Consider the following 209,948-nt stretch of genomic DNA (forward strand, 5'->3'; position numbering starts at 1 on the left):
AGGCCTTTCTAAAGAGCTTTTGTATTCTAAAGGGGTTTTGTCAATGAGGGAGGAGCTGTGGGTCCCCCAAAGGCAGATAAGGAGCACTGCTCCAGATAAGGTGTGCTTGGGGACCTCCCAAGGGAGCCCTTTAGACATCAAAAGAAGGAGGGTGGAGGGCGCTCCCGGGGAAGGCCAGTTGGCCCTTGCTTTCTCTCCCGGTGTCTGCCCAGCCTGGGGGAAGAGGGGAAGCTGGAAGTGTCAAATTCATCATGCACCTGTGTGCCAGGCCCTTTTCTGCCTGTCACTTTCGATCCTGATGGCAGTTCTTATTTTGAGAAATGAGGAAGACGAAAGAATGCAAAGATGAAACGACCTAAGATCCTAGAGGAGTAAATTGCTGGCTGGGACTTGTATTCATTTCCCATTGCTGCTGTAGCAAGTTACCACAAATGTAGTGGCTTAAAACAGCACAGATTTATATTATCTGACAGTTTTGGAGGCTCTATGGGCCGAAGCTGTTTCCTGTTTTTTTCCAGCCTCGAGAGGTCATCTGCCTCCCTTGGTTTGTGGCCTTCTTTCTCCATCTTCAAAGCCAGCAGTGTTGGGCCAGGGCTTTCTCACTCCACTGTCTCTGGTCCTCTGCTTCTGCCACTGCTTCCTCATTTAGGGCCCTGGTGATTATGTTTGGCCCACCTGGATAATCGGGGCTTCTCTCTACCTGTGTTAAGTTCAGCTGGTTAGCAACCTTCATTCCATCTGCTCCTTAATTCCCCCTTGGCAAGTCGTGTAACAGATGCACAGGCCCCATGGATTAGATCACGGACTTCTTGGCAGGTGGGGATCATGCTGCCTACCACAGCTCCCCCTCCAGGCTCCAAAGATTCACATCCAGCACACACACAAAATACATTCACCGGATCCCAACATCCCACAACGTTTCAACACAGTACAGCATCAACTCCAACCTCAAATCTTATCTAAATTCTAATTTCAGAGACTCCAATCTCATCATCTAAACTAAATCACCTAAGCCAGGTAAGAATGAGATTCTGGGTTTAATCCATCCTGAGGCATAATTGCTCTCCATCCGTAAGCCTGTGAAACAAGTCAGCTGCTCCCAAAATTCAGTGTGGGACAGGCATAGAATAACACAGACATTCTTGTTCAAAAGAGAAAATGAAAGGACAAAAGGAGCCATGGATAACACACGATTTCAAAGTCCAACTAGGCAAACTTCATTTGGTTTCAGGGCCTGGGAATAAGCTGGTGTGCGTCATAGCTCCTGCCACCCAGACCCCGGTCAGTCTGCTCTTCACTTTTAGGCAAGCCCACTCAGTACTTTGCCAGCATATTCCTGTAACCAGAAATGTGCCTTTGGGTCCCAGGATGCAGCAAGGGAGATCCTCGAGGTCAGAGTCCAGATTTTCCTTTCAAATCGAGGGGAACAGAGGTCCAGATGGACAAAATAACTTGCTGGGGGTGAAGGAGAACACATAGCAGGTTTAGGGGAGGGACCCAAGAACAAACCCCAAGTGTCCCCATACTGTTAATTCCTCAGTCTTCCCATCATGACTTTCCAGTAGCACTTGATAGACTCAACTGGTCTCAAGAAGAAATAACCCCATTTCCTAGAGACTTAAGGAAGTTGGAGCTAGGCCACAGTATGGGGCAACTCGGATTCAGATCCAAACCATTTCAATTCTTTTTCGACCAGAGTTGATTACCTTACTGAGCACAAGTAAACACATAAGGTAGGGTAGTGGACACAAGGAACAGGGTCTCAGTTTTAAGGGGCTTATAGGGTAGGGGAGAAAGTATAAAATCAAATAATCACACACATTTGTAATTAAAAACTAAGATAAGTGTTTCTGGTTTTGTTTTTTAGAGACAGTGGGGTGGGGAACAGAGAGAGGAGAAGAGAGAGACTCTTAGGCAGGCTCCACACCCAGCATGAAGCCTGACATGGGGCTCGCTCTCCCGCCCCTAAGGCCATGACCTGAGCTGAAATCAAGAGTTGGACGCTCAACTGACTAAGCCCCTATGCACCCCAAGATGAGTGTTATGAAGAAAGTTAGAGGAAGCTATGAGAGGCATCAGCAGGAGAACCTGTCCTATCAGAGAGTGGTCTCCCTAAGGAGCTACCTTGGGCCGAAGCCTATTTGCATCACTCCCCTACTCCAAAAAAATCAACGAAGAGCCCTGCCAAATGCAGGTCTAGAAGAAGAGACAAATGAGTGGCAAATAATGGTGGTGTGATGGGGGAGGAAGGACTTGTATAAAGTGTTCTGGGAACATGAATGAATCAGAAAGATTTTGAGGCCCTCCATATGTACCTTCTCCCCACCTCATATAAATATCCCTTCTAGAATATCCAGTCCTGAAAAAAAAATGCCAACTTCTGAGAATCTTTCCAGTGATGGTAATCATGCCTTTAACAGCACTTTGCAAGTGTTCAAAAGCACTTGAGTGCACACAATCACATTTGGATTCCCCACATCTTTCTAATTGAAGATGTGGAAGGAATAGCCCCAAAGATGACAGATGAATGTTAGTAACAGGGGGGCCTTGGTAGTTTTGACACCATTACGATTTGTAGATAATAATAAGAAAAAGAGGGGTGCCTGGGTGGTTCAGTCAGTTGGGTGCCTGATGCTTGGTTTCGGTTCAGATCATGATCTCAGGGTCCTGGGATCAAGCTCTCTGTCATGCTCCACGCTCAGTGAGGAGACTGCTTAAGATTCTCTCCCTCTCACTCTGTTCCTATCCCCCTTCCCTGTGCTTGCATTCATGCACATGTGTACAAAAGCATACACACTCTCTCTTTCAAAATAATTTTAAAAAAATGAATCTTTAAAAAGAGAAAAAGAAGGGTTACCTGGGTAGCTCAGTCAGTTAAGTGTCTGCCTTCAGCTCAGGTCATGATCCCAGAGTCCTGGGATAGAGCCCTGCACCAGGTTCCCTGCTCAGTGGGGAGCCTGCTTCTCCCTCTCCCTCTGCCTGCTGCTCCCTATCTCATTATTTCTCTCAAATAAATAAAATCCTTTTTTTTTAATTAATAAAATCTTAAAAAAAAGGACAACATATTTTTTACAACTTCATAACAGAAGATATGCAAATGAGAGATAAACATAAAAGCATACTGAACTCCATTAGTCATGGGGAAATGCACATTAAAATCACAATTAGATATCACTACATACTTGTGACATCCTTTTTTAACTTATATTAAAAAAAAAAAGCAATCTAATAACCTAATAGTACAAAGTGGTGAAGACATGAGAAAACTGGAATTCTCACGCACAGCAAGTGGGGAGGTAAATTGGTACAACCATTTTGGAAAATGTTGGCAGCATCTATGAAAGCCAGTGATACACATATCCTGTCCCCCAGAAATTCCTCTCCTAAATATACACCCAGCAGAAGGATGTATGTAGGCTCACCAAAAGACATGTACAAGAATGCTCACAAATGCACTGTCTAGAACTGTAGACAACTCAAATTCTCTTCAACACTCGGGGATAATTAAATTATCACATGAGGAATCCTATTTAACAATGGAAACAAACCCCTATTATGCACAGCATTATGAGTAAATTTCACAGAAAGACTAAAGAGTCAATGAAACCAGGCCCAGCAGAAAACACGCTGTGAGTTCATTTTTACGAAGTTCAAAACAGCAAAAGAAATTATCAATAAAATGAAAAAGCAACCAATGGAATAGGAAAACATATTTACAAATCCTCTATTTGTTAAGGGATAAATATTCAAAATAGATAAAGAAGTCACACAACTCAATAGTAAAAAAACAAATAACCCAATTAAAAAATGGCCAAAGGACCTGACTGGACATTTACTCAAAGAAGATATATGAATGGCCAACAGGTCCATGAAAAGATGCTCAGCATCACTCATCATCAGGGAAATGCAAACAGTGGTATACTACCTCACACCTATTAGAATGGCTTCCAAAAAACAAGAGATAAGAAACACTTGTTTCTTATGTCGAGGATGTGGAGTAAAGGAACCCCTTTGCACTGTTGGTGGGAGTGCAACATAATGCAGCCACTGTGGAAGACAGCATGGAGGTTCTTCACAAAAATAAAAATAAATACCATATGATCCAGCAATTCTACTTCTGGGAAGATATCTGAAGGAAGCAAAAACACTATGTCAAGGAGATATCTGCACCCTCAGGTCACTGCAGCAATATTTACAATAACCAAGACATGGAAACAACCTAAGTGTCTGTCAGTGGATGAAGAAGTTGTGGAATATATATGGAATATTATATATATGGAATATATATATTATGGAATATTATCCAGCCATGGAAAAGGAGGAAATTCTGTTATTTGTAACAACGTGGATGTACCTTGAGGGCTTTAGGCTAGTGAAATATCATTGATTTGGCCTAGTTGGGAACCAAGGAAATTATTTGACTGTCATAGTGGCACCCAACCTAAGAAGGTTATTCTTAACCTATCTTCCATCATAGAGTCTAAAAAAGAGGGTCACTGGCTTTCCGAGCCAACTTGCAGCTGCTCATGTTCTACGTATTTGAGAAAACAGGAAGGCATTTAAGGAGACATTCATTAGCCTGGTTATTGCTGCTTCCTTCCAGCATTGTCTAGTGAGGGTACAATGGTTGGGGTTATGGCAGCCACTTTGCCAGCCCTAAGGAAAAAGCCAGAACCTTACAGAGCCATTGACCCAATGCCCTGGATGGATCAGTTCTGAAACCACCTGGATCTAGACTCTTATGATGTGTGGTAACTAAATGTCTCTGTTGTTTTAATAAATTTAACTCAGTGTTTAAAAAACAAAACAAACAAATGAAACTCATCTGATGACAGAAGTCAGATTTGTGATTACCTTTGCAAATACATTGCTTGGAAAGGACTTGACCTGGGTGGTGGTCACTTTGTGAAAATTTATTAAGCAGTATACTTATGATTTATGCATTTCTCTCTTTCTATGTCATACTTCTGAAAAGGGAAAAAGGAAAGTTTGTAAAAAAAAAAAAAAAAAAAAGACCAAAGGAAAAAGAGAAAGTCTGGCGGTATATTGGCAATTTTATTCCCTAAATAGCTTTCAAATTCATCCCTTCCTTTCACTCCCATGAACGTAGGCCGTAGGCCAGGCTTCATTAACTCTTTCTTTCTTTCTTTCTTTTTTTTATTATTGGAGTTCAATTTGCCAACGTATAGCATAACACCCAGTGCTCATCCCATCAAGTGCCCCCATTAACTCTTTCTTAGTCTCCTGCAATAGCCCTTCCTCCACCGACATTCTCATAAAAATTCCTCCGCACAGAGCCAGGGGGAGCTTCCCAAAGCACAAAATACAGAAATCATGGGCCTACTCCTCAGATATAACAAATTTGCATTTTTCCCTATTCCAGATTAAATACTATTATAATTTAAAAATAAAAAATTAAGATACAATTTAAGTTCAGTCTCTCTATTCCACAGTCTGTCCCAAAGGTTAACCTGAATGCTAGTCCTTTCAAGTCAGACCTTAGTTGGCCCATTATATGGATGCATTCCTGAGTAGTGTATAGAACTGTTTTATGAGTTTTAAATATGTATATATGTTAAAATTATCAAATAGTATGTATTTTTATAATCTCTAAATACTCAACATTGTGATTTTGCAGTATCTACGTGAAGGGACGTGTGTTGTTTATAATTTTTTATCCAGAGATTATCTATATAGCGGGGCTTATATTTTCTGTAGGAATCCCATGTGTCTTGGTCTTTTAAAAGTAGTTTTGTCGGGACGCCTGGGTGGCTTAGTGGTTTGGAGCCCGCCTTCGGCCCAGGGCGGGATCCTGGAGACCCAGAATCGAGTCCCACGTCAGATTCCCTGCATGGAGCCTGCTTCTCTCTCTCTGCCTGTGTCTCTGCCTCTCTCTCTCTGTATCTCTCATGAACAAATAAATAAAATCTTTAAAAATAAAAGTAGTTTTGTCTTTGCTCCTGCCAGGAGGGAGTCCCAGGGATTTCATAGGCCTTGGGCTATGCAAATCTAATTATATTCTCTTTTCAAAATTTCTAAGGAAGGGTTTCAGGAAAGAGTTGAGACTTCTTAGATACACAAGACTGCATGATTTGAACTCTACCTACCTCTCCAACATCAACCTCAGCCTCAAGGTATTACCTTGGTTTTATAATTTTCTTTCATTTCAGATTTAGGAAATTTCTATTGATCTGGTCCATGGATTAATGGGGGCATGGAACTATTATACTTTATTCAATGGAGAGAGAAAGAGAATATTTTCAGAGTAGAAACTCCCTAAATATTTTTTTAATCCAATAGATGACTAGAGAGTCCCTCTTGCAGCTTATTTATAAGGAACTTGTGTGTGTGTGTGATTATATGTGCAAGTACTTATATGTATTTGCAAATGCATGATTGTGTTTCTCTGGATATGCATACAAGTATGTGTGAGCACATCCAAATATACATACGTTCATGTTCACTCTGTTCCTGCTGAGTGGGAGATACAAACTGTTAGGTGGCGTTTGTGGAGATGCTGTGATGTTTGCGGTGACAGTGGAGAGGGGAAATAAAGGATAATTGCCACTCTGGTGACCAAACTGTGGAAAATGTGGTCCAAACAGCTCTCAGTCAGAAACTCTCCCTATGGAAGGTGCCTGTTTGGGGGCACGGGGTGTTGTGGAATCCATTCTACCTAAGGAAACATTGTATTGCTTTTGCATCTAGGGTGTTGGGAGGAGGAGTGGAATGAATTTTGACATCAATGGGACAGCATCAATGGACAATGGTTGGTCCCTGTGGACTTGATCTCTTTCCTGCCAGTTGAAGCTGATGTGCCAAATTTTCACTTTTCATTTTCTTTGTAATCCTCTGAGGCCAGTTCCTGCCACATGCAGGGGCCCCTTTCCATCCCATTAAGCCTCTGCCTTCTATTTCAGTGCTTCTTTTCCTCTCATTACTCTGGCATGTGTGGGCAAACAGTAACTTTCTACCAGTGCTGCCACTCGACATCTTTCTCCTTTGGCTTGATTCATGGGATGCTGTCTGGGGGTCCACCGTTATTGGCACAGGAGTTCCATGACCATGATGTCACCTCTGCTCGGTTGGGGGACCCCAGCATGAATCAAGACATCAGAGGAAATGAGTGGTGATCCCCCAAGGAGACAAGCTCATAAAGTCATCATCAGTGACAGCAAAGGAAATTAAGGAAAACCAAGGTCAGAGTTATAAGAGTACAACCAGTGTTTGTTGATTCATTCCTCATTCATTCAAGGACTATTCATTGAGCTCCTACCCTGTGACTTAGACATAGTTCCTGCCCTCAAGGAATTCACAGTCTAGTGAGAGAGAGATATATATGGACAAACAGAAAGAGACATAAGCCCAGGATACTATGGAAACCCAGAGGAGAGGGATCTAAAAGGCAAAAAGTTCAGAGAGGAAGCAAATCACACACAGTGATAAAGAACATAGACTTAGAAGCAGGGAGACTTGGGATTGAGTCTCCATTCTTCCACTCAACAGTAGAAGCCACCCACTAATGGACCCTCCATTTCTTCAGTTGGATGCTGCTGACAATATAGCTATGTGGAATGGGCTGATTAAATGACATGAGTTTTTAGCATAAGGTCTGATTTGGTGCAAGCATTTAAGTGAAGATTCTATTTTATTTTTTTTAGCAATCTCTACACCCAATGTGGGGCTGGAACTCATGACCCTGAGATCGGGAGCCACACACTCTTCCAGTAGAGCCCCAAGTGGCACCCCAAGTGGAAGATATTTTGTTATATCTTATAGAGGTGGTGCTTAATGCTAATATTTGAAACAACATGTAGGAGGTAGCTAGAAGAAAAGCGTTTTAGTGGTGTTCTAGGCAGAGAACACAGACAACCTTGTCCAGAGGTCTGACACATGTAATGAGCTGTTACACCATTTGATATGGTTGAAATGAAGGATTCATTCATGAAAGTAGTGGAAGCTGAAGTAAGAGAGGTAAGTAGAGGCCAAATCATGCAGTACTGTATACCTACCTAAGAAGTCTGAACCATTTTCTGAACTCCATCTTTAGAGATTTAAGAAAAAGAGTAACATGGGGCACCTGGCTGGTTCAGTTGATAAAGCATACAAATCTTGATCTCAGGGTTGTAGGTTGGAGCCCCACATTGGGTATAGAGATTACTTAAAAATAAAATCTTAAGGGGCACCTGAGTAGCTCAGTTGGTTAAGCGTCAGACTCTTGGTCTTGGCTCAAGTCATGATCCTAAGGTTGTGAGATCAAGCCCTGCGTCAGGCTCTACACTCAGCAGGGAATCTGCTGGAGATTCTCTCTCCCTCTCCCCTTGCCCCAAATAAATAAATCGTTTTTTAAAACCTTAAGAAATGGGGGATCCCTGGGTGGCTCAGCGATTTAGAGCCTGCCTTCGGCCCAGGGTGTGATCCTGGAGACCCAGGATCGAGTCCCGTGTCGGGCTTCCTGCATGGTGCCTGCTTCTCCCTCTGCCTGTGTCTCTGCCTCTCTCAAATAAATAAAATCTTTTAAAAAAATAAAATAAAACCTTAAGAAATAAAGAGAATAATACGATTAGATTTGTATTTTTTTAAAGTTACTCTGAGGCAAGTTGATAAAAGTGTCAAGAACCTTAAGTACATTCATATAATTTGATCGAATTATTTTACTTCTAGGAATTTATCATTAAGGAAGTAATCTGAGATAAAGGCAAAAATTTATATGTGAGATGCATATTGAAGACTGTTTATAATAACAAAATTAGAAACAACCTAAATGTTAAATAATTGAAAAATGATTAAATACATTATGATAGGGCACCTGGGTGGCTCAGAGGTTGAATATCTGCCTTTGGCTGAGGTCATGATCTTGGGGTCCTGGAATTGAGTTCTACATCAGGGTCCCTGCAGGGAGTCTGCTTCTATCTCTGCCTATGTCTCTGCCTTTCTCTGTGTCTCTCATGAATAAATAAATAAAATCTTTAAAAAATACAACATGATACATCCAACTGATATAATATTTTAAAGCATTCAAATGTATTTGACAACAGTGAAAGGTATAGGAAACGTTCATAATAAAATGGCAACACAAAAAGAATTCAGAGCTTAAATTCAATAGTTCTGGTTTTGGTTTAAAAGAAAGAGAGAGGAAAAGAAAGAAAGAAAGGAGGAAGGAAGAAACTATACCTAAATAAATAAATAAATAAATAAATAAATAATAGATTTATCTCTGTGTAGTGGAGTTACTGGTAATTTCCGTTCTGTTTTTTGTTTTTCCATACCTTCCATATCTTTAGAGTGACTATGTAGCTTTTACATTTTAAAAATATTTTTTTATATTTAAAAATATTTTTTATAATTTAAAAATATTTTTAAAATTATCACTCTTATAGACATTGTACAGAATAGAGATTTATGTAGGAGAGAAAGAAAAAAAATGAGACAATTGGTTGGTTCTTATATTAATCCAAGAGAGAAGGATAAGATTTTGTTTGCCAAGACATACCCAGAAGGGATATGTACAAGCAGGGAAAGCTTCTAGAAATATCAAGAGCTAGAACTGAGAGGATCTCACTGCCTATTAGATATGGGTGAAATCACAGAGAAGAAATCAGGTTTCTGACTTGGGCAATCAGGTGGAATGTGTACTGATCTCCAAGAGAGACAAGACAGGGAGAGGGCAGTTTGGAGGACAGAGTAGCAGAGATCAGAATGTCTGCTTTGGATATGTTGAACTTCAGGTGTTTATGGGACGGTGAGTGATCACATGCAATGAATAACAGAAAAATAGGTTCTGCAGTGTGGCTGTTCATTCATTCATTCCTTCAACAAACATTCAGTGAGTATCTACAATAGTGCCAGACAATGTTTTGGTTTTTGGCATGTAGCAATGTACAAAACAAAATAGAGCTTGCATTCCTGTTGGGGGCTAGAGTCTCTATCTCAGAGCAGACATCTGGGCTGGATATAGACTTTTTGAAGTCAACAACTGGTGCAGATGATGGACAACCATCTGGGCATAGTGGAGGTGGAGAAAGCCACAAGCAGTGAATGGGATACATGGCCCCGTGGGGGAGTGTGGAATGAGAAGTAGGCTTATGGGGGATCAAGGTCAGTCAGGCTACTTCTTTTTCATAGTTTAGGGATTGAACTGCTTTGACAAATGTCTGCAAACCCCTTAAATATGATTTTTCTGTCTGTACTCAACTTCCAACCTAGCCGCCACTTCTGTGAGAGAGGGACAAATTACTGTCTCTCTCATAGATTTGGTTGTCTTGTCTCTAAAATAGTAGTGATATGACTTTAACCTGCATCAATATAACTTGCCTGCTTCAGGACCTCTGCACTCTCTGTTCCTTCTGCCGGAATGGCCTTCCTTATGTTCTTCCCCTGCTTGGCTCTTTCTTGTCATTCAGGTCTCTGCCTAACTAACATTTCTGCAGAGACAACTTTCCTGACCCCCACAGTATAGGTCAGTATAAAGCCAGGCCATTGCTATTCTAGCACTCTTTTCTAATCAGGGCCTGGTATTGTACTGATTGTTGGTTCTCCCACACCCCAACAGAATGTGCCATGAAAGTACGGATCGAGGGGCACCTGGGTGGCTCAGTGGTTGAGCGTCTGCCTTTGGCTCAGGTCATGGTCCTGGGATTGAGTCCTGCATCAGGCTCCCTGTGTAGAGCCTGCTTCTCTCTCTGCCTATGTCTCTGCCTCTCTCTGTGTCTCTCATGAAAAAATAAATAAAACATTAAAAAAAAAAGTGTGGATCAAGATTGTCTTGTTCTTGATGACAGTCCATCTAGAACAGAGCCTGGCTCAAAAAGGCAAGCAGTAGTTTTTGAATTATCTTGAATTAGTTGAATAATTTAGAACAAATAAGTAAGGGATTTTCCAACTATGGGAGTAAACAAAAAACAATTATTAAATATTTCTATGTGCCACGTACCTTGTTAAAGTGCCGGAGATGCAAACTAAAATCGTATTTACTTCTTCTTGTTCTTCTTCTTTTTTTTTCTTTTAAAGATTTTATTTATTTATTCATGAGAGACACAGAGAGAGAGGCAGAGTCACAGGCAGAAGGAGAAGCAGGCTCCATGCAGGGAGCTTGATGTGGGACCCGATCCCGGGACTCCAGGCAAACCCTGGGCCGAAGGCTGTGCTAAACCGCTGAGCCACCCAGGGATCCCCTCTTATTTACTCCTTATTTGCAAACATGTTTACAATCTCATGGGAGATACAGACACTTATGCAGCTAATATAAGATAGTGAATAAAGGTTGGCAGAGGTTTGAGTTAATGTGAGGAAGAATCTGGAGATGTATCGTATGCTGAGGATGGAACTAGGTAGTCTCAGGGCCCCAAATTAGAATACTAAGATTGTGGTATCAACTTGATATTCTGGCTCATAGGCTTCACTGATGGAAGATAAGATAGGAGAATAGGTCAACTTTCAAGTCTATAGTAGACTGTGAACTTTATATCTGTCTAGTATATCATATACAGATGTGTATACAGAAACATAGTAGGTGATCAGTAAGTATTCTTTGAATTGAAAAAATCCTATCTCTGGGGCGCCTGGGTGGCTCAGTCAGTTAAGCATCTGACTCTTTTTTTTTATTTTTTTTTAAATTTTATTTATGATAGGCACACAGTGAGAGAGAGAGAGGCAGAGGGAGAAGCAGGCTCCATGCACCGGGAGCCCGACGTGGGATTCGATCCCGGGTCTCCAGGATCGCGCCCTGGGCCAAAGGCAGGCGCTAAACTGCTGCGCCACCCAGGGATCCCAAGCATCTGACTCTTGATTTCAGCTTGAGTCACGATCTCAGGGTCATGAGATTGAGCCCTGTGTGGGCTCCGTGCTCATTGGAGAGTCTGCTGGACATTTTCTCTCTCTCTCCCTCTGCCCCTCCTCCTGCTCTCTCTCTCTCTCAAATAAATTAATAAATCTTTAAAAAAATGAAAAGAAAAAAATCCTCTCTGTCAGAGTTGGAGAGTTGGTCAGAGTACATACCTATTATTCAGCCTTAACAAGGAAGTAAATTCTGACACATGCTACAAATGAATGGACCTTGAGGACATCATGCTACATGAAATAAAACAATCAGAAAAGGACAAATAAAGTATGATTTCACTTATATAAGTTATATAAAATAGTCAAAGTAACAGAAAGAAGTAGAATGGTGGTTGTCAGGGTCTGAGAGAGGAAAGAATGGAAAATTGTTTAATGGGTATAGAATTTCAGTTTTGCAAGATGAAAAAGTTCGGGCAACTGGGTGTACAGTACTGTGAATATACTCAACACTACTGAATTGTACACTTAAAAATGGTTAAGAGGAGGGGCATCAGGGTGGCTCAGTTGGTTAAGCATCTACCTTTGGCTCAGGTCATGATCCCAGGGTCCCGGGATTGAATCCGTCATGGGGCTCCCAGCTCAGAGGGGAGCCTGCTCCTCCTGCATATGCTCTCTCTCTCAAATAAATAGATAAAATCTTAAAAAAAAATTTTTAATGGTTAAGATGATATACTTTATATTATGTATATCTTACTACATTTAAAAGTTAAAAAAATATTAATAATAAAATTCAGAGTGTGTGGCTGGTGATTCAGCCGTACCTGGATCTGTGTTATTTTGTTCTCCCGAGAAGTTAAAGATCTCAGAAAAGTCTATTCCCAGTGAGAGTTCCTCCTGCTTCCAGATTTTGTGGACTCCCACGAAGGGAAAAGGGAAGCTGAGGCTCAGAGAGGCTGTATAACTTGTGCAAACTCACACTGCCTGCAGAGACAAGGTTCTGTGACTAGAATCCAAGTCTTTTAACTCCAGTTCAGTGCTCTTCCCATTCCACTGGCAGTCAAGATCAGGGCCAGGGTCAGGGTCAGGGTCAGGGTCAGAGTCAGGGTGAGCCTCTGCAGCCACCTCTCACATCCTGAGGCTGTCGAGAGTTCCCCTGTTTTCACCACAGCAGACAGAAAGTGCATTCCCTTGACATCTCTGGCTAAGTGTCTAATAGGAGCCTCACATTGCCCTAAACTGAGCCTGTGATTTGTTATCCAATGATATACTTTTGAAAGTAATTTTTGATGATAGTTCACTATGTGGTTTTTGGAATATGCCTTAGAAGGAATTCAAAGAATTGAGTCACATTCCTATAACAAACTCTTTCCCCACGTACTTATTTTTGAGAGTAAGCTTTCCCAGTGCTAACATCTGCAAACATGAAAAATAGGGACAGAATTGATGCTTAGCCTTGTTCCATTCTAGCAATAAATATACGTCAATGGGTACATGAACTGAGTAAAGAAAATCCTCATATATCTCATTTTGAGATTCATTTCCAATAAAATTTTACTTTATACGTTTAAGATTTTTAAAAATCCATTATGTATTTGTTGTCTGGTCAATTGTGCACTATTCATAATTATTATAATTCAGATGAAATTTTTAAATATTTAGAATTACATGGATACAGGAAAAAGAACATTTTACATTTCTATTAATATCCACATTTTTGTTAGATACATGGTATAATGATAAATAAAAGACTTTCAATCAAATAATCTGCACTAGGCTAAGATTCTGGAGTGGAGGTAAATGGAATAAAAATGCGAGTTCAAGGAATGAAAGGAAGTATATAAAATTTCTGATTCTTCTGCTCTTTCATCTATTTTTCAAATAAATGTAGCATCAGAATGCCATATTTAAATTCAGCTGGATACACCTAAAAATACTTTTATAATTTCAATATTTACAAATCGCCATGAATTACCATGTCTGCAACTATTTAAACTTAAAATGAATATTTTCTCCAGATTTGTGAATTTATTTATGAGAAAGTTCATATGACTGCAAAAACATCAGATTCTATCGTGCATTTACAGAATTCTCTTAATTAAAATAATTAAAAGCGAATGACATTGAGAGAGTGCTGGGAAATTCCTGGTGGTCATTCATGTAAACTAAACGCTATGCATGGCATATATATATATATATATATATATATATATATATATATATATATATATATATATACCTGCATACATCTACCTGACTGGGATTCAGGGGTGGATGAGATCATAAACATACAATGAACAATTTTTTTAAAGATTTTATTTATTCATGAGACACACACACACACACACACACACACACACACACACACACACACACACACAAGCAGAGATAGAAGCAGGCTCCATGCAGGGAGCCCGACATGGGACTCATCCCAGGTCTCCAGGCTCCTGCCCTGGGCTGAAGGCGGGGCTAAACCGCTGAGCCATCCGGGCTATCCTACAATGAACAATTTTAGATTCTAACTTAAAAATGTGCTTTAGGGATCCCTGGGTGGCGCAGCGGTTTAGCGCCTGCCTTTGGCCCAGGGCGCGATCCTGGAGACCTGGGATCGAATCCCACGTCGGGCTCCCGGTGCATGGAGCCTGCTTCTGCCTATGTGTCTGCCTCTCTCTCTCTCTCTGTGTGACTATCATAAATTAAAAAAAAATTTAAAATGTGCTTTAGATTCCATAATTTTTTTCATATTCTTTCGGGGGTAGGTGAAGCAAACAAACTTGAATACTACTGGCAGAGACTGTGCTTGATGAGTTACTCTGTAAAGGGTGCAGATGGAGCACCTGGGGGGCTCAGATGGTTAAGCACCTGCCTTGGGCTGGGGTCATTTTCTCTAGTTTCTTGGATTAAGCTCCCAGCTCAGCAAGGACTCTGCTTCTACCCCTCTCTGTCTCTCTCTCTCTCTCTCTCTCAAATGAATAAATAAAATCTTTTTTAAATAAAGGGGAAGGGTGTGGAGAAATGGGTAGGAAGCTGGAAGAAGATAGGGAACCAGAAAAGCTTTTGATTTCTGGTTTGGCTTTAGTTTGCTTTTGTTTCTAAAGACGAGAAAACGTGTGTGCCCACGGGAAGGATTCGGACAGTGAGGGCCAGCTGCGGGTGCGGGTGACAGTACCAGAGGCCAGGGAGCCCCAGAGCAGGCGAGGCCTAGGAAAGGGCCAGGCCCCTGCAGCCCCCCGGCACCGCCTGCGTCTACCTCCGCGGTCAAGCCCGGGCTGGAAGAGCCGCTGTGAGCGTGCGGGAGGCCGTGCGGGGCTGGTGAGAGGGAGAGGGAAGCAGCCACTCGGGAGAGGTGGTAGGACCTGGCGGCTCGGACAGGAACTTAGGGGTCAGCAAGGCGGCGTGCTCCGAGCCGGCGCGGGTCAGGGCGGGAGGGAGGTGGGCTTCAACCAGCCTGGGGGGTGGCAGTGGCCGTGGGCTTGGGGCGGGCGGGGACGGGGCCCGGGGGCGGGGGGGGGCGGCCCCTGAAGGTGATGGAGCCTGGCCTCGGAGCTGCGGAAGGAGCCAAGGCGGCTCACGGCTGAGCGAGGACCACTGGATCTCAGGGTGGAGTACGGGGTTTTATATAATATACATATAAATACATTTTTTTCCCTCCCAAGAGCACTTTGTGATGATCCAATTCTCCTTTTCCTTTGTGTAATAGGCCCTGCCGTCGTTTTCCCGTGTGGAGGATCTCTGACTTCGGGGGGACGTGAGTGGCACTATAGGTTATATAGTATATATAGATTATACAATCTATATATTATCTCTATATATTATCTCTCTCTCTATATATATATATATAATAGTGGCACTATAGGGGCGACCTCCTCTGCCCCTCTTTCCCGGGCGCCCCCGGGGACCGTGCGCTCAGCGGGTGGGAGGTCGAAGGAGGCGGTGACTGGGAGCCCGGGGGTGGGGGCGGGGACCCGCGGGCAGCTCCTAGCGCGCCCCCTCCCGGGCTCCGGGAGGTTCCTGGGCTCCGGAGCGCTCCCTGCCGCTCCTGGGGTCCGGACCCGGCCGGGGCCTGCTGGGTCCCAATTCCCCTTTTTATCCCCGCACACGGTTTAGACCCGAGTGCGGAGCGCCGCGTGCGGGTTCGGGGACCCGAGTGCGGGACGCTGTTTGCGGATTCGGGGACCCGAGCGCAGGACGCCGCCTGCGGATTCGGGGACCGAGTGCGGGACGCCGCGTGCGGATTCGGATTCGGGGACCCGAGCGCGGGACGCCGCGTGCGGATTCGGATTCGGGGACCCGAGTGCGGGACGCCGCGTGCGGATTCGGATTCGATGACCCGAGTGCGGGACGCCGCGTGCGGATTCGGATTCGGGGACCCGAGCGCGGGACGCTGCTTGCGGATTCGGGGACCCGAGTGCGGGACGCCGCGTGCGGATTCCTGGACCCCAGTGCGGACCGCTGCGTGCAGCCGCGGGGACCCGGTCTCCGCAGAACCTGCAGGGGGCAGAGGAGGGCGGGGCAGGCACGGGCCCCACGGGAGCAGCCCGGGGCTTCCAGCCAGGCCTCGGTTTTGAGAGCAACGGGCTCGGGAGGGCGGTTGAACATGAAGTCTTTGCGGCGGTGGATTATCCGTGGGGGAGGCTGGCGGCGGGAGGCTTTGGATTTCCAGGCTGCACCCGGGGCACTTTTCTGGAGGGAAAGGCAACTTTCCAGCCCTTTGAAGTGACTCTGTGGTGCCCCGGCTCGGAGCAGTTCCTGCAGGGAATCCTCACAACCCTATGATTAGATATTAGTCTGCTTTTTCTAAGATAAGGGTTGAAGTGATGCACCATCATCTAGGTGGTAGGGACAGATTTCGGGTTGATGCAGGTCTGCCGTCATGGCCTGGGCACCTGCGCTGTGCCCTCCAGGGGGTACCAACTCTACTGGGTGGGGAGGGAAGAGAAACTGATGATTAGCAAAGTAGTAAGTACCCTATCTGGTGCATGCTAAAGGCGAGGGAAGATGCCAGTGGTCATTTTTGTGTACTTGATTGTTTCTTCCTGACTCAGCGAAGTATCCTCAGACAGAGTGAAGTGGAACCTGGTCATTGAGGATGAGTAGAGAATTACACAGCAGAGAGGATGCTTCATGCCCAGGGAGTAGCAGGTTCCAAGGGCCCGATATCGGGCCCCACAGAATGGAATGACTAGAAGGTCCTTAGGGAGCCTCCACCCTTTCATTTCACTGAGGAAATACATGGAGGCCCAGAGAGGGTAAGGAATTATTTAAGTTCACAGAACAAAAGCGACAAAAGGAGGCCTAGAATGCAGGTTCTCTGCCCTTTACACTGTGCTCTAGGTTTCTTAATAACTTAATGGTCAGACTTACCCTATAAAAGTAGCTCACACACTAGATAAGTACTTTATATATCTGAGTTTCTTTTATTTCTGGGAACAACTCCACGAGGTATTTGGGCAAAATGCAATATTTTTACAACTGCTTTGCAATGGAGAAAATTGAGACAGAAGTGACTTACCCAAAATCACTGCAAATCTCAGCCCAGAGCCCAGGTTCTTTACTACTCTTGTCTGTAGAGATAAGTGAAGTAGATAAGGAAAGACGGGCATGACAAAACAAGCAAAAACCTTTCAAGGTAGAAATATGTATCACCCCCTTATTCAGAGGAGGGCCTGAGGCTCAGAGATGTTCGGTGACTTGCCCAAGGTCAGAGTGAGAAGGTCATGGAGCCTGCACAGGAGACCAGGCCTGAGGTCTCTCTGCTCCAACTAGTACAGCCCCACCTGAGCTAGAGAGGCAATCACAGCCCTCCTCCCCTTGACTCACATCTTTCTGACTCTCTGCCTTGGGGATATGGGCCTCTGGAGGCAAAATAGCTCTATTCCTGGCCCAGTTATGTGGTCAAATATCGCTTTTCCCATGAGGAATTTCCTGCCCAAACAGGACAGGGACCTGGGTGTCCTGGCTGCCAATGTGGTAATTTTCTGCATTCCTCCTTACTTTCTCCATGCTGCAAGTGCTCAGGGGATCTGGATCACATTATCCCCGAAAACCTAAGTGTGAGATGCTTTTAGCTCTGGGGCCCTTTAGAGAAGCAAGTTGGTAAAGCAACTTCGGTTTAGGTTTACAGGTTAAGAATCAAAGGGGCAAAGCCCGGTCAGGACAGTCTGCACTGGAGGCATGGGGCCTGCTGGAACTCAGTTAGCACCTCTTAAATCTGGGTGAAGAGTGACGAATAGAGTTATGAATTGGGGGTGGAAAAATGAGCCCCCCTCCCCCGCCAAGTATTTCTCTTCACGAGTAACCCTCACTGACCTAGTGAATAAGATGCATGAGACCTTTCAAAATTAATTTAGCTCCTCTGGCTTGTCTTCACTGCTAACTAAGGTGTCTCTGAAGGCTTGGCTTCTAGAAGGGATATTTAGAAGGAGGGCTTCTACCGTGGAAGGCAGCTCTCGACTAGATTCCAGGAGGTCTGGGGGCCTTGAGCCAGCTCTGCCAATTCCTGGCTGTGTGACCTTGCAAAAGGCTTCCTTCTCTAGAGCTCAGTCATTATTCATTCAGTCATTCAATAAACATTTCTTGAACCCCGATGGTGGGCCTGGCACGGTCCTAATGGATGAGACAACTAACAAGACAGCCCTACAGTGGAAGAACTCACAGCCTCAAGGGGAAAACAGACAAGACCAGACATTGTGAGTGGGCCCTAAACTACTCTGGGGTATGGGCAAAGGCCCCCTGGAGGAACTCGTGTCAACAGGGCCACGACAACCTTCCTGAACATTTGAAAAAAGGTGCCTCTTACCTTTTTTTTCTGGGCAAATGGCAGCCCCATGCCAGAGTGCACAGCCTGGTAAACAGCCCAAGCAGATATTTGTGCTTCTAGCCGCCCCCTGGGCTGGTCACTCCTGCCTTGTCAACAGCTTGCAGATCTGACCACCGCAGCCCTGAATGTCGAGACTGACGTGTAAAGGTCCAGTAGAAGGTAAAGGTGGAAGAGTCCATTTCAGGCTGAGGAATGAGCATGTATAAAAGCTGCAGGCTTGGGAAAAGGCTTCCTTCACTTTGCGGACCTGCATGTGTTCTGTGTGACTGGAAGGGAGAGTGAGTGGAGCCCCAGGGAAATTGAAGAGACTAGGTTGGAAGGATTGGCAGAGCCACTTATTCACTCATGAAGCAAACAATCCGTGAGTAGTCACTCTAAATTTAATGTTTAAACATGAGGGAAGTAATAGCGAACAAGGTCTACCCAGTCCCCTGCCCTGGAGGAATTTACATTCTAGTGAGATCCTGATGGGCCTCTGGTTATCTATGACAATATCATATGGGACCTTCCCTCTAGCATCGCATATGATGAGATAGTGTGTGTAAGAGCCATTTAAGAACTGGGAACTCATGGATCGTTCAATGAATAAACACTTTTAATCTTAATCTGTGTGGTCAATACCAGGCCCAGGCATTTGGAGGCATGTTCCTGACACCAGCCAGGCACCTACCTAATCCTACCTTCGGGACAGAAGTGACCTTTGGTCATGATACCAATGATGCAGGAACTGTGACACCTTCCTCCATCTGCTGTCACCACCCATCCTGACCAGGAAAGAAATCTCTCTCTGGGTCAACTGAGCAGGCTGGGTGACCTGTGACTTGCTGGGGTCTGTATGGGAATTCACCAACTCATCCTCAGACTGTGACCACCTGCTGCGATCAAAGACTCCCTCTCTTCTGGCTGAAATACCAGTAGAGATGAGACAGTCACTTGAAAATTATGAACAAATGGGAAGCTCTATCTCTGGGGTAAGAGTGGGCTGAGGAACTTGAGGAGGTCTTGTCAGGTTGTCCCCAGGTTAGAAGCTGTGTGGTCTGCTCAGTGGGTCTGATTCAGGTGAGAGAGATTGATTGTGAGGCTTGGGAACTTGGCTTCTTCCTCACTGTGTGGTTGTGGGCAAGTCACTTCCTCTTTCTGGATACTAGTTCCTTTCTCTATCAACCAGAAGGTTTCACTTATTGAAATGTGAGCAACAGAGCCCTTTGAACTCTTCTGTGGAACCCCAATATATATAAACCAGATAAAAGCAGTGGTGCTATGGTTGAGGCAGGTTTGGGGGCCTGAGGTTCTGCTGGTTCAACCATTCCTTGTCCTTTCTCATTCTCTCAGGATTTCTGGCACTACCAGATATTGCCCCAGAGTCATAGCAGAATTCCATTTGAAACAGTTTGATTGAACATTTTCCCTCTAAATTGGCTCCTCTGGTCCCTGGGCTTAAGGTAGGGATGAGGGCAATTAAAAAGTCTTGTGTCATTTTTATAATTGCACATATACATGAAATGAAGAGCCAACCCTCTCTCCATTCAATATAAACATAATCTGGATTATCTAGATAACCCTCCCTCACCCCTTTTTGTCCATTCACATGAGATTTCAGTGGCCCCCTGGGTGTTTATATGTATGATATGGCATATATGGCATATATGGCACTCTAAAAACATCTAAAATATTCCCTGTTTCTCTTTCTATGCAATGTGTCTCCCAAATTGGGTAATCTATGATTTTTTTTTCTTTAAAAAGGGATGTATTTGTTAGAAGACAGTAGCATGTACAAGTAGAGATTTATATCTCTTATCTATAAAGTTCAGATAGAAGCCCCAGGGCTAGAATGATGGCTTTTAAGCATCAGAACCTCTGCTTTTTCCATATGTTGCTCTGTATTCCTTGACACATGCCTTCCATTTTTTGATCCAAGATGGAAGCCCTAATTCCTGCCATCAAATATATATTCCAAACAGCAGGAAGGAGGAAAGGAGGAAAGGCAAGAGCCTACCATTTCCTTTTAAGGGCAGAAGTTGCACACATCACTTCTCTTCACATCCCCTGCCCATAATTCGGTCATGTGTCCATCCCTACCTTCAGGGGAGGCCAAGAAATCTCTTTAGCTGCGCATCCCTTGTGGCCACCTAAAATTTTTTTTCACTATGCAAAAACAAAACGAAACAAAACAAAAAACAGATAAAGCGGCCAAATGGAGATTGCTGCCACAGATCTAGCCATTTCTCAAGCTTGAGAAAAACTAATTTCTACAGTCCTTTCTAGGTATGAAATTCTGTGAGTAGACTCTAAGGACTCCAAGCTGTAAGGGAACTCAAGAGTTTAGCTAATCCAATCTCCTTCATTGGATGACTTTACAGGCAACCACAGGGCCAGAGAGGTTAGACAGTTTGCCCAGGATTAACTCTGTAGCGAGGGGAGAAGTCAGTCATAGGAGTGGTGGGATTCCTTAGGCACATAGAAGGGCTCTTGTCTCTGTTCCTTATATTCCTATACCCATGATGTCCTGGCTTTTTAGACTGTCCCTTTCCATTTATGCCCTCAGTGGGGGGATATGATAGACTCTGCCCCAGGCATCAGCACACCTGACAGGAACAGGAGCGTTGGAGTCAGGCCTCGTTGGCTTTCAGTCCTGCTTCCGCTGCTTATTGCTGTGTGATATTAAGCAAGGCATTTTATCTCCCGGCTTTGCTACCCTCATGTTTACAAAGAAGACATTATCTACCTTACAGATTTCTTCCTTCCGTCTGCCCTTCCCTCTTCCTCCTCCATCCCCCTCTCTACTTGCATTCATGGTGTGAATAAGTAAAGGGACCTGGTCTGGGACTGAGTACATAGAAGTGAAACCAAAGGTAACTTTGCTTCTTTTCTTCCTTCTCTTTCCTTCTCCTCTTTCTTTCTTTTTTCTTTTTTTCGATCTCCTTTGATTTTATTCTCCTTCCCACCAGCCCTAATAATCCCAGGATCCAGAGCACTAAATACACATTGGGGTTGGTATGTACCAGGTTCTCTTCAGAATATGTGGTGCCTAGAAATAGTTTGCCCTGACTGGTGAACTTCTACTTCCTTTTACCATTTTTTTTTTTTTTTTTTTTTTTTTTTTTTGTATTTTTTGGTCTGACCAGGAGAACTGCAGTTCTTGGGTTTCCCCCCCACTGGACCATCTCATTGTGGGACCCTGAGGTGGCTGTTTCCCTTGCCTCTGCATGACTTCTGAACTCTTTACAGTGTTTTCATGCTTACTGTCAGTTTTTTCTCTTCCTTGTCTTCAGCTAGAGTCTTCTGTGAGCTCCTAGAGGACAGGGAAGGGACATCCGGATGTCCCTGCAGTGTGGCCCACGGCCTGGCTACACAGACAGTCATGTGCTGGCTGAGAAGTAGGTGAGGGAGCAGAGGTCTGGGGAGGCCCTGTGTTCCCACCTTCACGTTTTCTAGACATGGAAACTCCTTTGAGCAAGGACCCAGCACCCAACTCTATGTCCAGCATGGTTCCTGCTGGGAACAAAGTGGGAAAGGAGTAGAAGGAAGGGGGAGGAAGATAGGAGGTGAGAAATCACCACTGATTCAGCACTAAAAGTACCTACTTTTAAGTACATGCCATCCTGCTTCATCTGAACAACTGGAGTGTGCGATAAATACCGTTGTCCGTCCTGCAGAGGGTGAAATGGAAATGGAGCCCGAGAAAGGTGAAGCCACTTGTTCAGATTCACACGGTGCCTGGGAAGTGGAGTGAGAAATGAAACAAGGTCTGTGAGGCCAAGGCCACATTCTTGTTCTTGAACTGTGAGTCAGAGTTACTGACACGGTCAAGTGTGAGAATTAAATGGTCTGTGTAGGAAGCCAGATTGCTTTAGATTTCTCCCTACAATGCTAGTGAGGCTCTGTGACCCTGACAGGCTGTGTGCTCTATGAGTGCTAAGTCCCTCTCAGCTCTTGAGTGCTGGGATTCAGTCTACCTCTCTCTGAATTCCTCAACCGGAAGTGTGAGCCATTTAAAAACAACAGATTCTTCAGGGGCAGCGATGTCTCTTTAGCTTGAATCCTGAAGGTCAGGCCAAGCAGACTTCCTTGGGGTTTTTGATGGGATTTCTCCTAATTGATTGGGGTGAAGAGTTCAGAGCTAAGCTGGAGGATTGGCTTTTCAGCTCCAAGCTGCAAGAAACTGGAGCTTGGCACAATTCGAGGTTGTCTGATGAGGCTGCTCCTGCCTCCACTTCATCAACCCACCGGAGAGCACCCATCAGCACTTTCTACTCCCTGGAGGGTGCAGAGGTAGCTGCTGCACAAGGAATAAATATGCCCTTAGTCTCCAGAGAAACCATGTCAAATTTCTGGGGCTTTCCTATTTTGATTCTGCCCACTGCCTAGAGGGCTTTCTGTGTTGTTTTGCCTGTCATCTCTCTCCTTTCTCCCCCACCCTCACTTTCTCTCTCCCTTCCTGTTTCCCCCTCCCTTCCCTTTCTTCCTTCCAGATATTTTATTATTCTAGCTTTAAAAACATATAGGGCAGTAAAAAATTTTGAATCATAATGCTCCCCAGAGTCTAGCATAGAGTGATTTTTGTCTTCTGAGCACTGGTATGTTCTGTGTCTTCCTTATTCATTTAACTAAGATTCACAAATAATAGCAATAGTCTCAATGGGGAAAACTTACCGGTGGGTACCAGGCACCAGTCTTTTAGGGACTACCAAGTACCACATTCTTGCTGTCAACAATGTTGTCATGCATCTAGCCGTTTCAGGGCACCATCATGGAATGCTGGGATTCAGCAGTGACCAGGGCAAGTCCCCTTCTTCACAGAGCACATATTGCAGTTGGGAACACAGGCAATAAGCACATAAATATTTAAGATCCTTTCAGATTATCTAATTACATTTTCAAAAGACCTCACACAGTGGGTATTACAGACCCATTTTAGATGTGTAGAAATACTGAGGTGCAGATAATGAACCTATCTTCCCCAAAAGAAAGGAGAAGTTGGAACACAGCCCAACCTGTGGTCTTTCTAGCACCCAGTGAGGCTTTGTATCGTAAGCCCAGAGGCAGATACACTGTGAAGCCATAAAGCTTAATTCTGGGGTCCCTCACTTGCACGGGCTCTTTCTAAATTCGCTTTGTACCTAATTTTTCCTCCTTTTCTTAGTGAGGGCCCATCACATCTTATAAGCCTCAGGTCTCACAAAACCTGGATCAGAACTCTCTGACATAAGGATTCAAAGACCGTTCTGAGTTTCCATGAGAACTCAGAAGCCAGTGGAGGAGAGAGATGTGAAAATAAATCATGCTAATTCATAGAGATAAGAGCTATAATCAGGTGCTATGGACTGAATTTTATCCTCCTCCCCTAAGCTCATATATTGAATTCCTAACCCTAAATGCAACTGTGTTTGGAGGTCTGACCTTTAGGGAGGTAATTAGGTTAAATGAGGTTCATAAGGGTAGGACCCTACTCCAATAGGAATGGTGTTCTTGTAAGAAGAGGCAGAGATCCTGCGGAGCTCTCTTCCCAGGCACACACAGAGGAAAGGCCACGTGAGGTCACAAGGTGGCTGTCCCTAAGCAAGAAGAGAGCTCTCATCAGAAACTGAATTTGCCTACATCTTGATCGTGGATTTTAGTCTTCAAAGCGGTGAGGAGATAAAAGTTTGTTTTTTTGTACCACTCAGTCTGTGTTATTTTGCACCTGGAGCAGACTAGTATAGGAGGGATATACCAGGCAGTTGGATTTGAGGAGGGGGAAGCTTTCTGGACATAGGAAACAGTCTGAGGAAAAGTACAAAGACCGGACAAAGCATGGCATAGCTGCAGACCCCTAAGTAATATTCATGCACCTTGTGGAGTATGAAGACAGGAGGGGGTGGGAAATCACAAAAGGTGTGGTATGCCACGCTACAGAGTTTGGATTATATCTGGCAGGTATGGGAGTGTCCCTGGCTTTCCCAGCGCAGAGAAGAGTCACCTCTGTCACGGTGGCTGCATGGAGGAAGTTGCATGGGAGGGTGGGAGACTAATTAGCCAGCTAATGTAGTAGCTCAGGGAAGAGAGGGTGTGGCTCTGGAACAGGTCAGTGATGGGACATGTTTTGGATCTGGCAAGAGACTATAGGAGAGAGAGGGAGGAGCTAGGATCACACCTGAGTTCTTGCTTGAGTGTTGGGATGGATGGTGTTTGAAATATTTTGGCCATGTCTAAAGTAACTCGGATATATACATAGATTTGAATTTACTTTTGAGGAAAAGGATTTGGAAGTCTCATATTTCAAAGAAATGTCAGGTGGTGGTGTGCTATGGCCCTAGATCTATAGGTTTGATCAGCTGGGTGCTCTTCCATTACAGAGGGAGTCAGGGTCAAGCTTGGTGCAGAGAATACTCTGTCTGGACCTGAGTCTTGGTCCTGATCCAATGTGCTGTTTACCTCTGGGTGAATCATTTGCTATCTCTGGTCCTTTGTCTCACCTTTTCAAAAAGGGACCACTTGAGTTAAGTGATCCTTACTTTCCCATTTAGTGTGAATAGTCTACGCAATAGTGTTTTTAATCAACCTATATACAAATCAAGACTTGGGGGAAGATTAAAGTCTCATTTCCAAGGACAATACCTCATTCAGTCCCAAAGGACAAGCTTTAACCCCCAAGTCATTTCAGCTCTGCTTGGACTCATAGATTCATAGAGGACTCTAGAGGGAGGAGGATACTTGGAAGCTATCCAGTCCAGCTTCTTTATTCTGAACTCGAAGAGACTGAGAAGCAGGAAGAACACTGTCTCAGAGCATCGTATAGCTAGTTAGAAGCAGAGCCAGGAATTGAACTCAGGTTTCCTGCCTTGGGGTGTGGGGAGCTGATCATATACCACATGACTGTAGGAGCTGATATGAATGGTAGCACCTGGAATTATGCACGTGGAGGTCCTGCACATGACCCCTATTTTGACACCTATTTTCACTCTAATATCTGTTTCAAATGCCTCCCCACCCTCCTGGATACCTGGTACCCCTTCTTCCTCCCTTTTACCTGCCTGGTGGAACACTGTTCATCCTTTACAAATATCCCCTCTCTGGTCACCATTGTTCCCTCTGAATATACCTCTATGGCTATATATAGTGAATACATTACAGGAAAATTGGTATCTTACTTATCTCCTATAGTTGATCCAATAAGGGCAGGAACCATGTCTTATTTATCTCTATACTTCTAACATCGAGCCCAGGTACTTAGTTCATGTCCATGGAAAGAATGAATACAACAGATAAATAATGGTGTCATGAATGAAAGAAAGTAAACTAAGGTCCACTGGAGAGTATACAATCAGAAAAAGCTTAGGAAGCTATGCCCCATGAGGGGTAAGTGAGACTAGGGTTTTCCTCTCATCTAGCTATTTCTTGGACCCACAGGTCATCACCCTCATTAAGGATAGCTCCCCTAAGCTGTAAGCAGGAAATGCCTCGATATCAGGCCCAATGGCCCATATTGAAGACATAATCCTTTGGCCCATGACTCACCAATGGATTCCAGAAGGCTCAGTGTGGGTGGCCTTCCTCAATCAATCAATGGTTGGGCGTCCCAGCTTGTGATTGGATCCCCTTTCTGCCACCCAAGCTTATAGGTCTCTCAGATGCAGCCTGTATGGAGACCTCTGGCCATCAGGCCTGCTCGATTTCTAACCACCCACCAGGAGACTCAGGGAATCATCCATAAAAGTTAGATTTTATGACCGCTGACACCCCTTGAGCATGGTCATTATGATTACTTAACATTTATGAGACACCCTCGGTGCACTGGGGCAAGGGAAACGCAGTTTGGCAGCCTCAACACAAACGGATGTTTCTCTATAACCCCACAAAGGTGCTCCCTCCCACCCAGATTGGTTCATTTGCAACAATGTTCAGGAGTTTATATAGGGCCAGGGCAAAACTCACTTAGTGCATCCTGTGCACTATTTAACTAAGGTATTTCTTAAGAAAAACCTCAGTTAACCAGATCCCAACCAAGGAGAACCTTTAATTAAGCATACTTTGATTTTTGCACTTCTCTTGATTTATTCCCTGAGTGATGTTGACTTGCAAAGTCCTTCATTCTTTCTCATTCACTAAAATGTATGGGCTTCTCACTTTATGCCAGACTACATGACCTGGTCTTGGCATTAGCAAAATCAATAAGAGAGCCCATGCCCCTAGACAACTCAAGCATGGGAATAAAAATATAGCATTAAAGGTAATATATAAAAGCCAGGTTCACAGAAGAGTGGAGGCCTACAGAAGGGAGTGTGACCTCATTCTGCTGGCGTGGTACAGGGAAGGAGGAAAAGCACAAGATAGCACTTGATTGATGACCATTCCAGTGAGTAGATGTGGACCTCATAGGTAGAGGGGATGATTGAGCAAAGATAACGGGGGAGTGGTGGTGAGGGAGGGTGAAATAGCAAGACATAGTCAGGGATTGACTGGTGGATTTATTGATTGATTTAAAGTTTTGATTTATTTGAGAGAGAGAAGGAGAGAGCACGAGTGGGGCGAGGGGCAGAGGGAGAAGCAGACTTGTTGCTGAGCAGGAAGCCTGATGCAGGATTCCATCCCATGGCCTGGGCCAAAGGCCGATGCCTAACTGACTGGGCTACCCAGGCACCCCTGGTCAGGGAATTCTAGAACATGCAGGCAAACTGGGATCTACAGTGTGAGGGGATGAGGTGGGAAATGTAGGCAGAGGCTAGATTATAAAGGGCCTTGCCCATCCCTGAAGAAATGTGATCATGACTGCTGAATTGGGAAACCATGTCACTCTTCTGGAAATGCAGTCTTCCCTTGATTTGGTTGATATCACTCTCTGAAGAAGCAGCTCCTACCTCTCTGGCAACTCCGCCTCTGTCACTTGCATGGGGTTGTCTTTCTCTGCCCACCTTTTAATGCCAGTGTTGCTCAAGGTTTCCTCCACTACTTATCTCACCCTAGACCACACTCTGGGGAACTTTCCCATTGCAGTGATTTGCCAAATGATATTTCTTATCCAGACAAGTGCTTTCCTGAACTCCAGAAGGGTACATAGACGCAACTGCCTAGTGAAGTCTCTACCTGATGTGGAGCGGACAGGAAGGGACACTGGGGAGACCTGCTCCAGTAGAGTCAGCTGCCTTTGTTCATCAGTTGAACATGATAATGATGCAGAGATGAATTGAAGATGCTGAGTTGTTTTCCTAGGTTAGTGATAGGTAAATATTGATATTTACTGAGCACACAGGAGTGGAAGTAAGTTTGCAGGTGATAGCAGTCAATTTTAGACCAGTTTTGAGATATTATACCTCCAAATGCTTTTTAAGATTACAAGATTTTTTTTTTTTTTTACATGGGGACTGGAGGTGACTGAAGCTCTGGGACCTCACCTTGACCTCTCCAGGTGGAAACCATACCCTTGATGTGGGCCCAGAGGCCCAGGATAGAACAGAGGGCTGTTTAGCCACATGGACAGCAAGGATTGAAGTCATGGTGATCTTCAGACTGAGGAGACACCTTAGTGACCTTCGCTGATTCACTCTCTGCCATCTCCTGCAGGGAACACTGGGCCATTTGAGACATGAGGCAACCCCCCTATCCATGTCAGAGAGCCAGGAGTTTCTCGAACTCTGGCCATTCCCGCAGTTACCTCTGTCCACCTCTACATGTTTGTCATGAGGGGGGTGGTGGAAGGGGCTGCTGTAGTTGGTGGGTCCATCCTCAATCTGCTCTCCTCCAATGCCATCCTTCAGGAGAGCTAAGGTCTTCCAGGGAAAGGGGCCTTGACGAATAAAGTGCAGTTCTCAGGGAAAAATGGATTTTAGGGTTATGCCTAGATAATGATTTTCCTTTTTCTTTCTTTGTTTTGCTTTTTGTATATTTTGTTTTAAAGGGCGGGTGTTTCCTGCTGTCTTGGAACAGAGGAGTGTTCCCCTGGTATTTATTGGGAATAAAGGGAATGAGGTTGGCCCTGAGGGTGAGGATGGTGAGCCTGGAGCCCCATCTTCCCCATCCACAAAGAAGCTGGACTGGATGCAGGTCCTCTTGTGTCTGAGCACATAAGGTACGGTTCCCGTGGTCAGTCAGTTGTGGAAACTGCACCAGGAATGGAAAGAGCAGGGGGTCAGGAGTCCTTACTCACTGGCTGTGAGACCCTGGGTAACCCTGTACATCTCCCATCCTGCCTGTCAGATAAAGACCATCGGTTTGCATACTTTTCAGGCAGTTGTGAGGATTAAGTGCAACTATCAAAGTGTAAACTATACAAGGCTGTGCACTTTTAAGGAGCATGGGCCTTACTGGTGGCTTTGCCCAGGCTGCTGTTTCACCAATTCAGGTCAGTTGAATGGCAGCCTGCTATGCCGTTGGTATGAATAGGCAGGGTCCCTCCTCAGGGACACCCAGATTTGCTCATCTGCTCCAGGAGTATAGTAGTAACTATCTTGTAAGGCCCTAGTGACATAAGGACAGGATTCCACACACCTGTTCTTCCATCCATTCATCCATCCAGCAAACTTGTATTGCACACCTGTTCTTCACCGTTTCTTTTTATTTTTTATTTTTTTTTTAATTTTTAAAAATAAATTTATTTTTTATTGGTGTTCAATTTACCAACATATAAAGTAACACCCAGTGCTCATCCCATCAAGTGCCCCCCTCAGTGCCCATCACCCCCAGTCACTCCCATCCCCCGCCCACCTCCCCTTCCACAACCCCTAGTTCATTTCCCAGAGTTAGGAGTCTCTCACGTTCTGTCTCCCTCCCTGATATTTCCCATTCATTTTTTCTCCTTTCCCCTTTATTCCCTTTCACTATTTTTTATATTCCCCAAATGAATGAGACCATATAATGTTTGTCTTTCTCCGATTGACTTATTTCACTTGACATAATACCCTTCGGTTCCATCCATGTCGAAGCAAATGTCTTCACCGTTTCTGTGCTGAGTGTAGAGAGGCAGCAATGAATAATGCATGGATGGCTCTGTTCTCCCTGAAAGCTCAATGCAGGCACAGGGACGACACCAACTCTCTAGGGACACACAAACTATACCCCCTAATTATAAAACCATGTGGGAATTCAGGGAAAGCCCTGTACTTGAGGTACCTGGGAGCTCCAATGGGAGCACATCCTGTTTAGCCTGCAGGTCAGCCGAGTCACTTTGGAGGAGATGGCACCAGAATGGAGTCTTGTAGGATAAGTCAGTTGGCTGTGAATGTTAGGGGTGCACAGGAGAGGTGGACCACCCTACAGAGGGGCTGCATGGAATGTTCTTTCCTCATAACTTCTCATGGCTTGCTCCCACACTTCTTCCAGGCTTATGCTCAAAATGTTGCCTCCTCACAGGCATTTAATGCTGAGCACCTTGGTCACTCTCTATCCCTTTACCCTACGTTAGTTTCCTTAACATCACTTGTCATGACCTGAAATGTATTTTTGTGGATCTACAGTCTAACCTCTGCGTTGGAATGTAAGCCCGATGTGGGCAGGGACCTCCTCTGTCTTGTTCAGCCTGGTTTCCCATTACCTTGAGCTTGATGCTAGACTAGTCTGCTTGGGCTGCTGTAACAAGATACTACAGACTTGATGGCCCAAATGGCAGAAACTTATTTTCTCATGTTTCTGAAGGCTAGTGGTTTTAGATTCAGATATAGGCAGCGCTGGTTCTTTCGAGGCCTGTGAGGAGGAATTAGTTGCATGTCTTTTCCGTAGTTTCTGGTGGTTTGTGGACAGTCTTTGGTGTTTCTTGTCTTGTAAATATATCACCCTGCCCCCTGCCTTCATCTTCGTTCGACATTACCCCATGTGCATCTATGTCCAAGTTTTCCCTTTTTTTTTTTTTTAAGTTTTCCCTTTTTATAAGGGTACAGTTCATATAGGATTAGGAGTCCATGCTATTTCAAGGTGACCTCGTCTTAACGAGCTATAGTTGCAATGACCCTATTTCCAAATAAGATCATATTCTGAGATACTGGAGATTAGGACTTCAAGATATCAATTTTAGGTGAGTACAATTCAACCCACAAAAGACACGTAGTAGAGAGTCAAAATGTATTTGTCAAACGAAGGAATGGTTGGATAAAGGCACAGAGGCAAGAATTAGCTTGTTGGGGATCTGGAGGGCAGGGGGAGGCAGTGGGTAGGGAGCTCTGACTTGCTTGAGCTTCTTGGAGCTTCAAGAGCGAGGCAGGGCCTGGTGAGAGCTAACACCCAGGAGGTATGCGTACCTCCTCTTTGGCATGTGGGAAACACTCAGTCAGAAGTAGCTTCTGTCGTCTTAATTTCTACAGGTTGTTAGGTCGATGCATTGTGCCCCTGGAAGACCCCCTTCATAGAGCAGGGGAGCTGCATGTCAGCAGTTTGGTCTGGCACCATCCTGTTTACAGAGGGTACAGAGGGCCACATGGGCAGCTGCTTACTCAGCAGGTCTCGGAGGCCAAGTCTTGGATGAGACGCTCTAACTGGGTCATCTTTCCTTTACATCTCAACAATAGGCTGCCTTCTGCCCTCTGATAAACAGCCTGTCCTTCATGAACTCAGATCAGTGACGGGTTGGCGGGTGTTCTGGAACATTTCCTTCAGGGTCATAACCACTGAGACACAATTTCTGATTAATCAACTCTTCTGATACAGCATGGCAAGGTAACAGAACATAAATAGCGTAGGAAACCAAGATTAATGTGGAAAAACCCTGAGATATCAGGAGAGGAAACTGCAAAGGAGCCACGGGGGCTCCTTGGAGAATGAGCTGGAAGTCAGAGGGAGATAAAGTCATAGTGCAGTGAAAAGGGCCCTGACACGAATGCAGCCTCTGCCACCTACCAGTCGTGGGATCCAGGGGAAGTCATCCTCCTCCTGTGAGTCTCGTTTCCCCAGCCCAAAGCTGGGGATGATATGATGTATGGTGTTGTCGAAGTGAGAGCAAATACGTGGGGCTTGAACACAGAGGCTGGCATTTAGCAAGAGCTCAGTGCAGGACAACTATAATAATAGCTTATGGAAACTGAGTGCTTACACATGGGTGAGGCATTATTCTAAGCGATTTAACCTCCCAACGTAGGTTTGGTCATAAAACTCATTTTGCAGTTGAGGTTCAAATGGTTTAAGTAAATGTCCACACTCACCTCGCTACCTGGTGATGAAGCTGAGATTCAGATTCAGGCAGTCTGTCCTGGAGCGTGTGCTTTTGACTGTTATGCTATATAATTATTGACATAATTATAATTGGTGTTGATATTCTTTAGCTATAAAGTGACAATTTGGGGGCATTTTCAATCAAGAAAACTGGAAGGAAGAGAAACAACAAAAGTTATCAAGCAGTTTCCAGGGGCCAGGTGATAAAATACTTAGCTCAAATAGGCCTCACACGCAGCCTGAAAATGATATATTGCCTAGTTGCCTTTTAGACATAAATAAACCAGGACTGAAATATCGAACAGAGTAGATTCAAACCCAGGTGTCTCTGGACCCAAAGCCCAAGCTCTGTCTACCATACCCGCTGCCTCCAGGAAATTCACTCACATTGACATGGAATGGGCTACATGACATGAACAGCCCCATTCCCTAGGGGGTGACTAATATAGGGAGACTCTTTCTGACTTGTGTCAGGGCTGACAGTTAGGTAAGGGAGACCACTGACGCGTTCACAAGACATTGGGTCCAAAATGAGTAACAAGCCAGAGTGCCAGAGGAAGTTAAAAGGGCAGTTGGAAAAATACTGCTGGCCTGATGGTCCATGAAGTTTGGAGGAAACATTGGTGAGTAAGGAAGATGGATAGGAGAGCCTATATTTAAAACTGGCTGGCGGTAGGGAAGGAAGTGATCAGCCTAATTTTAGAAGCCTCCCACTCTGAGGCTCCTAAGGTAGGACACAAGGAGCTCAGTGAGGATTACTTGTCCTTGGTCATCCATGGGTCTCTAGGGGGAGCAAATGGGGCTGATTTAGCTCCGAGGAACTCCCCAGTGAGCAGAAAAAAGACCAGCTTCGAGGTCAGCTAGACCTAGTGTTGAGCCACGTAAGATCAAGTCTTCTCTCTCAGGCTTGATTTTCTCATCTATAAAATGGAATAAGAGTTTCTACCCAGCAGTTTTTGTGAAGGATGAAGTAAGAAAAGTTGAAAGAGCCCGCTAAATTGCCTGATCCCCGGTAGGCACTCAACTAATGTTCATTGAATCAATCTCCTGGGGAGATGAAATGTTGATAAAAGGAAATCGTCATTCAGTCATGATGAGAATATCACCAGTAGAGTCTAATTTCTTCAGCTCAGAAAAGAGATTTTCTAAGATGTCTACACTGTTTGGTCTTTCTCTTAAGCAGGTAAACTATGAGCTAAGGGCTCTATCTAAGAATGGTTAATAAGTGCATGACTATAAATGCATATACTCAAATCCTGGCATAAAATATTGTTGCTAATTACATAGTGCACTCTCAAGTTCACATTATAGGACTTTAACACCATTTCTTCTTTTTTCCCCGGTATTGAGGTATCTTCGTTGTTTTTTTTTTTTTTTTTTTTTTTTTTCTGATTCTAAACTTAAGATGGTTGAAAATAATTTATTAATTCAGGGTGATATGAAGTAGCAAGGGAAAGAATACTCTCTAATTTGACTTCCCAGACATAGTCATGTTTTGTTATATGTATATGTTTCCAGACTTTATTCTCTATTCATATAAACATGTATGTTGCATTCTACATACACATGTAGACACACACACACACCCCTACTACAGAACCTTGAATTTTAATATTTGTTAAAGATTTATTTATTTATTTATTTATTTATTTATTTATTTATGAGTTTTAGCTGAGCAAATTGTCACCTGGAATAACTACATTTTCCAGTCTCCGTTCCAGCCAGGGTGTGTGCATGTGCCCAATTCCGTCCAATAGCAGAGAAGCAGGCAGATTGTGTAACACCAAGAAGGTTGCTTAAAAGAGGCTAATTCAGGTGGGAGGCATGGCTCTTTGCTCTTTTCCTGCTTCCTTCTGGCCTACAGAACAGATGTGAAGGTAGAGTTCCAGCAGTCATCTGAGACCTCAAGGGGACTCTGCTGCTGGGAGCCACACATTGGAGAGCACAAAAAAGTGTCTGAGTTATTGACAACTTAAAGGAAAAGCCATACCACTTTGGACTGTCCTTCAGGCTTTCTTTCATATAGGAGCATAATTCCCTGTGATTTTAAGCTACTATGATGAGGTCTTCTGCAATTTCTCAATGACACACCGTTCTCTCCTACCCCTTCCACTTAACTTTATAGTATAGATATTTTTCTCTGTCAGTACATTGAAAATCTACTCTACTCTTTTTTCATGACTACATAAATATTCTGTCGTAAGGATTTACCATAATTTACTTAGTTTCTTATTGATAATCTCAGAAGTTCTTTTCAATTTCTTGTCTATTCAAATGATAAACATAAATCTTTGTGCACATTTTAATATTTTCTTAGGATAAGAAGAGGGATTTTAGGGCTAAAATGTGCATCTTGAGTTGGTAATGTAATTAATGAAACTGATAAATAAATTGGTGCATCATAATTGGTATGTGTTGCCACATTCTCTCCAGAAAAGTTGTTCTGAATGATATACTTCTTTAGATAGAGTTAAAAAAAAAATTTTTTTTTTGGTGAGATTTTTCATACATGGAAGGCACAAAGAATAGCACCAAAAACACCTACCTCCTCACTATCCGATTTAAGAAGTCCAGCTTTTCCACAGTTCCCTGAAGTGCCCTGTGTATCTCATTCCAGTGGCATCATCCAACCCTTCTCTTTCAGCAGGCTGAAGCCTCTCTTGATCTTTCACCAACCCTGGGGGCCAGTGGGTGAATCTGTAGGGTTCTCTGAATGGATCTGGTGAATCTGTAGACCTTCTCTCCCACCCAAAATAATACATGGGTTCATACAGTTTCAATGCCCTGGGGGAGAACTTGCTGTATAGGGACGACTCAGAGGATGTCATCAGGACCCCACCTGTATTCCCTTCCCGGGCCTTCTTTTCTCCCTGCTGGCTTCATTCTCAGTTTCCATATAGTGCCAACATGGCAGCTGGCACCTCCACATCTGCATTCTCTGCATTCACATCCGACAGAAAAAAAATCGTACATCTTCCCAGTAGCCCCCTCACAAGACCTGGCTTCACTCAGATTAATCAGAGTGATGTGCCAGGCCTGAGCATATCCAGCTCCCACTAAGACTGGAATCCATCAGACTCATCTGACGCTCATCTTAAACCCTAGGGTTATCAAACCCCGGGGTTAACTACCTTTTTGGTAATGTGGTCCTTGGCCACAGAGGATGTGAGGGTATTCATCATTAACATCTCGTGAGTGCTGTTGTGTTTTGGGTGCTTTATTTCATTCAGTCCCCCCACACATTTGTAAGGTGGGTATAATGTGCGTTTAATAAATGAGGAAAATAGAGGCTTAGAGAAGCTGAATAAGTGAGCTGAGCTCCCACAGCTTGTGTGTGTTGGGTCTGGGCTCCAGCTCTTGGCTTATCTCACTCCAGTGTCCCGTGGAGACACTACAGGCCCTACTGTCCCTTGCAAGAGGCTTGTGTTTACCTCACAAGGTTGTTGGAAAATGTAATGTGAAACATTGTGTAAGCTGAAGACGCACAAACAAAAGTTCATTGAACTCACTGGTAGATCCTACATGACCTCCTGCAAGCCCTCAGGAGAGGGAAAGGGACAGGTTGGTGACTGGCCCAGTCATCCTGAGTAAACAAATTAGGTGAGGGAGGAGGGAGACAAGTTATTCCCTGAATGACTTTTTTCCTTTATTTCTACAAATCTTTAAAAAAGATTTTATTTATTTATTCATGAGAGACCCAGAGAGAGGCAGAGACACAGGTAGAGGGAGAAGCAGGCTCCATGCAGGGAGCCCGATGCAGGACTTGATCCCAGGACCCCAGGATCATGACCTGAGCCAAAGGCAGACGCTCAACCACTGAGCCACCCAGGTGCCCCTACAAATACATTTTTTTGAAAAGATATCTACAACTGTTTAGGATTTTAAGGATAATATAAGATGCCTTTAGCGAGTGTTTACTCCTGGGCGCAGGGTTGGGAGGACCCTACACAGCGTGATGTGAAGTAGGATTCAGAGCGAACTGGTTGGTTTTCCAGTCTGCCTCTGGTTGTTGTTGGGTGGGAGCTGGCCCAGTGTCCTTGCTGGCCTGTTTCCCCATGGGTTCAGTGTGGGGTTCGGATAAAAACATCTCCTCTCCAAAAGCTCGTAATGGTTTTCACCTACAGAGTAAGTACAGGGTGAGAGCGACTAGGTCATGGAGCCTGGGCTAACCAGGTGTCATCCATGAGAATGTCAGAAGGAAAAGAAAGTATCTTCCATTGGTTTCGGAGCAACCTCCTTGTGGGCTATGGAGGAGCTGAGGAATGGGGCCCTAGGGGTTTTCCTGTCTCTGGAAATATTTGACTTTGGTTATTCCCCAGCCAAAAGCTTCACGACTCCTACAAGGGATTGCCTGGAGCACCTGGCCAAGCTCCAGTTTGAATGTGAGGAACATAGGTCATTAGCAAGAGACTTTAATGTCCCGTAAACTGGCTTCCTGGAGTGGAGTGCTCACCCTAGCATAATCGAGCTGTTAGCAAGAAACCCAGCCTCTTCCCAGCCAGGGAGGGAGTTCTGTGGAAGAGTAGAGGGGGTGTAGTGACAGAGGTGCGAGAGGCACTGGGCTGGGAGTCAGAGTTCGAGGGGGACAGCTACTCCCACTCCCTGGGCCTCGGTGTCTTCGTTTTCAAAATGAGGGGTAGTAGGGGATGTAGTTTGGGGCTTTCCAGCTCAGGCAGAAATGAAATGAGGAGATTAAGTGAGTGGTTTCAGGTGCCACCTGCCACCTGAGCTCTGACCCAGCCTTGCTGCTCACTGTCCTAGTATTCTCAGGTAGTTTTTTTAAACCATCTGTGCCTCTGTTTTCTCATCTGTTAAATGGGAATATTCACAGAGGACACCACATGGGGTTTTGTGATGATATATGGAAAGTCTTTCAAACAGTGCCTGGCCAAAGCAAAGTAAATGCCCTACAAGTATAAACAGCTACTGTGATTCTCACCCATCCCACAGCAGGCAGTGCCCTCCGTTTCAGAGGATGGGTGGAGCAGACGTGTCACTGCTGGGATCGCAGGTCTGCGGGGCCCCCGACAGTGCACTAGGCTTCCTGTGCCGGTGGGAAGATGACTTTATGCCCAGAACTGTCTCTTCAGGACTCCCTGGGAGAGGAGGCTTCTCACCAAGGAAACCCCTGGGGGTCAAAGTGTAAGAATCAGATGCGACAGGGCGCCTGTGTGGCTCAGTGGGTTAAAGCGTCTGCCTTCTGCTCAGGTCATGATCCCGGGGTCCTGGGATCGAGCCCTGTGTCGAGCTCCCTGCTCAGCCGAGAGCCTGCTTCTCCCCATCTCTCTGCTGCTCCCTCCACTAGTGCTCTCTCTCTGTCACAAAATCTTAGAAAAAAAAAATCAGAGGTGTCATGGCAGGGAAAAGGAGAGGGCAAGAGAAAGAAGGAGGGGAAGAGGAGGTGGGTCTTCTCTGTATTGTCAGGGCAAGAGGGTCACTGGTCCGATGGGGCTTTCAGTCCTGGCTATGATGCTTTCTTGCTTTGGGAGCCTTGACCAAGCCTCTGGATTCTTCTGACCTTCATGTTGCTCATCTGTAAAATGAAAGCAGAGTGCCTAGACCACAGATCTGTGGAGGGTATGAATGAAACCACACGGCATGGTGTCAGCTGTCCTGGGGATGCCTGACAAGTGTGAGCTGAATCTGAGTCAGAGGAACAGAGGATACAGCTGGTGACAGCACCAGGGCATGTGGATTGGTGCTGGCGGGGGTGTGTTTGTAAGGGGTGCATGTAAGGGTGAAGGAAGAGGAAAGGGAGGCAATTTCCTGAGGTTTGGGAAGACTTTGCTTAATGAGCTATGGGAATCCCGTTACCTTAAACACCATTGCTGGGGTTCAGGACTATGCCCCTCCTGCGGGGACATCTGCCATGGCCTCTTACCTGGCCTTCCTGCCTCTAGTCCCACATGCTGCCCTCCTTCTCCTTCACACTGATCCGTTCTTCTAGAATGACACTCCACTTAGTGTAGTGATGTGTCACTACAGTGGCTCCCCATGACCCTCAGGATGGTAACACAGCCCTGGACAAGGATGTTTCTGGCTCTGCCCCTGTGGGTCCACCATCCTCCCTTCTTCTGCCTGCTTTGTGCCTCAAGACCCTGACCCATACTGAGGGTACCAACAGGCCCACTTGGATGAGTGTTTCCAGCAGGGTTCAATTAATGGAGCTCCAAGAGGTGGGAGGTGAGGAGGAGAGTGGTCAGAGCACTACCTCCCACATCCCTCCTGCCAGGTTCCTCTACCAAAGGCCACAGCTCCTGTCACCTTCCTATACCCCTCCTTCCTCTTGTCCCTTTGGGCTGCAGGTGGTGATGGTTGCTAGCCTGTGAGCACCACAGCACCCATGATCACACTTCGTGTAAAGTTCCTTTCTTCATGATTGAAGAAAGATGAGAGTGCCACCTCTCTTCCGCTGGGACCCTGCCTGACACATGGGCCTCCAATTCCCTGTGTGATCTGCCCCAGGCGATCTCTCCCCTGGCTCCCTCCAATGTTCACATGCATCGGTCTCCTTCTCATCCCAGGGCTTTCCTACTTTGTTAATCTCCATGTCGACTTCCTCCAAGAAGCTTTCCTTGATAACCCCAGGCTTGGTCAGAACCCCTCCTCTGGCTCCCACCGCCTCCCCTCGTATGTCCCCTATCACAGCTGAATCATACTGTCATTCACTGTCTGCCTCCTTGTCTCTTTTTCCTACCAGACTGTGAACCCCCTGAAGGCAGAAGCCCTATCTTGCCCCCAGAGAGGGAGGGAGAGGCAGATAGGATAAAGGTTAAGGGCACAGATTCTGGAACTGGCCTGCCTGGGTTTGTAACCCAGCGCTTCACTCCTCAGCTGTGTCTCCGGAGCCTTAGGCAGGTCATACAATCTCTCTGTGAACAGCTCCCCTCTCTGTAACAGGGCGGGGATACAGGAACTATCTACCTATGGGCTTCTTATGAGAAATAAATTAATCAATGTATGTAAAATAAAGCTTTTTAAAAACAAATACTAACAAATTTAAGATATGAAATTTAGTGTCAAATTATTAACTCATTTGATATATGGAATTAATACCCAATAAATCTTAAGTATTAGGGTCAGCTTGTGACACAGAGTGTATGCTCAGCAACTGGAGGATAAATGGGTTCTTTCTTATAGGTGAATCATTGCATAATACTGTACTTTCCCCTTGAGATTTTACAGCAGCCTTAGGAGGAAGAGAGGGTAGCAATTCTGTATTTACTTCACAGAAGAGGGCACTGACCTGGGAGCGACTTGCCCACAACTGATAGAGCTGAGGGCCCAGTGGAACCTGGGTGCGGAACCCCCTGCTCCATACCTTCTCCCACAGCTGCCACAGGGCCTGAGAAGGTCTCTGGGCTTTAGCTCCGGCTGGGTCAGCCCTGGGAGGTGGAGGGGGGCAGCCGCAGGGTTCATAGAGTCCAGGGGCTCTAGTGGCCTCAGAGTGGTGACTTTCTCTGAAAGTCTCTGAGTCATGTTTGGGATTTTCCAAATTATCAGCTTCTGGAGGGTTAAAAAAAAAAAAAAAAAAAAGAGTCCATTGTGTTGCAAGTTCTGAAACCAGCTGCATGTACAAGTTCTGTTGGCCCAAGTGTCCATGTGACAAATGCGGGGCCTGAAGAGAGAGCCTGGGAAGGGAGACTCAGAAGGGAAATGAGCCTTTCATGTTCCAATGAACAGCAATCATAATAATTTATGTCAGGTTCCTAAGAACCCTGAACACTAATCCTGTGCTGCTGGGTGTGCAGTCAGTTCCCTAACAACACTTAGCATGCTGCCTTGGGTTCATCGCATCGGGGTCCTTCGTCCTTGTCGGCAGAGACTCTCGTTCAGCCCCTGAGCCCTAGAGCCCTGCTCAGTGCCCAGGATACCAGGGGAGCCCGCAGGTGGCATGGAGTTGGCCGGTTACATACGTGAAGGGACTGAATGTTCTCGATCTCTGCACAGCTCCATTTTATAGATAAGGAACCTGATGTTTGCAGAGGTTCAGTGCCTTGACCAAGGTGGCACAGCTAACAAGGGAAAGTAACTTGTTAATAACTTTATGAAACTCTTCCAAGAGGCTTCATGGTTCAGGGGAGTGCAGCAAGAGCATTTAGGTCACAGACAGAGAGAGGTTCAGAGTCCCAATCTGCCTGCTACCTGCTGTTTCATTTCGTATAAATTATTCAACCTCTCTGAGCCTCGGGGGGCCGAAATGGTGAACCAGGCATAGTCGTAGTACGTGTTTTATCAGGTTGTGTAAGGCTTAACAAACGTAATACACGCAAAGGGACTGGCACATAGGCCTAGAGAATGAGCTCTGGAAATGTGGGTCACTGTTACCACTGTGATCTTTTGTCCTTAGTTTCCTTTTTATTTTATTATTTCTTAGGTAAAAAAAAAAAATGCAATGTTTGCTACTTTTATTATTGACTATAGGCCAGGCATTATTTGGTTTGCAACAAATTTTTTTTTTTTCCTTTCTCAGGGTTTGTGTATGGTTGACTCTATAACTGGGGGCCCAGGACGGGCTGTTTGCAAGCCCTGAATCCTGCAGATGTCAGGGGCATGGGAATTGGGGGTGAAGAAATTGGGGGTGATGACTTGGTAGCACATTTACTGCAGGTAGGTGTGCAGAAAGCATCACCCTGTTTCTCAGTAACCCTTGAATCTCATCGCACCAGCCCCAGATCACCTACACTTCTCCTGCTGTGGCTGAGTGAGGTGGTGGCTTCGTGACCTGTTTCAGGGACTTTCCAAGGATTTCTTGAAGCTTCTTGCTTGTCCCAAATACTCCTGCATATTAGTGCCCCTTCCAACCTCTCCCTAGTGACCGACATAAATGCTTTTGGTATCTTGTGAGACATTTTCTCTATACAAAGATAGCTCAAGGGCCAGCTACTTAAACAATATTTATTTATAACCCAACCGAGAGCCAGATTGTCCCTCTGACATGTAGGGACTGTTCTGATAGATCTCCATTGTTTCATATTTATAAAGCTGGGAGATGCTTGCTGCCTTTTCATGATTCAGAAGGGGAAACTGAGGTTGAGAGAGGTGAGCGATTTGCCCCAAATCACATGTCGGTTAGCTGGGTAGGGTTAGGAGGAGATCCAGACTTTGGACTCATTGTCAGGGAGGTAGTGTGAGGGAGATGAGGACCAGCCTTGACTAGCCCAGTTCTAACTTTTTGCTGCATGTGTGACCTTGGGTGAACACTCCAGCACTCTGAAATTCTCATTCTTCTTACCTGGTGAAATGGGAATAATTATATCTTCCTCACAAGAATGGTAGGAGGAATAAAGAAGACAATGGATAGGAAGTCATCCAGCACAGCACGCGGCAGGAAACTAATCCCCTTTTCCCCCATCTGCCCCTTCCTTCCTGAAGTGAACAGGGGCTTTGGAATAAGTCCTCGGTTCAAATCCTCTGTGAACTTGGAAAAGTATTACTTTTCCTGGGTTTTAGTTTTTCTTATTTATGATATGGCCACAGGAACCACCATATTGAGGGTTCTTTGAAGAATTCAGACAGATGATAGATGTAACATAGGAGGCCCGACTAGACAAAGCTTCTCTTTATCCTTCCACCCGCCTCCAGGATTCCTTCCAGCGCATCACAGGACAGGGTCTCCTGACCCCAAGCTGAGATGGTGGGAGACTGTGTGTCTGTGTGCCTCTGCCTCCTTCTTCGGGCGTAGAGCTCTGCAGCCAACTCTCGGCAGGCACAGGGTTCAGCCAGTAGAGCTGATGGCTCTGGGGACAGCAGTCCTCCCTCTCAGCCCTCAGGCCACTTGAGGACATGGATCCCTCGGGGGTATCAAACCCAAAGAGGGTCACTGTAGCAGCTTCCAGAGAGGGTGCTGGAGACCTGGACACGTAAATAACCCTGAGGAGACAGCCCCTTGGCCCCCCTCCTGGTCGTCAGAAGTACACATTACGTTATTCAGAGAGACACTGAGGTTTCAGACCACTTCATATTTAATCGGCAATCATGCTCCCTTCCAAAAGCCATTCCAGGAAAAACATCAGTTTAGTTCTTGACAAGAAACAAAGCTTTCTGAAAACTTGCGCACATAGGCCAGGCCTTGAGGGACACACTCCCAGCCTGTTTTGAGCCAGAGGTGGCGCCAGCCTCGGACACTGTGGCCAGAGCAGCGCACATCAGTCTCATGTTTCGGGAGTCCTGGGGAGTGGTGGCGCCAAGCTCAGGGACATGGGGTTGTATGTGGTGAACACGGATAAACCTGTGTTCAAATCCTCCTTCACCTCCCAGTGATGGCATGTCCCTCAGCAAGACATGGGGCCCCGCAGAGCCTCCATTCTTTGCTGTGAAATAGGAATAAGATGCCTACCTGGAGGGTTGTGCTGAGGTCCAAGTCACACATGCCAGTGATTTGGGTTGACTCGTGTGAAATGGCCACTTTTGAAGGCCGAAAATGTTTGAATGTTGGTGTTTTCATACAGTTCAAGCTCAGTGTGTGTGTGTGTGTGTGTGTGTGTGTGTATAGTGGCACATTTGAAGGGTCCCAGAAATGGGCTAAGCATTTATATAGTGGATCTCAGAAGTTAGTAGTAAGCATAAGCAGTGGGGAGGGGGCCAATGAATAGCTGCCTGGGGCCTAGAAGTAATGCACTTGAACAGATGTGAGCCTCGCTGCAGACGATTTTGGTGAGGTGATGCTTTATGCTCAATTGAAATACTAGTCTTTGAACAAAAATAATGTAGAGTAGAGGGAATAGATAGGATGCTATATGCCAGTTCCTTCCCCTACCCCTTATCTTCTTTTTTTTGGTCCACGTGGGTAATAGGATTAACTTGGTGTGTGTGTGTGTGTGTGTGTGTGTGTGTGTGTGTAAAAGAGTAGGAGAGCATGGGAGAGGGAGAACCTGAGAATTTCTTCTGGCCATATTAAAAACCCTAACCCTAATGTTTGAGGCCTCTCTTTCCTCTTGAGTTATCTATATCCTCAATCTTTGCACCCTTCTGAGGTTGGGGGTTGGTCAACATGTGTTGTACCCTCAGTGGTGCCTCTCCTATTCTAATATTAAGTGCACGATTTCAGCCCTCTTTGAAATGTCCTTAGACATTGGAGATAAAGGAATTAGCCAGTGGGAAATGTGAATATTAGGCTTGGAAGCAAGTTGTGAACTCTCCTGGCTCCACCTCCTCTCATCTCAGGAAGGAGATGGCACCTCCCATCATGCAGTGGAGGTGGAGCAGCAGTGGGACTTGAACTTAGGTCCTCGAGGGCTAAACTTTTGCTCTCCTAGGAGTTTGTAAGCACATTTCACCTTCGTCTCCTTGTTACTGTTATGACCTAACATACGCTGGCCAGCAGTTGCATTAATGTGAACCCATGTGACTTGTCTCAACTGTTCTTTCCTGTTGCAATTCATGCTGGACACACAGCACTGCTGGGTAGGACAGTCCTATTGATCATCTGTTCCTTCAACACCGAGGATATGATGATAAGCACATTAGACATAATTCTTACCCTCGTGAACTGCACGGCCTCCGTGTCCCCACTGTGTGTAATTCTACAAGCTATAGGTGAATGTAGTGGGACTTTGAGAATGTGTAACAGGGAGGCCTGCATTAGTTGAGGCCTGGTGGGAGTTGTCTGCTTCTTTCTTTGTGAGCCACAGATCAAGAAAAAAGAATGATGAGGCCAAAAAGGGTACCAACACTCAAGCCGAAGTGATGCTGGCAAAAGCCCTAACCCTCACGATGTTTGGGAAAAGTCCTCATATTTCCCGTGGAGAGGCCTCCTAGGGCCTCTATGTTTTACACCAGGAAGTGTGCACAGAGACTCTATCAGCATTGCCTGGTCTCGAGTTCTGTCTCATATTTGCAAAACAGAGACAATAATAATCTGTCTCCCAGCCACCGTTGTGAGGATACCTGAAATCAAAAGCAGAAGTGCCTAGCACCGGCTCCTTTCTTGTAGTATCTGAGTTTCTCTAGTTTCTTCCAGGAAACTTGTCCACACGACTGAGGCGCTCTGTGGCATGGACCAGCCTTGCTACATGTGTGCGATTCCTCATCCAGAGCCCATGAGCTCACCTCAGGATATGTGGTGGAAAATTCTAGCACACCTTAACTTTATGCTTGGAATTCGAACTTCATTTAGGAGATATTAGGAATTCACTGAAGCTCTTTAAACTGCAAGTCTTCTGACAAAAGTCTCTTTTAGATGAGGAATGACCAGGGTAAACATGGGGGTTGAGGAGGGAATGAAAACTAGGGAGCAAGAGTCTGTTTTATTTTGACTGTTCCATGTGTTCAAGACTAGAGGAATATTCACTCCTGAACTGGGGCAGGGTGAGACTGGGAAGGTCGGATGGGAGAGTAGTCATCTCCCCCACCAAAGCACTTAGTGGCTGCCTGTGTCATTTGAGCCTGGTTCTGATTTAATTGACGTGGCCCATCAGCTGTGCCCACAGCGTCCACCTCTAGGTCCGTGCTACGATATGGGCTGACCATTATTCTCTCCTGCCCTTCGAAGAAGCCCATGACTTCAGATGCCAAGTTTAAGTCGCTGCCATTCAAAATTAAAGTAGTAATCATTCTCCCAAGGCACCGTGACATCAGAAATAATGTCATAGTCGTTCCTCCCACTAGGAACTTTCCAGATATTCTCTCTCAGTCTCCCAGCAACCTTATAGAAAAGGAACCTGATGGTCTGAGGTGCCTTTAAACCACATGCAAGGAAACAGTTTGTTAAATGAAAGAAGGAGAAAATGAACCTTGCCTGCTCTGAGCATGAAACCTATTGCTTTCTCCCCAACCACCTTTTACAGAGGATCCATTTTTCCAAATGAGGAAACTGAAGCTCAGAGAAGCTACGAAATTGCCCAAGATCATGCAGCTAATACAATAGCTAAGCAACAGGTAATTTTTACAGTGTCCTCTATGGCCCAGGCAGCGGGTTTAAGGTCTCACGTATTATTCTCTCCTTTACCTACCAGCTTGCCTAACATCACATATAAATGTCAGAACTGGTATTTATGATCAGGTCTACCTGTGTTCAGAGCTTTCAACTGCCCAATTCTGCTTTAAGGAGACTGATGGGGGATTGATATAAATTCCAAATTTTCAATAAAGGAGTGCTAATGTTGGCTAAAGAGACGCTTAATCAGAATTTATGGGGTGAAGTTGTGATGAGCCACCTCTTCCTCTGAATGCAGTTCCTGTCTGTTTCTAAGTGATGGATGGAAGTCAGAGAGCAAGGATCAGGAATGTCTGACCTTATGTAATGGACATTTGAGTGAAGGGTACCAGTTAGTTGCTGTGATCAGTGAACAGATAAAACCCCAGAGACATTGGGATGGCCGAGGTCAGATGGATGAATGCAGGCTGCCTCTCTGGGATCTTTCCTTCCCAAGGAAATTGATGGAAGATGTGTCAGGCCTAGCTCACCGCATTCCAGCCCAAGGGGTCAGCTGTCCAAAACGTGTGAGTGTCCCACAGCCTGAGGTGAGGGGTCTGGGGAAGGGTCTTCACGGTCTCTGCCACAGCCCTGGAGACGAGGCACTATCTATCTGTTCTGTAAATAGCACACACATTCCTGGGAGATGAAAGGCGGTTCTACAGGCAGCACTGTGAGCCCTTCCAAACTCCAGGCATGCACTGCTCATCCTTCCTGGCTCTCTCTTCAAACAACCATGTAAGATATAGTGACTGTGTGAGGGGCAGCAGAGGCCGGAAGACAGCAGTCATATCTTCCCCGTGAAGCCCCGGGAGAGTCATCGCATCATTGAGTTGGAATGATAATCATGAAATTAATAGACTTTGGTGGAAATTTTTGGAGCTATAATGGATGCTTGCATATCAACAGTTTCCTCTCTCTCCCCTAGTAGCCCATTGTGATTATACCCATTTTTAAAAATGAGGCAACTGAGGCCCCAAAGGGTAAATCATTTGTTCTTAGGCTTGGCTGCTAAATAATGGAGCAAGGTCTTGCATCCAGGGCTCCTATCTCTGGCTCACATTTTTCCTACAATATGACTTAGATATGACCTGGCTCAGCCTCTGGCTGCTTCTACCATATATGATATCCCAACTCTGCTTGAACATCCAGTGTGGCCCATTCTAGAGTTGGACAGCTATAACAGAGTGTTAGGAATAATAGCAACTATATTTTGAGCCCGTGCTATAAGCCAAAATGTGTGCTAAATGCACAGTAGCCCTCAGGAGAGCTATATGTGGTTAAAATTTGTGGGGATTAAGTTTCATAAAACACAAGTGACTTGCTCAAGGTCACACAATCAGTAAGTGTTGGAACAGGAATTCAAACTCAGGTCCGTCTTCTGTCAAACCCATGGCACCACATTTTCTCCTTATGTTGAATGGAAATTATCTCTAATTTCCATAAAGATGTCCTTGCTTGCTTTTGTATCAATCTGTTGTCCTGGCAGGTGCTCAAAGAACTTTTTGCTTTCAACTTCTTCTCCCTAACAGATGCAGAATTCTTGGTCCCTCCCATTCTTCCTGGTGAGATGTGGCCGTCAGATGGCTCATACTCCCCACATTCACCTTGTAACACAAAACATAGAGTTGTAGAACGAACGTAGGGCTCCAGGTCTAGAAAAGTGGGTTCTGCTTCAGTTTACAGGCTGCGTTTTGTCAGCTTCTGGGACCCTCATCAACTCCATGGGAGTCCTACCTAATTCTCAAAGTTGTTTTGAGAATACGGTGTAGAAATTAAGGAAGTGACAGCCCCTTACAAGAAGATGGATCAAGAAGATGGATCAATATCAATACGTAGATATTCAAGATAGCATTTTTTTAAAGATTTTATTTATTTATTCATGAGAGACACACAGAGAGAGAGAGAGAGAGAGGCAGAGACAAGGCAGAGGGAGAAGCAGGCTCCATGCAGGGAGCCCAACGTGGGACTCTATCTTGGTCTCCAGGATCATGCCCTGGGCCGAAGGCAGCGCTAAACTGCTGAGCCACCCGCGCTGCCCCAAGATCGCATTATTTATAACAGACCAGCCAATATGACAAAAGCCATCCACTATAAAGCAGAAAACAGAACTACCAAAACATTCGTAGCAGGAGAGTGGCTAAACAACAATGGAATACCATCACTTCAGTGGGGTGGGATGCAGACATTAATTTTTTTTTCAAAAAAAGCTTATGATAAAATGCTAATTAAAGCCAGCAATATATGTCAGTTATACCTCACTTAAGCTAAAAAAACCCCACACAGACAAGATCTAAAGCATTATCTGTAGTATGATTTCAACTTAACATAAAGTAAGACTGATATAAAATGCATCCCAGCATTACTATTTCAATAATTATCTGGAGATGATAGGCTTATGAGTTGTGTGTGTGTGTACGTGCATGTGTATATAAATGAGTGTGTACATTCTTTACATTTCTTTTTTCTATTTTCAAAATTTTCTGCAATGAGCTTGGTCATTTTGAAAGTCAACACAAAATGTGGGGTTCAGAATGGAGCACAGTGAACTCCCAAATAGGGCCTCACTGGCCCAGAGACCAATTAGCACCTTTTCAAAACCCATTTTGTTTTTCCTGCTGTGCCAAAGTGCCATTTCAGCGTCTCTCCTGTGCTCACTCATCTCTTTTGACATCACTATTTTGATTTGACTGGATTCAAAGAGGAAGCAAATACAATAGACTAAGGCCAATCTTTAGGAACTGCCTAGTCTCACATTGCAAAAATGCTATGCTGATACAGTCTTTAGAAAAACCCACAAACCCCAACAATCTCTTTAGCATCTCGCCAAACAAGCGGCAATATGAGACGTTACCTCAAAGCTGGTACTCTGGCCTTGTCACCCACTCCTGGAGGGTCAGCTGTTCTGAGCATGCCAAGGCAGGGCAGGGCAGGGCAGGTTGCCAGATGGATTAGTCTTGCCTGGGGACAGTTGAGTCTTATTAGGACAGCTTCTTAAGTTATGTCTTCTTTGCTTGATAATATTATAACTGATTTGCCTCTAAGAAAAATGCTGCTCCCATTGCTGGGTAGGGCAGTAGGGTAAAGGTAAGCAAGAGAATGTTTTCTGGAGTTGCTTCAACTACATGTTCAGAGCAACATCTGGACGCTGAGCCCTTGGTGAGTCTTCGTGTGACTGGTTCTGAAAATGGTAGAACCTTAGCTTCCTTCCTGTCTTACTGTTGGAGTGGCCAGAGCTGGGAACTTGATCTTTTACTATTTACACAATGGAACTACGTGAGAAGAAAAGGAACTACGTGAAAAGAAAAGATATTATGGGGTGCAGGGTGCATCCTATTTGTTGTTACCAAAGAGAAGGCCACAAGGTATGGCCAAGGTCATTTAGGTCGCAAGACAACTCAGCACCTTGTTTGGTATCTCCCAGTCTCCATTTGTCCACTAGAGTGTATAAGGGAGAACTGGTGCTCATCGTCCCTACTGTGGCTCCCTGGGATACCAGTGCCAATGATACTTACTGTCTAGCCAGTGCCTGCTGTGTGCCAGGCATCATGCAGGAATTTACAAACATTATTACAACGGTTACAGGCTGAATTGTATTCTCTTGAAATGTATATGTCAAAATCCTAACTCCCAGAACATCAGGATGTGATTGTATTTGGTGATAGGGCCTTCAGAGAAGTAATTAAATTAAAATAAGGTCATTAGGGTGAACCCTAATCCAGTATGACTGGTGTCCTTATAAGAGGAAGAAAGTAGGACACAAAAGGAAGACCATGTGAAGACATAGAGAGAAGGCAATCATCTATGAGTCAAGGAAAGAGGCCTCAGAAGAACAACTCTGCTGACCCCTTGATATCTGACTTTCAGCCCCCAGAGCCGTGGAGCTCTCTGTTGCTTAAGCCCCCCAGCTTGTGGTACTTTTGTTATTACTAGTCAGTCCTAGCTGACTAGTAATACCCTATCCTAACCACAGCCCTGCTAGGGAGAGGGATTGGTCCCAAGAGACACATGAGGAAATTCAGACTCAGAGTGGTGAAATAACTCACCCAAGGTGAATAAGAAAACCTGAGTAGAACCCAGTCCCGCTGAAACCTAGGGTGTGGCCACTGCCCTCAGAAGAGATGGGACCTCCTATGTGAACGTGCACTACAAACTACATGTAGTTGTCGAGTGAACACAGCATCTTAAGGCGTCACTTCTTACTTTTGCTATGGTAAATGGCTGTCCCTTGATTGGGAATTCTAGGTTGAGCCTCGTCCTCCAAAGGGGCCCCTCTTGGGGATGCTTTGCACTTTAGCTCCTGGACCCTATCTTTGGGTCAGAAAAGGGTTTCTCCAGTCCTTCTGACCATTCATTGCAGGCCATTGTGAGGCAGCAGACTTTTCTCCATTTCCATTAGCATGGGGACAATGTTGGGCAAAAACAAAGTCTCTCTGGGCACTAGAGCCTGACCTTCACACATTCTGACTGACCTGCCAACTTCTGCCACCAGGTTTTTTATGGGCCTTTTGGTGTGTAGGCATTTATATTTTTCTACAGGCAACCTAATCCCAATGCCAGTCATAGCAAACTATTAGTCTTTCTACCTGCCTTTTGCCTTCTTAATGCTGGCTTATCCCTTAGATCTTGACTCAGCTGTCACTTCCTCAGGGAAGCCCTTCCAGCCTGGACCAGTATCCTCTGTTCTAAGCTAAGTTAGCTCCATAACACACATAGTTCCCTGATCTATCCCTCTCAGAGCCTAGACCTCTGAATGGCATAACAGTGGACTCTCAACAGGTATTGATGCAGAAATTCATAGGCTTTTTTACTGTCTTGCTCTGTGCTTTCCTTCATAGCACATGACATAATTTTTAGTGATGTGATTGATTAAGTTCTTTTTTTTTAAAGATTTATTTATTAATTCATGAGAGACACAGATTGAGAGGAGAGGCAGAGACACAGGCAGAGGGAGAAGCAGGCTCCTCTCAGGGAGCCCGACGCGGGACTCGATCCCAGATCCGGGGATCACGACCTGAGCCAAAGGCAGGCGCCCAACCGCTGAGCCACCCAGGCATCCCGATTAAGTTCTATATCCCTGTCCCCAGCCACTGGTCTGTAACTCCATGAGGGTAGGAACTTTGTTTTGCTGACCGATTCATTCTCAGCACCCAGCTTTGCCCTGAGCAGAGCAGGCAGTTTAAGAATGCTAGTTGTGCAACACTGAATGAGGGACACTGAGAAATTGGAGAGGTTTGGATTCACCCGAAGTGCATTTCCATGCCTTGGGAGAGCTCACTATACACCATTCATTGCTTTATTCATTCAGCAAACTCTTTATCCACTGGTCTCCCCGTATGCTAGGCAGTGCATTTAAGAAATCATGAAGAAATGGTCCCAGGCTCATGTGGTCACAGCCTGGTCGGGGAGGTGGGCATGGACACTTGTAGTAATAATTCAGCACGCTCAGCACTGTAACTAGAAGCAGACACCTGGGTGGGGGTAATGTACAGCAGGGTGCAAGTGGTCCAGGTGTCATGGGGTCACAGAGGGCAGAGAGGGGGCAGCTCTTGAGCTGAAACCTGAGTAAGTCACTTCAGAGGAAAGGAGGGGAAGAGTACTTTAGGCAGAGGAAAAACTTGAGCGAAGGCCCAGAAGGGACTAGAACCAGGCTGGCAGGGATAAGAACAACTCGGCTGCTTCCTGGCTCTGCCATGTGGGGAGGGGAAGTGGGAAGGTGGGGTGGGCCCCTGTCTGCTCTCTGGAGACCTTTGCAAAAGGAGGAGGAGAGCAGGTTGTCATTCTTTCTCTGCTAGGACTCAGCTTTTGTCCCTTGTCTGGGCCTGGCTCCCTTTGATCCCAGCAAGGCTATTGTTTCCCCAGCGCTTGGTTCTCAGCTTCCCAGGGGAAAATGTGGTCTTTGTTCCCCAGAGACTTTTCCTCCCCGTCCTGCCCTGGTGGGGACCAGCTGGGGAGGGGCTCAGCGTGAGGAGCCAGTCCCTGGCAGCTGGGGACAAGGGCCTCCCCTGTCCCCATTCTCCGCCTTATGAGGGTTGCACAGAGCTCTCAGAAGCCTCTCTCTCACTTGGTACAAATCATGCTGTGTTGGGGGTGGAGAGGGAGTTCTGGGCAAACAGTTTCAGCTTCTTTATTTTTAAAAATTGCCTTTGTTAACATTTTAAGCCTGATCTTAATATGAATCAAATACAGCGAGGCCTGGTGAAAGCCTGGGTTTGAATCTCAGCTCCACCGTTTACTGGCTTTTCCGCTTGGGTAAGACATTTCAGTTCTTGGAGTCCTGGTTGCCTCTCCGAAAAGTCAGGAAAATGGTATTTATCCTACAGCGTTGCCACGCGGTTTTCTTCTTTCATTTGGTAGAATGTGAAGCACCTACTATGTGGCAGCCACTGTGGCAGGTGCTAGAGGAATCACTGGAGAAGGAGGTAGACTTGATGCTGCCCCTCACGAAGCTAACCAGGGAAGAAAGACTCAACCTTGTAAGTACTGCCACAAGAAGTGCAGCTTGCGGAGGGAGCGTGTAGCAGGACTTCACCGAGTCCGGGGGAGGGCCAGGAGAGGGGCCCCCAGAAAGGTGATGCTCATGCTGGGATTTGCTGAGCACACAAGGAGATGATCCACAAATGTTCACTCCCATCCCCCTGCCTTGGATCAGATCCCTCACCCACACCTGCCAAGTTTCTGGGGGTTTATGAAACCTCCTCCCCTCCAGGGAACTTACTCAGCTGAAAAGAAGTAGAGGCTGGGGGCCGCTTCCTGGGGCCTGGAAATTGGTGAATCCGCCTGCAAGGGAATGACCATGGGGCCAGCTGTGACACTTTCTGTGTGCCTGAATGAGAGGCGCTGGCTCTGTGCTACTCAGAGCCGAGCTCTTGGCCCAGCTCACCAGGCTGGAGAAGGGGTGGGGGGAGCAGCTTCCAGACCACAGTGCTCCGGGAGGGAAGCAAATGGACCTGTAATTTGATCGAGGTGGCCGGGGTGGCTCCCAGAGCTGTGAGGATGAAGAATAGCTTTCAGAAGCGTGTCAGGGGAAGCAGGCAGCTTCTCTCCTCCAGCGAGGGGTTGTGCACACAGAGCTGACACTCGGAGTGGCCTCAGACCCGGGGACACGGGCGGTGCCGCTTTGGGCATCTTTGGGCATCTTTGGGGTGCAGTGCTCACCTGTACAGAGGCATCTCCTTAGGCCGGGCACGTTTACAGAGAGTACATGTTAGTCCTTGCAGCAGCCTGTCTGCATCCACCCCTCAACCCCCATCTTGCAGATGAGAAAGCCGAGGCTCAGAGAAGTGAAATAAGTTGCTTGAGGTCACACAGCCAGGAAGTGGTGAAGTTGGGATTTATATCTAGTTTTAAATGTCTTCAAATCCATGGTTCTTCCACTGTATTATGCTGCCGGATAATTTTTTGGACAATATCTCCTTTTGAATTATGTATGCATAACAATGATAAGACGAATCCTTTTTATGTGATATGTATTACAAAGCATTATACATGCCATTTCACAGAGTCTTCAGAGCGCCTTCTCTGGGAGAGGCAGTGTTATTATCATATTCAAGATGAGGAAATAGGAAATAGAAGCCCAGCCAAGCGGGTGGATCCCCCACTGCCACACAGCAAGGAAGTCAGGGAGCTGGGGTAGATGCCAGATCCCATGCACCCTCTCCCGTTGTTTTGAGACCCAGGTGGGCTCCTCAGGTATCCCCTGATATCCAGACCATCTCTAGATCCTTAAATTAAAAACCCATACACAAACCATGTGTTTTTCTAATAAACTCAAAGCCTTCACTTTGTTTCTAAGTCTTGATAAAGCCAGCAGCCCAAATCCCCTTTCCTGGGGCCCCTCCTGCCTAGAAAGGGATGGTTGGCCATGTGTATTTTTCACTGGGGCTCCCACAAAGAATGTTGCATATAATATGAAACATGTGTCACTGGTGTTTGCTGGAGTGCCCCACCCCATGCCCTTCCCCGCACAGCAGGGAGCCCCTTTCTCTCGAGCCCCTGCAGGAGGACCACGCAATGCACACCTAGAGATTCCCCCCAGGACAGCCCCTCCTGAAGGCAGAGCTGGGTACTGAGCTCACCCAGCATTCTTGTCTCACCTCCCCACTGGAGGCCTTGTTCCACTCAAGGCTCAGATGTGTCTGAGTTCAAGCTGGACCCATGAAGAGCGTGCACTCAATAATTTCTGTGGGTTAAAGCACAGAATGAGTAAGGGCACGGACCATTCTGCCTTCTGTCTCCACTCGATAGGCGTGCTGTGATGTTCATTGGGGGAAAGAGTAAGTTCACTGCAATGGAGACCCTCATGTTGGTGTGCTTCTGGAGAGCTCTGCGGCTTCAGGGAGGATATTGGTATTTTATCCTTTCCCTTCTTAGGAGACTGGGGTGTCTGGAACACTGGTTCTTGAACTTGAGTGTACACCAGAATCACCTGAAGGCCTTATTAAAGCACAGATGGCGGGCCCCACCCCCAGTGTTTCAGATTCTGTGGGTCAGGCATGGCCCAAGAATTTGCATTCTTAACCACTTCCCAGTTGATGTGATGCTGCTGGTTCAGAGCCACACCTTGGCAATTACCGGTCTGCAGGAAGAAGGATGGAGGACATGAATGAGAGTTTGTGAAAAGAGAGGGTAGGATATGAGATTATTCTGTGCTTAGAGACATCTTTTGAGATATCAAACTTGGACACGTGACTAACATGCTCAGAGGCCTCCATGGCTCCCCACTGCCTACAGGATCAGGGCTCAGTTGCATCACCTAGCAGGGCAAGGTCCTTCCCACGTGGGCCCTGAGGCCTTCCTTCCCAGCCTCATTGCCTCCACTTCCCTCTTGGACTTTACACCCCCATGACCCTGGGCTTCTCAGCCTGCCCCTAATGTAGGGACTTTTTTGTCTCTTTCCCTGTCTTTACATACGTTGCTACTTCCACCTTGGCCAGCCCAGTCCTCTTTCCTAAACCTAGCCAATTCCCCCTTATCTGAAAGGACCCATCAACTACCACCTCCTCTGAGAAACCTTCCCTGATTCTCCCAGATGAAGTTTGGCTTCCCTCCCTGTACTGCTATAGCAGTGGGGTTGCATCTCTTGCATCTTTGACTTCACCACCCTCCACTGCAATTGTCTCCTGTCCCCCTCAGCCTGGGATCTTGTGAGAGCAGGGATTGCCCTATTTATCAATCTCTCCTGGGACCTAGTTCAGTGTCTGACACCTGGTGGACACTAGATAAATGTTGGGGACTGGCTGGAGCCAGGGTGACATTCATTGTGCATCTCTTGTGGGTTCGGTGTAATCAGTGGAAGGTTGCTTAGTTCACAGTAGGTCATTTGTGCACCTGCCCCAGGTAGGCACCAGGCTAGGTCCTGGGGATAATTCTGAAAAGTGGGAGAGACAATCCCTTACTCTCATATGACGTATTGTCGGAGGGGGAAAGAGGCATAAGCTGGTGAGTTTCAGCATTAATAAGAGGAGTCATGGGGGAATCAGGGTGCAAAAGGGGCTCCTGGTAGGAATACTTAGTCTGGGTAGTGTTAGAGGCAAAGGCCAAAGGAAGGATTGCAAAGGACGTGTTGTGTAAATGGAAGCCCAAAAGATAAAGACAGGGAAGCGGAGCCAGGGCGTGGCATCTTGAGGGATTGATGTTGTCTTATCAGGGGAGAGACGATGTGGCCTTGACTTACAGTGGGCAGTGGTGGGGCAGGGGGAGTCCCCCTGAAAGTGATGGTTCAGGGAGACCAGAGGGCTTTGGACCAGGTGAGGTGAGGATGGAGCGGAACAGAAAAAAATGGAAGAAAGGGCATGAGCATCTCATGGTGCGGTCCAGCCTGATGACATCTTGAGGTCAGTGCAGATGGGCATTGTCAGAAGGGGCTTCCTGGAGATGGGGGTCAGGAAGGGCAGGGTGTGGAAGGTGAAAAGAAGGGAGAGCCGGATGGCGCTGAGCCTGAAGATGGTCCCAGAGGCAGAGCTAGCAAACAGCCCAGGGGTGAGTAGCCCAGCTGGCAGAGGCACAGGGATGGAGGAGCCTTCCTCATTGGGCGGCCCGCACCCTGCACCCTACAGGGCGGCCATCTCCCTCCCACCTTTCTCCAGAGGAGGAAGCCAGCACAGGGAGTCATGGGAATTGCAGGAGGGAGTCACAGGGCCACCAGGCAGGGCCACCTTCCTCCCCTCTCCTCCTCACCCCCCACCCCCTGCTGTGGGAGCTCTCTCAGCTGCCTTAGCAGAGGGCCAGCAATGCACTTGGCTCTGTAGCATGCATCGTGGCTTCTCTCTGGTCTGAGTTTTTCCTGTTCCATGATCTAGACAGAAACCGCTCTTGTTCTCCTTAAGCCATTTGTCAGTGGCTCTCTCCTCTTCTCGGTTCCCTGGAACCTGCTGGGTTCACCCCACAGCTGTGGGGAAAGGGAAGGAGGGGAGAAACAGGGATTGAAAGCCCACTGTGTGTCCGGATCAGGCCAGGCACGTGCATGCATGACCTCAGTCCCTCCCACCAGTGGCTGATGGCCTTTATGGACCAGGACACTGCAGCTCATGATGATGGGAAAGCTCAAGTTCAGGCTGAAGACCCTTGTCTGAACTCATATTGTTAGGTAGAGCTGAGATCCAATCTCTGATCTGTTTGAATTCAAACAAATAGAATAAACAATGCCAGCTCAGAAAGCACAGCTTTACCTGAGGGTCAGTGTGGTGGGAAGATGTTCCTGGAACGTGACACACTCTTCCACACATTCATACCTGTTCACATGTTGGCCTCCTTCCTGTACTCTCCAACCTCCTCTCCCCACAAGCTCTTGTTCATCTTTTAAGCATCCTGTGTTAGCATCCTCCTCTCCTAGCTTCCTGTTTCTTTGTTCCTGTCCTTAACATAGAATTTTGTGTCATAATGGATGTTTTCCTGGGATTTTTCAATTGACTATAAACTCCCAGAAGCGGGGCTGATGATGAGTCTCTGAATCCTCAATGCCTGGCACCGCTGTTGGCATGCAGAAGATTCTCGTTGAATGGAATGGAAGAATGAACAAATGAAGGAATGAGCTTTCCTCAGATTCACTTTCCCACAGTTGACCTAGAAGTCCCACCCTCCATGTGAGGAGGTCTGGGGAGATGTGGAGACATGTTTTATGTGCCATAGGGAGCCAGGCACCAAGAGAGACAACCACCACCACCGCCGCCACCACTGCCCAGTGTCCCCTGTCCTCCAACACTTTGCAGTGATCAACCACCCAGATCTCCTTATCCAGAACTCACGTTACCTCTGACGATCAGCCCTGGAACTGTAGCAGAGATTGCGAGCTGCCTGCCCCATATCCATTCTCTTTGTGTTGCTTACTAATTTAAGTGAATTGGGAATTGCAATATGCCCAGTTTAATAAGGGCATTTCCCAGCCTCCTTAGCAGTGAGGTCTGACCTTGTGCTGAAGTTCTGGCCAATGAGATATAAGGAGTTTGGGGATGGGATGTGTTGGAAGTCTCCTTAAAAACAGGAGAGGGTAAAGGGTGCCTGGCTGGCTCCATTGGTCCAGCATGAGACTCTTGATCACGGGGTCATGGATTCGAGCCCCACGTTGGACATAGAGCCTACTTAAAAATAAAAAAAAAAGGAGAGAGTAGGAAGATAAAGGTCTTTGTTGGTGCTAGTGGTTCTGCTTTTCCCTTTTCCTTCAAGAATGTTGACGTAATGATAAAGAAGTGATTTTGGACCACGGAATAACCTTGAGGATGGAGGTGTGCTGAGGTTGGAGGGGCAGAGAGATGGAAGGACCTTGGGTTCTTAGAGACGGTGGAGCCCTGGGCTGCTTGCTTCTAGACTCCTAACATGGGGGGAGGGGGACGGAAGAGATTTCTATTTTGTTTAAGTCACTTGTATAAGTTTCTGTTTATTTATTAGAAGATGCAGGAAGGAAAGGAAGGGGTCATGGGCTCTAGGCCTGGAGGCTAGACTGTTTTTAGAAATGGAATTTAGAAAGCTGCCAGAGGTGCACCTTGCCTGAATGGACGTCCTGCAGGCCGGAGGAGAATTCACAGCTGTGGAGTCCGGGTTCATTCACCAACACCACCTGCCACCCAGTTCCATCCACTAGGAACAGGGTAGGGCTTGGAGACTGAGCAGAGGTGGTGGTGGTGGGGGGGTGTCTCAGTTCCTCCCATGGGGTTCTGTGACCTTGGGCTGATCTCATCCTTGCACTTCGGGGTTTGAGGGGACTTCAGAGATCCAGAGCCTATGTCAGACGCTGAAGGTTGCCTGCCCAGCAGCCATTTCTACTTTGGTTCTTGTTATTAGAACACTGACTTTGTTGCTCATCATGGTAATTTCTTTTTCTTTTTCCCGATTGTTTAGTTAAGAGGCATGTGATCACCCTCCTGCCCCCGCCCCCCACCATGAAATACAAGGGGCACATCTGGGAAAGTTTTCCTTATTCTTTTCTTAAGAAGAGGCCCAAGACAAACACTCACCTCCTCTTGCCTTGGGACATTATGAGCAAGGGTGTGAAGTTTGGAGCTGCAGGAGCCATCTTGACGCCTAGGATTAAAGAATTACCTAGAAACTGGCTTGTGGCCCTGACCCCTTTGAGGCCGTGTAATAGCCAGCCTGGGACCCTTCTAGCTGGGTTTTTTGCTGTGAGATAACAAATCGAGTTATTGATTATCACCTTTTTTTTTTCTTGTAGTCGTAAGCCTCTTAAAAAGAATCTGATCTCTTTATTTGACAAATGTGGAGAATAAGGCTCAGTGAGGGAAAACAACTCGCCCAAGGTCACACTGTAGATACAATAGTGACAACCTTGAATCCTATTCTATCTTCCTCCCCAATAACGGAAAACACCTTTTTTTCCTGCATAACACATGGGGTCACCTCAAGAATCAAGTGAGATTCCGCACACGTTTGGGCTGCCTGGAGACCATCTTAATGGTTCTTTTCTTTCTCTCTGGGTAGGGATGTGGGACCAAGTCAAGTTCTACCACAGGGAGCATACGACAACATAAAGAACAATCACGCTTCAGATTTACCAAACACTTTATCGTGTATACAGTATGTCAGCATTTGCCAAAGCTTTTCATATCCATCATTTCATTAGATTTTCACAGCACTGTGGGCTGGGCCAGACAGGGATTATTATTCTCATTTTACAGATGAAGATCCTGAGGGTCAGTGAAGCTTACTGATTCACCTGAGGGGAAGCTAGGCTTTGAGATTGAGGTATGAGTGGATTAAGGACAGGCCTACAGCAGGGAGTTCCATAGTCAGTGCTGTGTGCTGTTTACCAGGCCCTGTGTCCTTTCTGTGGTCTAGGTTGAGACCACAAGGACTCTGGGAGGTAGGCCAAGTGAGTCTTTATCCCTACATTACAGAGGAAGAAGTAAAGGCTTGGAGGGGTAGACGGAGGTCACTGAACCAGGTCATTGTGGCAATAAGCTGTCATCCTTCCCTGACTCCGCAGCATTTTCTAGAATCATTCCCAATATGACTATCTGACCTTGCCGTGAGTAGGGCAGATATAACTGTCCTGTGTGAGTAACATGTCATGGGGCAGAGAAAAGCTACGTGACTTGGCTGAGATGAATGCTGATAGTAAAAGAATGAATGTGGGCTTCCTGGCTCCCGGTCTATCCCTCTTCCTTCTCCTCCTCCTCCTCCTCCTCTTTCTCCACAATGACAGGTGATACGGGCTTATGTCACCTTTCTAAGGAATCATATTTCCTTTTGTCTGTCCTGTAAACATGCTTGTCCCATCCATTGCTGTAACCTATTGCTTGGAATGGTGTCTGGCTCAGTAAATATTTATTAAATTAGTAAGTGAATCTCTGCATTCCAAACAAATATTTATTGGTGGTCAGATGCCCGGTGGGCCTTGGGAGGAGGTGAGAGGGGGCAGGTCAGTAGTAACAAGGATGCATGAGAGTCTGCCTTTTAGTTCTTATTGTCCCCACCGCTCTGTCCTCAGGGCCCAACGTGATATCCTAGGCTGGGTTCAGACCTGAGCCACTCTGAGCAACCCCAGCTCTAGCCCTCGTGGGACTTAGAATAGGCATTGTTGTCAATGTAGCCTGAGGGCCTATTAAGACACTTTATTTACTCATGCCTTCATTCATTCCATCCATTCATTCGCTCACACAATGAATTGGCCTGCTCTTGGGTGCTGGGGGTACCAACATAGAGTTTCTGCCCATGAGTTGCTTACCATCTAGTTAGGCCACAAATAATGAGCAGATGTTAAAACACTCAGATGAATGGCAACCACAGGAATAAGCATGGGGTGCATTCAGAGTCCAGGGGAGGGGCACCCGATCCGGTCTGGGATCCAGGAATGTTTCCTATGCATCGACAGCAGCTGCTCACTGAGAGGTTTCCACATGTTGAGCTCTATGCCAAACTCTTTACATTTACTACTCCTCATAGCAGCTCCATGAAGAAGGTGCTATCATTCCCATCTTACAGATGAGCAAACTGAGGCTCAGATTAGGGAGATGACTTTTTGAAAGTCACACAGCTCATTTGTGCCAAGGCTAACCTTCGACTCCAGTGTCTGGGCTCCTGCCAGCTGTCCTGCATGTCTGCTGTGCAGACCACCACTGTGACAGCCAGGTGACACCTGAGTTGTATTCTGAAGGAGAAATAAGAGTCAAGTAGGCAAATTGGCTGTGACAAGGTGGTGGCTGTAGGGATCTCCGTGTGAGGATGTGGTTTGGGGAATGGCTAAAGGCACTGCAGACAGAAGGGAACAGCAGTTACTACTGACCTGCCCCCTCTCACCTCCTCCCAAGGCCCACCAGGCATCTGACCACCAATAAATATTTGTTTGGAATGCAGAAGGGAACAGAGATGCAGACGTTGGAAGCAGCAGCTTGTGTCTAAGTGAGGTCAATGAGTGGAAGGTGGGTCCTCCCCACTGTGTCTATCCAGCGTGGTACCATGGTGGATGCATGGATGAATCCGACCTGGTTGCTGTCCTTGGAACACCTACAGTCTAGGAGGGGAGATGGGACATACCTATCAATAGATATGCCAGTTCATGATGGCGGAGGAGGTACCAGCTACCAAGTGCTTGTAGTTTGATATACATTTCTAGGCACCCATGGGTGGCTAGGTGATGGAGAGCAAAGATAAATGCAGTGGGACCCCTATTTCTGAGAAGCCACCATCAAAAGGAGAGAAACTTGAAAGACTGTGTAAAGCTGGAAGTAATGAGAATGGCGCCATGAGGAAAGCCACAGATGTGAGATGCCATTTGAGCCAGGCCTCCATCCCAGCCCAGGCAAGTCCTATTCATATTTCATGCACAGGCTTTTTGAGGAAATGAGTTTTTCATGTTATTTCAGAATCCTTCAAGAGTCTGTGAAATCCATAAATTGAATCCCGTTTTTCTGCTGGGGGAACTGAGGCCCAGAGAAGTCAAGTAACCCACTCAGGGTCACACAGCTGGCAAGTGGCAGAGCTGGGAGCAAACCCAGGTCTTTTGGCTCATGTTCTTTTTAAGACACCCTGCTGCCTCGACAAATAACACAAGGGAGAGAGTGACAAGTGCCATGTGCCCAGGCGTCGTCTACTTTTAGCCCCTTCTTTGGACCAAGGCCCAGAAAGTGTCCCATTGTGTCACATCTGTTCAAGGCTGCGGGTGATCTGTGGGCTCAGGCTTAATCCAGTAGGAGGATTTAGTAACACAGGTTGCCCGGCCTCTCAGTGGGAGAGCTGGTTAATCCTCCAAAACCCCCTGTTCCAGCTCCCTCCTTTGGTCACGCTGATCAGGATGGGTGGGGCTCGGAGCCCCGTTTTGGAGTCTTTGAAACGTGAATGATGGTGGTCACCCCAAAGCTCTCCCTGAAGGTGCACTGGGGTTCAGGGCGTCAGCGGGGTGTGGGGCCGAGCTGCCCAGTCCTGGGCAGTGAGGCATGCAAAAGTGGGTGGGGGTGCTTTGAAGCTGTTGCAAGAAAAGGGAAGGAAAGTTTTAACACTGACTGGCTCAGCACGCCCTGCTAAATGTTTTACATGCATCAGAGAGGAACCATTTGCTACTGAAAGGACTTGAAGTTTCTGCTGCAAGCTGTGAAGGCTGGGCTCACCCATGTAGCCACCTCCTTGCCAGTTTTTCTGCTGGAATAGCAATCTCTGTCAAAGCAAGGAGGGGTCGACCCCACCTTAGGGGATACCTGTTTTGCAGAGGAAAGGAAAGTGGTCTAGGGAGGTCAGGCAGGAGGACAGAGTTAGTCATTGGTGCAGTAGAGACAAAGTTAGGCCTTGGCCTCCAGTTGGCATGTGAAAAAGGGGCGACACCTTCAGGGAAGTTCTGGGACCACTGTCTTCTGGGGGCGAGGGTGGATTTGGGGGGCCCACGCCCCCACACAGGAAGGTTTGCTGAATGCAGGAGATCCACATGAGGCGGGCAGGGAGCACAGAGGCTCCTCTGCCCAGTGCTGGTCTCTGAAAGCCGGCTGTCAACTGGGAGATGCTGGCGGCCCCCACTCCTTCCAGAGAAGCCAGTCAGATCCCAGCTCTGGAGGGCAAAGGCCATTCCTCTGAGAGAATGACCTCTTTTTCTCCTGTAGCTGCTGCTTTCAGAACCTCAGCTACCCTGGGCTGGTGGCTGAATGCAACTGCACCAAGAAATAAATGGTTCTCACGGCCAGAGAGACACTTCTACACAGTTTAATTTGGCATAATTATAAGTTTCCTCAATACGTTTTATTATGTGCATTGTTGTTTCAGCAAAAAATCGTTTTGACATAGAAAGTTTTCTACTATCGGTAATTTTTTTTAGGTTATCATCCCTTAAGGCTGCCCCCCCCACCCCACATTCACATGCTTCAGTGAGAGGCACATTCTAGGGTTGCTCTTTCCCTTTCTGTAGTTATGCTTAAAAGGGGAGGCAAGCCTAAATTACATGGTAGGATTCTAGAGGCTGCGAAGCCTGGGGAAGGCCAGGTCAGTGGCGGGGGGAGGGGGGGGGGCGGGCAGGGGGAGAGAGGGGTGCTTCCTTGAGATGGAGGTAACATCAGCCTCCCTGAGCCAGACTGTCTCTGGCCAAGGATCTGGCACACACACATACTGCAGCCCACAGGCTCCAGGAGCACTGCTTTGGGAGTCTGCTCATTCAGGAATCAAATCCTGGATCTGTCATTTAGCTAGCTGCATGACACTGGACAAGTTACTGAATGTTGCCCCTCCTTCAGTCCAGTTTGCTTTCCAAACAGAGGTACAAATATTCTTGGAAAGAGCATGTCACTGTTCTGGGGGATGCAAAGTCACCCACTCAATAAACATGAAATTTCCTGATGAAGCACAGGTTTTATCACAATGTTGGTGGTAGTGGTGTGTGTGTGTCTGTGTGCGTGCACATATGCATGCTCCAGCAACAATAATATAATATTTATATTAAAACAAAATCAGCTAGGTAGTGGAGAAGATAGTCACATGCTGAAAATTTAAAGCTGAATAGGGAGCTTTGAAGATATTTAATACTTGTCTTGGCCTGCTTTTATAAACTACCCATTCTCTCTTAGTTCTTACCTGTTTTCTCTTTTGCCTGTTTAAAGATACTTTAGAGAAAAGTGTGGCAGGCAGCCATTCCCTTTGCAAAATGGATGTAACACACATTTTGCCTCAGAGCAATGGGATCATGATTACATAAGAGAACATATTTAAAATCATTCGAGGCTTGGCCATGAGTTTGTAGATACAACACCAAAGACATGGTCTGTGAAAGGACAAGCTGGTACCTTGGACTTCATTAAAATTAAAAGCGTCTAAAATTTTTTTAAAAATTAAAAACTTCTCTGTGAAAGACACTATTAAAAGAGTCCAAAGATGAGCCCCAGGATGGGAGGAAATATTGGCAAAACACGTGTCTGAGAAAGGACTTCTATTTAAAATACACACGAATACTTAAAACACAATAAGAAAATGAGCAAAAGACCTAAAACAGACACCTCACCAAAGAAGGTTTAGAGAAGGTAACTAATCACATGCAAAGACGATTGACATCATTTTCATCAGGAAATTTCAAGTTAAGACAGTAACTAGTAACTAAGTGTAGTATCACTACACACCTCTAAGAGTGGCCCAAATTTGAAACGCCAACAATAACCAAATACTGATGAGTATGTACAGCAGCAGAAACTCTATTGCTGGTAGGAGCACAAAATGGCATGACTCTTTAGAAGACAGTCTTTCAGATTCTTATGGAACTAAAATAGAGTCTCACCACATGATCCTGCAACTGCACTTCTAGGTATTTCTCTGATGTGGAAACTCTGTGCACCAAAAACTGAATCCTCCCTCCACTCCCCCCACACACACCCGATATACTCCCCAGTCGATGGGTAAACTGTGGTACATATATGCAATGAGATATTCCATCATAAGAAGAAAAAGGCTATTAAGCCTTGAAAAGATACAGATGACTCTTACATGCGTATTGCTAGATGAAAGAAGGCAGTCAGCCAAGGCTGCGTACTCTGTGATTCCAGTTATATGCTCTCCTAGAAAAGGTGAAATTAAAGTAGAGCTAAAAACATCTGTAGTTGCCAGAAGCATGAGGGAGGGTTAAATAGGTGAAATTTAGGGTTTGTTTTAGGATTTGATACTGTAACTGTGGGCGCATGACATTATGTGCTATGAAAACATGCCGAACTATATGGCCAGAATGAACCTTCATGTATACACATTAAAGGAAAACCATTGAGATATCAAGGGATCCAGGATGGCGTGAGAATGTGACAGAGCAGTCTAACTGTATTACACGTGTATGACATAACTTTAGTGAAGGGGGTGGAGGAAGAAGTCACTGGACTGAGTAACTTTGGAAATGAGGGGAGTTTGTAAAACTAAAGGCAGAAGGAACTGTATATAAACACTGCACTTTATTTATTTATTTTTTAAAGATTTTATTTATTAGAGAGAAAGAGCATGAGCAAGGGGAGGGGAGAGAGAGAGGGACAAGCAAATAGACTCCCTGCTCAGCAGGAAGGCCAATGCGGGGCTCAATCCCAGGACTTCAAGATCATGACCTGAGCTGAAGTCAGACGCTCAACCAACTGAGCCACCCAGGCATCCCATAAGCACTGCACTTTAGTTAAAAGGATAGTTCCCATGGAATATATGTCAACGATTCTGATACTGCTTTAGAGGTATAGTTGACCCTTAAACAACATGGGTTTGAACTGTGCGGGTACACTTACACGCAGATCTTTTTACAATATAGTACTGTAAATGTATTTTCTCTTTATGATTTTCTAATAACATTTTCTTTTCTCTAGCTTACTTCCTTGCAAGAATAGAATCTATAATATCTATAACATATAAAGTATGTGTTATAGGCTGTTTATATTATCAGTAAAGCTTCTAGTTAACAGCAGGCTGGTGGTACTTAAGTTTTGGGGGAGTCAAAAGTTGGGGATTTTTGAATGCATGGAGGTCGGTGTCCCTACCCCCCCCCATTGTTCAAGGGTCGTTTATATGTTGGAATCGAACAATTAAATAAATGGATACTGGAAGTCAGCTTTCTTCTTGCTGGAGTAAAAGTACATAGTTGAGTAAGGGAGGGAAGCTAGAATGACCCATGTGGTAATGGATTAGAGTTGAAGACCTCAGTTTCAGTGGTGTTCAGCTTAATATAAACACAGATGGTTAAATATAGAAATATGTATAGGTATGTATAAATACATGGGTTACGGGTTATCACACACACGTGTATTAACTAGTTGTGCCAGCTGAGCGAACCTAGAAGCAAGGACACTCCAGTCACAGTGAGCACACCTAGTGCCCAGATTTAGGTTATTAACATCATTGTACAGTAAAAGTATCCAGTTCTCTGAGACATGGGTGAATCTAGGACTGGGGCAGGAAATTTATAAGAGGAGCTTAGGGCATCTCATAGTACCAGAGAGTGAGAAAGTGTCCAAAAGTAGGACAAAACAAAGCAAAACAGTGATGGACTATGCCAAAGAGCTGCAGGAACCAAGTGAAAGAGCTCACAATGACCAAAAGCTGGCGTAATTTGGACAAGATAAGTAAGTTAAGATTTTGATTATAACACAAAATATAAAACAAATACCCCGGTGTCCATACTGGTATAAGCAAATGATTAAATAAATAAACAAAGGAGAATATACATATTGCCCATATAGGAGACTTCTAAATAATTTATGTAGATATTCTGTCATCAAGGAGGTGGTGCACATCTCCCTACTCAAGTGTGGACTGCAAATAGTGGTTTCTTTCTAAAGAGTGTGGGATGGAAAGGGAGAAAAAAATGGTAGCTTTGCAATGGAGAAATCTGGCAAACACTACCTCAGCCAGGTGTTCAAGGTCAACATCAACAATGAGAGGTCATATTGGTGTATGGTGAAATGATATGATCAAAATGGCACTTTGCCTTTGCAGTCTTCCTTCCCCAAACCCAGTCTATTGAGTTATAAGAAAAACATCAGACAAAGGCCAATTGAGGGACAGTCTGTAAAATACCTGACCAGTTCTCAAAACTGTCAAGGTCATCAAAAACAAGGAAGGTCTGTGAACCCCGGAGACAAGACAACTAAACATAATATGTTATCCTGGATAGGACCCTGAACCTGGAAAAGCACATTAGGTAAAATATAAAGATACCTGAGTAAATACAGATCCAGATTTATCATTTAATAATGATATACTGGCCTTGGCTCATTAATTGTAACAAAAGTACCACATTCATGTACAATGTTAATAAATGGGGGATCTGAGTGTGAAGTCTATGGGAAATCTGGAACTATCTTTGTAATTTTCCCGTAAATATAAAACTATCCTAAAATATGAAATTTATTTTTAAAAATGGAATAATATCTTAAAACATCATTTGAGTGGTTGCTATTAAATGGTAATAAATGATAATGAGATCGAGAAATTTGCATTCACTCGAATGGTCTACAGGGAGAGCACTCAGAGGAATACCCTGACAAGGCCCGTTCCGATGGAAGAGTATGGATATTGGCTGATGCCAAGGTTTCAGAGAAGGGGTACAATTATTCATGAGACAAGGAACGGGATTTTTTTTTTCCCCTTCTGAAAGGGAGGAGGAAGCAGAATAAAACAGTAATGAACATTTATTGAGTACTGAGCTGTGCCAAGTGCTTTATCTGTTCTAAGTGCTTTATCTCACTGAATCTTGTTGAAGTAGGTACCATTATTCCCCTAGAAAGAGAGAAAGGGAGAAAAAAACTGAGGCCCAGAGAACTTGCCTTAGCTAATAACATATAGTTAATAAGGGATAGGGAGTATGAAGTAGGATTTGAACCCAGGAAGCTTGGCTCCAGAGCCTTCTCCATGAATCTACTTGCCAAGAAGTATGTCGGTGCCCTGTGACCACTCAAATTCCACGGCAGTGTTTCTAAATTCCTGGAATGTGTGGTGTGAGCTTATTTTCTGTACAAACAAGAAAAGGACTGTATTTTCAAACTTTGATGACTTTGGACTATCAAAGGCCAGTGAGAGTTTAGGTCAAGTTTATTTAGATCTCCGAGTGTCAGGACAAGAGGGTGGAGTGGGGGCTTAGTACTTCGCTGACACTGGATGACACTATTATTATTACTACTGGTCATTGCCTTCCTGCCCCACTACCTCCCCACCCTTCACGCGGTACCCTAGAGGCTCCTTCAAGTTGGGCTACTTCCTCAGGGGAAACAGGATGTCTTCTACAGCCCTGGACCAGGTCTCCCGGAGCCTGGGGTGGGAAGAGGGTGTCTGATTGGTTAACACAAAGCTAGGCACCAGAGAGGAAGTAATGTTTCCGGGAGTTGAGGAAGCTGCCATTTCCTCCTCCAGCAGGAAGCGGCCTTGGCTATTCTCAGCACCCCGTGGCCGTGAGGAGCAATGGGAATCACAGCCTGGCAGCGTCTCAGATTTGCCTCCTGCAGTTTAACAATCTCCCAGTCAAAATAAACTGGCTCCTTCGGTCTCCAGGGCATGGTTAAGGTAATAATTGAGAGAGGCAGAGACCTGGCTGTAGCACAAAGGCGTGGAAAGACTTTTATATCAGACTGGTATTGGCTGCTTGTGCCTCATTAAAGTGGTTTAATTGAAGCATTGTGAAGACAAACAAACCAAGAGATTCAGTTCTGGTTTCTCAAATAGCTAGTCTCCACCTCAGGAGACTCCGTACTGACGGGGATAAGGGAGATTGTTGCTCCTTGAAGCGTGTGTGGAGGTAAGTTTTCAATAAGCGAGCTGCATGATTCAGGAGAAAGAGCTGGAAAATGGATCAAATTGGAACTTAAGCAGCCATGCTGTTTTGAGACAGCCCCAACATGGCTGACCTGTGCTTTCTTCATGTAGCAAAACCTGCCCTATTTACCTCACAGAGTCACTCTGAAATCAAATCCGATTCCTTCTTTGCTGTATCTCCTCATGTCCACCAGTTCCAAACCCTTGGAGACTCCCTCCCTCCCACCCTCCTTCTATCGTTCCTTCCGTAAATGTTCACTGGCAGCGATCTTGCCTTTGGGGATGCAAAGGGAATGATAGAGAATTTGAGAAAGCAGATAACAGAGAAGTAAATATAAACGCATGAGATCATTTCACAGCGTGATCAGAGCTATGAAGGAAAGACACATGTGTCTTGATGGAAAGTGGTTCTGGGAGGAGAGACCATGGTACGTGAGGGGGGTGGCGGCCTATTTGAGTGACGCTTAACTGATGAGATGAAGGTGGGTTCCTGGGAGGGGGCCGGCCGACTGTTCATTGATAATGTGTGCTTATTAGGAGATTCTTGATACCAGAGATGTGGTGGGGAGGCAGACAGTCAAGGCCTCTGCTTTCATGGAGTTTATATTAGGGAAGAAGGGACAGAGGAAAACAAACACACAAGTAAACAAAATCAGTTATTGATAAACACTCTGCAGAGACATAAGACAAAGGTGGGTCGGGGAGTAGAGTAGCTGGGTCATCAGGCGGAGGAAGCCACTGCAGAGAGAGCCTGAGGCAGGAAGGGCCTGCTAGTTAGATAAACAAAGGAATAAAATGTTCTGACCCATGCCTGGACCTTCCCTCTGCCCCACTGGCGACGTTCATTGCTACCCAGATCCTAGTGGCTCTAAGTCCCGTCCCCATTTACTTGTGAGAATTCCAGCCTGTTCAGAGGTTTGGCTTAGGCAAGGCGGGGTGGGTGGGAGGAAGGTGCGCTCTCGAAGTCTGCAGCTTGGCTGTTGCCGGGAGCTGCCCCCTGCTGGAGCATCTGGCAATCAGAGGCACTGCTTGACATCCTCACACTCGGAATGGCCAAGCCCTCCCTGATGGAAGTCTCCCCAAGGACACTGATGGAAGGCCTGAATGTCTAAGAACGCTGATATCTTGCAGAGAGGTGGATCCAGCATATAATGTAACGGGACCCCAGCTGGACTCCCTATCTTTGGGAAGCAGATAATGTGCTAGAGACCTGGGTTCATGGGCTTAAAAAAATATATATATATATTAATTATAATATATTATATCATATATATATAAATATATATGAGCGCTGAGGGCACGAGCTAGACTCTCATTCACCCTGGTAGTGCCAGCCCCTCACAACCATCTAGCACATAGAAGGCACTTTGCTTTAAAAAAAATATATATATATATATAAATAATATTATAATTATAATTATATAAATAATTATATAAATTATATAAATAAAACATATGCATATATAATAATATTATAATATACATTTTATATATAATTTACATATAAAATATATAATATTATAATATAATATTATATTATATATATATATATTTTTTTAAAACAAAGTGCCTTCTATGTGCTAGATGGTTGTGAGGGGCTGGCACTACCAGGGTGAATGAGAGTCTAGCTCGTGCCCTCAGCCCTCATTGATCTTGGAGATGAGTGGGCCTTTAATATCAAGGTAGGGATGCAATTCCAAGTGCACTGGGAGGCATTTGAACTACTCAGGAGACTTTCTGGGGCAGGTTACAGGGAACTTAACCCACGCTGGCTTGAATAATAAAGAGGGTTTATTGGTGCGCCATTAAGTGAAAGGTTGAAAGGTAGAGAGTCCTCAGATGTGGCCCAGCCAGGCTCCAGCCTGTGTCTGTGATTCCCTGGGCTCCGTTCTCCTCCCATGGAAGCCAGTGTCTCCTTCCCAAGGTGGCTTCCAGCAGGCACAGAGGCTGTGCTTGTTCATTCATGTTCTGGAGAGAGAGAGAGAGAGAGAGAGAGAGAGAGAGAGAGAGACAAAGACAGAGACAGAGACACAGAGAGACAGCCCTAGAATGAGAACAAAACATCAGTTCTGAGCCTCTGACTAATGGCTGCTCCTTACACCTTGCCCAATCTCTGCAGCCAAGAGAATGCACTGCTCGGATTACCAATTCCTGTAGCAGGGCGAATGGGACTCCCCAGATTAGCTAACGAGGCTCACCAGACCACAATGTTACAGGCAAGATGGATGCTGGGAAGTAGCAGCAATGCCTGTTAATTACCATGGGAAGATTTCAAGCAGATTTCAAGAAGGCGAATATAGCTTATTTGCATTTTTAAAGAACACTCTGCATTGGAGGAGGGAAAAAGAGCAAGCAGGGAGAACCATTTGGAGCTGATGATGGTGGCTGGGGCCCCGAGAGAGTGGTGGCAGGTGAGACGGAGCATAAAGGACAGATGTGAATCTTGTCTCTGTCACTTAGCAGTTGAGTGACAATGACACAGGTCTTAACCTCCCTACGACATTTTCCAGATTCATAATATGGTTGTATAAATTCTCAGCTTTCAGGATTATAGAGATACGTTAAATATATCTACCACAATGAGGGTCCTCAATACATAGCATCATTAGTATTATATGACGTAGCTCCTTACATGACATAGGAGTCCCTTCATATTCTGGACTCAAATAATTATGGGTGGGAGAGTGAAGGGGAGAGTCTCCCATGGTTACTCAGTACACACTCTCTTCCCATTCTGTGGTGGAGCCTCCCCAACTGGGAAAAAGTTATCCTGTAGCCAGTCCTGAAACTTGTTTTGTTCCCAGGGGATTTTTGTCCCCAGTCCTATCAATATGTGTCCATATCTTGACCAGCACAGAGAGCAGTTTGTCATGTTTTCTGTCTGCAAATATTGACAAAAGAATGAGAGTTGGCTCGGTGCACTTTAATGAGTAAGAAACTAACCAGCTTGCTCAAATTTCCAGGAATTTTCTCCTGAACTGAGCTGCAATGTGGTTTTTGCCACTCCTCAAAACCAATGTCCTAAGCCCAGGAAAGCCCCCTGTTATCACTGTCACTCCAACATGTTTGCACCAAAATCAGTGGGTTGAGTGTTGTTCTTGAGAATGGTAATTTTGCACAATGCCAGCAGAACCTTCCTTGGTAAGAGGGATATGCATTCCTGGCAGAAGGTGAGTGCACACCTAGGAGGAGATCCATGGGGCCCAGGGCATGGCACTACCTGTCTTTAGTTGGGTCTTAGTGGGGATTGGGGAAGCCATGAGTGTAGGAGTTTGACCGACCTGGGTTTTAATCTCATTTCTGTCATTCATTAGCTGTGAGATTGTTCATTCATTTAAAACAGGCCAGAGTATGTGGACAGGAAGTACAACACTGGCTCCTAAGAGAGGACTATCTAAGGGTTGGATACAGAGAAGTGGATTACAATAGAGCATGGCAATGGGGAAACCATGGAAGTTCCATGATGGGAGCCCAGAGAAGGGGCACCACCCGATCCAGTCTTGCTGTGGGGGGAGAGTCATGATGAGCTTCCTGACAGAAGCACAGAGGCATAGAGTGTTGGGAAGGAGAGCATTAGCCTGGAGAAGGAGAGGGTAGGGGATCAGAGACCATATTCCAGGTGAAAGGAAGCACAATCAAAGTTCTGGAGGCTGAACTGAGTTGGAGTGTGAGGGGCCAGGCGGGAACAGGTCAGGCTGGGAGGTCAGCAGGGTCGGATGATGAAAGCCCTGAGAGCCACTGCTGTTTCAGCTCTGAGGACAAGGGGAGCTATGGAGGGCTTGAGACAGAGGAAAGGAACGGGCACATGCACACCTGAAAGCGTTTTCAGTGACTGTGTGAAGAAGGGGCCGAAGAGGAACAAGCAGGAAACAGGGACAGCAGGGCTGAGGCTCCCAAAGTCCTGGGGAGAGAGGATGGCAGCCTGGATCGGGTTGTGACACTGGGGAGAGAGAGTAACATGTGGAATTGAGGGATATTTGGGAAGTGGTTCCTTGATCTCAGAGAAAGAATGTGCCAGACACTCTAGGTATTTCATTCTATTTCTTACATCATCTCTGTGAGGTAGATATGATTCCAGGAAGTTAAGCAACTTTCCACAACTAGTAAGTGCAGATACAGAATTCAAACCCAGGTCTGTCTGCCTCCAAACTCCTTGTTTTTCACCACTAGATTATGTGGCTTTCCTCAACCAAATACGACCATGTATCGCTTCTCATGTCTAAATTAAGGACCATAGAAGTTAGACCAATTCTGAAGAATTTAGGAGGAGTGACATGATGCACACCAAAGAAAGCTGATGATCGGTATCTTTGGGAGTGTCGTGCTGACCATTGGTGTCCACCTCCATCTATTACCGCCCGCCCTGCCCCCACTGCTGTCCTTGTCAAGAGTTTAACTAGGCCACTTCCCGACGAAGCATCCTGGGTGGACCTCCTCCCCCCTCAGAATTCATAGCACTGTTACCTTCCTATCCTTGTCTACACAAGTTTTGCTCACTGGCCTGGAAGCTCCTCAAGGACACAGACAATGTGTCATCAGTGAGATATTCCCAGGGCCTAGCCAAGGAGGGTAGACTCGAGAAACAGTGGATGTGACTGCGGGATGATCGTGGTCACGCCATGATGGTACAACCTGTTTGTCAGGGTAGACTGTGTCAGCGACGGCTCCGTTGGTGTCCATGATGCCCACTGCTTTGACCGTCTTGATGCCGACTCCTGTTCCTTCTCTTGTCCTGGGAAATCGTACTTTCTGCTTGTGGCCCCGCTTCCCCCTTGGAGCCCAGGCTGCAGTGTCCCCTTGCTACGTGCTCCCTGCAGTTCTTCCTTAGCTGTTATTCCCTTGGTTCCTTGGTACAAATTACATGTTTCTTCCAGCCTGACTTTAATCATCACAACCTTGAATCTTCATCAGACTCTCTGCCCTATCTCAAACCAGTGCTTAAAGGACACTCTTAACCCTCAGAAGAAATGGTATAATTTTCCTAAACATGGGTCATTTCCCCCTTGCATCAATGTCAGATATGAAACCACCACTTAGCAAGATGTACCAGAAATGCAGAATGTCTGAACAAAGGCTGTGGACAATAGTATTTTTTTTTCCCTTTCTCCAGTTCTGATCAATTGCCCTCCCAAAATAATCCGAATGCTTTATTTACTTCAGCTTTGGGTTTATTTTGAGATGAACTTTCCTGAAGCTGAGACTTAGGATGTGATTCTTATCCTGGTCACATCCTGGGGAGTTGTTTTGGGCCTCGTATGAATGGGCTCGGGCTTTTCCAGGGAGTCGCTGGCACCGAGGAAGAGGCCAGAGGATGTCAACTCCCGTGTGCGGTACAGAGGCACACATGACGCACCATCGGCTGGGGTGGAAGTGCTCCCTGGAGGGAGGCCCCGTCCCGGGCCTCACACATTACAGACTCGGGCAGAGGCGAGCCCAGCTCCGACGTTACCGATGATCTATTCCGGAGGCTGATGTGTCTCACGGTTTCCAGCATCTGAGTGATTTGTGAACGTTAGGAATTCAGACGCTGGATGATTAAAACTGCGAGTGCTGGGAATTTTCTCATTTCAGGAAATTTTGGTTGTGAAGCATGCTGGAACCTCACCAGCAGGCGGACCCGAAGGGCAGGAAGTCCAGGCCGGGGGCGGGAATGGGGCTGTGAGAACCGACCAGAAGGCAGCGAAGGGCCCTCTGCGATCGTGCCAGACAGATCTGAGTGTGAATCCTGCTTCCCTGAGCCTCGGTGTCTTCACTGGCAAAACTGGGATGATAGTGTCTACCTTGCAGGAGTGTTAGGACATGCCTGGCACATAGTCAGGGCTCGGGACAGGTGAACCCCCTTGGCTTCTGTAGGAGTGAGGGGAGCTGCAGTGCAGGCAGGTGGGTCTGTTTGATGACAGGTGGTGGTCCGTGGTCCATCTGAGTTGGAACCTGGAAGTTAAGGGACTGGGTCTGACTCTTAGCAGTGTGGGAAAGGGACTGGCCCAGACCAAGCAGGTTGTTGCAGTCATGAGGCTCAGGACAGGGCTTTAATCCAAACTCTGATCCGTGGGAAGAAGCTTCTGTAGCCCCACATTTATCCCAGCTAGTATTGTATAAAGCAGTGGTTCTCAAAGTATAGTCCAAGGAGGAATCTGACGCACTTTCCAGGAACCATGAGATCAAAATTATTTTCATCCTACTACTATGATTTTATTTTCTCTTTTCCTTGAGTTGGCGTTTGAACTGATGGTGCCAAAGCAACAGCGGGTAAAACTACTGGTGTCTTAGTTCACATGAAGGCAGTTGTACCAAACGACAGTAGTAATCATTGTATGACTCACCACCACACGTGCACAGTAAAAAAAAAAAAGAAGAAGAAGAAGAAAAAAAAGTCAGTTTCACTTCAGGGTGTGCTTGGTGAAGCAGTAAAAGTGACCAAATTTATTAAATTTCGACCCTCGAGTACTTATCTTTTTAATGTTTTGTGTGATGAAATGGGAAGTACCCATAAAGTATTTGTGCTGCCTCACAGGGTACAGTGGTGGTCTCGAGGAAGTACGCTGGCACGGTTGTTTGAGTTGGGAACTGAGCTAGTTACTTTTTTCTCAGAGCATCATTTTCCCTCGAAAGAATGACCGACACACACTGTGGTTATCAGACCTGGGTAGTTGGCCGATTTGGGGGGGCTGTCATTTCACAGAAAACAAGTGACAGTGTTTGCTGCCAGTGATCAAATGTGAGAGAGTTCAAATGAAAACTGAGAATTTTGGAAGACTCATATCCTCCACTGTGGGCTGTCACATTGCACACTGCTGCTACCCCTTAAGAAACCACCTCTCATCAAGTGCTGGTGGAGTATCAAAGAAGAATATCCAGTTACCTGAAGAGCCTATTAAAATAGTCCTCCCTTTGCCGACCCTACATCTGTGTGATGCCACATTTCTTCATTTAGTTCAGCTGTTAAACTAATTAAACAAGAAGGCTAAGACACTTCTAATGCAGCCTAGGCAAGCAAACCAGAATTTAAGCCTGTAAATGCCTCAAGTTTATGAAATCGAAATGTAAAGAAAACCCGATCACAGCCAAAAAGGCATTCCCAAATAAGGCAACCACTACTGAAGCTACAGCCAATCCAGTAATTTCTTTGCTTCCTTGTCTTGTCTGTGACAGTCTTGCCCCCAGCTCCTGCTAGGGAAGCACTCCTAACCACTACTGGTTTGATGCTGCCTGATTCAAATGGATTTTTGCCCAAATAAGCTCTTAACATTTTCACTGTGCCTCAGTTTACCTTTTAACACAAATACTGTATCACCATAGACTGAATGCCAAAGAGGTTGCAGAAATCCACCCGTATGCTAATAAGTCAGGTATTAAAGAGATTTGCCAATGTGTGAAGCAATGCCATTCTTCCTACTAATTTTATGTAGTTTTTTTTTTTTCATTTAAAATGCTATTTACTTTAGCATGTAGTGGGTTTGTTATTCTTATTTTATATAAATTAATGTTCTTAAAAGCATAGAACAAGTACTGTGTTATGTTAATAGTCACTATCCCATAGCATTATAATGTCCCCGCCAGGGGATCCCTGGGTGGCTCAGAGGTTTAGTGCCTGCCTTTGGCCCAGGGTGTGATCCTGGAGACCCGGGATCGAGTCCCACATCGGGCTTCCTGCATGGGGCCTGCTTCTCCCTCTGCCTGTGTCTCTGCCTCTCTCTCTGTCTCTCTCTCTCTCTGTGTCTCTCATGAATAAATAAATAAAATCTTAAAAAAAAAAAATGTCCCTGCCAGTTTCCCCCACCGGACTGGGAGGTCCCCAGAGCAAGACCTCCCTCTGATCCATCTCTATATGCCAGCACAGAGCTTGGTATCCATGAAGTAGGCATCAAGTTTGGAGAATCAATGAATGAGAAGCTGGAGGAAGGCAGGGCAGATCCCAACTGGATTCCTGATGGATAGGCAGATGCATGAGCCAGGAGGCTCAAGTCCAAAGTGGTCTGAGTGGGACATGAACAGGACCTGGATCAGGGTGGGAGCAGGTAAGAGAGGGCAAGAGAGGAGGGTCCCAATGTTTTGCAGTCAGTCTGACAGGATAGCCTTCCTTGAGCCGTGTACAGGGCTGGCCAGTGGGTGTAGCAGGCTGTGTGTAGACACGGGATAGAGATGGGCCCCACCTGCTGATGGGGCTGGGTCACACAGCCCGCCTGATTCCACCTGGATGGCAAGACAGACTTGCCAGTCTAGGGGTCTCTGTGTGTATGCCGCTGCGTGGGTTTGGGAGATCAGAGCTGAAAGAGTTAAGCCTGGAGCATTAAATATATGAGTCTTTCCGAAGTGTTCGAGCTACATTTTACATAATTAGGGTGTGTGTTTGACCATCTTGTCTTTGCGATTTGTTATTCGGAGGTATTTTTGGGCATCCAGGAAGGAAGGGGAAAATGTCATCAGTGTCTACTCAGTGCCAGGTGGTTTATTTATGTTTCCTCATGTAATCCTCACAAATGCCTCATGAGGAAAGAGCTAGTATTGCCATTTTGGACAGGAGAAAGATGAGACTCAGGGAGTATATGTTTCCATGGTCACAGTACTCATCAGTGGCCTGGTTGAGATTCCAAGTTTGTGTGAGTCCCAAGTCCATACTTGCGAAAATAAATTATTTATTTATTTATTTATTTATTTATTTATTTATTTATTTATACCACTGAAGTAAATGCATATTCACTGTCTAAAAACTAGAAGATACCGAAACAAGTGAAAAATAAAAATTACCCATTAATTCTTCCATTGAAAAATAAGAAGTATTGTCACAATGGTATTTTGACACTTTCCCCATGTGTATATTTTCTGCTTAACAGTATATATTGTAAACATCTTTCTGCACCTATAAATATGTTTCCATGTGATTTAAAAGGGCTGCATAGTAGTTCATTATGTGAATGTGCCATTCATTTAACCAATGCTCTGTTGTTAAATAATTTAGTTGGCATCTGGTTTATCACTAGTATCAAGAAATACTGTGATAAACATCTTTGAAGTTTAACCTTTGTGTGTATCTTTACTTCCTTAGGGTAAAATCCTAAAAATGCAATTGATGATTTAAAGTACATTTGAGTTTTAAAGACATTTCAATATATAGTATTGTCAAATTATGCCCAGGAAAGCTATAAAAATTTAAATTTCCATTAGCAGTGGGTGAACATTCCTGTGTTCCTGCTCCCTCAACGAATGATATCAAAAGATCTCTGCCAGTTGGATAACCAAACACAAAACGTCTGTTTTAGTAAATCTGCATTCTTCCAGTGCCACCTTCTTGTTTCTTGATCCAGACTGAGTATCTGTACTAGGATATGAAAATTTCGACTATGTTAGTTACCCAAGGAGATGATCTTCTATGTCCTGTATGAGCTGGGTGGGGTGGCAGTGGCCAGGGAGTGAAGCTGGAGTGACTTCGGTTAAGCAATGGGACAGGTTGGATGGAGAGCGATTGGGTACCAGTAATTATTCTCACCAACAGGGTGTTGGCTGGTGGTTAGAGTCTGGCCCAAATGCACAGCAAGGGTGAGTTCTGTCAAGATGTACTTGCTCCTCAGGGACTGTGGGCAGTCCAGAGGCAGAACAGGTGCCAGGAAGTCCACCAGGATGAGTGAGATCTACGCGGAGAGGGGTGGACCGCCGTCTCAAAAGGGGGCAGACACTCTTGTGGATGGCAGCTTCAGGAGGGTCAGAAAGAGGTAGCATTTCCACGGTAGGAAAGAGTGCTTTTTCTGGCAGCTGCATGTCCTACCTAATGGCTTGGCCACCAAAGGGTCTCACAGTTTGTCATTCACTCCTTCGGTGAATTCTCCACAGCTGTGCCGGTTTTCAAACGTAGACGTCTACTTTGTGAAGTCTCTGGAAAACAGGTTGGCAGTGGATCTTTGCCTCAGGGGTGGACTTTGTTAAGCAGATTGGAGGAGGACTCGGGAGCCAAACTGTGCATGTACCTTGCTAATTCAAGGTGACAAGAATGGAATGTCCCTATTGGCATAATAAGCTCGTGCTTGCCCTGAAAGCAGACCTACCGGTAAAACTAACCCCTATATGCAAAGCTGTGTGATAAACATGATATAGGAACAAGAAGTAAATACATATAACCTCTTTATAAGACTTGTCAATTATTTACCACACAGTTGGGGCAGTCCCAGGCATAGGGCTGTAAATGCCACGGATTGTTGGGCTGAATCTGCCCCATAGGCAGTGTCCCTTGGTTTGACTTTGTGACCTTCTCTATTTTTCAGTTGAAATGGTTGGCCAGCTCCCTTGCAGTGTGACTCGCCTTCTTATGGAAGTCATGGGGGTTTTCTGCCTCTCCTGGCTGGGAGCCCTTTGAGGCCTTTCAGGTGACTTGACATTTTTCTGTTCTGCCCTACTGATTTTAACGGTCAAGTCTGAGTGCCGTCAGATTGTTCCACATTGTGCTCGTGTCTAAAGGCCTCAGGCTCAGGGTTTGCTCTGGGATAGGGTCTGACAAGAGCAGAAGCCCAATTCCAGAGGAACTCAGGGTAGGTGCAGGGAGAGTTGGGGACTCGGGCTCTGACAGTGGCCCGCAGAAGCACCTCAGACACCTTTGCAGAGATTGGGACCACCCTGTGAGCGAGCTCAGTGGGCTGCCCTGCTTGCTCCCCCAAAGCCTGAGTGCCCACACCGGGGCTCCTCAGGGTCCTGAATTAGTGAAGCTAGAGGCAGAGAAGGAGAGGGCGAGTGGTCCCAACTGCAGGAACAGGGGTGCTTTCAAGGTGGGGGCCTCAAAGAAAGTGAGTATTGAAACCAGTCACTGGCCAAGCAGTGTCTAAACGTGGCCTGTCTATGCTCAGGTGGGTGTAGAGTAGGGAACTGCTGTATCCTCTGCCTCGTTGCAAAATATATGAAGGTGGCTTACTGACAGAGATGCACTCAAAAGTGCAAGATAAAATAGACTTTGAGTGGAACAGCGAAGGGAAAGGTAGGGAAGAAGTAGGAAGCTGTGGGCAGGTGGGTTAAGTGCAGACGGCACAGGTGTTCACAGGTCTTTCCTGCTTGCCAGTGGGGGGCCACCAGCCCCGTTCAGGTTTGCTGTTAGTCAAGGAAAATGGGGCATATCCAATCTATTCTTCAAAGCCCAGCCCATATGTCTCACCTCGCCTGAGAAGTCTCTACCGAATATATGTGGGCACAAGACATATTTTTATGTGTAAACATGACTTCTCTCAAAGGCTTGAGTTTCCTCAAAGTGGGGTCTTATGTTTACTTTGGAAGGATGAGCCTTGGGAGATATGATTTGGGAATTAGACAGGACTGAGCTCCATCCAGGTTCTGGAACATTAACTGTGTGACCTCGGAAAGCTCTTGAACTTCCCTGAGCTTCAGGACGTTGCTGAGAATATTTCAGCGGGAGGGGGACTATTTTGGGTCTGGTTTTCATGGATGAAGAACCTGGCACTCAGTCAATATACAGGTTCTCTGGTTCTCTCCTTGCTCTACACATGGCATATGGTATCTCTCTGACCTCACAGAACCTTGGCAAAGGGGGCTCCAAGAGCTTCAGTGGCTTGTCAGAGATCCCACAGCCGGATGCGAGGACTCAAACCTGGACCTTCTGGGTTCACAGCCCTTGCTTTTTCTACTATCCACACTGCTTCTCTCCAACACCCTCAGCTCAGCTGCCTGCTAGAGAAGTTTCCTTTCACAAAGGGTCCCAAGTTAGCAGAAATGTCATCGGGTCGACAAGACAAGTGCCTGCTTGTCCTTGGGGTGCTTCTGACCTTTGCTTCATGCCTGTACTCTGGGCTATTTTGGGCCTGGGGGATGTAAAGAGGGTCTGTGGTGGGAAGACAGCTAGTACAGCTGCTTCGTGCTGCCAAGAGTCATGGAGAGCTTGAACTGAAGCCTGCAGAGTGCGCTTGAGGCTGCTGGCTTTGTTGAACAACACAGGATCCCTCATTCTTGGAGAAAACTTAGAAGTAGAACCTTTCCACGAGGCATTTGGAATGAAGGCACAGGGGAACAGAAGCTAGCCTGGGTGCCAAGAGACCAATCATTGTTGTGGAACGTGGTGGAGGAAGTGGGCGTCAGACCTCCGGGTGCTGGGGAGTGAGACAGGGGTGGGCTTGGTGTTGGGGTGGCCTCCGTGGGGAGTCGAGTTCCTGTGTAACCGGACATTCACTTGCCCTCAGGATCTCTCGGGACTGTCTGGGTGTGTGGGTTCAGACTAGAAAAACATCTCCTTGGCTGCAGGCTCAGTGGCTACTCACTAGTTTCCACTTCTCGAACCAGGGCAGCATAGTGCTCAGGGACTCAGCCGCACAGACGCTCACTGCCGAGCGAGTCCCAGCCCAGCCACAGAATCCCGCAGCCCTATGGACTGCTTTTGCAAGGTCCAGGGCCACCACGGCTCCGTGGCTGAAACTCAGTGATGTCACTTAGCTTTTTCCTTTATAGAAAAATGAGAAATGAAATAGGATTAGGTCCCAATCAGATACACTAGGTCTATGATATTAGTTAATCATTACAGTCACTGTTTACAGTGTTCGCTCCGTGTCCCTGTGACTCTGGGTGATAGGGACACAAAAATAAAGACGATATGGGCCCTGCCTTACAAAGAGTCTTGTGATGGGGACAGGTGTCTAGACAGGTCAGTAGGCAAGCCCTGGTCCTGCAGGGCCTTGTGTTCAGACCAAGGACCCATTGAGCTTCAGCAGTGGCAATAGAACACCTGATAGGTTCTTAGCAGACAAGTGGCAAGATCTCTGGATACTTGAGGGTGAATTTGAGTGAAACAAGCCTGGAAGCTGATATACACCGGAGGCCCCAGATTTCAGAAACATTCAGTAATTTAGAAAAGGTATGTAGATACAGGCAACCTAATCCCGGAAGTATTAACTGACAATCAGCTTTAAGAACCTAATGATTTTTCACTTGACATTTTCCGAAATGTATTTACAGCTCTTTTGAGCCTCTTAAAAGCCTCCCTCGGGCCTCACTGAGGTTTTCCTGGTAGTCTGCTAATATGGGGCTCAGACTCTATTCCCAAGTGATTCGTGATGCCTGTCTTCTTCACAAGTGGGATGGGTGGGTTTTCCCCTCATGAAGGAAGGGCACCTTTCTGTTCCTTCCAAATTTCACTGAGTTTTCCCTTAGCTCCCCTTACCCTTTTTGGGTTCCTGAGGTTGAGTGGCCTCTTGGGTATATAACTCATGAGGGGTGGGGTTGATGAATGTGTGAAGCCTCAAAGCACAGCCAAACCAGTAGAATGATTTACCCCCAAAGCGTTCAGGCTAGGAGGAGAGAATCACAGTGTAGTTAGCTGGGAGGGGATCTCAGGATCTGTAGCTGGCTGGAGCGGGAGCGGGTGGAGGGTCAAGTTCATTAGGCAAGGGGATAATGTCAATGGAAAATGGGCAATGACGTCAGAATCTAGGAGCTTCAAGAGCAGGGTGGAGTGAGGCTGGAGGAAGAGACAAGGACCGATAGTTGAGCACTAGGGACACAAAAACCAAGACTGTGCTTTGCATACCCCTTTTCTCATAATCCCACATACTAGAGTTGCAGGCACTGTGGCTCAGCAAGAAGGATGCAGGGTGCTGAGGCAAAATATAACCTTGAATGGGAATATAGGTTTAACAGCATTTTAGACAAAGACAGAAGCAAAAAAAAAAAAAAAAAAGTAATCAAAGAAAAAGAAGATTCTAGCAAAAAGCAGAAAGAAAGGACAAATAGAGTTAACATCCTCTTAAATTTATGAACTCTAGTGGTTGAGAATATGTGGCTCATAGATGATTTTAAACACCAAACCTCTGCTCGTGTTATATAGACATGGTAATGGAAGGACCTGGAAGTCCAGGCCTGATACATTTCCTTTCTCCTAGGAAAGGAGATGCCGGAGGGAGTTTTGTGAAAATACCAGCCAGTTTGAAGCTTCTAAAAATCTTTGTTTTTTCTTGATGGTGCAGACATATCCACTTAAGTGTGTCAGTGAGAGCATACCTATGACTCTCCTCTGCCATTCTCCTTGGGTGCAAGGATGGGTTTCTAGATGGGGGTTGCTCATTCTGGCTGTTTTTAACTTGGATTGGGAGGAGTGCTTGTGGCTGCCCTTACTGCTGTCCTTACCTTTTGCTGTCAGCCAAGCTGATGGAGCCCCCTCTGTGGCCCTCTGGAGGTGGCACGCGTGGCCCAAGGGCGGCTGTGAAGGTGGTGGAGGTATATTTCCCCGCACAGGGTGCCTAGCTGAGGGGAAGAAATGCAGCCTGTGCTCAGCTTGCTAACCATGTGCGCTGGCACAGGGGAAGCGGTGCCTTTTTCTGTTTTACGTAAAAACGTCATGCATGCCACGGGTGGCCTTGTCCTCCCTCATGTGAGATCCTCTCAGCCGTTCACATTTGCTATTCATAGCAACCTAGTGACGCAGAGGATCACTGATGATTATGTTGCCCAATTGCAGTTGACGAGATGGGAGGGCAGGGAGTTTGACTTACTTGGGCTAGTCTCTCGGTTTGCCGAAGTCAGAAGTTAAACCCACTGAGGATCATAAATCCAACGCTCTTTCCCCTGTGCCTTCCACTGGCATCTGTCCCTCCCCATACTCCTATCACAGAAAGTCCCAACAAGCAAGCCTGTGACTCCGAGGGGCTGCCAGGACAGGGGTCCTAGCTCCGCAGCACACGGCCTGGTGGAAGTGCGCCCTTCACAGAATCATGGCACCAGGCGGTGCAGGTGCCTGCATGGGAAGGCCTCACTAAACCTCTGCCCCAGTTGGCCTCAAATTCATCCCTTTTTAGCAAACTTAGGCTCTTCCCTTGCAGGGTGGGGTTGAGAGAGGCAAGGAGGGTGGCGGGGGGTGGGGCCTGGGTGGGTTTGCAAAACATTAATGAATGTGATCTGTGCCTTTTCCCTGACCCAGCTTGGCCAGCTGCACTGTTCTGAAATTCCACATTCCATTGTTCTCCTTCTAAGAAAACAGAACTGGCTCTATTCAGCCCTAGGAATTGTCTGTGTAGACTTGTTTAAGAGAATTTGCAAACCAGATGGATTTACTGTTTACTGTCTCTTCCAGTCCCAGGGAAAAACATTATTTCTGAAGATCATCAGCAACCTGTTCTAAAAGTTTTCCCAACCATCCTTCGTGTTCTGGTCACTACTCTGGCTTCATACAGCTTTCTCACTTCTTACCTGTCTGTCTGCACATTTATCACATCCCAGCCATGGTGGTCAGCTCTCGAATTTATGACCCAATTCCCTTCTCTGCACACTAGCCTTTGTCAGTCTGTGTGGTTCCAGTGGTGAGCCCTGGTAGCCATGCACATGATAGTCCTGCTCACAGATGATTAGGCTGGGAGCGTGCACCCTACTCGAGCAAGGTTTGGGAACTTTGGGACTGGGATAGCAAAGAAGATTCAGTCTCTTTCTGAGTTGCTCGCTCTGCATGGCATAACTGGGAAGATGCTGCCAACCATGTGGTCTATCACTAGATCGTGGGGGTAGGGGAGCAGATTCAGAAGCTAGTGTAATTGAAGGAGAAGAATGAAGCACATTTAGAAGAGAAACTGAGGATAAAAGCTGGAGGCAGAGGCTCCAGACCTATCTGAGACCCAATCCTGTCCTATTGGGGGGTCAGTGCATGCCTGATAGCCATGTGATAAGATGCTCCTTTTTTGCTCAAATTATCCTCCGTTGGCTTTTATAAATTACAATTAAGAGTCCTTTCTGATATTTTAGCCAAGTGTTTCAAAGTGTCATCTCTGAGCCAGCATCAGCATCTTCAGCGGGGAGCATGGTAAAATGGTAAAATCTCAGGCCCCATCCCAGACCTAGTGAATCATCAAGTCTGGAGGGGAGGCCCAGCAGTCTGGGTTCTAACAGGCTCTGCAGGTATCTCAAGGTTGAGAACCACCCACCTAGCTTGCGATGTCTAGTAGTGGATGGAAGGGCATGGACCTTGAGGCAGACTGACTTGGATTTGGATCGTGGATCTGTGTGAGCTAGTGATACAATTGTGGGCAAATCACCTCATCTCTTGCAGACTCAGATTTCTCAGGGTGATAATGATGTTTATATTATATTGCAGTTTTAAGAGAAGCACACACTTCTGGATATTTGAAAAGCAATCATTTTCAATCTTGCCTCTATGGAACCTATTCTGACATGAGAAGACAAGTGGCATTGACCCAGGTCATGTACCATGGAGACACAACCTGAGAGTTTTTAAAAAATCACCTTAACAGGGATCCCTGGGTGGCGCAGCGGTTTGGCGCCTGCCTTTGGCCCAGAGTGCGATCCTGGAGACCCGGGATCGAATCCCACGTCGGGCTCCTGGTGCATGGAGCCTGCTTCTCCCTCTGCCCCTCTCTCTCTCTCTCTCTCTCTGTGACTATCATAAAAAAATTAAAAAAAAAATCACCTTAACAGAATAGGTGACTATTCAGGGTTTATACCACATCTGTGCACCTAGATCTTCACACTGATGCTAGACTCCCCTAGGCTATCATTGGATGTTTGAAAATTAAATCCAGTTAGTCTGAAACTCATTCTGATTCCTCAGGTTTCACTGACCTGTTTTTCTGCTGTACTATGAAAACCATACAGTCTGGACAGTCCTAGGAAAAAACGAAGAAAGCCACTGGTTTATATTTGAAGAAGGAAAGCAGAGGCCTCAGTTCATTAATTTATTTCTTCACTTATTCACTCACTGACTCATTCATTCATTCATCCACCTGACACTCACTGAGCTACTTCTCTGTCTAGACACCATGTTAGATACTAGAGACTGACAGATAAGGCCTTTTTGACATGCCCGTCCCCACTGATTGTTGCCAGATTACAGTATGAGCAAAGATTCGGAGGAGGCAGGAAATGGTCATGGCATGAGGAGATCACAGTCAGGAGATATGTCTTAGGAAGGGTGAGTGTTAGGAAGTATTGAAGGATGTGCATCAAAGCCAATGATAGAATGGGAGTCAACATCTGCTTTGGTTTCCACAGCACGCTGTCCTGTAATTATCAGTGGTGGATGTTTTGCAAGGACCTCCCAGTTCTTTGGGCTGCATCTGAGCCGATCACCGGTGGATGACCCTACAGTAGGTAGATTCCTCTGCCAAATACTGCTCATGCTGTTCATACTCTACGAGGGGTGGGCTGGTTAGCGCTCATTAAAAAGGAATCCTGTGTTTGCTACTGCTTGACAGCTAAATCAGTCCAACCCCAAGTGAACTCCTTCTGGTATCCAGAAAGTCTGGCTATTTTCTAGATGAATCTCCACCCAGTTCTTGGCTTTCATATCACTGGAACCTCCAGTTACATGCAAAATGGGGCGAAAACATCAAACCTCTCCCCAGACAGCTCTTCTGGAAATATGTCCAGTTGGATGCTTCCTCAGACATATCTTTAGGGAAGTCTGGGACCAAGAGTTCAGATGCAAAAGAGATGTGGCTGGTCTGAGAGAGAAGATGGCTACCCCGTGGTTCCCTGTTAAACGCTGCTTCCTATTTGACAGGTGGTTTTTCTGTTTGTGTCAACTATAGAACGCCCTAACGGAGTAAACTTATATATCTTGCCTATTCCCAGACTTTATAGAAAAGAATAGAAATAATGACTAGCCTGTCATATGGGGTTGATAACATCTTTGACCTCATTTGACCCTGGCCACTACCTCAGGAGAAGAGTTACTAGCATTTTATTCCCATTTAACAGATGATGAGATGCGGCTCATTTCATGCAAGTGTCTGAGCCTGTTTTTAATCCCAGTTTCTTGACTGTAGATTTTATGCTCATTCTGTTGCACTAGGCTGTTCTCAAGGAACACCACTGTTGCCAGTACATAAGATTACAAGGAACTTCCTGGGGGTCCTCAGAAATATGGAAACAAGATTATCCTTTGAGAGTTAAAGTTGAAGACAGGCACAAGAGGATTAGTGAGGAGACAGGATGGCTCCTAGGACTGTGAGAGTCAACTGATCTTAATCCAGCCATAGATCTTAAATATATCTGAAGAAGGAAGGAAAGCAGAGTCATAGAGGGAAATTTTGGCACTCTGTCCATGCTGTGTGCTAGGAATCACATAAGACTATCTTAATTAGGTGCTATTAGATAGTTTATTCATGTAATTCCTCTTGCACTGATACGAAGGTCACCCTGCAATCTTCAGCATATATGATGTGACATCCCAAGCAGTGTGGCCCAGAGGGAGAGAATGGGTTATTTGTGCCAGTGTGTGGATTCTGCTTCCATACTACGGTACCTTTTTGCTCTCACTGTCCAATAACACGTGAGCAATCCGGTTTCCAGATCAGCTCTCGGTATGGATGAGTGAAGGATCAGCTCTTGGGAGCTGACAAAAGCAGGTTTCTTAGCTTTCGGAACTACAGGATAAATCCCAAACTTGGGCAAGTTCAGTGAGGATGTAAATAAAACATTCCCCTGGAAGGCGTTGTGGAAGACTTCCCCTGTAAGGTACAGCCTTACTTGGTGGTGTGTCTTTTTTGCTTCACAGACACAGCTGGAGTTAGGGCCCACAGCTGTGCCCATAGCCTTGGCCTTGTTCTTCCTAGAGGCCAGTAGTGCCAACACATCTAGGCCTTGTATCAGTTTCTGCCCAGACCATTGGCTGATCACCTGATCAGTTCAAGAGGACATCCTAGGAGCTCAGAGGAAGGCACGATTAGTGAGACATGGTCTCTCCAATTCAAGTGCCTCATCTTGCAGAAGAGACAGATTTGTGCATAGGTAACTGTAATCATTTCAGTGGATTGCTGTATTCTGTGAATGCATCAGCCTTTTACCAAACCTTATTTTATGAGGTTTCACTTGTTTTTCACAAGTTACCCATGAACAGATGCAAACATACAGTCTCAAGAAGCGAAGTGGTTACAGAGCTAGTATGCGACCGAATGTATTTTTGACCCCCCAAGACAGAAGCTGTGGGAGAGGTTGTCAGTTGTCACTGGTGTGTGTTCTAGATGGATGGGAATATAGAGCATGGGGCTGAAATTGCCCTCCTGGTAAATTTCCACACTGCTCTGGTTCTTTCTTGGGACCTCATTAAAAGGAGGGTCCCTAGGCAATTTGAATACCTTCATTGGTATGTGAGAGACCTGGCAAACAAATAGATCCAAATCTGGAGTTCTAGTTTAAATGGGATTAATTAAAGGGGCCTAGTAACCATTTTCAGTAGCAAAAATTATAATGGAAGTTAGGCCTTTATCTTAGATAATTTTGCACATACTGAAGAAACTGATTTGGCTGGAATTCTATGGATCCAATCTAAGTACAAAGAGTATCTCATCCTCTTCATAAGTTCCTTTTAACTGGGTAAGTATCGGTTCATTGACCTTTAATAAACACATCTTGAGTATGTACCTACCTCGCATAGGACACCGAACTGTGTTCTAGGGATATAGAAACAGAAAATATTTTTTCCTACTTCAAGAAACTTGCATTTTAGGGAAGGAAGCATATCTGTGAAACTTTTTTTTTCTTTTAAAAAATAATCTCTTCACCCAGTGTGGGGCTTGAACTCATGACCCAGAGACCAAGAGTTGCATGCTCTACTGACTGAGCCAGTCAGGTGCCCCCTTGCATATCTAAGTAAGCATTTTCAAACATTTTCTTTCAAATTAAAACAAGAATACATTCTCATTGCAAATAACTCAAACAGCAGAGAGTATTTATTTTTTAGATGCTGGAGAGCCATTGAAGGATTTTATCTTGCGGCCTAATGTAAGAGGCTTGGCGTTTGGAAAGATCCTCCTGGCTGCAGTGTGGGGATTGGCCCCTAGCTGGTGCTGGCTGGAGGCAGGAAGCCTGGGAGACCAGCGAGGAGGCCACAGTACGATTTTAGCCAGAGATGGCAGTGGGCCTGAGCCAGGGCAGAGGCTGCAGACGTGGATTTCAGAGATCATTGGGTGGAAAAGTATGTGTTGGGTGACTGAAGAATAGGGGAAATAAAGCAACTTTGACTCAAGAAAGGAGCCTTGCTAGACAAGCCTTTTCACAAGCTGGTCTCCTGGAAAGGGCCTTGAAGGCACAGCTAACCAAACAACCGTCCCTCCTGGGCAAGGGCTCCCCACTAGGTGAATGGTTTGCCGTATTTCCGATTCCAGGAACTGGCTGGAATAACACTTATGCAATGGGAACACACGAGGCCCACCTCCAGGAGCCTGGCTGGCGCAGAACTTGGCAAGGCTGGAGTCCTCCATGCAGTGGAAAGTCCTGCTGATCTGCTACAAGTGAGCAGCCCTTGGATGGCTGACTTCAGGGGACGTCAGAGCTAGCTGCGTGGATGCTGTGTGGGCCTGGAGCTGCTGGCAAGGGAGAGCTGGGGCCGTGCATCTCTAGTGGAACCAGTAGAGGACAATGCACAGGCAGGAAGCTGCTGTCTCTTTCATGCAGTGGCTAGAGTGTGTGCTTGGGAGCCAGAATAGCACTGTGTCACCCAGAATAAGTCACTTAATCTCTTTGATCCTCAGTGTCCTTGTGTGTGAAATGGGTTACTCATAGCAGTTATCTCCTGGGGTTGTTGCAGGAATAAGGAAAATAAGGGAAGACTGCTAGAACTGTGCCCAGCACTTTGCAGAGAGTTGGTAAGTGGTTGGTAAGCAGTTACTGGCTGAAAGATCATGACTTTCTAACAAATGCAGCTCCCAGGAGACTGAGGGGCGGGGGGCCAGGGCAGAAGGACATCTGTCAAGTCAAAGAACAAGTAAGAATAAACTTGTAATAATAAAGACAGATTCATTTTATGTGTGTGGGGTGGGTAGGCTCCTGAATATTTGTCTGCAATCCAAACGTATGCAAATCAAATCATTCTCAAAGTCTCAAGGAAGTTTCTTAAGCACTGATATCCCAGGGGGAGTCTTTCTGTAAAGCTGCTGCTGCTGATTATTATAATATGGTGCTACTGTCTCACCTGGAGCTCTTGGAAGAAAGACACAATTCGTGTAGTTTTAGCATTTCTTTGCTGCACTTTTTTTTTTTAAATTTTTTATTTATTTATGATAGTCACACAGAAAGAGAGAGAGAGAGAGGCAGAGACATAGGCAGAGGGAGAAGCAGGCTCCATGCACTGGGAGCCTGACGTGGGATTCGATCCTGGGTCTCCAGGATCGCGCCAAAGGCAGGCGCTAAACCGCTGCGCCACCCAGGGATCCTTGCTGCACTTATTAAACCGAATTGTTTGTTGAAGCCCATATTTGTGTAGTGTCCCTGGAGCAATCCAGAATTGTAGGTGAAGGCTTAAGTCAGGTCCCTATTTTACAGGTGAGGAAGCTGAAGCACAGTGGGATCTTAGGGTGAGGGGGTTGCCTAGATTCAATCAGAGGAGAAGGGGTGGACTTAGAATCCAAAGCCATGTCTTCCCTCAGTCCAGTGTTTATCTCTCTCCGCTGTTGGCTCTTTCTAAGGGGGTGATGAGTCCTCTTTCTGCACACGTGTACAAGGCATGACACAGACAACCTTGGTTGGGGGTGGGGGATTGGCAGGGGAGGCAGGAGATGGGATTTCACCACTGAGCATGGGTGTTTTATGTCTGAGTGCAAGCATGTAGGGTAAATACTTAGATGAGGAGAGTCCCGTCCCTTGCTCTCCACCCTGGCTGGGTATGTGGGAGGGAATTCTGGGTCACCACCACCCCCACTGCCAACACCGTCAGAATGTTAATAACATGTTTTTTAGGGAACAGCCTTAAAGTCCTCCTACCCAACTCAACACCAAGTTCTTGGTCTTGGCATCATTACCTAGAAAATTCTTCACAGATCTCTTCTGAAGCCTCTCCCAGCCTGATCGCCTCTCCATTAGTGGCCTCCAATGCTGGACCGGAGCTCCCAGGGAACCTGAATCTTACTGTCTCTGCTCTGTTAGACGCAGGGCACACTTTCACCCATCAAAGTGGTGCCCAATATTGGTGGTCCTCATGGATGAGCTGTGACAAGTAACTAGGGAGCTCCCTCATATTCATTCCTGCGTGTGCTTCTCACCTGGTACCTGCATACTAGTCATAAGATGGCACCAAGGAGGGCGTTCTTGCCGAACCACATGCCTTTGGTCTTGCTATTTGCTCACTTGCCTATCGGGGGATGGGAAAATCAGGAAAAGAATGCTGTCCACAGCCAGCCCTGTATTTGAGTATTCCTCTGGTCCTCAGAGAAATAGTTCCACGAGAATATGACCTGGATGTGGAATAGTGTGTCTCGTTGGCAGACTTCTTTAACCTGTCCAGTATCTTAGTGGGAGGGGAATAGCTCCACTTACAAATGAGAAAATTAATGTCCTGCAGTGTCTGCCTTTGTCTGCTCTCAGGAGTCCCTAGGTACTTCTCCATGCCCTGCTTGGTAGCTCATGCTAGGTCCCCCCTACACTGACCTTCTTTTCATTGTTCCAACATTCCGAAATCATCCCTGCCTCCAGACCTTGGCACCCACTGTGCCCTCCTCCTAAAATCATGCTTCCCCATCTATTAAGCCTCTTGCCCTCATGGAGGTCCCAGCTCTGATGTCACCTTCTCCAAGAGCCGTCCTTGGGCCACCCTCAACCACACAGCTCCATTTTCCTGAGACAAGAGCACCAGAATCCAGAGCTAACCATTCTTCTTCTTATTTTTAAACAGATTTTATTTATTTATTCATGAGAGACACACAGAGAGAGGCAGAGACACAGGCAGAGGGAGAAGCAGGCCTCCTGTGGGGAGCCTGATGTGAGACTCGATCCCAGGACCCGAGGATCATGACCTGAGCCGGAGGCAGACGCTCAGGCATTGATTGAGCCACCCAGGCGCCCCTAACCATCCTTCTTCAGAGGACCGTGGGAAGACTTTTTCTCAGCCCTTCTTACTGTGGTGATCAGTGTCATCTCTAGCATCTCTGCCTTAGCCCTGACAGAGCCGGGAGGAAGGGGCGGGGAGCCCTCAGCCCAAGAGGGAGCCTTGTCCAAGCATCCCGCTCCCCACCCTGTCTTCAGATGGGTAGTCTCCACTTCTTCGGCATTCTCTGCCACAATGTGTCCTCTGACTCATGCAATTCTCTCAGCTCTAATTTTTGAAAAACCCGTAAGATTCCTTTTCCAATAGATCCACGGGCAGTGGAGGGGAAGATCGAACCCTTTTTTGTAAGGCTTTGTAAGGCTGACGAGGGACTAAATCACCTAGGATGGAAAATGCCACTGGCTTGCTTTGTCCTTATCCCCAGAGCTTAGAGTCAGACTGTCATTTTGGGCTCTGGCTCGTAGGCTGGTGTACATAGCTCATTTAATAATGAAAGGCCCATTTCAGAAACATGCTCAGTGTTTCTCCTGTGGTCTCTCTAAGCCCAGTCATGTCCCAGGCCCTGTTTGAAGGGGAAGCCACGGCTTGCTTCTTTTTGTGGACAGCACGTAGTACCTTCTCCAAAGTACTTTTGCTTCACGCTGCTTTTAAGTCCATTGCTTTGCTTTTAGTTTCTGGGCTTGTCTTGCCTTTTGACCCTTATTCCCCTACCTCTAAGGCTCCCTCTCAACCCTGAATGCTAGTCCCTGGTGGTTTAACTTATGCCTGGGACCCCATCAATCTTGGCCTTCTTCCCCCGTGGGCAATCCCACGGGGTCTCTAGGGGCCCCAGGAGCTAGAACTAACATGAGGAACTACCCAGCTGGCACTGGGTCTGCCCCATGACTCATTCAATTCATATCCAGGGTGTTGTATATTCTTCTAGCTCGAAGGGAATATATTCACCCGACATCCACACCCAACATCCACTTTCAGCACTTATAGGGTGCCCTATAAAGAAAGAGACCGGCCTGTCAAAGCGAGTGGAAATTGAGTTTGGAGTTCAAGAAATTTGAGTTTGAAATAAAGCTGCATCAACTAGCCACGTGACCTTGGGTAAATAACTTGGCTCCTTGAGTCTCAGTTGTCTCATCTGTGCACCACAGATAATTACCTCCTTATCCATGGTGATGAGTGATCTGGAATGTTCAGTGGGACAAGGTATTTAAAATACTTGTTCAGAAGATGCCGAATGAGTGGTAGCTACGTGCAAACAGACATACCAACAGACACATAGTTATGTGAAAAAAAAGAAAAGAAAAAAAATGAAGCATTAGCCTCGAGTCTGGAGATATTACCTAATGCTTCTCCTATTTATTTCTCTTGTGCCATCTTCTCCCTCCTGTCTACTAGCACGTAACTTGTGCTTATCAAGCGAGGCAGCCAATAAAGGGACTCTTAATTTATTTGTGAACAGCTTCCTAGAATAGTGTCCCTGTGTGCTGCTTATAAGCGCGGCTACAAAAGAGCACTGCATGTACCATGGGTGCATGTGCTTGTGTGTGTGTGTGTGTGTGTGTGAGAGAGAGAGAGAGAGAGAGAGCGAGAGAGACTGAATCAAGCACAATACGTGCCACGCTATGCAGGGCCCTTTCATTTATATTCTCTTATTTGCACTTATTTTTAAAAGGGGTAAAAACCCCACAAAACTTAAATCTACCATCTGACCCATTTCTGAGAGCACAGTTCCATAGTGTTGAGCATATCCTCAGTGTGGTGGGAAACCATCTCCAGAACTTTTTCACCTTGCCAAACTGAAACTCTCCACACCCATTAACAACCCCCGATTTCCCTCTTCCTCCCAGCCCCCAGCAACTTCTGTTCTACTTTCTGTTCCTACAAATTTGACTAGCTACCTCATGTGAGTGAAGGCACGCCGTATGTTTCCTTTCCCACTAGCGTACGTATCCTCCTATTTAGTCCCCACAACCACCCTGGGGAATATGCCTTATTATTCTTTGTGCCCTATCAGACCTCAAGGACAAGAAGAGATCTGTGCGATTCACATGGATAGTATGTGACACAGGCAGGATTTGAACTCAGGTCTCATGGTTCCATGTTGGACCCGCACACATACACTCGTACATACTGAAAAACTGTGCTAAAAACAAGACAAGTGTATGTTTGTGGACACATTTAGAGCTCTCCCTACGTATCGTCACTTACTCATAAATAGATGATCATATGTGGCATTATCTGCAGGAGGAAAGAAGTCTCTGACTCTGAACCTGTCCCAGTTGGCTGTTGGGAGACAGAAGTGGGAACGTGATGTTGCCCCTGGTGACCCCACAGTCTGGGCACATATTTGGGAAAACCTGCACAGTGACTGGAAGAGTTCAGTTTCCAGAGTAAGGAGGAGGAGCTTCAAGCTTTACCAGCTGGGGGCTCGGTCCTCCTGCACATGAGAAGACTCCGTGTGCTCAGGGTGCTCAGAGGGTCTGGGGAGAGTGCATGTGCCAGGGCCCCAGCTCCATGCCACCATCGTCTCAGCAAGCTCCTTCCTGCCTCATCTCCAGGTCCTGGGTCTACCAGAGGCTCAGTTTTCCCTCTCTCCTCTCTCTTGGGCCCTCCCCACTCCTCCCTCCTTCCCTCCTGCTCTTTCCTCCCTCTCTCCCTAACTGTTCCAAACTCTCAAGGCTTGAGCCCATGGAGGAATTCACTAAGAAACCAAATTCCGAGTTCAGGCTGACTGCAGAACTCCCAGTCCTCGCTGTCGGGGAGATTTCTGGGCCTTTAATAAGGGGAGAATTTGATCCTCAGGCTCCTTGTTAAGATAAAGACCTGGCTGGTTTATGAACTCTGTCCAGCTGGGCTACAGCCTCACAGAGAAATAATTAAACACTCCCTGCCTAGGAATGGTCAGGGTCTCCGAGAAAACCTGGTCTGGATCTTGAGAGAAAGGGGAGAAGGGTGATCCATCACCCCTGGGGCAGGAGTCATTTCTTGAGAGCCTACAGCTTGAGAAGAGGGTCTTTTCCTCTCTGGAAGAACCCGCTTCCTCTCCGTCTTAGAGAGTCAGAGTTCATTTATGGGATACCTGCATGGGCCAGACACTATGCTGAGTTTGGGGTGAGGATGGGGTTGCTCAGAGGACAGCCAGCTCATTAATACCATTTTAGATGGAAAGAGACTGAGCCCGGAGAGAAATAAGTTGTCTAGTGTGACAGGTTCAGGACTTGGCTGCAACCTCACTTGACATGACATGCCCCCACATGCCAAGCAGCTCTGACCCCCCACCCCCCGCCGCCCCGTCTGCCTCTTCAGCCAGCCCTCCCTCATCTCTCCTAGGAGCCTGACACTCTTTGGGGTTGGCATTTCAGAGTTTTAGCTGCTAGACCGTCAAGACTGCATGCAGGTGGATCTGTGCCCACCGCCTCTCAGCTGGCCCTTCAGCTCGAATCTCAGTAATCCGTTTACTGCAGGTGAACCACCTCTTAATGTCGATGTACTTCAGTGAATAAGGCAGGGCAAAGGAAGACTACGTAAGAGGAAGGATTTAGGGACACCTGGGTGGCTCAGCGGTTGAGCGTCTGCCTTTGGCTCAGGGTGTGATCTCGGGATCCGGGATCGAGTCCCACATTGGGCTCCCTGCATGGAGCCTGCTTCTCCCTCTGCCTGTGTCTCTGCCTCTCTGTCTGTGTCTCTCATGAATAAATAAATAAAATCTTTAAAAAAAAAAAAAAGAGGAAGGATTTAAATGGGTTTAGAGGGAGGAATGGTGTCCAAGAGAGAGATTAGGAAGGGGTATACTTGTGTGGTACACAGGTGTACATACTCATGTGGGCAAGGCCGCATGTTTAGCATGTATGGGCCATTCCAGAAGCCATAACCTAAGGGGTCCCGGATGAAACATGGCATGTTTGCAGAATGGTGATGCGGAAGATCTGAACTGGAAGGTATACTCATGATGCAGGCACGCAGGAAGGAAAGCAGAAGGACAAAGGCCCTGGGGGTTGGTGGTGAGGGTCAGTGTTGGGGGTGGGAGAGCATGGACTTCAGATCTCCACTCCGTGATTTACTAGCTGTGTACTTTAGGGCAAGTCACTTATCTCATCTTGTTTCCTCCTCCGTAAAATGATGACAGTGCTCACCGGTGTGCAAGCATGAAGGACATGATGCACGTCAACAGCACGTGGCCCCTTCCAGGTTTCTTTGTGGCGTGCAGGAGAAATTCGCATCTGCCTTTCAACAGCAGCAGGGGCTGTTTTGTGTGTGATGATGCAAGTCTGTAAGGAAAACTAGGGCTGATCACGAAGCATAAATGATAGACTGAAGTGTTTGGATAGCATCTCAAAGCTGGAAGATGTTTGAGGTTTGTGAGAAGTTATGTGAACAGATAATCTTTTTGTTTGCTTTTAGAAGGTTGTGGGTAGGATAGGTAACAAATCTGAAGTCTGAAGGCGGGTCGGGTAGGAAGTGCATAAAGGACCTAAGTGAGAAGAGAAATTTCTGAGAATAATGTGGTAGAAGGGGAGTGGAGAGGAAAGGTAAGGACAAATTATAGAAGAACCATAGTAATTGGGATCCCTGGGTGGCTCAGGAATTGAGCGCCTCCCTTCAGCCCAGGACGTGATCCTGGAGACCTGGGATCAAGTCCCACGTTGGGCTCCCTGCATGGAGCCTGCTTCTCCCTCTGCCTGTGTCTCTGCCTCTCTCTCTCTCTCTCTCTCTCTCTCTCTCTCTTTCTCTGTGTCTCTCATGAATAAATACAATCTTTTAAAAAAGAAAGAATCACAGTTATAATAGTTAATATTCATCTTGTATTTGCCATGTACCTGGTAGTGTCTGAGCACTTCAGAGACTTTGCTCATTTAACGGATCACATGTATTAACTAGTCCTACACTCTTAACACACCTGCAGTGAGCATTGTTTGGAGGGAAGGAGACTGAGGCATGGAGAAGCTGAGGTGCAGAGAAGGCTGTTTCCACCCCAATTTAATTTAGAAGGGATTTTAAGAAGTTCTTTAAAAAGCATACCCACACTCTAGAAAATTCAAATAAACGCTCATTTTCTATGTCTCTTTCATATCCAATGTAAGTAGGTCGATATATTTTCTTGTAAAAGGTTTTAGACTCTTATCCATGACTTACATGTAATAATGGTGTGCGTTTGTAAATATCATGAGCATATTGCCCCTTGTCTTCGGACGATAGTTTTATTTATTTATTTTTGTAAAGGTTTTATTTATTCATCTGAGAGAGAGAAAGAGAGAGAGACACACACACACACACACAGATAAAGAGAGTGGGTGAGCGTGAGCTGGGAGGCGGGGTGGGCAGAGGGAGAGGGAGAAGCAGACTCCTCACTGAGCAGGGGACCTGATTCAGGGCTTGATCCCAGGACTCTGAGATCATGGCCTGAACTGAAGGTAGATGCTTAACTGACTGAGCCACCCAGGGGCCCCCATGACGATAGTTTCAAATGGTGATTTAATATTTTATTGTGTGGATAGACCAGAGCTATTTTTTTCCTGTTAATATGAACATCTCGGAACATAAATCTTTGACAGCGCCTTTTATTATATTTTAAATTTCCTGGTGTTGAATTACTGAATGAAATACATTGACCAATCTCATGGATTTTTAAAAAAATTAGTTTCAGAGGTTGAATTTAGTGATTCATCAGTTGCACAGAACACCCAGTACTCACTGCATTAAGTGCCCTCCTTAATGCCTATCACCCAGTTATCCTGTCCCTCCACCTACCACCCCTCCAACGACTCGTTTCCTAAATTTCAGCATTTATGGTTTGCCTCTCTCTCTGTTATTTATTTATTTATTTATCTATTTATTTATTTATTTATTTATTTGACTTTATCTATTCATGAGAGACAGAGAGAGAGGCAGAGACATAGGCAGAGGGAGGAGCAGGCTCCATGCAAGGAGCTGGATGTGGGACTAGATCCTGGGATCATGCCCTGAGCTGAGCCACCCAGGCGTCCCTTCCTCTTATTTTATTTTTCCTTCCCTTCTTCTGTGTTCATTTGTTTTGTTTCTTAAATTCCACATATCAGTGAAATCAGAGGATATTTGTCTTTCTCTGACTACCTTATTTCACTTAGCTGCTATAAACATTGGGGTGCAGGTGCCTCTTTAAATCACTATGTTTGTGTCCTTTGGGTAAATACCCAGTAGGGTAATTGCTGGGTAAGGTAGCTCTATTTTTAACTTTTTGAGAAATCTGCATACTGTTTTCCAGAGTAGCTCCACCAGTTTGCATCCCCACCAACAGTGCAGGAGGTTTCCCCTTTTCTCCACATCCTTCTGAGCATCTGATGTTTCCTGAATTGTTAATTTTAGCCACTCTGATTGATGTGAGGTGGTATCACATTGTGCTTTTGATTTGCATTTCCCTGATGCTGAGTGGAGTATTTTTCATGTGTCTGTTGGCCATTTATATGTCTTCCTTGGAGAAATGTCTCTTCATGACTTCTGCCCATTTTTTCACTGGATTATTTTGTTTTTTGGGTGTTGAGTTTGATAAGTTCTTTATAGATCTTGGTTACTAGCCCTTTATCTGCTAAGACATTTGCAAATATCTCCTTCCATTCTGTAGGTTGCCATTTAGTTTTGTTGACTGTTTCCTTTGCTATGCAGAAGTTTTTTTTATCTTGATGAAGTCCCAACAGTTCATTTTTGCTTTTGTTTCTCTTGCATTTGGAGACATTTCATGAACCTTAATTCATATTGCCAGGATTGCTTTTCTCCCAGAGTCGAACTTACAATGTCCTCAACAATGTGGGAGGCTATCCATTCACTGCACTCTTGCCAGCATTGGGTATTATGATTGCTGTTGTGGTTGTTGTTATTAGGAGAAATATGGCTCAATCTCTGTAACTCCACATAGCATCTCTTTACTTATTGTTGGGGCACATTGTTTTCCCTCACACACGATTGATACTTGCTGTTTCTCTTCAATCCTTTTTTGGTGAAGGCCGTTGTTTTTCCAAGCAGAAACGTGCATGTTAGGATGAGTAAAGTACACAATGGGAGGAGGAAGGGGGTAAAGTTGAGGAACACAGGGAAACGCTTGGACCAGGTATCACTGCTGTCTGGGAAACAGTGAGGTTCGCTGTCTTCTGGCTAGTATCTTCCTTTTCCTTCTTACCACACAAATATGTTTGTTGCAAGAAAACAAATAAAGATAAGGACAAGAGATAAAAATCCTCCATGTTCCCAGCATTCAGAGATAAGTTCTTTAGCATTTCATTATATGTGCTTATAGAATTTGTCTCTTTATACACAAAGCATTATATAACAGGTATGACACACACACACTCACATATCTCTGTATAATAGTAGCTATTTTGAGGGGTGCCTGGGTGGCCCAGTTGGTTAAACATCTGCCTTCCACTCAGGTCGTGACCTCAGGGTCCTGGGATGGAGCCCCATTGGGCTCCCTGCTCTGCAGAGAGTCTGCTTCTCCCTCTCTCTCTGCCCCTCCCCTCCACCGCTTGTGTTCTCTCTCTCTCTTGCTCACTCTCTGTCAAATAGATAAATAAAATCTTTAAAAAAATTGTATTTATTTTGGGCTTTCTTTCTCCCAAGAGCTTCAGGCTCTTCCTACCTTCCCTTCCTCTTTCATTCTCTCTCATCATTTCAATGCCTGTGATTTGCAGGTGTTGGCACTTTCTTGCTCAGCAGCTTAGAGGCCTGAGAGGTGGGGTCATGTGGCAAGGTCCTAGAGGAATCCTACATCTGTGGGTTTGAACCGAGTGACAGTTGGCTGAAGTTATTTTTTTTTTTTAAACCTGATCCTATTTGCTGCCATGTTCTTTCAACTGATGGAGGACCACTTAGAGGGATTTGGAAGTAGAAACAGGGGAGGGATAAGTCTTAGGTGTGTGCTCGTGTGCATATCTGCTTTGGTTCACCTCTAAGTGGATTTTCTCTAAACAAGTGTTGAAAAGGGCCATGTCACGCTGACCTCATTACTTCTGTGATTAAAGAATTAAAGTCTCAAGGACAGATTTCTTCAATAGGCCCAATTTATGATGTTCTCACCCTATCATTTACCAAGACCTGTAGTCATATGGAAGCCTCACTGGAAGGAGGACCTACAGACCCTATATAACATCCCATTCAAGCACTCCAATATCCTAGTAGGTCAACAGTTACTGTCCATTTTATTTTTTATTTATTTTTTTAACTGTCCATTTTAAAAATGAATTCATTGATTCATTATAAAGCATCCACTCTATGCCAAGCACTATTCTAGATGCTGGGGACACAGTGATGAGCAGAACAAAATTCCTGCTCCTCAAGAGTTTACATGGAAGTTAAGGGGACAGACAACACACACCCAAATGAGTACTTCAGGTGGCAGAAAGGCTAAGAGGGGGCACTAGAGCAGGACTGCAGGATAATGGTGCAGTAAAGAGGAGGTTGCTATCATGCAGAAGGTTAAAGGAAAGCCTTTCTGATGGTATGACATTCGAGCAGAGGCATGGAGAAAGTAAGAGAGTGAGCCCCATGGATAACCAGGGGCAGTGGGATCCAGGTAGAGGGAAGAGCTCCTGCCAGGGCTCTGAGGTGGATGTGTGCTCGCGGGAGGTTGGAGGCACAGTAGAGGGTGGTGTGGGATGGGTTGGGATGGCTTGAAGGAGAAGGAGCATGGTGGGAGGCAAGGGAAAAGAAGAAGTTTTGGCTGTGAGAAAGGAAGTATTTTGTAGAGCCCTCTAGGGCATTGTAAGTCCTTTAGCTTCTTCTGAGTGAAATGGGAAATCACTGAGCAATTTGAGTAGAGAAGTGAGCCGTGATCTAATGTTACAAACTATCACTGTGGTACTATACACCATGGGCAAGGCTGGAAGCTGGGAAATCAATGAGAGGACTGTTGCAACAATCCCAGTGAGGGATTAACGGCGTCTTGGACATCAGTGGTGATGGTATGGGTGTCATGAAGAGGTGGGCTTGCAGAAGGTGCAGCGGGCAGGCTTTGCTGATGGACAGGCAGGGGATGTGAAAGGACACCACCTGAAGATCTTATACCCAAATAACCAGTAGAGTGGAGTGTTATTTACCGAGATGGGGGAAGGCAGGGCAAAGTAGGAGTTGAGGTTAATTTGGGGCTTACTGACTTTGAGATGTCCATTACATGGTCCAGTTGAGACGTTAAGCTAAATATTGAGTCGATGGTTTTGATGAGAGGTCTGCGATACACATTGAAGAGCCTTTGGCATACACATAGTACTTAAAGCCATAGGTAAGATCAGGGAGGAAATGAGTGTAGACAGAAAAGGGAAGTGGCCCCAGAACTGAGCATTTCAAAGTGGCACAGGTGAGGAAATCAAAGCTTGGGGACTCAAGTGATCTGCTTCCTAGTGAGTGGCAGAGATGGGACTCCACGCTCCGTGGGTCTGACTCTGAAGTCTGTGTTATTAACCCCTTAGCAGTGCTCCGAATGCTGGAGTGAAGAGGTCTTTTCCTGGAGACATAAAATATGGGGGGCTAGCCAGGGCCTCTGACTGTGCTGGAATAGCAAGTTTGGCCCTCAGGTTTGAGCAAACAAGACACTTCATTTGTTGGTAGAACCAGATGACACATCCATCAGCTCCACCTGGTGTAGTACTCAGGGATCTCAAGGGAGCAAGAAAGGTCTGGTAATTAAGAAAGATTCCTTTCCTGAGCTGCAGTGGGTCACAGTGACTGTCAGGGTTGAAAGATTGATGACTTAATAAAGACCACCTGAAAAGGCAATTGACCAGCAAGGGAAAAAAAATCATTGCCACCCACCCACTACCACAGTATCTCCATCCAGAGAGCCACCGTGAAAGCAGAGCTGCTTGAGACTATCTGTACCAGATGTCACTTGGCCTCATTTTAGAGTTGTGAACAGTCTGTAAACAACCAGGATGCCTTCTCATTCATTGATAAACAGTGCTCTTTGCCCAGTTCCTTGACTAGATACATAGAGACAAATAAGACTCTGTTCCCTCACTCTCAGGAGTTCTGAATATCCCAGAGGCCATGAGGACAGTCAGTGGAGATTGGTGTGTGCATGTATTCACATTTTAATGTTTCAAAAGTTTATTTCTATAATGGGATGGAGAATTAGAGCCCCATGTGTAGTAAATGCTCAGTAAGTTATTCACTAAAGTGTGAATAGAGTCGTAGAGAAAGGGCAGAGTTGAGAATGAGGACCAACCTTGCAGCTATAGCTTTGCAAAAAGTAGCTACATGATTTCAGAAAAGTTGCTTAAAAAAAAAAAAAGAAAAGAAAAGTTGCTTATAGGGATCACAGTTCCCCTGTCAGAAAAGGGGTGGGATTAAATTATCCTTGGAGATCTTTGAGATCTAACACTAGGATTTGTTGAAAGGTCTGAAGAGCCCCTGTAAAAACTCCCCTTCCTAAAATGCTGCTCAATGCTGTGATGTGTGTTTCATAGGACAGGCACCATAGAGGGTTTAAGAAAAGGAATCAGATGCGTGCCTACTGAGTACGACCTGCCATTCCCTTTGTGGAGCACCTCCTTTCCCACTGTTCCTCACATCCCAAATTCTCAGGAGTTCAGATTGATGGGAGACTTGGCTGGGCATCTTGCCACGGCAAGGTGGACAATTGTGAATTATGGGCCTTTTTCAGTGCCTGCCAGCATCTGTACATATGTTGGCTGGGGATATGGTTGCTGTAGAGCTTCCTTATGCCTCGAGTCAGATGGCAGGGTCCCCACCCAGAATTCATGCAGATGGAAGGCATGTTGCTGAAGGGAAAGTGCTCTTTCCAATGGATACCTCCTGAAAGAGAACTTGCTGTATATTTGCTTTAAATACGGGAAGTTGCTGTTTGGAGCTTCTAGTGTAGAATTTTCCTAAGGGAGACCTCTCAAGGCTGTTCTCTCTATCCTTTTGGCCATCACGTTAGTTCCAGGCCTGGCTTTTCTTTTCTCAACAGGACAATTGCATAGCTTCTAGCAAAGATCTGTCTTCACCAGTCCCCTTCCAGCCCATTCTCTACAAAGTAACTAGAGTTCTCTTTCTGGAAAAAAAAAAAAAAAAAAAAAAGTAAAAATAAAAGGGCAAACAAAATGCTCCAAACAAACTAGCTCATATCATCCTCCTGCTCCTGAGCCCTCCCCTCGGCTCTGCAGCGCTTAGAATCGGTGCGAAACACCCACTATGGCCTACGAGACCCAGGCAGCGTGGCCTGTCTCCCTTTCCCATCCCTTCTTGCCAAATTGGTCACTGTTAGGACACCTGGGTGGCTCAGTGGTTGACTGTCTGCCTTTGGCTCAGGTTGTGATCCCGGGGTCCTGGGGATCAAGTCCCACATAGGGCCCCCTGCATGGAGCCTTTTTCTTTCTCTACCTATGTCTCTCTCTGTGTCACTCATGAATAAATTAATAAAATTTTTCAAAAAACAAATTGGTCACTGTTTTTTCACTCATTAATTCCATCCACTTTGGATTTTTGAATCTGCTGACATCAGGGTCTTGTCTAATCTCTTCTCTCTGCCTGGGGTTCTCTTCTGTCTCTACTTCCTTTCTTCCTCCTATGATTCAGTTCACCTCCTCGGAGAGCCTATCCTTGACCATTTTATCTGAACTTTAAAGCTCTCCCTCTGTAGTGAGAGTTCTGGCTCAGCTAAGCGTACACTACATTGTGCAAATCTTTTATTCATTTGTTCCTTTGTGTTTTTTCCCCCCACAGCTCCTACCAAACTGTAAACTATAAACTCCAGGATAGCAGAAACCATGTTATTTATGGTTGTCGGCCTCTGCACCGCCTGCCTCTGTGCCAAGCCGGTGCTTGATGAATGTTCACTAAAAATGATGGACCTGGTTCTGCTCCACTTGCAGTCATGAGCCTCCACCCCAAGCCACATACCCCTCCTGGGTCGGAGTGCCGGTGGCTCCCCTAACAGGCGGTCTTCTTCCCTCCCTCTGCTCCTGTGTCCACACCGTGCCTTCTGCCCGCAGTGCCCTTCTTTCTTCCTGGCATCCTGAGACCTTCACTCAGCCTTCGAGACTCAGCCCACATAGCAGCACCTCTTGCACACCTGTCCTCATCCCTCCTGGCAAAATGGAAGGCACCTGCCTCTTGGTGTACCCGCACCAGAATCACGGTCTTTGTCACTCTGTGTGGTCCTGACCCTTCTCTGTCTGTTGCCCCCACTAGATGACCATCTTGGCAGCAGGGAAGACATCTGCTTTGTCTTATATCCCCAATTCTTGCTAATGCTTATCACATAGTAGGGGTTCAATAAATGCATGCAGGGGAAGTGGGCACACTCATAAGGGAACTTCCTTCGTGACATTTCAGCACGTGGAGCTTTCCTCTCTGAGGGATCCCCGTGTACATACCTCCTGTTTGGATATTCTCTCTTGGAAATTTTCTCTGGGGTTCCTGGGTCAGAGGGGCCATATTTCTGTGGGGTTTTTGTTTGTTTGTTTGTTTGTTTGTTTCTGTCTTATAGGATTAGAAAGATTGGTTTGGTTTAGAAAGCAGTTTGCGATTGCATGCTTTAGAAGGAACCTGGTGGTTAGTTTAGGTCCGTGATGGGTAGAGGAGTGAACAGCCAACCCTCCCAGATACTTTCCTCCTCTATCCACCAGTGTGACTGGTTGTTAAGGATTCATTCATCCAGTCAGTGGTTCGCTTGCTATCCACTTGTCTCCTGCTGTGTGCCAGGCACTGCGTCGGTGCTGTGAGAGGCGAGAGGTCCTGTTCCTAACATGTTCCTCATGGATAAGGAAGCACAGACAGACAGTGTAGTGTGGCCTGTGCTCTGCTGGGAGGAGTGTGTGCGGAGTCACGTGGGAGCAGAGGAAAAAGAGGGCTTTCATCCACCTGGAGGGCTTAGGGAGGTCTTCTGACTGCAGGGGCTCTCTCTGTGAACTTTTTTTTTTTTTATGATTTTACTTCTTTATTCATGAGAGACACACAGAGAGAGGCAGAGACATAGGCAGAGGGAGGAGCAGGATCCCTATGGGGAACCTGATGCGGGACTCGATCCCAGGACCCCAGGATCACGCCCTGAGCCAAAGGTAGACAGACTCTCAACCACGGAGCCACCCAGGCGTCCCTCTGTGTGAGCTTTTGATAGGTGAGTAGAATTGTTTATGGATGGCGAGGTGAGAAAGGGAGGAAGAGAAAGGTAGGGAAGGTACAGGGACAGGACTCACAAGGCATAGAGCAAGGGGCAGAAGGTAGGCTTGGGAAGTTACAGAGTTCGCTGAATTCCGGAGCTTTGCTGCTCAGTTTGGTGTGTGACCCACCAGCATTGGCCTGGCATGGGGGACCCTCTAGCACAGAGGAACTTTGAGCTCTGCCTCAGACAGACTAACTCAGAATCTATAGGTGGCTCCTGCCCACATTAAAGTTTAGGAGAAAGTGGGTAAAGCGGTGTTTTCCAAAACCATCATCAAAATCATGCAGTCAGGAATGCCTGGCTGGCTCAGTTGGTAGGTAAAGTTTGTGACTCTTGATCTCAGGGTTGTGAGTTTGAGGCCCATGCTGGGGCGTAGAGGTTATGGGAAAATAAAAACGTTTTAAAAATTACGCAATGAGAATCATCCAGAGGGGCCTCACCTCAAGTTCCTGAATCAGTAGCTCTGGGCGGGGCCTGAGAACTTGCATTTTCCAAGCGTTCCTGGGTGACGTTGATGGTGCTGGCCCCAGGACCACACACTGAGAACTGCGGGGGTGAGTAAGGTGGGAAAAACAATTTCCAGGAAATGTGCTTGGGCAGGTAAGCAGGATTCACTCCCGATGGGCCTTGGCTGGGGAAGAGTTTGGATGTTATCCTGGAGTGTGGTGGACCATCTCGGGGTTTTGATCCTGGGAGGGACAGGGTCTGACCCTGGAAAGGGTCAAGCTGGAAAGGCTGCCTTGGTGGCATGAATGAGATGAGACAAGACGGCAGACTGTCTCTCTGTTCCGGGTGCGACTGGTGAATCCTAAATCAAGGCAGTGAAGATAGCTCAGGACAACTTTGGGAGTTAAAAATGGGAGTCAGCAACTGATGGAGTGCGGGGTGGGGATCAGAAACCCCCTTCCAACCCGGAACCAGATGCAGAGCTCAGCCTGTGCCTCTCTCCCTGCTGCGGGCGCTTGCTTTTCTTGCCCAGAAAGCTGCCCCGTCTTATTTGCCTTCTCTTCACAAGGCCTCTGGCCTCATCTGACAGGTTTCAGCCTGCAGTGTTTGAAGAAAGGGGTGCAGTAAACCATTCAGAAGTAGGATTTATTAATGGGAGGCATGTAATTACTGCCAGACCCAGCAATCTGAAGAGTTTATAGCCTAAGTGTTTGGTGTCATTCATTAAAACAAAGTGGGCTCTTGGCCTGGACGCCATTACCCTGTGACCAGATCGTCTGTTTCTGTGACAGCCCCTCCCCACAAGTCTGCAAGTTGAGCCGGGCCAAGGAGGCAAAAGCAGACATGTCAGCAGGGCAGGAGTCTGGCTCTGTGGACAATGGCCCTTGCTTTGGCCCCTTGGAGGTGCAGGTCCTGGTTCCAGAGTGGGGCTCCTGGGGTGAGGGTGGAGGGATTGTGACCCATCTGCTTTTTGTCTCCTGGGCTTCTGATTCCATAGTCATAGGTCAGCAGAAGCTTCATGGAGGGCAGCCCCCACATGGGTGACTTCTCCAACACCTTCCTATCCATTTCACCCGTGTGCAGACTCTGACGGAGCCCTCCGATGCCGACCCAGAGGTTAGCATTGTCTCTTGACAAATGGGAGACTGAGGCCCAGAGAAGTTTGAGTGTCTCCCAAAGTCACAGGGCCGAGGGAACAAGCCTGTGCTGAGTTTCCACAAAACCATTTGTTTTCTGATCCTCAACAAGGCAGGCTGGGCTGTCCCAGCTCTGTGATGAGAACGCTGGCTGGTCTGGAGGACAGACCTGGCTGTTGGAGGTACTGGCTGCTACAGGACCAGGCTTCAAACCCAGGATTCATCTTGACTAGCTCTGTGTACTTGGGAAAGATGCTCTAAGCCTCAGTTTTCTCAAATGTAAACAAGGAGGGAAAAAATAGTTCCTCGCCGGGGTGTTGTGAGGACTAAGTGGCATCATAGGGCTTGGTGCTGGCCGTCCCTCTTTCCTTTGACTTGTGACGATCTCTGGGCCTCGCAAAAAAACCCCGCTGTACTACTCAGGACAGGGATGTTGATGCTCAGATGAGATAATGGAGGGAACATGCTTTGGAAAATCCATGCACACCATTCAAATGTGAGGTAATAATAGGAACAACGGATTTGCCACCACCCTGCCAAGAAACTAGCAGCTTTGGAGACAAAGAGCAGACCTGAATTCTAGAATCCTCATCATCATGATTGGTTTTGGACAGCAAAACTTTTCTGCTCTTTCAAACATGTATCTCAAAAGGTTGTTTTATTTCGAGGACCGGAGAGAATGTGTATGCAGCAGAGCTTGAGAGCCGTAGTGGGCAGTGGGTGTCGGCAGGTGTTAGTGTGCCAGGTGGGCCACTGCGCCATTGGCTGGAAGCTCTTGCAGAGAAGACGGACGTGTTATTTATGCTCGTGTTCTCTGGTGCCCTGCACGGATCTGCATATGGTAGGTGCTCAGCGATTATTTATTAAGCTGAACCAAATTGGATTTTGTCATCTTCCGTGGGTTCTTTGAAGGCAGAGCCTGTGTTTTACTCATTTCTCTCTCTTTCCAGAGCCAAGCCTAGTATCTGGCACAGAGTAGGCGCTTAGGAAATTCAGGCTGGATAGAAATGGAGCACGTGAAGAATAAAGCAGACTATCTAGTGTCTGCACCGCACCACGGGGGGAGCTCAAGGCTCCAGGTAGGAAACGAGTCTGGGATTTGTAGCCTGAGTAGGTACCGGTCAGATGACAGGCTCACTTCAAAGGCACGGGGCTCGGAGTGGAGGGGATGCGGTTTCTCAAATGCCTTTCTGGCTGTGTGGGAACCTCAGCTGGCAGCAGCAGCAGCCGGGTAGGGGGAGGTTGCCAGCGTAGTGGAGGCCTCAGCCAGGGCTACAGAGACGGAACAAATGAGCCAGAGGAGAGGAAGAAACTCAGATGGAGACAAAACACGCTTAAAATCTCCCTTCCACTCTGCATCCGCAGCAACCAACGTGGCAGTGTGTGTGTGTATGTGTGTGTGTGTGTGTGTGTGTGTACTGGAAGGAAAACAGGCTTTGCAGCCAAATAAATCTGCTTGCAGATCCTCTCAGTGCAAGCCAGGGCTGTGGTATCTTGAGCATGCTTTATTTTTCTGACTCTCTATTTCCTCATCTGAAACAATGGGATGGGTCATTCAACAAGGCTGTTGTGCAGATCTTAACAGTGTTTTGTAAGCAAAGAGCCATTTCTTAAGCACCTGCTGTCTACCAGGCACCGAGCCTTGTAGCTATCTAGATTTATTTATTTATTTATTTATTTATTTATTTATTTATTTATTTTAAAGATTTTATTTATTTATTCATGAGAGACAGAGAGAGAGAGAGAGAGGCAGAGACACAGGCAGAGGGAGAAGCAGGCTCCATGCAGAGAGCCCGACGTAGGACTTGATCCTGGGTCTCCAGATTCATACCCTGGGCCGAAGGCAGGTACTAAACCGCTGAGCCACCAGGGATCCCTGCTATCTAGATTTAATACGTGAGTGCCTTCACCATCCTGCAAGGCTGTGTTACAATCTCCAGCCTCTATTTTGGAGTGGAGGACACCAAAGTTCAGAAGCACCGAGCAGTTTGCTCTAGCAACAGTGTTGATGCTCAACTGAATTCTTTTTGCAAAGCTCACCCTGTGGCTGTGGATGTGGTGATTGTATTTTGTGAATCTTAGTCAAACCTCAAACTATCCCCCTAGCAGCAGCTTTCCCTCATTGTCAGCATTTTTCTGACGACCCCCCCCCTTTTTTAAAGTGAAACCTTGTTTTAACTGGGCAGCCGATGGAAGAAGGGGGAGTTCCACCAATGGATTTAAGCATGACCTGGTTCTTAGTCCAGGTGCTCTTTGGCTTCCATGGGATGTAGACCAGGAAATTATTTCTAGGTGTTTATGTGAGGGAAGAGGAAAAGCCACTGAGAGGGAAACTTTTGGGTGATCCAACAGCGTCTGAAATATCAAAACCATCCTTTTAAAAGAAAACTAGCAACTCTTTTGACATTTCTGGGGAGTCTTTCTTTGAAGCTTTAGCCAAATATGAGATAAATGTGGAAGATCAGGGAAGCAAATGAACTTATTGAAAGCTACCACATGCCTATGTCTTCTCAATGTATTTCTTCTCACCTTCTTAGAGTCACGCTGATGGTAGGCATGGTGAGTGCCACTGACCACGTAAGGATGCTCAGAAATGTAAACACTGAGCTCACACAATGATCAGCCATCAGAGCCAGGGTTCAAACCTTAGTCTCTTTGGTCCTGAAGCAAAGGCTCTTTTTTCTACTATTCTCTGCTTCCCTGTTGCTACGTCTAAACTCCTCTCTGTGAGGAGCCTCATCCTTTGTCCTTGGTCATGGACAGCCCCAGGGAGACCCTGGGAAAAACTGGATATCTGCAATTTCAGAAGAAAAAGGACTTTAGCCTTGAGACTGCATGAGACCACACAGGTCCACAGCAGCAGACAGGGGAGCATAGATTTTGGAAGGTGAGCTTTGTGAAATGGACACCTGCTGGATGCTTCCATCTTTGGATGTGGGCTCAGGATTTAGGAACAGGCTGTGTCTTTTTCTTTTCCTTTCCTTTCTTTTCTTCTCTTCTCTCCCCTTTCATTTCCTTCCCCTCCCCTCTTCCCTCCTTCCTTCCTTCCTTTCTTTTTTTGGCAGGATACGTCGGCTTAATGGAGGAGTGCAAAGGAAGCAGGGAAGGGGAGAGCCTTTTGGTTCATCTAATTCAAAGTGACTATCATGGATTGAAGTAACCCACGGGTAGATCCCATTATTTAGTGGCTTTACTAAGATCCAGGCTGCTAGGAGTGGAAGATGCCCTACCTGTCTTGATTTGTTTTGTTTTGTTTTGTTTTTTTAACAAATTTCTAACAGGATTTATTATTTATTTGTTCATTTATTTATTTATTTATGTTTACAATTTCTTGAAGTATAGCTTGAGAAAAATAAAAATGAGCTACCAAATACTTGGTTTGCGTGCCATCCCTAAGGTTCTTCTAGGGGATGGAAAGCACAGATTTTGGAGTTCCTGAGATGTGGGTTTGACTTTCAGCCATATTGCCTGCCTATGTGGCTTTGGGAAGCCATCTAGCATCTCTGGCCTCAGTTTACACATCTGTAAAATTGTAACTGAGGTGCCAGAGTCCCTGGCTCCGGGCACCCCAAACAGATCAGGTTTGGCCACTTGCCGCTGACAAAATCCAAAGGCAGAGATGAGTGGGGGTGAAACAAGAAAGTTTATTTTGGTGAGGCCACCACCGGGAAGAGAGCAGACCGGCGGCTCAAAGTCTGTCTCCAAAGTGCTAAAAAGACTCCTAGGTGTCTATCAGGAAAATGTGGGACAAAGGTGGGTAGATAGTACAGGTGGGCAGTACAGGTCAGGTCGATCATTATCTCAGGGACAATCCCTTGGGGTCTTGCTGGCTCAGGGCAGTCCCTATTGTTTGAGGGGGTAGCTTGGGTTTCCATGGGGGGGGGATGCTTTGCCCACAGGGTCTTTTGCTTGAGTTAAAAGATAAGCTGCAAAGAAGCACTTAATTGGTGAGAAAGTACAAACTCAAGCCAGAATGAATGCTGTTTAAGGTGCAACTGGGTGCTCCTTCATAATGAGTATAATCATGTCTGCTGCTTCAGGTTACCATGCTTGTAAAGTGCTTGACGCCTCGCAGACAGTCATTAGATGTTAGTTGCTTTTTTTCTCTCTGTACACCAAGTGTGGATTCATTATCTATACTCTCTTACAAAGGGAGGTGTGCATGAGCGATGACCTGTATTTTTTAGGACATCTTGGATCCACCCAGATTGTTGGCAGGGACCATCAGCCGTGGTTTAAGACTTAAGCCAGTGCCCATTATGTCATTACGGAGCCTGCAGAAGCGATTACTAATGTTACTTTTCCAGTTCACTGCAGAGCAGAGGGGAGAGTTTTTCACACTGCTGGCGTTTTGTTGGAGCACGACGATACAAATCACAGATGACTTCCTCGGCAGATGTGGCTCCGTAGAACTGCAGTGTGGGTTTACAAGGGGTTTAATGAAAACCTGGCAGCCTTCCAGGCTTGAAGCAATCCTCTGGGGTTCTCAGCTCATGCACATACAGGCCAATCTGCAAATGTCCACCCTGTTGATGGTAGGGTAAAGAGTTTTTACCTGGGAAACAAAGCCAAACCTATCTGGCTGAGTTCACAGCCTTGGGGCCCAGGAGATGGAACAGTGACATGGAAGGGAAGTTGGTAGGAGGAGGGCGGCCCGCATCTGGAAGGTGTCCAGATGGCTGCTGCCCAGCTGGGGGTGATCGGGGCCCAGGATGGAACGATGGCTTTCCCAGATGCTTGGGGCTCATACTCTTCTCTTCCTTGCCATGGGCTAAGCTAAAAGGAGTGAGCAGGAACCACAAGTGGGGAATATGGAATAAGAAAATTGTTTCAGTTAAGTCAATAATATACATTAGAACTTGTTGCCTCTGCCTGAAATGCTCTTACCCTTTGATTGGTCAGCTTGCCCTGTCCTCTATTTTATTTTGGCTTCAGCATCATCTCCTTGCAGAAGCCTTCTTAGATCACCTCCCTGAAAGAGAACCTCCAAGTCCTTTGCCATATTATCTTAACTAGGCGTTTGTCACATATCACAAGTTATTTGCCTGTTTATTTTCTGTTTTGGTCCTTTCCTAGAACCCCTTGTGGGAAAGAGCTCTGTTCATTTTGTTGACCGATGGCACCCAGTGCCTAGTGGGGTGCCTGGCACATGGTAGACATTCCATAAATACTGAAGCATGAGTCAATCAGTTGTGGGACAAGAATAAGGTAGACCAGTGATTGCAACTTAATGCTACCATTTATAAGCTGCATAACTATCCAAATTATTTAATCTTTCTTAGTCTGGTATTCATCATCTATAAAAGAGATAAACATATGATAGAAGATAGCTGTTCATGCAGTGCTTAGCACATAAAAAATGCTCAATAGATTGAAGCTATTATTAGTCAGTCCTTGAAGAATTAACTACCAACAGATATTTACCCATATTTCTATTCAGCTAATATATGTTGAGATCTAGTATATGTCATGCCTCATACTAGGCACTATTGCATGCATTATTTTATGCAATTCTTCACAATAACCTCGTGAGAGAGTCTTTCCTGTTAAGAACAAAAGAACACAGGCTTAGAGTTAGTGTCTTGAACAAGCTTACTTAGCTGCTCAGTGGCAGAGGCAGTACTAGCTCCATTTCTATTTTTAAAGCCATAATTTCCCCCCATAATTCCAGGCTGCTTCCTATTAACACTCACTCTGGATAAATAAACATAAGGAAGCCACATTCTCTGTCCTCTGGGGACTCTGGTTTAGGTGATAAGACATATGTAAGAGTAAAATGAACACTAATAAAAACCAAAGGTTTTTACACTGCTTTGAAGTTTACAAAGATTGTCCCAATATTTACAACACACTCAAGTTTTAAAAGATTATTATCCAGGACATGTAAATAATTCACACAAGTCAATAAGAAAAACAAACAACTCAGTGGAAAAATTAACAGATTATGAACAGGCAGTTCAAATGGCCAATAATCATATGAAAAGATGTTTGGCATCACCAGTCATGGGGAAATTCAAACAAGAACGAGATACCATTTCCCATCCATCAGATTGGCAAAAATAACAGCATGCACAGGGTTAACGAGAATGAAGAAAAGTGGGAGCTATTATACCATGCTAATGGTACTATAAAATGGTAAAAGCAGTTTGGGAAGCAAGTGGTAATACCCAATAGAAGGACTATGAACATGCCCCCTTGGAACCTCGAGGCAGTCAGTACCTTAGAGCAACTCTTGCACATGTGCAGAAGGAGATGTACAAAAATGTTCAGTTCCAGAATTTTATAGAATAGTTAAATATTGCAAATAATATGAAAGGCAATGGATAAATAAACGGGTCTTTTGTAGATGAAATATGAACCAGCAGCCGAAGGCATAAAGTAGAGCTCTGCTTAGCGACAGGGATAAATCACAGACACATATCATTAAATAAAAAAGAGCAAGTTGCAGAAAGATACAGACAAGATCATTTATGTACATTTAAAAAACATGGGAAAGCAATTCTGCATGTTTAAAATGACCTGTCTTTCTGTAGCTTAAAGATCTGGTCAGGAAGGGTACATGCCCCTGCATGATGATAATTACTTCTGGGAGTGGGGGGGTTGAGGTCTGGGAAGCTTACAGAGAGGGCCTTCTACTGAACCTTCAACTAAATGTTTTAAGTTAAAAAAATAAAAAAAACATCTGAAGCAAATATGGCAAAATGTTAACATTGTCAGATCCAGGTGGTGGGTTCAGTGTGTTTGTTCTGCTAGGCTTTGAAGTTGCCTGTGTGTAAGGGGTAATTTATAAAGCAAACAAACAACACAGAGCTTCCTCCCTCACCCTTGTGCACTGTGCTCATCATTAAGGCCCCAGAGCCAGCCACAGAGGAGCGATGTGCCATTCTCGGTGTCCTGCCCCTCCTCTCCTCGCCCCTGCCCCGTTGTGCTGACTGGGCCAGTGTAAGCCGTTGGGCAGGTGGAGAAGAGAGGAACTAATGGTTGGGGTTTGGGGGGGGGGGGTCAGGGAAAAGAGGGGGAGAACCAGGAGAGCCAGGGATGCTGAGGTTTTGAGAAAAGGCTGAAGAATCCAAGGTTCAGAGAAGAGGAGCAGTTTATTCAAGGTCACACAGAGGCAGAGCTGGAATCTGCCCCTGGTAACTTAACCTCACGTTCAGGCCCAAACAAGTGTGAACCAGGAGCAGGAGGCGGGGACATTGGAGGCCACAGGTGTAGGTCAAATCCCAGCTCTGCTCCTTAGTGGCAATCTGGCCTTAGGCACCCCACCTAACTGAGCTTTCTCAGAGTAACATCCGGAGGAACATGGGACATGATGTGCATAAAGCGACTGGGGGGGGGAGGGGCTGGTACAGTGTCCAACTCTTGGTGTCGACTCCTTGCAAACAGGTGCTGTCACTACCGGTGTCAGCATTCCAGTTGTCCCAACCTTTCTTCAGTAACTCGTTTTATTATCTTCCATCCCACCTTCCCTCTTCCTTAACCCAACAGGACAGTTTCCTGTGGGCAAGCATTCAGTTTATCTGTGTCCAAGAACTGGTCTCAGCATTCCAAACCCAGAGGCAAATAGAAATTTCACCTCTGTTTCTCTGGGGCCTTTGATCCTCTGAATGCAGTCTGAGGTCTCATAAATTTTGGGAGCAGCCACATCACATATCCCTACAAACTATCAATGAAAACCCTTCAATCTTTTTATTTTGTTTTTCCAGGGTTATTGGGATATAACCAACATGGAAATTTGTGTGAGCTTACGGTGTATGACGTGATGATTTGATATGTGTATGTTTTGTGAAATGCCTGAGCCTATTTATATCACTTACAATCAAAACATAACTTTTGCTCCCCCTTTATAGTTGGATTTTCAGACTGAAATGTGGAATCTCAAATAGAAAAAAGAGGAAAGACCAGGACAAGAAAAAAGATCCTACGGGTGTGGAGGAAATGAAATTCTTCTTACTCGTGAGCATTAGAGAGACTGCCCTAATTTTGTTCTTGAATTTCAAAGAGTTCTATGACATAAAAATGTGGAGAGCATGGAGATGAACACATATTCCTTCTTTCCTTCCTTCTAGTAGAACCATTCTGGAGAACAGCTCCCTTTCCATCCCCATGCAGATGTTTAATTTATAAGTATTATCATGGTCTTATGGATTCTTCTTTTGTTTTTGTTGAGGATGCTATAAATCATTGCCGTCATTATTTATCTTGATTTCCCAAATGATTTGACCAGTGGGATCCCGTTCCTTCAAACCAGTGCCTATGTTTTTTTGATATGTATCCAATGATCTGTGAGTACTTCCTTATTCTCTGGCATAAGATGTTCCAGATTTACCTTGTCCTCTCTTTGCCCCAGAGCCAGAATCAGCTATTTCTCCAAGGAGCACTGGCTGTTTTCGGTGGAGAATGGCATTTAGAAACCAGGATTCGGACATCATGTGTACTCTGTATTACTGGGGTACCATTGCTTTTGCGGCCTTTCAGTACAGAGCTGAAATAAATAAATGTATGTGTGTGTATGTATCTGTATCTTAGAGATATTGGAGTCTGTGATGGTTAATTTCATATGTCATCCTGATTAGGCCATGGCACTCAGATATGTGGTCAGATATTATCCTGGATGTTTCTGTGAGGGTGTTTTTGGATAAAATTAACATTTAAGTCAATGGACTTTGAATAAAAAAGATTGCCTTCCATAGTGTGGGTGGGCCTCATCAAATCACTTGAAGGCCTAAATAGAGAAGAGACACATTTCTCCTGAGCAAGGGGAGATTCTACAGCAGACAGCCTTTTGATTTAAGCCACAATACTGGCTATTCTCTGGGTCTCCACCTGCTAGCTCATCCTGCAGATTTTCCCAGCCTCCATAACTCTGTGAGCTAATTCCTTAAACAAATCCCCCTTCAATATATGTATACATCCTATTGGTTCTTTTTCTCTGGACAACTTGACCAATACAGAATTTGGTATCTCTAGTCCAAATTCAGTGCTGTGAGATCCTTGCTCACTTTACTCATTCATATTTGTAATACCCATTCTTTTACAGTGAGAGTCTGGTTTCTAAAAAATGTCAATATATTTATTCATTTGTTCTAAACCAATTACACATGACAAATCAATTATCCTGGACACTTCAAAAATGCCAATGTCCTGAAAGAAAGGATGGAAGGAAAGAAGGAAGGAAAGAAGCAAGGGAGGAAGGAAGGAAAAAGAAGGCAGGCAGAAGGAATGTTGTATAGAGATAGAACTAAAGACACAGGACAACCAAATAAGTGTGTGATACTTGTTTGAATTCTGGATTGGAAAAAAGAAAAAAAGCTATAAAGGACATAATTTGGAACCTTTAAATATGGAATAGATATTAGATAATTTATAAATACTAAAGTATTGGGCCATAATGGTATCATCTTAAAGAATATAATGGTAAGAGATAGGAGATGCATGTCAAATTATTTAGAGAGGCAGTGTTTTTTGTTTTTGTTTTTACTTATTTAGTTTTAGTTTTTAAAATATTTATATTTATTTGAGAGAGAGCACAACAGGGCGGGGGGGGGGGTAGTAGGGGAGAGGGAGACGCAGGCTCCCCACTGAGCAGTGAGCCCAATGTGGGGCTTGAGTCCATGACTTGAGCCGAAGACAGATGCTTAACTGACTGAGTCACCTAGGTGCCTCAGAGAGGCATAGACGGGTCACAAAATATAAACATGCTAATATAGATATAGATTGATAGAAGGAGTGTGCCTGTGTATGTGAGAGGGAGGGGAAGAAAGAAAAACCAGTAGTGGCAAAATATTAGTAGTTGGTAAACCTATGTAGAAAAAATGGTATTAATTGGACTGTTAACTTTTTCTTTTTTAAAGATTATTTATTTGAGAGAGAGAGCACACAAGTGAGAGGAGAGGCAGAGGCAGAGAGAGAGAGAGAGAGAGAGAGAGAGAAGCTCAAGCAGACTCTCTGCTGAGTGTAGATCCTAACTCAGGCTCAATCCCAGGACCCTGAGCTGAGCTGAAACCAAGAGTCGGACGCTTAACCTACTGAGCCACACACGTGCCCCTGGACTGTTAACTTTTCTGTTGAAATTTTTCAAAATAAAAAAAAAAATGGGTGAATGGTAGCAGGCATTATGTATCAAATATTATAGATCTAGTAGCAAGAGTATTATATATCAAGTATTATGTGTTGGGAGCAAGTATTCCATACCAAGCACTGGCTAGGCTTGTGTGAAGCACTGTATGTACATCGTTACTTGTGTAATCCTCATGGTGGTCCTCGGAGGTAGCTAACATTACTTAACAGTTGGGGCATCTGAGGCTCAGGGATCATCCAGCTAGCAGGAGGGAAACTGAGGGTCAGTGACGTGACCAGGCCATCAGGCAGAGAGTGGCTGGGGCAGGCCAAGGGCCGAGTGTATGGTTCTTACTTGGGAGCTCAGTCTGTTTCATTAGAAAGGTTCTTCCTCCTTGTTTCTTGCCCGTTGGGGTTCCATTTAGAGAAAGATGTCTACAAACTCTGCCAGGCTCACTGCAAAGAGAAAAGATTCTATTTCCCAATTCCAATTTGAAGAGATAAGGCATCCAGTTTCCTGTTCCGTGGCTTTTATTCAGACCGTTTATACTCATTCTTGGCAATGTATGTTCTCCTTGGTTATTGGGTCACAACTTTATCAGATCCCAGAGATGTGAAAACCCAAGCAGGCAGCAGAGCCCTCAGACTAAAGGCAAGCATTCCTATTCATTAACAGAGGGACAGTGATTCTTTGTCTGCTTCTAGCTATTCACACGCTATTCACTTGAAACACAAGCATAGAGTTAGCCTGGTACAGTGTTCTGCAAACTGCGGGTCATGACCCATTAGTGGGTCTTGAAAGCAATTTAGATGGTGGCTGTCAGCATTTGAAAAGTGAATTTAGAATCAAATTGGATGGAATAGCAAAAATCAGCAGCGTATGCTCATTATAAAGGTATTGTTTTGTGAACGCACACACATACATGGAGACACACATACATATTTTGTGTTTGTGTTTTGGGTGGTATAGAATTTATTTTTTGCTATGAGTCATGGTTAAGACAATTCAACAGCTACTGGTCTAGGACAGAGGTTGGCAAATGTCTGCTTTGTGAACACAATTCTTGGAACAGAGCCATATCCACTTGCATATGTATTGTCTTTGGCGGCTTTCACGTTGCAATGGCAGAGCTGAGTAGTTGTGACACACTGTATGGCCTACAAATCCTAAAATATTTACCATTTGACTCTTTGGAGAAAAAATTTGCTGGCCTCAATAGTCTAAGGTATTGAGGCAAAGCTTCCAATTTAAAGTCAAATGAAGCTCCCATTGTATATAATCTCCAGAATTTCTATCATAGTATTTCTCCCCCAGTAACTATCTGGGTTATAGTGGTCACATACAGACTCATGTAAATATATATGTAACTACAGAAAAGTAGGCACAACAAAAGCAATTACTGCCTAACTATATATTTCCAACCTAATACCAGGAGTATTCAGATGCGGTGTCCTGCCAGCACATAGCAAACAGGATGACCTTTCCATTCTAGGAAAATATTTCGATGTTTAACCTCATTGCACTCAACCAGACGTTTCCTTGCACAGATTTTCAAGTGAAATATTTCAATCCTGCATTCATCTTGGGGGCCACATGTCTTATCCAAGTTAAATATTTCCAGAAAATAAATGTCTAGACACCGTCTCATATAAATTAAGCACCCGGTTTTTAAAAGATTTCTAGCAGACCTCCTTTTTGGTGTGTGAGTGAGTATAATTTTACTCCTGTGAAAAATTCTGGGTAAGATCTGCTGTGCCTACGTCTGTGCGCTTGTAGGTGGCTAATGAGTGCTGCTTGGTTATTAGGGGATTGTACTGGGTCAGGGCAAGGAGGGTGGACTGGGGAAGACAAGGCTCCGGAGTATATTTCCTAGAAGAGCCAAAGACTTCCTTTCCTTTGAGGTCAGCCTTTATCAAACTCTTGGACGAAAAAGTGAAAATATGTTGAAATCTACCTCAGAGAGACTTAATCATGTTGAATTCCCTCATTGAAGAATAAAGAGTATGTGAGTAACAGTACATGAAGATAAAATTCTGCGGGATCTCTTTGGCTTTCCATTTTACTCATTTATTTGAGGTTTTTCAAACCAGGGGCTTTGTTTAATTCAAGTAAGCTATTTTTAGTGCTGTCGATATTTATGCGTTTTTTTTTATATACAAATGTGTGTGTTACTGTGATGTAATTTCTTTTTTTCACTCAACATAAAATCTTTAAGAAAGACCAAAAACTTAGAGCTCGAAAATTATTTTTAAGCTACTCTTATTAGATTTTGTAATATATATTTATGTTTTACATAACTAATGTTATAAACATACATTTTATACTATATAAGTATTATAATCATAAGCATTATAAAATGTGTTATAAAATTGAATATAATAAATATAAATTTTAAATATTTATTTTTCATATAAATAATCCAAATACATACAATATATTAATAAACAAATAGACTTTATATATATAAATGAATTACATATTATTTATATTCTTATATATTTTTTGCTACACTTAATATTATAAAGAATTCCATGAGGGAATTTTTATAGTGGAATATATTTAACTGCCAGAAATTCTATGGAGACGCAATTCAAGAGGTTGTCATTATGTCTTCCTTTTCTAACTTTTTGCAAAATCAGGCACGGCACTCTTCTGTGCATCACATGGTTTTAAAAAAAAAGGGGAAAACTTTGGGAGAGGATTTAGGAAATGGAGAGGAGAAAGAAAGGAAGTTTACTTTTACTGAGATATATGTAAAAGCCCTTTCTTTATTCTCCTTACCGCAAATCCAACAAATGAGAAATAAAAAGATTTCTGGGTATGGCATCATTTTCCACATATTCATTCAAGGACTGTTTAGTGGGTGTCTCCTGTGTTCCAGGCACTGGGCTGGGTGCCAGAGACCAGTAAGAGCAAGGTTTGTGTTCTGGGAGTTACCACACAGAGGGAGTGAGGTGGGGGAAGCCACAGAAAATATATAAATAAACGAGATAATTTCAGGTAGTGGGAGTATTAGGGATAGAACAATACCAGATAATGTACTGGAAAGAGTGAACACTTTAGCATGGATAACCTGGGAAGGCTCCTCCAAAGAAGTGATGTTTGAATCAAGCGCCACATGGGGAGAAACCCAGCCTTGTGGAGATCGGAGGACGATGGTTGAAAACAGAGAGAAGAGCTGAGGAGGGACTTGGGAAAGAACTCCTTCTGAGGTCACATCTTGTATGAATGGTCTCTGGATCACTGTTTCAAAAGGAAGCATCTTAAGAATCTTGTAAGATAGGGCTTGGAGGTCAAATGATGATGGCAATTGGGTGAGGCTAATGATGCTTTTTTGCTGCGTGGGCATTTCTTAGCAAACACCATAATAAGGTAGCTGGGCGGGGGGTGGATCTCTGAATTCTGAATATGAGGTTTTGCAGAAGATTTATTTTTCAAAGATGGCATGACGATCTCACCCATCCCACATGCTCTTCCTACAATATAGCCTTGACATTCATGATTTTAATGGAGGGAGTCTAGTTGCCTCCCCTTGAATCTGGATGGAGTTGTGACTACACTAGAAGTGACCCTCTGTGATTCACTTCCCTCTGGTTCTGCTGGGATGGTAACTCTTAGAGCCCAGTGGCCACACTGTGAGGAAACTGAGGCAGCCACCTGGAGTGGCTTCCTGGAGGCGTTCTGATGGCCAGCCTCCGCGGAGACTCTCACCACCACTAGCAGTCTCAGACCTGTGAGAGTAAAGGAGCCTCCAGGTGATCCCTGCTGCCCCCTGTCAAGTCATGCCAGCCTAAGATCCTCCAGATGAGGTCCCAGACTGCTGGGACCTACTGCTCTGCCCTTTCCCAATTCTGACACACAGAATCTGTGAGCACAATAAAATGATGACTTTTATTTATTTTAAAAAAAATTTTTATTGGAGATCAATTTGCCAACATATAGCATAACACCCAGTGCTCATCCCATCAAGTGCCCCCCTCAGTGCCCGTCACCCAGTCACCCCCACCCCCTCCCCACCTCCCCTTCCACCATCCCTTGTTCGTTTCCCAGGGTTAGGAGTCTCTCATGTTCTGTCTCCCTCTCTGATATTTCCCACTCATTTTTTTCTCCTTTCCCCTTTATTCCCTTTCACTATTTTTTATATTCCCCAAATGAATGAGGCCATATAATGTTTGTCCTTCCCTGATTGATTTATTTCACTCAGCATAATACCCTCCAGTTCCATCCATGTCGAAGCAAATGGTTGGTATTTGTCGTTTCTAATGGCTGAGGAATATTCCATTGTATACATAGACCACAGCTTCTTTATCCATATGATGACTGTTTTATACTCTCAGGTCTGGGATGGTTTCTTTCACAGCAGTAGACAACTGGACAGGTCCTGAGTGCCTTTATTGTCAGGTATGGACAAGGGTGGTCTCTTCAGGGGAGAGAGGATGCCTCTCACATTCTAGTGCCATTGGACTAAAAAAGTCAACTTAGTGGAATCTCAGAGCTCAAGTCTTTCACTACCAACATGGCAGGCAGATGGACTCTTCAAACAGGCCAAACTGGGCAGGAAAGAGGAGATGCTTCACTTTTGCACATGCATGCAGCTCATCAGCCAGTCATCATCATCTGTGTGCCTGCACCCTCTACCCACCAGCTTTAGTGCTGATCCCTCTTCCACATGACCTCTTAACTTTCTTTGCAAACTGAATTATTTGCCATCCTTAGAGAGTGGTGTGCAGTGTCCCACCCCAAAAAGGTTTGTTCAAGCTGTTCCTCCCTGCCTCCAGTCCCTGTGTAGAGGCAGCCTCCCCAGCTAGGCAGGGTTCTATCATTCACCCCCTTTGCAGTTTATAGCCTTGAGATTAAGAACAGCCTCTGGAGACATCCTGCCTGGTTCACGCCCTTGCTCAACAACATATTAGATCACGAGCACACTCCATAAATGCCTAAGGTTCGGTTTTCTCATCTGTAAAATGCGGATGTTTGGTGACAGTGCGTGTTTCAAGGAGAGAGGGTGAGAACTAAATGAGTTGATTTGTGAAAACACTTTGCAGAGCATCTGGCTCCCAGCACTAGAGTAAGTATATCCATATGAAACATATTTATAATCTAATATGTAGGAAATTTATAGGACATACCTAGGATAGGTATACATACTTTGATATACCTACATAGTTATCCATAACATATGTGTCTCTCATATATATATATATATATATAGTTCTTGCTACCCTCACTATTATGTTAATTGTGTCAGAGCCATGTGATTACATGTATTCCTTATCTACCTGCCCTGCAAACTCACTGGTGTGACTGAGCAGGTCTTAGGCATGTTGTTTCACCTAGAACCAGCATAATGCTCTGTCTCCTCCATGGCAGGGTATCAGCCTTATTCACCTCTGTGACCTCAGAATCCAGCACAGGCTTATATGTAAGAATCCTATAAATGTTGCTTAAATGAATGAATGGCTAAGTGATCCATCTGGGATGTTTCAATAGTTTGTGCAGCCTAACACTATGATGTTGAAAAATCAGGGGCCCCTGGGAGTGGCTCAGTGAGTTAAGCATCTGACTTCAGCTCAGGTCATGATCCCGGGGTCCTATGATCGAGCCCTGCATCAGGCTTCCTGCTCAGCGGGGTCTGCTTCCCCCTCTCCTTCTGTTGCTCTCCCTGCTTCTGCTCTCTCTCTCTCTCTTTCTCTCTCTCTCTCTCTGCCAAATAAATGAATAAAAAAAATCTTAAAAAAAATCAGTGTCTTGTTCCACATGTTCTCTGACTGTCCATCATCTGAATGGCAGAGGTCTGAGACATCCCAGTGATTTGATATGTCGGTCTTGGAGAGGGAGCCAAGATCAGAGAAAACTGAGTCAGTCATTAACCATGAAGGGAGGGCTAAAGCGGCAAGAGCTTTTACTGTGCTGTGACATCATCCCCTATCCGTTTATATGGGTGAAAAGGGTTTGCCAGTGGTCCAGGGGATTAAAAAAGAAAAAGTACCTCAACCTTCTTCATTCGTTAAAGAATGTAAACTGCCCCAGGAAATGGCTTGAGTATTGAGGTAATTTCCTAGATGTGTTGCAAAATTCATTTGTCATCAATTTCAAGGCAAATATGAAGAAACTGGAAACCTGGCTGTGGATGGGGCTGGAAAGTGAAGGGGACACAGACACCACACTTAATCACCCATGGTGTGAGTAGGAACTTTTGAAACATGACATCGTGAGCTGAGGGTCAGGTCAGACTGCAATGACAAGGCACCTGAATATGGGATATGAAAGGAGGAAATCTCCCCTGGGGGGAGTGGAGACCAGTTGCAGTGGCATGTGGTCATGTGGACTTACAGTCATTTAAAATTATTTTAGTACACACTCTAGGCCACAGTGTGCTGAGGACACAAAGACCAATACCACCTCTGTCACTCAGGACACTCACAATCCATTGTGAGTTACCAGCACATGAGCAGATATGTGTACTAACTGTGGTTGGGGGCCAAGAGGAGGAGCAGGGCCTAACCTTCTAACACAAGTCATTACTGCCAGTGGTGGGAGGGAACATCCCACATGCCCACCGTGGTGTGCATCTGAAATTGCAAATGTGATCATATCATTGCCTTCTTAGAACACCTTTTTAGAATAATTTCTATGGACTGAATGTTTGGGTCTCCCTAAATTCATATGTTGAAGCCCTAATCCCCAGTGTGATGGTATTGGAGGTGGGGCTGTTGGGAGGTAATTTGGGTTAGTTGAGGTCATAGGATAGGGCCCCAGGATGAGATTAGTGCCCTTATAAAAAGAGACTAGAGAGTTGTCTCTGGTTCTCTGGCTGGCAGGCTTCTCTGTCATGTGAGGATATGACAAGAAGGCCCAATCTGTAAGCCAAGGAGAGAGTTCTCAGCAGAACCTGACCATGCTGGCGCCCTGATCTCAGACTTCCAGCCCCCCAAAACCAAATAAATTTCTGTTGTTTTAGCCACCCAGTCTGTTGTATTTAATGTAGCAGCCAAAGCAAAGACAATACTTAAAAATAACAGCTAACATTTGTTGAGGAGTCAGTATATGTCAAGCTCTATTCTAAGCATTTTTTAAGAAACTTGTACTGACATAATATCCATAGCTCTGTTTGGCTAATAAGAGATACTTCAGGTGTCTTTGCAAACCACTCAAGGCTCTTAATGATCTGCTTCTGACCTTTGTTCTCCAGTTTCATTTTCTGTTACTCCCTTAGAGCGAACCTCGAAACCCAGGTATGCTCAGATGCTTGAAATTTCTTCCAGAGAAGCCTCCATGCTTCGGCATCTGCTGTTGTCTGCTCTGCCGTTCTGCACCTTGTCAGCAGGGTCTGTCCTAGTCCGTCTTCAAGGCTCTGTGGACTGGCCGCTTCCTCTGGGAAGCTTTCCCTCATTCTCTAGGCCGAATTCATAGCCCTGCCCCGTGCATCTTTGCTTATGCTGCTCTAGTGGCCTGGAACACTCCCTTTTAGTGGTTATCACCCTGTGCTTCAAAACACATCTTCATAATGACGCCAGGTATGAAGTCTTTGCTAACTCACCTGAGAGAACCGGCCATGCTCTCCCCCCCACCCCCACCTGACAACCTCCTGTTGTTTCACCTGTGACACTGGGCTGTGAGCTCCTTGAAAACAGGGGCTGTGATCCTATCTACAAATCTTCAGCCCTTACTGTTTGTCAAATGCATGAATGGATGCGTTCACCAAAGCACAGCATAAATAATCCACCTGCGTGTCATTGCATACTGCTATGTATCACGAGCCCCTTGAGAGCAGGAATTTATTCTTATTCTATCTTGCACCTCTCCATTTTTCCCCTCTGTGGCACTGCTACTCACACTGAGTAAGAGGCAGTGCTTGTTAGGTGAGTGAGTCAAGACTCAGAAAATTCATCTGCCTGCTTTTGGGTTATTTTTTAATCTCTAAATCAAGAGAAGTGACACAATTAAGAGAGTCAAGGGTGGAGTGGAAAGAACACTTTACAAGAAACCTGAAGCTCTGGGCTTCAGAGCCAGAGCCTTCTTCATGACCTTAACTAGTCATTTACTCCATTTGAATCTATTTTTTGGGAATGACTTGTCAGCTAGACTGTTAATAATATCTAACACACAGGGTGGTTTTGAACAAGACAGTATACAGAAAATGCCTGACACTTGAAGGTGCTCAACCAGCATTAATTTCCTTTTACTCAGTATCATAATGTGGCTTCAGTGTGGTCAGTGCCTTAAAAGCGATGGTCTGTAGGTCTTTGAGCATAACAGACAGTCTAGGTTATGTCCCTCAGTCAGCTGGATGTCAAATGGTGTCCTTGAAACCTGACACTGGACTTTGCCAGAAAGATATTAGCCTACTCCTAACTTATACTATTTTAGGATTTGATGGCTTTGGAAAGAAGATAAGAGCTGACTTACGCAGATAGAGGGTGTCTGTGCCCTGGAAGAAAGTGCCAGAACCTCAACCTCAATGCCACTTGGAAAGAACTAAGAACACTCCAAAGTTAGGCATTCAAAGGCTATTATTTTTATGCCAACATAAGAGTTTATTCAGGAAGTCGCAAGAAAAAAAAAAAAAAAACAAATCTCAGAGCAGTGAACTCCAAGGGAACTGGAAAATTCTCTTACCCAGCTGTTGATGCGTGTTCAACAGTCAGAAGATGGAAAGAATGGTGTGTTTGTCAGGATAGTCTTGGTGATGCTGTAGTTATAAGTACCTTCAACATTTCAGTGACTTAAAAGAGCAAAGATTTATTTTTTGTGAACACTACATGTTGATTATGTGTAAGCAGGGTTTTGTTATTCTCACTCAGGAATTGAGGTTGATGGAGCCTCTCCCAGACGTGATGTTGCCAGTCATTGTGGCACGGGGTTTGGGTCATGGTAAATTATGCACTGAGCTTTACAGCTTCTGCCTGGTAGTGACATCTGTCACTCTTGCACACATTTCTTTGTCAAGCACGTCATACGGCCTTACCAATTTCACAGAATGAGGAAGTACAATCTTACCATGAGCCCAGAAATAACAGTGAACCACAATAGGAGAGAGGGAATAGATTCAAGAGGTATTTGAGTGGTCGAATTAACAGGATTTGGACGTAGGATAAAAGGGGAATGTTTAGGATGATACCTTGGTTTCTGGTTTGGATGACTGAGTAAAGATGGTGTGATATACATGTGCCATGTGAAAGGGATATTCTCAGTTTGGGACATGTAGCATTTGCTCTGGCTGAAACCCAGGAGGAGAGTCATTAGGTGAGGAGTTGAATATATGATCTGGAGTTTAGGAGAAAGACATAAGCTGGAGATAAACGTTTGGTGGCCGTCAGCTCAGCAGTGGTGCTTGAAGCCAAGGGAGAGCAGATAGAGGAAAAACGAACTCAGAAAAGTGTGACAGCACCAAGTGTTGCTAATTGGGACATTCATGCCATGATGAAAGTGCCGATCGATAAAAAGCATCTCAAAAAGCAGTTTTTGAGGCACAAAAGCCTCTTTCCCAGCAATGCTGGCCCTATTATATATCCCAGCCAATTTCAGAGCAGATATATACAAGAAGTTCATAGCAGCATTGTTATACTCACCAAATATTGGAAACCACCCAAATATCCATCAACAGTAGAAAGGCTAAATAAATTGTGGAGTATTCATACAAGGGAACAATGCAGCAATACCAAATAGTGGAACAGTCTCAGGAACAACATAGATGAACCTTAAGTACATAATGTTAAGTAGAAAAAGAAAGTTGCAGAAAAGAACATCCAGTGTGATTTCTTTTATGTAAAGTTCAAATGTTTGCAAAACTACACACATGTGGTAAAACTTAAAAAATAAGCCAAGGAACGATAAACATGGAAACCATGATCGTGGTAGTCTCTGTAGGGAAAGGGTAGGGGATCCACCTGGTGAACTTGGATCAGCACTTTTGCCTCCCACGGCCTCACTTTCTGCATCTAAATGACAGGGATGATCACATTTGCCACGTGGGTTTATTTTGAGAATTAAATGGTATGTTATCGAGTTCAAGAACTGTTTGTTGCATCTGAAATTATCAAGTAGGCCTTTTGCAAAAAGTGATAGCCATAGTTACCCAGAGGTGCTCGGTGTGGGTAACCCGGGGACTGTTTTGGAAAGGTTCAGGGTAGAGAACAGTTTCGAGGTCTATGGCTTATATAATACTCTTGAAAAAAACAGAATGGGTTGTGGCACAGCAGGGAGAGACCGTATCTTTCCCCCTGCTCTTTCTTCCCTCGGAGACTTTTGTCCACATCTGGCTTAGGTCATCAGGCAAAATTAATTTGTTGGTTTCACCCTGCTGACATCTGTCTCTGTCAGTGCAGCCCCAGGCAGCTTGGGTGCAAATCAGCACAAGTATCAGCCTTCTTCCCACGGAGGCCAGGAGAGTATGCCCGGATCAGGGAGGGGTTTTGGGGGTGAGGGAAAAGCAATTTTATGGTGTCGTCTGAATATTTTGGATTCACTAAGTGGCAAAACTTGGTCAAGGGCCACCTTTGGATTTTATGATAGATGTTGAACATCTCGCTTGCAAATAGTAAGAAAACAAAACAATGCAACTGCTTTGTTTCCTTTCTTGTTTAATGTAGAAAAGTTGAATAAGAGAGTATCAATGATAATAAGCATTGCATTATATATGTTTAAAAAAAAACTATTGTATTTTAAATGCACATAATCTTTTCTCTGTAAAAGTAACTATTCATGGTCTCCTTTGATACAACAACTTCTTGGGGTAGATAGGACAGGTATCACTGCCTATTTTATAGCCAAGGAAAGAAATAATCGAGTCCACAAAGGTTAAATGATCTGTCCATCTGTCACCAGCTGAGGAGTAGAAGGTGTGGGACTTGAGTTCTAGAGCTCTGATTCCAAATCCTCATTGACTGTACTTGGCTTTTCTTTCTCCCATGTCTTTTGCTTGTGCTGTGCCCTCCACCCGAAATAATGTAAAGGGAAGGAGTAACTTCCTTATGTCACTATCCTCTCTGACAGCCATGTGGTCCAGTGAAGGAATGAGATACAGAGCTCCTTGTCCTGGAGAAGGGTAAGCGGCACTGTGATAGATGAAATCCAAGTATGGAATGGTAGATTGGACTTAGCCCTTCCAAATCTGTGATTCAGTATCATTACCCTGAAAGCCCCAGGGCTAACAATAATAATCCTTGGACACAGAAGCCAGGCTGGGAAGGCAGAAGCGTGGAATACAGACTCTGAGCCAGAGGACACCCATTAACTCACAGAATCCCAGAGCATCATAACCAAAGGAGACACTGGCCTAGCTCTCTGCACCAACCATGAAAGTCTTCCTCTCCCCTCTACAGCCTACTAATGAGGACAGCCTCAGAAATTTGGAAAAGGATAAACACCATGCCTGTTCTTGCTCTGAGAACCTTTGAAAAGTTATATCTTGGTGGGTTCTGGAGTGTGGCCCAGGCCTGGAGTAGGTCCTAGGAAGCACTCTTCCAGATTCCTGCTGGACTGGACGTTGTAGGAATGAAGACAACTGACAAAATGAAGGCGGGGAACTTAACAGGACTCTGGCTAAAATGCATAGAGAGAAATAATTTACTTCAAAAATTAACCACTGAAAAGCATGTAAATATTATCAACAAGTGAGCAACAGGCGAAGTGGACCCCCGTTACTGATTTCTGGAGCAGAGGTAAAGTGGGTGGGGTGGGGAAGGACTGCACTTTGGAGCTGAGTAGCTTTTTTTGTTTTTTAAAGCATTTTATTTATTTATTTATTCATGAGAGACAGAGAGAAAGAGAGAGAGAGAGGCACAGGCAGAGGGAGAAGCAGCAGGCTCCATGCAGGGAACCCGATGCAGGACTCGATCCCGGGACTCCAGGACCATGGCCTGGGCTGAAGGCAGGCACCAAACCACTGAGCCACCGAGGGATCCCCAGCTTTTTTCTTTTCTTTTTTTTTTTAAGATTTTAAAAATTTATTCATGAAAGACACAGAGACATAGGCAGAGAGAGAGGCAGGTTCCCTCTGAGAGCCCAATGCGGGACTCAATCCTGGGACCCCAGGATCATGCTCTGAGCCAAAGGCAGACACTCAACCACTGAGCCACCCAGGTGTCCTGTGGAGCTGAGTAGCTTTGAGTGGAAATTCTGGGTCATCACTGTCTCTAGGTGACTTGACAGGGTAGTCACCTGTCGTCTTTCTTGCTTCCTTATCTATAACTGGTAAATATTCGTGTCTCCCTTTCAGAGCAATGAGGTGACAAATGTACATGTACATACATGGTATATAGTAGTAGGTGTTCAGTAAATTCCAAAATCTTTCCCTTCTCCTCAAGGGTAACAGAATGTCTAATTCCTAAAAAAGCAAAATGTTGTATGACATCAAGAACAACTAAAAACATTAAGCAAAAAATTTAGGAAATTGTTTACAGCTTTCCATAGATCAAGTATTGGAGTGAGGACCAAGAGCTACTGTTTATCATCCACCATGTAGCACAATTTGAAACAAAAATGGGAATCTGCGGGTCATTAATCTGGCTCAAGGGGTCACCATGCCCAAGGCCAAACCAGTTGCTCTTCACAGTGTTGCCCTCCCCTGGGTTTTCCCCTGCACTCTGGGAGCTCCCTCTCCTCCCCCGCGCCCTGTCAACAAGACTGATGAATTCAATACCCCCCTCTCCCCAGCTGACAGCCCCCGAGAGCTGACTCCAATCAGCAGGCCCCCCTAGTCGCCTGACTCAGGCCTCCCCAATCAGAGGCGGGGTCTGCCGAGGAGGACAGACAGACAGGTCTGGAGAGGCTGGTAAGTGAGAACTCCCCAAGTGCCTCCGCCAAGAACAGATTTGACGAGGCTGCCATTCACCCTGTCAGGCCGTGTGTGGGATTCATCAGAACCCAATCGGTCCCTCCTCCACCCGTCAATGTGCTCTAAGGGGTTTTTCTTTCAACTTGATTGCTCTGAGGGCATTGGTAAATCCACCGAGTTGTGATCCATCAATGCCTGTCAGTGCATTGTTCCAGAAGCGTTTATGCCCTGAACCAGGAGAGTGGGAAGGGCTTCTTGGTACCATCGTAGGACAGATTTTCACTGGTTTATTGATTCATCCCACAAATATTTACTCAGCCTGCTGTTTAACTATGGAGATGAACCGGGGAGGAGGATGTTTGCTGGTGGGCCTCCCTATAAAGAAATCCCACTCAGTGAAATAGCATCTAGCCATTGAGACTGAAGGGCTATGAATATTGAACTGTTACTGAATATACGAGTCAGGCATTTTACCTATATCATCTAGTTGTCTCTGTGATGTCACTGGATGTACTATCTTCATTTTATAGATGGGGAAACTGAGGCTCATGGGGGCTCAATGACTCATTTAAGCTCCATAGATAGAAAGTGTCAGAAATAGGATCCGATGTGGACTGGCTCCAAATCCCAGGGTCCTCATTATATTTGCTACATTGCGTGTTCCCACACCTCTTTTTAGTTGTTGGTAGGATAAAAAGGAAGATAAAGCTGTTTGTGGAGACACCTTGAAGAATACACAGCTCTCTCTGCTGAGAGAGCTTCATACTGCCCTGGGTATAACTTGCAGTGGGTAATGGAGCATTTGATTGACTGCTATCTCCCTGCAAGTTCCAGAAGCCTCTCTGGTTTCAGTCTTGGCTGCCTCTGAGCAATGGGACTCTGAGCTCTGCCCTCATGTGAGTCTCCTGGGCTGAGGTTCCCAAGTGTGGCCAGAACCTGGTGGTACCGTGCTGCCCACAGAGAGATGAGGTCAACCTAGACATTGCCCAGGGGGTTCAATCCCAGTAACCACTGATATAGGCTACATTCAACCTGATAAAACTGTTTATTTTTAATACCTGTTTGAAATAAGCTTCCTTTCCAACCTCACGCTAAAATAGGAAGAGAGCTTTTCTATGTTCAGAGAGACTTCTCTTGAATCTCTCAGCTATTCACTATAGAGATTGTATTATTCAGATCTGGAAGAAATGGAAATAGAGGAAGAAGAGACCATGTGGAGTAGCAAAAAACACACTGAGCTGAGGATCAGGGTCCCATAAGCTCAGTGATTCACTCACTATATAACTTTGGGCAAGGTGCTTAGCTTCTGTTTCCATTTCTCATCTATAACTTGGGGATGATAATGCTTTTTTATCTTACATAGTTATTGCACAGGTCAAATGTGGTAATAATTTCATTGATTCATTTTCTCCTTCATTCAGTAACCGCTAGACAGTTGAGATAGAGAGATGAGTAAGAGCCATGGCCTGTGTCTACGGAGCTTACGGAGTGGCAGAGATAGACATAAGTTAACCGGGATAGAAATAATTGTTGGCAGGAAAGGTGTGGGAGGGGGATGAGGAGTTTAGGGTACTGTAAGGGCTGTGGCTGACCGTGTCCTATTAGGTGAGTCTGGAAGGGTGAGGAGTTGGTCAACTGATGAAGGAAGTTAAGTGAAGCAGCATGCATGAGGTTGCAAAGGAGTTTGGCACAAACCAAAATTGGAGAGGTCAGTGTGTAGGGACTGAAGTCCTTGTTTGCTGGGAACAGTCCCCGTTGTGGCCCAGAATCATTATTACTAGGGCCTTTTGCACTCTAAAGCATCTCTGGAGGAGAAATTACAAAGTGCTCTCACTCTCATGCTGTGAGCACAGTGGATTGTTAGGCTAGGGGCACACAGGGACAGACTCAGGCTTTGCAGGCTGTATGAAAGGGTTCGGTCTCTGCCCCCAGGGGGAGTAAGTACCAACTGGAGGGTAAAAGATGGATAATAATATTTAGGATTTCTGTGTGTCTGCATTATGCTCTATGCTTTAGAAGATGTAGTAGGTGCTCTTGCCATCCCCCATGCTATATATGAGGAAACGAAGCTTTTCAGAGATCAAGCAACTTGTTTAGGGCCAGGCTTTGCCTGGTTAGTAGCAGAGCGCTGATCTAAAGCCAGGCCTCATTCCAAAGACAGGGGTCTTTAACCACTCTGACACTACCTCCTCATGAGAAGGTCTTGTGCTAAAAATGTATTCTGTTTAGGGCTCCTGCTGCTCTGAACACTTTGCTCACTTTAGTACATGCTTATTGGAATGAACTGAAGCCTCCACGGCAAAGTTTCCCTGCTCTTCTCCAGAAACGATGGACGTGGGTGTCAGGACAGATGCAGAACACTAGCAGGAATAGCCACTGTAGCATAAGGGCTCAGGACTAAGGCCCCATTTCTGCCAGCTGTGACCTGAGCAAGGCCATTTCACTTCTCAGGCCTCATCCCTTGGGTCTTCTTCAAGGACACACCAGTTGTGAAAGGGCTGTGTAAGCTGGAAGACACAACCATGGTAACAATAACCAAGCACATGGCAAACATTTGTTGAGAACTTTCTTCTTACCAGACTTATGTTAAATGATTAATGTATTTTTTTTCGCTTATAATCCCTCAAAACAACCCCATGAAGTAGGTACTATTATCACTATTTATTTATTTATTTTTAAAGATTGTATTTACTTACCTGAGAGAGAGAGTGCACCCATGTACACAAGTTGGGGGAGGGGCAGAGGGAGAGGGCGAAGCAGGTTCCTTTCTGAGCACAGAGCCTAACTCAAGTTTCCCTGATCCCAGGACCCCAGGATCATGACCTGAGCAAAAGGCAGATGCTCAACCAGCTAAGCCACCCAGGCACCCACTATTATCACCATTTAATATGTGTGTAAATTGAGGCACAGAGAATCAGATAACTTATCCAAAGTCACAAGCTGGTATTTGGAGTCGGCTAGGGCTCTTAGCCATTAATTAAATAATTAAACAGTTTTATCCATTCCAAAGAGGACCAAGTGGCTCTGAACCATTTCTCCTGAGTCTGAGAGTGGCAAGATGGGCCGAGGATATTCAACAGGGGGTGAGGTGGAAGGTGGAGAGGCAGTGACTTGTGGGGGTTCTGTCCAGGAAGAGACAAGCAACCTCAGGTCAAGGATCCCCCACAGGGTTTGAGGGGTTTGAGATGGCCAGACAGGGCTGGAGAGGGATCAGTGATGAAACTCAAACCTCTGAGGACACAAATAGGTCCCTTTCTTCACCCCAGAGGCTTGGTGAATGGGGCAGGACTGCCATCTGGGGCAGTTTCCAGGTGGACTATATCTGGGGCACTTCAGGGCCGTCACACGCTTTCTTTCACCGGTCGGTCAGCAAACACTGCGCAAGCCCGGACTCCACTCCCACTAACTGTCATATTTGAGACTTGATGATGTATCAGCCACTATTTCATATTCTGCATGCACATTACTCAAATTAGCTTCAAATCCCCCTGAAAGGATTTATATTCCTGTTTTGCAGATGGGGAAATTTGAGAGATAAGATCTTAAGCCCAAGGTCCCATAGCTGGCAAGTGGGTTTGAACTTGGACTGCTCTGCCTTCCTCAGTTGCTGGGCAGGGTTGTCTTCACTGATGGAATACTGTGTGGAGCCATCTCAACTCACTTTTACGGGCCACCGGCTCTGTGGTGGGCCCTACTGGATGCTTTGGTGGAAGGTCATTCATTCCATGTCGGCTCTGCTAGGGAGCCCCGGGTGTGGTGCTTAACCCTCCTGGGCTTCTGTGTTCTCACCTGGCAGGTGGGAGGAATAGCAGCACTTTCCCCGGTTGAGTATCCGATGAAGTACCATGCAAAGCACTGGAGGCGGAGCGTGGTAACCAGCGGGCACTCCAGAGTGTCCATCAAAGGAATCTTCTCCTCGAGGGGACCTTGTGGTGTGACTCCTTTATCATTCCTATTCCAGCCTGGGGCTGGTACCCTTGAGAAGACAGAAAACATCCCTTGCCTCTGGGCAAAAGTAGACCTTGAGCTACTTTTAGCATCATAGGTGCTGTTTCTTCTCACCCTCTCCTCTTCCTCCCTTTCCACATACAAGCTTCCAGGTGGACAGTTGGATAATGGCCGCATAGATACCTGTGAAGCCATCAACCTAATCAGAATAGTAAAGGTAGTCATCGCCTCCTGGAATTTCCTCAGGCCCCCTATCTGCGCTTTCCCCATTCCCAGTTCCAGGCAATCACGGATCCTCTTTTTGTTACCATAAATTAGTTTACATTGCTAGCATCTCCTATAAATAAAACCATATAGTAAGTATTCCTTAAAAAATTCACTCCTGGGGCACCTGGGTGGCTCAGTCGGTTGAGCGGCCAACTCAGTTTTGGCTCATGGTCATGAGCTCATGATCTGGCTCATGATCTCAGGGTCATGAAATCAAGTTTCTTGTTGGACTCCGTGCTGAATGTGGAGCCTGCTTAAGGTTCTCTGCCTCTCCCTCTGCCCTACCCTTCTCCTCGTGTGCTCTCTCTTAAAAAACAAAAACTCACTTCTTTTATTCAGTATAATTATTTGGAAATTTGCCATTTTATTTCAATCATTCCTCTGTATTGCTGACTACAAGTCCATTGTAAATATTGACCATAATTTGTCCATTCACCTGCTGATGAGCATTTGGTGTGTTTTCAGTTGTTGGCTATTAGGAATAAAGCTGCCAAGAACATTAGCCTTAAGTTCTTTTTTTTTTAAAAGATTTTATTTATTTATTCATGAGAGACACTGAAAGAGAGAGAGGCAGAGACACAGGCAGAGGGAGAAGCAGGCTCCATGCAGGGAGCCCGATGTGGGACTCGATCCTGGGACTCCATGCCCAAGTCGAAGGCAGGCCCTAAACTGCTGAGCCACCCAGGGATCCCAGCCTTCTTAAAAGTTCCTTAAGATAAAATGGTTGGATCAATGGATGGATGGGTGTTTGACTTTCTTAAAAGCTGCCAAACTGTTTTCCAGGTGGTCGCAAGCTTTTACATCTCCACCAGCAACCTGTAAGCGCTCCATTTGCTCCACAGCCTCCCCAAAGCTTGGTATGTCAGTCTTTTATAATTTTGCCCTCCTAATAGACAAGTATTGTGTCTTACCATGGTTTTAATTTGCATTTCTCTAATGGCTAATGATGTTGAACATCTGGTCACGTGCTTATTTACTATGCATCTGTCTTTCTTGGTAAAGCGTGTGTTAAAATCTTATTCTGTTTTTAAAATTGGGTTTTTAGATTATTATTGAATTTTGAGAATTCTTTATATATTCTAGACACAAGTCCTTTTTCAAATACAAGATTCAAAAATATAGTGGCCCAGTGTGTGGTTTGTTCTGTCATTCCCTAGTGTTCTCCTGAAGCTTACTGATGGTTCAGTGTTTTCCTCTGTGTTTGATTGTGGCTGGTCTTTTCTGTTCATTGTCTTTTTCAGTGTTGACCCTGCCTTTAATCTCACCCAATTCACTTCATCTCAGACATCATAATTTGGTTTAGGTCTTTTCTACAACTTCCATGTCTCTACATGTTCAGTCTTTCCCTCGAGCTTCTTGATCACATGGAATACATTGATAATCACTGTTTTATGTCCTTGGCTAATTTTACCTTGTAGGTTAGTGTCGATTGGTTGATTCTTCTCCTCATACCAGGTCGGTTCCTCCCCCTGCCTTGGGTAGTCCTCAACCAGGCACACTCCACTGCATAGGTGAGGGGACCATGCGTAGATCTCAGGAGTCCTCTCTCTCTCTCTGTGAGTCTCCTTCCAGCACTCTGCCCTGCTAACTCTGCCTCCCTTGGTCTTTCCAGACTCCCAGCTTTCTCTCTGCAAATCAAGGGGTCCATATGCCTTCATCTGGGTCCTCAGCCAGTGCTGTGGCCCAGAAACTCACTCAGGCTATAAATGGGGTCAATTATAAGATTTCCCCAATTTGTGTCCCATCTTTCAGAAATCATGGTCCTTCCTTGCCTAAAAGTCCAATGTCTGGAGAACCATTGATTTTTTGTTTGTTTTTTTTTTTTTAGTTGTCTTAGGTAGGAAGGTAAATCTGGTCTCTGGTACTTCATCTTGGCCAGAAGTAGAAGTCTCCAGAGTTTCTTTAGTCATAGAGAACCCTTACAGTCTCTTGTCAAAACTCTCCTTATTAGACATTAGGAAGCTGAGGAACTACCCAGCTTATTATGTACAGTACATAGTTTGGAGTTTAAAGGATGTAATGCGCCATATTTGGTGTTGGGATTGGAAACATGAATGCCATTGAGGCAGAAGCTAGGTTGTGAAGGTAACTGAATGCGGGGAGCAGGGCCTATCCCGTGGTTGGTGGGGGAGGGACTGAAGAATCATTTTAAGTTTAGAAATGGCATAGTCGGGCTGGAAAGCCTAATTAATATTTACGCATCGCTTTTTTTTTTTTTTGTAGTTGGATTATATTCACCTCTACTTCTAGTAGGGAGCTGGCGCAAGATCATGTGTTGTACTTGCTGAGCTCTGGACCATAGTCTGCTCCCATCTGTGCAGCTCTGGACACATCAGTTCACCTCTCGTGGGCCTCAGTTTCCACAGCTGTAAAATGAGAATCCTAATACCTGTATCCACATGAAGTGACTGCAGTGAGGCTTCGATGAGAATGACAGAGGTCTGACCATGGACTTCAAGTGCCCAGTACGGTGCCTGGCAAATAGCCCTCAGGGACGATGAGCAATTACTAATCAAGAAAGCTGAGTCTCAGTGAGGCTGTTTTGATGTGGTAACAGAGCAAGCAAGCCTCCACTTCAGCTCTCTGACAGCTTGCCATGTCTGTGATCCTCTAAAGCAAAATTTAATCCAAAAGATGTAATAATGATTGGTTGAGGCGAATCCCGACAGGGCCACAAAGACATACGTAGTGGTGGCTAAGGAGTATCCCCTGCCCTCGGCCGTTCCCTGACCCAACGGCCCTAGCCCGGCCTGACATGACTTTTCTGAGCAATGCATGTTGGAAGCTGTTGGATTTCTGCCACACAGAGGGCTACATTTAACCAACTAGAATGAAGAGTCAGAGCTAGACTGTGGTGTGCCATGGTTTGTGGTCATATGTTTTAATATGATGTTTGGGGCAAAATTCAACTGTAAGAGGCTCCATCACGAAATGAAAGCTTTTATTTGTGTATGTTCTCCCATGGTCCAGACCTTTGTACTAGCCATTCTCTCCGCCTCAGGTGCAATGTCCTCTTGATTCGATGCTTCCTGCGTGTCTGATTGCCGAGCGGGCACTCTTTCTTCAGTTCACAAAGACTATTAAACCTTTCGTGACTCCCCCAGACAGATGATATATTCTTTCTCTTGAGATGCCTCTGCATTTTGCAAATACTGCCATTTTCATAATGGTCTTCTTTCCTTTTCTCTCTCTCTCTCTCTGTCTCCCCTTAGACCGCAAACCCTTTGTGTCAGTAGAGCGACACTACCTTTGTTTACCGTGGAACCCGTGCAACCTAGGGTAGTGTCTGTGCTCAACACCTATTTTTGGATAAATGAATGAATGCACAGACAATGGGAATATAAGGTGAACTGATGTAACACTTGCACATAGTAGGAGCTTTCTTTTTTCATTTCCGTGCCTTATATTAGCTTGAGCTTTTAGATGCTCATAAGTGATCTTGCTTATCTCTCTATATTTATCGTTATTTACTGTCACAGGGCATTCTGGGGGCTCAGCAGATGCTGGCTGAATGAATGAGCAAGCAAGCCTTATGCCTTAATTGCTTTATCTCTTGCATGAAATGGTTGCATTAGATAATGTATCACTCGGCGAGTATTTCCTGAACCTCTGCCATGTGCCAGGCAGAGGCTGCATCAGTCATGGACTGTATCCTTGAGAAGCCTACAGACTAGTAGAATTCAGACAGGCACTGCAACCCAAGATGGAAGGTGAGGGGTCACAGCTTGGGATGTGGCCGAGACTGATGGGAAGCCACCGAGACTAACGCCAGGCCTGTCCTGTGGGATGTGGGTGGGACTCAGAGCTCGATGCAGCCATAGCTGTGAAGAGAAGATCCAGATCGCATCTCCTCCACACTTCCCAGCCAGAAGTCACCTTTTGCTCATTTGTTCTCATCCTGGCACTTGATCAAACCCCTTTTAGAACACTGGCTCCTTTTCTGGAGAGTTAATGGTGATGGTTAATCTTATGTGTCAGCTTGATCAGGCCATAGGCCACCCTGACATTTGGCCAGACATTATCCTGGTTGTGTCTGTGAGGGTGCTTTTTGGTGACATTGGCATTTTCGGATTGGTAAACTGAATAGAGCAGAGCGCCCTCCCTAATGTGGGTTGGCCTCATCCAGTCACTTGAAAAAAAAGGAGGGAACTCCTCCTGCCTAAGGGCTGAGTCGGGACATCAGTCTTCGCCTGCCTTTAGATACAAACTGGAATATCAGCTCTTCTTGCTTCTCAAGCCTCTAGCTTCTTCTGGACTGAACTTTGCCATCAGCTCTCCTAGTGTTCAAGCTTTCAGCCTCTGACTGGAGCTGCACCATGGCTTTTCTGGGTCTCAGGTGTGCTGACTACAGGTCTTAGGATTTCTCAGCCTCCATAACTGCATGAATAAACTCCTTATTATTGATCTATTGATCTATCTGTCGATGGATCTATCTACCTACCTATCATCTATCATCCATAATATATATATATATATATATATATATATATATATATATATATATTGAGAGAAAGAGAAAGAAAGGGAGAGATCTGTTTATTTCCCTTTCTCTCTCTTATCTCTTACTATTTCTGTTTTGCTGGGGAACCCTGACAAACACAGAAGGTGAGAAAGAACCTGCACTTTCCTTTCTATTATTATATCCATTAGCTTATTCATTTTATGTAATACCCCTCTGAGGATGGATGTAATTTCCAGTGTATGGATGGGAACAGTGAGGTTCAGATTGGTGAAGCAACATTCCCAAGGTCACACAACCAGCAAATGAAAAAATCAGTTTAAAATCTCATTCCCGGGGCCCCTGGTGGCACAGTGATTGAGCATCTGCCTTTGGCTCAGGTTGTGATCCTGGGGTCCTGGGATTGAGTCCTGCATTGGGCTCCCCGTAGGAGAGCTTCTCCCTCTGCCTATGTCTCTGCCTCTCTTTTTGTGTCTCTTATGAGTAAATAAATAAAATCTTTTAAAAAAAATCTCATTCCCAGGGCACTTGTGTGGTGCAGCTGGTAAAACATCTGACTCTTGGTTTTGGCTCGGTTGTGATCTTGCTATCTTGAGACCAAGCCCCACATCCAGCTCCATGCTCAGTGTGGAGTCTGCTTGAGATTCTCTCTCTCCCTCTCCCTCTACTCCTCTTCACCATGCTCTTTCTCTCTCTAAAATAAAGCACTAAATCTTTTTTAAAAATAAAAATAAATAAAATCTCATTCCCTTTAGCATCATAGCCTATGCTATTTCTCCTTCACTTGACTACTTCCTTCCCTGCATGTTTTATCTCTCTGGTAGATACTAAGGTTTTGGTGGATGGAAACCAGTTCTAATTATTTTTCCTCTGCTTGTCCACCTATAATTTTTGTGCTTAGCACCATCTCTGGCACAGGAGGGGAGGGTGGAGGTGACCTCAGGGATTGGTGAGTGATCTGTCTGGATCAAGGGACTTCTCTGCAGGACAAGACTTTAGACACCTCATAGCCCTATGCATCCCTACTTTTACCTTTGCTTCCAGTGTAGCTCTCTTTCTTCTCCATCTCCATGCTGCTGTGAGTTATTATATGGCCATATATTCCCCACGGTGATTCCAGTGTGTTCTTAAGTTTGCAGTGAAAAGTCAAGGATCACACTCCCTAGGAAACGCTTCCTCAAGCCCCTTCTGGCACTTTGACTTGCCTGTGCCACCTGGGCCGGGAGCCAGCTGTGCAGCGGGGTTGGGGGGAGAGAGTGTGGGCTGAGGAGGACAGGGAGACCCTGACAGCTTGCTGGGCCCGTGCTGGGGAAACTCTGGCTATAAATAGAAGGAATACTAAGCTGAATGTTTTTAATATGCACATTGAATTCATTTACTTAATGAAGAATTTTCCTGGAAAAGAGAGCTGAGCTGTCAGAGCTGAGCTGTTTTGGAGTACGATGTAAAAGAAAAACTCAAGAGAATTATTTGCTGTTTGGATTTATGCTTTTAAAATAGGTCACAATAAAAAGCAACACTGTAGGGGCAGAAATCAGGTCAGTGTTCATCAGGGCTGGAGGTGGGGGCGAGGGACTGACTGGGAAGGGGCAGGGAGGAACTTTCTGGGGTGAGGGTAGCGTCTTGTATCTTACTGGGGCAGTCAGTTACAGCTGTTCACAGAATTGTTCATCCAAAATAAATGAGTTTTACTGTATGCAAATTATGCTTCAACAGCTCTGATCTATCATGTCACAGTGTTCTGGCCAAGGGAGAAAGAGGAGGAGTGGAGAATGAAAGTTTTCAAGCATCTACTTGGGGTGGAGTTCTCTCTAGCTTCTTTAGATAATTTATCTTGTTATATATAAAACCAAGGTGAGTTAGAGATTATCATCTCCCTTTTGCAGATGAAACAGCCAAGATTGGGCGATCACTCCGGGTCCCACATAAACTCCTACTGGACCTCATGAGGAGGTTTTGGAATTCCATAGTGACCTCCCTCCACCTCCCCGGATGTTGGGAGAGATAGAGCCAACAAGTCTGGGAATACACAGAACTGAGTTTGTGCTCCTTATATTAAATGCTTCAGACAGCTCTATGCTCTTTCTCCAAAATGTTCCTCCATTCTGTATTCTTTGGCTGTTTCTGGCTGCATCTGGGAAAAGGTCTTAATAAGGTGCTAATGGTCTTTAACAGCTTTATTTAGTACCTTTCGACCTCCCTTTTTATCAAGTGTGCTTGACTTTGGACAGATGTTGAAATCTGAAAGGGGGTAGGGTGCGCACTGTAGGGCCTGCCATCGTTCCTAGACCCCATTCCCGAGGCTGACACCATTAATCAATCATGTTACTCTATGAACTCTGACTTGCTCTTGCCATCCTTCATGCCATGGACTTCCGAGCAGTGATTACTAACCCATTTGATTTGGTCCTCAAACTCAAGAGGCTATATTTGCCATCATACCTGTGTTTGGGAGGCCTAATGTAGGTGCATTTATAAATTGAGGGTGAAATCTTATCCTTTTCTCTGCTCAAACCTGGAACCTGGAGAAAAGTTGGCATGTGGATCTAGTGGCAAAAGTAGAAAAAGCACGGATTAGACAGAGTTGGACTTGGACATCAGCTCTGTACAATGTCTGCCCATCTCTCCCACAACACTCATCGTCTTCATCTTTGAGACGGGTATGATAATAGTTCTCCAAAGGTGTCATGGTGAAGTGTAAATCCTATGAGATTACTCATAGGTAACAAAACTCACCATGCCCTCAGCTCTGTGCTAAGGACTCTTAGATGCATTAGCTTGTTCAACCCTTATAACAAAGTAATGCGTAAAAAACTTTTTAATCTGCCTTAAATAGGTGATACTCCATTTGTTCAGGTCACGCATGAAAGAGTGAGGTGGTGAAGCGAACTCAGGTCTGACTCTGAAACTCATACTGTCAGTCACAAGCTACACTGTCTTGTTCCTGGCATGGGGCAGGCAATCTTTGGGGTGCCACATCCCTTATTGCAGGACCGAGTTGACTGACAAGGACTCAGACAAGACTGGCTCATACATCAGACTGGTACAGGCCCCGAAGAGAGGACTGATACAGGCCCGAAGAGAGGAAGAAGGCCTCTGCAGCAGGGAATTCTGGGAGCGGTAGAAGGTACCAGTACCATTTTGGGGATCCTGCTAGTCTGTATGGGGCCTGTGTACAAATTAGAAAAAAAAGTGGCTCATCTGGGCTAAAGAATTACAAAAGTCACTCCCTCTGGGAAGGCACAGTTCAATAGGAGGCAAGGCTTAGAGCATTTAGATGAAAAAAAAAAAATGGGTACTTTCTTCTGGGTGGAGGAATTAGTACAGGGTGGCATTTCAGCAGGCATTCAGTAGTTTGACTGGTGTCTTTGTGCAGTATACAACCTGTACAACAATATAAAGTGACTATTATCTTGACAGTTGGGAAAGGCAGTCTTAGGGACTTAGAAGCAGGTGAAAGGTGAATGTCCCAATAGGTAATTTTGTTAGGCAGATAACATCATTGGCCTGAAACGGAACTGGATTCAGCTCGGAATGATTCCAAGGCCAGACTGACTGATAGTAAGAATTACTGAGGTCGGAGTGTTTTTTAGTAAAAAACACAGATTTATCAGCCCCTTCCCCTGAACAATCTGACTTAGTAAATCTGGGATGGCGAATTTTTAGGATCCAAAAAAGGTTTAGGAAATACTATTCTATCCCCTGCCCTTCACACAGTATTGCTACTGTCTCTGTTAGTAGCCTTGATAACCATCTGGCCTGTTGGACTCTCTCTTGAGAGCAGGCCACGTCTGCGTCCATAGCACAGTGAGCAGGGTCTGGCACATACAATGAATAAAATAGTCAATCAACAGAGAAACCGTGCATCCACTGAGTGGCTTCACAGTCCAGAGAATTCTGGCTTACGCATCATGCTGTTTATTACTCTCTGCCAAGGTAACCTCACTTCCATGTCTGTATTCCTTCCCTGCTTCCTCCCCTCTTCCTACTCCCTTAGCCACCATCTATTTTTTCAACCTACCCTTGCAGGACAGGACCCATCATTCTGGGAGACCCTTTCAGACTTATCGAGAGCATGGCATGTTTCCTGATAGCCACACCTGCTTCTGGGCCTGGGTGCTGCTTCTAACCCGCTGCGTGTGGTTGCACATCTTTAGCTCTTCTTTCCTCCTGGATAAAAAGGAATGGTTTTGCAGTATGATTTCTGAAGTCTCTTCTGACATGCCGGAATCCTCTGCATTGAATACAAGATTTCTGGTAAGTTCTGTAAGATGAGAAGGCTTTATCCGAGGCCTTCGCATTGGCATCATAGAGCCTGCTGGTTGCAGCCTGGGCGATGAGCAGCTGTAGTCTGGGATTTTCCTGAGGTCTGCTTTGCTGGTGGATGGCTTTCGGTCATGGGCCTGCTCCAGCAGGTTCTGGCCCCCACCACGGGCAACTCAATAAATACTGGCTGCCTGACGGATGTGTGGGATGGGAAGCCAACTGGATACTTGAGGGGCCCTGGAAAACATGGCCGTTCAAAGGCGGGCAGCTGTGCTGAGTCGTTTTCCAAGTGCACTTATCCTTCGGGGCTTTGACTAGCAAGCTCCATCGGAAAATCACAAGTGTCTGCTTCCAAGGGAATGGCTTCTAGTAATAATAATAATAATAAAAAGGAGCTTTGAAGGCTTCTTGGAAATCAGCTTCTATAAAATAGTGTTTTGAGAAATTGAGCTGCAAGTCAAGCAGAAACATGGATTGAAAGTCTCCCTTTGCATACTCATTCTTCTAGAATATTTTATTTTTAAATATGAAAATGATGGGTGCATATGGCTAAAAAAGCCAAATGGCATGGAAAAGTACACAATACAAAGCAAAAATCTCCCTCTGTCATCTCCCATCTCATGAGGTAACTATTTCTTCTTTGTGTATGTTATTATTCTGTGAGTTTACAAAAGTCAAAAAAAAAAATTATTGTGGTAAAATGTCCATAATGTAAAATTTAGCATTTTAGCCATTTTTACGTGTACAGGTCAGTGGCATTAAGTACACTCATGTGGTGGTGCAGCCATCCCCCCCCCCCCCCGTGTCTCTACAGCAATTTTCATCTTCCCCCAATGAAACTTTGTACCCATTAAACAGTACCTCCCCAATCCCACCTACCTCCATCTCTGGCAAACCGCCCTTTACTTCCTGTCTGTCTCTCTTTCCATTTGTCTACTCTACGTGGGGGGAGCCATGCAACATTTGTGTGACTGGCTCATTTCCCTTAACATCAACACATTCTTTTTGATTTTTTTTTTTTTAATTTCAGGTAGGTCACCACTGTCACTCTAATTCTTATGCTTGTGTGGTATTATTTAATCTCTCAAACTTAAGTAGTATTTATTGATTCCTGCCATGGGAGATTTAGGTCATTACTCTACTTCCAGAATCCCTTCTCACTCTCCAACTCTCATGCTATTAATTGCAGTTCTTCAAGTTATTTTTAGTATTTTGAGTAAGTGGTCCTCTCTAATGAGCCTCAGACTCATACCTCCAACTACCTGCTTGATGTCTCTGCCTGGATGCCTAACAGACATCTCAGACTTGCAATGTCCCCAGTGAAATCCATGGTCTTGGGCCCCACCCCTCCCTGCCTCTCCAACCCGCTCCCCACCAGACTTCCCTATTCAGTAAATGCCAGTGCCATCTTCACAGTGGCTCAATCTCCAAATCTTATAACCACCCTCTTTCCCTCACTCCTTTTTGATCTCCCTCATGTCTTATGTCCCAACTGATGGAAAGTCCTACTGACTTTATCCCAAAATGTGTCTAGACCCCATCCACTCCTCATTACGTCCCCTTGTCCAAATCATGGTCATTTCTCACTTGAATTATTGAGATATTCTGACTTATCTCCCTGCTTCCTCCCTGGCCTCCTGGAGTTTAAGTACAAAATGGTAGTCAGAGAGGTTTTTTTTTTTAACATAAGTATCAGATTGAGTTACTCCTCTGCTCAGCCAGTGGTTGATTCTCATTCAGAGTAAGAGCCCAGTCCTGATGATGGCTGAGGAGGCTCCATAGAGTGCTTTTCAAACTGTAGTGTGCATAGGGTTCACCCAAGGTCTTGTTAAAGTGCAGATTCTGATCATGGGTGATGGGGTCTTGCTGGCTGAAGGATGACACTTTTACTGCGAAGACCACAGGATCTTCTCCATAACCCACATGGTCATCTTCCCTCACCTCTTCGGTCTGTCTCTTATACTCCTCTTTCTTCTTCTTGCTCTGGCCTCAGGGTCTCTACGTGGCACACTCCCTGCTCAGTCTTTGCACTTGCAGTTCCCTCTGCCTAGAACTCTTCTCCCAGATTTGTAAGGCTCACTCACTGCTCTCCTTCAGGTCATTTCCCAAGTATCATTTCTCCTGAGACCTGTTCTCCTCTCTTTATTTAAAATGTCATTCCCCCCCCCCAAAAAAATGTCACCCTATTCATCTATGGATTTCTCTAGCCCCTGTCCCTGATTAATTTTTCTGTATAGCAAAGGTATGAACTATGGCCTTAGGCAATGGATCAAATCTGGCCCACTCCTTACTTTTATAAATAAAGTTTTACTGGAACAAAGCCATATGCATTTGTTTATGTATTGCTTACAGCTGCTTTCCTGCTATACAAAGTATTTGTAGCAGAGACCTAATGGCCTGCAAAACCTAAGATATTTACTATCTATCTCTTTACAGAAAAAGTTTGCTGACTCCCGCTTTACATCACTGATCACCATCTGACTCACTAAGTAAGTCATGCACTTATTTATAGTCTGTCTCTACTCACTAGAATATAATCTCTCTGATAAAAAAGGGTTTTTGTCTATTTTGCTCACTGTTATATTCCCGATACATAGGAAGGTGCCTAGTAGAGAGAGTCGCTCAATGAGTGTTTGTTAAATGAATGATTATAAATTAAATATATATAGATATATTCATACAATTTTACACACAAACTGATGGTTGCCAGAGGGGAGGAGATGTAAGGGTGAATGGGTAAAATAGGTGAAGGGGTTTAAGAGGTACAGATATCCAGTTATAAAATAGATAAGGCAGGAGGATGAAAAGTACAGCATAAGGAATATAGTCAATAATACAGTAAAAACACTTATCTTGGTGAGCATCTTGTAATGTATATAATTGTCGAATCACTATGTTATATACCTGAAACTAATTTAATATTGGATGTCAACTATACTTCAGTTAAAAAGTCTCTCTTTCTGTCTTTCCTTAAACTGTTCTTGTGTCAACCGTTTAGACAATACTACTGATTTCCCATCATGTAACTATACTTTCTGTCCTTTCACCTCCCCTCTCTCTTAACTCCTGATAGCCAACATTATGTTCATACTGTTAGTGTTGATACCAGTAATGTTTGGTACTATAATTATAACTAAATCTCACCTGTTTTGTCTATTGGTTAATTCTAACCCCTCAAAAAAGGCATCTCAAATATTATAATTGGGTAAACAGTATTTAATACAGAATATAGAAGTATTACTGAACCTATGGAGAAGAAATGGTTAATTCTAAGCTTAAGAGAAATATTCCTGTTATCAAAGGTAAATAGATTTCTTTCCTTACTCTCTGTCACTTAAATTCATATATATTTGGTTCATGAAGTTTGTACAACTTTTCATTTTTCCCAAAGTTCCTAGTGGATATTTTAAAAATTTGTAGAATATGCAAATGTATTCACCATATATTAGAGGTCATGGGGCTTCTTAGCCTCTGATTTTGCAGTGGAATTTGCTTCCTCCTTTAAGATTTTTTTCCCACGGAAACTTCTGGCTCTTTCTTTCTTTCTTTCTTTCTTTCTTTCTTTCTTTCTTTCTTTCTTTCTTCTTTCTTTCTTTCTTTCTTTCTTTCTTTCTTTCTTTCTTTCTTTCTTTCTTTTCTTTCTTTCTTCTTTCTATTTCTTTATGAGAGATACAGAGAGAGAGGCAGAGAAAAAGAGAGAGAAGCAGGCTCCATGCAGGGAGCCTGACGTGGGACTCGATCCCAGGTCTCCAGGATCACGCCCTGGGCTGAAGGCAGGCGCCAAACCACTGAGCCACCCAGGCATCCCAATTTCTGGCTTTCTGTTCCAATTTTGATGAAATGCTTGCTGGATTTACTGCATGGCTGTAAAGCCAGTTTTTACATTTTACTTCTGGATTAGTTCCACTGTTTCTTGCATCATATTTATTTCTCTTTCTTAGCTTCCTTTTTCATTTTGCCAGAGTGTATTCCCAAGTAATTGTTTTCAGAAGAGGAGTGTGGGAGGTAACTGTACAGTTACCTGTTGCTGCTGTAACATATCACTACAAGCTTCATGGCTTAAAACAACACGCGTTTATTATCTTAACACTTCTATAGGTTAGAGGTCTGACATAAGGCTCACTAGGCTAAAATCAAAATATAAGCAGAGCTCAATTCCTTTCTGGAGACACTCAGGGAAAATCTGTTTCCTTGCCTTTTCTGGCTTTTAGAGGCCTCTGCATCCTTTGGCTCATGGCCGCATTCCTCTGCCTTCAAAGTCAGCAACGTGATATCCCTCTGACCATTCTTCTGCAGTCACATCTCCCTCTGACTGCAAAGGAAAAAGTTTCCCACTCTTAATGACCCACATCAGGGTCCTTAATTTGTTCATATCTACAAGCCCACATAAGGTAACATAATCATAAGTTTCTGGAATTAGGATGTGACACCTTGGGTGGGGAGTAGTCATTCTTTGCCTATTACAAAATCTTCTGGAGTCCCCCCAAATCCTGGAAATTCTTAAATTAGCTTCACACTGCTTATCAAGTTCTAAACCCAAAAGCATGTTCCCTCATAACTTCAGAGACACTCTTCCATGTCTTTTGGGGTCAGTGATTGTTGATACAAAATCTGAATGCAGTCTGATCCTTTGTCCTTTTCAGGCACATCTATTGCCAAATTCCCTGGCATCTTTTAGGATTGTCTTGCCACAATTTCACCAGGTCATGACTGAGAGTGGGCTTTCATTTTGTTTGTTTGTTTGTTTATATCTGTCATGTTTCACACTGAAATGATCCTTTCAACCTCGGAAGACTCGAATCTCTAAGGATGAGGAATATGTTTTTTTCCCAATTTTTTTCTTTGATATCTATGCCACCCCAAGGCTTTCACTAGTAGCTCCATATCTGAAACTCCTATTATAGGAATTCTGAGCCATCTGGACTTGTTCTCCATTTAGTCTGACTTACAATTTTCACATATTTCCCTCCTCTTGTCTTCTGGTACCTATGCCATGGGATTTCTTTGACTTCATCTCCCAGAGGACTCATTTGGTCTCTAGCCATGACCAACCTATCATTTGGCTCCATTGCTGAAACTTTTTGCCTATTGGTGAACACAATTCATATTTCTAAGGACCCTTGACTACCTCTTTCTCATGGGGACAGTAACTTGGCTTGTGGTGAAATATATCTTGAAAATTCTCTTCTGTTTTTTCCTTATTTCTGTTGCATCCAGGCGCCACTGCTTGCTTTTTTTTTTTTAGTTTTGGGATTTCTATTTCTCATCAGTTTTCCTCAAATGTTGACCCAGTTGGCTTACTTTTATTTGTGACTCTCACTTGACAGCACAGGCAACTGGCTGCCATGGTTTCCTTTAGTGATTCAGGTCCACTTATCCAAAAGGCCTTTTCTCCAGGTGGGAGGGCTGATGGAGAGCTCTGTGTAGATGAGCAGGTCCTCTTGGATGGCAGGCTGGTCCTTATTGTGCATGGTAAAGAGTAGAGCAGTTTGCTTGAGCTCCTACAATTTCCACGGTGAAAAGGAATGTGCTGTGGGGTTGGAGCCCTGCAGCATACTTTCTTCCTGGTTGGAGGATCTTTCTCCTTTTTTTTCAGCTCAAGATGGTCTTGTGGCTTTGCCCTGAACTCTTCTCTGCCTCCATCCCCAGCTGTCATGCTGACTCTGGGCCCTCCTCAGGCTAGCCTTGATCCCTTCATGATGACCATCCCATAACCCTTTCTGGCTCCCCAGGTCTGCTCACTCCTGTTCCCAGGCCATTCTAGGGCTCCACCATGTTACATTGGATCACACACTCACTGCAGTCTTCTGTGTCTCTCCCTGCCTCTTGTGTTCTAGCTTATGCCTCAGGCCTCAGTAATTGCATTTGCTTTCCACCCTTCAGAGATTTGTGTGTGGATTGCACCCAATTTTTTGGTCTGTTAATCAGTACTGTCAGGGATTTATGTATTCTATTTTATACATCTTTGTTAGCTGTTCAATGGGTCTTATCTGGGAGCCATGTCCGGTCTGCCATCTTGAACTATAAACCTGAAATTCTAAAAGTCCAAATGCAATTCAAATTGAAAAGAAAGAGCTTATATCATATCCTCTTGGAAATATTCTTCTTCCCTCTCTCCCAACCCAGCTTGTCCCAAGGCCTCTCCTTGGGATTCTACTGAGAGTACCTTTTGTTCTGTCTACCATGTCACATTGTGTTATTCTTTGCCTCTATATGTTTGCTGTGCCTCCAGGCTGTAGGGTCTTTGAGTACAGAGTCCATGTTCATCTCTAAATTCCCAGTGCTACACACATGGTAGACAGTCAGTGAATATTTACAGACTGTGAGTGCATTCACACCTACTATGAACATGGGAATCCAAGATACTACAATATGGCTTTAGCTTTCAAGGAATTCAGAGCATAGTGGGGACAACAGACATGTGTACTGATAATTCTAAGACAGCGTAAACAGAGTGATGACATGTGTGTGGGGCTACAGGCAGGAAAGCAGATAACTGTGCTTGAGGATAGAGAGAAGTCAGGAAAGCCTTCAAAAGGAGATTATATTTACGTTAGTTTTGAAGAGTGCATTGGGGATCTCTGGTCATTCCAGGTATATTAAAGCATTCCAGAAATAAGACAGCAGTTCAAAGTTAATTATGGCTGGGGTACAAAGTATAAGGGGGTACAGTGGCAGAGAAAGAATCTTAAGAGATAGACATGGGGCAGAACATGCCCAGTGTCAGCAGTGAAAGTGGACACTTTGTACTTGATCCTGAGAGGTGCTGCTGGGGGCTTTTAAACAAGGAGTAGTATTGTCATATTGGCATATTGTAAAGATGTTGACTGTAGGAGAGAGGATGGATGGGCTGAGTCCTGAAGATTTGAGATATAACTGCAATAGTCTAAGTGAGAAGTGATGAGATTTTGACCAACGGAGCAAAAGCTGGGATAAAGTTGAAGAACTGGGTTTAGGGAATGGCAGGAGGACAGAACTGTGGGCTTTGGTAACTATTTCGTGTGAAGGACTGATGAGAAGGGAAGAGTCAAGCTCCTGGAGGCCCTTCCAGTGCTGGGGCTCTAGGATCCAGTGATCTCAGGAAAGGACACGCGTGCCTTTTTTTTTTTTTTTTTTTTTTTTTTTTGGTAAATCTCAAGTGAAAGGCAAAGAGGCTAGAGCAGCAGTGATTTATGAGATTTAACCAGGCTGTTTCAGTCCTTTCTGAAACTGCACATTTCAGCTGGAATGAGGGAAAGGCGTGTCTTCATTTCTGGCTTTGACAGCCAGGCTCCCCATTTCCTTCATAGGAAACTGATTGGGAGTGGGATGTCCTGGTGAGGTACATGAGATCAGCTTCTTGTCAAGTTTGGATTAATTTTTAAAGTGGGATTAGCATCCAACTGAAATGGATGTCAACTGCTTGGAATGCATCTTTGGATCTGAGTGATTTTGATATGAACCAAATGTAATCCCCTAGTAAAGTTTTTGTTTATGTGGAACCATCTTGATATCTCGATCCTGCCCCAAGTTTAACTCTTAGGAACCCTCCAAAAAACCCAAACAAACAAAAGGAATATATGTCTCTTGTATTGCCCTTGTGCATCTCTACCTCTTTTTTTCTTTAAATATACCCCTTAGTTCTTCTTAATCATGACAACACAACTCAAAAGCATCCAGGAAAAGTGAAGGAATAGATCTTACCATATACAAGCACTTTGTATGTGATAGGCACTCCCACTAATGGCACTGCATGGACCTGCACAATCACATTAAACATAAGAATCATGATCCTCATTTGACAGCTGTAGAAATTAGGCCTTAAAGGGGTCTTCAAGTTAGTAAATGGTAGAGGGAAGTCAAATGTAGTGCCATCTGATGTATGAAGTACCTATCATTGCCTGACATTATATCTGCATTACTCCATTTAATCCTCACAGCTATGGAAAAATGTAGAGACTTAGAGAAGCCTCATAAAAAGAGGCTTAGCAAGATTAAATAACCTCTCCAAGGTCACTCACCAGGGAGACCTGAGATTTTTGTTTCCCTTCTTTATTATAGGCCAAAGGTACACAATATATGTCTAAGAGGTGTTAAGAGGCATATGGGCAATATTATATGTCATTGCAGGAAAATTCTCCATGATGCTATTCAGATAAAGAGAGAACCTCTTTTGAAAGCTCTGTTTTCTTGGCGGCCATTCCTGAAGCCTTGAGTGTTGGAGAAGGTGGAAGGGCAGTAACTTATTCCAGGCCTTGGATTGGACCATTCCATATTCCACACACAGTGCCAGGACTTCAAACAGCCCTTTGAGGTGGGTGTAATTATTCCTGTTTCCTAGATGAAGGAACTGAAGTCCAGAAAGGTTGGCTAAAGGTTAAGTAACTCATAAGTTTTCTACCCAGGTCCAGCTGACCCAAAGCCCCAGGTTTTCAGGATAGTCCTAACCCACTTGGAGGGCAGTTATTTAGAGAACCTGTGAAAAGGAAGAAAGTGATCAGGATGTGAGCCCTGGGTTGGTATTTCACTTGGCCCATTAAGGTCCCTTAAGTAGGTGGTGAATAAATACCCTTTGATGAAATCTGCAGATGATGCTAAGTCAGGCCCTCTGTAAACATGAGTAACATAAAAGAAATACGAATGACCCCAGATGAAGGAGATTAGAAGTGCAGGCAGGAAATAACAAGACAAGAGAGATTACCACAAGGGAAATTCTGAATTAAAACATGTAGGCTGGCCAGTGGGACTAACTTAAGCACCTATCAGTAGTTCAGAGCTCTGCAATTGGAAGGTCCACAGTGGTCACCGTATCCAGCTCCTTCATCTACAGATGAGGAAACTCAGACAGGAGGTGGAAATTAGCCAAGGCCATGGTCAAATGAATGGCAGAGCTGAGATGAGCCCCAGGTCTCCTGTCTCATAATTGACTTGTCTTTTCATTACGGCCCATGGGTTTCAGAGTCAGAGCTCCTTAAACTTAACTCTGCCCTGTAGATGCTGTGTGTCTTCAGGCATGTTACTTAACCTGCTGGAAACTCACTTTTCCTATCTGGAAAAGTGGTAAAGTGATACATATTCCTTAGGGTTATTTTGGGAAATGAGTGAAATGATTGGTACCTGACATATAGAGGTTCAAGAAAGATTAATTCGCTCTTTCATTAGCAGCAGAGAAATGCTGTAGGGGCAACAGCTACGGTACAGGGTATGTTGTCTCCATTACCACATACATGGATGGATACTGGAGGCTCTTGCAGAAAGATGGGCAGTGGATGCAATGGGAACAGGTAATGCCATACAGCTGTAGTCAACAGCGTCTTCAAATGAATCTGTCAAAAATTTATCACAGAGGGCCTATTACATGCAGGATAGACTGTGTGCCACCTCAGGGGCTGCGGGATAGTGGGGAAGAATGATGTCCCCAGACCAAAGGTAGCAAAGTTTGGGAGGAGGAGGTGGGGTGTGAAAGGATGCAGACATTGTCTATAACCCTCCCCTGGACTGCAGTAGACCAGAAACGGAGGAGGAGGAGAAAGCATTCATCTTCCGCAAAGTTGGAAGCTTTGCTTATTACATTGACTTTGCTGAATTAAGATTTTACTTCAGGATTTTTTAAAACTATTTTATTTATTATTCTTTTTTAGTAATCTCTACATCCAACATAGGCTCATACTCACGACCCCAAGATCAAGAGTCATATACTCCTCCGACTGAGCCAGCCAGGAGCCCTTTATTAAGGATTTTAAATGACTACAAAACTTCTGATCATCTAAGAGTAAACAAGGCAGTCAGGGGCCTACCTCATCTTCATCAGGAATATAGGAAAGACTACCCCACTGAGCAGGTGAGAGACATATAAAGTTCCTTTATTGATTGCAACTCTTGAGTGGCTCGTGTGCGCTGGTCACATTAGCATTAGGATTCATTAGATTGTGCTCTTTACATTGGCTTGTTTGATTTCTTATGGGATGGTGAGTTCTTTGATGAAATCAGACTGATGGTTGGAAAAGTGCCAAGTACACAGTAGGTCCTCAGTGTGTATTGTGGACTGAGCTGCATAGAGGAAAAGTTACATGGGTGTGTAGTAGAGTAGACTTCTCCCAGATGCTGACCTTTCTCTTGGGTTGTCCAGCTTTCATCCATTCAGCAAGCACTTGTTGAGTACCTCATGTCATTCACCACATAGTCTTTTCTCTTGTGTCACAAGCGAGTGTGACACCATGCTAACCATCTCACCTTTGGGATTCATTGGGAACATACTTTTATTTTCTCATCTTTTGTCATTATCTTTGTATGGTTCTCCCTGCAGGCTAGGACAGTGTTGTTCACATCTCTGATCCCTAGCACAGGAGCCAGGATCTAGAAGCTGCTTGATAAGAATAGAATGAAAGGCTAGACGGAGCAAATCTGAAATGCTTATAACACTCTAGATGTCAACTCTACCAAACTAGGAAGACAGCTCCAATACTGTCTCAATATTTTTGGAATGTAAATTCTGTGGTGTTAGATTAGAAGCTGCTCTGACTCAGATCCAGAACCCCCCCCCAGCTACCTGAGAAGTATATGATTTTTTGTTAAGATGTGGTTTTGAGAATAATGAGGGCAGCAATATTCATCATAAGTGAGATATATGAAGGTATCTAGTAAAAGGATCTCTAGGTTGGTGCCTCGTAAACAACAGGCTTTGTTTCTCTCTCCATTTATGTATGATTTCATATATATATATACATATATATTTAAATTTATATTTATAAATTCATAATAATAAAATTGTTTTTAGTAATAATATAATAATACAAACATAATATATATTGATAAAGAATCTTTTATAATTTATAATTATTTATCTGTAATTATATATTTTATACATATATATTTAACTTATATAATTTATCTATGTAAACTATATAAAAATCATATATTTATAATTTTATATAATATATAGTTATATATTATATATAAATTATATATAAAATTTTATTTAATTTAATTACATATAATTTTGTATATAAAATTATATATAATTTTATATATAAAATTTTATTTAATTATATATATATATAATTATATATATATAATTTTCTAGACCCTCTTTCTCTTTGTTCTCTGTCCTTAAAACCCAAGGAGCATCTCAGCACAGGAGTCATAAAACTGGTTGGTAGTAACAGTCATGATCAAGGATTTGATCATGTTGGAGGAGAGCTGAAATCAAACAATATGATCTGATACTGTGGTGTGCAGAACATGGAAATGTTCTCCAACTCAAATGGTTTGGGTTAGAGCCCTGTCCCAGTCACATAACAACTCACAATCTTGGCAAATAAATTACTTTTCTGAGTTTCTTTTCATTTACCTTTAAAAGAAGTCAATAAGATGCCTGGACCTTTCTTGAGGGCAAAATCTGTGTCTTACTCATTTCCATGTTCTTGGCAGCTATCAAAGCAGCTGGTCTACAATCATAATAGCAATATACATAATAAGAAATAACTCTTTTTCTAAATATTTGAATGAATTCACTTAATCCTTACAGCAACACAAGGAGGTAGGTACTCTTAAGTTTTCATAAATACTTGGAGAATGGAATTTCACTCATGCATCAGTAAACAAAATTAGAGCCAACAATGTAGCAACACTAATGTGTGACTTCAAGTGCCTTGAAAATATAAGGTAGCATTTGTTATTCTATTTCTCTACTTTGATGTAGAGGACATGCTGCTCAGGCTTATCATAAAAAAGGGAGGGGATGATTTAAAGATATTTTACAAACATTGCCCTTTGTGCAATTTCATTTAACCTTTGAGTACAACTCCTTGAGGAAGATACAATTATCACATTTCATAGATTTGGAACCTGAAGCTCAGAATAATTAGGTACTTAGTGACTTGCTCAGGGGCTGTGCAACCATGCCATGGAAAAGTTATGATCCAGATCTAAGTGGGCTGTCTGCAAAGGCCAGGCACTTGGAGAGATGGCTAGGTAAGGGGAGAGGGGGAAACGCAGAGGGAAAAAGGAGGTGTCTGATAAGTTTGCAGTGGGTTAAAACAGAGGTTAAAAGCATCAAAAGAACTGAAACCTTGCACCCCACCCCTCCAACACCATTCAGATGTTTTTCTCATTCTGACAGTCAGAAGTAGATGTCTCTGAAGTACCTCTGTTCCCAGGGAAAGGCCAACGATAAGTCTGCTGGGAACTGTGCAGGATAAGGAGAGTGTTATTTCCAGAGAAATCTGAGAGGCTAAGCGGAGGTCAGGCATTGAGGGGTGTGTCTATGGGCTCTTTCACACAAGAACACCATGATCGCACTGGCTGGGTTATTCTTTTTACTCTTTTCCCGAATGCTGTTGAGGCAGTGTGGCACTGGAGGACTGGGTTAGAACTGAGGTAAGGAGCTGCTGGAATGGGAGCTTGCTCTAACTTGCCTCAGTGTTGTGCCCAGGTCCTCCCCTGGGGATCTCAGACAACAGCAGGGGGTCAGGGCAGCTGACATGGGAAAGCCCTTCCTGTTCTAGAGTCTGCAGTCTGAATTTATTATTTTTTTTCACGTGACTTCCCACATCCTAGGGAGGGTACTTCAGTCCTAACCTTGGGAGAGGATAGGCACAACAATCTTTCTAAAGTTTACATTTCATCATGTCACCTCTATGCTTAGCCCTCTGGCAGGGCACTTCTGCAGGTTTCCCAATCAAGGAGTCCATTTGCTCTAAAAACCTCAGACACTCATGCTAATTAATTAGGTCGAGTGTGTGTGTGTGTATGTGTGTGTGTGTTGGTGAGGGGGTTACTTAACAAGTAGAGTCCCAGGGTTCAAGTCCACCCAGAACTAACTGTGAAATCTTGAACAAGTTATTAACCTCTCTGGGCTTTGGTTTCCTGCTGTAAAGAGAGTCGTACTAGTGCCTGCCTGATTGGGTTGTTCTGCGGGGTGAGCCCTTTTCCGTAAAGCACCTAGAGGAGTGCCGGGCCTACAGTGAGCACTCCCTGAGAGAAGTTCTTTTCATGAATTCTCACCAGCTCTCTCATTTTACACGTGAGAAAATGGACCCTGCATAAGTTTAAGCAACTTGCTCGAGGAAGAATGGTGAAAATTTGAGGATATTTAAAAAAATATATTTTTTAAAGATTTTATTTATTTATTCACAAGAGACACATAGAGAAAGGCAGAGATATAGGCAGAGGGAGAAGCAGGACCCGGGATCATAACCTGAGCCAAAGGCAGATGCTCAGCCTCTGAACCACCTAGGTGTCCCTGAGGATATTTTATGATTGTGTCTCAACCCAGGACCCAGAAATGCCTGGGTTGTGCCCTGCTGTTCACTGTCTCTTCCTAACTGTGCTCAGTTTCTGCCCCACAACTGAGGCACGTGGTTGAAGCAGGAAACAAAGCACACATGTGCTGGCCTAAAAGGGGTCACAGCCCAAGAACAGCACACTCCATGTAGCCTCGGACCAGACTGATGATTCCTCCCAGAAGCCAGGAGACTGGAGGGCCAGATGCTTGGAAAGGGTGACCTAGCCCCAACAGCAGTTGTAATTGAACTGCATCTTGACCATGTTCAAAGCCATTCACACACTGTCCCCATCGAAACTCCTCAACCTCATCTTTATGCTGTTTGTATTCAGGCCTCATCTGGATATTCTGTGTCCTGGGTCCTCTATACACCTGTTTGTTCAAGCAGGAAACAGAGTGGCTTGACACCTCCCCCCCCCCCCCCCCCCCCCCGCTGTTTTCTAATCCTTCCTGTTGTGACCAACAAAATCCTGAGTAAAACTTTCCATCTTATTGTTAATTTAGACTAAGCTTGACCAAAGGATCACAATGTGTTGGTATCATTTGAAACTGCAAAGTCTTTCCCAGGGCACACTGAATGTAGGTAAGGAGTCACCACAAAAGAAAACTGGCAGTGATTCAATCTGCATATGCACATCTTTGTTATTGAACCAAACAAGAAAAAAAAATGTATGGATTAATCAAAGTTTCTTGTGGAAATTAGATCTGCATTATATGATATGAGAAATTGGGTTTGGTAGCTATTATAGCCACAAAATAAAATTCACAATGATGGAAGCTATAATTAATAAACTGGGATGGAGACAATAAACTGATTCAGGGAATCAAATCTATACAGGATTGAAATGAAAATTTTATTTTGAAGAACATAAAATAAAAGTGAAATTAGAGAAATTAAGCATAATCTACCTATAGTACGATAATGATTTAAATTTCTACATCCATAAGTAAGGTCCATCCGTGGGGTAGGTGGGGTCAGAACATCTGAGGAATTCAAGAACAAAACCAACATCTGAAGGATCAAAATGAATTCTACTTAGCCCAGCACAGTGGCTTGTGTGACATGTTTGGTGACACATTTCTCTAGGAGCTAAGACAGTCCTGGCTAAATGTACTGTTTTACATCCTAATAAGATGGTCGTGCAATTCTTGATGACTTTACCTTCTGCTACCTGGGATGCCCTGTGTTTTCCAAAATGATCAAGGTCTTTTTCAGTGGTGTTTAGCAACAGATGGATGGAATGCAAACAGAAAATGAACATAGGGGGATCCCTGGGTGGCTCAGCGGTTTAGCGCCTGCCTTTGGCCCAGGGCATGATCCTGGAGTCCCGGGATCGAGTCCCGCGTTGGGCTCCTGGCATGGAGCCTGCTTCTCCCTCCTCCTGTGTCTCTGCCTCTCTCTCTCTCTATGTCTATCATAAATAATAAATAAGTAAATATTAAAAAAAAGAAAAAAGAAAATGAACATAGGTTTCACTATGTGCTGCAGCTCCTGTAGAGCATCTGAAGCCATTTTTCCTGAGCATGGTATACTTTAGGGGCCAAAGTAAGTAGCTTCAACAGCTGACATTAAAAATGGGTGCCTGGGTGGCTCAGTCAGTTAAGCATCTGACTTCTGATTGCAGCTTGGGTCATGATCTCAGAGTTGCGGGACTGAGCCTCATGTCAGGCTCTGTACTCCGTGTGGGCTCTGCTTGAGATTCTGTTTCTCCCTCTGCTCCTCCCTTGTGTGTGTGTGTATCTCTCGCTCTCTCTAAAATAAATAAATAGATCTTTTTAAAAAAAAACACAAAAAATACTACCTAAATATCACTTAAAAAAGAAAAAAGTACCTAAATCTTACACACACACACACACACACACACACACACATAATTGGCCCATTAAACTTTTTCTAGAAACATTTCCTTTGAATGTCCCTTCATGACTTTAGTCATTTCCCAGTTATTGATTAAATGGGACACTGGATGGTTAGATATGGTTCATGCCTCCAAAGAAGGCAAGACACAGTCACTCACACATAGATAGCACAATGTGCTGAGTTTAAGAATACTACTTAATATGCAGAGGATATGGTAATCGGTTTTGCTAAATAAGTCAGAGGAGGTGATACTTAAGTAAAATCATCAAAGTCCAAAGAATGAATGTTTCCAGTTGGGCGCACAACACGGATAATATAGTGGGGAAAGTATTTCAGGTAGTTGGGGGTTGACAGATGAGACCAGGGTCTGGAGATGAGGGCTCATGGGAACTGTAGTGGTGACCGCTGCTGCCTCTTCCCAGATCAGAGTGAACTCCTGTGTCCTGTCTAGCCCTGCCGTCCAGGCACGGGTGCTCTTCCCAGTTGGATATCCACTGGTTCCCATAGAGCTAATGGGAGTTTTGAGATGTTGTGGAGCTGTCCGAATAGCATCTCAGGGTTGCTGAGGGATTTTGGTTTGAACTTAAGGCACAGGTGGGTGTAGATCACATTCACTCCCTGACTATCTAGTAGCTCGAAAGCTGCTGGTAAGGAAGGGGTTTGGGGTCAGGAGGACGTGGCTTTAACTCAGACCTCCGCTTCATCATCTTGAGTCTGAGGCACATGCCCCTGTGGAGGTACCTAAAGACTTTTATTTATTTTTTTAAAGATTTTTATTTTTATTTTTATTTATTCATGAGAGAGAGAGAGAGAGAGAGAGAGAGAGAGGCAGAGACACAGGCAGAGGGAGAAACAGGCAGAGGGAGAAGCAGGCTCCATGCAGGGAGCCTGATGTGGGACTGGATCCCGGGTCTCCAGGATTCACGCCCTAGGCTGAAGGCGGAGCTAAACCGCTGAGCCACGTGGGCTGCCCCCTAAAGACTCTTCAAGAAATGTGCAGGCATAGATAGTTTTAGGGGAATCAACTTCTAGCCCCTCAACTTCCATATATGTTTTTTCCTACCATTGATCTCACCAACAGTTTTCCTTCTGGCAAATCCTCCTTTCTTTCCCACAGCACCTTTCATCATCTCCCTCCCCACCCCTCTTTTAAACACCTATTGCTTTATGGTTTCAGGAAAGTAAATCAATTTTAAAATTTATGCATACATTTCACAGAAGTGCTGAGTGATCAATAAATGACTAAGCTTCTAGCATAAAAAATCTAATACATTAGGATACAATCCTGTGGGAGAAGTGACCTAGAAACAGGAGTTCAAGGAGTTTTTCGAGAAGAAAAAAGAATAATGTACCATCTCCAGCTGCTACAGAAGAGTTTGTTTGTACATTTTTCAAATGGATTGTGGTGGGTTTTAAGTAACTGGTATTTAGACCAAATAGGGTACATGCAAAAGAGCAATGTAGCAATTTTATTTTAAAATGTCAATATTTACAACATGTTGTTTAAAGTTTCGCTGAAAAACTTCAGATGTCAACTTAAAATGTGTGAGGGGGTACAGAGCTGTTTTAAGGGTACATGAGGAAAAAGTGTGCAGACCTCTGTTCTGTTGAGCCTGCCTTGCATGGCATTGCTGGCCTGGGGACTGGATTTTCTTCTTTGTACCAGCATGCATCCCACCCACTATCCATCACCCTCAAGAGTGGGATCCAGAAGCCAGGAGGACCCCACAGGTCCCATTCAGGTTCCCTTCCCCAGTATCCTTCCTGGGGATTTGTTACCACTTTCTCAGGAGACTTCACACACAAAAGCCTTCATCCTGCATACTTTCTCCCATTATTACGTTCAGAGGCCCATTAGAAAAAGATTAATCCCTTTGAATAGAATCCAAACCCTTAGCAACACAACCTTTAGGTAAGAAAAGCCACTCCTTTAGAAATAAAACTAGAGTAGCCTTGATTATCTCTGAGGAGTGAGGTGTGTTAGAGTTCCTCTTCCTCCTCCTCCTCCTCCTCCTCCTCCTCCTCCTCCTCCTCCTCCTTCTCTTCTGGGTCGGGTAGCAGAGCTGTCACTAAAGTGCAGATGGCTGGGCTGGCACGAATGACCCTGCAGTGGCCAGTGGCCGTAGAGAAAGAGAGTACTCTCTTATCCTGCTGCCACCCACCGCTTCTGAGCTCTGAGACCTTGGGCAAATTCCTCACCCTCTCTGAGTCACAGACTCACACCTGGAAAGTGAGATCTTAATGTGATCCTCTTGCAGTTTTTGTAAAGATTATATGAGATAGTTATGAAAGTGTCTAGCCTGGGGTGAACAATGTAGGCGGCAGTCCAGGCGTGATTATTCTGAGCACGGACGAATAAGCACCCTTCCTTTCACTGTGTGTAGGGAAATAACAAGGTGAAGAGGATGACAGTCACCTTTGTGAAGTTGTCAGGCTCCTAAGAGAGGCAGAGAAGGGAAGCAGGCAGGAAGAGTGCTTCGAAGACAGTGGGGAATGCGGGCTATGTGACAGGATATGCAGACATCCTGAGGACCACAGGACCACAGTCTGGTGTTGGGGTTGGACAGTAACATCTAAGGGAACAACTGCAGGCCCAGAAGGATTGGGTAGGCACAGAAGAGGAAATATCACCATGAGCCTGGAGGCAGAGATCTTGGGCTAGGTTGGGACAGGGGTACCGTGGTCAGGCCGGAGAGGTAGGAGGGGGTTGTGTGCCATGCTAAGGGGCTGAGACTTACTCCCTTTCCTTAAAGAGGAGCCACTGCGGGGGTTTGATCCCGGAATGCCCTGGCCTGATATGGGGTTTAGAAATCTCCTGCTCTAGTGAGGCCCAGAGAGCGGGTGCCTGGTGGAGATCAGGGAGCCTGTTCAGTGCCCAGAGAATGTCTGCTGTATCTCTGTAAATTCAGGGCCCAGGACAGGGCCCATGAGGGAGTAAAAGTCTAATGCAATGTTGTTGAATGAACCGATCAGTGACTCAGCAAACTAATTTCTCCTACTTTTATATCAACGAGGGCAAAAATGACTGCTGAATATACTTTCTCATCAATACCCACTTAGGCTGTCCCTTCAGTGCTCTCAGTAGACTCACACCTACGCACCAGGCAGTCTAAGCGATCAAGCTGCCTGCTAGTTAGCGGAGGAATGGCCCTAAGCATCCCTCCCCGCGTCCCCATGAACTCTGAATCCTGTCTCACCGCTGCTCTGCTCTGTCCTATAACTTCCTTGCTGAGTCTTGTTCTGTTTGGTGTCCCTCTTTCATCCTGGGATTTACCTGCCTCCAATCTAGTGTTCTCAGAAGGTGCTTTTCTCTTCACCCCAGGCCACTCCCACTGGCCAATCAGCATGCAGTTAAGAACCCGACCCCCAACAACAGATCTCCTTTTTCAGTTCAGCCAGCATGCTGGCCCTAGTATAGAGACAGGGTGATTTCCTTGGTTTTGAGAGTTATTGACCTGACCTATTCCACTTTGGAGAATTTTCTCTAGGACTTCACCAGGCCAAACCTTGGGGCTTGTAATTATGCTGCCGGACAGCAGGAAAGCAGTGGAGGAGGGGAAATCAATGAAAAGGTTTCTTATCATAAGCTCCTTCTCTAATTTGGGGAAACAGAAATCTCTGCATGTTTTCTCAATAAGCACTTCATCAGAAGCCTTCTTATCCTGACAGGCTTCACTCTTTCATAAACACAGCAAGAATAACCTCTGGACGCTGGCCTACCATTGTCAAGTATGAAAATGTGAATTCCACGGGTCACTGTTTTTGCAGCCGCCAGATGTGGATGAAAGGAGAAGGGTGTTTTATTGTGTTTTCTCAAGAAACAGAGAAAGGTCTGTCCTGAGATGGGCCTGCTTCCCTCCCACACAAGTGGCCACCATGTGGCCAGAGGACAGCTAGCTAATTTGCAAGATTAAGCTTTTCCAAATATTTAGAATTGGTCTATTCTGTCTTCAGCTAATAAAATGGATTTCTGCTCCAAAATGGATTTAGGAAGCAGACACAAGAGCTCCTAAGGGCTTGTTGGCAAGTTACCTGTTAACAGGGTCCATCTGTCAAATGGATGTACAATGGGTAGGCTCTACATGGATCTCCTACTTGTCCTCCCGAGGATGCCGACGTTCATGCAGAAATTCTACTCAGAACAGATGGAGGCCAGTGCCACCTGGTTCTGAGAGATGCCCAGGACATAAGCTTCTGCCCTCTGTCACACACTCATCCCCTATAAGTACATAAAGAGCAAGCATACATTAAAAAAAAAAAAAATCCTATACAGCAAATGAGAATTCTACCTAAATTGCAAATATCTTTATTCAATTCAATGTTTCATTCACTAATTTGATATTGAGTGTTTACAATGTGTCAGAGACTTTAGGTACCAGGGAAATAGATGAGGAAAGATGTGGTCCCTGCCTTAGAGGAGCTTGTAGATTATTTGGGGGATACAGAGTTATAAACGTCTATAATGTAAAGTACTAATAAAACATAGGCCGTAAAAGGAACTTTGGAGAAGAAGCCCAGAGTTGTCTGGGGGTGGGGGCAGGGGGTTTCACAGTGCAAGGTGCCCTTGAGCAGAGCCTTAAAGAATGAGTAGGAGGTTTCCAATGGGGGTAGTGTGGTCAGGACAAAAGAATAGACCCTTTGAGGCAATGCTGTGTTCAGGGAGTGACATGCGTTCATGTTGCTGGATTGTGAAGTAGGAGGAAAGGGAGAGGTGGCCCTGAGGACATGAGGAGGAAGGCAAGGGCCCAGCCACCAGGGGCATTAGTCATGCTAATACTTTTTACTTTATTTTTTTTGGCTCTGTAGGCACTGGGGACACAGTGGGGCTCTTAAGAATGTTGACTAAGAGAGCAAAGTGGTCACGTCATAGTGCAGAAGATGGTTTGGAGGTGTGTGAGGCAATATCTATTCGGTCCAGATGGTGAAGCATACCTGCTGGTAATTAACTATAATAAGGGGTAATGAGCTTTAATAGGATGAGATGGGGCTCTTCTCTTCGCTCTTCAGATCTGCTCTCCACCCTTCTCTACCATGCTCCGTACTCCAGGATGCTGACCTGTATGCACTGAATCAGTGGGTTTCCTAGTCCCTGGATTTGATTGGGTTCTGCTAATGGGAGCTTGGGCAGGAGATGGAAAAGAGAAAGAAGAAAAAAGTCATGGTATTATTCTCCAGGGGTTACCTTGGACTGACTTTGTGTCTTGAGAGAAATCATAGCTCCTCCCCACACCACTCCGTCCTGCTGAGCTCCAGGTAACCTCTTCCTGTCCTTCAGACATGGGGATGTTAAAAGCCTCACCGGCTTATGGGTACTGTGCTATTTCTTAGAGTTTCCCTCCAGCCTGCCCACATCTCCCTAAAGAATGCCTTTATTAAATACTTCTGAATTATCCACATATAAGCGGGTCATCTGTTTGGTGCTGGGACTCTGTACTAGGTGGCAGAGCAGTTTGGTTCTGCCTGGGGCAGGGAGGAAGGAATCAAGAAGCCTTCAGAGGGGAGGTGGCCAATGAGCCCTCTCTTGACCAATGAGCTTGAGTTGCCCAGGCATCAAGAGTGTGAAAGGCATTCTGGACTAAAGGAATAGAATCCACAAATGAACAGCAGAATGCAGTATCTGGGTGTACATGGGGAGGCCATGGATGGGAAGGTGCCCGCAGAGTGATGTGAGATGTTACAGACGAGGGGCAAAGGTAAAGTAGGTCAGAGCCAGAAGAACCTGAAATGTCAGCTTAGGAGTCATCCCCAGAAAAGGGGCAAGAATGGGGGCAGCACCAGGAACTGAATTACGTGAGGAAGATGGAAGGATCTGGGTATGTTTTGCTTATAGAAAAAGACTTGGGAACATGACCATTGTCTTCAGATATGTGAAGGATCAGGATAACAGTATGGCAATCTGTATTGTGAGTTCATATTTTTTGGCCCAGTAATTCTGTGTCTAGGAATTCAGCCGAAGGAAATCATCCAAAATGCAGACAAAAATGTTCATTGCTACATTATTTATAATAGTCAAGAATTGGAAACAACCTAAATGCCCAGTAAAAAGAGAGTTGTTAAATAAATTATGGCAGAACTTTACAATATGTGGTTGTTAAAATAAAGTATATAAAAAACTTAAAGGCATGGGAATATACTTTTAATATTGTGTTAAGTAAAAAGCAGGATACAAAATATCTATACAGCATGATCTCAGGGATCTATAAATAGATGGACAAAATAAAATTGTGAAACTCTTATCCATAGTTACTGCTATTGATGAGTTTGTGGGTGAGGGATATTCTCAGTGTGCTTCAAAGATTGTTTGTAAGTAGGACTTGGGAAGTAGTGTACTGTAAATATGAGTACACAGCCTCTCGGGTGAAAAATAGTGAACGAGACTCCATGTAAACCTACAGGTTATGCTGTTTACTCCCTCTACCTCCTCTACCTCTCCCACCTCCACCACCATGACCTGCACCTCCATCACCACCACCTTCACCTCTACCACCTGTACCTCTACTACCCACCCCCGCACCACCTCTTCCTCCACCTCCTCCATCTCCTCCACCTCTACTATCTCTCCCGCCACCACCTCCACCTCCATTGCTACCACTTTTACCTCCTCTACCTCTACTACCACTTCCACTTCCACAACCTCTACCTCCACCATTTGCATCTCTACTCCTCCATCACCATCACTTCCATCTCCACTACATCCATCACCTCCACCTCCTCTACCCCTACTATCCCCACCACCATCACCTCACCTCTATTACCATCACCTCCACCTCTACAGCCTCTGCTATATCCACCTCTACTCCCTCCATCTTCTCTGCCTGTACCACCCCCACCACCACCTCCATCTCCATCATCACCACCAATACCTCTACCTCCACCACCTCCACCAGCACCTCCACCTATACTACCTCTATCACCACCATCACCACCTTCAGCAGCATCATCTCTACCTCCACCACCTCTACCACCTGTACCACCTCCATCTTAACCACCAGCACCTCTACCGCCACCACCTCTACTACGACCACCTCTATGTCTATACCTCCATGTCCATGACCACCTCCACCATCTAACCCACTGAGCAGGTACCAGGTACTAAGCATATATGTTTCCCTACATGTTATATCTCTAATCCTCTCGACTCTGTAAGGTAGGTTTTATTTTTACTCATATTTATCAAATGAGGAAACCATCTCAGAGAGGTCAACCAACTTATCCAAGATAACACTGCAAGGACATTTCCAAATTGACAGTTGAACCTGGGTTGTCTGACTCCAAATTGTTATGCCAGGCTGCTAGTGCATTGCTTTTGTGTAGTCATATCACTGTCTCCAGCCAAGTATCATCGGCTAGAAGTTTGTCATGATAATGAACCGCAGTGCTCAAAATGGTACATATTCTTGGTAACACCTTAGGAGATGTCGGCTGCAGTTAAAGTAGGTGATGCAAGATGAAAAGAGCTATAGTCCCAGGATGAAAAAAGGGCTCAGAGGAAATGGAGTCGATCTTGGTTAATAAAAGCAAATAACTACTACTTATTGAGACTTTATCATGTGCCATGCAGTGTTCTGAGTTTTCTCCATGTACTAACTAATTTAATTCTTACAAATACCCTATGAGTTTAGTGCTGTTATAATCTTCATTTTACATGTTAGGACACAAGACTTGACGTGTCACCTATGTTCACACAGATAGACAAGATATAGGGCAATGAAGACAAGACATCCAGCCCGCTCTGCTCCTTGCCACTATTGCAGTACTGGTTCTGTATCTGTGCATAATGAAATGATTATTTATTTATTTATTTTTTAAAGATTTTATTTATTTATTCATGAGAGACACAGAGAGAGGCAGAGACACAGGCAGAGGGAGAATCAGGCTCCCTGCAGGGAGCCTGATGAGGGACTCAATCCCAGGACCCTGAGCCACCCAGGTGTCCCTGAAGTGATTTTTTAAATGTTTGGTCTTAATGGCTAGAATTCCACTCAGGGAGATAACTGTCTTTCTTATGAAAATACCTGGAAAAACTATTTGGGAATAAAGGCATTATCAGGAGTTTCAGCAACAAAGGAAGAGTCAAACTCCTCTGGCTGAGAATGTGAGAGGAATTTGCTTTTTGCTCTAGAAGAAGAGAAGAGAGGGGAGGTGCAGAAAGTGCAGTGCAAGTGAAGAAGCCAGTGAGGTGGAGCATGGAGAACGGCACCTGGTAGTGTGCAGGAGGCCAAGAAAGTCTTAAGGACAGGCTGTACCTTAATGTGGAAATTCCTAATGTTTTAAATGTAAATCTCTCCCTCTGGAACGTCAGTAAGTAGTACTATGTTCATAAACTGTGATTTTATTATGATGATGGTGATCATTATTGCTATTGCTAGAAACTGAAGAATGGACTGAATTTTATATTGTTCTCAATGCTGAGTGGGGACAGTCTGCAACTTTAACATAGGAGCCTAGACACACACACTCTCTCTCTCTCTCTCTCTCTCTCTCTCTCTATATATATATATATATATATATATATATATATATATATGCAAGGGATGCCCCTAGAATTTGCAGATATCTGGAGGAGGGCTTCAGACATTCACAGGGGACTCCAGCTGTTCCTTTGGAGATCTCTGTGCAGGAACAGAGGCCCCAGGGAACACCTCTGTCACCTACTTCAGCAGGTTTAAACCTCCTGACAATCCTATCATCTTTTGCTCTGGCCATTTTCTTTCCAAAGGAAATAAACGGTGTTCAGAGAGGATATGGAACTTTTGGGTCTATGACAGTAAGAGGGAGACCCAGAATTCGAAGCCAGGCTGGTCTGATTTCAAGGCCCGTGAACTTCCCAGAACTCCTCACGGTCTCACCTGTCTTGATTTTTTCTTCTCCATTGACCCTCTGTGGGAGAGCCTCATAGCTTTGGCGGTGGGGATTCTGAATCTCTAGGAATTGGGATGGCCCAGGGCTTACTTAGTCCACTGGCAGGACCCTTCCGCCAATTCAGCAATCAGGGTGGACTTACATATCTGGCTCTCAGTGGGGCAAGGGAATCTAGATCACCTCCGTGGGGGTGAGCCAAAAACTAATTTAAGGTAGTGATGGGAATTGACCTGGAATCTGGTAAATATTGTAAAGCAATAGTTTCGCAGTCTTAAAATTGCAAAAAATCACATTTTCCCAGTTTTTAACCTGCAAATCTTTAGTAAGATCTGCTTGGCCTTGTAATAGAATTCTCATAATTTTAAAGTATCTTTAAAATTGAAAACAAATACATGTTTATTGTAGAACATATGTTAACTGAACATTTCCTTCTTCTATCCTAAATTGTCTTTCATTCTTTTTGTCCACTTTCTTTGGATTTGGTTCTTACTTAAATGTAAAATAGACTTCTCCTATAGCCACAAAAGAGGCCAAATATCTTAGCATCTCACTTATATAACAAAGGTCTTTCTTGGTTCCCCAGCTAAGAGGTGGGGAGGAAATGCAGAGGAGCAATCATGATAGGGAGCAGTGTTTCCCAAATTGTATTTTCCGGAAATGTAATTCTATAAGACGTTAATGGATGTTGTAGAAGGAAAAGGCTGAAATGACTTGGAAAGTGCTGTGTTAAATTTACAAAATAATGGTTGCTAAATTGCAGCTGAACTACAGGATATTCTATAGCCTTTGGTATTAACAAGGATTAAGACTTTTCTAGCAAAACGGAGAGGGAGACAGATAACAGAAAACAACTAAACACTCAGGACCCCGTGCCCTTTGGGCAACCCTGGTGTGGAGGGAAGAATATAGGACAGGGTAGCTAGAAGCCTGTTCTGCTCTTGGTCTGCCTCTGATGTACTTTATGACCATGGGCCCATTCCAGTCATCCAACCACTGGTAAAATAAACAAGGACGCATTTGAGGTGAGAGTTGAAGGATGCATAAGGAGGAGCAGAGGTGTTCCACGTGGAGACAATTGAATGGGCAAAGTACAAGGCACTTTCCTACCCAGAGTGATAGGAAACCAAATAATTCTGCCCCTGTTTTATAACAAGTCTACCCTGTGAGTAGAAAAGGCAACCAGTGTGTTTACTCAAAGAGATAGACTTTCACCAACTTCTTTTCATTCCTGTTTCAATGCGGAGAAACCTACCTGCCTTTTCCTAAGTTTCCTGCCCACATAGGTAGACCACACCATAAAAAATTCATATTTGAAATAAGAAACCTCACAGCTTCTATCACTTTGACAGCCAGCCTTCGGGCTTATGGAAGAAATTATAGCTGAATGTCTTTAAAATCCAGTGAAGGACTTTTATGATCCGTTCCTTGAATGGCAGGTTTAGAATTTTCATACATGGCTTATTTTTACTAATTATATAAAATATCTACGCAACCAATTAGAAAAGTATTTGTTTTATTGAGCAAAAAACAGCATGTACCAGAGCATTATTTGGATTACTAATTGCGAAATAAGTTACTCACTTAAAAACAAATCTTGAATTTGCAGCTGATCAGCATTTTCTTTCTTTACTGGTTGAACGAATGCACAATATGAAAAAAGAAAAATAAGAAGGAGATAAGGGCATTTTTGGAGAATGCAGAGTAGTTCATCTAACACGGCTAGAGCAGGATGCAGAGAGGGACATGAGACAGGGAAAACCTTGAGCAAAAATTTAGTAGCTCTTGGCTACTAAATTTGTTTTTTTAAAGATTTTATTTATTTAATCATTAGAGACACACAGAGAGAGAGAGAGAGAGAGAGAGAGAGAGAGAGAGAGAAGCAGCTCCATGCAGGGAGCCTGATGCAGGACTTGATCCAGGGCTCCAGGATCACGCCCTGGGCCAAAGGCAGGTGCTAAACTGCTGAGCCACCCAGGGATCCCTTGGCTACCAAATTTGGACTAACATAAGCAGATGAAAGTGAGTTAGCCTACCAGCATTTCCAAAGAGCCAGTCTGGCTCTTTCCCCACCCACCTTCACACCCAATCCCATCTATTCTTTCACGTGTCCCAGTGGTTAAAAGTCATTGTTTACTCCAAAGCCAGGTGATTAGGCCTCAGTGTTTTTGTTTTTGTTTTGTTTTGTTGTTTTTGTTTTTGTTTTGTTTTGTTTTTAACTCCTTTGGTTCAAAGACCTCTCATTCCACCAGCTCATTCAGAGGGAAAAGGAGCTTTGGGATAACACCATCCTCTTCAAGCTCCAAAGTGAAGTTCGATCCATGTCCTGCCTCATGGACTCTGGGAATCTTGGGGCTGGAAGGGACATCAGTTGGAGAAATTGAGGTTCAGGTTGAGGAAGTGCCTTGCTGGGGACCACACAGCCAGGCGGGGAGCAAGGCTGGGACTGCAGCCCAGATGTGTTCGACTGTGCTCCGAGTCTCGTCATCCTCTACATTTCTGAAGCCACTTGTCTTTCATTCGGCAGACTTCTGCACTTCCAGGCTTCCTGCCCTAGAAGAGTTTCCTGTTTTACCTCCAAAGCCATCAGCAGCCCTTAGGCCCCTGCCAAACATCTGGCACTTGACAGGGATGGTCCCTGCTTCCCCCTCTCTGCAGGGTGCCGAAGGGGTGGGTCATGAATTATGCCTTGATTCCATCCAGCCAGGCAGAGTGTAAATAAACAGAAGCATGGAAAGCATGTGTGTAGATGGATAGTGAACGTTGTGTATCCCTCTCTGCAGCTATCTGCAGGAGAGCCCTGGTGGCCCATCTCTGGGGGGTGTCTCAGGCTTTGTCTCTCCCCTCGGTAGGGGCTTCCTTGAGACCAAGGCACTCTGTGCCCTCCACTTCTACCCCTAAAAACCATCTCCTGTGATACGGAACTGTGTATGCTTCCCACAGCATTCCGTGTTCTTCCATATGCCATTATTGCATTCTTTCTAGGTCCCTTCTTGGGAATTCTCTCTCCTGATATGTGGGCCTTTAGAAAAGCTCAGTTTGAGAGAAACTTCTGTGAAGCATCCTTGATTTCCTCCAAATTTCAGGGCTGCTTCACCTGTTCTCATTCTGTGCTTTCAACCACTTTATGCTTCCATTATAGCATTCATCTTATTGGATTACACTTGTTCCTCCCCCCACCAAGAATATAATAGTTTACATTAATACCCACAATTTATTAAGCGTGGACAGTGTGCTAAGAAATTTGTTTAGAATGTCACTCATGCTACTATAGGTAATTTTTGGAATAACTTTGTGAATACGGTGCCCTGATTTGGGTTTCACTCAAAGTAGAGCCTGATACAAGGACTTGGGTACCTGTACAGAGGATCCCAAGAAGGATTGAGGGACCAGAGTGAGGAAGACAGGGAAAGAGGAAAAGACAAAATAAATTTGTGTTTTTGAGGTCACTGTGGTAGGCAGTGTGGGTTCAGTTCTGACTTCTAGAAAAGTGGGTGGCTGGAGCATTTACCCACCAGATATGCCATGTTGATTAGGAACTGTCCTGAGGTCTTGGGGTCCTTGATGCTTCTGCGTTTCTGAACTGAGCTTACCTACACAGAACAAGTAGATGATGGCAATATTGGAGGAAGCCCTGGGGCTTCCTGGGGCAGAATGCTGAATGATGAAAGATGCTTGATGGAGGTGGAAAGGTGGCAGTACAAGATGATGCTGAGCTTGCGTGGAAATACTCCTCATAGTTGCAGCTGAAATTAGGGTGTGATGAAGGTACCAGAGACATCTGCTTTAGCAGACAGCCCCATTTTACAGGTGAGGGAACCAAGGCCTCTGCCTTTAAACTGTCCACTCGTATACTAGACTCTGAGTGTCCTGAAGGTATGGATCACACCTCTTTACTCTCTGCAGCTTCAAGGGCTAGCAAAGAAAGACTTGGCACCTGATGGGAGCTTAGAAGGTGATACCTGAATAAGCAGAGGCATTGGCAGAGTGGTAATTTGGAAACTTGCAGAGTTGATTCTCACTTAAAACATTTATCTGATTTATGATATGCAATGCAAGGAGCTTACAGCCAAGAAGAGAAGGCACATAGTAAATGAGTATCAAAAAAAAAAAAAAAAAAAGATCTGATGAGTGTTTCAAAAGTAGAATTCTGTGTTATGAAAAAGAGAAGGAGGCTCACCTAGTTCACTGGTCAGGAGGGCCTTTTGGAGGAAATGAAGCTTACCTGAGTACTCAAAAAGTAAATTATAGGGGAGGTGTGTGAGTGGAAGGAAAGCACATTGAGAAGCACTGGAGGACTGAGTGGTTCAAGAACTAAGAGCAGATGGTGTAGCTCTCGGGTGGTGGGAGTGCAGCAATGGCTGGTTGTAATTACTAAGGCTGGAGGAGTTGGAGGGGCCAGATTTTTAGAGGATGATGTTGTATGGCAGGTTAGGAAAGACCCTTCTGATTATGGTAAAAAAAAAAAAAAAAGAAGAAGAAGAAGGATTAGAGGAAAGCAAGATGGGAAATGGGAAGGCCCAGTTGAGGGGGGTATTGGATGATGTCCAGTAGAAACATGATGACCACATAGCTAGTGTCATAAGGTGGTGGGATTGAGAAATGGATGGATTCTGGAGACATGTCCTGTCCCGAGCCACTGGAGAGGGTTCAGGCTAGTGACAGGTTTGGATAATATTAGCATATAGGTGATGGAGTGGACATTTACCATTGTTTAGCTTCCCAGTATTCATTTCTACTTCCTAACAGCACTTAATTTCATTTAGGGGAATTTGTTTCCTCCATTGTGTGTCTTGATTGGACATTGTGGGAAATAGGTACTTGCCTCCTACAATAGAAACCCAAGAGGGCCCTGGAAGCACACTCTGTGAACGTTAGAGGCCATTGTACTCCATGTAAATCCTGATCTAATGGCTCTAGATAAACAGTTAAACAAGATGTGCAAAGAAGATCACTGAGTGACCCAGGTCATATAATTTTGCCAGCTTATCTTTCTGTGTTCAGTGTCCCTCTTGCCCTTGTCAATACTAATAGAAGGAAATACCACTCTTCTCTAGAGTGTGTTCTGTGAGAAGGTGAAGTCTGTATTTATAAAAGCAATTTTTGTTAGCATCACAGAAGCCCCCGAAGCTGTTCGAGGGCTGTGGTTAGGGTGAGGTGAGGGTATAGGGACCAGTTAGGGAAGGGGACATGTAGATTCTGAGAATAAGACAGACACCATTGGAAGCACATCAGAGACAATGAAAGGAAATAGATCCTGGGTAACATGGTTGGAAAACTGCTGGATCAAGCCACACCTGAAGGGAATTGTGTTAGTCAGTGAGAGGGTATGTATGCTGCTACAACAAAGACTTGCCAGCAGCAGGACTTCGATAAGATAGAAGTTTGCTTCTGTCTCATATCACAGTCCAGAGGTAAAAGGTCCAAGGCTGCAAGAGTAGCTCTGCCATTCTCAGCATATGCCTCCCATCTCTCCATCTAGAGGGACTGCTGCCAGGGATCCCTTTCTCAGCCAAGGGGCAAGAGCAGAAGAAGATAGGGGAGCAGTTAGTTTCTCCTTTAAAGAAGCGACGTGAGAATGGTACTCCTCTCCTTCATTTATGTTTCCCTGCGTGCTCACAGGCAGGTGCAACCCAGGCTAGGAAATGTGGTGTCAGAGTGGGTGTGGAGGAGAGAGACACAGCCTGTGTGTCTCACTAGGAGATAGGGTGCGCTCAATGCAAGGGAAGAACAGAAGGAGAGATATTAGGAGTATTGATCAGGTTTGCCAAAGCAATAATGTTTTTAACCTCTTACAAGGCAATTTGAGTGGCGTTCCTGTCCTTTACAATAAAAATTGGACTAAATGCGACAGGATTTGCCCCTGAGCCTTTGCTCCTCCCCATCTGATTGCCTCTCTTTGACCCCCAAGGAGCATTCCAATGTGTGCTTGTTTGAAAGCTTTGAATTACTTGTTGAGGGGGGCTGCAGGAGGGAGCTACCTGAGATTCTACTCCGCGACAGCTGCTGTTGTTATTTAGGTATCTGACATTAGGTATCCATTCTTTTTCTTTCTCCTCTGGTTCTAGGTGAGGAAGGGAGGTGGAGAAAGATTTACACGCCAGTGCAGAAGTATGTAATTGGGTGGCCAGACAGTCCTGGTCCATCCGGTTTGAGCACTGCCCACACTCCATGCCCGCAGTGGTGCTACAGTGTGCAGGTACCTGAGGGTGTCAGAATTAATGGGCGGGGGGAGGGGGAGCGGTTGATCAGGGACTATTGACAGTGTGGAGAGGCACTGGGTGTGAGGGCAGGGAACAAGAAGGCCACCTGTGCTGCTTGTGTGTGTGTGTGTGTGTGTGTGTGCATGTGTGTGATGTATGTGTTATATGCATGCGATGTGTGTGATGCATGTGTTGTGTGGTATGTGTATGGTGTGTGTTTTGTGTGATGTATGTGTTGTGTGCATGTGATGTGCGTGGCTTTGTGTGTGTGTGTTGTGTAGTACGTGTATGACTTGTGTTGCGTGTTATGTATGTGTTGTGTGCATGTGATGTATGTGCTGTGCGTGTTCCCGAGTGCTTGCCCATCCACAGAGACAGGGGGCAGCCAGGGGGACACAGGTACTGGAAGGGCTGGTGGGAAATCAGCCCCCAAGCCCGCCCTTTCCCAAGAGCGGCACCTGGGCCACGACACCCCTGACTCCTCTGGGCCCAGGCGTTGGCGTGTGGCCTCGGTGTCTCTGTGAGGGGGATCTGCAGGCCTGGAGCCCCCTGTGCTCTGACGGGCTTGAGGAGGTGGCTTGGAGGAGGCCTGCATCACTGGCGGCTGGAACTGAGGCCACTTGGGGCCCTGTCTCCGCAGGAGGCTGGCTGGGAGCTCGCTTCTTTCCCAGGCGCAGCAGGAGCAGGAAGCGCAGGGCTGCCCTAGGGTAGAAGGAGGGCTGGAGGCACTTGGTGGAGGAGCTGGCTTTCCTGGAAGGCAAGCCCACCCTCTACCCTTAGGCTGAATTAAGGCTGCCCCGATGTCTCATTCCTGAGAGTCTCTGAAGAATTCTATTGTCTGCCCTTCAGGAACAAGGAAACGTTCTTCGGGGACACAGTGAGGACACCTAGCAGCCAAGGACACCGGGAGGAAGCAAAGGGTCCCGGAGTTCTCTAGAACCTGCTGGAAACTGCCTTTTGTCATGTGTTCAGGGAGGCGTGCTCCACACTCAGCCTAGAGGAGCAGCCCCGGCCCTGGGAACCCAGCACAAGCTGTAGCTACGGTCACCCTGACACCATACGTGGGGGTGTCCAGCCTCGTGTCTGTCAGACGCCGGTGTGCCCTTTCTCAGCCAGGCCGAACTGCTCCATCCTCCTGGATAAACATCATACACTTTCCTCATCTTAGATTCACTTGCTTGTCTGTAGCCCTTTCCCACCTATATGTGCTTATCCTTCAGGGCCCGACCAAATGTCGCCTCTTTTGGGAAGCCTTCCTTGATTGCCTCAGGCAGTGGCTTATGTCTGCCTTCTGAGAGCGCACGTTATTTTCACCTGCGTATCTGCACGCCTGACAAATCGTCTCACACATATTGGTAAAGGAATAGTCCGATTTACTTAAATGTTGTTATTATTGAGAAGGGTTATATAATCTTTTAATCGGTGTATATGTTCATGGATGAGATTCAAAAGATTTTCTGTTGAACCCTGCGTTGTAGTTTTTTGGTCCAGGTGTGTGGTGACTGCCCCTATCCAAACCTGCATTCAGGTGACAGGTAACATGCTGTGAGTGACATGTCACTTGGCTGTGATTGTGCTAAACTCTTTAGCAAGCCTCTATCCTGATTCTCCATTAAAATAAAGAAGGCTAACTGCTCATGCTGAGATCCTTCCCGCTGAAAAATGCTATGGGTCCAGGTCCTATTTAAAATGTGACCTCCTTGGGGCACCTGGGTGGCACAGTGGTTTAAGTGTCTGCCTTCAGCTCAGGTCATGATCTCAGGGTCCTGGGATCGATGCCTGCATCGGGCTCCCTGCTCAGTGAGGAATCTGTTTCTCCTTCTCCCTCTGCCCCCTGCTCATGCTCTCTTTTTCTCACTCTTTCTATCTCAAATAAATAAATAAAAGCCTTAAAAAAATAAAATGTGACTTCCTAGGAACATTTGTATTATAACGGGGTCACTTCACTAGAGGCAAAAAGCCTTAGTGATGGGAAAGCCTTCAACGGAGGATTAGAAATAAGAGTTCCAACGGCAAAGATTTGCAGAACTTACTAAGGAGTGATGAGGTAAAGACCCTTTATTTAGCTTCCTTTGAGTATAGTCACTCAACTTGGTGTGAATATCCCTAGCCTTTATGAAAATACAGCCAAGGAAAAGATATGGAGGGAACTTAATTGTATATTGCTAAGTGAACGGAGCCAGTCTGAAAAGGCTACATGCCGTATGACAGCTATATGGCATTCTGGAAAAGGTGAAATTGTGGAGACAGAAGATCAGTGGTTGCCAGAGGATAGGAAATTGAGGGAGGAGCAAAAGGCAGAGCACAGAGGATGTTTAGGCAGTGAAACTATTCCATATGATACAGTGATGGATGGTACACGAGGTGCGTTTATCGAAACCTGTAGATGTATAGCACAGAGAGTGAAGTCTAGCGTAGAATGTGGATTCAGTTAGTAATGTGCCAATATTGCACCAAATGCACCACACTCATGCAAGATGCTAATAAAAGGGGAAATGGTGTGTGGAGGGAACGGGTGTGTGGGAACTCGATACTCTCTGCTCAATTTTTCTATAAACCTAAAACTGCTTAAAGTCTACTCATTAAAAAAAAAATAATCACGCATCTCCTTCATTATAGCTAACATTTATATAGCACTTATCACATATAAGATATCCATTCTGTGCACTTTGCATATGTTGACTTTTCATGAAAAATCTCACGTCAAGCCTGTGAGCTAAGTACTACTATTCTTATTTGATGTTATGGGTGAAGGAACTAAGGCACAGAAAAGTGAGGGGAACTTGCCCAGGGTCACATAGCTGGTGATTGGCAGGGCCCACTTTGACCCCACTCAGTCTGGGCCCAGAGTTCACACCATGCTGTACTACATGCTTCTGTTCTATAGCATATGCTGGATGTGTGCTACATATATCTGCCCAGGTCTCCCTCCTCCAGGAAGCCTTCCAGCCTTGCTACAGGCTGGGGTAGGTGACTCTCTTCACTCTGCAGACATAACCACATTTGGCAATATGTTTGCTGACTGCATATTAAATAATTGCCAAAGAAGAGTTTGAGCTATGTCTTGTCCAATCTCAGAGAAACTGTAGACTTTTCACTAAGCTCTCCACAAAAAGGTAGCCAGGTGAGTGATCTTGTTCTCCCAGTCACTACCACTTCCTTTTCTGGCATTCTGAGTTTTCCCTCTTGATGACCCCATCCCCATCATGGCTTGGTGTCAGTGTCAAGGTCACCACTGAAGTTTACTCGTCTACTTTTTTCTCATTGTTGAAAATAAAAATAGTGTTGGTCGAATTCCTGTCCTTCACCTCTGCTCTTGCTCTTCATGTTTCCTTAAAACTTCATCTGCAGAAATTCTCACTTCTGGGACAGAGTTTAATCTGAGGCAGAAGATGATGATTCAATTGGGGAAGCTGAGATCACTTATGATGCCCCCTACTCTCTGGAAAGTCATTTCTCTCGCTTGCAAAGATACAGAACAGGAATAGAGGAATGTAGCCCCCCCTTGTCCATCGCTGAAACACTACACCATCAGCATCGCTCAGTAGACCACCTTCATCTCCCCAGTTCACCATGATTCTCCCTTCACAGGATTCAGACCCAGGAGACACAAGAATGGGTGTGGCCTCAGTTCTCCCCCTTTTTCCCCCTCCCACACCCTTACCCCCTACTCCCACACCCTTACCCCCTACTCCCTCCACTTAGAGCTGGTTGCCAAGCATGGAGCCAAAGAAGGGTCTGAAAATTATGTGCACCCTGGCAAGCCGGAAGGGAGTGGTGAGGGCAGCCCTTCCCTCCATCAGCTGGCTCTGCAGCAGCCAGGGTTTCCCTCTTTTGCACCTCATTCTGCACAGCCTAGTGAGAGTGCTCTCCTTCTGGGCCCCTTGTTTCCTGCTTCCCCTTTCCTAGACTAACTCAACCTTCTGCTCAGTCCCAGCTGAAATGTCAGTTTCTCCAAAGATGCTCTGCAGGCTGCCCTTACAGGTTGGACTGCCTGTTGTATGTACTCACAGGGTCCTGCAGGTCCCCTAGTGTAACACCCATCCCTCTTCATTGTAATAAAAGTCATAGCTTGACTTTCTAGTTAGTTAATAAACTATGTAGGGGGAGAGAATGGCTCTGTCTTATTTGCCATTTGATCCCTCCCTCTAGTGCCTGGATTAGGGGATGTGGTGGTTAAGTGTCTGCCACGTAAATAAATGACCCCTAAAGCACCAGTCAGAGTGGGAGTGCAAAGAGATGGCCCTAGATCCAAGGTCACCATCAGGAGGGCAGCAGAAATAGTCTGTGCATTAGTTACATTTGGCACCACGTTGGTGTGTGCTTAATAAATGAAAGAACATTAATTTCACTGTGCTCAGAGGTTGATCCCTCCCACCCTGAATTAAATAAGCCTTCAGTACAGAAAGTATTTTTCCCCCCAAGAATCAGCATGGTCTGTGCTAATATATTTTGGGGGGAGCTTTGGATCATAGATAAAAAAAAAAGAGAGTCTCCCCCTTCCAAACCACTTCCTTGAGGATGCACTGAATCACAGTGAATTGGCCAATTGAGCTGCCAGCAGGCCCCTTAGAAAGTGGGTTGTCAGAGACTCATATTACGTAGGATTAATATTAGGCATCTCTGTCTCAGCCCAGTGAAAGGCCTCAAGTGTCCTTGGAATTTCAGCGACCTTTCCCCATCAATGACAACATTGTTCTCAGGGCCGATGGTTTAATTCATAGGAAATGCAATGTACTCCTCCTCATCACTGCCCACCACATCTGGGATGGGGGGCCTGGTGCCTGGGAGTGCTGAGCTCCAGGCACTGAAATGTTACGTTTCCCTTGCACAAAACCTCCAAGGCTTCAAGAGCTCCTGATAGCTGTTTTCTGAACCTCTCCACGATCTTCTCAGTGGTCTTAGCTGGGAATTAGGAGGCGGTGGCACAGGTTCTAGGAGCCTAGCAGGTCTTAAACCTGTCATCAGCTGAGCTCCTCGGATCCAATGGGGTGAAGCTGCTGGTCAGAAAATCCACCTAGGACCCTGGCAACAGTGTAGGGGAGGATCTAAGCCCAGACGGACCATGGTCATTCAGGGAAGGTCCAGGAAAACTCAATATGTTCAACTCAACAATATGCATTGTTGACATATTTGTTCCTAAATCCTCTCTCCAGCCTCACGAGGTTATTATTTCCCTGCCTCCGTTTTACAGACCAGGGGGCTGTGGCTCAGAGCGCACAGCAATTAAACTGGAACGGGATTTCCAGTTCCACCGTGAGGCCCGGCTGACTTCAAACATCGGGTAGGTGGTAGTGGTATCTGTTGAATACCTGGTGGTGTTACACAGCATGTCAGGGGGGTCTACATTCTTTCTCTTACAGCCTTTCAGGGTAGCAGCTGAAGGGAAGATGGAGCTTGCTAATTCTTTTCTGGTGCGATTCAGCATCATCAGGTAAACTTCTCCAGGCAGTTTGGCAGCTCAGGTAGTGAGGGTGAGTGGGTGGAGCAGATGAAGGGTCTCAAGGCTGGTGAGAGGCTGGTCTAGGTTGGCCAGAGGGACTGAGGCTAGTCTGGGAAAGCAGGGATGGGGCTTTTTCTAGGTGAATCTCTCACACCAGGCTCATGGTTGGCATTCACAGGGTGTCTACTGAATAGGTGTGTGAATGCTAGCAGGAGATCGATGGACAGGCAAGCCAAGTTCCTGGAGGGTCCAGTGGGGCCCTAGAGTAGTAGTTGTGTAAGTGAGCTGTGAGAGCTGGGGATCTGAGAGGGGTGGGTGGTGGACTTGAAGAGTCTCAGAGGGGGAGCCATCAGAATGGTGACAAGAGCCATTGTGGGCCATTCTGGGGCAGCTGCATACAAGCATGTGGCAGTGGCCACTGGCGTTGGGGAATAAGAGGCCGATGAGGTCAGAGTGTGAGCCAACTCCCACTCATCTCCTGGGCATTTCATGCTATTCTGGGCAGTTGTGGTATGTAGGGATTGGATGGATGCAAGTGTCCAATCACTTTGAAGGGTTGAGTGTCATGCTTCTCTAAAGCTCTACTTCCAAGGGAAAGAAAATGCTGTAAACATCCACTTTGCCCTTGAGCTACGAGCAATACCTGCACTGTGCAGTCAGGAAGCTCAGATGTGGGCCTCGGTGCTTCCTACTGTGGCTTTCTACAGATTTGGTCAGTAAAGACGGAGCTAATCTATGAATACATTTTCTTTTTCATTCAGGCAATGCCTTTACCCAATCAGCCCTGGCTTCCTGTAGCAGAGGTCTGCGCTGTAAGAGAGCCAGTCTTATTTTATTTTTTATTAAAGTTCATGAACTTTGGAGGAAGGAACTTGGAAAAAAAAAGGTCTCATTACCTTAGGAATGAAGGCTCATGCTTTTTTTAATGCCAGGCATTGGCGTGGCCTTGCTTGTTATAGCCACAAATAATCCAGGGTGGAAAATTGTAGCAGAGTGGCAAGGAGCAAACAGGATAGCTTTTTGCTATGAAGCAGGTGGGATGGGGGAGTAGAGGTTAGTGAAGGGTCAACCTAAAATTGCAAGATCCTGAATCAAGCCCTGCAGATTTGAACTATGGCTAACCATTTGTATAGATTGACTCTCTGAGGATGGGCTGTACCAGAGACCCTTCCAGAAACCAGGATAATGGGCAAAGCATGGACTCAGGTGGATTTGGTTTTGAATTCCAAGTTGGCTACTTACTATAAGCTGGAGGACCTTTTGCATGTCTCCAAACTTCTTGAGTTTTGGTTTCCAAATCTGTACAATGTAGAACATACCTATCTTGCAGGATTGTGGAGGGGATTAGATGGAACAGTGTAGGAAAAGTGTCAGTCTGGGTCTGTAAAGAGAAAAGTGGTACAAGGTTGCCGACCCCATAAGTCATGTCCTTTAGTGAAATATATCTTGGAGTTATCCAGGGCAGTGGTCCATATGATTGAATTGTTAACTGACCAGAAGGCTGACTTCCATGCTGGGGTCTGCTTCCTCAGCAAAGATTGGTGGGAGAGGCCCTAAACCTTAGTGCCCAGGCTAGCCCAATGTTGGCTAAACTTCTCTGATAATGAGAATCTCCTGGGGGTACTTGTTAAATATTGCTAGTTCCTGGCTTCATCTCAGACCCATTGAATAAGAGGCTCCAGAAGGCCTGGGAAGCTGTGTTTTTAGTCAGAACCCCAGACAATTCTTATCAGAGAATTTGGGGAAACACGATTAATTCTCGCTATATACCACTGATTGATTGGTGGCTGGTTTCTTTCCCTTTAAGGGTAAAATAAAAATTTACTTCAAAGATGATGCCTAAGATCCAGACTTATTTTTCCAAAAGGTTCTTCGATTGACTGATACTTGGGGGAAGAGTGTATCATTGTGTTTTGGGGAGAAACATGCCCTTTTCTTCCTCCCCAGCTTTAGCTCTCAGTTTCCTCTCTCTTGAAATTCTCTCCTCACTTGGTCCACCTGGCAAACTCTGCTCCTTCTTCAAGAGTCAATTCGATAGTCACTTATTCTGAAAACCTTCCATGACTCTCCCAGCCCAATGGAGTGCTTCTTCCTCCATGTTTCTTTTCTGCCTTTGTCATACATCTATTGTAAGGTAAATCATTCCATAGTATATGTTTGCTTCATGTTTCTTCTCATGCTGGTTTATGTATATAAGGGTCAAAAGAGTGGTTTCTGGAATCAAAGCACCTAGATTTAAATCTCTCCAGTGAGGAGGAGGTGGTCAGAACAGACAAAACCGAAGAGATCACATTGATTCCAGTGTTGGGAGATGAACAGGAGTTGTCTAGATGGACGAAGAAGATTTTCAGGTGGGTGACACATGTGAAAGTGTGCAGATCATTAAAAAAAAAAAAAAAAACACATTTTTCCAATCTTGAACTTCTTTTTTGCCATATCTTTTGAGGTCTTAAAAATTTTTCCAGGAAGCCATGTTTAGTGTCTTTTCATGAAAGTTTTACTCACAAGGGTCAGAAAAGGAACTATTGTGATTCTGAAAATAGTGGTTTAAATGGTTAAACTGAAGGGGGTCTGGATTAGTCCTCGGGTATCCCATACACTGATTTTGCAAAGTCTGGTATAATCCTGTGTGTGAGGGGCTTTGGCTTCAGACCCTTTACCTGGTGCAAAGCAGGCTTCTCCCACTTGTCACTGCAAGACTTTGAGCAAGTCACTTAGCTTCTTTGAACTTTAGTTTCCTGTGTGTAAAATAGAAAATTAACACCATTTTCCTTTCCTTTTACTGTTCCAAAGTGGAAAGGGGCAACTAAAAAAATAGACAACAGAATAAAGACTTTAAAATAATCTCAATAGACCAGAGGACTGGGCTAATACTATTAAAGTAACATTTTACAAAGATAAATGTCAAGTCCAGAATGTAAGTTTATATGTAGAAATACTGGCTTGAGGAGAGTTAGTTTGGCAGCAGTCCATGTCAGAAATACCAGAAGAAATTGTCAGAGATCAAGTTCAATCAGCTCCGACAGGGTAGTGGGACACTACAAATGTATTTTTGACTTTGGCATCATAACTAGGTTGGCAACATTATTTTTAGCTATGTAATATCAAGTGTTATCATGGAGAAGGAGACCAGAAGCCCTCGTGCACTGCTGGTGGGAGTGTAGACTTGTGTTGTCGTTCTGGAGAACAAGCTGGCACTACTTGGGCAAATTAAAATGCATATATGTCCATGACTCATGAGTCCCACCCACTCTTGGTTTGTGGCAAATTCTAGAGGGACATTACAAAAAAAATGAATGCCTATGGGAAAGGATAATAGGATGATGAGGGGACCACACAATGTGTCACAAAAGCAGTGATTGAAGACCATGGGAATATTCAGCCTGGAGAGGAACAGGGAGGGGTTGGGGACCAACCGTCTTGGTTTGCCTGGAACTTTCCCAATGTTAGCATGGAAAGCCCTGTATCCTAGGGAATCCCGAGTCCTGGGCAAATCAGGGTAGTTGGTCACTGTAGGGAGACATCAGTGCTATCTTCGACTATCTAAAGAGATTTCTCAGATAAAGATAGGAGGTAAACTGACTATATGAACCTTCAGAGGGTGATTTTAGACCACTGGGAAGAATGAAGTTAGAGGAAGGAGAATTTGGGTTCACTACCTGGAGGACTTTGAACCAATGAGAAACTTATTTTTTTAAATTTATTTAAATTCAAATTATATAACATACAGTGTATTATTTCTTTCAGAGGTAGAATTTATTGATTCCTGAGTTGCATACAACACTCAGTGCTCAGGGGCGCCCGGGTGGCTCAGTAGCATCTGCCTTCCACTGAGGTCATGATCTCAGAGTCCTAGGATTCAGCCCCTGGTCAGGCTCCCTGCTCAGTGGGGAGTTTGCTTCTCCCTCCCCTCTGCTCTTCCCTGCAGCTTATTCTCTCTTTGTCTCTTTCTCTCAAATAAATAAATGAAATCTTAAAAGAAATAAGACCCAGTGTTTATTACATCACGTGCCCTCCTTAATGCCCATCACCCAGTTACCCCATCCCCACCCCCACTTCTCCTCCAGCCACCCCAGTTTGTTTCCTATAGTTAAAGAGTCTCTTATGGTTTGCCTCCCTCTCTGTTTTCATCTTATATTTTCTTCCCTTCCCCTGTGTTCATCTGTTTTGTTTCTTAAGTTCCACATAGGAGTGAAATCATATTTGTCTTTCTCTGACTTCTTTTGCTTAGCATAATACCCTTTAGTTCCATCCATATCATTGCAAATGGCAAGATTTCATTCTTTTTTCTTTTTCATTTTTCTTGTGTACTTTTTTAAAAAAGACTTTATTTGAGAGAGAGAGAGAGAGAGAGAGAGGGAATGAGTGGGGGTGGGGGGCACAGGGAGAGGGATAAGCAGGCTTCCTGCTGAGCAGAGAGCCTGATGGGCGACTCTATCCCATGACCCCAGCATCATGATCTGAGCCAAAGACAGATGCTTAACTGACTGAGCCACCCAGGCTCCCCCACATTTTATTCTTTTTGATCGCTGACTAGAGTAGCCTATTTTTGAGGATACAGTTGATTACTCCCATTTCATGAGTTCCTGCTGGGTACATAATCTCATTAGGTCAGCACAGTGCATTAAGCTAACTTTCCCAAGGTCAGACAAGTAAGAGTTTGAACAAAGGACTGTCTGACTCCAAAAATCCCAAGCTCTTAACTCATATCTTTTAAAATAATCTTGATCATTCTTTCTACTCCAAGATGGTGAAATTAAGTGCTAGCTTGTGTGTCCCAGGCTAACAATGCTTAGACGTTCAGACATGAGGAATTTCAGTGAAAGCTGTTTTAGGCAGGGAACTAATCATGAGTTGATTTCAAAACACTTGATTCTCCTAAGAAGTCGAGCCACAGCGACATCATCCTGAGAGGCTGGAACTCTCAATGACACTCGATAAGGGAAGAGCTCTGAAGAGATTTACGATGTGCTAACTACAGTATCCCAGCACAGACGTTCCCATTGTTGAACCTTAAGAAGCAAGTACAGTTTCTGTTTCTAGATTCGGGATGGATAGCCAGGATCAATACAACTGGACTTGTAATAATAATACCTGCCATTTTGGGGGTACATCTACTATGTGGTAAACATGGTGCCAAGTGCTTAATGTGCATCGAGAGTTAATCATGAGAATATGGTAGTCACTCAGTAAATATTTGATAAACAAATATTCCAGTTTTTTCCTGTATAACCATACCTGGAGACCCTACACCACTCTTCACGGCAGGTCCTATTATTACGTCCATTAGATAAATGGGGACATTGAACCTCAGAAAAGAAATTATATTCCTAGGTCATACTCTATTTTTGTCTCCTACTATAGTAAAGATAGTAAGTTAGAGAATGTGTGGATACGCCTGCCCTTTAACAGACCTGTCAGTCCAGATAACATACATTAATTTGTTGTAAAATTGGTTATGACCAATTTTTGCCTATCATTACATTTCTTCTATCTTTCAACTCATAGTTCTTGTCAATGGAGGTATTTTAAAGTTTTGTTCTTATTTTTTTCCTTAATTACATTTATTTGTCCTTAGAGGTATTTTAAACTTGACTGTGTTGTCTACCATGATTTCCCAAATCTTGCCTGGTAACAACAAAGATTGTTTGGGGCCACTTGTTAACAACAGTGATTTTTTTTTTTATTCTTTTTTTTTTAATTTATTTTTTATTGGTGTTCAATTTACTAACATACAGTGATTTTTAGGTCAGCCTCTTGCCATTCTCCTTCAGAATCTGTGATGGCATCCATCACAGTGTAGTAGAACTGGCTGTTTACTATGCAGTGACCTCCTCAAGGGAAGGTACAAAGTAAGTGCTCAATGGTTGTCTGTTGAATGGATGAATGTTTTTAATAAGCTTATCTTATAAATCTTTGCTACGTAATTTGTACTGTAGTTAAACAGGAAAGGCCAAGAAGTGAGGAGAGCACTCTCCCTCCAGACAGATCTTGATACATTCATTACTATATGAATTTGACCAGGTACAGATCTGTCCAAATGGCATCATCTTCCTGCTGATGTTTTTCTCTTTTCACAGGGACATTATACAAGATTTGTCAAACTCTGGAGTGGGAGAGGATTTTTCAGGATTTATGATTTGAAAAGCTATGTCTATCCCAATGATCACTTCTTCATTTTTAAAATGCTCCTAAATTTGGTAGTAATCAGTTTTACATTAAACTGTCTGTGATTTTTTATATTCACCTCCAGTTGCTTTTTGAGAAACTAACACTCCTTATCCATTTCCTATCTTCTGGCTTTTCTCTAATTCTCTAATATTTTAGAAATTCCTGAAAATGTTTTGAATAATTCAACTTGGGGACACACTTCACTCGAAATGGCTTGGTTGAGTAACTCAGACCTGCAGATTCAGTACTTATTCCTTAATTCACTCAGTCAGTTGTACTGCCTTTGTTGAGTACCTACAATGCATCAGGTTTGTGCAGGATACTTGGAATATGGCAGAGAGTGAGAGCTGGTTCTCATGGTTGTGACAGTGATAACAAAATGTAATGGTTGATGATATTATGATGGAGGTAAGCTCAGGCTGCTTAGGTGAGAACAGAGAAGGGGCCTCCTCTGTCAGCCTGGTGTCAGAGCCCCACATAGCTGATCCTGGGGCTGCAGCTCAGTGATGAGTGGGACCTGGGCAAGCAGAGGCATGGGAGAAGAGTCAGAATGCAGAGCATTTGCCAAGCATGGATATGGGTAGGAACATGGGGACAACTAGAACAGAGTTTGCAGGAATCTTGGCCTTCCTTCCTTCCTTCCTTCCTTCCTTCCTTCCTTCCTTCCTTCCTTCCTTCCTTCCTTCCTTCCTTCCTTCCTTCCTTCCTTCCTTCCTTCCTTTCCTTCCCTCCTTCCTTCCTTCTTTCTGATTTTATTCATGACAGACACACAGAGAGAGGCAGAGACACAGGCAGAGGGGGAAGCAGGCTCCCTGCAGGGAGCCCGAAGTGGGACTCAATCCCAGGACCCCAGGATCACGACCTGAACCAAAGGCACATGCTCAACCACTGAGCCACTCAAGTGCCCCTGGGCCTTTCTTTCTAAGACACTGAGTGGCAGCATGATCGTTCGTTGACCATCTATCTGTCCTCTACTTGAACTCTAGTGGTGTGCAATTCTAGGCTCCTCAGGCAACGAACTACCCACCATTAACAGTATGTTGGCATGGGGATAAGGAATTGTATGGAAACAATATTACTCCAACCAATGAGCTGGCTGATTGAAGCAGATTCCTATGGGGCTGACAGGAGAGAATGAGAAATTTTATAATTGGACTCTGAGGAAGCCCATATTCGTTTAAGTCTTATTATAAGCACATGCCTCGTATAATCACGCTGGTTAGTGCCGTGTGCTCCTTATCCCTCTCACAAAGCTGTCTAGAAGGCTAGGATTTATATTTATCCATGGCTGCGCTGTCTGTAATCAAGAAGCTTTGCTTTTGACTCCTGCAGAAGTTTCCATTTAAGTGAAGATAAAATTGAAATCAAATGCTGCATTTGAAGCTGCTCTGCCTCCTTTGCATTTAGTTATTGGTCCTTCTCGTTATTTAAACCTCAGAAATCAGAGCCTCTGAAACCTGTGCATAACTGCACACATGACATCCATTTGCTAATTGGCTTTACTTATTGCCGAACTCCGCTATAAAACTGTCCTACATGACTGTTTAATAAGGTCCAGATAAGTAAATGTTTCTCAAGGTGTGGGCTTCACATAATGTGCATAGGAATCATTGGAAAATTTAGAAAAAGCAAAGATTCCCCTGACCCCTCTCCCACAGACTCTCTCCATCAGAAGTTCTAGGGTTAATGCCCAGGTATCGGAGTTTTGAACAATTTCTGGCTGATACTTAGGAATATTCACAGATTAGGTGCATCTACTCTGAGCACTGTTTATGTGCCAGCGCTGGGGTTCAAACTTGAATAAGACATAGTTCTTGCTCCCAAGCCACAGTCTGGTGGGTGACAAATGAGCACACTCATTTAATTCAAACCAGTTTGCACAGGGATGGAGCACACACAGCATTAGTGGTTAGCAAACATGATGCCATGTTTGGCATAGTGGTGGGTCGTGCAACAGGGTAGTTTTTGCTATTAATAAAAAAGAAAATTAAGGTGTGTAAATGATTTTTAACTAAATGTGTATTAAATCTGGTTCAAGGTTTTCCTATGTTATTTAAAAATATTCTCATTTTTAAAAGATTTTATTTATTTGAGAGAGAGAGAAAGAGAGAGAGCGAATAAGCACAAGTAGGGGGAGCCACAGATGGAGAGGGAGAAGCAGGCCCCCTGCTGAGCCGGGAACCTGATGTGGGGCTCCATCTCAGGACCCCCTAAAAATATTTTTGTTATAAAAACTTTCAAGCATATACAAACATGGGGAGATTATACTATTTGCTACTACTATTATAACATAATACAATTTAATAAACTCCAATACCATATATCATATATATATATATAGAGAGAGAGAGAGAGAGAGAGAGAATTTTCCTCTCTTGCTTCATCATCTCTGCCCCTACCCAAACTCTACACAAGTGTTGTGTTTTCAAATTCCAGATCTCATTTCGTTTCACTTATGAATAGTTCAAGATACATCTTTTAGGAATATAGACATTTTCTTAGCTAACCAAAGGATTATCATCATACCTAAAAACAATTCACTCTGATGCCTTGGTGTCATACTCAAATTTCTCCAATTATCTCAAAAATGTGATGTCACTATTGCTGTTTAAATCAGGATCTAAATAAGATTGATGCATATTTCATTTTGTTGTTGTGGTTTTTAAACCTTTTGTCTTAAATCTAGAACAGCCTCTTCCCTTCCTCCTTCCTTGTCCTCTCCCTTTTTATACCATTTTCTTATTGAAGAAACTAGGTCTTGCAGAAAGTCCCACATTCTGAACTTGTCTATATTTGCTTCATCATGTGTTGTCATTTAATTGATTTCTCTACTCCTTCTGTTTATAGTAAAACTAGAAGTTAAGGGCAGCCCAGGTGGCTCAGCGGTTTAGCACCACCTTCAGCCCAGGGCCTAATCCTGGAGACCTGGGATCGAGTCCCACGTCAGGCTCCCTGCATGGAGCCTGCTTCTCCCTCTGCCTGTGTCTCTGCCTCTCTCTCTCTCTCTCTCTCTCTCTCTGTGTGTCTCTCATGAATAAATAAATAAAATCTTAAAAAAAAAACAATAACTAGAAGTTAGTTTTAAAGTCTTGATGGGATTCAAGTCCAACTTCTTTTTCAAGACTATTTCATTGTTGGTGCCTTGTACTTCATGTTGCATCACATTAGAAGCCACGTGAAATCCGAACAATGTTAATGATGCTAATTTGATCCAGGGTTTCAGATGGTGGTATCGTGATATCTCTGTTCTGAAATGTCCCTTTGACCTTTTGTCTAATGGTTTCATCTATAGATAATCTTTGCTTGAATGAATTATTTCATTAGGGGTTGAAAAGTGGCAATTCTTAAAATTCCGTCATCTTTTCACATTTATGGGCTGGAATTACTCTGTAAAGACCTATTATGCTCACAAATTGTGAATATCTGATTATCCTGAAACCTTTTTCTTTGAGAAAAGGCAAGATAAATGCTGCTTCTTTTTTTTTTTTAAATTGCTGATATTCAGTTAAGAGTTGGTGCCTAGTTACCACTAATGTGAACACTGAGAATGTTGAGGTTATTTATTTATTTTCCTGTTGAGTATCATAACGAACACATGGGGTTTTCAATGCACTGTGTTTCAATACATTGCAGCTGTCATTGTTTTGGCCATGAGTCCTTTTATCAAACCATCAGTAGTCCTTGATAGCTTTCCTACCTTCTGGTACAGGAAGTCCTTAGAAATCTTTTGCTCTAAATCTTAGACATCATCCATTTTTCAGAGGAATCCTGTTTGTTTTGGAGGGGAGGGCTATTTATAATCCATAATTTGGGTGCCAGTGATGCTCACTACTGTGAGGTTGTGATTGCTTCTGGGCCTCTTTAGGGGACGTAACTAGAGAAGATTTACTTTTAAAAATCACAGGATTGAGCTAATCATTTCCAATCCAAATGTAGTAATACAGAGTTTCATTTAAGTTTATTAGATTGATCCTTGTATCTTTTTTCTTACACACTAAAAATCTCAGTTCCTGATAAAATTAGCATAAGTGCTTTCCTGCTATATCTGTAATATATTCCAGTGTGGTTGGAAAACATTCTTGTTATGACTTTAATCTTCTTAAATTTATTAAGATTTGTTTTCTCTTTTCACTCTCACTCACTTGTGTTCCAATATAATTTATTGAGTGGGAGTCAGAGGGGAGGAGTTTCAGCTGATATAATGCTGGCTGACATTTGCTGGGTGCTTATTATGTGGTAGGAAAAATGTATATGGCTTACGGTTAAGTGATTAACTCATTTAATGCTTACACCAGCCCTGTGAGGACTCAGTTTCTCCTTTACTGACCGATTCTGGGCCATTTTGTTCTGTATGCTATGCTGTTAAAGATAGTAGGCTTTAATAAATATTTCGGGTTGGCTTCTAGTCATTCATTCAGCAAATCAGTAACTGAAGCATGATCTGATTCATACGTAGGATAAACAGGAAAGAAAATCTATTTTGGTTGTGAGTTTTAGGAAACCAGAGTATTCCTGTTTGACTATAAGCTTTGTTTTTTTGGAAACAAGCACACATTCCAGCACAAAAATATTTTCGTGCCTTACCGATCCCCTTCAGCCTTATTACATCTTAGAATTAAGGCTGAATTAAGGTATAGTGGAAAGTGCATGAGAGACCTGGGATCTCTGTAGTGTGGTTTTCACAAAAAGTAACAAGTAGAGTCCATTAGAGGCATTGACCACAAGGAGTGCACTGGGGCTGGAGGGCTGAGGGAAAACATTTACTCAAAGCAGCTTGAGGCAGCGCAGCCGAAGTGATATGCTCCAGTGAGACTGTTGGGGGGGGGGGGGGGTAGCCAAAGTATGAGCTGAGAAAGAAGGGAGAAGCATTAAATCATCTTTTGAAGGCCGAGGCAGCATGGATAGCATGAAGAAAATAAGAGGCAAAGTCAGAAGTTCAGAAGCAGGACAGAATCAGGTGCAGTTGATGGTTAAGGAAAACAAATCTGAATCAAGGCAGTGGATGAAAGAAGGAAGAATGCCAAGTCTCACCTGTGTGGTGCTTGGTGTGGATTTCCAAGGTGACTGTGGCAGCTGAAAACCTTGCTACTCAAAAAATGGTCCACAGGCCCCCATGTCTGTCTCAGCTCAGACACACGGGATCAGAATCTCCTTTTTAACAAGATTGACTAGTAGATTGAGGGACGTGTTGGGATTTGAGGAGCATGGGTCTGAGGGACTTTGCCAGTGGCAGCTCTGTGACTTAAGGGAAGTCCCTTTCCCTCGCTGAGCCTCCAGTTCCTCATTTCTAAAATGTTCAGGTCACATTTAAGCTTTTAAAGTACCTTTTAAAAATGGGAATCTCACTCCTGGTGTGCAAGTTGATGTCCCCTCCTCCCCCTGCACAAGGAGAGAGCACAGTATGGGAGGACTGGAGTGTTCTGAGGCCACAATGGTGACATCTGTCTGTGAGACATCTGGGGTCACAAGGCCCAGGCTTGCTTGGCCCATATGACCCACAGGGCAAGCCAGACCACATGATGGCACCTTTCCACTGAGACAGATGAAATGCTTCCTGGTCAAGCTATTCAGGGGCCCAGTGATACCACTGAGGTGCGGGAGGCTAGCCCCCCGCCTCGACCCCCAGGGTCAGCCTTGACCAGGGAGGCAGGGAGACACTTTCCTCTCTCCTTCTGCGGAGTGCCAAGTGGCAGTGTCTGCTTGCAGACCTTCCAGAAAGTCTTATCCACTGAAGGAATGAATGAACATGCCTTTGCAGGATGTGCATCTCTTTGCCACTCCTCACAAAGAGTACCACCATAGCAATGTACACATCACATTAGTTTGTGTATTTCTTCCACTCATTTATGCTTTGCTTCCTCACGCTGGCCTCACTTGGCTTGCACCTCCAACATGAAGGAGCCCTTTAGTCCTTGCCTCAGACTGCTTTCTAGAGGATAAAGACTAAGCTGAATGTCAAATACATCATGCTGTTTAATCTGGGCAAGTGCTGTCATCCTATTTTATAGAATATAGACAAATGATGTGTGTGAGTTGTCCAAGGTCACATGATTGGGAAATGCCGGAACTGGATCTTTATCCTCTGTTTGTTGGCTTCAAATCCATGTATTTCTTTATCCAGATAAACACCTGAGATTTATGGAACATCAATTAACATGCCAGTTTTCCCACTGAATCATCATGACCACCCTGGGTGGTAGGAATATTACCCTCCATTTACAGATGAGAAAACCAAGGCACAGAAAGTTGTAGGTGTTCATAAGGCTACTGAGCACTTGAAATGAGGCTAGTCCATTGGACTTGCCTGACATCACACAGCAGGTAAGTGCTAGAACTCCAACTCGGTCTGAGTTCTGCTTCATTACACAGCATTTAAATAAGTCCTACTGTCTGTGTGCCTGCGTAAGCTTTATCTCCACATCACTGAGACTTGCTCTCGGCCAAGGCTGATTAAATAATAGGAGAATCACTGATAGGAAGTATTCTGTACAAAAATCTTAGAGAAAAGGCTCCAAGTAGTTTTTTAAGTTTTATTTTTTTCTTTATATTTTAGTCGAAGTACAGTTAACGTACAATGTTATATTAATTTCAGGTGTGCACCATAGTGACTCAACAATTATATACATTGTAAAATGCTCACCATGTAAGTGTAGTTACCATCTGTCATGGTACAAAGCTATTACACTATTACTGGAACTAATACAATTGGATGTTATTACAGTATAACTGGAAGTTTGTGTCTCTTAACCTCCAAAGTAGTTTTTAAACAAACTTCTGTCCTGGCTATCGCTGTCATTTTGCCAAGATGTTTTCTATAGAGGTCTTTTATGGTAATGCAAACTCAAACGATGTTTCCTTCCCTCGTGTTTAAAAAGATAAATGACCAGGGGCACCTGGGTGGCTCAGTCGATTAAGAGGCCGACTCTTGATTTTGGCTCAGGTCATGATGTCAGGGTCCTGGGATTGAGCCTTGTGTTGGGCTCCCTGCTCGGCGGGGATTCTGTTTGAGGCTCTCTCTTTCCTTCTCCTCTTCTCCCCTCTTACGCGCTCTCTCTAAATACATAAATCTTAAAAAAATAAAAAAAAGATAAATAACTGGAATTCTCAAAATACAATAGTTCAGATCCATGGAATGGATTTTGATGTGGTGACTTCAAATCATCACCTATCTATTTGCATGGCTTTCCTTAGCCACCCTCGTCCCTGACCTCCTCTCTGTGGATGATGCAGAATTATCCAATCACTGGTTTTTCCTCTTTGTCTCTTCTTTATGACATATCATTTGTGGAAGAAAAAAATATAGGAGGGAACACTCCCCACCCCAGCTGGAGCGTTTTGAAAAGCTGGAGGTTTTGAAGTCTGGCCTGGGCTGGAAGAAAAACAAGAGGAAAATTTCCTTGAAATGTGAAAATGACCTTGAAACAGATCCAAAATGCTTCACTGGGGCAAAAGCTTCTACCATGATGGATCTGTGGAATGATGCCTCACAGCCAACAGCTACAGGATGAAACTGAAGCCACAGCAGATCACATGAGGCCAGGTTGATGGTTCCCTCACTGGCTTGGCCACAGAACAGAATCTGTTTGATTCCTTATACATGGAATCAAACAGATTGCTCCGTGTGCAGGTTGATGGAGAACAGCATGTCTGCCTTTCTGTTTGGGCTTTCCTTGGTCTCTGTACCAGGCCACATTGTCTGGATTTTGCACCAGCCCCCTGTTTTTGCTCTCCCTGCCTCCAGGATGGCCTGTCAAATCTGAACGAATGGTGTCATGAGATCCATTAGCTCTCCTTCAGGATCAAATCCAAATGCCTGAGTATCTCATAAAAGACCTCTCCTTAACTGACTCCTGCCTCTTTCCAGTCTACTTTGGTTTCCTTTATATTCTAGCAACAAGAAGCATATGTTGGTTAGGAGAGGTCATGCTGAAACACATAACAAAATCTTCATGGCTTATGGAAACAATGACTTATGTCTTGATTATGCCATGTGTTCACCAAGTTTGGCTGGGCCCCTGCTCTGTGCTTCTTGATCACTAGTTGAGGGTCACAGAGCCTCTATAAGCTGTACCATGATTGTCCAACCAGCAGCTACCAGCTACATAAGGCTACTGCGCACTTGAAATGGGGCTAGTCCAAACTGAGATGTTCTGCAAGTGTATAATACACACGTAGAGTACAACACACTTAGTATGAAAAAGAATATGACATGTCTCATTAATAATTTGTATATTGATTTACATGGTGAAATGATCCTATTTTGAATATATGAAGTTAGAATACTTAATATATTATTAAATTAATTTTCATCATTCTCTTTTTGCCTTTTAAAAAAATGTGGCTACTAGAAAATGTAAAATTACATATGTGGCTTGTAGAAATGATACCAGACTTGTACTCACATTTCATCAGCCAAAGCCAGTCACAGGCTCCATTTAACTTCAGAGGTGGAGCAGTGCTGTCCCAACCTGTGCTTGAAAGGAAAGGAAGGGGGGCATACTCGTGGCCATCCTTAGTCACTGCATGGAGCTCTCAGTGGCTTTCTGAATAGGATACAGGTGCCTTTGTCAGGCTGTTCCTCTAGCCTGGACAGTCCTTTCTTTTCGCATACATTTGGCCAACTCCTACTTCTTCACTGAGGAGGTAGATCAAATGTAACCTTTACTGAAAAGCCTTCCTGGACCCCTACCTACTCACCCAGCACATGTATATCATGTAGGGTTGATCACATTATTCTCATTTGATCCTTAGACCAACTCTGTGGGATTGGATACTATTATTATTCCCATGTTACAAATGGGAAAACCAAGGATCTAAGAAGCTTAATAATGTGCTCAAGTTCCCACAAACAGTAAACGATAGAGCTGGGCTTTGAATTGACACAGTTGGGCTGCAGATCTCCTGCTCTTAACCATGACCTCTGTGAAGCCAGTTTTAGATCTTCATCTTTGACCTGGGTAGTTACAGCCTTTTCTTAATTGCTTTCCCTATTTTGTCTTAGCTATACACCACTGCTAGAGCAATATACCTAAAAATAATACTTCCTTTAGGAGCCTTTATGAGCATCCAAGACTGAATGCACTTCAGGGCCATAGTGAGAAAAAGGATCTCTGTTTCTCCTGCCTCACCTTCACCTCCCAGCACTGGCTGAGGGATGTGATCTTCCCAAAAGATTTTTGGAATGTACATAGTTTATTCACTTCTCTGGATGCTCTGGGTTCTCTTTTGGAACCAAGCTGAGCCATCAGAAGGGCAGTAGAAGCATCCACAGGGTGCCTTGCAGAATCAAGCTGGGTTATATCCTCACAGCCTTTGAGTCAGGAACCCTGTCATGGGATGTATTGTGTCCCACTTTGATTCATATGTTGAAGTCCTAATACCTGCTGCCTTAAAATGTGACTGTATTTGGAAATAGGGCCTTTAAGGAGGTAATTAGGGTAAAATGAGGTCCTGTATGTAGGCTGTAATCCAGTATGATTGGTGTCCTGATAACAAGAGGAAATTGGGACACAGACACACACAGAGGGAAGACCATCTATAAGCCAATGAGGGGGAACTCAGAAGAAACAACTCCACTGACACCTTGATCTCTGATTTCCAGCCTACAGAACTGGGAGAAAATACATTTCTGTTGTGTAAGCTGTACCCCTCACCCCCCCTTGGTACTTTGTTATGGTGGATCAAACAGACTAGACACCGCTGTGAATACGGTTCACTACATCACGTAGTGCCTCCTCTGTGAAGCCGGTGGAAGGAATTCCTTCAGAAGCTCTGTTCTGGGAAAGTAATTATGGATTGGTCCTCCTTTTTGCTTTGGCTGCCAGGAAACTGGACGTCAAACTTGAAACTATACCATAGCAGCCATGTGAGACTTTATGGTCTGGGTTTTTGTGTTCTTTCCCCCATGCTAATCAGTGATTCTTGTGGGCATTTTCCCCTTATTCTCACTCTTTATGTGTATTTCCCCAGTCACTGGAAATGATTAAAGTTAAAAATAAAGTGACTGGCATTGTAGAAGTTGGCGCTTCAGGTAATTATCATAACGATCGTTAAGTAACATAGCACCATTGCTGTGTGTGAGACACTGCACTCAGTTCTTTGTATGTATTATTTCATTTAATTCTCACACCAACCTAATGTGGTAGAAGCTATTACACCTTTATTACAGATGAGGAAATGGGCCAAGAAGATAAACTATTTGCCCAGTTTATGCAGCAAGTCGGTGGCCATGGCGAGCTCCAATGACCTAACACAAGGCTTGCACCATTTAGTTAAGGAAAATGGGTATATAATCTATTCCAGTTTGGGGCAGCTTGTCTTTCTTTGCTTACAAAGAAAGTGAGATGTGGTATAGGTAAGAGATCACTAAAGCCCAGCTGTAGGAGCAACTGGAAAAGCCAGTGTCTGAGTGAGGCACAAAGCCCTTGAAGACTCTGGAAGACTCCCTGATGTTTCACTGGACTCTGGAATGGGGACATTCATGAGCAGAACCAGGGGAGCTGTTTTAGCTCGAGGAGCTTCATCATCCATATCCCTCTCTCCCCTACAACTCGAAGCTTCCACAGAACTGCCAACTGACACACCCCCTCCTCCCTGGGTGTGAGTATCCTGCTCTTTTACCCCCAGAATCTAGTATGTTCTTCAAGAAAAAGCTTAGAAGTTCCTGTCCCCAGGAATGCTTGCTCTGGTTTCGGGGCCCTTCTGTCACTACCCAGACTTGCAACTTGCTGTGTTTTTGTCTTCTGTAATGCTAGGCACTCTTGTAAAGTAGCCTGTTCTTACTCTGTTTTCTCTTCTAGGCTCTGAGATGCTTGAGGGCAGGGACTGTGTTTTATTCACTTACATTCACTCAGGTTTGGCCCAATGCTGGGGCTTAGTAAGGGTTTGCTGAATGAATGATTTTATGAATGTGAGATTGGAATCCTTGGGTTTTATTTGTGCCTGCAAAGTCTTTCTCCATGAAGACTTACCAGGTGGAGGAATTAATCTCTTTCGTATACCTGCACTGGTATTCAGATTACTGAACAGTGTTATTTTACTGCGTGTGGTCTCATGTAGGCTTCATTGCAGAATGAAAAAAAAAAAAATTGAACAGGCAGGCAAATAAATACATGCAACTCAAATTTGCATAATGCTTTATGGTTGACAAAATCATTTCGTATAGATTATGTCAGTGGTTACAACATCCTTATTTTATAGATGAGGTAAGAAAAAATGACTTTCCCCAGCATCGCTCAGCCCAGGAGGGGTTTTGGGGTGGGCTCCAATCCAGAACGGGGGCTTTGGATCAGACACATCCTGGGCATAAAGCCTACTTTGATCACTTGTGAGCCTCATTGAGATTTAATTTCCTCATTTCTAAAATGGCAATAACAGTAGAAGCTAGAGGAGTTGGTACGTATCAACAGAGTTAAGTATAAAGGCTCCAGAAATGCTTGGCGAATTAATTAATACACAACTTGACTCCATAGACAAAGTTTTGCAACAAACAACAGATTGTAAGGAAACACTGGAATTCCTTATGTGTTCCTGACCACACTCACTCTTCCCCCTAACTTTTGCTCATTCACTTCCCTCTAGATCTTGCAGTTGCTAAGATCCTTAGTTCTTGCCACGTGGACTTTATTTCATGATTCTTGGCCTCACTTCGCACTCCCACTCTCCCCAAGCTCGCTCTCCAAGAGTTGTTCTTTTGCTGAGTTGGAAACTTCTTTCTCTTCTTGCACAACTTCTCTGATTCCACAGCTGTGACGCCCCATCTGGCAGGGAGCTCTGTTGTGGAGACAGAGCTGGCTTGGGGGCCTCAGCCAGGAACACAGAGACCTCACTGCTTTGGCCTGGTAGAGCTCACCTTCCTCCAGTTCTAGTCAATGCACAAGAGAGGGCCTGCATCATTCCAAAGCCAACATTTTTCAGGCGTTGGACAATTTGATGGTGGAGTTCATTTTCCCCCTCCCATCTGGCCTGGCTCATTGTGATCTGTCAAGTGAGGCCAGAAGGACTGCCAGATTGGGTAATTTTCTCAGAAAAGAGCTATAAAGATGAGAGTTTCAGATGTGCTTTCAGCATGAATCATACGTTGCAGGCACCAGGGCCAAAGTGAGGCACACGTCCACCAGCAGGGGTTGGGCAGAACAAGGTTAGGTGTGACATCCTTGGGGCTGTCACATGTCAAAGGAAAGTTCTGCACCTGTGATTTTTGGGACTTATCTTAGATATTTCCACTGACTTTTTACGTTGAATTCATATTAGTGTTCATTCAACAGAGAATTATTGAGCCTTGAACTCACAGATGTGGCCCTGGCAGTCTAGTTGGGAAGATGGACGTGTAAAAAAACGATTTTATAGTGAGGGAACTATAGGGTGCTGGGGGATGCTGCATTAAAGGTCCTCAATCGAGACTTGGTCAGGGTGGTGAAGAAGGGAGTGACAGATGCCAGGGAAACCTTGTCAGCAGAATTCATCCTGTAGCTAAGGTCAGAGGGATGAATAGAATTTAGCTACCTGAAGGAGGGAGATAAAGAGCAACCCAGGAGGAGAATATAATATGTGCTAGAGACTGGAAGTGATGGGGCATCTGAGTGGCTTAGTGGTTTAGCCTCTGCCTTTGGCTCAGGTCAGGATCCCAGGATCCTGGGATTGAGTCCCACATCAGGCTCCCAGTAGGGAGCCTGCTTCTCCCTCTGCCTGTGTCTCTGCCTCTCTCTGTGTGTCTCTCATGAATAAATAAATAAATAAAATCTTTAAAAAAAAAAAAAGAAAGACTGGAGGTGAGAGAGTGTGCCTTGTTTAAGGAACAATTGTAGTTTCTCAATGGGACGGGGCTAACAATGGGGTAAGAATGAATGAGAAATGAGGGATCTCACGCCCTACTTTTCCCCCTTCCCTATTTCCCAACTCCTATCCAGGTAAGGTTTGCCTGAGGAAAATGTGCTCAAGAATTTGGGTCAAGTGAGAAATTCCTTACAATCAGATCCATAAATTCCTAAATCTCTGTCTGATGAGACATTAAAAGCCAACCATCTGGGCAGCCCCCGTGGCGCAGCGGTTTGGCGCCGCCTGCAGCCCGGGGTGTGATCCTGGAGACCCAGGATTGAGTCCCACGTTGGGCCCCTGTGTGGAGCCTGCTTCTCCCTCTGCCTCTCTCTCTCTCTCTTTCTCTGTCTATGAATAAATAAATAAAATCTTAAAAAAAAAAAAAGCCAACCATCCAAGCTCATGTTGCTTGGTCCTGTCATTCACTATTTATGCCTCTGTGTACCCCAGTGACCTGAGCCTAATCCTTCCTCATTTACAGTGTAACTCTTGAGTACTAATGGGAATTTGGATGGCATTTTAGGAGAAGTGACCCTTAATGTAAAGTTAGTAAAGCTACATCATAAGTTTTTAAAGGAAGGACAGAGTTAGTTAAGAGGAATATGTTGCTAATCTGAGAGAAAACGGACTGGGGATGGTTAGCTCAGAGGCAGAGAAACTCTCTGGAGAGAAGCATCAGTAGTCCAAGGTAGAGAAAATGATCATATGAACCAGTCATTGAGCAGAGGATGAGCAGAAAGGAGGATCCTGGAGAGATTGTTCAAGAGTGGTGTATAATAAGCTCATCAGGACCTACTCGCTGCTTGCTTCTTCATTACTCAAGGCAGTGGTTCCCATCCTTGGCTACATATTAGAGTCTCTTGGAGGAAATACAGGCCCAAGCTTTACCTCCGGTGAAATGAATTAAATTTGTTGAGGTAGGGCTCTGGTTCCCAGGTGATTCTACTGTGCAGTCACCACTGAGAATGATCATCCTAGGAGAATCCTCCAGGCCTTTATTCTTTGGACAGGGAGTGATGTGACATCCCAAAAGTCAGATAGGAAGAAGTGCACTGTTATATGAACAAATGGGTTGAGTATGTTAATAGATCCCTAGACAGAGTTGTCTGTGCTTTGAGTTGTTATATAATTTGTCATCCAGATAGGGACACTTTAATGGGATATAACACTGGCCTGCAGGTACAGACTGCGATTGCCACAGGCAAATAAGAACACATGGCAGCCCCGTTTACCTTCTGTCACAAATTCCACTCGTCCCCTTCTCTCTAGAACCTTCCCCAATTAAGCTTTTACCATATTATTCACAAAAGTTTTCTTGTCCAGATCACCAGTTTCTACATTGCTAAAACTGATGATTAGGGTCGCCTAGTGGCTCAGTTAAGCATCTGTCTTCAGCTCAGGTCATGGTACCAGGGTCTTGGGATCTAGCTCTCTCTGTTCAAGCTCTCTCTCTTTCTTTCTCATATGTTCTCTCTCTCTCAGACAAATAAATAAAATCTTTAAACAAAACAAAACTGCTGACCAGTTGTCTGTCTACATGTTTTTAGCCCAACAATTGAAATGCTGTCATTGTGTTGACATGTCGTAAATTTATGTTTCTAGCTCTGGCTTCTTCAGTGAAATCCGGGGTGTTCCTGTCAATCTGACATCTCACCTGGATAATAAAAATGTCAGACTTGGAATTTCCTATAGCTGAGCTCTTGGATCCCCCCGATTGTCACACAAGATCTATTTCTTTCATAGTCTTCCATCATAAGATGCCACTGCACATTCATTGGAATGGTTAGTACTATCAAAAATAAAAAACAGAGAACAGTAAGTGCTGACAGGATGTGGAGAAAAAGGAACACTTGTACATCGCTGCTGGGAATGTAAATTGGTACAGCCACTATGGAAAACAGTGTGAAAATTCCTCAAAAAATTACACATAGAATTACCATAAAACCCAGCAATTTGTCTTCTGGGTATATATACAAAGGAAATGAAATCAGGTTCTTGAAGAGATATCTGCACTCCCATGTTCACTGCAGCATTACTCACAATAGCCAAGATATAGAAACAACCTAAGTATCCATCTACAGATGAATACAGAAGGTGTAATGAGTATATTAAATATATATTTATATTAAATGAAATATTATTCAACCATTAGAAGGAAAAAAATTCTGCCATTTGTGACAACATGGGTAGAATCTGAGGGCATTATGCTAAATGGCTGCCAGGGCCTAGAGATGGGAGAGATGGGGAGATGTTGGTGAAAGTGTACAAAGTTTCAGTTTTAAGATAAGTAAGTTCCGGGGATCCAATGTACATCATGGCAAATACAGTTTTAATAGTGTATTATATCCTTGAAAGTTGCTGAAAGAGTAGATCTCAAATGTTCTCACCACACACATAAAAAGTAACTACATGAGGTACTGGACGTGTTAAGTGATCTATTGTGGTCATTCTCAATAGACAATGTGTACCAAATCATCACATTGTACACCTTGAATTTACACAATGTTATGTGACAATTATATCTCAACAAAGCTGGAAAAGACCTCATCAACCCCTTCCATCTAGTTGCTCAAATCAAAAATCTTACTGCCTTTTCTGTGTGTCTTCTCTTTCTCTTCTACATTTAGTTTGTCTACAAGTGCTTTAAAAACATACCTAGAATTTGTCCACCTATTACCCACAACATGCTGCACCCTTTCCCGAGACCCCATTATTTCTTGCCTAGATAATTGCACCAGTGGGTCTCTGTCTGCTTCTATTTTTGCTCCCCTCCTGCCTTGCTCCAACATTGTAACTGAGCTACATTTTAATTTTAATTTTATTTTTTGAAATTTGTAAGGTTTTTGTTTGTTTTACTAAAGTATAGTTGACAATGTTACTTTAGTTTCAGGTGTACAATATAGTGATTTGACAATTCTATACATTACTCAGTGCTCACTATGATAATTGTAATTACCATCTGCCACCATACCTTATTATAAAATTATTGACTATATTCCTTATGCTGTGCTCTTTAACCCTGTGCCATATTTATTTATTTTCAAATTTTTATTTAAATCCTAGTTAACATACAGTGCAATATTGGTTTTGGTGGTACATAACATACATATAATACCCAGTGCTCGTCACAACCAGTGCCCTCCTTAATATTCCTCATTCATCTAGCCCATCCCTACCCACCTCCCTCCAACACTCATGTTTGTTCTCTAACCTTAAGAGTCTCTTATGATTTGTTTGCCTCTTTTTTCCCCTTACCATATGTTTATGTTTTATTTCTTAAATTCCACATATGAGTGAAGTTGTATGGTATTTGTCTTTCTCTGGCTGACTTATTTCACTTAGTATAATATGCTGTAGCTCCCTCCATGTCATTGCAAATGGCATGATTTCATTATTTTTGATGACCGAGTAATATTCCAGTGTGTGTGTGTGTGTGTGTGTATGTGTGTGTGTGTGTGTGTGTAGTGTATACACTACATTTCTTTTTTTTTTTTTTTAAGATTTTATTTATTTAAGAGAGAGCAAGAGTGAGCGAGCACAAGAAGGGGGAGTGGTGGAGGGAAAGGGAGAAGCAGGCTCACACCCAGCAGGGAGCCTAAAGTAGGGCTTGATCCCAGAACTCAGGGATCACAACCTGAGCTGAAAGTAGATGCTCAACTGACTGAGCCATCCAGGTTCCCCCACTACATTTTCTTTATCCATTCACTGGTCAATGGACATTTAGCTAAATTACATTTTTAAAGCACATGTCAGTTGACCTCATTTTGCTATTCAGAACCTTCCAGTGGCTTCCTGTCTCACACAGGGAAAGTCTGAGTCCTTATGGGAAGCTTCCAGGCTGTACACATTGTCACACTCATCTCCTACTGTGTCTGCTACCACCGTACCCCGTAATTTACCCAGTGTTGTAGCCACACTGGGCTTAGGCTTGATTCTGAAACAAGCCACTGGGGCCGATGATCATTTTCTCTAACCTGGATTATTGGTGTTGCTGCTGCCTTTAGGTCTTGGTGCTGATAGTCCCTCTGCCTGGAATGCCCCACACTCTATATCCTTTGAGTCCTTGCTCCAAAGTTACCTTTTATTGGAGGCCTTGGAGGAACCCCTGCCCTCCAGCGTACATACAATGTATTCTTTATCCCCCTTTGTTTTTTATATTTTTCCGTAGTATTTTCACCATATGATGTACTTCATATTATACTAACTTATTGTTTGTCTCCTATATATATAGGCACCATCACTCAATTTGGGGAGAATTGACATCTTCATACTGAGTCATTCACCATAATGATTGCAGTAATCTCTTTGTTTATTTGGGTTTTCTTTAACATCTTTCAGCAATTTATTATAGTTTTCAGTATATAAGTATTTCACAGCTATTTCAGATTCATTCCTAAATATTTTATATTTTTGATGTTATTAGAAGTGATACCTTTTTATAATTTTAATTTCTGATCTTTCATTGCTACTATTTAGAAATACAATTGATCTTAGTAGTATTGATCTTGTACCCTAATCTTTGGTAAACTCACTTATTTCTAGTAGCTTTTTTTTTTCTGTAAAATCAATAGGATTTTCTACATAGATGATGGTGTTATCTGTAAATAAAGTCAATTTTACTTCTTCCTTTCCAGTCTTGCTGTCTTTTATTTTGGTTTTGTCTGAAATTTCTTTCAAGGCAGTCAACCGGGCAATTGTGGGGCTCAGCTTTATTTATTTCCCACATCTCTTGAAAACCAATGTTTCATACATATACATATGAAACATATACTACATATGAAAAAAAAAAATGTATCATATGGATGAGAATAAATCCAGTCTCTCTTGCTCCATATTGACCAGAAGCAGAAGTTCTCCTCACTTGGATTTAAGATCAAGACAAAAGATGAGATTTAAAAAATAATCTTCAAGCCCTTTGTCAAGGTCAGAGCCTCTGCCCATAGAGCTCTTTGAGTCCATTGTGCTTAATTTCTCACGGGAGCAGACCAACTGTGAAGAGATACTGTTACTCAGGGGGCAGCAGGGGCCATCAGATCCTAATTATTTTCAAGGTCAGTGGTGATGGTGACAAAAACAGTCCTTGCATGTGGGTTGCCCTTCATGGTTTATCAAACGTTTTCATATTTGTGAACTCATTTGGTTCTTATGGCACTACGTGAAACTAATGAGGGGAGATAATCCCTATTTATTGATAGGGAAATGGAAGCTCAGAGAAGTGAAATGAATTTTTCAAGAATATACAATTAAGGAGAGATGTGGGACCTGCTACTGGAACCCAATGCCGTCTGACTACTTGTGCAACTCTTAAAAAGTATATATTTACTATGGAAAATTTCAACAGTATACTAAAGTTGCCAGAATTGTATAATAAATACCTATGTACTCATTATGTAGCTTTAACACTTATGAGCTCATGGGCATTCGTACGTGCTTCATTTGTACCCCCATCTGCTTGTCTCCACTCTGTAGGATAAATCTCAGCTATATCATTGCCCAGGTAAATAGTTTAATAGGTACTCTAAAAACTAAGGAGTCTTTTTAAAAGATGTAATCATAATACCAGCTCATACCTAAAATTAGCTTTAATCCCTTCATTTCCTCAATTATACAGTTTACAAATTTCCAGTTATCTCATAATGTCGTAATTTCTTAGTTTATTTGAATCCAAATAAGTCCCATACATTGTTACTGGTTTCTCTTAATGCCTATGCTTCTTCTCAATCTCTTTTTTCCCCCTTTGTAATTTTTTCTTTTTTCTTTTGGTGCAAAAAAGGTGGTTTTATTAAAGCACTATTAAAGCACGGGGACAGGATGGGCAGACAGGAATGCTGCATGGGGATTGTAAGGAGCAATTGATTATATACTATGGGGTTGGGGAAGATAAAGGAAAAAGAGAGGTTTTCAAAAGAACTTTCATATGCTAAAGAGGACCTACAAGATACTGGAGGCCTTGCCATTGACAAATTAAGGTTGTTTTTCCCTCTAGTAAAGTATTAGCATTAAGACATTTGAGAGCTTCTCTGAAGAATGTAACACAGATTTACCCTAGGAGTGGGGGAGGGAGGATGTTGCAAGGTGTCAGTTTAAGCTTGGTCCTCAGATAGCCTTCTGCTCCCTCATCACCAAGGTCTCTGATCTTTCTTTTCCACACCTTTCAGAATCTTCTTACATTTGTTCCACATATAGTGCTTAGGATTTGTAGCTTAGCTGTACTTGGTGGAAGGAATAAGAGTGTCTATCCATCTACAGAAGTCATGCTCCTTTCAATCTATTAGTTTTTATATTTTTGTTTTTCATCAGACCCATGAGTAAGAATTTAATGTGAGGATGGATTCTAGAAATCAGAAAATCATCAAAATCACAGTTTTTAGATTTGGCCTCAGGCACCATGAAGTGGGGCCTGATAGTACGGCATCCAAATACAGGTATGTGGAAAACAAAATTTTCTTATCAGGACTGTGTATGCAATGGATGCTTGAGGTACTGGCCACTCACTGCCATCATCAATGTAATGCCTCTCTCTCTATCTCTCCCTCCTCTCCCTCCTCAGCACTCTATTTTGGCAATATTCCCTTGTAATTTATTTATTTAAAAAGGAGGTTATTTTCTTATAGTGTTTTTCAGTCTAGATTTTGCTGATTGCACTTGTGTGGTATGATTTAACATGTTCTTCTTCTTCTTCTTCTTCTTTTTTTTTTTTTTTTTTTGTCATTCCTGAAAATTGGGAGTTGTACCTAGAAAGGCTTGATCAGATTTAAGGTCAATTTTTTTTAAGGCTTTATTTATTTATTTGAGAGAGAGCAAGAGAGAAAACACAGAAGAAGAGAGCACAGATGGAGGGGGAGAAGCATACTCCCTGCCAAGAAAGGTGCTGAATGCAAGGCTCTATCCCAGGACCCTGAGATCATGACCTGAGCTGAAGGCAGACGCGGTTACATGACTGAGTCACCCAGGCATCACCAAGAGTCAATTTTTTTATTCTAGCAAGAGAACTTCACAGGTGATGTAGTGCTCCTCCTCAATGGTCACATAATATGTAGTTGTCTTAGTTTTTGTGATGTTGCAGTTACCGATGCTTAAAACCTGTACCCACTAATTTATTATAGATTGGAAAATGATTACATTCTAATTCTATCAGCTATCTGGGATTCTTTCCTTTATTTTCTTATGCACTTTTCTTAACTAATAGAGAATCAAAATCTGAAAACGTAACCCGGATCATCCTGAGACCAGTTAAATAATACAAATGCAAATATTAGGACAAAAATTAAATTCTCTTCCATCTGTATGACATAACACTTAAGTCTTTACAAAGTGTCTATAATTATATCAGCTTATCTGCTTGTAAATAACCCCAGAGGCAGGAGAGATGTGTGTTAGATTGATACAAAAATGGCCTCCAATGAATTATGCCTCACTGTGGCCATGTCCCTTTTTATAATTTGACTTTGTTTTTCTGCCATCAAATACCAGGATCTATTTCCTGAACCCATACTTCTTGGCTGACTGTATAACTTGCTTTTGATGAAGTTTTGGAATATAGGTGAGGTTCGAAGCCAATGACCAAGAAATAATTCTTGAGACATCTTTGGTGCAAAATGGTAGTTTTATTAAAGCACAGGGACAGGACCTGTGGGCAGGAAGAGCTGCTGCCCCTGGACTGTGAGGGGGTGGCTGATTATATACCTGGGAGTTGGGAGGGGTTTGAGGATAGTGCACTTTCTAAGGAATTTTGGAAGCAAGGTTTCCAGGACCTTGAGGGGGCTAATTGTTGGGAAAATGTCAGTTGTTACCATCTAATAAAACCTGAGTCATGAGACCCTTTGGATGCATATCATGGGCCATGTGCTTGGAGGATGATTGCCAACAGGTATCTTGGGGGTTTGGAGATAAAGGGAAATTTCTTAAGGACTTTTTATACGTTAAAGTAGGCTTCCAGGCTCTGGGGTTTGGGCTAAGTTTGCCTTTTGCCCTTAGCAAAGTATGAACATTGAGGCAGTTGAGTACCTAGAGGAATGTCCTGTATTTGCCTGTTTCAAGGACTTAATCAATGTGCTGCCCTAGTGCTTTGTCCTCAGCTAGCCCTGTGTTCCCCCATCACTTTGACCAGTAGAATATGGAGGAAGTAATGCTTTATGAGGCTGTGCCTTAAGAGTCCATACAGTTCCACTTTCACTATAGTACAATACTATGCCAGGAGAAAAGGACACTCCCCACACACACATGTCGTCTTGTTTCATATGAAAGACCCTGTACAAAGAGACTCAGAGACCTAGCTCAGGTCCCAGCTACCTGGGATGCAGCTGGATGCAGCTCCATGAGAGGGCCCGTATGCTCCTTGAGTGTGCCTGTCTAACCAATGCACAGAATTGTGAGAAAACTCTCAGTGTTTTAAAAGTCACTAAGTTTAAGGTGATTTGTTGTATGGTAATGAAATGGGGTGGGGGAGGGAATTTATCTACATTTTATCAAGAAAACTAAAGCCCAGATAAGGAAGATGTCCTAACTAAGAAGATAGAACTAGATGAGAATTTAGGATTTCTGACTTCTAGTCCAGTGCTCTTGCCATCTCTGTGTTTCTCTCTCTTTCCCAAATTTACTGGCTATCTTAATCTGAACTCCCTGTTATCCTAAAGTAACCCCCAAGGTTGACCTTCCTGACACCTCTGAAACCCTGTAAATTGAGCTGCATTTAATGACTAAGCTATTAGCCATGGCTCTAAAAACTCCCTTAAGGGAAATAGAAACTGAAAATCTTTAGTGAAATTTCAGCATTCGCTATATTTTTAATTCCTGTTGTTACTCAGTCTCTGGGGAAAGATACTTGAAAATTCTTAAATTGGGGTGAGTATGGAGAAGACCTGCAATATGCATAGTAGGTTAAGGGCTTTTAAAAGTACCAAGCCTAACAACCACTTTTTGTGTAAGCCAAGTAGGTGTTGACTGATTCTATCAATTTGTAAGTCTAAACAACTTCCAGATGGTTCCAATAATAGGGAAAGTATCTTATATTTGATTAGTGACTTCCAGTTACGAAGCAGTTTCACATCCGTCTCCTTATTCTAACCTCACAATGGGCCTTGTGAGGAAGTAGGCCAGGGGTTATTGGTTCCATTTTCTAGGTGAGGAAACTGAGTCCTAGGAAAGGGAAGTGACTTGCACAAAGCCAATGTCTAAGCAAACAGCAGAGCCAAGACTTAAACCAAATCTGATTTCATAGTCAATGATTTTTCCACCCCATTGCCTTGACTCTTGTCCACAGAGTTTCTTTAGGACATCCTCTATTCATTCTGATTTTCATAACAACAATGAAAAGAGCAGGTATGATGTGGCAAGTATAGGAGATAGGGACCCAAAAAGAAGGAACTCACAATCTGGCAGAGCAATAGGTATAGAGACAAATATAATAATGATAAATAATAATAATAATTTATGTTAATCAAGTGCTACATGTCTGATCCTATTCTAAAAATCGTATATGTCTTATTTAATTCTGTAAACAATCCTGTATGGTCCATGCTGCTATTGTCCTCATATAATAGATGAGACAATTAAAGCATAATCATAGGTTTTCTATTTGTTTTTATTTTTTGTTTTATTTTTTTGGTATATTGTTTTATTTTTTAAGAGGAGGGAGGGACAGAAGGAGAGAGAGAGAGAATCTTAAGCAGGCCCCATGCCCAGTTCAGAGCCTGATGAAGGGCTCAGTCTCATAGCCCTTAGATTATGACCTGAGCCAAAAGCAAGAGTCACTGAACTGTCTGAGGCACCCAGGTGCTCATGTTTTAAGTAATTTCTTAAAGAAGCACAGCTTGCAAGTGGTTGAAACTGGGATCATAAATTCCAGAAATCACAAAGATACTGGTAGTGTAGACCAATGAACTGAAGGTGAGGAGAAATACAAGGGAGAGAGATCCCTAGTCTTCCAGGAAAAATCCAGAAAGACTTCACTGATAACTTCCATGAACTAGGACATGAAGGGTCTTGGGTCTGTCAGGAGGCATGGGCAATGTGATGTGTAAGTGGTGTTAGGAAACGGCATGTCTGTGGACCAATGAACAGTCAACACAGTGAAGCTTAATATGAAAGTATTCCCACAGGGAAATATATATATATTACACACACACACATACATATATATATACAAATATATATATATACACATTTGTAACTCAAATGCTTATAGCACAGTAGTTCAGCACCATGGAACTTGGCCAGGGAGCTCAAGGCTAATCTACTTGTTTGGTTCATTTGCCGTGTCTGTGTCCTTTTGCCAACTCCCGTTTATGATGTTTACTCTCCAGTTTCATGTTAGTCCACACCACCATGAGCCACTTCTCAGTATCAGGGCTAATTATCATTATTATTGAGAATTTTACTTAACATAATTGCTACCAACATGCATTTTGATTAGTAGTCATTAACAGTAATTTCTTAGATTCATTATTATAGCTGGGTTTTAATTATTTAATTAATATAACAATTAATAATAACTTGTATTTATATGGGGCTTGATAGTTTGCAAAGTGGTTTCAAATATAAAATTCCATTTGATCCTCCCCGAAACTCCAGGTGTTAGGCAGGGTGTGGGTTGTTACCCCTGTTTTATAGACAAGCAGGCTTAGGTGAGAGAGTGAGGACTCACTAGTTTCCCCTCCTCCCAGTCTAGTTCATTTTCTTTCTCTGTCTGTGGTGTCTCTGAGTTTCATTCAGGGTGATGTTTGAGCCAAATCTTAGGGGATGGGTAGCAGTTAGCCAGCCGGCAAAGAAAGGGAGAGGGTATTGAAGCAGAGGGAAGAGAAATCACAAAGATACTAGTAGTGTAGAAAGAGCAGGTTTGGGTCTCTGTTCTGTCACCTGGGTGATCTTAGGCAGTTTCCTTAACTTTCTGAATCTCAGTGTAATAAAGGTGTAAAAATATCTCACAGGTTTCTGAGAATTTGTGAAAAAGTGCTCTACAGAACCAGACATGTTGTAGGGCTTCAATTAAAAGATAGCAAGGTAGTATCACTGTCCTGATGACAGCGCAGGATGGATTCTGTTGGTGTGGTGGGTCAGAGTGGTGATATGATGAATCTAGAAGGATATACAGAAGTCAAATTATGGAGAACACCAATAATCTGGGCTTTGTTATCTAGCTAATAGGGAGTCACTCAGCAGGGTAGACATAGTCAGATCTGTGATTTGAGAGACTCATTCTGGCACCATTGTGGCAGTGAGTGACTGGTTAGGAGGCTGGTTAAACAGTCCTGGAGCAGGGGCACCTGGGTGACTCAATGGTTGAGCATCTACCTTCGGCTCAGGGTGTGATCCCAGGGTCCTGGGATCAAATCCTGCATCGGGCTCCCCACAGGGAGTCTGCTTCTCCCTGTGTCTATGTCTCTGCCTCTCTCTGTGTGTCTCTCATGAATAAATAAATAAAATCTTAAAAAAAGAAAATAAAAACAGTCCTGGAGAAGAGGTAGGGAGAAGGTCTGTGCTCAGATATGACAAGAGTAGAGAAGACAGAGACTGGAGACCATCACCTGACCTAATGCCTGAGTACACGTGTGGATTTAGGAGCAGGAAGATTATGCCACAGTTCCTCATTTGGGCAAATTTGTGGCTGATAGGCCATCCACAGAATGTTAGCTTCCAGAGGCTTCCCGTTAGAGCCTTGCAGTTGTTTCCTAAGGATGGAGATTATTCCCCAGAGCCTGAATTCCTTAAAGGACTGCCATCTGAAACACTGCAGCAGGGGAGAACTTGTTGACCAAATGAAAGAACACTTTCATTTTCTTTGTTAATCAGTACTTCACAGCATGAGAAAGTTCAGCAGAAACCAATTATAATTCAATATCCCTGAAGCGGGTGAAATGAAAAAATAAGCAGAAACCAGGTGGTGTCCGTGTAGAATGAATCCAGAGGAGCAATGTTTATATCTGTTTTGAACAAAACCAAGAGGAGACCACCATTTGGATCCTGGATAAATTAACTCTATTTCTGTTTTTTGAGTTAAATTCTGTCAATCTGGAGTTCTAAAAAAATATAACCCAAAACATTTGGGTCTACCTATTGGCTCTTCACAAACACATTCTTATTTCAAAGGGCAGGTTTTGGTTTCCACGGTGAAAGTTTGAAAATCATGGCATACTGGAATGATGACATATAAAATGATAATGGTAGCCTTGTTAAAATGGAATTCTTTCCTAAGCACTTTGCTTTCAGGCCCACTTAATCTTGTGATCCTAGAAGCAGGTAAGCATAAATTATTACTCTCATTTTGCACACAATAAAATGGAGGCACAGAGATTAGGGGTCTCATCCAATGCCACATCATCTGACAGTAGCAGAGGTGGATCCCAGCACATCTGGATTAGAACCATCTCGCTTTAGTTTCAGGGAGGCCAAAGCACAAGGCATTAGTCACAGGCAGTAGAGAGTATATAAGTGTGGGAGTTAAGTGAGTTAAGTGAGTTAAGTGCAGGACTTTGGAGTCAGTCCAGGATTTGAATCCTATCCCTACCGCTTACTAGCTGTGGGACTTTGGGCAAATAAATGGGCCTGTCTTTGCCTCAGTTTCCTTCTATGTAGATCGGAGAGTACTACTTCTCATGGTTGTTGCAGGAACGAAATGAAGTCAGGATAGAACAATGTACTTTCTCATTTCAGAGACTGCCATGTGTTAAATCTCCCATAAATGATAAATGTTATTTAATTTAGTAGGTTCTCTTCAGAGTGGCTTCTTGATTCACAAAGAATTTTGGAGAATAACCTCTCAATGCACAGGGACGAACTTGAGTAGCTATGTTTGTGAGCCTAGTTGTAGTTGATTGATTCATGGGCTGAAACTTACCCACATGGGACCTATCAGAGATCTTTCCTTGGGTTTAAAAACTGAAACAGAGAGAGCAGGTCCCTCTGTAGTGGTAGAGGCTCCACATCCATGTATAACCAGACACCTGCTGCATGGAGGAAGAACAATGGTGGGTGGAAGAGAGAAAGCCCATAGGTAGAAAGTTAGACAAGAGGGACAGAGGGCCCTAGGGAGTCCAGTTGTTCCTGAGGTCCTGGTGGCTTCCTACCTCTCTTATGCCCCAGCGCTAAACATTTCCTTAATTATTTCCTCAATTCTGACATACCTACCGTCCATTATTTACCTAAGCAAGTTGAATTTAGATTCTTGTCATTTACAGATAAGAGTCCTGACTAATGCCATTATTGTTTGCCAATCTTAATCACCCACTTGGGTAACATTCTGGTCAGATTGAAAAGCCCTTGGAAATAGAGTCACAAGACAGATCCAGAAGTCAGCTCAGAAGGAAGGAGTATGAATTCTGACTCACCATCTGTTTCGTGTGTGCCCTTGACTAGATTGCTTCATCTTCTGGTGCCTTAGTTTCTTTATCCACAGGATGGAGTTCTGCCTAAAAGGCGCCTTTTGGCGCCTAGTAGGTGCTCAATAAACTTTGGCTCCATTTCCAATTCCTTTTCCTCTTCCTTTTCATGGTGCTGGCATCTGTCTTGTTAATAAATATCCATATGGAAACAAATCTGCCCCGACCCATGAGTTTGCCATCAGAATGATTTTCCTCAGTAGTCTCATTATTTGCTACCAACGCTGCTATCTGTAATATCCCCACCTCCATCCTGGCCCTTCCTTTGTTCTCTTAGTCCCATGATACACGAGAGTACTTGCAATTCCCCAAGCATGTCACATGCTCTCTTGTTTCTGGATCTTTGTGTGGGTGCTCTTCTCTGTGTGCACGAGTCCACCAATCCTTTGTGTGTTGGATTCTGGTGCATCCGTCAGTTCTCAGCCTAGATATTACTGTCTCCTGAAAGTGTTCTCCAACTACCCCCACCCTGGGGTAATTGAGCTACCTTTTCTTTCCATTTCTGGAAGCATGGTGTCTAACACCAAGTCACATTACCTTACAGTTAGTTGCCAGTTTACTCATCCCTTTCTTTTCTTTTTTGCACAAGTATCCTCCAATTTTTCTCTACCTGCCTCAATTCTGACTCCAGTCTTGCCTACTCCTCACTTTCTCTGGTTTTAATGACAGTGCCTCTCCCCTCCCAACTCCCATTTTATCCATAGCTCCATGTACCATTTCTTCATGGCACCTATTGCAGTGTGAGATCTTTCATCTCTGCCTTTTTTTTTAAAATGATTTTATTTATTTGAGAGACAGAGAATAAAGGGAGAATGAAAGGAAGAAGCAGAGTCCTTGCTGAGCAGAGAGTCTTATGTGGGGCCCGATCCCAGGACCCCAAGATCATCACCTGAGCTGAAGGCAAATGCCCAACTGGCTGAGCCACCCAGGTGCCCCTCATCTCTGCTTTTTGCTCACCCCTTTAGCATCAGCATCTCTCACACTGTTGGCACTTAAAGGTATTCATTGACTGACAAATCTATAGAATGAAACAATCTCTAACTTTTCTGGACCTAGCATAGCACTTGTGGCATAAATGATACTTGTCTGCTGAGCTTGATCATATGTTCTTTTTTTTATTTATTTTTATTTATTTATTTATTTTTTTTTTGTGTGTTCTTTTTTTAAAATTTTTATTTATTTATGATAGTCACACACAGAGAGAGAGAGAGGCAGAGACACAGGCAGAGGGAGAAGCAAGCTCCATGCACCGGGAGCCCGACGTGGGATTCGATCCCGGGTCTCCAGGATCACGCGCTGAGCCAAAGGCAGGCGCCAAACCGCTGCGCCACCCAGGGATCCCTTGATCATATGTTCTAACCAGTGGGCTTCTGTGGAACATAGGACAGAATGGTGGAAAAATTAAAACTCCAACTGATTGCTGGATTGATGATTTGGAAGTAATGTGGGAAGAGTAGAGGTTTGGGGATCAGAGTTCTGGGTAGGAATCTTGGCTACTTACTCTCTATATGATCTTAGGCAAGCAGCTAAACTTTTATGAGACTCAGTTTTTTCATCTGTACAATGACAAAGAGGATTTTGAAGAGGATAAGACTCTGTATATAGAGTGCTCTTTGCAGAGCAAGCAGTCAGTTGTGGCTATTATAACCTAGATAGTTCCTACGTAAGCATGGCCAGTTTGGCCTTGACATCTGGATAACCTTCTTTATTTTTCACTCTGTTTGGCATGAACTGGTGTAGCCTCCTGCGTGGACTGGGTAGGTCCCTAATGAACAGACAGTTTTTCCATCAAGCTCAACCATGGATTTTTCCATGAAAAACTTTTTACTGAACTGGAACCACTTTGGCTCTAGGCACCAAGGGTCAATATGTCCCCGTGGAAAGAAACTGAGATGGAAATTCTTTATAC

General features: G+C 44.5%; 1 long non-coding RNA gene across 22 annotated transcripts; it reads left to right on the plus strand.

Moving 5' to 3' along the window:
- Window positions 1-50,676: 50,676 nt before the first annotated feature.
- On the plus strand, window positions 50,677-171,698 carry LOC102156622. 22 transcript variants are annotated; one of them, XR_005359727.1, is made up of 13 exons: window positions 50,677-50,876; window positions 50,982-51,100; window positions 83,787-83,881; window positions 132,105-132,178; window positions 133,545-134,185; window positions 138,772-138,907; window positions 139,810-140,037; window positions 142,483-142,535; window positions 148,156-148,339; window positions 149,191-149,309; window positions 149,667-149,866; window positions 170,099-170,229; window positions 171,083-171,698. It is a non-coding gene; the product is annotated as an uncharacterized LOC102156622 (long non-coding RNA). The 22 variants fall into 22 exon arrangements; XR_005359724.1 differs by lacking the exon at window positions 83,787-83,881 and adding an exon at window positions 159,978-160,109; XR_005359729.1 differs by lacking the exon at window positions 83,787-83,881 and having other exon boundaries at window positions 149,188-149,309.
- The last annotated feature ends 38,250 nt before the right edge of the window (window positions 171,699-209,948 follow it).

This window comes from Canis lupus, chromosome 5, assembly GCF_011100685.1.
Source record: "Canis lupus familiaris isolate Mischka breed German Shepherd chromosome 5, alternate assembly UU_Cfam_GSD_1.0, whole genome shotgun sequence".
Classification (NCBI taxonomy): Eukaryota; Metazoa; Chordata; class Mammalia; order Carnivora; family Canidae; genus Canis; species Canis lupus.